The sequence below is a fragment of the Cavia porcellus genome, unplaced genomic scaffold (genome assembly GCF_034190915.1).
Source record: "Cavia porcellus strain 051 isolate PalLab524CR breed Dunkin Hartley unplaced genomic scaffold, mCavPor4.1 scaffold_23, whole genome shotgun sequence".
Lineage (NCBI taxonomy): Eukaryota > Metazoa > Chordata > Mammalia > Rodentia > Caviidae > Cavia > Cavia porcellus.
Genome location: NW_026947506.1, coordinates 25,975,442 through 26,238,491, shown reverse-complemented (window position 1 = coordinate 26,238,491; position 263,050 = coordinate 25,975,442). Strand labels below are relative to the sequence as shown.

The window sequence follows — 263,050 nt, the reverse complement described above, 5'->3', positions numbered from 1 at the left end:
CACCAGCCATTACACTAAGTCTCAAAATAACAACTTCCTAGCTACATTAACAATACATCACTAACATATCCCAAAATGCTAACTGGGGGCAAGAGCTTTCTTTTATACAGACCCATCTACCACTAAAAAGGAAACGGTGACATTGTATTAAATTACCTAACAATATTAATGTATCATAATACTGTGATTCATGCTTTTATGCAAAATAGATTCAAAACTTCTATAACCCGCCCCCCCCAACAAATTCCTAGAACATCACTTACTAGCTAATAAGCCAACTGAGAGGTCAGGGAATGAAATAAAATAGAAATCCTAATGAACTACATTTCTTTCTGAAAGTCGAAAAGTTCCTGAAAATACTGTATACTATTTTCCATGTACAAATAAGTTATAAAAATGCCAGGTATGATGCAAGAGTCAGTATCTTTGTGCTATTGAGAGCACCTTCCTAATTGTTTTGATATCCCAATGATTTTATCAGAAATAATTTTCCAGCTTGAATAAACCCTAGCTGTGTAGCAATGGTCTACTTCAAAATCTCTTAGCAAATACTTTATTTTATCATATGCTCATTCTCCTCCACTTACACTGGGGTTACGTCCCCAGATAAACCCATCATAAATTGAAAAAACACCGTGAGTTGAAAATGCATTCGATCCCCTTAACTTACAGAAAATTGCAGCTTAGCAACACTGAAGTGTCGTCTCCATGGCTTCCTCTTGTGATCTGGCACCAGCGAGGAGCTGTGACTCACTGTCACTGTCCAGTGTCTTGAGAGAGGATCACACATAACTCGCTCAGGAAAAGATCCAAATTCAAATCTCAAGCTACAGTTTCTACTGAATATATGTTGTTTTCATACCATCCTAAAGTCAAAAGCAGTAAGTCGCCAGGCTTGGTGGCACACGCCTGTAACCCCAGCACTCTAGGAACCTGAGGCAGGAGGATAGCAAATTGGAACCCAACTTGGGCAATTAGGGACTTAGCAAGATCCTATCTGTTATCCCTTAGATCTACACGTCCTCCCCTCCTTCAAATCCTCATGTGCTCACAGGTGGGGATTTGGGGTGGTGACTGGATCGTGGGTTTGTGATACTGGATTAGTCTACTGATTGATTTAGCATAGTTCTGGGGGCAGATGATGGATTTACTAGAGAGAAGGCCCACCTTGGGTGTAGGCGGCACCAACAAATAGCCTAGCATCCTGGATGGAATAAAAAGGGAAGGAAGAAGGGAAGTTTGCTGCGTCCTGCCAGACACACAGTGCATCTCCAAACTGCCCTGCCTTGGAGCCAGCTAGCTTTGGACTGAAGCCTCTACAAACTGTGAGCTGAATAAACCTTTCCTTCTTTAGTCTGTGAGTATCGGGTATTTTGTACTAGCAATGAAAAAGTAACTAAGACACTATCTCTACATAAAAAATAACAAAGGGACTGGGTATGGGGCTCAGGATAGAGGTTTAATCCCCATGTACCAGTAATAATAATAATGACAATAAACTGAACCTTCTTAAGGCAGGGACTGTTTGGATTTGCAGGACAACTTGAGAAAACTTCCTTGATTCCATGTATCCATGTTTGCATTTGTGTGCAGATAGGGACCCCCATGCCCCACTTTTGCCTGCATGGCTGCACCCGCCCCTTCAACACTGCCTTCTGTCCCTGCCCTCATCTAACACAAAGACTCTTTCAAAGCTGCTGTTGGAGCTATGGCTGCTGGCACAGCAGAGATTACCTTGACTGTAAGACCCCTGGACACTACGTCTCTCCAGCTGAAAGCCCAGGTAAGGAGGCCAGCTCACTGCCATCCCACAATCAGTATATAGCAGGATTCTGTGTGCAGGATGCCCAGACTCATGACCATGTTCTCCACTGTTCTGTACTCCCTGGCCTACACAACATCTCTTCCCTCTCCAGTGGGAACTCTCCAGTGTCCCAAGGGTTGTCACATCCCAACTCTTCTTACTTCCCTTATTGCTCTTCTCTAAAGCAACTTCCCTGCTCTGTCGAGTCCACAGAGGTCAGAGGAGTTGGATGGGGACCATCGGCATCGATATTATTACTATTCACTCAGTGTTGCAGCTATAGATCGGCATTAAAAGTTCCGGCTGCCTCAGGCTTCATTGGACCCGTCTGGGAAGAATCTTTTATGGGTGGAATCATACACCAACGTCCTAACTCTTAGTACTTAGATATGTGGCTCTGTGACACCACCATTGTCCACTTCCAGAACTATGGGAGAAGAAACTTCCGTTGTGTGAAGCCCCTGGGATGTGGTATTTTATGGCAGCCCTTGAAATCTAACACAGAATCCAACCTGTTTCTCTCAAAATAGTTCATCTCAGAAAATGCACCCTGAAGTTCAAAGGAGTAGTAAATAGATTTTTAAAACAAGTTCTTCATTAACTGGAACACCCCATGTTCATCTTCTGCTTTCCTTTGAAAAAATGTACTTTTGTAAATATATGATTTATCTTTATTCTCCCTGCATTCTCAAAATAAAGGTCATTTATATTTCATACTTCTTATCTTTTCAGCTGCCACCGGTCCCCCACAGTTCTATCACTAGCTACATTAACAATACATCACTGACATATCCCAAAATGCTAACTGGGGGCAAGAGCTTTCTTTTATACAGACCCATCTACCACTAAAGGAAACAGTGACACTGTATTAAATTACCTAACAATATTAATGTATCATAATACTGTGCTTCATGCTTTTGTGCAAAATAGATTCAAAACAACTTCTATAACCCGCCCCCCAACAAATTCCTAGAACATCACTTACTAGCTTAGCCATTACACTAAATCTCAAAATAACAACTTCTTAGCTGAAAGAGTTTTGGCCCAGACAGGACACTGTAGCTGGTTAAGCCTCAGGCGGAACCAAGGAGCTCCATCTCCTTCATCCCTAGGAATTTACCTATGGTGCCAAAAGAATACCAATGGGCTACCTGTGCATCACTAATGCCCTTAGGTTCCACCTTTGGGCATCACTAATGCCCCTTAGGTTTCCACCCTTAGGTTCCAGCTTTGGAGGGAGCCTGGTGTAAGTTGGATTCTCAGGAAGCAGAGACTAAGATGGAATTTGGGGTGCAGGATGATTAGACATCAGTGAGTGTGCCCATGAGAGGGAAGGAAAAGAGGCAGATTAGGGAGAAGAAGCAAAGCTTGGCCTGTAGCTGTCCCCAAGCAGGGACATCTCTGCATCCTGCTCACCAGTCACCAGGTGCATGCTGGCCAGGAGCACATGAGGTGGTCACCAGCTCTCTACTTCAGAGTCTACCCTGAGGGAGCTGGCAGGTGGTGGCAGCTGCTGCAGGTTGCAGAAAGGACACTGGTCAGTGACCAGCAGTCCCCTTCTCTTGGAGGTTCAGAAGCAGCACTCTTAGAGTAGGCAGTGCTCACATTTCTCCTTCCACAGCACCATCTTCTGCCTCTTTTCTGCCCATGTGTTCATGCCTCCAGCATACACTGAAATGTTTTGAAGGTGTCTTAATACTGACCTGGTCATGTTCTCAGATCTAGGCTTTTCCATTTGAACGTGGTCATTGGCCCCTCCTAGTGAAGCTCACTGTAGGGCCCTGTGTCAGCAGCTTTCTTTAGTGTACAGCTGCTATTTTCCATTTGTTATAAATAAGAAACGTATAGGGAGACATTTTGAGTTTACCTGTCTCTTGCCAAACACTCTTACCCCGGTGGAGCATGCATAATGACTCTTGCCCAAATCTATTTTTACTACGACCGCTTCTAAATTTTTTTCTAATTTCTTTAATGCTACTGCACTGATTAGTCATCAGTCTGCTCTATGGAAGAGCTCTCGTCTTCTTCCCATTTACTTACTAATTTTTTTCTATTATTGTCAGTATGGAGCCATGGATTTTTAAAAATCTATGATGGTTCTTATTTACTTTGATGGTCAAATTATTACAGATTTTGCCAGTCAGAGCCTCTTCAATTTTAAATATAAATATACCTTAATTTTGGTATGATTACTTATTTTCTAGTACAATAAGATAGTCCATGCTCAGTCTGTATTTCACCCAACCTTTGAATAAGCCATTTCCCCATGGAATTTTGTTTCCTTTTGGTGCGGAACAGTATTTACAACCCAAGTGCTGGGCTCTGGGTTTCATCAGTAATAATGTCATTGTTTCTAGATCTTCCAATAGACTCAGTGTGTATTTACATACATGCATACGTATATACATACATATATACATATATGTTATACACATAGTGAATTTATACAGAAGCCTCTAACCTGAATCCATCAAAAGTTCTGGCTCAAGTTCCCATTCTATATGCATATCTCCCATCTTCTATATTACTCTGGCTCCCAAAATCTTATTAAATTCACTCATTTGCTCAATTGTATGATAGCCACCAAAAAAAAAAAAAATAACCCATCAGAATATTCAGACCACTCTAACAAGCCCATGGAGAATTCAAGATTTGTTTGCAGTTTTATTTTATTATTTAGACCAAATTAAAGGTACAGTGGTACCTCAGTTCACCAACTTAATTTGTTCTACAATTTTGGAAAAGATGGCCACATTTCTGTTTGTGAGGGAAAGATTGCGGTGGTCATGTCTGTCATCTAATGTAGAGTTTTCAAACAAAAGCAAAATTTTGCCAAGCACTTGTTTGGGAACAGAATTGTTTGTAAACAAAGGCATTTATGAACCAAGGCACCACTGTACTTCATTCAAAATTTACTACTTGGGGGCTGGGGATTTAGCTCAGTGGCATAAGCTCCTGCCTTGCAAGCAGGCAGTCGTGAGTTCGATCTCCGGTACTGATAAAAAGGAAAAAGACAAAAAAAATTTTACTACTTGGAGTACTGGAATAAAGACATATGTAAAACTCAGTGAGAGAGAATAAAGAGCTCAAAAAGAAAGTGTTACATATGTAGTCAGTTGATTTTCAAGAAGAGTACCAAGTCCATTCAATGCAGAAGGACAATCTTCTCACTAAATGGTGCTGGAAAAACTAGATATCCACATGAAAATAAGCGAATTTATATTTTTACCTCATACCACTTGTAAAAATTAAGATAAAATGCATAAAATTCCTAAAACTATAAAACTCTTGATGAAAATATAGTGGGAAAGCTTCTCAGCACTGGATTTGACAACTTCTTGGGTGTGTCAGCCAAAGTGATAGAATAAAGAAAAAATAAAATTAGAACTACATTAAACCTAAAATTTATTGTACATTGAAGGATATCCTCAACACAGTGAAAAGGCAAACTGTTGAATCAGGGAAGAGATTACAATCATAAATAAATACACAACAAATATGGAAACACCAAACTATGTAAGTCAAATTTTAGTAGACATAGAAAATCAAATATGCAATAATACAATTGTAACAGAGACTTTAATACCCCATTGTCACAAAGAGATAGATTAACTAGACAAAAAAATCAGCAAAGAAATAACAGATCTGAATCAAATCTGTGAACAAATGGATTTGCTAGATGTTTACAGAGTGTTCCATCCAACATCAGAATACACAGTCTTCTCAGCCGCACATGGGATGTTCTCTAAGACAGACCACATATTAGTTCATAGAACATGCTTAAGCACTTTCAAATGAACTGAAATTATTACCGTAGTGCAATGAAACTGGAAATCCAGGGCAAAAGAAACTATAAAAACTTCATAAACATATAGGAATTAAATAGCACCTTCCTGAACAACCAGTGGGTCACAGCTGAGATTAAAAAAGCAATTAGTTTTTAGTTGAATCATGATGACAATACAGCATACAGGAACCTATGGGACATGATGAAAGCAGTCCTACAGGGGAAATTTACATCAGTAAATACTCATATCAGGAGAGCAGAGCAAATGCACAAAAACGACTTAATGTTGAATCTCAATCTGCAAGAAAAAGAAGAGCAGGCTAAGCCAAAAGCTCATACAAGGGAGGATATTATAAAGGTCAGAGAAAAAATTAACACACTAGAGATGAGAAAAAACAATACAAAGAGTCAATGAATCAAAGAATTTGTTCTTTGAATGATTAAATAAAATTGACATATACCTATCTAATCTTATCAAAAAAGGAAAGACTCAAATCTATGCATTAAGGAATAAAAAGGGTAAACTCACAACAGACCCTGAAGAAACTGAGAAGATCAGCTATACCTACCTTGAAAACTTGTATTCTAACAAGATAGAAAATGCAGAAGCAATGGACAGATTCCTGAATACATAGGAATTACCAAAGCCAAACCAAGAAGATACAAAAATTCTAAATAAACCAGTATCAATCAATGAAATCAGAGATATAATTAAAAACCTACCAACAAAGAAAAGCTCAGACACTGATGGATTCACTGCTGAAATCTATAAGAAATTTAGAGCAAACCTAATATCAATATTTCTCAAAGTCTTTAATGAAATTGAAAGGGAAGCAATACTCCCAAATTCATTCCTAGAAATAAGCCTTACCCTGACACTGAAACTAGAGAAAGACCCAACTAACAAAGGGAATTACAGGCCATTCTCCCTCATGAATATAGGTGCAAAAATCCTCAATAAGATACTAGCAAACCGAATGAAGCATATCATCAATAATATTATACACCATGATCAAGTTGGATTCATCCTAGGGATTCATCCTAGGGATGCAGGGATGGTCCAACATATGAAAAGCAGTAAATGCAATACCCCATATTAACAGATCCAAGGAAAACAATCATATGATCATCTCATTAGATGCAGAAAAAGCTTTCGACCAAGTCCAGCACCAGTTCATGAAAAAACTTTCAGAAAACTGGAATAGATGGCCTTTACCTCAATCTGACAAAAGCCATCTGTAACAAACCAATGGTCAACATCATACTAGTTGGAAAAAAAACTGAAACATTTCTCTTTAAATTCAGGATCAAGACAAGGATGTTCACTGATTCCACTCTTATTCAACATAGTCCTGGAAACTTTAGCTAGAGAAATTAGACAAGAGAAATAAATAAAAGAAATAAAGATAGGAAAAGGAGAAGTTAAATTATCATTGTTTGTAGATGATATGTTACTCTACACAGAAGACACCAAAAACTCCACCAAAAAAAACTGGTAGATTTAATAAGCAAATTCAGTAGCACAATGGCTTTAAATTAACACTAAAAAATTGGTAGACTTCCTGTACATGAATAACAAGTTCACCAAGAGAAAAATCAGGGAAATAACACCTTTCAAAAAGTATCCAAAAAATGAAATACTTAAGAATCAATCTAATGAAAGATGTAAAGTCTTCTACATTGAAAACTACAGTACTCTGAAAAAGGAAATTGGAAAGGATATTAAAAAATGTAAATACGTGCTCTTGAGTAGGAAAAACCAGTACGGTGAAAATGATCACACTTCCAAAACTGTTATACAGTTTTAACGCAATTGTGATCAAATTCTAATAGCATAGATTACAGAATTAAAGAAAAAAATCCTAAACTTTATCTGGATCCAGAAGAGACCTAGAATAACAAAGGTAATTTTGAGCAACGAAGGCATCACAATCATTGTGGGAGCATCACAAGTCATTGGTTGGAAATTATACTACAAAGCTACTATGATAAAATCAGCATGGTACTTGCAAAAAAACAGACTTAAAAATCAATGGAACAGATTAGAAGATGCAGAAACAACTCCAGACACACCAAGCCACCTTATTTTTGGCAAAGGTGACAAACACCTTCACTGGAAGAAAGATAACCTGTTTAATAAATGGTGCTTGAAAAACGGGTTCTGCACATGCCAAAGATTAAAATTGGACCCATATCTTTCACGTTCACTAAATTAAATTCAGAATGGGTCAAATATCTAAATATTAAAATATAAACATTAGGTCTTCTGAAAGATAGAATAGGTAAAACTCTTACAGACATTGTCTATGCAGAGATGTTATGAATAAAACCCCGATTTCATAGGAACTATCACAAAGAATCAACAACTGGAATCTAATCTTATTTTTAAAAAATCTTCTTCACAGCAAGAGAAGCCACCAACAGCTTGAAGAGACCACCCACAGTGTGGGAAAAGTGTTTGCCAGCTGCTCCTCAGACAAAGGATTACTACGGCAAGCATATAAAGAACTAAAAAAAGTCAGACCTCCCGAATTTAAAGACCCATTCCAAAAATGGGCATCTGAGATGAATACACATTTCCCAAATGGAAATTAAATATATGAAAATATGATTAACATCACTGATCATTCGAGAGATGCACATTAAAACAACACTGAGATTTCACCTCATCCTAGATAGAATGGCTATATCTAGAAATCAACCAGTAACAAATGTTGCAGGGACTTTGGAGACAAAAGGAACTCTTTTCCTCTGTTGGTGGGAGTATAGACTGGTGCAACTACTCTGGAAATCAGTGTGGAGATTCCTCAAAAAACTAGAATTAGAGGTCTCATTTGATCCAGCTATTTCCCTTCTGAGTATTTCCCAGAAGAATTAAAAACATCATATCACAACAACATATGTGCACCCATGTTTATAGCAGCACAATTTGTAGTATCTGGATCTTGGAAACAACCTAAGTATCCATCAATCAAAGAATGAATTAAAAAAGATGTGGTACTTTTATATAATGGAGTACTGCTCAGCCATAAAGAAAGATAAACTTGCAACATTTATAGGTAAATGAATGCAACTGGAGGCCATACTTGTAAGTGAAATAAATAATTAGATTCGCATATATACACACCATATTGTCTCCCCAGTGTGAGAAGCTGAAAGAAATAATATGTGTATATATTAAGATAGTTATACTACTAATTTCTCTTACTTCATTGAAAAGGAAAATTTGTGCTAAAATTAGACAATTAAATGCTGATAGCTAGTACTCTGAGTAGCTAATTTAAAGATGACCATATGCAATGTATTAACCATCGTTACCATCTAATTATCGTGTTTTGAAATTTTTTTCTCCTTCAAATAAAAGATTGAAATGATAAATTATATATTGTATACTTTTACCCAAATAAAAAAATTTAAGAATTTCCTCCCAGGCAAGATACTTTATTCATTTGAAACAGATGTCTTTACCATTTGCACTTGGTTTGGGGTTTGCCATAATCTTTGTTAACTTTTTATGGTTCATTAACACGAATTCAAAAGTCAGATTGTATAGAAAGGCATCCTCAACTGAGGAAGGGTGTCCTACTAATTTGCTAGGTATTTTAAATTCCAATGGTGTTGACATCTCCAAATAAATGGTATCCAAGGATTCAGCCAACTGAAGACCAAAAACACTAAAAAAAAATAGTATCTATACTGAATGTGTACACATTATCTTTCATATTATTATTCCCTGAAAAATACGAAGACTATGTATACAGCACTTACATTGTGTTAGGAATTGGAAGTAATCTAGGGATGACAGCCCAGTGGCATAAGCCTCTAAGTAGCAAGTGCAAGGTCCTGAGTTCAATTTCCAATACCAAACAAAAAAACCTATCTAGAAGGACATGTACAGATTATATGCAAATATTAAAGCATTTTATATAAGGGACTTGATTGGTTTTGGCATCAGTCAGGAATTTTGAAACACATCTTTTATGTACTGAAGGTCAACTGTATACTACAAACTGTGAGATCTCTGTCTCTCTGTCTCTCTGTCTCTGTCTTTCTCTGTCTCTGTCTCTCTCTGTCTCTGTCTCTCTGTCTGTCTCTCTGTCTCTGTCTCTCTGTCTGTGTATCTGTCTGTCTGTCTCTCTCTCTCTCTCTATTTTAGTTCATTACACAACTGAGCAGCTGACCTCTTTGATTTTGTAGAAGCTGAGCTGATCTTATAGGGCAGAAGCTTAAGTTCTGATTTAGTCAATTAATGATCTTATAGGGTAGAAGCTGGAGTTCTGATTTAGTTTTCACCTTCTAGTTTCCATCATTTGGAAGGTGGGAGGTGTGAGGTTGGGCCCCTCCAACCTGCGACACAGGCACAGTGAGACCAAGCCACTGTTTATGAACAGGAGAGAACTCTTGGATCAGAGGAGCTGGCTTTCCACTTGCAGCCTGTCATCGTTTTCTGTGGCTACTATAACAGGTTGTCATAGACTTGGTGACTTTTATCTCTGTGTTTCCAGAGATCTGAAGTCTGGTGCAGACCTCACTTTGCTAAGAGAAAGCTCCCAGGAGGTGCGTTCATTTTTGGAAGCTCTAATACAGAATCATCATTCTTGCCTTTCTAACTTCTAGAGCTACACCCTTTGGCTCTCAGCCTCATTCCCCATGCTCGGAGCCAGCAGTTTCAATCTGAATGTGGCCATCGTCCTCCCCTAATTCCCTCTGCTACTTCTAAGGACCTTTGTGATTACGTTGAACCAACCAGGATGATCTCCTCGTCCTACGACCAGGTTTTGAACTACCTTAATTCCACCTGTCACCTAATCCCCTTTGTCATATTCACAAGTCTTACAGATTTAAACCTTAGGGGCCACTGATCGAGCCACTCTAGGTCTTTCTCGGAGTCTAGGCCATCTTGCCAGTCTGCATTAAACCTCCAGCTGGTTTCTGCTTGTGTGAGAAAGATTTCCACAACAGGTCCATTCCCTTCACGGTGTTTCAGGCTGACTTGTCTGCGATGCAGGCTGTGTCAGAAACAGAGCCTGGTGCCCGGGATGCTCATAGAAAGTGCTCTGGGGGTCACAATGTGGGAAGGAGGTGGCTAGGTGACCCATGGCTGTTCTAACAAAGTACTACCAACTAGGTAGTTCTAAACAATACAAATTTATTCTTTCACAGGTCTGGAAGCCTAAAGTCCAAAATCCAGATGTAGGCAGAGCTGTGCTCCACTCAAAGGCTCTAGAATGCCTTCTACACCTTCTCGTTCAGTTCTAGTTCCATGACATCCCTTGGTCTCTGGCTGCTCATTCCAACCTCTGTTTCCACCTTCACACATCCTTCTCCTCCTTTCCCCATGTGTCTCTTCCTAGGACACATCCCTGGATTTAGGGGCTGCTCAGATCTGGGGTAGCTTCACTTCAAATCTTTAAAATAGTTACATATTTCATGACTGTTAAGTAAGTTAACTTTCATAGGTTCTGGGGCTTAGCTAGTGGATACATGTTCCATTCAGTATAGAAGGACAGAGAGAAGCATGTAATTCCATCCTCTCTGTAATTATTACTTTCTATACCTCTCAAAGGCTGGCTGATGAATGGCCAAGCTAGCACTGTCCCATCCATGGATACCATTAGCATTCATCACTATTAAAGATTCTGCAACTGGTTTGTCACCTTGTGCCACAAACTATCTGTGTGCTCCTGCTCACCAGTGATGAGGTCCTCCTTGCCAGGTGAGCAGAAGATACCCAGACTCCAGAAAGCCCCTTGAATATTTGCTTACTTGGATGCTCCTGGCATTGACTGCACAGGCAGATGGGGCCAGGCAGAGTCTCTGGGGACCGGTCGCATGGAAAGTAGTTATTATGGTTTGAGCACTGGTGGTCAACTTAATGCCAGCTGGATTACATCAGCATGCATTGAGAGAAGATGCTCCACCTGCGGAGGGTTGCCAGGATAAATAGGTGAAGAAGAAGGGAGGTGTTAGAGAGAGGGTTGATGCATTAAGGAGGCATTGTGGGTTCTCCTATGAGTTGCTGTCTGAGTTGGTTCTCCCAGAGAAGCTTTGGTCTTCACATTGAGCATTGCTTCCTGGCTCCAGAGGGGAAGACATGTGCTGCTTGGTCTCCAGGATGAACTCGTCACGCTGCTTCCTGGCACGTACCCGATTGTGCTTGTCGTCGGAGGAGCTCGGGGCCTCCATGTCGCTGAGGACAGCTGTGGTTCCTTTCAGGACAGCCCCGCTCTTTGTTGTGAGTGTGACTTCTCGGCTCCAGTGTAGAACCCTCATCCCACTAGCACAGCTCCTTCATCCTGCTGGCATAGACTTTCTGGCTTCCACCACTGACCTTGGGTCTTCCCGGCATGGATCCGTAAAAGAGACTGGCATGAGTCCTTTTTGTGGGCTCTGGACCTCCAGTTGGACTCGTGGGAGGCATTGTCCTGAGCTCTGAGTTTTTATCTGGACTCATGTGGGACATTGCTCTGGGGTTTAGACCCTTGACTAAATAATCTATGTCTTTGGTGTTGTGGATAAATTTCCTGCATTTTCCGGTGTTAACTCCCGGTGACCATTATAAAAATAGTATGAACTCCATGTCCTAATCCTAGTTGTTCTCTGTGTACAACCCCTGACTGCAACAGTAGTGTACAGGAATCAATGCCTCTGGAAGAGGAGACAGGGGCACATTCAGAGGGAGAGAAATCAACCACAAGGCACACTTCGCAAAAAGTTCTGGAATAAAATGACCAGTCATGATTTTCCCAGATTGGACTAAAATATCTCAAATGTCTTTGAATAAGGACTATCCTTTATACCTGAAGCACATTCTTCAAGAGAATTTGTGTGTGTGTGTGTGTGTGTGTGTGTGTGTGTGTGTGTGTGTGTGACATTTATGCCACCAAACTGAACAACTATTTGCACATGTATAAATGGCTAATGGCTGCTGGTCATTTTGCACCCAGAAAGCTTGCCCTACCCTGCAGTGGGCATTCTTGAGATATCATTTTTCCTTCTTAAGTATCGGTAAATAAAGGGCAAAGTTTTTAGTTTATTGTGTTATTGTTTGGGTAGGAACAAATTCTACTCAGCACTGAAACCCATCCACCATATTGAATTTTTAATATTTTTTGCTAAATCTTTCAATTCTAGAATTCCCTTTGTTTCTTCTTTATAACAAGCACTCTGTGCAGAAATCATCATCTTGTTAACTTACTTACATGACTGAATTAATCACAATTATTTTTAGTGTTTTTATCTGATACCTTTAATATCCAGATGTCCTGTTCAAATATTTTCTTGTCTTTTCTGTCTTCCTCTTCCTTCTTTTTTCCTGCATCCCCTTTTCTTTCCTTTTCAAAAATTTCTTATGTGCCAGCTTACTTTTGATTAAGTAGCAGGCACTGCATATGATACATTGTCAAGATGAATTGATATCAATGACATCTTGCTCTAAATGGAATTTGCTTTTGCTCTGGGTGAGCCGTTAAAGGGGGGAAAGGCCACCATCATTCCAACAAAGACTGAGCTCAAACACCCATGACCTTTTTAGGATGAGCAGTTTATGGTTAACCCTCATTTGGAGACTTATCTTTAAAAACCATTCCCATGTAGATGCTGAAGTCATTCATCAGGTCTCTTCCATGTTTGTGGGTCTGTACATTTATTGTTTTATTCTAGCTTTATCAGATTTCTAGAAGTTCTGCCGAGTTTTTTTTCTCTTCAAGTTTCACTTTTATCTTAAACTTACTAACCTTCTAATTGCCTTTCAATCAGCAAAGCCTGAAGGAAAAATAATTATGCCAAATGTCAGTCTCTACAATCCCTCTTCCCTAATTGAAGGAATCTTGCTTCCTGGCAGCGCATTGCTTTTGTAGTATGCGGATGCCTTCAGTGTGTGTGTGTGTGTGTGTGTGTGTGTGGTGCTACACACACACACACACGTTAAATTTTGCTCATTGTTCCACACATTTTTAGCAAGATGATTAATCTAAAAAAACTACCCCATCATTTCCAAGAGCACAATCCCCAAACTTATTTAGCAAATTTGTGTTGCCAATATCTTCTTTTGAAAGATAGAACTTCTGTCTATTCTTTGAGTTATTTTATATATTTGAGTTAGTTATTTTATTTACATTGTGCTCTGTTAATTTTTGCATGGAAAACTTTCTACTTTGACCTATTTTTCCTGTAGTACATTCACAAGTTACTGTTCTATTTCATTTCATCTTAATTACTCTTTTCTGGTCCTTCTTGGCTCTGACATAATGTGAGGGCTTTTTTTTTTTTACATTCTCATTGCTCTAAAATAATATGATTTCTTGGCTTTTCCCCATGATATCTGGGGAGAAAGTTTTCTTCACTTTGCTTGTTTTTGTTCCTCCAAGTCCAATCTGAATACTGAGTTTATGTTCAATCTGCTTTTCTAAAGCTGGAAGAAGTGTCAAAGGGCGGGAGAGCAAATGCTTTGTGCCTTTGTTTTTCACTCATTCAAAAAATATTATTTTTGTTGTCTGCTGTGTACCAGGCACAAATCTTAGCACTTGAGACCCATCAGTGGACAGAAATCCCTATCTTGTGTGTCTTATACGTTAATGGAGGTAATCTTTACTATTAAAAGGCAGCTGAAGCCTAATATAGCCCATGCCTGTAATCCTAGCACTCTGCGAGGCCGAGGCAGAAAGGTCACAAATTTGAGTGGAGAATTCAGCAAGATTTTGTCTTAAAAACAAGGGGGCCGGAGGTTTACCTCAGACATGTAAGCACCTGCCTGGCAAGTCCAAGGTCATGAGTTTGATCCCTGGTACCAAAAAAACAAACAACAACAAAAAAGTGGGCTAAGGATGTAGCTCAATACAGAGCCTGAGTTCAATCCCCAGTAACACACATGTGCGCACGTGAGCCCACACACACATACACAAAGCTGAGCTGGACTTCAAATCCCGTCCACATGGCTCGGAGCTCACTGTGCTCTGCCCCAGAGTCCAGTGATGCCAGCATCACTTAGAAACCTTAGGGTTTGCTGTGATGATCACCAACGATCTGCTGACCACCTGTTCATGATATTTTTGTTTTTATGTGCCACACACGTACTCATATGTGCAAAATCAATGGCTTTATTTGGGTCATTAGCTTTACTCCTGCACATCTTGCATTCTGAGATTAGCAGCCCCACAACATCCCTCCAAGTCCACTACTGGGGCTCTGGCTGGCTCTTCTATGCCTGCATAGTCCCTGGCCACATGGACTATTACCCTGTTCATCTGTTTTCACCTTGTCTCCAGGGTTTTGGTTGCCTTAATTATACTGAAATCAACATCTGACTATGTACATGTTTTCTTATTGGGTGTTCTGTTATTACATTTCATTAAGACACATTAATATCAAGGAAGTGGGATTTATTTTGGGGAAGTTCATATGTTTATTTAATGTATGTTAATCAGTTTTAATCCCGTGACCAGCCCCCTCCTTCTCCCCTTATACTGATCCCCTTCCCTAGGACCAAAAATCTAACTCTGTTATCTTTCCTTTCTTCTATTTGTTGATGTATTAATTTATGTAATTTTCCAAGTTTCTCATACATAAGAGAAAATGTGTGCTATTTAACTTCCTGAATCTGGCTAATTTCACTTAACATGGTAGTTTCTAGTACTCCAGTTCTTAGAGATTTCTGGGAGTTAGGTTGCCTGTCTGTTTTTTCTAAACAGATTCCACCAGATTGTTCTCATCAAAGGCTGAACAGTTTACTCATCAACCCACAGTGAGTGAGCACCTCCACTTTCCTGACAGTCTCCCCAGGTGGGTGAAATCCCTTTTTAATTTTTGTCAATACCATTGACAAAATTTGTTCTTAGTTTAATTCGGTTTTTCTTTAACTTTGAGGAAGCTTTAAAATCTTTTGTTTTCCCAGACCATTTATATCTGTGCCTCTGTGTATGTCTGTTCATTTTGCTATCAAGTCATTTTTTGGTTGTAATTTGTTATAGAATGTACTTAATACATTCTTTGCTTGTTATATTCATTGCAAAGCTTTTCTCCAAATCCAGTATTTGTATTTGTGTTTTATTTTTAAAATGTCTTAATGCATATAAAACCAAATGACAAAGATATGTAATAGTTTACGTTTTCTGACTCCCCAATATCCAATATAAATATATGGTCTCCTACACTTTCTTCAGATATTGTGGTTTTATTCTTTGTTTTTAATTCATATGAAATACATTTTGAGTAGAAGATGAGAAGCAGAAATCATATTCATTCTTTCTCAGTGCATACCTAAACCTGACAGTTTTATTTATTAAATAAAGCACTGTTTCCTGATAAGTTGAAATATCTTTTCCACCTATTAAATTCCTACAGGCAGTGAGATCTATTATGGGGCACCCAATTCCACATGGTATCATTTATTCTTTTACCTATTCCAATGATAATATTATGCTGCTTTTATTACAGGAAATTTGCCTATTTTAATGTATTAGCAGGTCCTCTTTTGCACAATTTTATTGACTTCATAAATATTTATTCCTCCGTATATAAACTGAAGCTCATTTAATTCAATTTAAACACATGCAGTAGGTTTGTAATTTAGATTGCCTTTCATTTCTGTATTAATGGGGAAATTCGTGTTCTCAGGATGTTAAATGTTCCCATACAGGAATTGGGACATCTTTCTGCTTATTCGCGTTTTATTTTATGCCTTCATATGGAACCAGCCACCATACACCCTCATGTGAAGCCATCAAGTGTGATGTTGCCCGGGCTCTTCCACCCGAGTCCACCTGGCAGTGCCAGGAAATCTTGGAATGCCTTTTGCATCTGGTACGCGAGGTCCCTAATGATGACTTTAATTGAGCTGATCCTACACCCTTTGCTTCTTTGAAGACCTCTATCCATTTTCACCTATCATTCATTCTTTGAGCACAGCTGCCTACCTGACCCTGCCTTCATGCTCACGATGACTGCACACATCTGGTCACAAGGTCACAACCATCTCCTTCTCCACAGCTCCCTCTAGTGTGTGCCTCAGGACCTGCAGCTCCCCATAGCCTTCCCTGGATAAGGGCCTTAGTTCTGCTTCCAAGGTCTCAGAATGCAGCTTGGGGAGTGGAGTGGCTCTGTGTATACATTATTCATGCTGCTGTGCCCCAGTGCGCTCCTGTGAAATTCTTACCCAGATCTCTGGGACACCGTTTACTGAACGGCCGAAGAGCTGTCATTCACTGACACCGAAGATTTGAACATCTATCACTTAGCCTTTGAGACACGGATTCGTCGCTGAACAAATGTCTGTTCCCACCAAGGCTCAGGATATTAGCTATTGGCGAACTGCTTCAATCTGGGGTCTCTCTGTCACTTGGGAAGTGGATCAAGCTGGTGAGGCTCGGCCTTTTCTTCCACAGTGTGCTGCTTCCTGCGACAGCCTGGACAATGGCCCAAATCAGAAGACGTCCTTGGATCCAGGTGAAATGGCAGAGATCCACGTGCACGTCTCCAGAATGCCAGACTCACAGTTTCTCCACGCTCCGGATGAATCCCTGACCTAATATTTGAATTTTAAAATCTCAGTTCCACTGTGACCCAGTAGACTCATTCCTATGTTAATGTGTTGGGAGGAAGCTGCAGAATATTAAGACACGGGTAGATCAACACACTCCCCCGTGATGTAACTTACCTTCAGAGGAGGTGGATGAAAGGAGGAGCCCTAATTCACAACCATCCTGCTAAGGCGCTGTGTTCATTCGGGAGGCGTTAGCAGCTTCGCTCTAGAACAATTGCTTCGTTTTCTAGAACAATTGCTTTTCTCATATCTCAGTTTATGTCATGTTGAAAAGCTCATAATTGTGCTACAACATGAATAATCTTGGGTCAGTTACTTAGCTCCTTTCTGTCCATTTCTTTTTCTTTAAGAATAAAAAATACTTCTTTCAAAAGGCTTTGTAGAGAGTTATGAGTTTATATGTATTAGGCCTTTGAGATAGTGCCTGGGTCATGCATGGTTAGTGCAATACAAATGTTATTCACCACCAGTGTATTTGTTACTGAATTTTGTCTCTCCTTGACCTCCTCATGACAGAATACTCTACTTTGTCAGCCTGCTAATCATTTTCTTTCCCTTCTGTTGTCATGGCCAGGACCACCCTTCTGTGATCTTTCTGCATCTTCTGGGAATGCTTTAAAAAGAAACATTTGAGCTGCACCTCCCAGCACTGTGGGAGGCTGAGGCAGAAAGATCTCAAGTTTGAGCCCAGCCAGGGCAATTTAGAGAACTATCAAGAGTCTGTCCCAAAATTTTAAAACCTTTTTTAAAAGAGCTGGGAATGCAGTTCTGTGAGAAGGCCCTATGTTCAATACCCAGTACCTCCAAAAAACAAGTAAAAGAAAATCAGATTAACCTAATTGTTGAACACTGAAGACATTCTTGTGCTCCACATGAGGCCCTGCATATTCAGAAAAACTGTCACTGCAAGGCTGAAGGTCTGTCTCAGACAAAGACTCTCATCCAAAATGTATACAGACCAAGTCCCTACACACATTATATCTTCTTAAATCACCTCCCTTCCTCCACGTTGCTAAGGTACCCCACTTCCAATATACACTTTCAGCTTCCAGCCAGACAGGCTTTTATGTGGGAGGGACATGCAGAGGTGGCTTTGATTCTCGTCTTCAGAAGCAGTGTCCCTACTTAGTCTTCTTTTGAGGTGTCTTGTCCTCTAGCACCCGATCTAGGTTCTAACAAGTCCTGGGACATTGCTATGTCCCACCTGTCACTGAAATCACCATCTCCACTGACATTAGCCACATGCCAAAACAAAAGCAGCTTTAAAAAAAATATAACAATCCACATCCCAAAACAGAAAAAGCATCTAAAATCCAGTCAGCCCTCTGTATCTACAGCTACCCCGTCTGTGATCGAAAACAGGGAAACACTGCATCTGTACTGAACATGTCAAGCCTTTTTTCTTGTCCTTATTCCCTAAGCAACAGAGCATAACAACTGCTGACAGCGTTTTAGGTATCATCAGTCATCTAGAGATGATTTAAAGTGCATAGGAAGCCATGCATGGGTTTTATGCAAATACTGCACCATGCTGTACAAGAGACTTCAGCATCTGCGAATTGTGATATCCACGTGGGTCCTGGAACAGCTGTGTCACAGCCCTTGCTAATCATGAGTTCCCTTATAACGTCACACATAACTTGCTCACATGTGTCAGGACCATGCAGTCTCTGGCAGCATCCTGGAGTACGCAGAAGTGGGACGTAGCTCAGACGGACAAGAGAGTGGGAACCCCTGAGATCTGCCCGATAACTTCACTGGTTAATAAATGTAAATACTCCAACTCAGCTAAGTGCAGGGACAAGGACCCAGGCTTGCAGGACCTGGCAGATTTCTCTAAAGAAGAGATGTCTGATGCGTAAAGAATGTCTGGGGTTACTTAGGAAAGAAAGGGAAGACCATGCAATCTGGATCAGGAGAGGGATGAGCCCCCTGGTGGAGAGGAGATGGCCTAAATGAGATGAGTTAGGCATTCTGGACACATAGTCCCTGGCAAAGATTGTGGAGGAGCAGCCTGGGTTTGGTCTGGGCACGAACCATCTGAGGTATGCTCAAGACAAATCAAGGGCCAGGACAAAGCAGGTGCTTGGAATATGCGTCTGGGTCTCAGAGGAAATGTCCCACATGCTTCTTCTGAGTCAACATGGCACTGAGCAGTGCCTCCCTTCAGCACTGACTTTTGTGTTCTTGCAAACCTAAAAACTGCACCTTCCGCTTTTCGCACGCGCGCCAACGCTGATCCAATCAGCTGTCAATACGTCATTCTGCTGGCCTCCACCCCGCTGCCAAAACTGCTAAAAGCTGGCAGTTCATCCAGCTCAGAGGGTATTTGTGTCTCTTCAGTAGCTCTTCCTTGCCCCAAATAAAGGCCTCTTTTCTTTCTTTTTTTTTTTTTTCTCCTTTTGTCTCTCCGGTGTTGGACAACCAAACAGATAATAAGTAACTTAAAGATGATAGCAGTTAAAATTATTGTGCTTGAAACAGTTGCTGAGGAAATACTGCATATGTTAGGGAAAAAAGGGGGGAAAGCCCTGGTCTTCAAGTTTAATAATTAAGAAATCAGTCCAGTGTGTATGATGGTGCATGCCTGACATCCTAGCCCTGTAAACCTGCACCAGGAGAACCTCAGGTTAGGGCCTAACCTGAGCAACATAGCAACTTCGTGAGTTCCTGTGTCAAAGAACAAAATTTTAAAAAGGACTGGGATGTAACTCAGTGTTCTGGCCCTGGATTTGATCCCCACTACTGCTAAAAACAAAACAAAACAAAACAAAACAAAACAAAATAAAACAAAACAAAACAAAACAAAAAAACCATATATGTACACATAAACAGGGTGGGTGGGGGATGAGTCCATACTGTAGATTAAGAAGAGGCAGCAGCAGGTTAGGAGGGACTCACAGGTCAAAAAGTACTAAGGAAAATAATTAGAGGCTCCTGCATGGGGCCCGCAGACCAAACCAAGACAGAGTTTAATCACATTCATTGAGTTTTGGTTTGTTGCAATGAGAACCTGAAGCCAGTTAACTAAGCTGTAGCCCACTGACTGGCTGACGGGCCAGGCTGTGGCTGATTAGGTTGTTGTCTTGTCTTTGTTTCCATGTTTCTGTAAGCACTCTCTGAGCGGGTTGCATTGTGGTTAGCAGGACCTGAACTGGGAGGACCCTGTCACCAAACACAGGAACCTCCGAGCTCACTGTCCTGTTTCCGATGGGTAAGTAAATTCCCAGATTCTGAAGTTTCATGGATTTGAGTTTTGAGTTGATTTTAATTGAAAAAGTTTTCAGGGCTGGACTGGTTTTTTTATTTAAATTACTAAATATGATATAATCACATTGTTTGGGGATATTGGGATTGATGATTGATTGATTAATCGTGTTTTGATCATTTTGGATTCCTGGGTTTGGAAGTCACATTAGAACTTGGACTTGGTCCTGTAAAGAAGTCTCAGGACCTCTCTGAGAGTAACTGGGTAACTGTTTACCAGAAGACAGAATCACTGGTTCCTCTGTACTGGGGAGTCGAGAACTCAGCCTTCTGAACCGCGTCCAGAGTTAGTGTAGGCCGTGGGAGAGGGAGTGACCTTGGGTGCCATGAGAGAGTAGATAGACTTTTTGGAATCTTGTGTGGCTGCCTGGGTGAGACAGAACACAGAACCAGGTCCAGCAGTCCGGAGCTTGTCCATTTGGTGCTCCAGCCAATTTCATATACAAGAATTTCCAGAAAGTTATTTATTTTAAAGAAATGGTAATGGAGAATCTTGCCAGAATTAACTTAGAAGTACAATGACTACAGCGAGAAAGTTTTAATTTGGGAAAATATGTTTATTTGTGGGATATATGGGGAAAGGAAAATCAAAAAGCTCCCACGGAAGCAATGGAAAGTGATGGATGCATTTTAAACACAGGCTTTTTGAAGACTAATGGGGAACAGTTATTTATAGAAGTTCAGCCCTTAGATCCGTGAGTTTGCTTCTTTAAGTGTCTTGGTTCAACCTTTAAGCTCATAACAGTAAGGCAAACTCATAAGCTTTCTTAATCTTCCTGCGAGATGCTGTGTCTACCCTATTTGTTGATGGGCCCTGCTTTGAGTTAAGCAGTACTTTAGTTAAAGAACTATATGATGATTTGGGAAACTACTTTTTGTAGAGCCTTATCTTTGATGAATGAAATTTACACCTGCGACAAAGTCTCCATTTACAGGGATATCTCAACAGAGAGAGAGAAAGAGTGCCATTAGAGGATTTTACAGTGGAGAAGGCAAAAAGATTTGGGTCAAGTCTTACTCTTGGCTTTTTTTTGGTACCACTGATCAAACTCATGACCTCACACTTGCTAGGCAGGTGCTGCCGCTGATCTATATCCTTACCCTTGACTAGCTTGTTTTAAGGAAGATTCCTACTTATGTTTTTCCTTGCTGTGGTAGATATTTAGGCCTAAAATCTGCCCCTTGCTAACAATTACACAGGGTCACTTAAGAAAAGGGCAGGTTCCCTGGAATATGCAACTGTCTTGCTGAAATGAATAAAATGGTTGGGGGGGGGTCAAGAAAGTATCCTTAGAGTGAGTGGTTTGTGAAGAGAAATGAGTGGACCCCAAGAAAAACAGATGATGGTGTGTAATAAGTCTGCCTCTCTATGGTGAAACTGCTTCTCTTGAGATAAACTTGTTATCAGGAGACTGATAACAGGTGAGTTGTTTTGGAGCGTGTCATTAGCAGGTAAAGAATTGAGAAAGCTTTGCTCTGTTTACCCTTTGGTAATTACTAGTTGTCAAGGTTTATGTCTGTGTCCCCCAGGCCTCATGAGTTTGAATTGTGCATTTGTTATTCAGTCATTGTCTATTGCTTGGATTGATGGTGTCAGTGCTCCACCCACAAAGGGGTGGAGCCAGGATGTGATGTAATGGCAGGAAGAAGGTGTGTCTTGCTCTTTGCTGGTTCCTGCTTGCTGTTTGCAGCCGCCATGAACTTCGGCCCAGCCATGCCCGCCTGCCTTGGAGCTAACTGAGTGTGGACTGAAACCTCCAAAAACTGTAAGAAATAAACCTTTCCTTTCCCAACTTGGGCTTCAGGTATTTTGTCTCAGTGACGAGTAAAAAGTAACTAAAACATTAGTATTATTATAAAGCAAAATACTGGGGTGGTATTTTTTGAACCTAATGAACAACAAATTTTAACAAGAAGTTCAAGCATATATATGGCATGAGAGTTTGTGACTGAACTTGTCAGAAGTCTTTTTAAGTCATAGAGTTATGTTGTTATAAATTGAGTGGTAAATGTTTATGAACTGGTTGGATCATATCTAAGTAAATTACTAAAATTTTGTTGCAGGTAAATGTAACTATTTCAAGGGAGATTTTCTGACTACCTTTATTGATTGATGTATGCTCTTATAGTGTTCTGAAACAAGATGTTGATTGCTTTATTAAAAAATGTGGAGTGTATTTTGATTAATTGGAAAGCATTTGTAAGTGACAAGGTGGGTGATAGAGGTGATCAATGCATGGTGTTTAATAGATATTTGAACATCTATATGTAACACTTCCTGTTAGGGCCAGGGATAAAGTAGCAAGCAAGATAGAGTTGCTTCCCTGTGGAATATCACAGGAGGAACAGAGGCATACACAGACTATGACTAAGAAAAAATAGAAACTTAGCAAGTATGTCGAGTATTATAAAGGAAAAAGAAAATAGCCCACTCCACAAATACAGAAGTGGTTCCACTGAACTCCTTATGTTAACCATTTTTGTTAATTTTAGTACCAAAAATAGCACTGGTATCATAGGTTAGTACTTGAAAATTAATAAATTATTCTTAGTACTTGAAAATTAATATATTCTTCCAGTAGGTCATCTCTTTTTATGTGGTACACAGAAGGTAAGTGTATTCAGGTCCTTCCATCTGTGTTTCAAGGGCTGTAGTATGAGGGAACATTTTGTGAAAAAATATTTTAAATGATTCTTGTCTACAGAATGCTGATATGAAACAGTTCAAAATTATTTTCTAAGTTTTCACTAGAAATTAAGCTTATTCATGGTTAAATTTTAATAGCTGATCATTAAAACTAGAAAAATTAAATCCATATGCAAATGAAAGTAAGACATGTTTTTGGGCATGAAAGATGTGTTTGTTTAATGGAAAAAGAGAATAATCTTTTTGCCTAAAAGTAGAAAGAATGTTGTGAGAAAGGAGAAATAGACAAAAAGGTAAATGAAAAAGATTATAGGTTTGCAGAAGATAAAAAGAATTTTGCATGATTAAACTGGATAAAATTAGAAAGGAATTATTTATCTTTTTAGAATTTTACATTAATACAAAAGTATACCTATGTAAAATTGCAAATTTATTCCCCATGTTAAATTCTTTTCTTTGAGAATTGATGTTTGTAACAGAAAGCAGAGAATTATTGGTCTTTTGATTACTTAGGAAAACTGAATCCTCTCTAATGAAGAGCTGAGATTGTTCCTAAACTATGAGGCTTTCCAAATTTGCCTTTAAAGCCTTTTCATTGTCATTTAGTTTTAAATGAATGTTATTCACAGTCACCTGTGTGCTTTTGCTCACAGACTTTAATCCTCTGATATTTGGGATAAACTACCCAAAACAAGTTCCGGACTATATCTTTTGGCATTCAGCTGAATTTGGGACATTTCAAATGGGACTTTGGGGTGTCTGAAAGAAAAATACTGAACTAATGAGGCTTCTCAAATAAGTTAAATTGTAAAGAAAGCATTGTCAAATGAAATGTAACAATAAATCTTCTGTGAGTTGTATAAAGTGTTCTTAATACAAGTTCAACAAATTTTATGAAATTCGTAGAAATTTGGTAGTACTGAGATAAAGCCATCAATCATAATTTCAATAATTTAAAATACCTTATGCAACAGAAATATTAAATTCCCTTGTTACTTGCATGATATATTAATGAGCTCCTGAAGTACAGGTTTTTAATGACCCTGAGATCATATCACTGTATGGGGTATGAATTCCTAGAACGCTAATGAAAAGACTGATCGATCGATAGTAATGCTAATACAAGATTAGGAGCAATAGAAATTGATTGAATACCAGAAAAACATTTTAGCAGATTTTCATTCTGGATCAGCCAGTGCTGAGATTCTCTGACTATACAATTTGGATAATCTCTTTAAGATTAATCACCTATAATAAACTAATTGTTATGGTTTGTGTCTGGATGTCCCCCAAACTGTCATGTGGTCATAGGTGGGGTATTTTCAGAGATGACTGGATCTACAGTGTGTGATGCACTGTAGATAGTGCAGTGACAGGATTAAGGGTTCTAGGATTAAGGGTGTGAGTGCTATCAGCTCTCAATGGCCTGGGTAAGATATTAGAAATAGAAAGAGCTATGGTCATTCCTTGTTACTTTGCTACCTATTGCCTACCATAAACTTTCTCCTCTGCAATGCCTGTCTGCAATGCCACCTCTGCCTTTGAGGCATTGTATTATGAATGAAACCTCCACAAACTGTGAGCCAAATAAACTTTGCTCCTTTAACTCTTTGGAAGTTAGGCATTTTGTCTCAGCAATAAGAAAAGTAACTAAGACATCACTTAATAAGTAACACTATACACCTGAGTTGGAAAAACTACTTGGCATTTAAAAGGATGTAAATTCAAAGTTAAGAATAGACTTATGGATGGTCTTAGTGGATATCCTAGTCATTCTGAGCCTTTAAAGTTTTAATTATTAAAATGACTGTACTTATCATGGAATAAATAAAAATTTGTAAATTATGGGAGAATATTGGCCTATGGCTTTTGAAATTATTAAAATGGCTCATGACAAATATTTGGTTTGTCAAATCATAATTGCAGGAAGATAAAACTTTGGGTGGTGTGTTTCTGCTGCCTAATGAACCTTGTGAATAATACAAAGATTTTTGTTCAATTACCACCTTTAATAGGATATAAATATCTTCTTAAAATAGTCTATGTTCTCTGATTGTATAGTCTTGGGGCTGTAGCTCATAGTAGAGTATCTGATTAGTATGTGCAAGACCTGGGTCCAATTTCCCATCCCCAGAAAATAAACAAATACACAAAAGTTTTATTGGAAATATGCATTCCTTATAGGGCATCTTGGAGAAATCTCTAGCAACAGAAACTGCTATTTAGTAGGCAAAATATAAAACAGTTACACAGCATGGTATGTCCATAGTGGTATTGGCCATTGTCCCCATCTTCTGGAAAGATTGAAAAGTTAAATAGTATTTTCAACTGAAATTGGCAAGGTTAATTGAATTGCCTTGGATAAAGTTACCATCATTAGTTTTAATAGAAGAAATGATTATTGAGAGACCCATGTCCTTAATAATACAATTTTCTATGTCTCCTGTTATCCTAAGTTAGAGCCTGACTAAATACTGAAAGAATTTAATGCACTGTGCCAAGGCAGATTTTTATCAAGCAAAGGAAGCTCTTCACAATCCACTGACTGGTGTTAACCAAATGTCTTAGTTGTTGGGATAAAATACCCAACACCCACAAGTTAAATGAGGAAAAGTTTGTTGTAGTTCATAGTATGTAGAGGTTTCAATCCAAGTCATCCAGTTACAAGACAGGGTGGCATGGCAGAGGATAAACAGTTCAAGGTGTGGCAGGCAGGAGACAGAAAGCAGCAAGCCTTCTTTTCCCTTTTATCCCTTTCAGGCTACAAGCTTATTGGATGACACCATGTAAGATTGGCCTTCCCATTATCCACATCCAGAACTATGCTAAATCAATCAGTGAACTAACCCAGTTATCACACACTCAGTCAAGTATCACACACTCATGATCCAACCACTCCCAAAAGTACCGTCTGGGAGCACATGAGATTTTGGGCAACATTTTAGATAAAGCCACAGCACCAAACACTTCACAATCTAGAATCTTAAGGCTAGGTCTTCCCAAAATGAAATCAGAAAAAGACTACTCTTAAATCCTATTGAAAAGGAGCATACCACCTTATCATCATCCATGCTACAGTTAAGCTTCAGGACCTTGAACTTTGTGTCTATGTGTTAAAATTTAAAAGAGCCCCTCCAGACTCCTGAACTGTACATTTGCCTGTGATGTTAGGGTAAAACTAGGAACATGCTTCCGCAGAAGTAGATGACATTTTAGAGATAGACAGTTCCTCTCAAGACATCAGAGCAAGACATTTCATTATAATTAGAATATTACTCCCTCTTATTTTTCTTTGCTTATGCCTACCTCTTTTGTTTGGTGGGATAAAGCTATGATAAGAAATCAGGGACACTTGCAGAGGGACACTGGGATGTAAGATCTTCCATGCTAAGCTTGGATCTTTGTCAGACTTAATGACCTTTGGTGTACTCAGTGGCTAACTTTAGTAATAACATTTGCATAGCAATTTATTCAAATTATCCTAGCGGTCCCTTTTGTAGAAGTGGGTTCCTAAACCCTTCCCAGCATTTATTTTCACTCCTTCCTTTCATTTTCTCTAGTTTATAAAATGTTAGATTACTAGTAGCTGATCAAAGTGTCAATGCAGTTGCTAATACTTTCTCTTTCATACGGATAAGTACATTGGATATCATTAAGATTCAGTTGCAAAAAATTAATAAGCAGGCTATTTGATTAAAATGGATAGATTCCTTATCTGGTTTATTCTCATTGCTCACTTCAGCTGTTCTGCTTCATAAGGACCCTGACTGAGGAAAACACCCCAATTTTATCCTATCAGTCCTAAGGGTAGTTTCTTTGGTATTGCAACTTAAATTTCTATGTGCAGACAACTGCAGAAGGCTAAATAGTCTCTCTTCAGCTGCATTGAGAGAACATCTGATCATAAGAATATTGTAATCTATGAATGATGCATATTAATTAATACAGGAAATTTAGAATGGTCATGACCAGGAGCAGCACTGATACCCTAAATGTTGGTCACACTCTCATGTAGGTAGGTGAAAGTCTGACCAAAAAGGAAAATTGTTAAGTGAAATTGTAGGAGGCCACTTAGACTAGGCATTGGGCCCCCAAAAACCACATCCCTACAGATATTAATCACACACAGTAACTGAGTCCAATAGCCAAGTAACCAAGTTGTAACCAACTGATTGCTTGAGTAAGAGTTGGTTCATTAATTTGTCTTCTTGCCTGTCTTCTGTTTTACTTAATGCTATCTGATCATACTGTTGGCTGGCTGGAGTTCTCAAAATCTTCTCTGGTTCTGGAAATTACCTAATTTGGAAATGTGATTTCTTTTGCTTTTCCTCAGATAAACATTGAAAAATTTATTTGGCTAAAATTCATTTAATAACTAGAATTGCAAGAAACTGAACGTGCATAATAAAGTTTAAGAGCCCTGCTGAAGTAAGACCACATCTGGACATTAACAATGTGTTTGAAGGCAGGGAGATTAGTGTTGACCAGGAAAATGCTTGGGGAGGCTCAGAAACCCTGAAACAGATTGAAAAAATGGAGACAGAATTTACTCTTTTTCAAAATTATCAGGTCATGTGGGGAATCAGCTGGACAGCTGTCCTTGAAAGAAGAGCAGTTATCTCCATTTTGGATAAACTTGACCATTTTTCCATGTATTGATACATGCAGTGATGGCTAGGCCATTTTTTTATCTCTTCAGTTGGCTGAATAGCTGATGTGTAATCTTTTGAGCAAGAGAACAATCTATTTCCCCACCCAGTGACTCCTGAAAAACATGGTTCAGCTGGGCTGGATGAAGAGCCATGTTCCATGCTGTCACTGTGGCTGAGACCAGCCTCAAGATAAGAGGTTATGACTTCCTAGGCCAAAAGAGATTGTGTATCTTTCTCTCTGCATATTGCAGAGGTGATCTCAGGCCTCCCACCCAGCCCAGTTCACTGGCACTCACGGCACTCACGTATTTGCCAACACTGTCACTGTCATTCATCCCTGAGCCACTTCCCTTGTGGAGACAATAGACTCAGGCTGGGCTCTGGGGCATTGTCTTTGTTCTGGTGAACCTTCATCTGGGCTGGACTTAGGACTCCTTTGCGCCCCATAACTATATATATTGTCTTGTGTCTTTATTCTCACCTTGAGTTGCGCTGGAAGTCGAAGATTAGAATTAACTCACTGGAATTCCAGTAACTTTCTTTTAGGACTATGGATTTAAACATCTCAGATTGTGATTAAGACCAGGAAGGACTCTCTATAGAGCTGTAAAGAGTAATAGATAGATACATGATCACAGGAGAAAAAAATTATTTGAGTTTCAGAGAATGTTTTACCTTTCTAATTGTGAAAAATTATAAGTATGAAAGAACATGTAATGCTTGTGCGTATGAGTATGTGCATGTGTACAGGTATACATGTGTGAGTATGTATATAAGGCTTAAAGAACAACAATTAACAAATACTCATAAAACTTCACCTAGCTTTCGGTGAAGAACAACAGTAAAATCTTAGAAGTCCTTGTGCTTCCCCAGCCACATCCAGTTGAGGAGAGATTGGTTTAAAGATAGAAGAGACTTGAGTTTAAGCAGTGATGGGAAGGATCTATCTGGGAAGAACAGGTTGAATGTGGAAGAGAGAAGAAAGGATGTTTGGTAGTGAACCAACACTGTGATAACGGGAACATGGGAACCTCAAGGCACAGAAGGAGTGGACCAGATAGAGACAACCAACTTTTGGTGATGGGAAGATTAGGTAGGTCTGGTATTAGGAAGTTGAAGGAGTTCTCTGATGGCTTCATAATTATCAGGAGAATAAGAAAAGGATTCATGGGGTTGGGGATTTAGTTCAGCAGCATAAGCACCTGCCTTGCAAGCAGGTGGTCGTGAGTTCGATCCCCGGTACCAATGATTAAAAAAAAAAGAGAGAAAAGTATTCAGCCTCTAGGTGAGGGGAAGTCTTTACAGCATGGGGAAGCATGTTTCAAAGTAGGTATGGTTGACAGTAGAAGAGCGAGTTGCTCAGATAAATGTAATTATTTGGCTGGGAATTGTTGAAGGTCTATTTGAGACTTGTACATTGATATTTTTTGAGATAACACTTATACATCTTTATGGGATATATTACCACAATTGGTCAATGTATACAGTATGCAATGCTCAATCTCTTCAAACATTAATCATTTTTATGTGTTGGGAATTTCATACTCTTTTAATCACTTTGAAATACAAATTATTTTAACACTGTACTACTGTGCAAAAAGAAAAATAAATAATTTCTGCATCTTTTTGGTTATTGTATAGAACTTCATTCTGTTCTCTCTCTGCCCTGCCCTTCTGGATCCTACTGATTACTACTATTTCATTGTTTCATGAGATTCTGAATTCCTGCAAATGGATGAGACTGTGGAAGACCACCACACTGCTCTCTCTGGAAAAACAAAGCTTTTGCCACAACCCATAGAGGTGACGCTATTGAAACAAATATTCCTGGCGGCAAAGGTGCCAGCCATGCATTCGTGAAAACTATCTGTGCATTGCCAATTGGAGGACTCTGTGCCTTTGTATGACTACAAAGTTTCTTTCCCTATGCACTCTGCTGCAACCCTACCCACTTCCCTGATTGCCACCAATAAAAGCCATGAGCTTTTGGAGACAGGCCTTGTTCCACAGAGAACCTTAGGACATCCCAGAGGTCCTCAACTCCATAACTTTTTCTCTTTGTCTTTCTTTTGCACTTGTGTACCATATCGCCTGGTGGGTTGGCCTGAGGTCCTCCATGGGGGTTTTGATATGAGACCATGTGACATTTTTCTTTCCATATTGTAAAATTCTTTTAATTCCTTGGTTAAAGTTATTCCTAAATATTCGAGGACTGGATTTACAGCTATTGTGAATGGGACTGCGCTCTTTATTTTTCAAGTATGTTCACCACTATTCATATATTAAAATGGTGTTTTGTTATATGTCATTTTTTTTATATCCTTCAGCTTTACTGGGTTCACTTTCTAATTTCTAATTTCATTGTTTAACAGTTTTTTGATGGAGTATTTAAGCTTCTCTCTATATAAAATTGCATCTTCAGTAAACATGAATAATTTAACTTGCTTTCCAATTTGAATGTCTTATTTCTTCTTTTGCTAAATTGTCTTTGCTAAGACTTCCAGTCCTGTATTATATAAGAAGGATAAAAGTGGCAGGCTTTATCTTGTTCCTGATCTTAGAGGAAATGCTTTCAGTTTTTTCTTCACTCAGCATATTGGTCATGAATTTTTATAAAAAGCTTTTAGTACTTTCAGAGATGTTTGTTCCATATGTAACTTGTTGAGAATTTTCATCAGGAAAGGAGCTTAATCTTATCAGGCTTTTCTACATTTATTGAAATGATAATATGGTTTCTATATTTCATTTTATTGATGAGTTGAGTTGTATCTTGTTTATTGATTTCTTTCTATATGTTGAAAATATCCTTGTATCCCTGAGATGAGCTCCACTTGATTGTGATTTTTTTGATATTCTGTTAAATTTGGTTTGCTGGTATTTTACTGAGAATGTTTGTAACTATGTTTATCGGGGATGTGGAGCTGTAGTTTTCATTTTGTCTTCATTGTTGTAGTTGTCGTTGTCACTGTCATTAGCTGTTTCTTTGTCTGGTTTTGGTATCAGGATAATGCTAATCTCATCAAAAGAGTTTGTTAGATTCTCATTTCCATGGTTTTGAAATTTTAAGAATTGGAAATAGTTCTCTAAATGTTTTATAGACTTCATCAAGATAGCCATCTGTGCTTGTACTTTTTTTTATATGTGAGATTTTTAATTACTGCTTTGAGATCATTACTTATTTTGGTCAGTATAGGTCTTCTATTTCATCTTGATTCAACTTTGTTAAATTGTATATTTGAGTTCAAGAATTTATTCATTCATTCTTTTTAGGTTTTCCTGGTTTTTGGCATGTGTCTAAATGGCATCACATGACTATGATCCTTTGTACACAGCTGTAGTGTCTGTTATGACAGCTCTCTCATGCCTGATTTTACTCATTTGGGTTTTCTCTTTTTTTCCTTATTTAAAAAGTTTTGCCAACATTTTTTAGTTTTTCCAATTTTGTCGGTCCTTTCAAAAGAAAACTTCGCTTTTTAAATTATTTATGCATTTGTTTATTTTAGTTTTTATTTTATTTCTGCTCTGCACTTTTTATTAATTTTGACTGTGCTATTTTATGTCCTTTAAGTGTATTATTAGGTTAATAATTTAAGATCTATTTGTTCAGTGTATAAATTGATTTTTATATAATTCCCTCACAGTACTGATTTAGCTGTATCCACAGATTTTAATATGTTATATCGTAGTCAGTTTTAGACATTATTTAATTTTCTGTTTAATTGCTTCAACTACCCATTGGTCATTTAGGAGCATGTAATTCAATTCCCATGTATTTGTCTACTTTCCCTTGTTCTTGTCAATTTGTAGTTTTATTCCTTTGTAATCTGATTAGGCACAAAATATGATCTCAGTTTTATTAAAGTTGTTGAGACTTGATTTGAGTCTGACATATGATCTATCCTGGAGAATGTTCCATGTGCCAATGAGAATGTTATGATTGATACATTGCAACAACTTGAGAAGTTTAGAAGTTTAACTGAGTGATTCAGCAGGGTGCCAGGGTTTTTACATCATAAATATCCTCATCCTGCTCAAGAGGAGGGAAAGGCGATTTTGTGAATGCTACCTCAGCCTGGGGGAGTAGATGGCCTGTGTAAAATATAAGGGAGGATAAGAAGCTTTCTTTTTTCCTCCTTTTGCTCTGGCTGCCTTTGCTGGCTGCTTTCTTGAAGTGTTGCCCTAGTGCCTGCCTTGGAGCCAGCTGATTATGGACTGAAACTTCCACAAACTGTAAGCCAAATAAACCTTTCCTTCATTTTGGGTGTCAAGTATTTTGGCTCAGCAATGCGAAAAAAGTAATTGAGATGGAGAAGAATGTGTATTTTGCTGCTGTTGGAATAAATGTTGTGTTCATCTGCTGTATAGTGTGGTTCAGGGGATGTTTCTTTGAGTTTTCTATCTGAATGATCTATTAAGGAAAGTGGTGTGTTGAAGTCCTCCACTATTTTTGTATTTTAACCTATCACTCACTACCTGTATATATAATATTTGCTTTATATATTTGAGTGGTCCCATATTGGGTGCATATATAATTGTATATGTTCTTGCTGGATTGAACCTTTTTTCAATATAAAATGGCCTTTGTTTCTTTTTATAATTTTTAGTTTTATGTCTGATTTATCTGAGTATAGCTTGCTTTTGTTTTGCATTTGTATGGTATAGTTTTCTTTTTTTTCAGTTCTTCACAATTGGAAAATAACTATATCATGCAAATGCAAAAACAAAGTCTGTATGTATAATGCAAAACAAGTCCATGTGTATAATTATAAGTGAAGTTTCTTGTAGACAGCATCTATATTTATAGATTCAGCCAGTCTATGTCTTTGGATTGGTAAATTTAAACTACTTATATGCAAGGGATATACTTCTTGTCATCTTATAAAGTATATTCTCCTATTTTTGTATACTTTTTTTTTTCATTTCTACATCTACTATTTTTGTGATTCAGTAGTTTTCTCACTAGGGTTTTGGGGCAAATATCAGAGTTAAAAGTAAAAATTCAGAGTTAAAGCAAAAATGAGGATTCAAAATTAAAATGAAGTGAGAATTCAGAATTAAAATGTTTATTTGTTTGGTACCAGGGATTGAACTCATGACCTCATACTTGCCAGGAAGGCACTTAAGCTGTTGAGGTAAATCCCTGGCCCTAAAATGAAAGTTAGTACAACAGAATTAAAATGAAAATAAATGTGTCAGCCAAACCTGTTGAAATCCCCAGGGGAATCTGGGAACACTTCTCTTAGGAACTATGTGTTTATTAGGAAAAGGCAGGTTAAACCTACAGTGTCAAAATACTTCCTGGAGTTACTGATTTCGACTATTTGAGGGAAATTCACATTCTGATCCAGTTGCATGATGTTTGGGTTTTTGAACAAAGAGATTATATAACGGAATTAATTCTTTTACTTGTTGTCAAGGCTGAAGCCACTAATTGAGAAAGATCCAGGGGAATAAGGCATCTGGTGGTACCACCCATTGAGAGGTATTCCTCACTAGAAAACAACAGGAAATAATGGGTGGTCCTGATTTGTGTCAGTATTTTGTTCATCAGGCTTCAGATCCTGTACTGTTGAGATTAAGGAAAAATATTTTCAGGGATTGATACATGCCACAGGGAATCATGGGCAGTCCCAACCTGTGTCAGTATGTGGTTAATTAGGCTTTGGATCCTGTTGGAAAAAATTTCCTTAATCCTATACAGTGGACTCTCAAGTTATAAGCAGTCTGACATATGAACAACCTGGGTTATGATCAGAATTTTAGTTTTAACTTACAACCAAAGTCTTGAGTTATGACCCAAATGTTGGCTGCTTGTGCTTCTTGATAGTCTCAGATACAGATTTAACACTTTAAAGAGTTCTGAAGGAATATTACAATGTCCTTTCCTATAGGGAGTTAATTGAGAAGTGTGAGCCAGTCTCTCTAAGCACACTGAGATCTGCCTGTATATAGGAGAGAAACATTGGAGGCTGTGTAGAGTAGCCTGAGCCTTCAACTGACAACCAGCCTTCAGAAATGAATTGACTTCATAAGTCAGGCATCTTCCATATAACTGATTATGTGGATGATGTATTGCTTGCTTTCAATTTTGGCAGCAGTTTGCCCTTATTTTTGCAGAAACTGAATCTGCTTTGATGCAGCATAAGTTATGCATAGCCCAAAGAAAATTCAAACTATTTATCCCTGTGGTTATTTGGGTACCCTGATGGTGTGAGGGCAGGAGTTTGCTTGTATTATTGTAGGAAGTAAATGGACAGTGTGGTACTGTCTACAAGTGTGTAACCATGGAGAAGTTCTCCCACTGACGTATCTCTGGAGGAATTTAACTCTGCTTTCTTCACCAGTTAGAGCCTTCTCCTAGATGGAAACTGAAGAAAACTAGCCAGGAGGCAGAAAAACTTGTCCATCATCAGGCTTGCCTTTATCTGTTGAGCACCTTTGGATGGGTCCTCTAGGGGTGTCTCTGACTGCCAGTCACAAATATTCCTTTTTGCCAGAAGTGGAGACAGACATTCTTCACCCTTTACCCCCTCATAGCAGTTAGTGGTACTGCCTTAGAGGAGACAGCTTGGTGGGTATACATAGTCAAACAGGACCGTGTTCTTTTTTTAAATTTTATTTAAGGAGAAAAAGAATAAAAAAAAAACAGAAAAAGGGTAAAAGTTATATACAATTTCAAAACAGTAGGAAACTAGTTGATAGATTACATATTGTCGTCTTAGGAACAGTTGTTCAAGTTGCAAAATTAAAGTATATGAAGTAGACATTCAAACAGTGAGACTGCAAACAGTTCTGTTCAATGATCCAACAAAAACTTAGTAATATGGTTATCTACCTTAAATGCTTAAATATATATGCAGTTATATCCTTTAGAGCACTTTATTTTCCTCTCTTTTTTACAATGACAATTACACATTTTGGGTTTTATTACTCCCACAGCTCTTATTACTTTTTTTTGAAGAGAATAAAACCAAATGTGACATAACAAAACAGAATCAGTTAAATCAAAAGGATGGACATAGTACATAATATAAAAACAGAATACAAGGTGACCAACAGTGGTTACCATAATGCCTCTTGCTATCTTAAAAAAGAATTGCCTATATCATCAGTTATAATAAAATTGAACAAACAGTAAAGAACAAAACCTATAAAATCAAAACATTGGAGACATTACAGGATGTCAAAAGAAGATAATAGTCAAACCAAAATGGGCATCATAGTGAATCTTATTGTCTTCACAGTTGTTGCCTATACTCTCAAACTTGGATAGAATAAAATCAGTCAAAACAAGATGGTAAGAACAATACAGGGTTTCAAATCAAGTTAATAGGAAATCAAAGTGGATTACTATATCTTGCTATTTTTTTATTTTTCCCTTAATTAAAAAGATATAATAAAAAAGGAGACTGAGATAAAAGAGGACATAGGGGCTGGGGATTTAGCTCAGCAGCATAAGCACCTGCCTTGCAAGCAGGCAGTCGTGAGTTCGTTCCCTGGTACCAATAAAAATGAAAAAGACCAAAATAAATAAATAAATAAATAAATAAATAAAAGAGGACATAAAACAGCACAGATCAGAACATAACCATTTAAGCAAAATAGTGTTTCACCACAAGATATCCCAACATAAAATTGTTACCATAGTGTCTCTTTCCTTGAAATCCTTGAGTATAGCTTCATATATTGTAGCATCAAACATATCAAGACAATGTAAAACCATTCAAGAGAATGACAGTATTACAGGGTATTTAGAACCAACTAACAGAAAATGAACAATGGTTTCTGTATTATCTCCTTGTCTATAAAAGTTTTTATTTATATTATCACATATAATAAAATCCAATAAGATACAACATGTTAAGACCCATGGAGACAGAAGAACAAAAGCTTGATGGGACTTCAAAACAAGATTCTATTAAATCAGCACTAGCTATTATGATGTCTTGTTTTCTCCAAAATAGCTGTTCCTACCATCTAACCTTCTCTGCCTTGTTTCTGGTGAGCTCTTTTTCTGTCATTAGTTGTCAGTTCGTCTTCTTCATTTCACTTTCTGCTTCATTCATTGTGGCCTCTCTGTCACTGTTTCTGGAATCTTGGTATTTTTCTTTTTTTAGAATGTCCTGCAGTATTCTCTGTAGAGTTGAATTGGTGGTTGCAAATTCCCCTAGTTCTTCTTTATCCTGGAAGAACCTTGTTTCTCCATCAATTTCTAGGGGCAGTTGTGCAGGATATATCAATCTTGGCTGGAGGTTATTATCTTTCAAAGCTTCAATTATTTTCCCCCCACGCTCTTTGTGATTTGATGGTTTGTGCCGAGAAGTCTGCTGTAATTCTGATGGGTGCTCCCTTGTAAGTGGTCTGTTTCGTCTCTGATGGCTTTTAATATTCTGTTCTTATGTTGGATTTCTGGAATTTTGATTATTATATGCCTGGGTGTTGCTCTGTTTGGGTTGTAGGTGGCTGGGGTCCTGTATGCCTCATACATCTGAGTATCTTTACCTTTTGCTAAATTAGGGAAATGCTCCTGGATTATTTCTATGAATAGCTTTTGTAGTTCATTTGTTTGTGTCCTTACTTCTTTTATATTCTTAATTCTTAAGTTATAAATCCTCTTATCATCTTCAAGCCTTTGTATTATTGCTGTTTGTTTTCTTGTTATTTTTAAGAAGTTTTTCATTTCATGCTCCCACATTACAAATCTGTCCTCCAGTTCAGATAATTTATCCTTAGTTTCTTTCAAGTTGTTATGCCAGCTTTTGATAGAGTTTTTCATTTCCTGATAATCTCTTTGAACCTGCTTCATGTATTCTATGTTTTCTCTATTTTCTCCATCAAACAATTCTCCCCTTTTTTTTCTGTTCTTCCATTCCACTGTCTGTTTTTCCTTGGGCGGTACTTAGCATTTCTCTAACTGTTCTACTTACATCTTGCTTTAGGTTGTTAAATATTTCACTTTTGAACTCATCTATGAGGCTCTGGAGATATTGCTTTACGTCTATTGGTGCTGTGTCTGATATTGCATGTTTTCTGTCCTCATTCTCCTTTGTATTTACCTTTCCTGGATCAGTGTTCTCAGCATTGGGGGCCGAGGACCCTTTCTTCTTGCTCCCTCTTCCCATATTGTTTGTTCCTTCCATACAAGCGTATATAGGAGGCCCAGTTTCTTTCTTTCTTTGTTGGTTACAGTTTGTTTGAATTGTGCCAGCTGTGTTCCTGCTCACTGCAGTGTACTAAGGAGACACAGAGCTGGGCAGCCTGTGCTGGGCCCGCCCCTCCAGGTCAGTCAACCTACTGAAGGCTTCACTGCTAGGGTGCACCACCAGGTGCTGGGACCTGGTTTGTGCTAGCCTAGTGGGTCTTAGTCCGCGGCTTCCCCCAGGTTAGGTGCTCCCCACCAATCCTGCTTGAGAGGGGAATATGTGACTAAAGTCACTGCAGCACCCTGTTCCGGCTAGTCTGTCTGGTCCCAGAATGTCCTCTGTTGGAGCCTCCTTATCTATAGAAGGGTCCCTATTCCTCTCACTCACTGAAGGTCGATGCAGGGCTCCCTGCCAGTCCTGCTCTCAACTCCATTCACCAATTCCGTTCACCAATTCCCACCGTCAGAGATTTTGGCTTTCTATCCTTGCTGTGCTGATTCAGAGGCAGCTGCGGCAGCAGGAAATTCAAATCACAGCTTCCAGAGGCGCGGGTTCCAGCTTCAGCACTGAGATTTTATCTGTTCTGGTAATAGCACCAGGATTGCATTTCCAGTTGGTTTCTCTCAGCTTAGTTCATTCCTGGGTCAGCAGGGTATATCTCCCCTTGCTTAGGACTCCTCACACCACACCATTCCTAGATTCTAAGCTGGCTAACTCAGAGAGCCTCCATAGCTACTGTTATCTATCCGCCATGTTCTCCAGGAAGTCTCAGGACTGTGCTCTTGAAGGAGTCAGTACAGATACATTACAACTGTGAATGGTGGCCTCATTAAAGGTCAGACTTCAAGACAAAAGACAGAATAACTACACCTACATACATCCCCTAAGAATGAAAAACTGTGATTGATATTCAACTGATGCTATTACAAAAACAAAAGGTATGAGATGTGGGAGACCAGATGTGATGGTTTGGTTCAGTGGCACCCAAGCCTCATTCAATGAAAATTGAGACTTCATTTCCTCTTTGTGCACAAAGGAGAAAGGCAGGTTACATATGTGATGGTGGTTTCTAGGGAAAAGTCAACATAACTGAGGTCCAGTTGTTTACTTGGACAGATGCAGATCAAAATATCAGCTCCTATCCAGATAGACTACAAACTAGAATGTGAAGAAGTGCTGTATGGATCATGTGGGCTTATTACCACACTTTCTGTCTGAATTAATCTACGTACACATAGACAGGGCTTGCTCTACCATGTATGTTAGTCAGCTTTACGGCACTGTTACAAAACACCTGAGATAAACATCTTCTAAGGAGGAAAGGTTTATTTTGGCTTATGGTTTCAGAGGTTTCAGTCCATGGTTGCTTGGCCCTGATGTGCAAGATCTGTGACAGCACAGGACTTCATGTACTGTTCATCTCACTGTGGCCTTGGGTCCCCATAGCCCTTTTGGGGGAAAGCACATCCCACAGTGACTTAACTTATGTCTAGTGGGCCCCACCTCCTAAAGGTTCTTTCAAGTAGCACCATGGAATGGAGGCTTACCTGTCAAGACATGGGCCTTTGGAATATAATCAAGATCCAAATTATAGCACCACGGTTCCTGAAAGAGTGGCAGAAAGAGGAGAGGGAGGGTAGAAAGGGAAGTCAATAAGTAATTTTCCTCTTCCAAAGTCTTCATCAAACATAGCACTCAATCTGGTGATCAGTAGAGAGCAAAAGAGAGCATTGGGGTGAAGAAAAGCCTACTATTATTCACTGGAAAAAAGTTGAAATAGATACCCCCAATATACCTTTTTTTTTTTTTTTTTTTTTGGTCTTTTTCCTTTTTTATCGGTACCGGGGATCGAACTCACAACTGCCTGCTTGCAAGGCAGGCGCTTATGCCACTGAACTAAATCCCCAGCCCCACCAAATTATTTTTATATGTTCATCTCATTCTTCTCCCAAGGTTCCTAGAAGCCCAAAGATGCTTGTGTTTATTTTTGTAATTTCTTGCCTGGTATTAAGCTCAATAAATATTTGTTAAAAGAATGCTTAATCCTGATATTTAATGCTTTAAAACTTAAAGATAGACAGTGATAGCTCAAATTTCTGAATTGAAAGGCTGCTAGTAGCTTCTAATTTCCAGCAGTCTCTGACATAATTACACGTTTATTCTTGTGTTTGGACATTGTCTACAAGTGTTATTCACTGTGGAATTTTCTTTCTCAAATAGCTGAGTCTTGCAGCTATTTATAGTTGTTTTCTTAATTTAAATGCAAACAGGACAGAAGCCAGCATCCCCTGTCCTGCCGCTGTATACACATGCTTTAGAATGATTACTAAATATTTGCTGGCTTCTATAAAAAGAAAATGACCTTTTGAGGCATTACATCTCTAGAGGGATTGGAGCCAGATGAGAAGCATATAATCTTTATTAATCTTTATTCTTTCTTCACATAGGTGAGGGGTTGGCAGGTGAAACCTGAAAACTAGGCTGAATGCTAGAGGGAAACTTATCAGGCTCCTTTGGTCTTAACTGTTCTTAGGCTAAACTGTGGCATGATCTGCAATCAGGACAGGTGAGGAGAGGCTGAAACAGATGTTGGGTGGATTAGGGAATGAAGGGAGAGAACAAAGGCTTTGAAACCAGAGATCCTTGGGTTGGAACATGGGCAAGTCCCATGCGTCTTAGAATACAGTTTCTTCATCTAGGGTGGGGAGTTGGTGACGCTGCCTTTCCAGAGTCTTCTATACTTATGAATGAGGCCGCTGTGGCACCTGAGTGGCAGATATCAGCCACTGTCATTGGTGCACCAGGCCTACAGCACCCTATTGTTGCAGAACAGCCACCCTGATTCTGTCAACTCTTGAGGAGACAAGACAGGAGTTTTCTGAGCAATTGTATTTTTTCAGAAACTCCTTCAGAGGCATTGCCCATATGTTCTATGATTGGGTTTTTTTCTTTTGTGAAAATATAAACACACATTTGGGTATTTTTTTTTAACCATCTCACCGTTGCAATACTGTTTACCTTTTTCACGTGAAGGCAAACTGTGAGCTTCAGTGCTCATCTGGTTCACTTGGCAGAGAGGACGATGACATTTATGCCACTGAAGAGTGGCTGACATTTAAGTCTTAGCAGAAACTGTTGGAGTACTTCCATGTTAATCTTGGAAAATTGACTTAAAACCAATTCATTCTCTTTAACCCATTGAAAGACATCAATAATTAATGGTGAAAGAGACCCCAGGAGAGCAGAGGTGTGAAAAGCAGTCTCCAGGGTGTTCCGGGGAGACCCCATCCTGCTGTTCCCACCGTTCTGTAATCTCTGCCTCTCCAGTTTGATTGGACCTTCAGCACAAGTGATGGAATCCATATTAAAGGAACATGGCGTCCATTTGGGATGGGTGTTTCCTCCTGCCTTCCCTCTCATCTGCTCCCTCAGAAGGAAACTGCTTACCATGTTGTCAGTCGCCCTTTACAAAGGCCTATGTGGCAAGACAGAGAGGAAGGGCTATTGGTGACAAGTCTGTGAGAAACTCAGGCTCTTGGCCTGAGGGACTAAACTGACCCAAAGCCATGTGAGTAAGCTGAAAACAGTAACTCTTACAGCCAGTGTTTGGAGGAGACTGAGATCCCGGTCAACAGCCTGCCTGCAGCAGCCTCAACAAGAAATCTGAGTCAGGGTCAACCAACTAAGCAGGACCTAGATTTCCAACCGATAGAAACTGTGACATCGCAAATGCTTTTTTGTTTCTAGCATTTGGGAGGCTAAGGCAGGAGGATTACTGGGAGTTTGAGGTCAGCCTGGGCTACATGGAGAGATCAAAGCCAGATTGAGCTACATAGTGAGATTCTATCTCAAAAAACAAAAAACAAAACAAAAAGAGCTTTGTTATATTAGGTTGATAAATTGGGTTGGTAATTTGTTACACATTGGTAAATAACTAATAGAGATAGAGAAGATTAAAGAGAGTTATCAAAAACAGCTTTTTTTCTTTTTATTTTATGTCTTCCATATCATACGAATTTTATACATGTATTACATTTATTCTTTAAATAACTCTCAACAGGTGTTATTTAGGCTGCTAGATTATGGTAATACTGCAAACTGGCTCATTCAACACAAATTCCAACAGCTTCTATTTCTTATATAAAGGAGCTAGAAAAAAAGAAAAACAGAAAACTTAAATCCTCTATTTCTCGGATTATCTTGCAACTGGAAACTTATATGTGACCTACTTTTTACCAAGCAGGCATACTGACTGGGCAAAACTTAAAAGAGTGAAGTCAGCAATTTGGATGGTGGCACGCTCTGGAAAATCTACAGGTGGAGATATCTGCTGTTCTCCAGTAGCTGTGGTAGAGATTCTGTGGTCTAAGTGTGGATAAGATACCAGTTCTCAGCATCAAAAGTGCCAGATGATGGGGTGAGGTTGCTGTGGAGTTTCCATGGGAACAGCTCTGTAGAGTAACTGTGGAAGTTATTATTCAGGGTCACTGTTCCTGGATGGTTGAGGAACATCCACAATAAGAATTTAACTTAGTTGAGGCTTCTTATCAGTCCTATCTGATAACTTCCAAAAAAGTTAAATTATATTTAACTTTCCTTTTGGTGTTGTTAAGCCTTGAAAGATTATGGAAGGCTTTGTTTTGGGTATTAACTTTGATGTGGCATCTTTTAATGTCCCTCAGGATCACAATTGAGGCAGGACCAAGGAGTCAGAAGTGTTTATGCACCTGGGTTACAGACCCAAGTTCTGCAAGTGGCCTGAACCTTGACTCGCTGAGCTGTTTTCCACCAGGTTGTCAATAAATTTATGAGTAATAAATTAAGACAAATTGCCTGATTGCCTACTTCAGTCCTACTCAATCAATCACCCAAAGAGCCAGACCTAGGAAGGCTACTTCCCAAGGTCCATAAAACTTAGAAGAACTATCTACCAGGGAACCCACAGTAGAGGCCAAGCATGGATAGTTTGATGTTACTACCTAAAGAAGACAGAAAAAATAAAACAAATAATTACTTAAAATATGTTCAGAAAGAAGTTTCTCTAAAAGGAAGACAGGCAGTTATCAAGTCAAAAAGAAATTTTATAATGGGTAGTGTATCAATCATCTTTCCCTCCCTGACATTATACCTGAGATAGAACAGTTTAAAGGAGAAAAGGTTTATTCAGGCTCGCGGTTTCAGAGGTTTTAGTCCCTAATCAGCTTGCTCCATTATTTCTGGGCCTCTGGTCAGGAAGAAACCTCTGGCAGAGAAAGTGTGCCAGAGAAGTATGGCTCCCATTAGGGGAAGAAGAAGAAAGGGAGGAGAACAAAAAGAGACAGAACGTGCTGGTGGGCTTCCCTTCTCCCACATTTGCTCCATCCTATCAGATGGCGCCACCTAGATAAAATGGCTGAAGAATGTATCTCCTCCGAGCAAAGGCCCTGGGTGGGTCTTCTCCCCTGTTTGCTAATCCACAAAGCGGTCCCTGGAAACATCCTCATAGACATATTCAGAAGTATGCTTTACTGATTTCCAATCAAGTTGACAATATTTACTCTCATCAGTAGCTAATGCCACACTAGGGGAGCTGGCCCCCTAGGCTGTCTTGGAAAATCCCCCAAATGCCCTACAAGGATGAAAGTATCCTGTTAAATTTGCAGAATTATAAAGTTAAAGACATATGTATTTGTTCTAAATACATATGTATTTGTTCAGCTTAAAAACTACCACGTATGTTGGTACACACCTATAACCCAAGAACTCTAGGAAGCTGAGGCAGGAGGATTACAAACAAAACACACTGATGGATTAGCATTAAATGTTTGACTTATTTTTGTACCAGTAATCAAACTTAGGACCTTGCGCTCGCTAGCCAGGCACTGTGCCACTGAGCTATGTCCCTGGCAAATATCCAGCTTTCAGTGTAACGCTCCTCAAGTGTGGTCGGTAGACTGCCAGCTTCAGCATCCTGTGGGACCTTGTTAGAATGCCAAACCTTGGAACCCTACCCCCAAGTATTTCAGTTCTCTGAAGGTAGGACCCAGATACTGGTGTTGAATAAGCTTTTGGGGCAGTTGGGAGGCAGGTTAAAATTTTTAGAAACATTGCTTCAAACCTTTGTGAAATACATACTCCTGAATTCTACACAAAACAGAGTTTCTATTTGCGTGTGAAGGTAACAGATAACCATCTCTTATCTGTGCAAACTCAGGAAATAGACTCCTGAGTATTGAAAGGTGAGGTACTGAACAAAGAAATTCAGTTTCACAGATGATGTAAGGGCGAAGATAAACAGGGACAATGGAGTACTCAGGGATTAACTGTAACCAGTCCTTGGGTTGCCAGGACCAGGGAGCAGGTTGCTCAGGGCTGCCTGATTCTGGAACCCCAGCAGACCGGTGCATTGGAGTTACTGCTTGAGTCTTGGGAGCTGAGACTCATGGGAGAAGTGGAAAATCCCGGATTTGCCCTTCTCCCATCCTTCCAGTTTCTCTGTAGATCTGCCTCTTGGCCAAACTGCTAGGTGTGCATTGCTCCCCAACCCCTGTAGAGAAGAGACCCCATGCACAGAAGGAATCTTTCTCTATGTTCAGTATTGTGAAGCTAGAAAGCAAAACAGAATTTGAGAGTCAACAAAATAAGTTTACTTACTGGCTAGAGGTTGGAAAGTTAGCCATGAAAATCAACTTCCCAACCCACTGGGTGAGGGAGCTTATAGATACAGGGCAAAAGTAGGATGGAGGAAGGAGACACTAATAAAGAGGTGGAGTGTTCGTGTCTTTTCCTGGAGTAGGCAGAGATGTCCTGTCACCCTCTCTGTGATGTGATACTTCCTGCCAGCGCTGTGGGTAGGTGTATCACTTAGTATAGAAATATGTTAAAGACATGGAGGGGCAAGAGACCACCTTAGAAAACTCTGTATAAGCAACTATGGCTGTTTATTCACTCCCATGAGAGCGGGCTGAGCTTGGAGAGCAGAATCAGCAGGAAAAGAGGGTAGAACAAAGGATTTAAAGGGCAGAGAAGAGTTTGCTGTCTTGAGGAATTTGTGGGCAGAGACGGTAAGTGCTTTCAAATGGGTGGGTCAGATATGATTGTGGACGTGATGGGTGGTGCAGATGGTCATGACTCTTTTGTTCTTCTATGGTTTTCTGCGAGGCCTGTAGGACTGGAAGTTTGCTGAGGCATTCAGTTGAGCCATCTTGGATTTGACTGCTTTTGGCCAATATATCTGAAGAGGGACCTCTGGCAGGCATCCTGTCTTCAGAGATATACAGGTTTATGTAGAGCATCAGTTAGGGCATGTTACAGTACACTGGGTTAAAAACAAAAATCATTGCTGAAAATCAGTCGACTCAAAACCTGGGGAATATGGCCAGCAGAAGCAGTGCCCTCTGAGCAAAGTCTTCACCCAGCCTGCTGAACAGAATAAATCAAAATAAGTAACAAACTGAGAAGTGGCAGGAAAAGACTGGCAGAGGGACATCTTCACAGACCTGGGATGCAGTTGTATGGGCCTTCTGTGTAAAAGGGCCCCAGATAATATCATTGTCTACCACGGTCATTTGAAAATTCATTATAATCCTTGAACAAATATCCAACGTTTTCACTTTGCAATGAGCCCCATAAATTATGTACACAACCACAACTGGCAGTAGTCATTAAATTACTTAAACAGAATAAGTATGTTCACAAGATAGGATATAGACATTACACTCACTTATGGAAGTTACAGAATGTAAAAATAACAATAAATGACAGTGAGGAGAAGAGGAATAAAATAACATCAAAGAAAACAGGGGATGAGACAGGGCATGGCTTAGGCTGGCTGGGAAAAGAGGCCTGGTGGGCTTTCAGGAGCCAACTCAGACTGCCTCTCCAGACCCCATGTGTAGAATTCTCATGGGTACCCATGAGATGTGGATGACATATAGGCCACAGACACCATGAGGACCCTGCCATTGTGTTTGTCTGTCTCTGTCTCTGTCTCTTTCTCTCTTTTAGTACTAGGCATTGAACTCACAACCTTGCACTTGCCAGGTAGGTGTTTATACAGCTGGGCTAACTCCCTGGGCTCCATTGTGTCTCTTACATGGAGGCCTACCCTGTGTCTTTCAGATCAGGATGAACTACTTTTATTTTTGTTTTTCCCTTTTCCTCTCTTGTTCACTCTACAGAGCCAGTTTTTCCCTCATCCCCTGTCATGGTTTATGTTTGTGTCCCCCAGGCCTCATGAGTTTGCATTGTTCATTTGTGATGGTTCATTGTATAGTGCTTGGATTGATGGTGTCAGTGCTCCACCCACATAGGGGTGGAGCCAGGATGTGATGTAATGGCAGGAAGAAGGTGTGTCTCTCTCTCTCTTTGCTGGTTTGAGTTTGCTGTTTGCTGCTGCCATGAACTGCAGCCCAGCCATGCCTGCCTGTCTTGGAGACAACTGAGTGTGGACTGAAACCTCCAAAAACTGTAAGAAATAAACCTTTCCTTTCCCAACTTTGGGCTTCAGGTATTTTGTCTCAGCGACGAGCATAAAGTGACTAAGACATCCCCATTTCTAAATAAACTTTGGCACCATATTTGGCTTCTCTTGTTCAGTTCTTTGAGTTGAAAAAGACCTGGAACATGTTTAATTACCATTTCTAAAAGGAACTCTCTGGTAACAAGGACATAGTAAAGCAGATCACAAAAAAGCACAGTCACATGAAATGAGTGGAACCGTCAATGGTAACAGCACACAGAAATGGTTTTTACTAATGTGCTTCGTCATAAAATGGAGCTCAGTGAATTCATGGCTGTGATGCTGTGAAATACACATTTGTCCTTCCTGTATATAACTCCTTAAGTCCCTTCAAGCTTCAAAGTATATGCTGATGAGCTGATTGGTGGCTGGGGTTCCCTAGGTAGCTGCAGGATGGGGGACAGGCTCCAGAAAGCAGGATGAGAGGGCTAAGATTTCCAGCTCCCCTCTCAGCATCCCAGTAGGGGAGAGGGGCTGAAGATGGAACTGATTGCCAATGGCCAGTGATGTAACTGTTCATGCCTATGTGAGGAAGCCTCCATAAACACTCAAAAGAACAAAATTTGAAGAGCTTCTGGATGGCAGAACCATGGGGAGGTTCACTGGGGAAAGCAGGGGAGATGATTAATGATATAGTCAATCATGTCCATGGAAGGAAGCCTCTATAGACACTCAAAAAAGGATGGAGTTGGGAGAGCTGATTGGCAGGTGGCACTGTAGTGAGGGTGTGGTGGTGTAAAGCCCGCCCGCATCCCTTGACCTGGGTATTCCTTCTTCATCTGGATTATTTATCTTCTTTGTAAAATGCTTTAGAATTTTTTTTGAGACAGGGTCTCACTATTCAGGCTGCCCTTGAACTCCTGGCAGTCCTCCTGCCTCAGCCTTCAGAGTGCTGGAATTACAGACATGTACCACTGCACCCAGCTATGCTCCATGATAAACCACTAAACATGAGTGTGTCCTGTGATCTGTGAGCCATCCCAGCAAATTAGTAGAACCAGAGGACGGAGTGGGAGAGACCCAATTTAGAGCTGGTGGGTCAAAAACACGGTTAAAACAACCTGGGGCTTGTGATTGGCATCTAAGGTAGGGGGACTGAGTCCTCAACTTTGGGATCTGACACTATCTCCAGGCCGGAAGTATCAGAGTTGACTTGATTTGAGGTGCACCAAGTCATGTTTTCTGCAGAAATAATTGCTTGCTTGCTTACTGGTAGAAAAACAGAACTTCCCATGCTTCTCAAAATCCAGGAAGTCTTCCATGGTGATTATAGTTAGGCAAAAGTATAGACAAAACTCAGCTTATTTCTTCCTTGTATTAACTGTGTCTGTAAGAGATACAACTGAAATTGAAGGCATATAATTATTTACTGTCTATGAGAGTCCAAAAATATATAAAATCAAACTTCTAAATTAAAAAAAAAGGAACATGCCAACAGACAAGGATATGAGTTGCAAGATAGTATCCAATTGAAACCAAGCAAAAAACATTGACCTTACCTGTCAGTGTATATGGACAAAGTTCCTGAGAACTTCCTAATTCCCTTAAAGATGGGTATCAAAATATGTAATTCTTTTTTATTATACTGCATGTTGTTGAAAATGTTTCTAAAAATACACAAAAGCTGAAAAGATCTTTTAAGTTACAAAGGAAGCTCCATCCTAAGAGAGCAAATGTAGGCCGAGCTTCTCATCAGATGCTGCCCCAATCTGTGTCACCCATGGCAACCACCACAAAGCCACAGGGGACCACTCGGTGGCTGGTCAGAGGCAAGACTATGGTGTAAGCGTAAAATAACACCAGCTTACTACGGCTTAGCATTGCACAATAATTTATTTTATTTTTATTTATTTTTTTATTTTAAAGAGAAAACAATTAAAAACAGCAAAAGCAAAATGACAGCAACAACCCCCCAAAACAATGACAATACAGGATTTCAAAACAAGATGATAGCAATTTTTTAAAACAACAATGGTTGCTATATTGCATATTGTCATCCTCAAAGCAACTGATCAGGCTACCAGATACAGGCATGCAAGTTTGATCAAACAATAAAATTTCCCACGACAATTTAAATTGCCATATTTATATTTATTGTATGTTGATACAATTTGGTTAGCTGACAGTGATGGATTATTGCTACGTGTTAGCGTGCACAGGTTGGGGATTGGGGAATCCTTGGTGCATGCAGAAAGCAAAGACAGGAAACATTTTGGGGCTTATAGCACCGGAAGAAGAAAACTGATAATGTGTCCTCGCCATGTTGAACTGCCACCATGAGGATGTGGCAGATTTATGTAGCTGAAAGTCTATCAGTTACTATATCATCTGAATATTATCTGAATATTAATGTCATTCAATCCTGATTCTTTTATAAAAATGACTGAAATGGAAATATGAATGGGTTGGCCCTAGAGATAAGAATTATTCTCGCAATGAAGATGGAATTCATTAGACATACTCAGAGCAGCAAGTCTTCAGCCACAGTCAGACATGATGAAAGTAACGCAAAGTTAAAGAAACCTCAGAACTAAGCCGGGTGTAGCACCAGTACTTTGGGAGGCTGTGGCAGGAGGCTCCCAAGTCTGAACTCTACTTAGTGACTTAGCAAGACCCTGTCTGAAAATAGAAAGTAGAAAGGCCTGGAGATGTGGTCAGCGTAAAGCACATGGCTTCAATCCCCAGGACCACAAATTCAAGATGAATAAAAAATTACATCATAAAATGAAAGTGGTCCACCTTGCATTACTGTTATGGTTTGCATCTTGTGGCTTTTTACATTTCTGTCTTTACCTAGGATCAAGTCCTTTCAAAGGATATGATTTTTTTCTTCCTATAATTTTAGCATTTATAACACACTTTAATATCTGCTAGGGAAAGTTCTCCCTTGTTACTTTGTTTTCAGGCATTTCTTAAGTTTATTTTTATAAATTAATTTTAGAATGGTTTTATCCAGTATACCATCAGTATTGGGGGATTTGGGCTGGAATCGTGTTGGTTAAACAGATGAATATGGAAAGAAGGAAGTGCTATCTTTGTAATTCCACCCAGAGATGCCCTCTCTAGTTACTCAGTTATTTAGGTATATCCATGGGTTATTTTCTTTACAATGAACTTTTGAATTTCTGTTTAATTTTGTTTCGAGTTGTCCCATGCCTTAGGTTTTTCTCATTTCTTCTTTCTTGGAACTTGGTTGCAAAGTTTTGAGTTAATCATACTCTCCATTTTTACAGTCTGATTACTCACATTTTTACTTGATCTGGTCATTAGTTGCTTATCACTGGGGGTATATACTGTCAGCTTACCTATTGCTAGATAAATTGCCTGACAAACACAATTTAAAGGAGGAGAGATTTAATTTGGCTCATGTTTTCAGAAGGTTCAGTCCATGATCAGCTGGCTCTAAGGTAGAAACATCATGGTGAAAACAGGGGAGAGCTGCTGAGTTCATAGCATCCAGGAAGCAGAGCAGGGAAATAGCACCAGAAGCCCAGGTTACATCTCCAGCAGTATTCTTTATTAAGATTCTAGGCATTTCTTAATCTAATGAAGTTGGCATTTCAGGATTAAAGGCCATAGGGCATCCTCATCTGACTTGGCAGTGCCCTCTAGACTACCTATGTGAGTCCTGGTCATCCTGATGGCTCACTCTGCAATGTGACCTTAGCTGTTCTGTATAATTCAGTGATGAATCCCATGGAGACTGAGGATTCCTTTCTGTATGGGTCTCTTTGCTCCAGTAACTCAGCTCCTCAGTCCTTCTCTGCCAGGTGTTCTTGTTGTCCCCAATCTGGTAAGCCTGTGCCAACCTCCAGTCCACTCTAGGACTCTGTTGAGTCTCTATAGCAACATCCTGAGAGCAGAAAGCTGTGGATGGGGTCCAGTTCACCTACGTGGATTTTCTTCCTCTCCCTCCTCCAAACCATGTTGTTTTCTAATGATGAGGCATAGAGTGTCTTCACTTTTCAATTTTTATAGTTGAGTGAATTAGATGTCAGCCGCTCTGTCATGGCAAAGACAAGCTCGCCCAGAGCTTTGCTTTGCTCTTTTCTTTTCAGAAATTTTCATTTCTAAAAGTTAACCATAGGGTATCATTTCAGTGAGTCACAATTATGATCACATTTTATTGGGTAGGAAACGGAAATGAAGGAAACAAACTTCTCTAATGCATGAGCACAAAATATGATTGAGATTGCATGACCAGGCAGATAGTTTTAAGGATATGACTTCTAAGGAATATTTCCTAAATGAAAACTGAGCATATGAAGTGAGTCTTACCCCTCCTTTCTCTTTATAAAATATGTTGATTCCAGAGGTAACAAGCTAGAAAGGGTCAAGATAGTGAAATTCAAGATAAAATAAAGCACACAGTTTTTCACAGAACACACGAGAAATGTACCTTAGGGCCAATTGTGGCAGCTAATATTGGATTACCAGCTGCCTTCCTTTTTATAGAACATTTTGGCTGACCTAGGGACACTGACAGAAGCCTTGTTTGTGTTCCCAGGGTATAGGTAGGGTGGAGATGTTTAAATGAGGTCCTGTGGGGAGGACAGAGAGGGATTAGAAAGGATTTTCCTGCTGAGCGGATGGAGTGGCCATGTGTGACCCCCAGAGGGGTTAGCTCTAGCAAATTTTCTTGATAATTAACATTATAAACTAATTAGAAGACCTGGGGAGAAAAATTAGAGAAGCCATTCCCCATCTTACCAGCATGGTGAGCTCTGTATGGGCTGCAATCTGTCAACAGAATACAAAAAGTAAGACAGATTGCACCTTCCATGTCCAGCGTGGGTTCCTGGCTAGTTTTGCATGCAAATGTGTGAATGTGAATGGGAGCACCCTGGTCCTAAATCCAGTCATCTCCTGGTGCATTGGATTGTCAGGCTATGCCTTTTAAAAACTGTCTTCAGAAAAATGAGGCTTTCCATGTGGGGAACTATCCAAAACCAGAGATTCAGTTACTGGTGAGTGACAGGTTTACCTTAGATGGAGATCCAAGAAAAAAAATCAAACAGATAAAAATAACTAATTTTAAAAGGAAAACAAGCTAGGCATAGTGGAGCACACCTGTAATCCTCATACTTGGGAGCCTGTGGGAGGAGGTTTGCCATGAGTTGCAGGCCAGTCAGGGTTATGTGAGTTTAAGGTCAGTCTGCACTACATGGTGAGACGCTGTATCAGAACAAACCAGAAGTAAATAAATAAATAGGAGGAGCACAAATCAAAGAAAATTTTCTGTAAATCTAGAAACAGAGAGGCAGTAACTTTTTTTTAAGTGCCAGGGATTGAACCCAGGACCTTACACTGAGCTGTATCCTTCAGCTCTTATTTTTTTCATTTTGAAATGGGTCTTGTAAGCTTCTCAGGTCAGGGTTGAACTTGCAATCTTCCTGTCTCAGTTTTCCAGAGTACTGGGATTACAGGAATATGCCACTATATGCCTGACTAAATGGCATTTATATGTTATGTTGCAACCATAAGTATTAAAGAAGGATTATTTACCACCATCCACAGAAAATGGGAAGCTCTTTATTTCTGCCCTCATACAGAATTGTACCCTATACAGAATTGTATTCCCCATTTGCCATGTTTAAGGAACAACTGGCTTAGGAACTTCCAAGCCCTGACCTCAAGGAAGCACATGAGCTATCCAGCCTTCTTCATGTTCTGTAAAAAAAAAAAATCTGCCCATTCAGAATTAAAAATGCCCCATTGGTCTAAATATAGAACTTCCCCTTTGGGTGTAGTAACAGTGAGAGAAACCCAGAGATGAAGGAAGAGAGGAATGGAAAGGGCTGTGACACAGGACCTAGGAGACGCTCAGCCAGTCCAAGTCTGATACTTGTAAGCCAGGTGGAGAAAATCAAATCACTTTTTCAGCACCCATTTTCATCCTTGTAAAGTTAAAGTTGATATGGTACAGGTACCCTTATTATTGAACCATTTGGACTTTCAATGTATTAGTAAGCTTTTTTTTTCCTCCTAAAGAGAGAGGAAAGTTTGTAGTATTTTTCACTTGTCCTACTATAGAATTCCATGTTTTCTGAGCTTGTTGGGTGTTATGATCTGTGCCTAGATGTCCCCTCAAAGCTTCATGCAGTCATAGGAGCAGGCTTCTAGAGTTTGATTTATGGACCAATGCTACAAGCACTGAAAGTGTCATGGGGTGGAACCATACTCTTGCCACAGATTGCTTTGGATGCTCCACATGGAACTACAGCTCTTAATATTTGCCGTGCAGGAATCACTTTGGTCACATTCCTTTGTATTCCCATTTATACCTTTTGGAATGGTAATGTTTCTCTTGTGCCATTTAATATTGGAAGTATTTAACTTTTCATTTGTACAGGGGCTCAAAGGTAAGAATTTGCCTTAGATCTCAGAGGAGATTTGGGACTTGGACTTTTCATCAAGGCTTAAACTGTTAAGACTTTGGTACCTCTTAGATATGAACTAAAGTGCTTTTTGCATAAAGGGATATGCATGAGACTTTTGGGGGCCAGGAATGGAACATGATTGTGTCCAGAATGTCCTCTTAAAGCCTCATGCAGTCATCGGATCAGGCTCTAGAGTTTGTGATTGATTCAAGGTCCAATGATGGGATTATGGGTGTGAGTGCTACAGCCACCCTAGGGTGGGAAGGCTACATATAGTATAAGGGACAGAAAGAGTCTTATTTTGGGATCCTCCCTTTTTGCTTTTGTTGCTTTTGCTGTTTCCTGCCACCTTGAACTATTACCCCTGTGCCATGCCACCCTACCTTGGACACAGCAGATTATGGACTGAAACCTCCACAAACTGTGAGCTAAATAAACCTTTCCTCCTTTAATTTTGGTTATTGGGTATTTTTTTCCAAGCAATGAGAGAAAAGTAACTAACACATTGAGGGATTAATGGTCCAAAGAGCATTATTGAGAAATTCTAGGCCAGAGAAAAATTCAAAATATGTAATTCTAATATACTATATTTACTGAAAATGATTGCTTTTATGTTTAGAAACACATGCTGTGTTAATAAAGACTCATAATGTGCTGCATTAATATTCATGCTGCATTACCTTAAGCGATACAAGCAAGACAGGAAGCAGAGGAAACTTTTTCATTCATTTACTAAACAGGTAATCTGGCCCACTAAGGGCCAGATAGGATGTCATATCTTAGCATTGGCTTATAGAGAAGTAAGAGAAGCACATGGAGATCTTTCAGGGTCGTTGTTTTGCCATCTGAAGTGTCCATGGGACCCTGAGATCATGGATACGTTGCTTTGTTTGGAGAATTTATGCTGGGTTGAATAACAATGAGTGGTAATTTAACACTGGTACAAACAGACAGGTGTATTAGTCACCTTTCCATTCCAGGGACAAAATACCAAACACCTGCTAGTTAAAGGAGGAGTGGCTCATTTGACTCATGGTTTTAGTGGATTTAATCCATGCTTAGCTGCTCCAGGGCAGAAAGAACATGGTGGAAGGGCCTAGCAAAAGAAAGTGGCTCACAATATGACACACAGGAAGCAGAGTGAGAAGGAAGGAGCCAGGTCACATCCCAGAGACCCATCTTCCAATAGTGTAGTAAGCAGTGAACTTATTCCTGGGTGAATACACTGTCTATAGCACCCCCATAATTACCTCCTAAAAGCACCTCCTTGGAATACAAGAGATTTTGAGGGAATATTTTAGATCTAAACCTGAACAACAGGACAACCAGAATCTGTTAGGCAAAACATCACTTACATATTTAGAAAAAATATGAAAACATTTATTCCAAGGAATTAACAGTGTCTATAACTAAATGTAACTGTAGCACTTACATGACTTTTTAAAATTCATTTTTAATGAACCTGTATAACTATTGTGATCAGAGACAAATGAAGAAAAATCAGGAGAAAAACATATATGTTTTATTAACCCCTCTGTGTTCATTAAAAATTTGTGTTTCCTTTTACAATTATGGCTAGGGCATTGGCCTAAATGGCAAATCTATTTCATCCTAATAAGCTTTTCTTTTTTGGGGGGGGTAATGGTGTTAGGAAATAGACAATTGATTTGATGTTTTAGTTTTTAAATAGTAAAGTAACTTCCAATGGAAGGAAGGTTGGTAATCTCACCTGCCAGTTACTTGTTTTCTCTCCACTTAGCAGGCTGCCATGATGAAAATTTAGTGAGGGCTTTCTTCCCAACACTGGATCTATCCCTCTAAAGAGGCATGCCAGTTTACACATATATATGCCACAGTTTACAAGCTAGACCAGTTTTACTACTCCCTCCCCCAAGTCTGGGCTCTTTCTGTACAACTATGTAACAGTCAATGATGAAGACATACCCAGAGGAAGGGTTGTTTCCCATGAACCCACATGCAAGCCATTATACTCATGCATAAATGTGTATTTTGTTTCCTTTCCACCTCTCTTTTATTCACTGGACCAAGCAAGGCTATTTTTGTTCCAAACAAAAAATGTTTGTTCATTTTGGACTGTCTCCTTCAAATGGAGGAGGCACTTTTGTGCCTGTGTCCATGAAAATGACACATTTTCTTCCTATTGACTCATACTTATAGAATCATATCTTGTGACACCTCTGTCACCCAGAGTTTCTGCCTCCACATGCACCTGTCCAAACTGATACTCCACAGGGAGGATGGCAGAGCCTCTCAGCTTTACTCACCACTACCAGCCTCAGAGAGAGCTACACCTGCCCTCACTTTCTTCCTCCTCCAAACTCCTCTGCTCCCCTTGTTCCAAATCATCTTTCTGAAGTTCTTGCATTCCACTTCTCTCTCTCTCTCTGTCTCTCTGTCTCTGTCTCTGTCTGTCTTTCTCTTATTTGTTATTTTTTGAGACAAAATAGCTGACATCCACAAGTTAAAGGCGGAAAGCTTTATTGAAAGTCACAGTTAGTAGAGGTTTTAGTCCATAGTTGGCCTGCTCCAAGGCAGGATGATATTGTAAAGGGGCACCACAGAGGAGAAATGGCTCATGGTGTGGCAGGCAGAAGGCAGAAAGTAGCAAGCAGTAGCAGCAGTAAGCTTGCGTTTCCTCTCTCCCTTTACATTCCATCCATGCTGTAAGTTTATTGATTGATGCCACTCACACCCAGGATGAAGTTTCCATTACCCCATTAATCCCAGTATCACAGCCTTAATCGCAGCATCATACTCTTAATCCACATTCTCACACCCTAATCCAGCCCTCTTCAAAACTCACTACGTATGACTGCCTGAGGCTCTGGGGGACATCTAGATATAAACTGTTACAACTTGGATCTTGATGTTCCTCTAAATCTTCATGCAGTCATAAATGAGGCTTTTTAAGAAATGGCTAAATCTAGAGTTGTGGTACTGGGATTAATGGTGTGTGGTCATTAAATCAGTACACTGATTGGTTTGGCACTGCCCTAACTCCAGTAGTCTGGCTACACTATTAGAAACAGGAAGAGGCTTATGTTCTCTCTTTCTTGAGTGTCTCCTTTTCCTATCCTCTGCTTGCCATGAACTGGCTCTCCTCTGCAATGCCCCTTTGCAATACTGCTCTACCTTGGAACCAGCCAATTACAGACTGAAACCTCTGCAAATTGTGAGCTAAAGAAACCTTTTCCCTCTTTAACTTTGGGTGCCAAGTATAAGAGAAAAATAACTACAACATAAGCCAGAATTTCTCCCACCCACCGCTATGGTGAATGCATTTCTCTGCATCCTAGAGTGAGTCCTTGTGTTGCATTCATTATCTCCTCCTGGTCCACTTTCCCCAGTCAATGTGGGTAGATCAGCTTAGAGAAGACTCCTTGCCCGGAGGAGAGTTCTGCAAACTCTTTACCCCCAGGGTCACTGGCCTCAGATTATCATTGCCCTGTTTGGTGTGAGACCTCAGGCTGTCCTGTGTCTCTTGATACTTGTACTTGATGCCATGTCTCTTACAAGCAACTGCTTACAGATTTCCTGTTCCTTCTTCCTGTGATGTCCAGGTAAATGACTAAAACTATATATTTGCTTCATTTCCTCACTTCGCCCTCTTGAATGACCTCCCTTCAGGTATCTGTAGCCATGGTTTCACTGGTATTTACCTCAGAAAACTAAGCCCAGCATGCCATTTCTTGACATAGCCTTCTCCCCAACCAGCCCCTTCCCTCTCCACCTCCTATTTGGCTTCTTCTCCATCTCCATAGGTTTGGCCTTCCCACTGACCAATGGGCTCCAGTCAAAACCATCTGCTTCCTTCCCCTGGATCCAGCAACCCTGGCTACTCCAGTTTTCCCAATTTCCAACCAGATTAAGCACTGCAGACACAGTCTCACTGTCTCACAGATGAGTAGGTATGGTTTTGTGGTTTTTGGCCTCAAGGGAACTGCACACAGCCTAGGGTACCTGCCCATCTTTCATTTCTGAGCAGCAGTTGGAAATTTTCATATTAAACAGAGCCCCACTCTCCCTTCCCCTCCTCTGTTTTCAACCAACAGCATCCTTGTCCTTTTTTCAAACCAGTGGTCATCAGATAGAACTCACATATGTTCCTGTATCTCACTGTAGCATTGATCTGTATCCCCCATTGTGTCCAGCATGGAAGAGATGCCATAGCTGCCTCCTCCACCCATCCTCTGGACAGCCCTCACTGTTGCATGTTCAAGTCCTTTGTCCCTTTGTGTTTTCCAGCACATTATCAAAAGAAAAGCAGCTAGACTCAGTCAAGGCTGACTTAATTCAGCAAGGTGTTTATGTGACAGGCAGCAGGAGCATAGGCAGAGGCCACTATTTGATTTTAATTTGCTATAACATATCTATAAGTTTGTTACTCTATAACTGCCTTTACTAATCATATACTTGTGTCCTTACACCATCACTATAAAAAGTGTCTGAGATCAGCAGTGTATAAAGATAAAAGTGTTGTTGGTGTTATGGATTAAAAACTGGTAGTCAACAATATCAACTGGATTACATCAGCATGGTGCTGAGCGTAGACGTCCCACCTGAGGAAAGTTGCCAGCTTAAATAGAGATGTGGAGAAGAGAAGCTGTGCATTGAGGCGTTGAGACTTTGAGGTATTTTTACATGTTGCTGTTTGAGCCATTGGTTCTCCTGGAGAAGCTCTGGTCCTTATATTGAGCATTGCTTCCTGGCTCTGGAGGGGAAGACATGTGCTGCTTGGTCTCCAGGATGAACTTGTCACACTGGGTTCTGGGCATGTTCTCGACTGTGCTTATCATCGAAGGACCTTGGGGCCTCCATGTCGCTGAGTATGGCTGTGGTGCTTTTCAGGACAGCCCTGCTCTTTGTTGTAACTTCTCAGATCCAGTGTAGAACCCTCAGCCTACCAGCACAGCTCCTTTACTCCAATGGCATAGACTTTCTTCTAGCTTCCACCGCTGATGTTTGGGCCTTCTCCATATGGATCTGTAAAAGAGACTGGCATGGGTCCTTCTTGTGGGCTCTGGACCTCCAGTTGGGCTTGTGGGAGGCATTGTCATGATCTCTGGGTCTTCATCTGGATTCATGTGGGACATTGCTGTGGGATTCAGGCCCTTGGCTAAATATTCTATTGGTGCTGTGGATGGATTTCTTGAATTTTCTTATGCTAACTTTGGATGACCATCATAAAACAATATTATAAAGTCATGTCCTGATTCTAATTCTCCTCACAATCTCTGACTACAACAGTTGGTCTCAGAGTTTTAGAGATTCCAGTTGAGGACTGTGGAGATCCATTCTTTCTAGGCCTTTTGTAGGGGAGCCAGATAGCAATAGTAGATGTGGTACAGCAGAACCACTCACCTCATGGACAGGGAGCAAAAAAGAGGTCCCACACAGCTTCTGAAGGTGAATCCCCTAAAACCTAATGCCTTTCACAAGGTCCTACTTCTCCAAGGATCCACCTTCCAACAGCACCATGAATGGGGCATGGGTCTTGGAGGACAGTAATCCAAACCACAGAAATGCTAGGTAATATGAATGCAAAGGTGTTTGAAGGACAGCCCCAGCTTTCCAGAGGCTCATTACCCTGTGATAGTTATAGCTGTGCAAAAGGATACTACCGGGGAGACAGGGACATGAAAGAAGTTTCTAGAAGATATCCCACTTTGTGCTTTGGATTCCACATCTGAGTGGGCTGGGGCTTGAAGAGGGGAGACTCCCAAAAGCCTCAGTGTGTTGCCTCAGAGATTTGTAGGGATATAGTGCACACTGGCCATCCTTATGCAGACAAGAGTCAGAGTGAAGCACTGATCTGAGCAGCGTCATGCTGGAGTAGCCAGGTATAGGTGGCTGGCTGCCTCCACCCCAAGTAATGGACAGGGACATAGTAGTACTGCTTCTGTTTCTATGCAGTGTCCTTCAAGACCTGTGGAAGGAAAACCAATGTTAGAACTGTGATTTTGTCCAGGTCTGTCTGGGTATGCCTGGCTCAACAGCTTCAGCACTCTGGCTTCCATTTTCACTTTGGCAGAACAGGAGGATGGACTGGATAGCACCCCAGGGATCATCTTGTGTTCTTCTATGAGACAGCTGCTGTGAAAAGGAAAAGATGAGGCTGTAGATCTACCTGGATTTGACAGCACAGTTGTCCCAGCTGTGTGACTTTGGGAGCCACCCATGTGTGATGGTTAAGGCTGCCTGTTGGGAAATTCAGAGCTCCTTTGCATGCATTGGCCTGGGCTTTCTTAGAGCATGGCCTGAGTCCTGAAGTGGACATTCTGATAGAACAAGCTGGAAACACATGACATGTCTGTGACTGAGCTTTGGTTACCTTGCCACACTTTTTTGGTTGAGGCAAATGACACATGGCAAATGGAAAACGTCGTGGCCATTTATTAGTAATTCTTTTTCTTTATTTTCTTTAAATTACTTTCTCCATGAACTACTTGAAGAAAGCGAGGGAAATAAGGGATTTCCCTATATCAAAAATTCTTCCAAGTACAACGCTATAGACCACTGTGTTAGTCACTCTCCCATTCCTGAGATCCATACCTGACGCTCACAACCTACAAGAAAAGATGTTTATTTTGGCTCACAGTTTTTCGAGGATTCAACCCATTGTTGGCTGGCTTCAACTCAGGAAGGACATGGTGGAAGGGTTTGAGAGAAGGAAAGCTGCTGACGTCATGTTGGCCAGGGAGCAGAGAGAGAAGGCTGCAGGCAACCCTTCCAGGTCACACCCCAATAACCCACCTCCAATCTGGTGCTATTAACGCATGCAGCTCTGGACTCTTCAATGGATTAATCCTCTGGTAGGAATAGCACCACATGATCTAATCACCTTGCTTTGAACACTTAAGGCTCTAGGGGAACATTCTAGGTCTAAAACACTAGACTTAGTGTTTTAGAAGACATCTCCACATCTTTCCACACAAGACTTGTCATGAATATGTTCCCTAAACTACTGCAAACTCTTAACCTGTTACTCAGATCTGTCAGTACTCTGGAAAAGACATTCCCTCCTCCCTCTTCTGTTTTTTGTCAGATTATCAATAGAGATCTGTAGTAGATTTCTTTGGAAAATAAAAACCACTGTTTGCAACATGATCTTGCCTGTCTAATCAAACTTTTTAGATTATTTCCTTTGAAAAATTTTATTGCAATATGATTTTTTACCTTCTATTTTAACTTAAAATGGTTAATTTTAAAATCATTGATCTTAGCTATTTTCCCAACATCCCAACACTCACCACAAGATGCACAGATTGAGAAAATAAAATCACGCCTTTCAAAAGAAATCAAGCCAAGTTTTGCCGCCTTCTTAAAAAAAAAAAAAGTACAGTACCCACGATCCTGATGATCTGGTAAATGCACAGCTTGAGTTGGCTCTGAGAAAATGCCTTAGAAGATCCATTCTAAAGGTGTCTCAGCCTTATTAGGCAGGACTACAGAGTCACATAATAGCTTTGGTGTCATTAAGAAATATACCAACCAATGTCACACAGAGTTCTTTCCAGGTCAGGATGAACTTGGAGTTGAACTACTGCAAGAATCATTAAGATGGCTTCATTTCTTGGTCAAACAAAACATAGCTAGAACAACTATCAAATAGAAGTTCTAAAACTAATAGGAATATTTACTTTCAAAGAGGAGAGAAAGAGACGCGTACTCACAACTGTATTCTCCTCCTGATGTTCCTTGTGACATTTTTATAAGTTATTGTTTAATCATCCAAGTAATATATATTCTTACAAAAACAATATAAACAAAGCACTTCTGCTCAAAGAAAAAGCCCCCTTCCCTAGATCTTCCTCTAGTGCCTCTTTTCTACCCTTTATGCAGTTGATTCTATTACTTCAGTGTGTTGTATACGCATACAAACACCTACTTGCTTGTGTACCTGAAGAACACAAGTGTTTTGTTTTATAGAAGTGGAGAAATTTGCATGTACCATTGTATAACTTGCTTGTTTGCCTTTTCTAATGCCTTGGCCCTTTCTAGTACTTGAGTTGCTTATTAGAACTTCATAGCATGAACCCTGGCTTCTCAGGCCTTTACCTAGTGAATTGACAGGACTGTCACTGTTCATGCCTTTCATGCACAAGCAAGGCAACTCTTCTGTGACAGAGCTACTTATAGAATTCCTGGGGGCGAGGGCATGCATATTCTGAATTTTAATTAATGTTGCCAAGTGATCTTCCAAAACACCTTGACCAATTTATACCTTCAACTGACAATACAGAAATGTGTCTGTCCCCTGTCTTTTTGCCAACAGACCTGGCATGTGCCATTGCATTTCTATATTAGTGAGGTTGAGCTTTTTTTGTCATTTTGCCATTTGTTTTTGATTTTCAATGAACTACTTGTTCCTATTTGCTTTTATTACTTGTATTACTTGAAAGTCTCATGTTGTCTTTCTCTTTCTGTCTCTAAGTTGATCTTAGTTGCTTATCTACTTTAGATATTTGGAGAAATTTCTAAACTTTTGAAGGCAGGATTTGTGTCTGAATCTGTTTGTACTCTTTTGCTGTACTGACTTATTTTTGCATTTACAAAATTAAAGACCGTTTTTGGTTGAACCTCCACTTCTTGTGTAGCTTCACAATGACACAAGCACCAAGTAATCTTAACACTATAACTAGACTAAAAGCTGGTTCCCTGGAAACAATTAGAAATGTGTAGAAATATCTGGTCAGGAACTGAAAAAGATTTGGAGTCGGTTTTTAGTGGGCAAGTGGAACATTAATTTTATATTAGAAATTCAAGCAGGAATAAGAAGGGGTAGACCAAAGCCCTGAAAGAAAACTGTTTGAAGACAGAACAGCAGATTGGTTTGCCATCAGGAATGCTCTGGCTGCAATGGCCTCGGGCCCACTGGAAGGGCTTCCATCCTTGGTTGTCAAGACAACTGTGTTCCAACAGACGGTGTGGATAGAAGTGTCCAACAGTCTTCACCCTCTTGTTGTGCACAGAAGTTCCTCTTTTACTGTGTCTCCATGTTCAGCAGAACAAGTTTCCTGTCTGATTCAGAGGCTTGAATGAGTCTCCTCTCCGTGGACTGTCCAGCCCTCCCCAGACTCACCTTCCTTCTGTCCACAAGGTGTTCCCTGCCTCCCCTTCTGCCCGCTCCTCCTCTGATGTCCTCTTTCCTTCCATTCTTACACTTCTAAATTCCAAAAATCTTGTGTGGTAACCTGTTTTCTATTGTTGTAACAAGATACCAGAAACTGTGTATCTTATAAAGAAATGAGGTTTATGCTGGACCTATTGGTTCAGCCTGTGGTGAGCGTACCCTTCCTCTTTGGGTCACAATATGACAAATGGTATTATGGCAGTGGGGAGAAAAAAGGGGAGAGATTGAACAATATGGGGGAGAGAAGAGAGAGTGAGAGAGACCAGATACAAGGCAGGAGGTTCTAGTGATTCAAGGGTCAGATTCTCTCTTTTTATACACACCCGCTATTATAGGAACTGAGAGTCCCTCCCAACAGTAGCATCCCAGTGAGCTAATTGCATTGCACCAAATTCTACCTCTTATGTCACCCCTCACTATCTCTATATGGGGACGAAGTGCCTAGCACAGGCATCTAAGGAAGTCAAATTATAGTAACTTCCTTGACCTTTCCAACGTATCTTTTCTATTTCATCTCTTTTCATCATTAAAGATTATGTTCATGTTATCAAATTTTGCTGGAAAGAGTACAAACTGGTAGAGCCCCTCTGAAAGATAGGTGCTGTCTGAAGTGTAACTGACAATATGTTTCCAGATTCTCAGAAATGGGCATATCATATGAGCTAGAAATTGTCAGCAGGATTTTATGCAACAAAGATACGCCTAAAAAATAAAGCATAGAAAAGAGAGGATGGGTTAGGATAGAATGATAGGTGTCTCCATAAGATGGCATTTTTATTTCATTCTGCTTAATATTTATCTTGAATTGTATCGGTAAGAAATAAGACTGAAAAACATTTTTAAAAAAAGACCCTCACTGATTATATTGGGATTCGAGTTGATTAAAAAAAACAATTCCATTGTGCATTTTGGCATTTTCCAGATTTTATTCAATGAGCCATAGCATTTTTATGATTAAAAAATCATGTTAAAGACTATGTACAAATAAGTTCCAAGGCAGGAAGGAGAGAACGCTATAAGTTAGAAGAAACACATCAATATGATATATTTGGCTTCTGACTTGCACAAATCAACTGTGAAGAAATTGAAAGGCAGTCAGGTTGATGGGATCAATGGCTAAATACATTAAGTTATGATAATGACATTGTAGTTTTGGTTTAAAAGGTTTTATCTTTTCATGGTATATACTGAAATAATTATGAAAAAGGACTGTGTATAAGATTTGTTTTGAAATTATCTGATGGTATGGGTAGAAATGGGAGGATATAAAAGGCAGAAGACCATTTGAAGTAGAGTAATGAGTACATGAGGGTTTATCACAGTTTTTTGGTGTATGAAGATTTTCATAATAAAATGACTTAAAAGAAAAGTAACAGTATATAATCTACTGTGAAATCTGCACTCTCAGAATTAGTTCTCAAAACACCAGTTTTCTCCCATCTCTTTGGTCCCCTATTGTCGCACTTCATGGTACCTCTCTTGGTTTGCACCTTTGCTACTTAACTTCCTGATTTTTATCCTTTTTTCAGTCACTAGCTTAAAATGATGTATCTTTTTTGGCCAAGAGCTTATTGACCCGATAACTAGAAAAATATACCCACCCCACTCTATCAGGGCCTTGGGATGGTCATTCTCATGTCCTTTCCAACTTCATAGATGATCCTGCCTGAGCATGAGTCCAGCCCACAGCATCTACTCTTTTAGTCAAGAGGGGGGAAATGAACACCTCTCGCCCAGGAGCTGTGCTAGTGATAGTTGTGTTCTTGACTCTCTTGCTGGGTCGGTATTATAGTCAAAGCATGTTTGTGTTACTATGGCAGTTAAGGGAGAAGATGCTTTGGGCTTTGGGATCTGCCCAGAGGATTGCTGTTGCACACTTCTGGGTGTGTCTGGCTGTATCATGAAGGAACGACCTTACCCCTGCCTTTCTAGCAATGTTTCCCTGCTCTACTTCCTGACCACCATGAGGTAAGAACCTTCGTTCCAGCGTACCCTTCTGCCCTGATGTTTCTGTCTTGGAGCCAGATGATTATGGATTGAATCCTCTGAAAATGTGCCAAGTAAACCTCTCCTCCTTTAAATTGTGGGTGTCAGATGTTGTGTCGAGTAACAGGAAAACTGACTCATATAGTTACCATCATTCTTTTAAACTATTAAACTATTCTTCTCTGAAAATAAAGATTGTGTCTCGGGACTCTTATGTTCACCTAAGGTGCATGGAGTCCATGCTGTCCCACCATCTATCCTAGACCACTCTGAAAATTCTCACACTAACTTGAACTGGTAACAGAAATGCGCACATTTTTTCCATTTTATTTCTTTATAAATTCATTACAAATCAGAATAAACTAGCAGAAATGTGGAGCTGTAGAGATGGGAATGAGAAGATATTTATGTCTCTTTTCTTGGGATTTGGTAGTATCATAAATAATATCTGTCTTCAAATATTCATAAAGACCCAAGTTCTTTGCTAAATATACTGAATTATCTATAAATATTCTTAAGCATGACATCTTCAAAATATTTGATGGTTAGACTGAGGGTGTTTACAGTTCCTTTAGTAGAGTCAAACTCATATGTGAGTTGGGCAGTTTCCTATGAGGGATGCTTTGATTGACAGAAAGGTCTAAATCCCCAAGGCCTGTGTCATGCCTGTATGATTACCAGTAACTTCACAGATACAGGACCCTGCTGGTCTGGTCCCTCTAAATACTTTCTCCATGGCAGTCAAGGTGATCTCTCCAGAACAACATAGGTTTGATCATGTCATTCCCTGCCTGACATTCTCCAATGACTTCCCTTCCCACTCTGTATTCTTCTTAGGACCAAAGCTCATATACCTCTGCGTGGTTGTTACATTCCTGCTGATTTGCTCTTTTGAATTCTCCCACTTACATTCTGAACTTCCATAATGTGACTGTACTATTTAATTACGGTGTCAACTTGGAGGGATTAAGAGAGACCTTAGCACAGTGATGTTGAACCTTTTGGAGATCTAGTGCCCAAACTGCAAGCCAAAACCCACTTAGTTATTGTAAAGTGCCAACAATACAATTAAACAAGAATACTGAGGTTTTAGTCTAGAAAAGCAATTCACACAACTTGTGACATTATTGCAGAGAGGGCTTGTGTGTTCACTGTGGCACACATGCAATAGGTTTGCCATCATGAGCCTAGCAGTTTAATGGAGCACAGTTCTGGGTGTGTCTCAATGATTCAATATGTAAGTAGGAAACTGAAGAACAAAGAACTACTTTGGTTTCCTCTCTTCATGTGGGTGGCACCAACTAATAGGCCAATTGCATGGATGGAATATAAAAGGAAAGAAGGAAATGTGCCCTGTCCTATTGGACGGATTGTGTCACCTGATCACTTAGTCTTTTTACTAATAAAATTAAGAAAGAGATGCCTTGATAGGACAGTCATGCATATACCACTGGTGGCTCAAGCCACTTGGCAGTGAAACATATGTATTCTCCATGTTAAAAAGTTTTGATCTTGTCCTGAGAGAAGCTCAGGTATAGGAAGCTCACAAATTTGGAGCAGAGGACAGTTTGTTGCTGAAAATGTTAGAATCAAAAGGAAACTTCACACTTTACAGCAGGAAAGTAGGACAAATGGCTTAAGAACATCCTGCAGGAAACCATAATACCACTTCCTTTTCAGGCTCAAGGGCGCTTTAAGAAGAGAGCTGCAGAACACTCAGAAAAGGTTGCCAAAAAAATTGATTCCCCTGGATTCGGTTTCCAGTGCTCAGCTTTATAGGTACTCAGAGGTCTCTGTAACCACCAGCAAGATACAGAAGGGCTCAGCTACTGTTCCAGCTACTGGTAGATATTGGCATCATCTATGTGGTGTTAGTTTTACATGCATGCAGAATGAAAGGGTTATAGGGTCATGAAAGCTTCCACCCAGAGTTCAGGAGGAGGACTGGGAGGCCAGGCAGCATGCACCTTAGAGAGCAGTGCATGGAGCTGTGAGAGGAAAGCCTAAAGTGCAGTGGAGACCCCAGGATGCTGGTAAAGCCAGGGATGTGGGATGTTTGGGGAAAGCCATAAGAAGTAGCAAAGCTGGCCCGACTACCATAGAGGCAGGCCACCCAAGCCCTTTGAAATTCACATCTCACCACAATTTTCCTTGACACCCTGCTGTAAATACAGGATTTAATGTTTTCCCTCCTGGGTTTTGGTCTTGCTTTGGTCCTACTTCTGTCCATCCCCTATTTATCCTTTTTGGAATGGGAATGTTTATCCCATGTCTCTTTGTTGAAGGATGTCTTTCTTTTGATTTTTACAGGTGATCACAGCAAAGAATGTGCCTTAATATCTCAGAGAAAACTTTGAACTTGGACTTTTAAACAATGCTAAAACTTGGCAACTCTTGGCAAAGGATGAAATGTATTTTGCATAAAAGGATGCACTTGAGTCTTTTAGGGGCTCGGGGTGGAATGTTATGGTTTATATCTAGATGTCCCCTCAAAGCCTCATGCACTCATAATGGGGCTTTATGAAGTGGTCTCGGAGCCAACAGCCTATGGACTGAAACCTTTACAAACTGAACCAAGCAATAAAACTTTCCTCCCTTAATTTGCGGTGCAGGGTATTGTGTTTCAGTGATGAAAGAAAATATCTGACAGTTGCCAGTGTTCGACCATGGCAGCACAGAGGATGAAAAGATTATTCAGAGATGAGACTTGGTCCAAACACTGAGAGACCTAGAGGGACTGTCCCAAAGTGAATAGCCAGCCTGAGGGAGCCTCAAGAGGGTAGTCCTGAACTGGGAACGCTCTGGATTTTATTGAATGAAAAAAAAAAAACTTTAATGAGCGATTGTGTCAATGAACAAGGAGGCCTGCTACATGACATTCTTTAGGTTAATCTAAGCAGTTTATCAGGCAGCAAGGACAATGGCCAAACCTAACATGCTTCCCTAATCTGAACTTCTTCCTTTTTTTAGCACTGTGAGTTCAGGGCCTACATGACTTTTGTCCTATAGCTCCATTCTCAACTTGGACAATTCATTTTTCTGGCCAAGTCCCCTACAGAGAGTGAGAGACATTTTTGTCTCTCAAATAACCTATTCCATACCGTATTTGGTCTCTTCCATACTTTTTGTCTTATAGATAATAGGTGATTGAATACTTGCTAAATAAAAGAATGAGGAAATGTGTAATTTATATTTCTTTTTGAAACTGCCTCAGGCAGTTTTTCACAGTCCCTAGCTGGGTCAGGGTATTTGCTTACACGCTCATCTAACATTTGATGGAGTACCTGTTTTTTAATCATTGCCATAGATTAATTATTGGTATGGCTATTTGACTATTACCTCTCAGCCTCATGTCTACTGTTCTGTAGTTCACTCTGTTGGGTCTGGAATCTACAAATTACACGTTCCAGTTTTCCTTTCTAGTCATGTTCTTATATAAAGCCAAAAAAAAAAAAAACCCACTCCTGGAAGATCAGAAGGTAGGAGGAAGAGAAAATCTTCCAACATTTGGCTGCAAACAGTGTGGCAGTTGCTAGTAGCTCTACATGAGGCTGGCTGCCTGGATGCTGTGATAGCAGGCTGGGGTGCAGACAGCCCCACCAGCTCTCCCAAGCCCTCCCATCCCTGTGACAGCAGCAGAGCTGTGGCACACCCACACGGACTGCAAATGTCTCAGCGCAAGATGGCAGCTGTGTCTGACGCGTGGACTCCAGCCCACAGACTTGGGCCTCATTTTTTCTCCCCGCTTTCCTCTCCTTCCTGATACCTTTTGCTCTTTTAGAACATCTTTTCACAACTTCCCTGTGTCCCTCTGTTTGAAATGCATTATGGGGCTTTCTCTTTTCCTACATCCTGGTAGACAGACACTAATTTGATTCAAGGGAGAATATGTCTGATTCAGCCTTTAAACTTACTGTCCCTGTTATGCACACAACACAGTAACTTATGAATGTGGATATGCAGAAATACCATGGAATAATTCTTGGGAAGTTTTTTTTCTTTTGGTAAAGAGGTCTGTATGGGCTAAGTGCACTAAAAATTACATTCACTGAACCTCTGTATCCTATCCCAGGCTCCTCCCTACACTGTTTCGGTGGTTTGAATGGGACTGACTCCCACCCAGGGTCTTCAAGTATGGGCACATGACCCAACTGGCCAATCACAGTTCATAGAGAATCTTCTGGAACCAATAGGAAAAGGGGTCTTTTTGTTTTGATCTGAGGATGGACTGTAAATACATTTCTGGAGGAAAATAAAACTTATCTCAAGTTTTTGAGGCCAACATGTCTTTTCCATTAAGGAATTCCATTATTTATTGCTAAGAAAATGAAATTTTGATTATTTTCATGGCCACATAGAAAAATTATATTTATAAAATTGTATTTGTGGATACTGCCAGTGACTGGGTTGCTGAGGTTATGAAAGTGATTTTTCTATATTAAATGAATCTAATAAATGGTACCCTGAGATGAGAACTACAGTCTGTTTCCAGTGATCCTGAAGGAGTGAGCACTCTAATGATATTTGGGTGCAACCATGAGTATAGAGTCATCTAAATGTTAAGTAGCAGAATCCGAGATATTTCAGAAAGAACTCAGATTGCTCCTGAGATGTGAGAAAGACACCAAGCTAAAGAGCAAGCAATACTTTAACCCCGTTGTTTGTCTGCTAAACAGTGTCCCCACTTGGGAAGCTGTCAATTCCATGAGCATTTTTTGGTTACCCACTACACTGACTCATTCTTATATTGTTTGGCTCTGATCTTGAATTTGTAAAGTGAGAGGAGTAGAAAGGGCTAGCCCTGAGCAAAACTGTATCAGTTCCTTTTGGGTGTGTTTAACTCAACAAATACATATTGATCAAGCATGGTGGTATACACTTGTAATTCCTGCACTAGACAGGCTGCGGCACGAAGATCACAAGTTTGGGAACAGCCTGGACTGCATAGGGAGAGCCCGTCTCAAAACAAAACAAAAATAGTAAAAGCTGAACAAGATTCCATGTTTCAGTTTTGAACCAAGTTCTTTATACACAAAGTTGACCAGGATAAATTCAATGTTGAGCTCTTCCTGCCTCAGCCTTCCAGACTGCTGAGATTATAGGTTTGTACCATCAGACTTGGCTAGTTTCTATTAAAAAAGATTCAGTTTGAAAAGGTAAGGTCAGGAAGGGTAGGAGGTCACACATAGCTGCTTTTTCTTGGCTCTGCCACCCTCTCAGCTTGGCAAATCACGTTACTTCTCGGGTCATAGTTTCTGTCTTTATGCAATAATGGTACTTATCTCAGAGGATTCCGATGACAAGGACATGCAACAGCATATGCTACCAGAGGATAGGGGGAATGGGAAGGAACATCCTAACTCTGCCTGGAATGAGGGGTTTCTGTAGTCAAGGGTTGCAAGGAGAACAGGACACAAGACACATAATTTATAGTATTATGTTGTGGTCACCCAGAGTTCAACACAAGAAGTGCAGGAGATCTGTCCACACACTAAAGACCTAGAAAATCCAGCTGAGGACCTGGATCCCATGACAGTAACCTGCACAAGTCCATCTGGAGGCCTGGAACCCACAATGACTCATGCAAGTCTGTTTCACAGTTCTGCACTGGGAAGGCCCAAAGGTCAGCAGTGGAAGCTAGAAAGTCTGTGCCAGTGGGATGAGGGATCTGTGCCAGCAGGTTGAGGGTTCTGCCCTGGAGCCAAGAAGCAATGCTCAATGTAAGGACCAGAGCTCCCCCAGACAGTACCACAGCCACCCTCAGCAACAATGAGATCCTGAGCTCCTCTGACAATGAGAACAGCTGAGTTCGTATCAGGGAAGCCAGCATGACAAGCTCCAAAAGAACCAACAGCTCTAAACGAACAAACAGCTCCAAACGACAGTACCACCACTTAGGAGAACCACAATGCTACTCTCTTCTCCACTTCTTTTTATGCTGGCAACAGTCCTCAGGTGGGCCATCCATGCCCAGCACCATGCTGATTCAGTTCAGCTGGTATTACAAGTTGACCACCAGTTACCAGTCCATTGCAGGGGTCATCTGAAGGCACAACTCCACCCTATAGACAGCTTTATGGCACTGTTCTGAAGTGCCCAGTGCAGGTTCTTCCTGAGGCGTCGCAGGTCTATTTTGGTTTGTGGTTCAAGAGGTTCATGTCTAAAATCAGGAGGCCACTCGGGTTTGGTCCTCAGGTGAGGGAGCTGAACGGTAACACGGGGAATGTGTGTTGCAGTGAAGTGCTCATGTCTCAGACTCCAGAATGGAGGAGGGGGAGAGGAAGAGACAGACAGACAGACAGACAGACAGACAGACAGACAGACAGACACACACACACACACACACACACACACACACACACTCAAGGAACAAGAGACTGAGTTCTCACAATCTATTGGTAGCACATTCCCCAGTGACCTAAGGACCCCCCTCAAGCCAAACCCCCCTAAATTTCCCGCCACCAACAGTGCCGCCCTGGGCCCAAGTCTTAGCTACTCATACTCAGGCCACAGCGCCCATCCTCCTTGTGTCGCACTCTGAGCAAGTTCAGCTTACGTTATCACGTGTAAGCATCCTGACACCATCGAGTGACTGTATACTGTTTTGTAGAATATGTATTTCCAATGTCAGTAATAGCAAAAGCAACAATTAAAAGTGACAGGAATCTTAAGGAAAATGTTTATGTCAAAATGAACATTAAATTATGGTAACATCATCTATAAATAGTGCACAAAGTTTCACTACATGTTTTGGGATTAGAAATTTACATCCTTGAGCTCTTCACACTGTTTAGACAATTCCAGCCATGCTCTCAACACACGCCAGTGGGGGAACCCAGGTGTGGTACAGAGAAAACGTCAGTACAACCTGCATCAAAGACACACATGAAGCATTAGCTGAACACGGCCGCCCACTTCTATGATCCATCCCAGCACTCTGGGAGGCCGAGGCAGGAAAACTGTTAAAGTCTGAGCCCAGCTTGATCAAGTCAGTGAGACCCTGACTCAAAAATGGGGTGAGAATGTAGCTCTGGGTGAAGGCTCTGGGTTCAATCTGCATTACCCCCTCCCAATAAATAAGCACACAAACACAGCATTCCATGTGAGTGGGGTCCCTTGGGTTGGCAAATGTTCAGCTGTAATCCTCTGGGCAGGAAGTGCAGCCTGCTCTGAGACAGAGCATTGACAGAATAAGGAATTGTCACATTGTATTACTTTCCAGAGATGCTATGACAGAATACTCCAAACTACATGGCTCGAGCAATATAAATATATATTTTCACAACTCTGGAGCCCAGAAGTTTGAGATCAAGGTGGTTAGTTGGTGCTGGAGACTGAACCAGGGTCTTTACAGTGAGCTCTACTCCCAGCCCTTTTTTGAGACAGGGTCTTCCTAATTTACCCAGGGTATGCTTGAACTTGTGAACCTCTTGCCTCAGCCTTCAGGGTGCTAGGATTACAGGCATGTGGCACTACGCCTGAAAGGCCAAATTTGTCTCCTGAGGTCTTTCTGCTTTGTTTGCTGATGGTTGTTTTCTTGCTGTCTCCCTATGAAAGCTTGCCTCTGTGTACACGTCTATACTTACACTTTCTCTTATATAAGAGCGCCAGTTAGAGTGGGTCAAAGCCAACCCACCTGGCCTCGTTTTACTGTAATTATCTTTCAGACCCTGGCTCTAACTAGAGTCACATTTGTTGGTACCGGAGTTAGAATTTCAACATGCAAGATTCTGGTGGCACACAGTTCAGCCCTGAACAAATGGGGAGTCATGCATATCCTTGTTCTTCTTTAAAATGCAACACATTTTTCTTCAGGAAATATCCAAATAAAACCAATGAATGGCACATCTGTAAAAATTAGCATGATTGCAAGTTGATGAGTATACATTAATGTAACCAAAAAGAATAGGAAGCTGCAGAGTGGTCATATGGGGAAGGCAAGCAGAATATGCCTGGAGAAGGTTGGGAGAAAAACCCACAGTGCAGTGAATTAGTGAGCTGGCCACAGACTGGGAGTCCACACAGCAAATGGACACATGAGCTGGGTATAAAAATAAAGAGTATGAGGGCCACTGATTAAATTTGCTAGTTAGACATGCCTAGAATGGGAAATTAGAGACCAGCTATTCTTTCCAGGCTGCTCAGAGGTCAGTTCACAGCAGCTGAGAGGTCACCCACACTGGCCCCAACTAAAGCCATGCAAAAGCTATCTTCCCCTTCTCGCTCGTCCTTTGTGAAATCCTTCTAAACTTTGCGAATGTAATGTGTGCCTCAGTCTGTATGGCCTTTAAGTAGTGTACCACCCAGTTCCTTGTGTCTTACATGGTGTGACTTCAAATTCTATCCCTCTCCTAGCTACTCTTATCCATTTTGTCAAAATCTGTTTCAAAAATGCCCTAAAAAGCTGAGCAGGATGGAATACATCTGTAATCTCAGCACTCTGGGAGGCTGAGGAAGGAGGATCTTGAGTTTAAGCCCCAAAAAAGGGCTGGGGATGAACTCAGTATGAAAGCCCTAAGCTTAATCCTCAGTGCAGTAAGTCCTCAACTTACAGACGAGTTCTGTTCCATTAAAGCATTCCTAAGTCAGATTTGTTCTTAAAATTGACAAAGTGAGTCACATATATATGATGTAAAGCATCACACACACCCAGACACACACACAAATACTGTAAATACTTTTTACATTTACAGTTGCCTTAAAATGATGATTTATTTACATCTATGAATGTATGTAATGCAAGGTCTGTTCATGTTTGTGAAAGCTGGCAATTGGAATGTCTGAAAGTTGGGGACTTACTGTATTGGGGAGAAAGAGACAGACAGAGAGGAGGAAGAGAGAGAGGCCCCTAAACAAAGAGTGATGTGATATGCAGAATGCTACTTTCATAAATAGGAAAAATCATCTACTAAAATGGTGCATTACATTATTTTTTAGCAGTCACTGTTCTATATTCACGGTCAAGTAACAGCAACTGTGTAACAAATTATCTTACAACTTAGCAACTGGAAACAACAAATGCGTTTCTGAGCATCAGTTTAGTGACTTGGGTTGGGCAGTGCAGTTCACAGTCTTTCATGACTTTATTGGCTGAGGCTGAAGAGCCCAAAGGTTGGACAGGAACCGTGGACCATGTCCAAGCTCACATACACCTGCAGCTGTGTGTGGGCCTTTGGTTTCCCACTAAGTGGCCTCTCCATGCATGGCATGGCCTAATTCTAGGTGTCATGGACTACTAATTCTGCCACATGCGATAGGTCACAGACCAACACCGGCAGGGGGGCAGATGACTGGGAGCATCTCAGCGGGGTCTTCATGAAGAGTCACTGTGAGCCAGCTCCTCTTTCTGTGCTAACAGTTCAGCATGGTCCATCATCACCTCTGTGCTGTCAACGTTCTCTCAAGTAGGTACTATTATCTCCACCCCACTTTCCATTTTAGGTAAGTGATGCTAGAAATGGTAAATAACTTACCAAAATTGCTGCTTAGTAAGTGATGGAGCAGAGAGAACGTATACGGATGATTTCAGAGCAAAATGTCTGTGTCTCCCCCAAGGCTTTACGTCCCATGCACAGCTCACCCAGGACCCCTTAGGCCATGTTTATACAAATAATTTTGAGCATAACTGCAGGGTGCTGCATCTTATCTGTGCTACATTATTAAATGTTACAAGGTGATCTTCACTCTTGATCATTAGTGAGTTTGTCACTCATAATATGTTGTGTATAAATCTTCCTGTTTGTACACCGAAAATGATGTAAATCATTCATGAAGAAATTAGGATGCATAGATGTCTCTAGATCAGGATGTACAGTAAGATTAGAACAAAAATGTAGTGACAAAATGCAGTGTTTGAACTAAAATTACTTTTAAAACTACAGTTAAAATGTGTGCTCCGTAGTCAAATGTCATCAATTTAAGACATGACTGTGCAAGGAAATATAGGTATAATATGTAATGAATGAAGACACAAATGTGACCCAATGCAGATCTGGGGTCACCTGGCCTTTGATGGTCCTACAAAATTGGCTCGAGGCTTTTATCCACTGTTCTTCAGGAAGACCAGTCTCCCAAGGTTTCTGAAAATCACAGGGTTTATATTCTTGCTGTGGCAATGGCTCTGAGCTCCTGTTCCCTTTGAACTCCAGCCTTCTGCTGCTGTTCACTTTTTCCCCTGATCTCGTGGCCCCGGAGTGGAACACAGCTCTTTTTATCGCCCACCCCACCTCACCCCAATACTGGGGATTGAATCTGGGACCTTGGCATTGACCTACGTCCCTAGATCTCTTTAAATTTTTTCATTTTTGAGACAAGATCTTGCTAAGTCACCAAGTTTCTCAGGCTGGGCTCCAACTTGTGGTCTTCCTAACTCAGCCTCCAAGAATGCTAGGATCATAGTCCTGTGTCTCCACATCTGGTGCTATCTGGGTTTTGACGGTGAACAAAGTCACACCATGGAATGCAAATATGGCGAGTCGCCTACCCCTGTAAACAACAGGTGTTCAGAAAGACAAATCAGGCGATTATCCAAGGAATGCAGTCATCCTTTCCTTCTTCCTGCAGGTCCTCCTGCATTCATTCCTGAGCAAATGCTTCCTAATCATTCATCAAAACAGATCACGTACTTACGTAAAACAAAAAATTCAAAACAAATGTGCAGTCATTAAGACTAGTACCCTCAAGGCAAAATGCCTGGGTTTGAATCCTACTGCTTTTCAATTACTTGACTTTAGGTGAGATGTTAACATGGTTTAGATCTAGAATCTGGCCCCCTCACGTGTGTGGAAGGTGGCTGGATTATGGGGGTGCTGTACTCATCAACAGATGCATCCACTGATGAGTTCACAGCTGCGTATGTTGTTGGGAGAAGGGCTGTGGCCGAAAGAGGTCACGGGGATGTGCTGTTCCAGGCCTCTCTCTCCTTGGCTGCATGGGAGGAGCAGCTTCCCTCCAGCACCCTTCTGCCACGCCATTTCTGCCTTGCAGCCTGCAAGCCCTGAACTCAACCCTCGCAAACTGGGATCCAAATAAACGTCTGTAGGTTGTGCGTGTTGGGTTATTTTGTCCCAGTGCTGGGAAAGCCAACACAATGCTGAACCTTTATGTGGCTCAGTTTCCTCCCTGATTATAGCAAGAATCCTTACTTCACAGGGTCACATGGTGATCAAGTAATATATTCAGAGTGCTTAGAACAGTGACTGACATACAGTGTTTACTCAATAATTACCTGACTTTTTAACATTAATTATTCCAAAATAGCAATTAAATTGTGAAAATTTACAGACAACTTCTCAAAAGAAATATCCATTCTGCAGTGGTTTTTCCCTTTTCCATACTGGCTTTTGACCTAATTTTATTTTTGATTTTTTTTTTTTTTTTTTTAGATAGGGTTTCCCTGTGTAGAGCAGACTGCCCTCGAATTCACTTATGTAAAGCAGGTTGACTTCAAACTCATGGTAATCCTCCTGCCTCAGCCTTCTGAGTCTGGGATAACAGGTATGAGACACCATACCCTATTTTACACTGAGCTAGCCACACGTGAAAAATAACTGACTGCATTTTGACTATTCTGACATAAACTATCAGTGGAAGGACTGGATGTTCTTTTAGGACAGCCATCTGATAAGGTTTATTCAAAAGAAAACTGAATCTAAAGAGAGAAAACTGGTGTTCCTAAAAATCAAATGTCTTGTTTGGAAGTTTTCTAACATATTCTGTAATGAGAAATAAACACGTCAGTATTTTCTTCATAAGTTATTTAAAAACGAGAAAAATGTTTAATTACAATCTTGTTTTCCATACCTACAATACTCTTTATATCCAAATAGGACTTGGTATAATTTACCCTGAAACAAAATGACTTAATGAAATTAGTAAATCCTGCTGATGGTCTTATAACTGAACTTTCCTGGAAACGAATCTGCTTAAATAAGAAGGGATTGGTATAAATTTAATAATGGATCTTTACATGAAGCCACTGAAAATAATAAAAAACTGGGAGTTTTGTTTTGGAGAAGAGTGTAAGAATTGGTAAAGTGACAAGCGCCCCATCTTAGAGACAGGTGACACCCAGAGAGGGGTCCATCCGACATCAGCAGAGACCCTGCGGTTCTAACTAGGTTCTTATGACAAACCCGTCTGTCGTCTGTCGTCCATGGGAGTCTGAACTCCATGAAGAAAACATGCCACGCGTTTCCTCTGGGCCCACCTGGTGTCTCTCAAAGGGTGAGGAGGGACGGGCAGCGCTGCTCTGAGGTCGGCAGCATCTTTGCAACCCGGTTTGTCTGCATTTGGTTTCTTCCTGTCAGGAAGGGGTGCAGCAGCGCCTCCCTGCAGCTTTGGGAGAATGAAGGCGCTCAAAGAGTCAGGGAGACACACAGCCAGTTCAGTTTGAATTCTCTCCTCTCTCTGTGCTGTTCTGTGGGCGGCTCCAGAGAAGGCCACGGGGACATCAGACCCCCACCCCAATTCCTCCTGAGACTCCCTATCTACCCTGATAGGGCTGTGCTTTCCTGCCTACCAACAAACCCTCACTGTCACCCCTAGGTAACTGGGTGCTAAGACTCTTCTGTTCCTTAAAGGAACATGAAACTTCTTGATTTCAGTTGTTTAACCCAGTGAACGTGAGTCACATGCAATGAAAAGAGCTAACATTTATTTAGCCACCAAACACTGAACTCCTGACAGGCCCAGATACCCGGAGGGCTGTCAGTATGCACAGAAACATGAATGAGTTAGCATAAAGTTGCCACTGGCAGCATGCCAGCTGCTCTAGACGTCTCCGAGTGAACGAGAAGTTGCACAGTGTTTCATTAAAGGCCTTTTGGGGAGGTCACTGAATGATGACATCAAAAAAGCTGAACCTGGGAAGCAAGCAGAGTGCAGGGCCACAGGGCCAAGTGGTGGCAGGGCCAGCAGTGAGCACGGGGCCACTGCAGCTGGCTCTGTCCTGAGACAGCGGAACAGTCTCAGCAGCTCCCAGTTGCTACAGAAACGTGCCCAACAAGCAGGTGATGAGACAGTGACTGTGAACCCAGGAACTTTCGGCATGGGAGAGCACAACTCTGTCAACAGCAGAGGGACACCGCCACAGATGTGCAGGGGACAGGAACCGTTTGCAGGTACACGGAATTCAAACTGAACTGGCTGAGTGTCTTCCTGACACGTTGGGTGAGTCTCTGAGCAGCCTCGGGGCGGCGAGGAGTGCCCTGCAGTGCCGAGCTACTTCTTCATCTCCAGAATCGCGCTGCCTGGCCCGCGGTTCTTAGCGCTGCAGATGTTGCAGTACTGTGCAGAATTCTGAAAATGTAATTTAAAAAAGAAGATGAACAGATGCACGTAGCTCCTCTTGTTCTGCTACATAAGCACTGTTAGTGGGGCAGGGTGGAGAGGAAAGAGCCAAGGCGGCTCCTTTTCCTGGAGGGTATTTTTGGTGCACAGGGAGATCACAGCACGCTGACTGCACAGCAGCGGGCCAAGTCTGCTGGGGCTGTAACCCTCAAAGAGCAGTGTCACCATACGCGAGTCAGGGAGATCCCGCAGGACATAAAACGGTTCTGTGCTGAGCAGCTCTACAGCGCACAGCCAGGGATTCACTTCACTACTTCTGTAATGTTTAGCCTAGCTCCCTCTATATTTCAGCCCTTGAAAAGTAGACAGCCTGCCTTACATGATGTAGAAGTGCAGTCATCCCACGGTACAGGGTGGGGGTCCGTTCCAGCCCTTTCTGATCCCAACACCCACTGGTGGTCAGGTCCCTTATACAACCAGAATGCAACCTATACAGACGCTCTGTGGGCTTTCAAGCCTCTCTGCATTACTTATCATACCTAACATGATGTAAAGGCTGCACAAATGTTTGCAATACTGCATTGTTTACGAAAGAGAACAAAATAAGCAAATGTGCAGTACTGTGGCAACTTCACAATCCCTAGTATTTTTGATTTGAGGTTGGTTGAACCTAAGAATGTCAAACCCAATGGTACCGAAAGCCAGAGGGGCCCAGAACAGCTTTAATCTCCACCAGGGGAGCCACAAGAACGATGCTTTAGGGTATGGAGCCCTCCCGGCACAGCTTTGGTTCCCCTTTCCCTCCTGCCCCGACTCACCACACCAGGCACAGGAAGGCACTCCTTGTGGAACATGTGGCGGCAGTGAAAGACCACCACGCTGAAGGGCTTGGCCGCATCTGTGGAAGAGGGGAGAGCTCACTGCGGCGAGCAGACCAGGCAGGTGCAGCCTGCACTGGCCGCCTCCGAGGGGGCCTTCCGTCTGAATGCATTCAATGCTGAGGGGTGGACAGCCACATGCAAAGCAGGCACTGCACTCCTGCTGCTGTGAGTCACAGCTTACCTGGTCTCTTATAAATAGGAGCAAAATTTTACAGCAAATGCAACCACACGTATTTTAAAAGCTGCGATCACTGTGTGTATACTGGGCCCCTGTGTGCCCAAACCCTCCCCGTCTTCATAATCTACATACAGTTTGTGGCTTTATGGAAATGCTGATTCTAGTGGACCCAATGTCAGAGGCAGACCTGTCAGAATCCCAGCCTGGAGCCTGTGTGTCACTGCATGCCCACCTCATGGGTCCTATTCTGGTGCCAGTGCTCTGAGCAGGGATCTCACTGTATGTGTGACCTCTGTGGGGCCCCTTCCTGCTGACATGCTGCCTGCACCCCCAGGAAAGCTACATTTTTGCTTAGTGCACAGCAGGTTTTAATCGAAGTGTTTAAAAATCCAAACGTGATTCTCATTCTACTGCCTATGAAATAAACCCTTTCTGCTAAGGGAATGTGAGGCCAGCCAGGTGTTTAGTGCTAAATCTGTACTGCAAAAGTGGGGGGCATTTTTTAGTATCCTGACATTGATGCTTGAATATCTACTTTCAAATTAGGTGACTTCCTCATGTCAGAATGAACCTTAAATAAGAGACTCTTCATTATACATGAAGGCAGACACATTTAGTAAGAAACAGACATAAACTGACGCTTGTGTCTCTCTTTGAAAGGCTCAGGGTTCCAACTGGATGCTGAGTATGAAGTTTCCATGGAGATGGGAGATGACAGATCCAGGAGCCTAGCAGGCCACAACACAGAAAGAGTACAGGAAAGCCACCTATAAAACGTTTTCTTAGGTGCACACGGTCCTGCCACCCTAAGCTAAACATATGGGTGCCAAGTTCTGCCTGGCTTTGCTTTACTCTGGGATGGTGTTCTCAAAGGGTGCCCTGCACCAACAGCTTCAGTTCCCTGTGAGCTTGTTAGGAATGCGTGATCCTGAGTCACCAGGCCACAGTCCCTGGGGCGGGTGGTACCAGGTCCTTAGGCTGTGCCCATGGCGGCCATGAGCCCCAGTGCTGTACACGTCCGCTCTGCATGAGGTGGCACCAGCACCAACAGAGTACGGACAGTGGCAGAAATAATCTCAGCCTGGATTTCTTGGCAAGGACAGAGGTGGACATAATCTTTAACCTGGATTGTTTTGAAAGTTTGTAAGTAGAAACGAACCAATTTCAGAATATTAATTCCACCCCTTGCTGACACATATTTTGGGCGACTTCCTTTTGATCTTCTCACCTGAGGGGAGGATGGGGGACAGGCAGGACTCGCAGATGTTCTCCTCTGTAAGAGAACACACTGGGGTAAGGTGTGGCTCCAACCCCGCAGCAGGGCGCATGGCTCCGAGGGGCGGTGTCGGGTCTACCCACCATCGACCAGGACGCCTTTCATTTGAGTTCGGTGCATCTTCTTCAGTAAGGACAAAGAGTCGGCCACCAGGATCTTCTTGCAGCCTTCCCGCAGCAGAATCTAATGGACACATTTGAAGAGAAAAGCTGTCCTAAGCACACTAATCCTGCAGATGAAAGGCTTCTTACTGGGGCCTTAGAAAGTCCTGGTGCTCCAAATTGTTCTGCTTTCTGGCCCTTATTACCTTCCCGCCTCCCCCAAACCTCACAGGACAGACCTGGGAGGCCACGAGCCTCTCACTATCCTTAGCATGTTCTGTATTTTTAAAATGATGACACAGTGGCTCTGTAGCCCTCTGAAGGTCAAAGACAAACTTCAAGGTCTAGAGACCCCGGCCCTGCCTCCAGCCCTTCCGTGACTTGCTCACTCTGGTCTTTCCATCTCTACCCAGGATGGACAGTCTGTCAGTCCAAAATCACCCCTATATTCACAACCCTATCTGTTCACTGCAAAGACAGGCACTGGGTGGACACATGCTGAACAGAGAGCCAAGTGACTTTTAGTGGTGTGGGTCACAGCAGTACCAGTATGGAGGGCTTTGGCTTTCTCCAAGTGATATCGGTCTCTAACACCAAACCCACAAAGCAAAGCAAAACCCATGTTTTGCTTGTAGAGATTCAGTCATGCTACTGGGGAAAGGGAGTTAAAGGAGCAGCCGGTGTGATCCCCATGCTTATCACCTCCAGCGGCCTTGCCCTGTGTTCCCTCAAAGGTCCCCAAGAACCTCTATGTATAAAACTGTAAGTATATACTCTGTATACGAAGGGCACACTCGGGAAAGCAGAATTGATGTTCAGATTATAGCTGTTCCTGCTGTTTCCAGTACTGACGAGCAAGACATGACCATATGTCAGTATTCTTACATTAACTGACATAATGAATTTCTTTTTATTTTCAGTGGTAAAGACAAGCGAACACAATACCTTCACACTGGGCTACATCCCCAGCCCTTGGTCAATTTTTTTTTTTTGAGGCAGTGTTTTGCTAAATTGCCCGGGCTGGGGTCAGATTTGTGATTCTCCTCCAGCCTCCCAGAGCACTGGTTTTACAGGCTTGTACCACCACACCCAGCTGAAAGTGGAATTTTTTAAAATTTAAAGACATTAAAAATTTAACAGATATCATTAAAGTATAAATTTTGGGGAAATTTATAAGCAAGCATATACATCTGCTCAGCTTCCAACACTCACATAATAAACTTAAAAATAGTGTCAGCTGTAGCATCCCTGGTGCTTATTTCATGAACAGCTAACTCTGACCCTCGGGAGTGCTCGGCATGAATAATACAGGATGAAGGCACGGCCAGCAGTCTAGACAGAAGCCAGTGGGTCTGCAGACTAAAAAGAGACTGCAGACTAAGAAGGAACCATGTCCCAGCAGGAAGACACTTTCTGAACAGGCAGAGTTGCTGCCTGCAGAAGGCAGAAGGAAAAGTTCACAACTATAGCTAACTCTGGCACTTTGTGCTTCATCTGATCTGGATCCAAAGCTCCCGATCAGAAAGACATAAAAAACATTTTGTTTCACTGACATGACGACAGGTAGGATTATCAAAAAAATAAGACATCTGCAGAGAAGTCTTCCACGCCAGAACATCTGCAGTGACTGAGACTCCTGAGGTGGCAGGGGAGAGACAGCTGCATAAGACACCATGAGGCCTTGCACAGGACCCCGCATGTGCCCGGGTGTGATGGTGATGATGAGGTCCCTGAATCCCTGCAGCAACTCTATGAGATGACACCGACCTCACCCTAAACGCTCAGGCTCGGTGCTCTCTGTAAAAGTCCTTCCTACAAAGGCTGCGAGTCACACGGTGCCGTAGCTGGCTTACTCCTTTTCTCACTGCCGAGTTCCACTCACTTCTGTCTCTTCAGGTCACCTTACCCCGCCTTTTCAGCTGTGGACTGTCACCTTCCACTTGTCTTCCAATCTCCACAACATTGGCATTCTTTAGGCAATGAGGGCACATGCACTCTCTCCTATGACCACTGCTACTGCACTCTGATTACTATCTTTGCTATGGTTTATACCTGGATGCTCACCACCCCAAGGCCCATCCCCTCAAAGGTGGGGCTTTAGAAAGGGGACTGGATTTGGTGCTTATTGCTGACTTGCTGCTACAGGCGGGATCTGGTGAGAAGAGGTGGCCATGGGGGGCATAGTCTGGAAGGGTTTATCTCCCTCCAGGCCCCCTCCTTTCACCTTCTGCTTCCTGTCTATGCCCCTGAGCCACGCTGCCCTGCCCTGCAGCTGGCAGAGCATGGACTGAAACTTCTAAACCGTGAGCTAAAATAAGCCTGTCCTCTTTTAAGCTGGGGGTGTCAAATATTGTGTCCCAGTGGTACGGAAAGTAACCAGGAAAATGTTCCATTACTTTGTGTGACTTTTCAATATATGCAACATTAAAAAGAAAGATGCCCAAATTCCTGCCACTTAGATTTAACTGATCTGTTTTTTTTTTTTTTTTTTTTTTTTTTCTGTATGCTTCCAGGTATGCTGCCTTCAGAAAACAAAGTATTGCGGACACTTTCCTGCACTCCAGTTCCTCCTCCTTACACATACAGTTATGACTATGTTTAGTGTGTGTCCAACTAAAATGTGCAAGTAGTAGTGGCTCATCACGTTACTTCTGGTCTGTGAAATCAGTATTGGCCTGGGAAGTGGTCCCTTCAAATAAAAAAAGCAAAGCCTCATTAGGAAAAGGCCTTTGCTTCCACATCTTCCTGTCTGGAACGTGGTTGGGAGGTGTGGAGATGCAGCACTGATTCTGTGGCCAAGAGGTACCTACAGTAAGGCAAAGTTTCCTATTGAGGGACACTTAGGCTGTTTCCAGTGTAAGGCTGCCAGGGAGCTGGTGTTCAGAATGTCACATACGCGTTTCTATGGAACTGCGGTCCATGTCTTACATCAACACTGTACCTCCTGGGTTATGTTTTGAAGGTACATTCCAAATGTCATAAAAAGTAGTTACATTATTTTACATTCTCATAAACTAAGCTTTGCCCCCTTACTCCTCTTAGATGATCACAAAGGTCCTCTTACAACCTTACCTTTTGGCTGCAAGGTTATGCTATTTCCAGGAAATCAATTTCTTCCATCGCAACAAAAATGACTTTCAAGTGAATCAGTCTGAATTTTTAAGGCAATATGTTATGAACATTCTGAAGCTCTATGGAAACTAGTGACATACTTAAAGTTAGGAATTGCTCAAATCCTTTTAGGGGAAAGATTAGGATGCTCTGTAATTAGCTACATGGAGGTAATGGGATCCATTATTCTTATCACAAATTCTGAATTAAGAGAATAATAAAGTCCTATTTTAGTAAAACAAAGGTGAAGTAGAATTTGTTATGTTTCTTTCACACAATGGATTACAGAATGGCACAAACAAAAACTATCAAACAATTTGAAAAGTTATCCTCCTTGAAGACATTTGGGTGGCTTAATGCAGCAGCCCCCCTAATTCTCACACTCTCTCTGATGTCATGCTGTGTACCCTACAATAAAGAGCCACACTTTCTCCACATGCCAATAGTCTGGGAACGTCGTAGCAATCAGAAACTTTCTCAAGGGGTGATGTTTCTAGTTTTGTTTTCTTTCATGTGTGATACTGGGAATGGAACCCAGGGCCTTAACACTGAGCTATATCTCCAGCCCTTTTTTTATTTCAGGCGTGGTCTAAGTTGCCCAGGTGGCTTGAACCTGGGATCCTTCTACCTTAACCTCCTCGAGTACTAGGATTACAGATGTGCACCACCATGGCCAGCTCTGGTTTCTTACATGGTTTTCCAAATATGTGGGCCCAAGGAGGGACTCAGGCAGCTTATTCACCCGCCCTCTTGGTAAGCGCCTGCGGCATGGGCCAGGAGGAGAATACAGCTCCCGAGATCTGGCCATGGAGGGATTCAGGCAGCCAGCAGCTTATTCACTCACCCTGCACCTGCAGCATGACCCTGGAGGAGAACCATTACCTGTGAGCCTATTGCCACTCTGGCTGAAAATCAAGCACCCTTCCCCAGCCTGCCCCTCCCCACCATAGCTACTTGGGATAGATGTCTCAGCATCCCTTGGGAGGATGACCATATGCACTATAGCAAATATGGAGGATTTCCTTCTATCTTCTGTTCGAAGGCATGGGTTGTTTTTACTGTTTTGTTATGTTTCTTTTGCTCTATTCAGTATTCTCAATTGGTTTTATAATGTTCTATTTTTGGTTTGATTTTACTATACCTAATTGACTGGACAACTATTGTGAAGTTAAAGAGATATACCATAGTACATATTACTACTATCCCAGTACCCTACTGTGAAATCCTGTACCAATTTCACTGCATTGTCTCGATTGGCTTTGTTCTGTCTTGTGCTGTTGCATTTTTACTACTTTCAAAAATAAAAATGTATATGGGCCTAAGTAAAATGTATTAAACTAAAAGGCTCTAATAACACAAATCTTAGTTACCCAGAAGTAAGCTGTTTAGGTCAGGCATGCTTTAAGATAAGACACTTACCTGCAAATTATAGTCCTGCAGAATTTTTACCAATGAATCCCTCAGATTGGGGATCTCCATTCCCTCCTTAATTCGGTGAATCAGTAGAATTGGGTCAACATGTGTGCCGATATTGTTTAACAAGCCAGTAATGAATGCTATAAAATAGAGAAGACAATGGATGTATAAGCGATGTTATTTGCACATAATAAATTTTTTTTTACTAAAAATAACTAAAAAATGTTAAAATTTTTGAAGTTTTAAATTTAATTCTCTAAACTCTCAAGAATCAAGTTTCCTTAAGACATAAAGGAAAAATTAAATGAGAACAGTTTAAAAACAGGCAAACAGTTGGGTATGGTGGTGCACACCATTTCAGCACTTAGGAGGCTGATACAGGAGGAATGCCAGCATGAATTACAAAGTGAGTTCAAGGCCAGCCTGAACTGCATAGCAAAATCCGTCTCAAAGAGACAAACAAAACAAAAAACAACACTTTCCTTAAAAATACAGTTTATATTGTCCAAAGGAAACAACTAATATTTATTGGGAACTTCGTGTGTTTCATTTATTATACTGTTTTCTCTGATATTTTGCAAGGTGGGACGTTATGTGTCCCCATTTTACAGATAAGGGAGACGAGGTAGATTTACCAAAGTCACAAAGCTAGCAAGCAATGAGGCCACATTCAAAACCAGGCCATACCTATAAGTCCACTTTGGTTTCTAATTGTGCCAACTTGGTCTGTTAAGAGTCTGCAACCACTACTTTATCGTGCCCAGTTACATTTGTCAGATTTCAAAAGATTAAGTCACTAGAGCCAACTTCAGATGAAGGTATCTGAACATGAAAGGAGACTGTATACCACTATTACTAGCCTATCAATCCTTCCGTGTCTTCAAGAGGCTCTGGGTTACTGCTGGGTAACTGCTTTGGTTTCTAAAACTACAGCTCAATGCAAATGGTAAACCAGATGACCAACAAATACAAACTCCTGAAACAGCCACTAAAAGCTGTATTGCAAACACTCACATACATTTTCATAGAGACTGGTAAGGGCTACAGGATTTCAAAATAATTGCGCTGGTATACAAACGAAAACCAAACCCAAACCAAAACAGGTGACACTTACTCAGTGTGGCTGATGCCTGGGGAGCAGTGGGGGCACGGTTAATAAGCCATGCACCGCTTTCTGCGTCATACTCGGCAGTGCTCAGTGAGGAGACACCTGCCCTTTCTGCCAGGGAGGAGGTCAGGAACCCTCCCAGCATGCCTGGCCTATTTTTATTGTAGACACTTCACTGTATTTTTAATTCAGTCTCAATCTTATTCTACATGTAACTGGCTATATTGGAGAGAAAGCATTACAATCCGGTGGCCCCTCTGCTTACGTGGCTTATCGATGGAGTATAAAATGAGATCTTCCCAAAGTTCCCCATCGTCTTGCTCCTTGGCGAATTCAATTGCTTTATCCACATCATGCAATTCCTCCATGATCATCTTTAGGGCACTTCGGCTGTTGCCCATCCGGCCTAGATGGGGGAGGAAGTAAGGAAGGCACGATTTACTTTAAGAACAAACAGCCTCTCTTACAACCCATTTACACAGTTTAGAAGCTAAATCAAAAGCGCATTTTCTTAGTATCACATTCACTATCCATAGCAGAGTGAGGTAAGTATTTCCCTCTTAGTGGATATTCACTTTGTGCAGAGCTCTCCTGTAAGTAACTTACACAAAGTGCAACGCTCAGGAACCCTGCACTCCTAGGAGGGATGTTCTGCCAGTGCGACCACTTTATACAAGTGTTAACGAAAATGTAGTCACTTGCCTTGTAGCTACTGACATCAGAGCAGGTCCCTCAGCTCAGCTCTGCTGGATTCTGCTTTCCTTCCCACACGTGTTTGCTTTGGATGTTACCATCTTCATGTGTGGTATGCTTAGGACTTTTAGAGGCCGAGGAAATCATTCTGCCTGTCTACAGTGGTTTTGCTTGTTGTTCTTTGGATATAACTACAGACTCTCTAGTTACACAACTGTATCACCGGGCTCCCTCATCTCTTTTTCCAAGTTCAGGGGAAAGCCTTGCAACAACACCCTTCCCAAGACAAATTATTCACCACCTATGCTTCTGTTAGCTAGTTATAGCTTTACACACTTTGCTCACTGATTACTGGCATTTCAATACGTTTAAATGATTTCCACCAGCTTTTGTCATGATTCTTGCTTTAGAAAGCCTGCTGTGGGCTGTTACCTCATCCTGTCTCCTCCCTGCACAGGGACAAGGGAAGGATTTTGAATCTTCCTCATTATGGGCCACCACTGCCAAGTCGAATACTGGGTGAAAAAAAATGACACCCCACTTCATATCCCTTTGGTAGCATTGTGTTTTTTTTTTTTTTTTTTTTTTTACCAGGGTTAGTCTCAGCATGTGTGTCTTTTAAAAATAGTTATTATTTATGTGTATAGGATTTTAAGTATTTATAAAACCAGACACAGCTCTTTATAAGTCTTTTGCTTCTAAGTATGACATGATAAAAATGTATTCCAGCAGATTATTTCTTGGGGGAATACTGTAAGAAGTAAATGGATGAACTACTTGAGGTTGTAAATTAGAACCCTCAAAATGTGGTCATGTAGCCCCAAAAGCGTTTCCCCTAAGGTAAGTAATTTCCCATAAATGCAAAGTTCCAGCCTGTTGCTAAGCACACACATCTTGCATATGCATAAGAGGGAAAAGAAGATTTGGAAATTTTTCAATAGAGGCCAAAGAAGCCAGTGAGAATTGTACAAGAGAAGGTTATGGCGTGGGACAGCACTAAAGGGGAAGTGACCCTGGAGAAACAGCTCATGGAAACTTTCTGCTGTACGTCACTAATACCTGGCTTCCTTACATCGTCAGGAAACCCTGCACTGCTCTGATGCAGTGTGATGGAACATAAAAAGGAGTTCTGGGTCCTGCCATGCCTAGTCCAGAAACAGTGACATACGTCAGGGCAGGAACCAGAAGACCAGAGGCAGCAGATGAGCGCACTGTGTTGAAAAGTTGTTTTGCTTAAGCTGCCCATGGTGGTGCATGCCTCTAATCCCAGTATTTGGCAGGCCAAGGCAGGAGGATTGCCATGAGTTCAAGGCCAGCCTGCACTGCACAGCAAACCCTGTCTCAAAAATCCCCCAAATTAAAAGTTGTCACTCTTCTAAATTCCACATTTAACTGCCTTTCCTCCAGTTATATATAATGTGAATTTTAAAAATGAAGATTATTTTCTATCAATATGATGGTACTATAAACTGATTATAATTTTTAAAAAATTAATCTGTTGTGAAATGAGTGTTGTGTTTAATTAAAATTACTAGTATATTCTTCCAACAGTATTTACTAAATAACCCTTCTGCTTTGTATCCTGAGTTTTTTTTCACATATTAATCTTTTTCATGCATTAAATTCTTTTTTTAACACATGAAATACACAAAAAAATGGGCAGCAAATTATGTTACTTCATTCTGAAATGTATGTCAATTCTTACACGATCTGTATCAGGTTGGTGCACCATTTCTTTCTTTATGGAGACTAAAATTAAATAAAAGTACTTACTTAGAAGATAAACCGTCTCTTCTACAAAGTTTCTCTGCTGACAGATTTCAAGAGCCTTCAAATGAAGCAAGGTAAAAATGTTACTAAAAGCTACCAGACAAGAACAAATATTAATAGAATCACTTCCAAGTGTGAAAATGTTTCCACTGCTTTCCTTTAACAACAAAACCAAGCAATAAAGATAAATGTCCTTGGCTCTTGCTGGTAGCCACTTTCCCTGGCCTCCTAGAGTTACTGCGTACCACACATGTTAACAGATAATGTACGTACAGCGATGTGGAGCATATTATCTCTTCATTTTACTTTGGTTTCTAGAGTGCCCTACTTCCATTAAACACAGTCATTTGTTTAAAATGTTTCCTTCCAGTGCAACACAAGCTCCATGAAAAGTATGCTGTCCAAGGTAACACGTTCCTGCGCTGGGCAGGACCATCTGCTCTGTAAACTTAAGCGGTATGCATGCACAAGTGAGTGAGTAAGTCAATCAACCAACCAATCAATCAGTCCATCAATCTCCTGGGAATATTGCTGTGGCCAGCTCAAAGGGTTTGAGAACTCTGCTCAAGGATCTTTGAAAAGCCAGAGGGAAAAAATGTACCTGATCATCACGAAGATTCTGAAGAGAGAAGGGTTTCTTGTCCATGTAAAAAAGAACATTGTGTGTGTATATAACTTGGTACCTCGAAGCAAACTGATGCTCGTTTACTACGTGCTCTGTGCTAGCGGGTCAGATTACACAAGAGATGCCAACGTGACAGCAATAATAAAAATAGTGATGACAGGTGAGTGGAACACAAGAGGAGGCACTCAGGAGGAGCAGAAGCAGCCTGAGTCCACACTTATGGGGAGGATGACAGGGATGTAGCCACATGTTATTCCAAGATCAGTAGAACATGAGGGAAGGCACAGAGAAGGGAACTGAACTCGGGTCCTTTTGCAGAAAGGTCCAGAGGAGAGATGGCACCTGAACTGGATGCAGTCACAGGGACAGAGGACCTCACAGCTCTCCTACATGACTTTTCAGAGTCAAGCATCTTTACAGTGAGCAGGGTCTACCTTGCTCACTGTAAATTCCCAGAACAGTTACCTCCCAGCTCCTCTCTCCAAGATGTCTTCCTGCCTAAGGTGTTTCCTTACCTCTACCCTGCGGAGGACTTCAGACAGAGATAACAGGGACCAGACAGCAGCTTATCCTAGACCTCCCCTCTGCCTGTTCCTGCACACAGGGCTTCAACACCAGCCTCCATCAGCCAGCAACTCATTTAATTTCCCTCCGCTAGGAAGACGTGCATGCTGAGCCCTGTGCTTTGCATCCTGCCTGGCCCACGGTAGGTGTGCAATAAAAATATATAGATATATTTTTAATGAACAGTCAGTAAAGGTTTCAAGAGCAAGTTTCCTATCACATATTGAGATTAGTCATGTGAAAACAACTAGCCAGGGTTGTTTTAAAAACAAGAATCAAGAAGATAAAAAGAACAGCTCGAATTAATTGGCTCTGCTCAGAGATCTATCTTGGGAAATAACAGCAGGAACTGGTTTTGATATTTTGATTTTTGAGTAAGAATTTTTCTGGAGGCTATATATTTTAAACTAGCTATGAGGCAGGAAAAAGGCTGATCACAGAGATCAATGCAGCAAAAAAAGGAAAAAAGTATAGCAAACATCCCTGGAGTTTAGAACTGTAGAGAAACTAGGAGTCTTTTAAGGTCCATGCACCATTTAGATGAGAAAGAATAACTGAAGGCCGCAAGGAGGAAGAAACAGGTCATTTGATGACTAACAAGATCCCTTTAAACAGAGTGAAGGTAGTACAAACAGAGTGAAGAGACAAAGTACAGAATTAGAGAAAAAATCTGCTGCTAATCCCTAAAGGACTGATATCTAGAATATATAAAGAACTCAAAAATTAGAGTCCCTAAATTTAAAGACCCAATTAAAAAAAATGGGCATCCAAAATGAACAGACACTTCTCAGATGAACAAGTACCAACAGTCAATAAATACATAAAAAAATGTTCAACACTGTTGGCCATTCGAGAAATGCAAATTATCACTCAGTTTCCATCTTACTCAAGAAAGAATGGCTATCTTCAAGAAATCTACCAGTCATAAATGCTGGAGAGGCTGCAAGAGAAACAGGAACCCTTCTTCAGCGTTGGAGGGAATGGAAACTGAAACAATCACCATGGAAAACAGAATGGAGATTCCTCAAAAAACTCAAATTAGAAATTCCATTTGACCCCGCTATTCCCCTTCTGGGTATGTGCCCAAAACAGTTAAAGAGGATGTTACAATGATGTATGCACGCCCATGCACAAGATTTGTAATAACTAAATCTTGGCAGTAGCATGTATGTCCATCAGCAGATGTCAAGACAATGTGGTATTTATATATAACACAGTACTAATCTGCCCTAAAAAGGGATAAACTCAAGTCATTTATAAGAAAATGGATGCATCTTGAGATGACAATGTTAAATGAAATAGATAAGACTCACAAGCTTAAATATCACATAGTTCCTCTTATGTTATAAAAAACCCAATACATAAAATGTAAAATAACATTAGGAAAAGAGAAAAAAGTTATTATAATCCAGCAATGTATCTGAAAGTGTATCTTTTAATATGATACTTTTATGCATTTTTATGTTTTTGGCTTATTAGTCTGGCTCTTAATCTATTTGATGATAATTCAACAAGGACCTATAAAATAAAATGAATGAATCTGATACTGGCAAAAATATATCCAAAAGGGAGGTTGGGTGGGGGGGGGGACAAATCGATTGTTGGGTAACATTCCCCACAGTGTTTGTAATCATTATGTACTGCAAACTTGTAATAACAAAGATTTTAAAAATTTTTTTTAAACTGCAGGTGTGCCACTGTTCACACTTGAAAACCACACATTCATCTCAAAGCCTCCCTGGCAGGAGGGGAGCAAGTGACTCATGTCAAAGAGCTGCAGAACACAGTGGGGCATCTTCTGGCCCCCATCCATAGTCAGGTCACCCAAAAACAGGTCTCGGGCACCACATGCCTTGGGGCTGAGCTCACGCGAGGTAGCGGAGCAAGATAAAGAGTCAACTCTCCGACCCTGATCGGGCCACCTGCCCTCCCACGCGGCAGTGAACTGAACATGCTCTGCTGCACTGTGACCCTCACTGCACCCACTTGTAGCCGAACCCAGTCCCAGCCGACACCGAGACAGTGCTCATTCGTCCAGAGGGGATGCAAGGTGGACCTCACCCTCTGCTCTCTCACCTGCCTGCAAACACTGCACCGTCTTTCTGATGCTACCTTGCTCAGTGCAAACCCAGGAAAGGTAAGTGGAAGCAGTTCCCTGGGAAGCCGAGGCAGAAAGATCACAAGTTTGAGCCCAGTCTGAGCAACTTAGTGATTCAGCAAGACTGTGTTTCAAAATAAAAATTAAAAAAGGTTGGGAATGCAGCTTAGTGAAAAAGCCCTAGAAACAAGGGCTCTGAGTTGAATCCACAGTAGTATACGAAGAAAAATGGAAAAAAGAACAAAAATCCTGACATCAGAGGACCTGGGTTACAGTTTAACATGGGCAACTGTGTCACTCACAGATAACCAGAATGCTAATAAAACTGGACAGGACAAATGCACACACAAATGGTTTATTACTAAAAGGTATTCATGAATCAGTTTTATGCTTGACTCAAGCATTCAAATGTAAAGAACTCCCCTCTCTTCTAGGTCACAGAAGACTGCCTGAGAACATGCTTGCCTCAAACCCAAGGAGTCTGCAGTCTAAAGCCACACCAGACGTGTCCAAGAAAGCAGCCACTTGCTTTTTTAAATGTGACAATTTAAATTTATACTGATTAAAATTAAACTAAATTCAGGTGCTGGCTTTACCAGCCACACTTCACATACTTAGCTGTGATGCGTGGCCAGTGGCGGTCATGTGGGGCAGAGGAGGTTTCTGCAGCGCACAGAGCCGGAGTGTGACCCAACGCAAGGGAGGCCCTGAGCGAGGGGTCTGAAGGCGGGAGGGGGCATCACCCGCTGCAAAGGAAGCAGGAGGCTCCAAAATCTGAATTTCACAGGTTATTCTTTCTTTCTTTTTTTGTTTTGGTACCAGGGATCAAATTCACAACTTCGCATTTGCCAAGCAGGCACTTGTGCCGCTGAGCTAATAAACCCCAGCCCAGTGCTCCTTTTCTTGATTAATGTTAAGGTAAAATAGAAATCTGAGAGCACCTTTTAATTATAAATTAAAGAATGATTTCAGCCTAATCTCAACCCCGTCCTCTTTGATCCAGGCTTTAAATTTCTTTCATTGAAGTCTATGAACTTCATTTCTCAGACTCCATCCCTCCGGCTTCCTGAACACTGCCACCTGGTGAGCGCTGCTGGGCACGAGACACTCAGGCACAAAGCCTCCAGAGCTAAGAGCCTGTGCTATCCCTTCACCACTCTTAGGCACCACCCAATCGGATTTGCAAAATGCAGACTAGTGCCTGATGAACACACCTGAAAATTACAGGGAAAGGACACTTGAGCAGTTTAAAAATACTGTATTTTACATGTGTGGATAATAATGAATGGCTCATTTGTTATTATTTTCATTAACATTTTTAAAGTCTTAAAATGCTGCAGACCACAGTAGAGACTCCTGCCATCACTCGGCTGACTGAGTCCCTAGTTTACCTTTGCTCTGGCTCAGCCTGCTGCAGACTGTGTGAGCTCCTCACTAAAACCTCACCCACCAGGACTCCATGCTCATCGCTGGCCCAGCTGAGCTGCCTGCTTCCCCCACAGGGATTCGAGAACAGAAGAGCATCACAAGTGGGACAAATGGCTCCTCTGCTGCCATGTACCAGTGGGCCGCCCGTGTCTTACCTTCTCCAGTGGGCAGTGCGTGCTGTCTCGGAGAAAGGGCAGCAGGTTGGGCCGATCATACTCTGCGTAGAGACTGATCTGCTTCTCGTGGTAGCACTGCCCCTTGTGATGGTCTCTCTTGAAGAGCTTGTGTAAATACTGTGTGGAATATACGTAAGTGGTGAGCACTGTAATCAGAAAAGCACGGTGCCTGCCCCCACTGCCATGCTCAGCTGTGATGGCTCCCGTAGCGGGCACAAGGTACACTCACACTTTGTGTGGCACTTACCAGGTGAATGACACAGAACAGACACAGAAGGTCAGGCTGGCCCTGACGCGGTGACTGCAACTTGTTATTTGCCGCATAAACTCCATGACAAACCCACTTCTCAGCTACCTGTTCACATCTCCCTGATGCACCTTAGGCAAGGCGGGGAGGGAAGAGTCGCAGGAGGGAGCTGATCTGCTGGTGAGGACCACCAGCTACTGACGATCTACTGGGGCTGGGGTCAGGGTGTAGACTGGGACACGTGGCGCTGTGTCCCACACACAGAGTAGATGGGGAGGCCCTGCCACCTCTGCTGGCTGACTCGAGAGGAATGACTTCACCTGACAGGGAACATGAGGCATTTCAGTGTGGCCTCTGCACCATTTTACACTGCCCCAACTGTGCTGGAACACAGAGAGCTGTTGCCTTAACCCTGCCTTGTGCCAGAAATCACAGCTTTATATCCCAGCATCCTTCAAGGAAGCCCAGACTAGCAGGCCTGCGAGGCACAGCCACAAAGACCATGTGAGAAGTGAGGTCAGCTTCGGCTGGTGCAAGGCTCTGCTCTCCACCACTCTGAGGTCCTGGAGGGTGGCTGTGTGGCACCTCCTTGGCGGGAGAACCTGGTATCTACAGTGTGTCGCTGGCTTAAGCATACTTTACAACACGGTGATGTTTCATGGCAACTGCAGAGGGAAGGAGCTCAAGCCGAGGCACAGTTTGGTAACAAAAAAATGATTAACTTTTTAAAGTCCCAGTTCAACTGCAAGTGGAGTTCAAGTGCCCACTCTGCAACTAACCCCTAGCCTTGGATTCAAACAGCACATGTTACATATTAATACTTCCACAGTACTGTTGTGGTGAAAACATACCTGTGTATTGCCCTCTGTAAAGCCTTCACTCTTAAGAAGACTTCACCAATAATGAAAGGCATGTCACCCACTGTTACTGAAAAGGGCAAAAGAACCCAACACTCACCACATGCTGTAACTCTGGTCTGTCTTCTAATTCTTCCACTACCTTTTTAATCTGGCAGAAAAAGAAAATTTAAACATCAAGTTATGAGGATACAAATGCAGCTGCAAAAATGATCCAGTGAACACCTTTTCCCTTATAACTAGCACGGCTCCAGCTACTTATCCAGAGGCACAAGCTACAGTTGGAATATGTCTCGCTCCCCTCCGAAACTCCCAGTGACACCTGATTCCCAAATGTAACAATACTGAAGTGGGCAGGCAGGAGGGGGCCTAGCAGAGGTGGCTGGGCCACGACTGCCCTATGAGTGGACTAAGGCTGGTCTCTGGGCTGGATTAAGTCCCACGAGAGTGGGCGGTTACAGAGAGCGAGCTCAGCCCCTCCTGCCTATCTCACCTGACTCTCCCACAGGGTGCCCACGTGCCCTTCCTGTCCTGGCACCACGTGATGTGCCACGCTACCCTGCGACTCTGCCAGCTACAGTGCTGGCATGAGATGGGGCCTCTCAGCCTTGTACCAGAGCCGTGGCTCAAAATAAAGCTCTTTCTTTATAACACACGAAGTCTGTGCTATGGAGTCACTAGCAACAGAAAATGGTCATGTACGCAGACACGTGTCAGAAGATACTCACTGAAATTTTATCTTCATTGTCCAAAAGCATGTCAACAGCTTTCTGGAAAAAAAAAAAAAGCCACAGTCATTGAATTCTGCTGTGTAAGAGGAGAGCACTAAAGACAATGTCTTACATATTCAACCACAGGTCAAGGTAGAGGGTTTACTTCCTGCACGGCAGGCATACTCAGCTTTACAGTGGCCCTGATGGAAAATGCTATCGTGCAGGAAAGCATTTTAGTGTGTCTCGATGTGAGGCCTATGTGTTTTGCATTCTACTAGATGGTGCCTTGCTATTGCTTAGCAAACCCCAAACATCCTAACAGCACATGTAACAGCTCTCCCCCACACAAGTCTCAGATACCTTCAAGTTCTCCTGTAACTCTCAGCTGCTATGGAGTGGGGTTCACTAGCAAAACCACAAAAATGTGCTTTTCTCCTAACTACCTTAACCGTGACTGTCTCCCTGTGAGGTTCCACAGGCATGAGGGGCTGGTCTCACACAGAGAAAAGGGGATGAGTCAGAAAAAGAGTAAGGTACTTTAAGTTTCAAAGTGATAGAAAGTGTGTGGATTTTTAGGATTTATTTTAGCAACTCTAACAGTTACGAAACCCTAAGTAGTTTAGGATAAAAGGTAGGGGAAAGACAACCCAGCACACGAATACCTGGGACTGCTCTTGAAATTGCTATGACTCAGCGCTTTGCTCCAAAGTTTATTTTCTTGTTCTCTGAAATATGAGACTATTCCTAAGATGTCTTCTAATGAGGAAATTGATTCTTTAACTTTAGTGCAAACTCTCAAATAATTTCCCCTCATTCATCTTTTTTCTCTTTATGCTGGGGCCAAGGGTTTGTTGAGTGGAAACTGAATCTGGAGAAAATATAATTAATTTTTATATAAATTATCTCATCCTGTTAATCGTCCTCTGCCAGAAAAGCAGACTCTCCAAATGCATGTCCTTCATACTGCATAATGCTTTGGCAGTCTGTCGTCCCTACAGACTTGACTCAGTACACAAAGATGGGCTAAAGCAACTTTGAGAAAAGAGGCAGACCCAGCTTTGACCTAACTAAGGCTCCACCACTGTGGAGACTAATACTGCACACAATACTCCGAAACAGGGTACAATATAATTGAAAAATCACATCAATTTTTTGGAGTTTTCAGAGTTCTATTTCTTGACTTCTTTAAAATTTCAACTTTCTCAATAAGAACAACATGTATATGGAGTCTGTTATTTCTATCACCAGTGCTTGTAATTAGATTCCATTCCACACACACACACCCCACTTGTTTCAGTTTATAAGTATGAGCTAAACAGGCTGGGTTCCCTCATTAGTCAAACAACTTACTATTCAAATTTGATTAACAAAATAATATTCCATGTCCTGAATGGAAACCTCACATGCTGGACCCCTGCATACCAAGAAATGTAACAGAAGTGTCTGGTTCTAATCTGAAGCTCCCTAAGATTTTAATTCTGGGGCATAGATTAAAAGGGTTAAATGAGCCAAAGCATATTTATCACTTCTTTGTTTCTATAAATTATATGAACTGTTTCACTAAAACCAAATTATGCACGCACACACAGAGTCCTTTAAAAATTCCGTATCAAATTTATAATTTCTCTCACAGAACACTGGCTACTGAAGCAGCCTAACATTTAGTGAAGATCAGAATCAACTGAGCAGGGCTGGCATGTGGCAAGGATGTGCTCATGTAGCAACCTGGCATCTGGACAGATATCTAATGACTGAACACTTGAAGATTAATGTAGTTTAACAGTACTAATAAGAAGCACATCACCTCCGAATCAAAGTCCATTAATAAAACTATCTTGTCCTTGATAGAGCTGAAAAGATTATGCTTGTGGATCAACTGGAAAACATCTTTGTGTCTCAGCGTTAGGTAGATCTCTAGAGCGTTGCTGTAGTTTTTGTCATAGGTGTACCTGGTGACACAAAAATGTTTACATGCTATTCATCAAGCTCTAAAACACACACACGAAAAACAGTGCTAATGATTTAGTAATACACGACCGGTAAGTATTTCTTAGAATCTTGCCTTTCATTGCACCAACATTCACACTGTTTATATTTATACTACTCAAATAATAGATTTTTCTTTATTAAGGGCTCAACCTTAAAAGTTTAACAGAAATCTGTGTTTCTGACATTGAAGTTGTGATCCAGAATGAAGGAAATATTCATCTTAGTAATAGAAAAATCAATTAAAATTCTTAAGCTGTAAATACGTTATATTCCCAAAGTTTATCTGAGAGTTGCACAAAATTAAGACATACTTCTCCAATGAAACAACATTTTCCACACCAGTGAAGTCCCTAAGCCAGCTCAGGAAAACCAACTGAGCCACAATTACATTGTCTATTCCTCCCTAATAGTGCTACAGGATGCAAGGGATAGCTAGAACATGGCTTCCAAGAGGGAATGGATCACATTCAACCTGGCATGCACAAACATGACTTCCTTCTCTGTGGAAAACCCAACACAGCCCTGAAGCTCGGGCCACTCTGTGTGCCTTTCCTAGTCTGGGACAAAGACAACAGGAGGGGAAGTCTGCAAAGGTGGGGTGCTAAGGCAGGAATTGTCTTCTTGGATGGACCCACAGGATACTTCAAGTTCTGTTAGACTGAGGCTCCTGGAGGGGTGTCCTACCTCTGTAACACAGACATTAGCACTTAGTGTCTAATAAATATTAAATATATCAGTGAAGTTCCTACTTCCTGAGGCCTGACTTGGGCGTCAGTCTCCATGCCTGGGTCTCTGCTGTGACACCTCACTTAAAGCTCAGAATTATCCATCAGGAATCCTTACCTGTGACCTCATAAATAAGGAGTCTGATGTTTGTGAGATTAACTGGCTTGCAAAGCAATGCCCTAAGCCTGATCACTGGGAGGTCATTCTGGTTGGAGTTGTGACCTTGGTTCGGCAGCTGTACCTTCATTTCTCACTTGACTCCCTGCTCTGCTCCTGGCTGTCAAGAACTAAGCAGCTTTGCTCCACCAGGCTGCCACGACATTCCAACCTCGGAGCCAGCTGACCATGTGTCCCTGGTTCCAACACCTGGCAGCGGGGCCTTTGGTCCCCTAAGCACTGCCTCTCCTGCGCTGTGGGAGACTCATCACATTGGTACAGCTTCACACGTGTCCTCACCTTTTAGTTATTCACCTGAGACTTATGAAAGATTTATTTTTTTAAATTGGCACTGAGTAAAAGGACATTGTAAAAATAGGCTTTCAGTGTTTGCAAAAACTAAAGTGTGGGACATTTTTCAACGCAGATTGATTTGCGAAAAGGAAATAAATATACTCACAATTCTGCCAGGGTTTTAAGTAAAGTCTTGTTTTGACTATCTTTCTTCAGGTGATCTCGAACTGCTTGAACTATTACTGAATTGTTGTACAGATCTCCAGGCCATTCACGGATCAATGTGGCAAAACCCTAGGCAAAGGGAAGAGCAGAAAATGAAGAACACTCTTTAACCAGGTGTGCGACGATGACATATATACATGGGTTTTGTCAGTGATTCTTGTGTTGTAACCCCTCCTCAAGGAAAGCCATATATGACATCTAAGCTTAACTGTCAACTAGACTGGTTTGGGAGTAGCGGGTACTACCGGGTCTGACTAGATAGATCACAGACGCATGGCCTTGGGGTCTGGAGCTGGTCCCGGGCCTTCCTCTTTGGTACTGTTCCCTGCTCTGCTTCGTGATCACTGTGAACTGAACAACTTTGCTTCACCACACCATTCTGCCGTGACCTTCCTGCAGCAGGGCCAATCGACCATGGAATGAATCCTCTGAAATCCTGAACCAAATCTCTCCTCCTTTAGGTTGTGAGTACTGGGGGCTGTGTCCCAGTGATGAGAAAGCTGACTAATGCCTTATTAGTCATTAACCTACTAATACATTATTAGACTAAAACTTAAATCATGGACTGTAAGACTGTCTTCACTCCCAGAGGATCCTGTCCATACCCTAAGAAGAAATGCTGAAGAAAGTCTAAACAGACAGGGCTCACTGGGTTTCCATCCTCCCTTTTTTTTAGCCTATGTGATGAAATCACCACAAAAACCCCAGAGAACTTCCAAATGGTCAGCCAAGAGGAAGACCTGCCTGGAGTAGTGAAGGCACTCCAGAGAAGGCCTGGGAGCTCGGTATCCTTCCCATACACCTCGCCCTGTGTGTTTCTTGATCTGTATCACCGGGCTGGTACTACCCTTTACAGTAAGATGGTGTCTGCCTGAGGGCTGTGAAAACCTTGATGTTTAGCTAGTTGGCCAGAAGTACAGGGACTTGCAACTTGGGGTTTCCCACTGGCAAAGGGGAGGGCAGGGGCTGGGTGAGAGTACGATCTTGGAACCTGAGCTCTTAACCTGTGGGCTCAGATGCTCTGTTCAGGTTCAGGGTCAGAACTGCACTGGGTTACAGGTCAGAATGCCCAGTGCTGCCTGCTTCAGTGCTGATGGCTGCTTGCTGGGGGGCAGACACCCTACATCTGCTGAGGCCACAGAAGTTTCCTATGCCCAGTGTTGGGGGATGAGAATGGAGGAAAACTGGTTTTTCTAATGCAATAACAATCCAAATACTTTAAACACTGTTTAACAGAGCTCACGTAGAAGACTGAGAAAAATAATAAAAACACTGGTCAAAAATAATAAAAACTCTGGTCAATAAACATTGAATCGATTTTCTGACTGTGAATTACCGAGTAGCAAAGGCAGACATGGACAATCTCATTTACTGATCTGGGGAAGTGGCAGTGCCTACTTTCCCCTCTTCTTTTTGTGCAGTAGGTTGAACCGAGGGCATTTCAACTGAACTACATTCCCAAATACCCTTTCCCCATCCTTTTAGATTTTGAGATAGGGTCTTGTTAAATTGCTAAATTCCCCAAGCTGGGCTCAAACTGTGGTCTTCCTGTCCAATTTCCCAGAGTTCTGAGATCACAGGTGTGCACCATTGTATACAAACTACCACCTTATTTCACAAATGATGAAAGTAAGAAAAAGCACACTACCCCTTCCATAAAGTGCGTGGGTTTGTACCATACTCATTCTGGACTAACTACAATAACTGGTGGACAATTTTGACATCTTTTTCAGATATTAGCTAAGATACTTTCCTCTCCACCTTCTAGGCATGTTAACTCTGAACATGCAGCTGTGCAGTGCACAGCCAGCACAACTGTACACAGCAATCCTTGTTGGTGAGGAGCTGCTCCCACAGTGCAATCACCTGCCATCATCATACCTTTTATGCATTACTACCTTTGTCCTTGTCCTCCTGCGGCTCTGGCTTCTAACCCTGGTTCGCTTGGGTTTAGGACTTTGGCAAGTCTCATCACCTACCTCTGAACCTGGCTATCTTCGGATCTTGAATTTTGCAATTCAGGGGAAAAAAAAAAAAATCAAACCTCCAGATCCCCTGATTCGATCCTGCTTCTCACCTGCAGCAATTCTAGGCCAGTAGCCTGTACAGGATCTGCCTTCCTGACTCCGACCTGTAGCTCTCACGTTTTATAACACAAAGTACAGTAGAAGGATTTCCTTACTGATCCTTGAGCACTTGCGTGCGTATTTCTGGGGTGGGACGGGGGGATCTTGGACATACTCAAAGATACTTATGAGCAGTAAAAATGTCCTATTACTGGAACTTCACCAATTCCCCAGCTTGGGGAATATAAGTAACTTCACCAATGCTTTAATAAATTTATTTAAATGCTATTTAGAAGTGAAAAATCTGGTAGGAGCTGTTTCTGTAAAGCACCAGGATTTAGTGGAAAGAAAATCACTGAAAGAATCAGGAACATAGTTCTTCTATAAAAATTTCACACAATTTCAACCCCAGTAACCCCTAGCGGGACAGCAGAAGACATGTGGACAACAGATCATACGTTTTATGTCTGCACTACAACCAGGCTACACATTCCTGGCACTGCAGTTTGACTTCAGAGATTTGGGGAGGGGATTTGACCAGAGCTTCAAAACATTCATGGAACAAAACTGAAACCTGGGGTCAAGTCTCTCTCTTTCTTTTTAAGACACTGTGCATCCTTGGTAATTGTTTTCTGTCACTTCCTATAAATATTTATGACACTTTATGTCCTTTTGTATGTCACTGATGCTGAGCTGGGTAAAAAAAAATAAACTGACAATTTTAAAAAATGGAACAATGAACTAAAAAAAAAAAAGACACTGTGCAATGTGTAAGAATAAACATGCTGTGAAGACTGCCACCCCGATCTGTCAGCAGCCCCGAGACAGGAATAATAGTGTCAAAGGACAGAGAGCTGGTCTCCACTTTCCTTCTCTCCTGTCCAGCCAACAGCCTCACAGTACTGTCAACTTGTAACACAAAGACAAAGCTGTGTGGTCATTCTGTGCGATAAAGGCACAATGACCCCAGTATTAGTGGGCACAAATGTTTATTCTGGTCCACCTTAGGCTTCACGTACCCTGAACAAATGTGCTATGTGAGGAACAGTGAGGAAATCAACCCTGTGGCCATTAGGATTAACTAGAGAGCAGGGCCAGCAAAGCCTGGCTTTGACAGAATCTCAAATGTACAGAACACCTCTGTCCCATCATAGAGGGAAAGCTTCAGAAGAATTCATGGGATAAAATGCCACTGAAGCTGGGCATGGCGGCCAGTGTCTAGAACCCCAGCACTTCAGAGGCTGAGGCAGGAGTTCCAGGCCAGCCGAGGCAGCAGAATGAGTTTAAGACCAGCTTGAACTGTAAAGTGAGACCTTATCTCAAAACACCAAATCAATCCATCAATCAATCAGGCAATCAATCATAGAGACTGTGCCACCTTTATCATGCTTACACATTTGTCATTATCATTAAGAAAGAAAACCTAACTATTTAAAACAGTTCTACTACGTGGTAAATTAATAGGCAAAGCTGTATGAGTATGATGAGAACTTCTATGCAAACAAGTCACAGAACATTTTTAGCTACAGAAAGCATATTGATGATGTCATTTGGGGAAGAAAAGAACAGAGAAGTCAGCAGTCTAAAGAGGTACAGTATTGTGGGTTTTTTTTTCCTTTTTCTTCCCATAATCTGATCATTAGTGTTCTGTCAGTAGCCAAAAAATTTCATCTGTATGTGACTTAGAAGTTATTAAAGAACACTGCTGTTTGATTATGTGACAATTTAATTCAAAATCACATGCTAAGTTGAGAACAGGGAAACATAAAACATGAATTGCCTGTAAGAGCTTATAACAATAAAAAATTACTTACAACTTTCTTAATACTATGGACCAGGCACAAATCCTACAACGTTCAGGAGAAAACACCTATAAGCTGAGGTTTAAGCCATGCTGCTTATTTCTTTGAAACTCAGTCAAAAGTTCTCTAATCAACAAGATAACCCTGATGATGCAAAATGTAAAATAATTTCTTTAAGAGCTGGTGCATTTGAAAAGATTATAACAGGATCATAAAAGATACAAGTTCTAGATTTGACATTTCCCATCAAGAATAAACAAATATGACCATGTTGGGGCACCATACCTCATAATCACTTTCCAAAAATTCGTGTAAGATCATTTCATAGATGAGAGGTTTCAGAACTGGATCCCTTCGTGGCAAATATGGACTAATAGCCTGGAGAAGGAAAAAGAAAAGGAAAATGAACATGGAATCCTTTAGAAACTGGTAAAACGGCAGACAATCCCAGTTACTTGGGAGGCTGAGGCAGGTTCGAGGCCACCCTGGATAACTTAATGAGACCTTGTCCAACAACAACAAAAAGAAGTAGCAAACAAAACTGTGTTCCAGTTATGCAGAAAACATAAAAGTGTACGATTACTTTAAAAATTTAAGGCAGCTAGGCATGGTGGTGCCTGCCTGTAATCCCAGCACTCAGGGCACTGAGGCAGGAGGGTTGTTGTGAGTTTGAGGCCAGCTTGGGCTACTAGTGAGTACAAGGCCAGCCTGATGTACACATTGAGATTCTGTCTCAAACGACAGAAAAAAAAAAATAATGTAACACAGTACTTTATAAAGTTATTCTGAAAACATTCAGATAAACTACTTTCTAGTCACAAATCAGAATTTTCAAAAGTATAAGATATTGCAAAACACAACTTCTTACATGATCAAAAGGTATAGTTCGCATGTATTCATCTTTCCTTAAGTAAGTATTGATCATTAACATACAATCTTTTGAAATTAGGAAAAAACACACATCACATTCTTAGAATGCTGTTCAGTTTTCTTCTAGCACCCTATGTACCACCTCCTAATAGGCTGGGGAAGGAAACTGGGGACAGGCCACCAAGGTGACCATACCCAAGGGGCAGAGCCCCAGAGGAAAGTCATGCAAAGACTTCGATAAAAGGAACCACAGGATGAGAGAAAAACTTCCCAGCAGCAGCCCAACAAATCCAATGAGAGTAACTGTGATTTGAATAAAGTACATTCAAATTTGAGGCCAGCCTGGGCTATTTAGGAATTTGGTGAGATACTCTTTCAACAAAACAAAAGGCTAGAAACTAGGCCTGGTGATGCACACCTGTAATCCCACCATTCTTGGAAGCTGAGGCAGGAGAATTACAAGTTTAAATCCAGCTGGCACAATTTAGTGACTTTGTGAGACTCTTTCAAATAAACACATAAATAAAGAAGGGATGGGGATAGAGCTCAGTGCAAAGGCCTTGAGTTTACTCCCTGCTTCCAAAATAAATTCATGATTCTAAAAGAGTATTCAAAGACTCACAAATACCCGAATGTTGTACGCTAAGTTTAAAATTTTAAAAACTGAAACAAAATCATTAGAATAGTGCAAATTTCACCTCCTAGTAAATTGCTTCAAAATACAATAATTCTTCATAAGTTTGAAAGAAGTCTTATGTTTTACAATCTATTGAATGAAATCACACCTTTTTTCTGAAGTTATTTTCCAAAAAGAACATGAAAACTTCATCTAAATCTAGAGAGAACTGCAGAGGTAAAAACTGAACATATAACAAATGTAACATTATTTTAGATACAAACATAAATTATGAACTAGGTTGTTATGGCTTGTGTCTAGAGGTCCCCCCAAAGCCTCATGTGGTCCTAAGTGAGGCTTTTCACAGGAAGCTGGATCTAGTGTATAACACTGGGATTGATTTACGGTGCAGTGACAGGATTAAGTGTGTGAGTGCCACCCATCCTAAAGGCGAGTAGCCTGGATAAGATACAAGGGGCAGACAGAGTCCTCACTTGTTGCTTGCTTTGCCTGTTTTCTGCCTGCCATGAGCTGTTTCTCCACTGCAATGCCTCTCTGCCATGCTACACTGCCTTGAAGCCAGCCAACTTTGGAAACCTTTATAAGCAAATAATTCTTCCCTCTTTAAATGTGGGTGTTAGGTATTTTGTTCCAGTAATGAGAAAAGTAACTAAGACATAGCTTTATATTTTGAAATTAGTTTCTAAAAGTTTAATTTTTCCTTCCCACTGAGATATTTCCCAATAAAGAACCATCACTGTCTTTATTTCCACCTAAATATACCACATGCAAACATTAAGAGTTATTAAACTCTGCTTACCTTAAGCTGGCCAATTTCTTTAAATTTATAAACTTCATATTCCCAGAGTGCTGTATTTTTCCCAAGAATTTTCTGACATTTGCTGGCAATAAAAATATTCCAAAAGAAAGTATTAAAAAAATAGAACAAATGAATATGTCCTCTAGTGGTTTGGATAAATCTCTCTTCACAGGGTTCTGAAAATTTCTATTTTGTGCTAATGAACAAACACTTGAGCACAAAAATCATAAAAATTATACAGAATACTTGTAATAATGGCTTTTTTCAGAAGTCTACAACTAGGGCTTTTCCCAATAGTTTCCCTGTTCTGAGCTTCCTGTGTATCCAACTGAACACTGCTGGTTTGGCTTGAAAAACCAACCATACCCCAGAGTGCAAGACTTTTCCTGAGTGGCTTTAAAAATAGGCTACAAAACCCAATTTTAGGACACCAGTACCCTAAACCAGCATACAACGTGGAGGACTATTTGTGTCTGAATGAAACACATCTCCTTAAATGCTCTCAGGGGCTGGGACAGGCCTGCAGGTCACATTATAGGATGCCACAAGGGATCATGTGATTGAAGGACTCTATGAGAGATCCTCACATAAAACATGGGACCATTGTGTTTTCTGTACACACAGTCTGCCACAACTTAGGTGTGACCACTGCCACGTCCCTGCAGCTCTCCTGCTGGGAAACAAGTCTTCCTGTACTGTGAAGAATGGCACTTTCTGTCGGACTACTTTCAGAGGAAGCTTACAGGCGAACAGCCCCAGACATCAGAGGACACAATGGGATCTGGTGTGCGGAACACAGGGTAGGTTGCTCGCTGTCCAGTACAAGGAAGGTAACACTGGCTTCTGGGGAGCCCATTAGAAAAGGCACCCTAAGCTCTAGTTCCATTCCTGTAACCCAACCTGATGCAGAGGCAGGGTCCCCTGACCCTGTGGCTGCTGCAGGAACTGGGGCTGGGGTGCATGCTGACATTCTGGTCACCATGTGTGGCATGGCAGTTCTCTGGTCACTACACCTGCTACACAGTGCTTTAGCTCTGACTCCAAAGTCCAAACACTCCTGTGGCTCTATGAAACTGGAGGGCTAACTTGCTAGCTTATAAGCAGGGACAATCTCAGAGCCTTCATGGTTCTTGATACTCATCTCATTAAATAATGAGAAAACCGACTGTCCTTTGGTGGATGTGAGTCAGTAGTTATAGAAATGATATAGTTGAGTCTGGTTAAAATCACCAACAGGCGAAAATTACCCTTGTTAGCTGGGAGGGAAAAGAAGCCAAGAAAACATTTGTAAAGTACAAAAAATGGTTTGCTGTTGTTGTTATCTTTGGCCAATGCTGTTTACATTAATAAATAATCATGAAAATGTCATTATTACCGTGCTGCTATGTCGTAGTCACCCCTCTCCATCAGGTGGTTTATATATGCCAAGCCAATATCCTAGGGAAAATCAGATGGAAGAATCTCATGATCCAGGAACAGCTGGAAGGCTGAGTCACAGCTCCTGAGCAGGCCATGACATTAGGGACCCACTCGTCCCTCTGACTGCAACCTGTTTATGGGTCTTAGTCTGCTGCATGCAACCATGCTTAGGTCTTCCTTTAGCATCTTCATATTAAATGTATTTGCTTTCTCATACATGTTAGAATTCATAGTTCTTGAACAATAAAGTGTTACGTTAAAGGATTCTATTTTGCTGCAAGAGATTTTCAAATCTGCGATAGTAGCAACACCAATTAAGAACTTTATGTAAACATCAGATAGAAAATTCTGTTTCCTGAGCCTTTATCTACAAAATGTGAGCTGTCTCCTCTGTCCCAAGTCTGAAGACATAAGAAAAATGAAATGACAGACCACCAGATTAAGGGGAAATGTGAAAATGAACTAAGAACACCAGGTTAACTCAAAGCCATCCATTTGCAGATGAAGAAAGCAGACTGGAAGCAAGGAACGGACTGGCGTGAGAGGGTTCATGCTTATTCACCCATTCCACCTTGGTACTTAAAGGATTTGGGGTGGCCAGTATCCCCAAAACATAAGAGGACAGCTCAATGTCCCTGGGATTCTCCACATGAAATACTATTTCCACCTGAAAGCATTTTCATGAGAAGCTTAAACTCAGAATATATAATAAAACTTGGGTTTTATCTTTTATTTAATGAACAGAAAGTGTGTGTGGAATGTCTTCCCGGATATGGGAATAGGCAGGAGCCACTTCTTCCCTGGATACCTGATACAGGGTTATACTATATGAGAAGAAAAGAAATCTGCGGGAGGGCAGGCCCATCTCAGTGGAGGGAAACACCCACAGTTTTTAATTTATTTTTTTTTCTGAGTCCTATGTAAGAAATCATATCTAAATCCACCAGAACCTGAGTGAAGCCAGGGTGTCCCTTGTCTCCGAAAACCAGCCATGTGTCAGTGTCTGTGGTGGGTCTTTCAGTCAGGTTTCAGAGCCAACCCTCCCACTCTTTCTCCTCACATCCATCCCTTCTTGTTGTGCAGCTCGCTCTGTGATCCCCGCCTTGGTACACGTTCCCATCGACCTGGTTTCCATCTCTTCCCTTGGCGCAAGCGTGTTTAAGTGTCTCTTACACAAAGCACAGATGGACAAACACTACTTTCATATCAGCACATCTGGGGTACTCTCTGGATTTTAGACCTGCTTACTGCATTAACCTAAGCATCTGCTCTTTACCTGAATCTCTCTCAGCTCTCCTGACACACCCTTCCTCAGGCTGGCCCCAATCTGTTTTATATGCATCATTTCTTGACTGGCAGCATACTGTGGGTTCCTCTGCTCTCTAACACTAAGCACGTGCCTTGCGGGGCACAGAGGTGATCCAAACTCAAGCGTTCCACCTACACTGTAAGTAACACTACTGAATTCATTTAGAATCACATTTCTTTCCTGGGATCCACCTCCTAGGACTTCCCTGTCCTTGCTGACTCCATGCAGTCTCAACGCACCTTGGGCAGAAGTCCCCCGGCTGGCCCACGTCTCAGCCAGCCTCCCTCACAGAATCTCAACAAGGAGACCTCGGAAGTGAACGTGGGAGCGTAAACTTCTACAAGTCCCCAGTGGAACTAGGTTCCTAACTGCCTTAAGGATCTGGGTCTGGCTGCCCATGTCTGAATCCCCCAAATGACCCCTGCTCCAGGCAAGCAGGCCACACCTTCCACTCTGTGCCCTTCAGACACTGCACTAAACTGCCATCTTTTGCTTCCATTTCTGAAGAATTCCTGCTTGTTCCCCACAACGCGTGACAGAACAATCAAGGATGCTCTGACTTTCTCTCCTCTCCATTCCTACATTATTAGTTTTGTGCACTCTGGAAATGGGACTAGTACGTGGAGTTCTGTAGAGGAGTTTGGAGTGGGGAAAGTGCAGGAGGAAGGAAGTTAAGCTGAAACTCAGTCAGAAAGATTAAGGTTCCAGTTCCCTCGTATCACTAAGGGCGCTGTGCTAGATGATCTCCGCGGAGCCCTTTCAGGCAAAGGACGTGGTTCTGTCTGCTTTCCATCTACACATTCACTGTCAAGTTAGCAAAGAGACTGGCTTTCAGTTACTGTATTTTTCCAGAGTCCAAAATGTACTAGAAATGTATCTGATGCCCTCGTTTAGTCTCTGTAACAAAATCAATCAAGTTTGTTTTAATGGAGATACTGACACCATCTCTTTTGATAAATGCTGTGATAACACGATTTAACCTATCATTTAAAGAAACTTCTACACACATAACTGGAAAGCTCTGTATTGAAAATATATTTTGCAAATACAATTTTGAAATTATCTAATACATCTCCTAGCAGGTGTTTGAGTTTTTAGTTTACAGGTAGAAATGTATTTGATGAGATGAAATATTCTGACCTCACAGGTTAGAAAATAAGTTTGAAATACAATCTGAGAGGAACCTGCTCTTTTCAAATTACTTGTGGTCTCATTAGAATTTATTAAAAGTAAGATTACGTGTCCAAAAAAAATGGCAACTTACCAGAATCTTATGTCTTTTAATGTTCCTCTGGCTAATTTCAGCTGCCATCAAAGCTTCCTATGTTTACACAAGCATGATAAAAGGAGTAGAAAAAAGGGAGAGAATGGGAGAGAAAGATACTGTGGTTACAAACACTACATTATGTTTTAACATTCTGGACATATGAATAAAAGTCCCATTTTCCTGCAGCTTCTGCTTGAAGTACTGGAATTTTTAATGCTACGGTTGAATGAACTCATGAATTCAAACTCAAACAAAGGCACTCAACCAAAATGAAGACTTCTTTCATTTCCATTTGAATTCACTCCACATTACAATAGTGGAATCACATTTCATATACAAATCAAAATAAAGCAAAATCTCCTAATGTCAAAGCCACAAAGGCATCTGTTGCTGTACCTCTGTACGGCATACACTTGAGGGACAGACACACTGGGGAGCGGGGGGGGGGGGGGGGGGGGGGGAGAAGGGGCCACTTTTCCTTCATGTTTCGGTGAAAGTAAACTACAGGCATGTGTTTCTATGCATCTACAATTAAGCTTGGAAAATCTCTTGATTTTGTTTTTATTTTGGAAAGTTTACAAGTTTCAGATTAACATAATAATATAAAACATAAAATCACTTAAGCAATGACTGTATCTAAAGCAATATGATCATAACTAGGTTATGAACCAGATAGCAATATCCAGAGTCTATACCAGTGATGGCAAACCTTTCAGAGCTTCCAATAACACGAACAGATCACTGTAGCACAGTGTCATAGGTTTGCCACCACTACTGAACAGTACAAATTAAAAATCTGTTTTCTTCTCCAGTTCTTTCCAGGTAATTTAGACTTCTAAACCAATATAGTATCTTTGCAGCTATTAAACTGAAAAAAAAATTCTTGACTTAAAGTCATTTGGGGCATTATTTGTTCAAATTTTAAGATTTTTTGAAGTAGATGATATCATCCTACCCAAAGTAGTAGTTCAAATGATCTAAGTAAGCTTAAATTTGGTAGATTGGGTAGCTCTACTTTCATATACAAAATAAGGAGAAAAGGAATGATTTCACTAAACTATCCAAATTGCTCTGAAAGACTCGCTCTACTTTAACTTCCTTGAAAAAAAATCAAAATAAAAACTTCAGTAGACTGTGGCTACCTCCCTCCCTCCTCCCTCTACCACTACCTGCCCCCCATAACAGGAAAGCCAGTAACCTGCAACCTCCTTGCAGTGTGTTCCTTTACTGCTGTGAAGGCTACTGAGGAGTTAGCAGCGTCCTAGGTATTGCTGGCTTGGGGTACCCTGCTTCAAGTAAACGTAAGATTTGCTACAAAGATCTTTTATCCTCTCTCTGTTCCTGACAAGGCAATACTTTAAAGAAATTAAAATCGAAACTACTTCATATTTCTTCTTCTCGAGGAGCCAGTCGATGTGATCATCCTGGTCTCGCTCCTTGGCCACCACGACATCTCTGGGACTCACAATGTAGAAGAGTGACTCCCCTTCAGAGAACTCTAGAGGGGAGAGAGGAGAAGTGGGCGACTGCACAGTACACAGCATGCCGGAGGCTCGGGGCCCCACTCAGTCCACCAATTTCAGGGGGAACAGGAACTGGTTTATCTCTGCAGTGAGCGTGTTTGGTTCTGAGGGAATGCCAGGAAAGGAGGCATAATATACTTCAGTGCTTTTCAGTAAATTTAAGTGTAAAATTATGAGGAAGAGGAAGCAAGAAAGGTGGGCAAAAAGGAGGGAGAGTAAAAGAAAATATACACTACAAGACCTAAAAAATAAGATGAGCCTAAAATTCTATATTTAATATACTAACACTCTGACTTCAGATGACAAATAGTACTCAAAATTTTCCATGTCTGTTGCATGATCAGAATTTATCTACAGTACATAAACTTTACCTATGGTCACTTGCAGCACTGTTCTATTTTTTAAAGAACAATTACACCCTGCAGTTGGTGATAAATGTTTCCTTCTCATCAAGGTCAAGGCCATTAAAAGCATAAATGACAGGTGCCCGACCTGGGGGACATAATGTATCATTTCAGCATGTTGTGTCCAATGACAATGGAGAGTGTTTCTTGCAGAATTCAATCATAAAACCTGTTCAGAAGAGTGTCTCAGTGGGTGGCCGACTTTGCTCTGAGCAAAATATCTACAGTGGACGCATTTGGTGGCCAATCACAGGTGCTTCTTGCCAAATCTGAATATACCCTCACATTTCCCACTTATCACAGGGCTTCTTATAACAAAGCTCAAGCACCTATAGACTATTTCTTCATTTCTTTGACCGAAATGAGAACTGAAAATATTCTTACAAAAAGCCAGCTGTTTTTAGTTCAGGAAAGAATGCCTAAGAAGCCCAACTGTTCCATTTTCCTCAATGCATTGTATAGGAAATGACGCTCCAACACGGACGTCCTCGTGTGGCTGGGCAGCAGGCGCCTCCTTTAGTTCCTGAGCAGTGAGTGACAAATGCAGTCACCCCCTCACTCCAGTCTTCACCCAAGGTCCAGGCAGACTGGGGGCTCCTCCTGGGTCCCGGGGCTCAGTCACAGTCAGAAGCACCACCTTGCCGCCATCCCAAAGGTAGAGTTGGGATGATCCAATACCATGGTCACACTGCTTGATATTAACTTAAGTGTCACGTGACTCTTCAGGACAACAGAAACAATACAACGGAAAATGAGGAGCCCACTTCTTATCTCTGTGCTAGTCTTAGCTCTACCTCCCCCTCTGCTACTAAGCATTCAGGTGAGCTCTGCAGTATCTCTGGGACTAGACGCTCTGGTTCCTAACAGAGGAGATCAGCTCAGATAGTCTTTGATACCCTTTCAGCACCTTGATTTAAATTCCTCATGTGGCTGCATAGGCCTGTAATCTCAGCACTCTGGGAGGCTGATGAGGCAAGAGGAATACAGGTTTCAGCCCAGCCAAAGTGGCAGGAATAAAGTAAGATCATGTCTCAAAAACTAAAAAGGGGGCTGAGGATTCAGTTCAGTGTGAAGGCCACGGCATAACAAATAAATGAACAAATAAATACATAAATTTCCCTTTGTGTGAGTTGAATGTTGAACAGAAAATCCCGTACGAAGTGCGAGGAGCCAGATCTCCCGTGATGCTCACCTAAATGATAATCCCTGCACTCATTCTCCTGGAAGCCCCTGACTGTCAGAGCGTCAGAGGAGATCTCCTCGCAGGTCTCGGGGAGCGGCTGGATGATGTCCAGTCTCGGCCTGGCACAGTATTCTCTTTCCTAGGGCAGAAAGACAGGGAGAGGCTCACTTTAATTAATTAAAGTAGTTGTATGCAATAAATCATGCAACTGAATTCACGTTGGGCATACTTGCTTTGGCCTCATCATCCTGGCCCACATAACCCTTTCTGACTGCCCTTCATGGACAGCTGCTCACACTGTCCCATTTTCTGACTTTTTTTGGTGAGATAAACAGGGCACCACAGCCTATTCTACCCCAGAAAAACGGTGGCCAAAAACAGTGACTTAGTTGATTTCATTGCATCTTTTCTACGTGAATGTGAGGAAAAGCAAATAAAAGCACTCCATCAGCCTGGCAAGCTGAGATGCTAAAGATGCAGTCAACTGCCAACCCCATCTTGCTGAGATGATGGAAATGCTCTACGTTTGCACCAACAAGGTAGACACTTGTCAGAGGCAGTTATTAGGACACACGAACTGTTATCAGTGTGACCAAGAAATCTAACCTTTAATGTTATTTGATCTTAGCTAGTTTAAAAGTAAGCAGCCATGCACAGCTGTAACCATAGTTTTGGACAGCAAAGTTCTAGAAGAAGACAGAGAAGAAAAGATGAGATAACATTTGCTGAGGACCTGTGGTGACTCAACAAATCTAGCAGGGGATTATATACAAGCTGCTCATAGGATACTAGAATGAACAATGCAAAGTAAAGTATTATCATTCCTAATTACACAGAGAGGAATTAGGATAAAACAATAACTAAGGTTAAAGCTGAGTAAGTCAGAGGTAAGAGCAAAATACATAGGAAAACTAGGACTTAAAAGTGAAGTGTGCTTTCCTTTAAACGTTAATGATCTATAAGGATTTGGCACAGGAGCATAAAACACGCACTTAAATTCAGGTTGAAACTAACAATTTCTCCAGCACTTTGACATTGACATTGGGAAGACACAGATGAGAAGGACTAAATGGGGAAAAAGAAATTCAGAACTATAAAGGCTCTCTCAATTTCCTAAATGAAGTAATAAACCTGGATTTGCTGACCAATTTTGTTAGGAAAACTGAAAAGCAATTACATGAGCTCCCCATCTCATACACCAAAACATTCCAAAAATAAAGCAGCACCTATAAAAGGTCAGCCAGTGGGACAAAAAATAAAATATTGTATAGTATAATTTAACAGATTTATGAAGAAGTGAGAAAGTCTCTCAATTTTAAAGCAGAAAACAAGTCAAGGCAAAACTGAAAAATTTTAATAGTTAAAAAAACTGAATATAATAAAAAGGATAAAGTCAAAACCAAAGTGGTCAAGTAGAAAACATATCTGAACAACAACGATCAGTACCATCTCACTAGAAAAATATAAAAAATCTCCTTTATACATGGAAGAGAAATATTGGTATGTGATTCATTTTACAACCCTTGTTCCTGGTCAAACAGGCTGCGAGGAAGCAATGGACTTCCCACACCGGGGATCTGCTCTGATGATCACTGAGCCCTGGTGCTGACAGTACGTAACACAACGTGCTTTACCGATGAACAAAAGCAAAGCGAAACACTGGGGAACAGCCTGCTAGATTAAGGGGTACCCACCTAGCGAACGCTGTGAGAGGAGATCGCGTGTGCACATGGAGTGAAGGAGCAACACGCATCAAGGAGAGCAGGGAGAGGAGTCAGGGGCTGGCACCACACCAGCGCAGGCGGGTTCGTAAGAGGCATCACATGGGAAATATTTCAGAGCTAATACTGAATGATGAAAAAGTAAATTTTATTTAATGGAGCCAAATGTCTTTTCAATATGAAAAGAGAAAGGGGGGGGCAATGGCCTGAAGCCAGCCACTTTATTCCTTTTGCTTTAAATTTTTATTAGCTTATTCTGTGTTTAACGATTTAAGGTGCACTTTGGTGATAGATAAAATGAGCCTCTAAATACACTGGGACAAACATTTTAGGTCATCGCCAATGCTTTCACTTCTTCCTCTGAAAAAATTTTATTTTCTAATTTGCTCTATAGGGCTGGCTTTTCTTTAGTTTTTATTTCTTTCCAATACTCTCTTTTATTAACAAACGTTTCCTTTCTTCCTATCCTCATTTTTTGTCAGTTGTTTATTACGCTTTCCCTTTTCCATTTTACTGCTTCATTCCTGAATTCTTTCAATCACATTCTCCGTCTTCTCCACATTCTTTATCAAAAAGCATTCTATTTACCCCCTCAGGAGCCACTGCTGTTCTTTACTTCCAAAAATAAATAATAATAAACTGATGTCCTGCACCAGGGCTAGAAGCCAACCCTATCGATTTTAGGAGGTTGGAGTGTTCACTTAGGTCTACGGCACCGCATTGCCTAGCAACATGGGCACCCAGAGCTCCAGTTACTATAGTGATGGCTCTTAACGCAAGTGCTCGCTCGGGGAAGTGCTCAAGTGCAGCTACAACTCCAAAACAAGGGCTCCCAGGGCCTTTCTCCCCCATTTCACTCTGTGCCATTTGAGGGGGAAATAAAGGAAGATATGAACAATGAGCACTCACTTACCATAAAGGGCTAGAGCATCAGTTGCAATTTCTTTTATATACAGCAACCAAATGAAAATTCTGTGCAATAAAACTCTTGTTTGTGCCTTCAAGCTGCCTACACCATCCTCTTTGTGGCAGCACCCTGGACTCTGACAATACAGTCAGGCTGGTGAGGGGCTTCACAGGGACACCAAGTGCACCGGCCCCTCTGCTGGACCCCAGTGACGCTGGCTTCATCCCAGACCACCTCATGTTTCTACTGGCCACAGGTCTCAATATACTGTCATTCATCCTGACAACTGAGAGTTAGCATCAGCTCATTTCAAAGCAACGATCAAGCTGCTCGGAATCACGAGGCCACTGGGAAGCAAACAAAAAATGTGTCGGGACCACAGGAAATAAGCAAGGGCCTTTCCATAATTCTCTCTGACCACAGGGACCCCTGTTGTTGCAGCCAATCAACTTCACTGCTGTTATTTCTGCTAATGTGCAGTGTCAGCTCAGTTTCTTTGCCTTTCAGCAAAAGGAATCCTTCGTTGCGATCTACTAAAATACCAAGAGACTGATGAAATAAAGAAGAAAAAAAATGCCTCTCCTCTTTGCTCAGCGAAAGGAACAAAGACAGGCGATGAGAGGAGCCTCTGAAGGTAAACACGCTAGGTCTCTGGGGTCACCTCCACTGTCTTCTTTTAGGGGTCAGGAAGTTCTGCCCAGATGACAGACAGGTAAAAAACTAGGGTGTGATTACAAACCAACCCCCAAGTTCCTCTGCAACTGAGGAGAAAATAATTACCGTCTTATCTGAAAGCTCCTTTACGTAGGAAAGCACAACGAGCTGGTCGCAGAGAGGTGCAAGTCCACTGATGTAGAACTCAGTTTCGAACTGAGACACTGCAAAAAAGAATAGAGGAAGAAGACTCATCATGAAAAAGGAGCCAAAAGCAACACCAGCACGCATCAGTTCAGATGCCAGGTAGATCCTTTTAAAAAAGAAATGATCCATATTTAAGGAGATGGAGGTGCCAACTAGTTTGAGTGGGTCAGTGGGCACTGTATCCATGTATCAAACCATCACTGTGCCCCAGAACTACGCACAATTAGGTGTCAGTGTAAACTGGTAACATAAAGGGGCACAGTTAAACCTAGTTTTGCTATGTAGCATGGAAGATGCTTCTCTGTAATCAGGACTGAGAAGGCTATGTGGGAACTGAGACTAGAAAATTTTTATCATCAACAAAAATGAATCCTGGGACAACATGAGTGAGGCTACCCCAATGCAGTTAAAAAAACCAAACAAACCATATAGTTCAATTACATCAAGCACTCTGGCGCCCACAATGGAAACTATCACTAATTACAATACTATATTTTTCAAATGCTCAAGTTTGTTTTCCAAAACTAGGGCATAGAGTAGCACAATAGTCACAAAGAATGCTCTCAATAAATTGTAAAACACAATTTTTTATTTTGGCATTAAATAAAAAAGGGACATACACATTACATTCTGATCAGGCATCATTATTTCTTTAGTAAAATAAAGGTTGGAGAAAAGCTTCCCTTTTAAAGAAATAGTCTGTTTAAAATTCAGAAGAAATCTGACGTCATTCAGGAAGTGAGTTTCATTACACTGTGCTCTAAAGATGTGACAGAAGCTCAGTGGAAGAAGCATAAATATTACTACACCACGATCCTAATGATTAGTTGCTGTAAAACAGAAATAACTGTTATTTTGAGACAATGAGTTTTGGGGTCACTTGTTACACAGCAGAAGTGAGCTGACATAATAATAGTACAAGAAGGAATTCTTCCAGGAGTCATAAGCTGCACTCAGAGATCCAGTTAGGAGTAAGCTCTCTTTTGGATTCATCCATTTCCTAAGAGTTTCTTGATTCAGAAGGTCCCCACAGCTCTGGGATCAACTGCACCTAGTTAACGTTTACAATGAAATTATTCTTTTCCCTGTAGAGGAACTCAGTGAATCACACTGAAAACTACTGAAGGTGGAATCAGGAAATCTCAGTTGTAACTTCTACTAACCTGAACCTGAACAAGCCATTTAACTTCCCTGGGTTTAACTTTTCCCATCTATGATATATAGGAATGAGAGTAGAAACAAAACTCCTAACAGACGGGATGTGGGCTACCCAGCTTTTCTTCCTCCTCGCCCTCTGCCCTGCATAGGACTCAGTCTCCCTTGTCTTTGCCAGTCTTTGTTTTCTCTGTACACAAATTTTTTTGCAATGTAACTTTCTTTTTCTTTTTTCTGTACTAGGAATGGAACCTGAGACCTTGTGCTTGCCAGGCAGGGGCTGATGCAATTTAAAGTCCACACTAAAACAGATGACAAAAATTTCCTAAATCATTAACAGCATAAACTTTAAGAAAGTATTTCTTACACTTTGTCCTTGATTAGATCATGGAGTCTTGGCAAAAATTATAAAATGAGGTCTACACGTAGCTTCTGGCCCCAGTTCCCCAATCAACAAGGCAGAGATGGACATGCCCAGGGCAGCCAGGCTGAAGACATCACTGCACTGTGTGGAGGAAGGGACGGGGGGTGGTGGTGGTGGTGGTGGTGGTGGTGGTGCGCTGGAATGTTCCAGAAGCTGTTGAACAGCATGAAGCCACAGGACCCAGAGATGGAGAAGGTGGAATATCACCCCTTAGAAGACTTACTATACAGGCAAATGAAGAACAAGAGGTTTGGGTTGCCATCACTCTGACTGGCAAAATGGGCATGAGTTCAATTTACCAAATCAAGATCCATCAGTTTCTCTGCCAGCAACCTGGGCGAAGAACGAAGAATCACAACGCTGCAGAAACTCTTCTTTGTCAGGAGGATCCCTAGGAGGCCGGGGGTGCTTGTTTGTCATAAGCACCCACAGAAAATATCACTCTATCACAAAACGTGATGGGGGAGCCAGGTATCCTCTGAGAAACCAATCGGGCTGTCCCGGCTCATCAACAGGCAGTGCCAGTCCCTCCAAAAAGTAACCAAGTGTTTACCGAGGCCTGAGTCTTATGAATGAACTTTAAGACACAGAACAGATAGGCTAGAAAACAGACCTACCCAAATCTTCCCTCCTCAACATTCCCATTCCCTAGCCGGCAACGGCTTGCATGAACAAGACAGAAAACTTCATGGTCTCTAAGAGTATAGGAGAAACTCCAATAATGTGTTCTTGAAGAAAATGACATTGCAGAAGCAAGTTCTCAATTCCAGATACTGCTTAAGTATCAAACTCATCAGACTTTGCTACTGGAGCATTGGTAATAATTTTGATAGACTACAGAGCATAGTAGCAAATTACAACACTAATCATGTTATTTATAAAAGAAGATTTTGAGGACAAAATGACATTATCAAAATTTCCAGAGGCACAGAAACCTGTTACCCACTTCCAGATAAAACTAAAACATTCTTTTTGTTAAAGTAGCTTCTTAATATCAACACACATCATCTTAAAGAAAACCAACCGCAGCTGTATTAACCCAGTGTGAATCACAAATCCAGAGTTCTAAATGGCTGTTTATCTTAGCTGTGAGATCTCTACCATGCAGCAATTCATCTCCATTAACACCCACTAGTAATGAAATCATGCTTTAAAAAGCCTCATTACTAATTATTAATAAACTGCTTGTTTATGGAATAGCAGCAGCAATTCTGCCTTAAAACAAGTCATTACAGAAAGAATAGCAGGGTCTTGTTCTTCCATTATTCTTTACTAACACAGTAAAACACGCGTGCTTTTAGGTCTAAGATGATTCAATTTAGTTTTCATATTAATGCTGAATCCAAAGGCTAGCTGGAGACAGAGGAAACAATAGAAATTGGAAGAAAAAGATACTGAATGATAAGACTCATTCTTCTAAAGAACATGAAGAATATATATAAAAGTCTATGAGCTGACTTTGTTAAACATCTTCAGGTAATCAGTGGCTTTGTATTTCAAAATTTCAGTGAGCCAGTGAAAGTTTATTTATTTTCTCTGCAATTTTATTCTACTGCACAAAATAATAATTTTAATAAAAACCTTTTTTTCTCTCCTTAAAGGAAACACATTTGAATACCGATGATTTGTAAATCTAATGGTCTAATGGCCCACCTTTGAATGGATGATCCAGAAAAGATAAATCATGAAGAAAACAAAAACTAATTCTGTTGTGTTTACTGGACACAAAACAAACAGGAAGTAAAAGCTGGGGGATGGAAGAGAGAAACATGCGGTTTCCAGAAGGAGTCACAGAAGATGGGAGCTGTGCCTTGCAATGAGGTGACATGGGCAGTGCAGGGACAGCTCTGGGGGCCCGGTGCAGCAGCCACAGCCACAGGGTCTCACTGAAGAACTCAGGGTGGAGGGCATCATGGCTACAGCTGCCTTCCTCTTCATCACGCAAGGAAGACGGCCTCTGCCTCTGGTGTATTCCGGAGCACAAAGTACGCCTAGCCTTGGTGAGAAGAAGTAACGGGAAAGGAGACAGAGAGCGCACCCAGGAGGAAGAGAAAGAGAAAGTTTCAGAGGGCTGTTCACATGGCAATTCTGTTCAGCCAAGTCTCCTGGATCCAGAATGAGGATGAGACTAATACAAGTCTGTGTGTTCTGGATCCAGAAGAAAGGCTGGAGTTTCCGATCAATGCTGCCCAGCAGAAATCTAATGAAGGTCAAAAGCACGAATTACATATATAATTCTAATTAATTTTTCTGTTATCATGACAAGGAGCAAAATCTTTGCAAGAGGGGACATTTTAATAATGTACAAGGTGTAATTGAAAAGCACAATGATGTTTAAATTTTTTAAAAATAACAGTAAAAATGACATTGTCATTGACCCTCTCAAAATCCCCTCCCTTGTTTCAAATACACTTGTCCCACTGTTCCTGTCACTTTCTGACACAGCTCCAAGTATTCTTTTGCGAGTGACTTTAGCCGCACTGTCCTGGCTGCCTCTATGTCCTAAACTGACTCAAAGCGGTTCTCTTTCAAGGCCATTTGACTTTGGGGAAGAACCGGAAGCCACACAGTGCTAAGGGGGACGAGGCCACATTGTCCTGTGCCGTGAGCCTGCCCATCCACGGCACTCAGCAGCCGCATTCACTGAACTTTTGGTGAAGAATGAAAAGGCACTTTTGGGATTGCTTCAGGAAGTGGAAGAACAAGGGATAAGGTGTGTTCCAGACAAGAGAGAGGATTCTGAGTGGATTAGTGGCAACGTGTCTTTCACTATAATAATTTTTTTAAAATTTAAATATTCATCATATATTTTGTATTTACTGAAACATATCCACACTTTATCGTTTAATGTGTAATACTTTAGAAATTATTTAATGCGATTCTAGACTTTCTATTTTCATTCTAAGTTTTAAAAACCTAATAAATGCCACATCTCAAGCTGCCACCATGGAAACACCACATTACTAATATTCAGTGGCTTCATGTGATCACTGACTATTGTATTAGTGGAGGGTCACAGTCCCCAGGGTTTCCCTTCCTTCTCTTTAAAGTCCAGTAATTTTCACAAGACTGTGTCTTTTGTTGTTTGTTTTTCTGCACACATGCCGGAAGCTCTCCACCACTGAGCTACACACCGTCACCCCTCAACAGTGGAGCTGAACCCAGCACCCATGCCACAGCCAGCAGTTACCACTGAGCTCTGAAAGGTTCACTATCGCTGCCCTAGGATGTACCCAGATGTCACACATGGAGGGCGCTGGCTTTAGATACACAGTGTCTTCTTTAATTCATGGTTTTATGTTCTGGATTTTGGTCTCCGGAAGTGCTCTGGTTTTCCTATCACTGTGCTGCTCTATTTCCATGTGGTGTGGAGGTACAGTCTGGCAAGGACATCGATCATCTCCTTCCTTAAAAGGTGTGCACTGCTCTTGGCACTCTCCTGGTGCTTGCTGTGGGGAAGGTCACTATTCCTGTGCTTTCTTCCGGCCTCTTACAGCGGGAAGAGCCTGGCCCTCTCTGCTTTCTGAGATTGCCTGGCTCTACTCCTCCCCGCCTCTTCTCAGATCCTCTCTCTCCCTGGCCTGATGTGGCCCCATCCTGCCCTTCTTGTGCTCTGTCTTCTGCGCTGCCCTGGCTGGCAGGAGGCTCTGGATGCTCACTGTCAGGCTCAGAGGCACAGCTGGGCTGCAGCCCACAGCCCAATTCTCTGCAGCCAGGACAGCTGGCCCATGATGCCAGCTGGCGGTGCTGAGTTCTCATCAGATTAGTGGGGGTCCCTGCTCTCCACTGCTTTCCCCACACAGACGTGCAGCCAAGGCAGGTTCAGCCAGGCAGTGCTCTGCATCCACTGTCTACACTGCCCCAGCTTCCGGGCCACCTCACCATTTAATCTCACATCAATCGTGGGTGGTTTGTGACCTGCTTGCTCCATTTTACAAGAGGACACAGGCAGACTGGCAAATTATGCTGCCATTGCCATTACCCGCTTGGGATCCTCTATCTACAAAAGGCTACTGTGTCAGTGTTTTACTCCAGCTTTACATTACCCAGTGCAACGGAGCCACTGATGACACATACGCCCAGTCCCAGAATGACTGCCACAGCACTGAAAAAAGAATCAACAAAAAGAACTGTCTTGTGCCTTAGCCTCGGATCTCTGAAGGTCACTGACAACTTAATTCAATGAAGAACTCATCACGGCCCCTAAGATGCTCCAAGTATGGAGACTGAGACTCAGAGCCTGATCTAGAGAGTCTGTGTTTGTACAAAGACTCCACATGATACCCGCAACAACAGGAACCAACATAAAACAAGGGACAGCAGAGAGCCACAAAATTTAGGCTCCAGAAGTTGTGTATTAGGACACAAACAGTAATGATAATCTTGACTATAAAAAGTGTGTATAATGCAAAAGAATAATCCCTTCACAGTTTTTAAAAACAAAAAATATTAGATTGCAAATGATAAAAGTCAATATTCTATTCAAATTAAAAAATCATCCTCTAAATGTCAACTAGGTGATCTTACTATGTGTATACCCACACTTACAGGGAGATACTGTTTAAACCAAGAGACTTAACTAAACTTGTACTCAGGCTCTATATGTAGAGGGATATTTTACTGAGAAATGCAGTTATGAAATGTAGTAATCTCTTCAAAATAATTAAATAAGTCCTTTTTATATCTTTCCCCAAATTTTCTTCCAGTTAATTTGAAGAAACAATGAGTCTTCTGATTAAAAAAAAAAAATTACGGTATTTTTCTTTGTTACTGAGCAACTAAATATAGCAGCAATATTAATAAACGTTCCCATTTAATAAAGACATGAATCTCAAGATTCAGGGAGGCTGAGACAGGAGGGTAACACCCAGCCTGAGCAACTCAATCAAAATATTGTATATTCATACCTCATTTCACCATGACACCATTATTGTTATTTTATACATGCCCCAAAGCTCAGAGACTAAGTAACCTGACTAGCATCCCCTATTTAAACAGCAGCAGAAGTGATCTGAAGTTTTATTTTTCCCACTCACATTGGAAAATACAAGTTGGAACACAGAGATGTGCAGACTGGCCGTGTACTATGGTTACCAAGAAGAGAATTAAAGGCTGGACGAACCTCTGGAGACTGCCTGCACAGCCAGGGGTCCTTGCCCTTCTCTTGATGTTGTGCAAAAACACTGCAGGACACAGAACTTGTACTGCTTTTCTTGGGCCCTTTCTAGCTCCCTTTCATCCCCAAATGCCCATTAGCTAAATGTGACCTGGGAGGATTCGGCTTCTTTGTTGGAGTTAAGTAATAGGATAGCCTATCTCAGCTCCTTAGCCAGTGCTGCTTTCTTTTTTGTGATACTGGAGGCTGAGCCTAGCCAGGGCCTTTGCAGTGAGCTACATCCCGGTCCTTTCTATTGGAGACAGGGTTTCACCAAGTGTCTGTGAAGGCTCATGTTCAGATGCTACCTCAGAGTCTCATGTGGTCACAGATGGGGAGTTTCAGAGGTGGCTGGATCAGGGGGCGGGAATATGGGTGTGATACTGCGATTAAGGCTGTGGATAATGGAAGTGTGGGTGTGGGGGACCCCAATCGACAGGCTTGTAGCCTGGACGAAGGTAAAGGGACAGAAAGAAGGCAGACTTGCTGCTGCTCCTGTCTCCTGCCCGCTTTCCCATGGACTGTTTCTCTGGAATCACCCTCTGCCATACCACCCTGCCCTGGAGCCAGACGGCTGCGGACTGAAACCTACAAACCATGAGCTGAAATCAACCTTTCCTCCTTTAATTTTGGGTGTCCAGTATTTCGTCTCAGCAACGAGCAAAGTAACTAAGACAGCTGCCCAGGCTGGATGCAAACTTTTTATCTTCCAGGCAATGTCTCTCAGAGTGCTGGGAATATAGGCATGTGCCACCACACTTACCTGCTTCTATGATTATTAAAGAAAGAAATTTTAAAAAGCATGTCAAGCAATTTATAATAAAAACAATGACCTTGCATTGTCACATTCATTTTCAGGCCCCTTATGATACAGCCTTGTTCCCAGACATTCTTACCTCAGTCACCAGACTGGAAATAAAGCCCACAGATTTTTCAATGAATTTGGATGCTTTATAAAAGTGACTGCTGATAAATGAAAGTACATTTGGAAATCACAACCTTTCAACAGCTTCAGGGCTGCACTATGGAGCAGACATACTAGAGTAAAAGTGACTTCATAATGCTTCACACTCCCAAGTTGCAGAAAACACTTGAATCACAGAAGTAAACTGGAGAGAATGGCTGCTGGGAAAAACAACATCTACTGTCAATGAAGTGACAATGCTAAACTGATCCAATTAACTCATCTGCTAAGCGTCAGCACTCCGGAAGCAGCGAGGATGAGGAAGAAGAGCTCCTGAGTGAACTGCTGTCTATTGCTCAGAATAGTGCTTAGCGGAGCTGACAAGGATATTCCACACTGCCTACATAAAACAAGAGGAAATGCTCAACTAGCTCAGAAAGTCCAAATCAAACCTGGGCATGGTGGTGCACACCTGTAATCCCAGCACTCAGGAGGAGGCTGAGGCCAGAGGATAGCCACGAGTCTGAACTACACAGCAAGACACTGTCACTGTTTCTCTCTCTCTCTCTCTCTCTCTCTCTCTCTCTCTCTCTCTCTCTCTCACACACACACACACACACACGCACACACACACACATCTAAACCAGATAGCTGTACTTCATATTGTAAATGTAAACTACTTCAATGTACCACCTAAAGTCATACACTAAAAAAACAGCAAACCAGGGCTTTTCTGGTTTTAAAAGGGACTAAAACAATCACAATAACCTGGGTTCTGTTTTCTCTCTCTTTGGATGCCACCTAAGGCAAATGGGTTCTAGCAAGTCTCTGACAACTGGAACAGAAACAATGAAGGGCTGTCAATCTCAGAATAAAAGAGGTGAAATTATGGTTTCTGCTCTGCCATATGTGGTGCTTTTCTGAACCAAACTCAGAACACGAAATGACTGCACCTTCATCTCTTCTGGTTGTTCAGAGTAGAGGTGAGCAGACATTCCACTGAAAGATATGAGACTTTGTGAACTCTAGAGAATCTCTACCTGGGGATTGTACCTATGTATCTGGAATAGCCTCTTCTCCCCAGCTCCACTGGCACTGGGGCAGGAGACCAGGGTGTGGCAAACTGGCTGGGGAGCGGGGGTGACCTGCCAATCACAGAACCCCAGGAGATGTGCAAAACAGTGCCCAAAGCCCTGCATGCAGAACAATGAGAGTGCTCATCTTCAGTTCTTACAAGAACTCAAACAAGTTTGTGACAGGAGAGCCTACAGCGCCCCCAAGGAGTAGGAGATACAAAAGATGGCTGCCACTGAGCTCTCGGCGGCCTCTGAGCTCTCCTCCCTCTCACAGGGGTCTGCTCTTACCCTCAGGGATACTTCTTTTATTACTTTTAGTTGGCCTAAACTTGCTCTGCATAGCATGTTCCTTTTCCTACTTTAAATAAATCTAAAACCTCATTATCTTTTGCACTTGTCTTGACCTGTTCTTTGTTCAGGACAGAAAGAATCTAGAAACCTCTAGAAGGCAATTCATGAACCCCCAACCCAGTAATACTGAGTATGCCTAGGGCCAGGGCTAGACAGCAGAAATGCTGGGGAAGAAGTGCCTGGCCCCACGGTTAGGAGCAGCGGCTCAGAACCTAGTCAGACCTGAGTTCAAAGGCTGCCTTCTGTTTAGAAGTGTAATAATCTTGAGCAAGTGAACTGGCCTCTCTGAACATCAGCTTCTTCTCTGATACAACAGGGTTAAGAGCCTCTTGCCTTCTGAGGACCATGAAGATTAATGCCATTCTGTTTGTAAAGTATTTAGCACTATGTCTTACAGAGTTTGTTACAAACGAAACAAAATACATTTGACACTTCGGGTGCTTCACTTTTTTTTACTACTACTTATTACAGAGAAAGTCTATTAATTCCACGCCAGCAACACATAAGGTGACAGCACTGTGTGGCAGAGTTTATTCACTCCTTGCAAGAGGAAGAATAGAGATGATTATGTCAAAAAGCAAAGGCAGGAAAATTTTCATTGAGGAACCTAGGAAGTTTTATGGTGTTCACTATAGATTACTTTTCTGTGTTTAAAGATTTTTTATAATGTAATGGGGTAAATTCAATGCAGAACAGAAAAATGAACACAAAGTCAAACTGGACTACAAGAGAAGAGAAAATCACACAAAGCTAGACCTCAAAAAGACACTGTGAGTACAGCAGGAGCTGACATACTCTCTACTGAGATTTGCACGAAGAATGGAAGCCACACTACTCCTGCACAGAGAACTACCCATTGCTGTTAACTTACAGGCAAAGTCATGATGGTAACAGGTAGATTAACAGAGATGCTTTAATCTAAGGAAAAATTATTTCACCGCTCTCTTGTGTCATGCAAACTCATTTCCAATTTCCAAGTCACCGTGCTGCAATCTGAAAACACAATGACCTGGCTAAATGCTAAGATCATAGTGCATGACCAATTAAAGATCCTGACACTACGGACTGAAACTGGACTCTGGGTGTTTCCAGGTAAGGCTGGCAGGCAGGTCTATACACTGAAGGAGGAGGCCCTTCCCGGGTAAGTGCCACCCATCAGTAGCCTCACGGCCTGGCTGACAAGAAAGGAGAAGGAAGAAGTCGGCCAGCATTTGTAGTTTCATTCTGCTTGTACAAGTGTGACTTTCGCTAATGCCATCATTTGCGCCAAGAGACCCTGGTTTCTTCAGCCTTTTGACGTGCACTCACTCTAGGAACTCTCCAGGGAGCTTCCAGGCCTTCAGCCTCAGACGGGGTCTGTGTCCTTGCTTTCCCTTGGACGGCACCTTCCAGCTTCCTGGACTGAGTAGCACTGGATCCTCCAGCTCTGCAGCACACAGATAGCCACCGTGGACTCTCCTGCCCCTGCGAGCCGATCTAATAAATCCTCTTGCATAAACAACAAACTTCCTCTAGAGAACCCTACACAGTACAGTATGTTATATACACATGTATGAAAATGTCACAATGAAACCCACTCATCTGTATGATTAGTGTGGGCTAATTGTTTTAAATCACCTTTTCTCCTTCCTTTCTTTCTGGTTCTCTGTCATCTATAAATTCTATAGTTGTTTACTCAATTATTTTTTAAACAAATTTCCACACGAAATCAGGGAAAGAAGTCAATCACTAACTCCTCGCATGTAAACCATCAGCTGCTGACACGAGACACCCAGAAAATGATACGAACACTGGCTTCATTTATCAACCACATATCAACTTTCCAACTACCATTCCATAGACAGAAGACTGGGGAAAAGGCCCAGAGACTAGAAAGTCTTGTAAAGATACAGGAGATCCAAGTGAGGCCAACATGGATATCATAGGCACGGACCATGGTCTATTTACAGCAACGTAATCTGGAAGAAAAAAAAACACCCCTGAAAGTCCTCCCTGCAGAGAATCTCCTGGTGGGCTGGTAACTGCCAGTGCTCTTAGTCTTCCCCACCACCACTACTGTTCATTTACAGTATCAGCATCCTATTTAGCAGAAATAACTTTGATGCTGATTTTGAGATTCTGGCTTATAAGGAAGAGTGATAAACACCTGGCTTCTGAGGAATGTGCACCCTACGGTCTTTCTTTAATGTCACTTACTAAAACCCAGTGGCGCGTACCTTTCAGAGCTAAAGTGAATTGTAATCCAGACCTCCGTGCATTTCCCCTTTCCTTTATCCTACTCAAGAACTCTTGTACCACTTCGCCTGCTGCTGTGGAAATGGTTTATATTCTTGAGGTTTGCTCTCATGAGGGGCAAGAATGGTACTTAACCACTAACCACAGTAGTAAAATGTCAGTATTGGGATACTGTAAGTAGCCACACACAGCCTATTTCACATAAATTATAGGAAAAGCGAACCATACTGCGGTGATACGACCCCATGGCTCTGAGCTAACACAGCTACCACGGGGACAACTGTGAGCAGCGGGTGGACACGAGAGTGTGCAGGTGGTAATTATCACCATGATTTAGTGAGCAATGACCAGTGCCAGGAGGACTTTAGGCCTGTCACCTTGGCAGGCTGGACTCTCACACCATCCTGGAAGGCAGCACCCTTGTCACGATCAGCCATTATTTCAGGCAATGGCCTGGGCTCTTTAGCACCTTTCTGTGGTTACCTTCTGCCCATTACACCACAGCAGCAGGATCTTGGACAACCTATTTACCTCCCTGGTCCTCAATTTATTCATCAACAGAACGAAAAGCTGGACCTCCCAGAACTGCTGTGAGACTGACGCGAGTTCACACGGTAACACACGCGGCACAAGGCTCATACTGAGTACATGAGCAATCAACACCAACCACAAAGACAAGGTGACAACTGCTGTAACTTTGCGCTTCCCTGACAATTATTTTTACATGTTTATATTAAAAAATTCAAATATCGTTTCTCAGGACATGATGTACTGAGATGATTAGTGATTTTTTTTTCTTTCTCATAGGGAAGAGAGGGCAAGAAATAAAGAAGAGGACACTGCAACAATATTACTCTTCTAATTACCAGTCTTCTCCACTGTCCTATACTCAGCTTTCTCAGTACACTGTACATATGCCTATTTTTTCCACTGTCTGGAACTACACATTTATCCTCTAAAGTTAAAAAAAATAAATTACATCAAACTTTTGACATATGGGTAATGCATACCAGATGAATTCATTTCAGTGTTGCCTTGCTATAATAACCCATCAAATATTTATTTCCTGCTCACCATCCGAACGAGCAATGAACCTTGTAGTTGACCCCCAATATGCTACAACTTTTCCCCCCTGTGAATAGTTTTTGCAAACTGAGTTAGAAAAGTCCAGGTATATCGTCCTTGGCACAGTTCTCCTAAGCAGCTGTTTCCTAGTTACTAGTTCATTCAAGACGATGTTATTTAGTAGCAAGTGTTGGGCCAGCAGAAACAGTAGCAGAAGGTGCTTGCAACCATGTAACAGTCTGGCAAAGTCACAGGGATGCAGCCAGGAATCACACGGTGGCTGCCGCTGCCTTTCCAACGGCGGCACAGAGCTAAACAAGCCCACATGGGACATGATATAGTCGGTGTCCGATGGGTGTTCCCAGGACAGCAGCACTTGAGCTAAGTCTAAGTAAGCATCAGGGAAGTGAAAAGAAGCAAGACAGGAAGGAGGAGTGGGGTTGGGGGTGGCAGACCAAGGAGAATGTGTGTCACAAGGAGCCACAGCCAGCCAGGTACAGGAGGCCGCTGACCCCTGTGCTCTAGGCCAAGAACCGCACCCCCTCTTCATCAGGCGGGAGGAGGATGACAGGATCTGACCTCATTTCCCCTGTGCAGTGGGAGGAGGTAAACCAGTTCTGAAGCTGCCACAGTGTCCAGATCAAAGTCCAGACCAGCCATGGTGCAAAGGAGGACTCGCAGGGCGCGAGGCGGCAGGGACAGGCATCAGCACTGTGTAAGGAGCGTGCGTGAAGGAACCCCAACACCTCTCGCAGCTCACCTGTTCTTTCCCACATGTTACCCAGGAGATTACTGAGGCATGCAGAAAGGCGTCCAAAGCCCAGACCCATGATTATCCAACTCCAAGCCTGTCACATGAAATTTTAAAATTTCACTATAAGACTGCCATGGGAAATTTAAAAATACGATTTTTTAAAAAACGTTTCTAAAGAAAGTTCTAAAACATAAAAGCTCGTGAGTGTACTTAATGTACACATGAAGGGATGAGCCCTGAGGAAGAACATGGCTTAGATTTTCCCTTGATCACAGGAGGTTCTTTTGCAGCTTTACATGCAGACAAGACACGGAGGGATCCGTACCTATTTCAACATAGCGACTCGGCAAATCTCGCATCTCACTGGCGTGCCGCTCCTTCACTGAGCATATCTGGAAAATAAATCCACGGGTCACTCTATTCAGCTCGTAGGAAATTCTTCATAACAGATTATTCAATATGTGATACTTTTGTTAAATTAACCATGCAGCCCTGAAGATGGAGTGCATACAATCTACGAGGTGACTTTAATGACAAAAATTAACTTGAATGATATATAGCAACCATTACTTCTATTCATTCTCCAATAGTATTCTTCAATAAAGTCGTAGTCAAAAACCGGGCATGGTGGCGCACACCTGTAATCCCAGCACCACGGGAGGCCGACGTGGGAGGACTGCAAGTCTGAGTCCAGCTCGGGCAACTCAGCGAAACCCTGCTTCAAAATGAAAACTAAAAATGGGCTAGGATATGGCTCAGTGCAAAAGCCTGGGTTCGATTCCCAGTACCCACATCAAAAAGACAGAGAGACAGACAGACAGACAAGAGATAAGAGAGACAGTCTTATTCAAGGGCAAAGAAAGAAAACTTTAAGATAGCTTTAATGTATTCTAATAACCTGGTCTCTAAAGGTCTATTTGAGGACTGCAGCCGCATACTACAATGAGGATCCTGCAGTCATTTGCAGAACAAGCACTAGGGTGGCTCCCCAGATTCTACTGCTGGGCGATACTGTGAGCGTCACACAGCGATGAAATCGCCATGGGGAGCGTCTCTGAATGTGCCCGTTACCCAGGTGTATTTCTTCACCACCCACATGTACTGTGCTGGGAAGACTTAACCAAAATTCCCACAGCGAGCGTGACCAGTGTTCACAGTGGCTCTGAGATTTTTGACTGAACACGAGCTTTTCTTTCCACTGTTGTGCAGGAGACTTTTCTAGAGGGGCATGTGCTCTTGTTATCATTTGGGAGGGGGCAGCAGGGATGAACTCACAACCGTATGCTTGCCAGGCAGGCGCTGTGCTGCTGAGCTATACCCCAGCCCATGCTCTTCTAATCTTAAGCGTATTGTGACCAATGTATTACAGAATTGGGGCCCGCAGTTCGTTTTGAGTATGATATTCTCCACATTTTTTTCAAGGGAAGAGAGAAAAGTGCTTAGAAGGGATGGGGAAGCAGCAGCGGTGACGACATGATGGGGCCTGAAAGTCCAACAAAGTTTTTACAGAAACAAGGGGCCAACTTTTACTTTAAACCAGAGGTGTGCAGTCTGGAAGGAAGGTCTATACATCTTGGTCTACAGCTCCAGCTAGGTTGATTTTTCAATCCGTCCAGCTCCCTGAACCCCTCACACACACACACCACACATGGGTGCATTGATAAGGTTTGTAGATGACACTGTGGATATTTTCTACCCTCTATGCTATAGTTTCTGAAGGAAAATAGTAACAAACGTGAAGAATTTATGTAAATTCAGCCATCCAGGTAAGACTGACCCTGAAGTCAAATACTAATCTTACACAACTTCCATGAGTACCAGGTTTTCATCTTTTCCTTCTAACTGGTTGATCATTTTTAACTCACCCTACTGTGGCTATCTCCAGAAAATTCTAAAATAAACAAAGATCTGAAGGGGAAAGCAAACATTACGTATTGCTCGGGAACAAAAAAAACAAAACCAACAAACCAAAAAAGTACTAACAAACTTCTCTGTGGAAGCTATCTGCATTTAACTAACAATTTCCTATAAATAATTTACTACAGCATTTAAACATTTTTTATGTATATAACTTACTAGACAGAACTCCTTTTAGCCACTGGTTCTCCTGATCACTTCCCTAAGTTTCTCTATCTTCTTGTCCTTGGTCCACACACCTTCACCAACCTTCAGGGAAGCTAGGATACCACGTGACAGGATGCTGTCACCCACTGGCAAAGAGCACACATAGTTCCACAGGGCTGGCAGCACAGTAAGAAAGCGGATCTTCCTAGGGTATCCGCCAGCATTTCTGAGCGACCACCAAGCATGAGTCCCGAGTGAAGTGACCTTCTTAAGATTTCGACAAAGTGGGGAGACACACAAATCCGGCACTTTCTCAAAGCAGGATGGGGAGGCACAGGCACGTACTGAAGGCTTCTGGGAAAAGTGATACGGGAAGGGACAGGTTCACAGGACAAGGCGACAGCCAGCGGCCTTCCACTGGAAGGCCCACCAGCCAGGACTGAGACTACACGCAGCTCGGCTGACACATCCCAGAACGCGCCTGCTCCTCCTCTCACTAGGCCTCACCGGGGCGGGGCTCACATCAGCACAGTGAGCCTCATCTTCTGGGTCCTCAGGTGGCTGCGGGCTGCCATTTTACATCCCACATCCGGTCACTGACAGAGCAGCAGGGTCCACTCCACATACACCCTGCATCAGGTCTGTCCCATCAGCCCCACTGCTCTGATCCAAGGAAGCACTACTCACAGAGCAACCGCGGGGCCTGCTGCCTGGTCCCAACTCTTTGCTGTCCCTCTGCTGCTTAGGCTCATAATGCAACTGGGGTGATTCCTCCCACACACTGTAAGGCAGGTCACTGCCTAACTCCACAGCTCCAACCCTTGGCTGGTGGCTCAGTGCATTCAAATTAAAAACCGAAGACTTTACAAAGGCCCCGTGAGCCCCTAGAACCGGCAGGATCTGCTCCTCAGCGCCACCCCCCACTCCCAGAGTTCCTCTCAGGCTTCCTCTCCTCCATCTCCTCCACTCCCGCTGGGCTCTGACGGTAACACCTCCTCACTTTCCTCAAAAACATCCCAACCACACTCAGGCCCCAGAGACTCTGCCTTACCGTTCCCTGTGCTATAGAACCCCCTGTCCCCACCCCAGTACCCCACAGAGCTGCTGGGCTGCCCCTTCCGTCTCTGCCCCATGACGCAGTGTGTACAGAGAGACCACCTACTTCACAAGGCCCCTGCCACATCCCTTCCACCAGCCTTGGTGTATTTGCTTGCTTGCTTGCCCCTGTCCATCTCTGTCCCTAGAGCCTGAGCTCCCCAGGGAAGGAACTCATTCATCTCTCCACTCATGTACCTGCCGCACACCAGGTGCTCTGCAGATGCCCGATAGATGAGTGAATGAATGAACGAGTGAAGTGGTTAGCTGTAACTGTAATTCACCACACTATTTCTCATTGCTTCACCACAACAGGATTGCGCTGTTTTTGCTGCCACTGTGGTTTACTTTTAGCTCTGGATGGAACCCTGGCCTCCCATCTGCTAAGCAAGCACTGACTGCTCCCGTTGTGAGGAAAGACCAAGACCTTATGTTATTTTCCCTCAACACAACTTGTATGATCTTGAACTAGAAAGTGCTCAACACATAACTGACTGAGACTAAAGAGAAAGAATTCTCATTAGAAGGAACTATTTGATGCAAATGTTACAGATCTCAATTTGAGCACGCTAGGAATGTTGTTTTCCATGACTGTGGTTAACAGATCACCACACTCTTGGAGTCTGCAGCTGGACGTCTGTGATCAGTTTCACCAGGCTGAAATCACGGGGTCCCTGGCCTGGGCGCACGGCGGCTCTTGGCAGCTGCCTCCCCTACCCTGTGTACCTCTGCAGGAGCCACCCTCTCTCCTTCCCCTTCCTGGGAAACACAGGACCACATTCAGGGAACAGCAAGGTAACTCAGGACAATCGTCCACCGCAGGCCCTTCAGTCTCTGACATCTTTTGCCATATAAACATTTAGGAGTCTCAAGAATCAGGAGCTGCTATCTCCGGGGCCGCTATCCAGCCTAGCACAGAAAGCAGTTCCCACAACAATCAGTGACCATCAAGGGTCCCCAGAGGCTAGCTTTCCTCATCTTTTACCCTAAGAATTGCAGCTGGAAAAAGCTACCTGGTTCATTCGAAGAATGTTTAAGGTGTCAAGAACATCAACTTATTCACATGTGGGAAAGGTGGCACGAAAGTAGAAGAGAGATATTTAATAAGATGAAGGGGATATGGGAGCGCCGGACAGAGGAAGGGGTGGGTACGATCCCAATATATTACGGGATATGCATGCATGCAAAGCCCACAGCGACACCCAGTGGGCTGTAAAATTAACAGGCACCAACGAAAATGTATTTAAAACAGAATATAAGCTTACTGGATCAAGAACCACACACACAATGGACGAGGGAGACAGGAGAGCACTTTCTTTACACTAGACTATCAGGCACATTTGCCTTCTTATAACCCTAAATATGAGGCGGGTATGTTGACAAAACGTATGAACACGATCATTTCATATTCAATTTAAAAAAGGAAGAAAATCTGTATCATACCAGGGCGAGGGCCAGAAGGTCCTTAGCTCAGGAGTCACACTGATGCTTTTGGTAATAACCATCATGGCATTAGTAAAATTTTCCATTTTCCCTTTCCAGAGCAGAGTGAATTCTGAAAAGCTGCGTCTCTTTCATGACATTTCTGGGATTCTCTGCATGCCAACGTTTATTAAGCAGTTACAGGATGTCAGACTCTATGCCAACCGCTTTACAGCTCTCCTTCCCCAAACTCGTGATCTGAGCCGTTGCTGGACTCCCATTTTGCCAGTGAGGACAATAGGGCTGAGAAAGGGTGACACAGGAGGAAGGGAAGGTGCCACAGACCCCAGGCCTGTCCGCCTCTAAAGCTTATGTCTTCCCCGAGATGATCACTGGGACACCTTCTCATTCCATTTTAAACTCGGCTAATCTTTAACTTGTTTCAATTAAATAATGTATTTCTAAAGGCACGCATACAAGTTTGGGCTCTGAAGTATCTACTCTGACAAAAGCTTTGGTATGCGGGAGATAAATGTGATTGTGCTCTGGCCCCTTTTACAGAAGAGCTAAATTTCATTTACACAGGCACACAGGGTCAGATAATTATATGCCAGAAAATATTCCCAGATCTTATTATTGATAATAAGTCTGGGCCTCTACTCTGTCAAAATTATCAACCAGGCAGCATGATTTAGTTCTAACTTTCTCTCTCCACCATCGATAATTCAAATGAAGAAGCTAAGGGTCAAGGCTAAGGGAGAGAGAATAATAAAAAGAAAACCAGGCTAACCAGCAAAACTACCCACACATTCCATAAATAGCCACGACCTTGCAACTGGGCTGCAGGAAATTAAAGATTAAAAAAGGCAACACCATTCTGAGCATGGAAAAGCCCATAATGCATTGCATGGTACAGAACAGAAAGAATGTAGTATCTTAAGACTTAGACACAGAAAATAATTTGAGCATTAAATAGTGATCACATGTGAATAACAGCTGAAAATATCTGGGGTCACAGAAGTCATCTGAGACTTCCTATTCCTTTAGGCCTCTGTGAGTGGATCTCAAACATGCAGTTCCTCTAAAGACAAGCAAACCCACCTTGATGGAAGTCCCCCAGCCGATAATCAGGGTCACACTGTCCTTCCAGCAGAGGCTGCAGGGATACATATCCGGGCGGAGGCTTACATCGTCGCGGGGCACATTGGTGATTCTTTGCTTCAAGGTGATATCAAAAATCTTCACACCCTGGAAAGCAAAACAGATCTAAGCATTCTCCGCTAGGTAGAGGGAAGTTGAGGAAAGTTTACTAAAAGGCCCCGCTGCATACCCTGCAAATGAGCAGTGCAAAGCATGCCAGCACTTATGGGGCATGGCTAGGAGCTGTGCAAAGGAGAATGTTCCTACACCGCACAAATCCTGTGAGACCACAGAAAATCACACACACTCACTCACAAAACTCACAAGCCCACAAGGAAGTCTCTAAACTTCTTTGTGGACCAAGGATGTTCTTCAGTGGACAGCCTGGTGGGTCAGATCCAACACAAATGTAAAAGGTATAGATATCAGTAACTACATTTCCACAATGGCCACAAGCAACATTTCTAACTGTATTGCTGCACCACAAGAATGAGGCTTGAGTTTTAGAAGGGCTTTGATTCTGAGAAACCACCTATAGAAAGAAAAGTACACCTGACATTTTAAGGGCTCAAATGAAACATCCAGCAAGCTGCTCACTAAAAATGGACCATGAAACCACAGGTTAGTTTACCTGTTTTCGTGAAAGAGAAAATGTTTGAGAATATTTCTTTAATTTAAAAATGAATGAAGCTGGGTGTGGTAGTGGAAGCCTGTATTCACAGCACTCTGGGAGGCTGAGGCAGGGAATCATAAATTCTATCCCAGCTTGGGCACCTTAGTGAGACTCTGTCAAACTAAAAACTAAAAAAGTCTGGGACGTAGCTCAGTATAAAGCCACTGGTTTAATTCCAGTATGGAAAAAAGAAAAGCTAAATCATGTCTTGAAATTTTCAGAAGATATGCCAAATAGGATCGACTGCCCCTGACGACAGAGTAAACCTTTAATGAAGTGTGGTACTGAGACGCATGATCTGCTTTCGTAAGGCAGCCTAGACTTCTGCCAGGGTTATGCTGGGGGCAAAGACAAATCAGCACCGTTCTGCGTTTACTCCAGAGCAGCCGTCATCAGGCCCTGGCCTCCAAGACTCAGTCCCAATTCAGCCCTTCCGTTATTAAGAGGGCTGCTCATTCTCCATGCCCCAGGTTTCTTATTCCAAGTCCAGACCGTGTTGGGGTTATATCTCATGGATGCCAAAAGCAATCTGACTTCCTCAACCTCCCAGGCGCAGCACTGAGTGCCACCTGCATTCGGGCTCACGGGTGGTACCGTCTCCTTTCCCACAGCCCTGGAACCGTGTCTACTCTTCTGTGACCACCCCGGTGTCGGGAGACAGAGGGCAGCTCTTACCATGTTATTGGCCCAGGCGATCAGGTGGCTCCTCCACTTCACACTGCGGATGTTCCCCTCGCCTTCGTGCAGGACGGAGGACTTCCACCTGTTCATCCACGACCGCTCGAACAGCAGCAGCTGTGCACAGGCAGCATAAAGACTTTCAGAGAAACAAGCAGGCATGACAGCCCCTGTTCACTATGTTTGCCTGTCAATGTGTCCCGCAACATTTTTAATGTTCATTTGGAGTAGACAATCTGCAGTCTGGAAAGAATTCCTGGCACACACTACTCTTCTCAGGACATGACAGGGTTTAAGCACTGAAGTTATGACACAGCTCAGCCACTAGATGGCACCAAAGCACCAACAGTTATAAGCATTATTCAAAACTGCATTAAAAGTTCTTTTCAAAAGACTGTCCAGGAACTAATTTATTTTGTAAACTGGGAAATCAAAGCCTCCTAAGTTTTCCACCAAAACAAAGATATCAGTTATGGTTAAGCCACAGTAGTTAGAAACTGTCTATGTTTTTTGCTGATTACAAAAAATATGATTTGACAGTAGTGATTCATGTCACTGAGTAAGGAAAATTCTTTTTTAAAACTTCCTAGTGTTTTTATTTAAAAGAATCTACAACTCAAAACCCAGTGCAACAACTTTAATATAAAATATATCCAGTCAAGTACCTCTAGTAGTGCAGAGTATACAGTTCTAGAAATGTATGCAGTGTAATAGGTGCAATAAAATATATATATATATATATATATATATATATATATATATATATATATATATATATATATATATATATTTTTTTTTTTTTTTTGACTTTTTTGAAACAGGGTCTCGCTATGCAGTTCAGGCTGGCCTTAAGCTCAGTCTGTAGCTCAGGCTGGTCTTGAACTCACAACGAGACCCCTGCCTCAGCCTCTGGAATGCTGGGATTACAGGCGTAAGCCACCATGCCCAGCTCAATAAAATATTTTCTGGATATGTCCAATATAAATCACCTAAGAAAAGACATTTATGTAATACATAATTCAAGATAGGTGATCCTGAAATATATTTACCCTTTATACACAAATGCTGATGAGATTCCATAATTATTTTTAAAACTTTAATTTTTTGGGGACAGGATTTCACTGCACTTCAGGCTGGCCTTGAACTCACTTTGTAGCCCATATAGGTCTCAAACTTGTGATCCTCTTGTCTCAGCCTCCCATGTGTGTTTTAAAAATTTCTACCACTGGAAACAATTTTAGTTTTGTATATTTTGTATTTTCTCCTCAATCCAAATTAAGGGAGGGAAATACATAAAAAAGAGAAAATTCACATTTTATTTGTAATTTCTTATGGATGTGTCTCAATATTTAGGTTCCAATGAATCTGAAGAGGCACACACACATGCACCAAAACCTCCACCAAAAAATAATGAAACAACAAAGACAAACACCCAAAAAACTAAACTTACAGGTAAGCCACAGACAGTCACCTTTGGGTGTTCCCATCAGAGCTAGTATTCTGGTCTTTGCACAGAGAACAAAGCCAGGAAGACCACTGTTCCCACCCAAAGCAGAGGGAAGATGAATGTGTTCCATATTTTGTCACAAGACGGGGTTCAAATTTGGGAGAGGAGGATAAAGTGGGAGGACATACTCAGTTTTTGCTGCAGAGCAAATCACACTCCATTAGAAAGCAGCACCTAAGAACAATATTTTAACACAGGAACTGTCACTCATCTATGTCAGGGCCTGGCGAGGAGACTGCGGGCAGGGCACAAAAGCACCCAGCGGCCGCCTGTCAGAAGGACAGAGAGGCAAACATGGAGACACAGGGTGACCACCTCCTCTTCCTCCCCAGCTCGTACTGAGAAATGACCCACACTTCACTGTAAGAGAACTACAGCTGTGTTGAGAAAATTAAACACACCTCCAATTTTAAATTAAACATTCTATAAAATATGCTAAAACTAAAACCCCCGTGAAGGCTGTGATTTAGCTCAAGCCCTGCTCAAAGCAGCTGGAAGCACCAGCCACAGAGGTGTCAGGACACCAAGGCATCTGCCTGGCTCAGTGTGACCAGTGCAGCCGGCCCGCAGAGAGAATGGTTATGGCAGGGAGCCCAGCTGGCGCACCAAGGGCAGGGGACACAGGTGGCAGTGCCAGCACTCCAGCTGCCACCTGGGGAGGACAGCTGGGAGGGAAAGCAGGCACACTAGCAAGAGGGGGCCAAGTGCCCCCTCTTCGAAAAATTCAGTATTTGATGAGAATTATCCAGGGAGTGCGAGAAATTGCCCACTCCTGACTCCACAGAAATAAAACATTCCAAAAACCAGGAAAGAACTTTAAAAGCTAAGATTTAATCTTTCTTAGCATTCTCCAGTGATAATAAGAATAAGGTATTAATAACAAAAGGCAAGCAAACAAGGTTAAAAATGCTCAGCGCTTTGTAAAGGAGGAAATCAGACTACATACAGCCAGAGACTGCTCAGCAGGCCATAGCTCCTTTCTAAATACAACAATACCTTCTTTCAGAAATTTATTAAAATCTTGTTGCAACTCCAACAGAAACCCAGACTCACTGGAAGGATATAGATGTGGCTGGTGGGCTTACAGGTATGGCAGAAAGTTGGATCTGCCAGAAGTCGGGTCCAGCCTCTTTCTCCTCTCCAAGAAAAACCTCCAGCACAGGGCAGGGAGAAAAAGAAAGGAGAAGGATTCTAAATTCAGTGCACCACAAGGTCGATTCCGACAAACCCTGTGGACCCTATTCTGATGTCTGACAAAGAGTTGAAGAAGCCAAGAAACTTCTTCAGTGAGTTTATAAAAAATGTAAGAAAAATAGGGTGGAAATTTAAATTTAAAAACAATTACTACAGTTAAAGATAAATAGCCATGAATCCTCCTCAGTTAATCTGCCCTGCCTCAAACACACTTATCACACCATTCTTGTGACTTTCTGAAACAGTTTTGGAAGTGCTCTTTCCTGACTGTCTTTCTTTAACTGTGCCGTTGCGGCTGCCTCAATGTCCTGAACTGATTTAAAATTTTTACCTTTCATGGTCATTTTGACGCGGGGAAGAGACAGAGGGCGCACAGTACCAGATCTGGAGAAAGAGGTGGATGAGGACACACTGTCTGGTTCCCTTTTACCAGACTGTCTTTCCAATGGGTGGCACTCAGCACCAGCATTCATCTTACATTTTTAAAAACCGCACCTTGTACAGATGAAATCGGACCCCCGGAACTGCGTCAGGAAGCAGTGAGCACCGTGGGGTGAGTGTGTTCAAGGGCGGGGGAGTATTTTTTTTTTTTTTTTAACTTTAAAGGAGAGGATCAGACATGAAAAACAAAAAGCAAAAGAGACAAATAAATAACAACAACAAAAAAAACCCCAAAACAATAACAATATAGGCTTGCAAAACAAGATAGGAATTTAACCATGGTTGTTATATTACATATTGTTATCTTCAAAAGAGTTGCTTAGACTACCGGATACAGACATGGAAAACTGATCTAGCTGTGTGAGCATTAACTGTTCTTTTCCAAGAACTAATATAATTAGTAGTACAATCATCTTAGCTATCTTAAGTGTATTTATCCAAATTTGTAACTTTTTTCTTTCTCCTTCCTTCCTTTCTCTTTTTCCCTATCCCTTTGAGCAGTTTCTTACCCTTTCACAATATTTATTGTAGATTTGGGATCTTGTTTACTCTGTCATTTTTTTACACTAGAGAGACAATATGGTATTTTCACGTGAGCCTGTTTGATTTCATTATGAGTATGGTCTCGAGTCACATCTATTACCTGTAAAAGCCTTGATGTGATACAAGGGGAGTATTCTGAGGGGAATGAATAGCACTATGTCTTTTACTATAATAAATTTAAAGAATTTTTAAAATTCACCATGCATTTTGATCTCCTCTTATATAGTACAGGTAGATAAACTGCATCTTATTCAACTCGTGTGTTAAAGGAATAATACACCAACTTCTAGAAATGAAAATTTTAAATGGACACTATAATTTTAAATGTGACTCATGTGATTATCTGATTTTTTTCCCAATAGTTTCAATTACTGTACCTTTATGTTTTGTGATTAAAAAATAAATTATCTGCTGAATAGCTGGACTGAAATATACAGGGAAGACATAGAACTCTTGTAACTGAAGTAAGAATTTCTTGGTTCTGTTTGTTTCTTATGGTCACAGAGACCATAACAATGGTCATCCCAGAACAATAATTATTGTGTCTATTTATCTTATTCCAGAGATTGGTTACTACCTCGAGGCTTCCCCAGAAGACTGAAATGCTGGAGGACAGGACTGTATCTTACACTTTCGCTAGACACAGAAGGCATAATAAACAATTCGACACAAGTAGGCTTTCCTAGGTGTCTGCCTCTTTCTGTTTTCTGAATCAGTACACTTGGCAAGTTCAGTACAGAAAGAAATAGCAATTACTCCAAACCCCTCAGTTACCAGGCCCATGTTTAGTTACTAATGCCTCTAAACTATTTTGAACACACTGAAATCTACCCTAATTAAAGGAAAAAACCCTGGCGCTGATCCGTACAAGTAACACATTTTTACTGTCCAACTCCTATCGAGCTCACCGATTATACTGTGTTCAAGATCAGAGGACATAATTTGTGTGTAACTTGTCAAGTTATGCACAATTTGTCAACTGATGCATAACTTATCAAAAGTTTGAAAAGCACATTCAAATAGTCTTCCTCAGAGCTCTTTTTCTTTCTTCCTCTCTCTCTTAGTTAAAGGGAAGTGAATCCAGCACTGAGCTACATTCCCAGCCCTCTTTATTTTTGAGACAAAGTCTTGCTAAGTTGCCTACTTTGGGCTCAAACTTGCAATTCTCCTGCCTCAGTCTTCTTGAGTGCTGAGATTATAGGCCTGTGTCACCGCCCCATTCAGATTAAGTCATGGTAGCGCCTTCACTGCAAGGACATAAACTGGCTATGCAGAGGGCCTGCCCCATGACCTGCATGCCCGCAGGAGGCTCCCACCTGCCCAGAGCTCGCTTCTGGCGCTCAGGTGCCTCTTCTGTCTCGACTCTGCATCACCTCACTGGCCCACTGCAGCATTTATTTCTGCCTTTCCTCTACTCTCATTCTTTACTCCTAAATCCATTTCCTCCATCCTTGCATACTGTTAAACTTTAAATGTCATCTCATAATTATGGCAGCATTTCTATGCAGGATCTGATTTATAATATTTAGTCCACAGAGCTTCCCACAGGACTGAGAAAATCCAGGTGATCTCTCTGTTTGCTTCCTAATCCTAATCTATGGGAATTTCTAGCAGAAACACATTTCCTGGCAGGCAGGCCAAGGAAAGTTCTGCTTTGGTGATTTGAGAAAAGATAAACTACTTTTCTTACAAACATTCTACACTAATTTAACTACCACAAGCTATCCGCCTTTATTTCACTGACATTTAATAAAATCCATTTCTTTCTTCTGGATATAAAACTGCCTCGAGACCTTCTAAGCACGAAAATTCTACAAAGCATTTTAGGGGGGCAGGCACTGAGTGAACTACCCTTAAAAGCAGCTGGTTAATCTAGCTGGTCCATCTTCCACATCTTGTAATACTGAATTGTCATTATCACAATACTGAGATCAATTTAAGCTCAATGAGAGTTAAGTACACAGAGAGGAAAAGCTATTTCCGAGAGGTCTGGATTTTTGTTGGAGAAAGTATTTTAGGGCTTTATTTCCCATAAATCCACATTCTGGCAGTCAGCACTCTCGGTACTTGTATTTCAATAGGAGCCCTCGCATCCCAGCAATATACTTTATTCTCCTATGTCCTGTGCTGATAAATCTATCTACTGCTTTCCTACGCTGCAGAGGGGGAGCAGGATGCACACCCCAGTATCTCCCATACGTGTGGCAAGATTCCTATCAGGCTGTAATAAAGCCACCAATTCGGATCGCCAAACACCTGTCATTACCCATCACCTCTCTCCCCATACAGCCAAAGCGCACGATTGGCCCAGTTTTAATCATCGTATGATCGTTCAAGTTTATGAATCACTTGGCTCCTTCAGGCTTCCTCAGTACCAGCTATGCTGTTTGCTCTGAGGCAGACAAGAAAATAGACTGCGCAGGGGCAGCAGGCCATGGAGCCTTACACCCAGGTGCCTTCCTACAGGAAGGATCGAGGGGCTTAACACATCAGATTTCATAAAAGATAACCTTTGCTAGGCCAGAGAAGAGGCTGGCACTCAAGATAATACAGTGGAGAAAGGAAAACAAAGTGAATCCCAGCAAATTAGAGCACATTTCCTAAGACAGACACAGAAAAAAACAAAGGGCATGAGGAGGGAGAGAAGAGGTGTCACTTTGGGGGGGGGGGGGAGCAAGAACTGTTTTTATCATTTTCAAAAATTTATTGAAAACAGAAATTCAAAGTCTTTACTTTTGGACTATCACCAAATCACCTACGGATACACTCAAAACGTCCACCTCCCCCACTAAATGTTATAGCTTCCCCCATTACTGAGCCTCGTCACATTATTAGTACCCAGAAGCTATGTGGAAGCGTATGGAGTGCACGTGTAGGACATTTGCTCCGAAGAGGTCACAAGCTTTGTGCCTCTCATCACAGTGATCCTAGATTCCTGTTGGGTGTGTTGTAAACAGAGAAGCCATTTTTCAGGCCACCTGCTCTGAGCACACACATATGGACTTAGATTATCTAACATCTGCAAAGATCAAGAGTGAAATTTAAAGTCAAGAAGGGAAGTGAGCAAAGAATCATTGAGGGTGGAGAAGGCCTGGGATGGAGGCTGGCAGGCTCAGCAGAGAGCAATCGGGAGCCTCACAGAGACAGGGAACCAGAGCCCAGCGGGGCAGGGGAGCGCCTTTGTCTTGCTTCCTGCTTTGGCTCAGGACCAATGCCTTAAAACACACAGATTTTCTAAATATCATCAATAGTTTTATTACCTCCATCAAAGGAACATAAAATATGTAGGAAGAAAAAGGGAATGTTAAATTCAGTGGTTATTCCATGGACAAACTGTAATCCCTCAATCTTTTTTGCTAAAAGTAAATTAACATATTAAAAAGAAATTAAATACAGACCAAATACTACCACCATTCAAAGTCTGTACATAGGATTCTATTAAATTAAATTAATAGAAATTAAATACAGACCAAATACTACCACCATTCAAAGTCTGTTCATAGGGTCTATTCGATTGGCCATTTACATACAGGCAATTTGGTTAAACAGGATTCCAGTAAAATACAGGCTTGGTTAAGCCTGTGAAATTAACTAACTTTATGAAAACTATGTAGACAGGCAAATGGCTTGAAATTTAAAAACATAAACATCAACATAAAATAACAGTCAACTTAGCAACCAAGAAATCCAACTACCGGTTCAATGTGAACAAAAGAAGCTAAACAGCTGAGATACCATTTAGAAACCATTTCCTTCATATAAAGCCAAACAAACAAACTACAGATGACAGGTATAAATCTACCTGTACATGTGAAGCAATCAACGGTATCCAGAATGTAAAGCAGGTTCCTATTTAAAATTTCAGCATACACAAACCCACTATTAAATATGATTCCAGAATGACTGGAGCACCTAGTAGTAATTTCAGCACTGAAAGATAATCTCCCATGTGGACCCCACAGTCTTAATTAATAGAACTGGCAGTTAATGTCAAATTCTCTGGGCTTTTCAGTTTCCATCCATCTTAGGATAAACTGTTACGGCTGGGCTCAAGGCTAGACTCTTTCAGTTGCAAGGCAGAGAAAACACAAAAGTCAGCCACTGGGTGATTAAACTTAGATTAGCGTCCTGTGTAAAGAACAAATGTGTCTAATTTTAACTCATATTATCCTAATGGTACACAGAAAATTTGAGGGACAGCCTTGTACAGCCAAGTATATGAAAAAGAAACACAAAACTGCTACTCTTGAAAAACAAAAACCATTACCTGAACCTGGGTTTATGTGTTTAACAAGCCCTTCACTCACTCATTTCAAAGCAAAACAAAACGGTGACCATCACTGTCTGCAGAAGAAACTTAATCAAATGAACCTGCCTCAGTTTACATCCACTCCTCATCTTTATGGAACAGTGTGGCTCCCTGGGCACAGGTCACTGATGACTTTCAGAGAAGGGACAGATTCACACCCACAGAGGAATACACTCACCTCTCATTACGCATAACGCTGTCTACTCTGGAGAAGTCTCACACTCCTATAGACTGTCTCTCCAAGAACAAAAATGTTTAGGCACATACACATGGCTAGTGTAAACTGGTCTAAGTTTCCTGAAATGCAATTTAACTTAGCACTTATCAACCGCCTAACAACTATTATAGCCTTTGTGAGGGATTCTAATTGTAGGAATCAAGATTAGGAAAATACACAATAGAACATACATTAGAGATTTCTAGCTTCATCCCAGTAAGATGACAACTGAATACTGGAAACAATCTAAAGGTCCTGTTAGAGAAGAATAGCTTACAAAACTGCAGATTCCAAGATGGAACAACATGCAACTAGAATATTAAATGACACTAACCTAAGAACAGAATTCAATAATATGAGGAATTTTATATGCTATGTTAAGTTAGAACAAGATCTAAAATCCTGTAGTTGAGATTATCTTATATATTTCTCTTAATATTTTATTATAAAAGCAATGTCAGAAAGTATAAATAAATGCTAATGAAGGCTAGAAAGCATTATCTATAATTCTACCAGGCACAAACATTATCAATGATTTGCATGAATATACCCTAGTACATAACTGTATTTCCACAAAAGATGCAATCAGGCCATACAGAGTTTTGGTAAAGGACTTCATCAGAAGAGATCTATCAAATGCTGGGCATTTTATTTGTTCACACTGAGAGAGAAAGCCGATATTCAGAAGCTGTCCTGACCCTCACAGCTGGGCCTTGGTGTTCTGATGAACAGAAACAATTTCAGAAAACCAACATCATAAGACAAGTCTCTGTGACCAGGAAGAATCAGGACAAAAGCAAGACCACGCCAAAATCACTCCTGAACAAGCATTTTCCAAAAATAACCACATACCTGCACCCTGGCTGTAAGGAGACTGTTGTTTCTTTACCAGTTCTTTTAGCCCTGTTCAGTCTTTTCTCTTTCTGGGTAAGATTTATTAAAATACTCAGATACATAATAATAGCATCTAATCTGGAGCAAACTCTCACTTTCTTAAAGCTCCCCCAATTATGTCACATCAGCTCCAGCCCTACAGCATCTCTTTCTAATATCCTCTTCCTGATACCCCAGGGCAGGCCTCCTGATGATGTTAGATACAGGCAGCTCGCTATTGTTAGACATTTAACTTGTTTCCATTTCATTGTTATAACAACAAAGAGGAGCTGTGGTTGAAAATGAATTAGAAAGAAAAAAAACCAAAGCAAAACAAACTAAAGTTGGGGGGAGTCCAAAATACTTGAAGGTCAAGAAAATATTTTTTTTTAAAAATCACCTACAATGAAACCTACATTCATACAAGCAAATTCACATGCATATTATCTTCATCTCTAAAATGGTCAGGAATTCTCTCACTCTCCTACAAATCATCCTTCTAATCAAAGAATGATATTATAAACTGCATTTCTCCAATACTGTCCCACTTATATTCTTTTGAGAACCCAGAGCCCACCATTCCAAAAATCAAGATAATATTTGCATACAGCACCTTATGTGCACCCTGATTTGAGGTTGTGCTCAAGAAGCAGATTCAAACCATATATTCCTGTAAAAATGATTTAGTTTCTACCGGTGATGCCAAACTTGAATATAACACTGGGTTCCACAAACACATCCCCTACTTTTCTACTGTAAGTTTTACTTTAGCATAATAGTAGCTGACTATGCATCTCAGTACCTTTGCCTGAAGGATTCAGGGAACAATTTTTGTGTTTATCCACTTATGACAACAAAGGCAAGGTGTGTGCATGTGTGCACAAGTGTCAAACCAGGATTTTCAACAACAGAATGCACATTTAACAGGTTTGGTGTATATTTACCTGAGCATCACAGAGGGTGTAATATACCCACAATACTCTAGAGTTTGTTTTTAAAATGTTTTCTTTTGATTTTTCTGGTATAAGTAGCCCAATTCAGTACAATGGCACATGAAAAACCAGATTTCCAAGTTTTGGAGGAGGTCAAAAGTGAATCTTCAGATTATTCAGAGATGATTTGTTATGGTAAAATACATGCTTTCATGATAGAAGAGTGCTGTGGGTGTATGACAATGATGATGATGATGATGATTTGAGGTTGGTCCTGTGGGGACAAGTTCCGTGACAGTGAAATGGAGCAAGAATCGACTGATACAGACACAGGGAGTGCAGACCTCCTTGATTCAAGTAACAAATAAAACAGCAATGTGAGTACATAGGCAACTAGTCAAAATGTTGCAAAATGGTCATGCAATCAAATGGAACAATCCAATGTCAGAACTACATCTGAAAATACAGTGAGGTTCTTGGCAGGGGTGAAATGTAAATACCAGCACTGCCATTCAGTGCTGGAAATTCTAACACACAAAATGCTACACAAGACGCTGTAAAATATACAAAGGCTAAAACACAAGTAAAACATTCTGTATGTACCAGCAGCCATATTCAAAAATATATTTGTTATGACACCTCATTAGGTGAGCTGAAAGCATTTACAGGTACGCTGCACTTAGTGGGGATTTCTCATGGTAATTCCAGGAATGTGAAAGTAGAGAAAGGTGATAGGTCAAAATATGACATAAAAATTTATGATCTTGTAGATGCAAGGACTTTCAATTTGGGCATTTATCCTGGAACTCAGCCACCAGGTCCTTATTCATATAGCAATAAACTGCATGATATGAACAGACTTGTTGCTTGGATCTCCCCAGCTAATTGGAATGGGACAACTGACAACTGGTCTACCAGTTTCCAATATTACATTGGCTACCGGAGCACAAGTGGACCAGCACAGGAACTATACACAGAAACAAAGCAGAAAATGCTGCAATTTCAAAACAGAGAATTGTACAATAAAATCTCTAGACTTCAGAAAAATAGAACATTGCCTCGTATATGGCAAGGAGAAACAAACTGATACTGCAGATGTCAACATTTCACTATGATGTAGTTATTGATAGGGAAATCTCAACAGAAGCCAGAGATGGTAACTTTCTACAACAAAAGGCAGAGATGTTATTTATGAGTTATAGAGAACTATGATGTCACTCAAAACACAAAGCACTGGCCAATGGTTGTGTTTTACTCAATCCTAAACATGTGTGGCATAGTTTGACAGTTTACAAAGAAAATAACAAGTACAAAATATAACTGAGAAATTATCTTAGAGGATTGGGACTAGACTCATACATTAGAGGAAGAATAAAATGTTTCTGCCTGGGGAACTATACCAAAAAACTGTGGAGCACGCTGGTGAGCCGACAGAGGAACAGGCAGGTGCAGTATCCCAAAGATGTACTATGACAACAGGAAAACCAAAAAGATGTCAGCTGTGTTCTACAATAAAGGACAGGAAAACAAACATGTGCTATCAGTATAAGCAATATTGTATATGGAATATGCAATTGTCATGTGTGAAGACTGTCTTGGGAGAGACAACTGAAGCGAGGATTCTTTCTGTGGTAGACTTTTATGTTTACACTGTAGTTCACATTAATTTTTATTTTTGACATCTCAGGTTTTATAATCAAGTACACAGCTGATGTAAAAATGCTGATGTTTATTCTAATGTGCAATAAATACACATTAAGAATTTAACACTTTATTTTATTGATGTTTTACGTTGCTGTTAATACTACATTGCATAGTATAGTAAGAATCTTTTGAAAAAACATTAGGACAAGTAAGATGTCAAGTATGTCTTACAAAAAGGCCAGGAAAGCAAAGTACATGTACTATCAGTGTAAGTCATACATGTATATGGAACATGCTGTTGTCGTAAAGACTGCCTTGGATTTGGCAACTGAAGATTATTATTTTTTTTTTGTAGAGTGCTATTGGCATTTTCATTGCAATTCATATAGGAACTTTTTTCTTTTTTAGATTCTGTAAATGAAAAACCAGTTGATGTCGAAAATTTGGATTTTTTATAAACATTCAATACATATTAAAACTGCAATACTTTATTTTTGTGATTATTTCCTCCTGTTAAGTTCTCATTATTTAATATAATACTCATAAAACTAAAATAACTCATCAACAGAAATATTCTAAAAATTAAATGTGGGTTTGATAAGGTTTATTGGTCTCTGACAAAAAAAAAATGTGTCATGCTCTGTGGGATATTAAGAACGGCTACAATCACAGCGCCTTGCTTTACACGGCCTTATTGTTATTGGGAAGAAGAGAGAGGACCTACCAGGGCTAAGACTGTCGAGGGATGCTAAACCCTGCAGGAAAACATCACGTGCATCTTTTTTTTTTAAACTCGGTGATGATTCTACTACTCAAATATGAAAAGGAAGACACTGTCAGCAAGGGGAACAGGTTGGTTTCATTGCTCCAAGCAGAGCAATGGTGGGTTTAGGCGCAGAGTTCAAGGAAAAGCTGTGATCAATACAGAAACATTACTTATAAAAACGTTTCTGAATTCGTTAAAGAAAAATCTTCTATTCTTAACAGGTATTGAGTGGGTATGAATCAAGGGGATTATAAAAGCCAACGAAGTCGCTATGGATGTACCTTTCGCCCCACCCCTGAAGATACTTTGGGAAAACTATACATTCACATTCCCAAAGCAACTGATATTTAAGACAAATGAAAAATTATGAAGGCAATGAGAAAAACTCATTTTTGAGATTACACATGATTTCTGGTTTAAGCAATGGGCTTTATTTTTGGTCTTAAGAGATTTTGAATTCACAGCAAACCCACTAAAATACACCTTAATAACAGAACAATTTTGCCACTTGGTTTGTTATACTAAGAAAGGTTTATAGGCTAGGCATGGTGGTACATGCCTGTAACCCTAGCACTTAAGAGGGCTGAGGCAGGAGGACTGCCACAAGTTTGAGGCGAGCATGGACTACAAAATGAATTCAAGGCCAGTCTGAGCTACACAGCAAGACATTCTCTCAAATAAACAAAAAAGAATGGCTTATAAATGTTACATTTATGTTTTGCTTCCTATTAGTTGGTAGCTTTTAATCAATTTTGTTATGCTTATGGCATAAAATGAATTTCAAGGGAGGAATTGAATCTAACATAAAACTACAATAATTTACAATGTTCAACATGCAACCATTAGGGTACATTAGCGGCTGCCAGTGATTTAGAACTGAACTAACTAGGAAGCCTTAAAGCACCTGTCTTTAACTGATAAAAGTACTCAGTGGACTCATTGGAAGCTACAGTGGTAAGGATTATATGAGAAAGGGTGCCTGTAGAAAGCTATCCATGAGACAACCCACAGAAATATTCAAGAGTCAGATATTGGGCCCTGCACAGAAATAAATAACTAATGCAAAAATTCTAACCCTAAGAACTCCAGCTCCAGCCTGCCAGAAGATAAACATAAGGTAGCACCTCTGCATTTCATGTTTATTGACTATAATGGTTAAGAAAAGGTTCCTTGGTCAATCTCAACTCTAAAAATACTGGTAATTGCATGGAGGGAGGAGGATGCTGGGTGAAAGGGTACAGACTTTCGACATTAAGATGAGTAACTTCTGGGGATCTAAGGTACAGTACAGTGACTGCTGCTGGATTAGTCACCTTTTCAGTAGCTGGGATACCCAAAACTTAGAGGACAGGTTTACTATGGCTCACAGTTTTGGGGATTCAGTTCATAGTTGGCTAGCTCCAAGGCAGAAATGGCATGGTAGAACGGCATAGCAAAGGAAATGTGCTCACCTCACGGCCGACAGGAAGTAAAGAAGGGAGGAGCTTGGAAGGGAGATGCACCCAACACTCCGGATGACACACTTCTGCCAACCGGGCCCCAACTCGTAAGAGCACACTTAGCTATGTACTCATCAATGGACCACTCCACTGATGAGGGTAGCATCTCCTTGATTCGACCAGCTTTCAAAAAGCCCACCTCAGGGGCCAGGGATACAATTCAATGGCAAAGCACCTGTTAACTGTGAAGTTGTGAGTTTGATTCATGATACAAAAAAACAAATGAACAAAAAAGCCCAGGATACTGTAATTCCCGTAACAGTGGTAAATAACACTATACTGGATAAATGAGATTTACTAAGAAAGTGGGTTTTAAGTGTCCTTATGACACACACACAAAGGTAACTATGTAATAGGCATGTCAATGATCTTGACTATGGCAACCATTTCACAACATACTAGATCATATCATATGCATTAAACATTATAATTTTGTCTAATATGCTTCAACCAATAAAGGTGAGAAAAACAAAAAATTTGAAAATGAAAATTACATTTTTCAAAGAAGCTATGCAACTGAATCTCCTTTCAAAAAGGATTTGAAGTGCAACTTGTTCTTTGCAGATGACCAGTAGACACGCACGGGGCTAGCTGATATTACTACTTGTCCTTCAGGAGGAATTTTCCTCACGCGTCAGCCCTGAGCAGGAAAGCGGTTTTCCTCATTTCATTTGTGCAGGGTCTTTCCTTGTTTGCAGACTGACATTTTCCAGCTTGCAAAGCAATTTGTCCCCACAGCCAGGTCCCTTCATTCTACTCCCCCTGCAACACCAAACAGCTGACTAGCTCATTTCTAAAAATGAACTCCACTGTGGACAGCGTCGTGACAATTTAATAATTTGTCAAAGTGGTAGAACCAGTTATTACAGAGTGTATTTCAGAGTTCAAAGGTAAAGGTCACATGAAGCTAAAGTTTACCTTGCTGACCAAGAAAGCTGTACAATAAAAAAAAAAAAAAAAAAAAAAAAAACAGAAACCAAGACAAGATCCACTTGGTAAGTTTATTTCTAAAACAGAAACTTTATTTGTTATGCTTATGTGTTAGATTTCTTACTACACAAGATTACACTTTTTTAAAAAATCCACTGGTTTGCATGTCTGAAAGCTCCCTCCAGTGGTACTTTTAAGAGATGTGCTTTTTCTTTTCTTTCTTTTTTTCAGGATGGAAACGAAATAGAATTTAGAACAAGCTTTTTATGCTCATGTGTCAAGCAGTGGAGTCCAAAAATCCAGCTGTGGAATTCAACTACAAAGAAGTTACCCTGAAAACCAAAAGTAGAAGCTTATGCCAGACAAAACTATACTGCTTCCTAGCCCAGGCCCTGGTGAGTAAGGAAGTGTCCTGGAATACCGACAAAAGCTAGACCCTTAAAAAGAACACTTGAAGAAATGTGCCAAACTATATTTCCAGGTTTTCTCCCTCTATGCAGCTATGTTTTACAACACTATTCTGAAATATATCTTCCAATTACACTTCAATAAAATTTTTACAGAAATCACAAACTTTAACAACATTAAGCTGACTAAAATATTAAATTAGATCCCTCCCTCTCGTCATTCTTATGAATGGCACTGTGGGAATTCATGTTCCCACCTGGATTCTCTAGCCTGTGTGCTACTTGAACCCACCATTTACAGAAGTGTCTAGGTAATTTCAAGGACTATAGAATGGCTCAGCCTGTAGAAGAGTGTTCTTATGGCTCAAGATGCCTTATTCCACATTACATTTTCAGGTGGCTAATCTTTACACAGGGATTTTTTTTCTAAAGATTAAATTATTTCTTAAAGGCAAAAAGTCATAATCTCTCAATTATATTTGTCTTATCACCTCCTAAAAATTTGCGAACATTTTCCAAACGAAAGTAATCATGTCACAATATTCTCCCTTCCTTAATGTCATCTTCTAAAGGTTTTTCTGAGTTTTAAAAATTGAAGATATATTTTTTGATGAAATTAGAAAAACACTTCCTGAAGTGTCTTCAACTAAATCAGTACAAAGAAACAGCACACACTAATGTCAAAAACATGCAGCATAAATGATCCTTGGAAAAACATACTGTCACCATGCAGGAGACACAAATTCTCCCGAGAGTTCTGCAAACCACCCCAAACTGTACACATTTTACAAGTCTCTGACTGTACACAAAGATGTCATCATACTTTATCAAATAAATGATACTTTTTTTACTAGCTACTAAGTACATATTTACATAATAAACTTTAATGGAGACAAAGAAATGAGTCAATAATTTGTACAACAAAAATCCTTAAGTAGAGGACATTACGCGCCTTTAAAGCCTCTCACATGTTTGTAAAATTATAATGGGTTTTAAAAGGAAAAGAACTCAAAATCAAAATGTTTTAAGAATAGACGCTAATTTGTCATTCCCATAAGTAATTATGAAAATTCAGTGACTCTAAAACCTAAAAGGGGCTCTGGCACAAGGACAGAGAGACATGTACATGAACAGATCCACGAGTCCAGGGATAAACTCAGACGATTACACTTAGTGGGCCAACGACAATGAGGAAGGAACAGTCTTCCTTACACAAGGCAGAGACAACTGATATACCCATCCGGAGACCATATATAAACTAAAAGTTTATCACAGACCTAATTTAAGTTAAAACTGCAAAACTCTTAAAAGAAAACAGGCATTAAACTGTAAGACTTGCATTAGGCAATAATCTATTAGATAAACCAATAACATAAACATTTTAAGAAGACAATAAAAGTGACTATCAAAATTAAAAACTGGCTTTGCATTAGGCAATAATCTATTAGATAAACCAATAACATAAACATTTTAAGAAGACAACAAAAGTGACTATCAAAATTAAAAACTTTAGGGCTTCACAGGAGAGCATCAGTAAAATATAGGAAAAACATTTGCAAATCATTTTTCTGATAAGGAACATGTATAAAAACACATGAAGAATGTTTACAACTGCTAATTACCCAATTAAAAATCCATGAAGAATGTGAATGGACATTTTTCCAAAGAAGATACGCAAGTAGCAAATAAAGACAAAAAAAAAAAAAAAAAAAAAAGATGCTCAATATCATTAGTCAGTAGGAAAATGAAAGTCAAAACCACAATGTGACACGATTTATTATGCACCAGGATGGCTATCATCAAAAGGACAAAAATCAGTGTTGGAGAGGGTGCAGAGAAACTAACACCCTCTTATATTTCTTCCAAGAACATAAAATGGTACAGTCATTTTGGAAAGCAATTTGGCAATACTTCCAAATGTTAAACACAGAAGTACTACAGGACCCAAAAATTCTACACTCACAATAAATAAAAAAACAGAGCCACAAAAGGTTGTATACAAATATTCATAGTAGCATTATTTATAAATGCCAAAAAAGTGGAAAGAGCCCAAATCCCCACCAACTGGTAAGACAAATAAAATATGATAAATCCATACAACAGAGTATTTGAACATACAAAGGAAGTAAAGTACCGACACATACTATACTAAACATGAATGTACCTAGAAATTTAATGAAAGAAGTCATACAGAAAAGCCACATATTATGATTCCACTTATATGAACTAACTAAACACAGGCAAAATTATAAAGAAAATACATTACCTATTGGCTAGGAAAGGAAAGAGGGAAGCAAGGAGGGAAATAAGGAGATTAGTGACAGCTAAGTGGTACGAGGAGGTTTCTTTTCAGGGATATGAAAATGTTTCAAAATTAACTGATGGCTGTGTAGCACTATAAATTTACTACAAACCACTAACTGGGTCCGTGTAAATATGGGCACTTTATGGTATACAAATTACATATTCATAAAGCCACTAAAAACCTAAAAAAAATGACAGTGTCATCTATATTCACTTGTGTTACCAAATGATTCTTCCACTCACACATGTATCTTTATCAAGTCTACTTCAGCAACAGGGTCTCAGAGTAGTCATCTGAGAGCTTTACACAATCATAATAATCACAGACTACTGCTTTTTCACTGGCTCAAAACTGAATATGAAACAATTTACAATTCCGCTATGGTGACAATGATAGTGTTTTGTTACAAAAACTTGCAGATTCTTTCATTTGAGAATTTACTAAATAAACAGAAGGATGTTCACGTATAGAAGAACAGTTTCACTCTCAAGTTTTTAGGTATTCACTGAGATAATAAAATGCACCAGGAACCTATCAGTAAAGATTAGCCAAAACTGTCCTAAAATTTTATCAAAGTCTACAAGAGATATTCTCCAGAGGAAACAAGAAAGTCACTAATTCCTTGTTTGTCATTTTTAAATGCTGCCTCGTGTTGCAGGAAAGGAGCAAAATTTCAAATCTCCAACTGGCACTTGGAGCGAGATCTCTTTTTTACCATATACCTACTTGAAAAGAAGGTAGAAAGAAACACAGGTCTCAACTCCCCCAAGAGAAGAGTCTTTTAATTTGATTACATTTTTCTCTCTCAAAATTTCTCCTAAATAAATATGCAGACATTAAAAACACTGAAGACAGGCTGGGTGTGGTAGCACACACCTGTAATCCCAGCACTTGGGAGGCTGAGGCAGAAAGATCGCTGGGAATGTGAGGCCAGCCAGGGCTACAAAGTGAGTTCAAGGTCAGCTGAACTGCATAGTGAAACCATGTCTCAAAAAGACAAAAACCAAAACAAAACCACCCACTGCAGATATATCACAGCACCAATGGAACACCCATCTATACGTCATGGTGGAATACACATTTACCTTCTTTCCCCCGGTCACAAACTGCTTACAGCTGGATCTCACAAAGTGTGGGTGCACAGCAATGATCTACAAGAGAAAAAGTTAACAGAATGAAAACTGTTCACATATTACAGGCAGCATAAAATCTCTCTTGCTAAGTTGGTAGGACGTTCGGTACACAAGGACAACTGAGCCTTGCTCTCCTGGTGGAAAGTGTGCTCCTGATGCCAGCCAGGGCAAAGCTCTGAGGCTCACAGGGATCCCTTCTAGTTCCCGGCTGAGAGCGGACTCCTCGAGTACACAACCCTCTACCAAGGCAGCAGAGGAGGCCGGTTAAGGGAGAAGATGCCACAACTGCTTAACCAAAGACGGATTATGTCCTTGTCCAGTGACAGATAGCGTCAAAGGGAAGAGGTGAGGACATGCAGCTCACAGTGCAGTAACACTGAGACCTCTCAGCAGGACACACAGGCGTCCTGGGACTAAGAGCCTGGGGCTGCCATTCAGGACTCTCCCTTCTCCCCACAACCGGTTCCTGCCCCCACAGTCCTGTCTGCTCCCGCCACCTCTTGTACACTGCTCTGTCCCACGGCTTCTCCACTACCCTTGTGATGCTTGGTGGCTTTGTGACTGTGCCACACCACGGGGTGCGTGGTGGCACTGAGTAGGGACAAAGGCAGCAGGGAGGTTCCAGCATCTCCAGTCAGCACAGCTCTATGCTCAAGCCTCATCTGTCATAGCCATAACCTGCACATTATCTGGTTTTCGATCTTTCTGTCTCCAAACTATCCATAAAGTCAGCAGTAAAATTAATGAATTTTGGGTTTTCCTAACCTTCAATTAAACACATTTTATGTTATTAATAGACTGACATACTTTCCTCCTCCAATGGACAGGCTGACAGAGTTCTCTTACACTGCCATCTTCAGGGCTTAACACAAGACCCTTTATTTTTCTAACTACTTGTACCTCTCAGGGTGGCTAAAACTTCAACTCCTCCTTAATCCACCCTAAACATCGATACAAACTCATTTAGAATGCCTTAAAATATCTCAGAAGGGTCCTTTTAGCCAGGCATGGTGGTGCATGCCCATCATTCCAGCTATTAGGGAAGGCTGAGGCAGGAGGGTGGCACTTCTATACCAGCCTGGGCAACTTAATGAGACCCTGTCTCAAAATAACCAGGTGTGGCGATGCATGCCTGTGATCGTAGCACTGTGGAGGTGAGGCAGGAGAATCGTTCTGAGTCTGAGGCCAGACTGGGCTACATAAGTAAGTTCAAGGTCGGCCTGCACTGTGTATAGAGACTCGGTCTCCAAAAGCAATTTAAAAATTAAATAATAAAGAGCTAGAGATGGACCTCACTGGTAGAGCACTTGCCTAACATACTCGAGGTCCTGAGTGCAATGTTCAGTACCACCAAAACAAAACACAGTCCTTCTAGCTTCTTTATAGAACATAACAGGTAGCTCTGCTTTTTAATAAAAATACCTTCAGACATAAGTATGGAAAACTATCAGGGCTAACTACCACGGAATGCTCCCTTTCCCTACCAACTCTCCAGGGTCTTCAGGAAGAGGGCTGGGGCTCTTTTCCAGGTCACTCTCCTCTCTGGCTGTCACCTCACTGCCTGGTGCTGCTCCAGGAAGTACTCCTTCCTCCCACATTAACATTTCTGTCCACTGATTTTTACCACAACCAAACCATGACCTTCATGATCTCCTGGACATTGCCCCCGCAATCTCCCAGGTGAACCATTTGTTTATTTCCAGAGTTCCTACAAGCAAAGTCTTTTGGTGTTTTGACTCCCTTGGCTCCTATTTACTGTAGAAGCTGTCCTTACTATGTTTGTCCAGGAACTTTACAAAAACTAGAGCAGACCAAACCAAACAAACGCCCTGACCCAGCCTTCCCCCAGTTATTCTCCAGGCTGCCTCGACGCCGTAGCCCTCGTCTCCCCTCTGGAAATCCTCTCCTACGGCATCTGCGGCACTGCTCTTCTGGATTTCCTTCTGACTGCTACTTTTTGGACCACTCCTTTGCTGCTTGTCCTCCACTGTCTGAGTCGTTAGAATGCCCAGCCTGTTCTCATTCTAAGACCTTAAATTTAATAATTCCTTTAAAAATGGCTTCGTCTTACTCTACTTACCTGTCTTGTGATTAATCTCGATCCTGAGGTTCACATTCCTGTCTCTAAAACTCTGTGACCTCTCCTCGTGATGTCCTACAGTTAAATACAAGACCAAAGCAGCAACATGCTGACTCAAACCATCCTTTACTGCAGTTGATGGCTCCTCACATCAGCAGAGCAAGACTCCAGATTCCCCGCAGCTGCTCTACCTCTGACCCCTGTCCTTCAAGCAGGACTGAGGGTTGAACGTGTACCTCCCAAAGCAGGTCTAGACTCAGCTCTCAATTCTGCCCTGAATACTCACGACTGCTCTCTTCTCTGAGCTCCTGCTGTCGTGCCCAGAGTACTGCAGAAGCCTTCTAAATTGTCACTTGTCCCCAACACTCTCTGACTTAAATCACCCTCCATTCTGACAAATCCAGCTTTCTAACACACGTCAGATCTTATCTCTCCTGTACCTACTGGTCAATAGGGTTTAAATAAACAAGTGGGAGAAAATGAACGTCCTTGTCCTCTAACAAGTACAACAGACACCTGCCCACAACTATTATCGAAAATCAGTCTTCCTGCCTCTTGCCCATCAGACCTGCAGTCTGTACCACATACAGTCACTGTCCTAATTTTCCCAATGCGCAGTAGCTCAATTTATGTCACTCCTTTGTTCTTATACACTCAATAATTTCTCCTTATCAGATGGATTCCAAATTGCCAAGCCTAAATACAGAGCCAGTCCCAATCTGCCTGTAAAGCTCTCACCAAAATAGTCCTTGATGCACCACGTAAGCTACACTGTTTGCACTTCCTCAGCAGTTGAACTTTCCAGCTTTTCTGTTTTTGTTACGTTGTTTTGCCACACAGAAAGCCAGTTTCTCTGTGTGTCTGCCCACTGACTCAAGTCCAGGCAAGTATCACTCCGTGCATTAAGCCGTCACTAAAACGAACAGCTCAGGGTAACTCCCTTCAGTTTTGCAGTGTTTTATACTATTTCTACCTGAGTCTTTAATCACTGTGTGTGTGCATGTGCACATGTCTGGGTGTAATTTCATCACTGTTATAAATGTTCCCTGACGAAAGCCTAAGATCACCCACCATCCCTTATACATGCCCTCCTTCACAGCATCCAAATGGTACCAGTACATCCTAACTGCGGAACAGATACTTAAAGACAACATTAACACTGTGGTCTTTATAGCCTTAATTGAAAAAAACCCATAGAAAAATACTTGCTTTAATAGGACAGTCGAAAGTCTCATGAAATTCTTCTCCAGAATAAAGTCCAAACACTTGCACCTAAAAGGTAAACAGACCATCTTAGTTCACTGTGATAGGATATAAAAGTTCACTGAGTCAGTGAGAATAAACTTCAAGAGTAAAACAAAGGAGAGTAGACCAATGAATGATCCAAGGCACTATGGCCACTATTAAATACCCTCTGAAAACAGTGCCGCAGGGTGTGGGCATCTCGCTGCAGTTAAGCTTGAGTGAGCATCCCCTGGACATAGTTCCCTTCACTCACCACACATCTAATTTATTAAGTGGAAGCCAATGCTCAAAAATGAAATAGATATGAAAAGGTTATTAATATTCTTTTATTAAATTCCCATGGGCTGTCCCTAAAGGAACTATTTTTTCAACCCATAAGGAAAAGAACTTTTTCCCTGAAGTCAAATATATATAAATCAGCCACACAGATCAACGTGGTGAGAGATTAGGTGAAATGAACTTCATTTACAAAGTTAGGCTTAATCTATTGGGAGTATATAAGTGCCTACCCATTAGTGGCTACCGTAAGTAGTTTTGGGCCACTTTATTCATATGTGTAATTTTTTAGCCTTTTAATGAACAATGACAATAAAAACTGAGCATTCAACATATATTTAAGATATGCTTTAAAGGATACAAATCATGAATTTGCAGCTTGACAGATTTTGAATGATATAAACTTAAAATTTTCCAATCATCAACAAATAAAACCCAAGGAGCCCTTCTGCGCCCATTCCCAGTCAACAACACCCTTCACCTAATCATGGCCCTAGAATCTGTCACCATATTTTAAGTTATACTGACATCTGCGTGTTACTGGGTGGAATTATATAATCCTCACTTAACAACCTACTTGGTCAATGCCCCGCTTTGACTTACAACTACGGTGCCCTGTTCAGACTAAGAACTTGCTAGTTGGACTTCTGATACAAGAAGTGAGTGGCAAGTTTGGCCTTGTGGTGGCTTCCACAGTACTGTAATTCTTGCTGATTATACTGTAAAGTACTATAGTTTTATGTTCTGTTATACATTACAGCACTGCATGTAAGAATTATGCAAATAAAAGCAAAGTCATCAACCTGAAGTTTCCTTTGACCGTTCCTTTGTTCTGAATATTATAATGGACATGCTATAAGCCATTCCTCATTTAGCAACCAATTCAAAACAAACTAGTTCTAGGACCGTAACTGGATGGCTAAACAAGGAATGCCTCCAGCCTACTTCACTCGCTTCCTCAAGCTCCATTTTCCTTGTGAGATCAGCCATAGCTGGTTTGGTGTCACTGCTGTGTAGGATACAACACCTGCACATTCACGATTCACATGTTCCTTACACAGGTGATCAATCAGGTTGTTTCTGGACAGTGGCGATTAAGAACAGTTCTGCTGCAAACATCCCTTACAGATCTTCACATGTATCATGAAGGGCATATTAATGAGGGACAGAAGTGGTAAGCCACATGTTCACATTTAATAGGTAACTAAATCATGTCACAGCCTGGCTGGGTTAACCTATACTATCAGCAGCAAGGCATGCGAATTCCAGAAGCTCTCATAGGGCCACTAGGAACCAATTCTCAACACACGGGAAAACATTACTACCTCTTCTTTAAATTTTTAAAAATTTTTATCAGTCATGTTTGCAGTACATAGTGACGGAATAACTTGTGACAACTTTATACATGAGTATAATACATCTTTATTCTTTTTTTTTATTCCTTCATCACTCTTTCCCTGGCCCTCCTCCTTCCATCTTTTGGTCTCTTTCCCAATTACAAAAGATCTATTTCCATTTTACAATTACCTACTATTAATGTTCGTATAATAGTATAGATTTCTCATATAAAGTAAGACATGCAGTATTTACATTTGTGTGTTAGATTTATTTCACTTCACATTCTGATCTCAGGGTGCATCCATTTTCTTGCAAAAGTTTATTTTCAAGGCAGAGTAGTACTCCATTATGTGTAAATACCATATTTTCTTTATCTTGGTTGATGGACAGGAAGGCTTCAAGACTTAAGTTACTGTGAATTCTGCTGTATAAACATGGAAATGTATGCATTCTTATAACGTGGTATCTTTTACCATATTGTAGGAAGATACTTAGAAAAGGAATAGCTGGATAAAATGAAATTTCCCACAATGTAGAATGGTTCTTTTTTCTTCACAACCTCACCAGCATTTGTTAATATTTGATCTCTTGATGATGGACCTTCTCTACAGTAAGGTAGAATCTCAATGATGGTTCAATTTGCATTTCTTGAATGTATTTCAAGTACTTATTGGCCATTTGCACTTCTTCTGTGAAGTGGTTATTCAATTACCTCTGTTTCTCACTGGGTCTTTTATTTTGGTGGGTCTAATATTTTGTGTTTTTTATATATTCTATATACTAGTCCTCTGCCTAAGGAATAGCTAGCAAAAATATCTCCTCACTCTGTTGGCTGTCCCTGTTGCTATGTAGTACATGATTCCATTTGTTGATTTTTGGTGCTATCTCTTATGTAACTTGGGGTTGTGCTTAGAAAGTCGTTACCTACACCTTCAAGAAGTTTACCTATTTTATCTTACAGAACATTAAACACTTCTGCTTTAACATTTAGATCTTTGACCCATTTGCATTTTATTTTACACGGTGAGATATATGAATCTAGATTCAGTCTTTCGAATGTTGATAGCCAGTATTCCCAACATCACTTACTAAAGAAGCTGTCTTTCCTCCAGTGTATGTTTTTGATCCCTTTGTCAAAAATCCGACAGCTGAATATGTGTGTGTAGGGAGATTGTTTCTGCATTCTCTACTCTGTTCCATTGACCCACATGTCTTTTTCCCAGTATCATGCTACTTTTAATCACTGTAGCTTTATAACATAAAGTCCAAAATTATGATGCTTCCTACTTTGTTGTCTAGTACTGATTTTGTTATTCTGAGTCTCTTGTGGTTCCATACGAATTTTAGGATTGTTTTCTCTAGTTTGGCGGTATTCTGATTGGGACTACATTTAATCTATATATCAGTTTTGGAAGTATGGCCATTTTGACTATAATGGTTCTGCCTATCCAGTAACAAAGGACATCCTTCTATTTTCTGATGTCCTTTTGATTTCCTTTAGCAGAGTATGGACATTTTCACTGCAGAGGTCTTTTGTTTTTTGGCTGTGTTAATTTTATGTATTTAATTTTTCTTGATGCTACAATGAATGGTAATTTTTCCTCATTTCCTTTTCTGTGAGATCGTAACTTGCATACAGTACAGCTCTACATCAATAGTGGTACATGTGACACTATTGAGTATGATTATTCCAAGAATATTTTGGTTTGAAGTTTTTGGTCTTTACACAGAGGATCATGTCATCTGAAAATAATGATAATTTGACTTCTTCCTTTTCTATATATATCCCTTTTACTTTTTTCTCTTGTCTGCTTGCCTTGGGTAATGTTTTAAGTATGATATTGAACAGGAGTTGTGATAGTGGACATCCTGGTCTTGTTCCTTCTTTAAATTTTGTAAGAATTCATCTAAAGGCTTTGCCATGCTCTGAATATGTCTCCTGCCCCGCCAATTCCTATGCTGAAATCTAACCTATAAGGTGACAGTATCAAGAGGCAAGGCTTTTGGAAGGGCTCTGTTCTCATGAAGAGGATGTTAGCCTTATAAGAGAGATCAGAGAAGTAGCCTTCCACCATGTAAGGACACAACATTTGTCCTCTTACTATGTGAAGACCCAGTGGAAAGGAGCGGGAGCGCATCCCACCAGACACTGAGTGTCAGTGCTTTCAACTGGTCTTTCTAGCCTCCAGAATTATGAGAAATAAACTTGTGTTGTTTAAAAGCTTATTACAGCACAAACAGCTGCAAGTTTTTTTCCAGGAGGTTTTAAATTGCAAAAGGAATTTATTACATAGAGGGCTATTCTCACTTTATTCTTGCTTCAATATTGGTAAGTTCTTTCAAAACCCAAGCAGAAACTGAATTCGTGTTTTGAGCTTTTTAGAGATTCATGAATAAAAGATAAAATCTTTCAAATGCTCCTCTCATTCTGCCACTACCCAAGTGTGTTCCTTGGGTTCCAAGAAAAGAAGACAACACAGGGAATTTGATTTGTCTTGAGGTTGCACCTTCGAATGTATTCTGGATGTGGCTCCACCACTATTTTGAGTCTCACTGTGCAGAGTGTAGAACACTGCAACTCTTATATAAAGCTACAAGTGCAGGACATGCTGCCCTGCCTGTAAGTGGGGCCTGAGAAGCAGGACAGGCAAGCACTGTACCAGGGGCAAAGTTTACCATGATAGATCCCAACAACTCCAAGAAAAGTGGGAGAAAGTAAGGAGGTCCTATATCATTTGAATCTTAATGAAAAGGCTCAACAATGCACTCCGACTGACCCAGCAAAGCAAAACTCCTCTAACATGACTGACTTTTCTCAGTACAATGTGACAGTGCCACAACATGGTCCTGGTCAAATGTTAGACCCTGCTTTACCTCAATGATTTTAAAATCTGGTTCTACAGTTGAAACCCCTGGATGGTTGGGACATCACCCTCGCAAAATTAAACTGAACTTTCTGGTGAGATGAAGTGTTATTTCTAATGGTCCACAACTGACAATACGTAGGCAGGGCTGAAGAACTTGCCCCAGCTCATTTGGACCTCACAGCACACTGCTAAGTACAAGACCAAAAAGCACTAAGTCTGCACCAGAAATAAATGGCTCGCCTGAGGTGATAAAAATCTTAAGCAGCAGAGTTGGAACTCAAATGCTCCAAAATCCATTCTTCTACATAACAGAAGTCACTTCTGCATGGTATCTTTATTTAAGATAGCCTAAAATCTGCAAAATATATTTTCACATAAAGTGTAAGAGTAGAATAAAACAACAAAACACAACAATAAATCCACAATATTCCAAAGCCTTAACTACCTGGCAAACTACTGGGAATGTTCATGTCTAAATTTGTGTGAAGGCAACTGTACAATATAAGTTGAAAACTGAAACAGATGACTCCTTTAAATGGACAAACTTCCTTCTGTGAATAGATAGGGTACAGGTGGTCAGCAGAAAAGAGTGTGGAGAAGAGTATGAGATGTAAACAGAAGGTGCATGAGCACCTGAGGATGACTATCACAACGGTAGTGTGTGAGCAGGAAGTACCACGGTGGAGCTGATGTGAAAACCAAGGTCTGAATGTTCAGGATAAATGCTTCCTTAAAAATCATGAAACTGTACCAAAGGTGCAACAGTACAGTGGGAAAGAGGAGTCCACAGAAAAGGGAACAAGATCGAAGAAGTTCTTAGTAAGCAGGTGTTAACACTCATGGGTATAAGTCTATCCCTAACCATGAAACCATACTGCTTGATACTGTAAGGCACTTAACAAAGTTAAAAAAAAAAATTAAATTGTTTCAGGGTAACCTTAAATAGGGCTGGCAGAAATAGTGTTTTAGTTACTTATTATTTGTTGCTGGGAAAAAGTATCTGACACCCCAAATTAGGGAAGGAAAGGTTTATTTTTTTATAGTTTTTGAAGGTTTTAGTCTATATTTAGTTGGCTCCAAGGCAGTGGCATGGTGGGCCGCAGTTTATGGCAGTGCAAACAGCAAGGCAGAAACCTACAAGACAGAGACGCACACACTTTTTTCTGCCATTACATCATATCCTGGCTCCATCCCTAAGCGAGTGTAGCACTCACACCACCACTGATCTAAGTGTTTGACAATGAACCAATCACAAATGCATAATTGCATGAGGCTTGGGGACAACTGATATAAGCAGATTTTGGGAAATTAAAAATAGGAAATGGAATAAAAAACTACTTCAGCAAGCAGTAAGGAACAAAACTGACATTAGAACAAAAGTAAATCACCAAAGGGATTAAACACATAGAATCTCTCCGTAACTACAGAGAAACAAAAGGATAAACATGAAACAGGAAGATCTCCTGCAAAAGAAAAGGGGTTCAAGAAATGGAAGGGGACAGTAGACGAAAAGAATTACGATGTGTCACGTACACGTACCAGCTCCCCACAAGGAATATGGTCACATGCTGTAAACAGGCAATAATAAAAATAAGTAAGTACAAGATGAGTAAAGCAAGAAAAAACAAATGAGAAAGCAAAGCACATATGGAGAAGATACGCAATTCAGCTAGTTTTCCCAAATGTATGCATTCTCAAGAGAAGGGAAAACACTGTGCGTCCATCCACTTACGCTCCAGGGTGGGCAAGTTTGGACACAATAACTGGAGAAGGGAGGAGGGCAGGCTGCAGTGGCCAGGAGAGAAGTAGCTGGCAACATGAACCACTAACACGTGACTGAGTGCACCCTCACACTCCTACACAGGGCCCCCCCACCAAGTGCCCACTGCCTGGCTAAGGGGAGGAAGCCTGGGGCCGGGCCACGCCCACCTCAGGGTGGAGGGTGGGAACAGGTGCGCCCCAGGAGAGGCAGCACAGAGCTTCGCTCTAGGCTAAGCAGGACTGCCTCCAGCCTTGTTTTATTGAGCTTCTTTGAAGCAATGAAAACAAATGGAACTAAAGTAATAATCAAACTTATAACTGAAGTAAACTTTCCTGAAATGAAAAAGAGTATGTAGTATATGGATCAAAAGGACTTATTGTGTTACAGACAAAATTAATGAAAAGAGACCAGAACTAGACATAATGTACCAAACTGAATCACAAGGACCAGGTATTATTGCTGGTTTTATTATTATTATTATCAGTCCAAGCTCCAAGCCAGGATTAAAAAATAAAAGTTACACTAAGAAAAAAGTAGACTGGTATCAAACATGTCTACAAAGCATTACAGGAAAGAGAACAACATCTCCAAAATTTTGAGAAAGACATTTCAACCTAGAATTTCATACGAGACTCTAGTTTTTATATAAAGGCAAGATATGAGAAAATAAACGTATGTACTTATGATGAAAGCCGTCTGTAAATATATGACCTAAAGTTCAAATAACATCCATATAGACATGCACAACACACAATTTATACATATGTATTTCTTAAAATTTAGATCTCATGCATAAAGAAATGAAAGAGATCAGAAATGAACACTAGCTGAAGAAACAGAATAAATTTTAATCAATTTTTAAAATGAATACAAACATAAAAGGTCATCTCTGAAATAAAGATAAACAATTATTTGCCTAGGAGCCTTAATACACTAATGAAAACAAAAACCACAACAGCCATTTAAAAATGCATTAGATCAGGATTTCTAGAGTTTATCTTTGTAAACATCTTTCTGTCTGTATCATCAGTAGCCACTGGATTCCTTCACTATGCAGCAGCTTCTCAATTTTCACAACACTGGCTAGTCTATGGTTAGGGCTGGCTGGCTTACATGAATATGTGTACTGCAAGATGTATTTTCTGTTCTCTTAATGCAATAAAATATATTATACACCCGTTTTTCAAAATATATCATGGATCTACATGAAACTATGGCGTTTATAAATCTTACTGAAATAGGTAACAGTGATATTTGCCAAAAAGGGTACTATAAGCTATCTCAGGGCCATCTCGATATGCACCAGATTTAGTTAAAATATTCTACTTTGATGCTTTAGTAACAATTCTTCTATATTTAAAGCTCTGGAAATTCCTAAAGCATGTCAGTAAGAACTTTTTCCAATTCAAAAATATTCCCTTTCAACAAATTTAAATTAAGTTGGTAACAGTCAGGAATGAATTCTTCACCTGTAAGAAAAAGGAGATTAACTTTCTTGGCAAACAAACTAACACAAAAATACCTCACAGTGTAGATGATGCTCCTCAATCTCTGTACGAACCAGCTCCTGCCTCTATTCTCTTTGACAATTGTGTTCATCTCAGAATTTCACAAAGTACTGTAAAATTTGATAGTGCTTTCTGAAAAGTGCTTGTGTTCCAATTACTGTTTCAAAAGACTCTTTGGGCAACATCAGGCTTAGCTATATAAAAAGCATTCTTGCATATCAAAAGGACTTCATGTTGCTTTTGTTACCAGATTAATGGGTATAACATTGCCAACTGATGTAAAAGGACGTATCTCCTTTATGTTGAGTATATTGTTTTTAATTTACTCATCTTAATAGTCCACTGAATTTAAACCACATTGCAAAAAAAATAGAAAATTAGATTAGGAAATCTCTATTCAATAAGGAATATGTAAGGTTCTATAATGATTCTTAATGTATTCTCTTAAATTGTTATTGTAGAGAAGTAGTTTAAATACACAGTGCATTAGAATTTTATCATTGCAAACCAACATTAGAAAAGACTCTCATCGACTTAAAAACAAAAAAGACATTCTTATAAGTGGAAAATCAATCACCACCACCACTAAATGTCACTGCTCAACATCAGCAAGAAGCACTGATAATTGTTAGTTATACACTGCACCAATTATGTATGTCCTCGGTCGAGGAAGTAGGTGCCAGGTTTTTAGAAAACTGTACATATATTGATTTTACATTTATTTAATGTGGCCATTGTAAGACACTTTATTCTTCTGATAAACTATGATTGCTTATCAAAAGATTCTATAATTCAAGAGCAACATTCATAATGTTGAAAATGAAAACCACTAGCCCACAGAAATCATGCCCACGAAATCCAATTTTGTGGATTTATGGCAGAAAGGCATTAAACTACTGTCTTGCAGGAACTGCAGACCAGTCACCGAAGTATAAGTGGCAGTGCAGTAATGATTAAGGTGACACGTCACCCTGCCACAGCTGTTAATCAGCTTAATACTACTCACATTATTGGCAGCCTTGTAATTACTTTCCCTAAGGCACATTTGTGCAAAATGTATTTTACTTTAATTATGAGCAATCGGAAGCAAGTCTGATACTCAAGAAGAAGAATCAAGGTTCCCCTAACGCAGGTACATAGTAAGAGGAGTGCACTTCTGAACACCTGGGCTGGGCAGGACCGCAGCACTCAGGGCCAGCACAAGTCCCCCTGCCCCTCCTGCCATACCTTGCCATCCTCTGAACACACGCCCATGTGCTCGCCACTTTCATCCAGGCTGATCTGATTTATCTTCACAGGACTCTATTAAAAACAAACAAGCAAAATGGATATATAAACCCTCAGGAGAATATACATCAACAATCAAAAGTCTTGATGTAAGAGGTGTAAGTTGTTTACTACTTTAGCTGCATGAGTCTAAGACATACTTTGTTTTACAAATGAAAATGATAAAACATAGCTATGTTCCCCAACATGAAATAAACTCCAAAACCAGAGATTTCTCCAAATTTTCCATTTCACATACCTTATTCCACCTCTCAGCTAAAATGTTATTTCTCACATGTTACATACCTTTTAAATCCATTCTGCTATTTATACTTCTAAATTTATCTTCCCCCACCATAATTCAATAAAGGAATAAAACAAACAAAGGCCAAAACAAGTCATTACATTAATAACATTTTTAGATGTTTGATTTCATTCACCAGCCAATCTATTTGTTCTTATAAATTATTAAATCAACTTTTCATTTATACTTCATTCGTAGTACTTTCTGTGGGAAAACTGCAATCTAGTTGACATTAGTTTTGTTATTTTTATTCTTTCAAACAATTTCAAACTTAAAAATCTATGACCAGGGCTGAGGATTTAGCTCAGTGGCACAAGTGCCTGTTTGGCAAGCATGAGGTCATGAGTTCGATCCCTGGCATTTAAAAGAAAAAAAAAAATCTATAAACAGACAAAGCAGGCTTTCTAGTTTTTAGTATATTTTCCAAAGAGTAAATGTACAGCTGTATTTTTCATATTGATATAGCCTTCCAATATTCTATGTACTCAACTGTTTACTTACCAAAATTTTCACATAGACACATTTTCTAATAGAAGTCAAAATGAATGAATGTTGTCAATATTTAAAAACAGCAAGTTCTTTTTTAAAAATTCTTAAGTAATGACAGTTTCCAACTAGTTTCCATAGAACGAACTAGGAACAAACTAATCATGATAAGGAAGCCTATAGCAGTTATAACAACTTGCAAGTTAGGGGTTTCTTTGGTTACCTAAATTTTGACTTGATGAGATAAGCGGAAATACACAAAATCAAATACTGGATCTTCAACTGGAAAACATCTTGGAACCAATCAGTAAAGGTCAGGGGAAAACAGGAGTCTGAAACCTTGGAAAGGCCACCTACTGATTGGTGTTAAGACACATTCCCATGAGCAGGACGAGACAGCTGGCTACAGGATCCTTTCACATCTGGAACACCCGAACACCCCACAAGCAATATTCTTAGGATGCGGCTACCTCTTTAAAACTTCCCAGAATTTTAGAAAAGGCAAAGACCTTGAAGATGTATGGTCCACCTGGCAGGAGATTAAACTGCAGTCCAGAGCAGAAAACCACCATAGCGACAAGAGCAGAGCCAGGACCATACGCAGAGAGGAACGAGGGAAGGGTACGTCCCCCGAGGACAGAGCCCAAGCTAACCTGGCATAGCACCTGGCAGAGCGCTCAGATTTCCAACCCAGAAGTCTGCACATCAGTCTCCACGGTCTTCCCTGGATAAACACTATCCTCAATTAGCACCTCTTCTCTTAATGGTTCCTCTATTCTGATTTCCTGCTTTCCAAATATTTTAATATCATTTTGCTCTTGGGAACAATAAGTCCCACATACTTCAGTTGTACTTAAATTAGTATCTTGTTAGAATCTGAAACTAAATCTAAAACTATAATTTAATAGGTATGGACCCTAGATTTCCTGTCCTACTCAATACAGCACTACCCAGATGTGGCTATTCAAACTATACAATGAATTACTTAAAGGAAAAAGAAATTAAAATTCAGTTTGCCACTTGGAAATAATACACATCAAGAACCCGGGCTGTGGTGACTAGTGGCCACTGTCACCGCAGAGCATCTTCGTCACTGCAGAACTCTGCTGGGCAGTGCTACAGAACCAAGACAGAGGGAATGCCACCAGTAAAAACAGCCTAAACTACAATTTACATCCACAATTACCCTGCTTTCCCATACATGTCATATTTTATGTAACCTGTTCTTGGACTCCATCCGGAAAGTTTCATAGCCTGTCCTTATACCCTCTGAATCATGAGGCACAGATCTCAAGACCTGGCACACACATTCTTTCACCATCCCAGAAGAAAGAAGTCAACAGAGGACGGTTATCTCCACCTTACAATACGGAATATATGGCCACAAGAGTGTTTGAATGATGGGAGCCATGGTGCTGCGAAGCTGGGAAGCCACGCAAGAGCAAAAAAGCCAAATTTCTTATCACAACATGTTTCTCCCCAAATAGAAATGATTACACCATGGCGTCAGCAACACTAAAGAAGAAAAAATCAGGCCTACTAGGTATGAGAATCCTCTTAATCTACTATCTCTGCTAGCAACAGAATCTTTTACAATGTTTTCTCCTGCTAATGATCAGTATGCACTGATTCATTTCCCTGACTAATAAACTGAGCATTATTCTTAAGAATATTGGCCAATTAACCTGCTCTTCTGTAAAATGTTTTGTTCACATCTTTTGCTAATTTCTTCTATTAATGTTTGCTTTTCATTTTATTTCACTCAAACATTGTAAATGTGGTCTCCTCTTTTAGCAAGCTGGTTATTGCTGTATTTATTATACTTCAGCCCTAAATCCTTTCAGGATTCATTTTATCTTCTTCTAAAAGAAAACCCAGTTGGACCATCCCCATGATTAAATAATCCATCCCTCTACTTCTGAAAAGAACTATGCCTGCCATATAATAAATATTTATAAATACTGAGATAACTTTCTGAGTTTCCAAGTGTGGCCTCTCTGTCCATCCTTATATCAATTCAACACAGATTTAATTATTGAGGCTGTCTATAGCATGTCCTGGTTATCTTGTGAGTCATCTACTCCTTGGCTTTTCTCAAGAATTTATTCTTCTGTGTGAATTTTAAGGCAAAATGACCTGCCTGCAAAGGATAATGCTTGTTATTCAATTCTAAATGACTTCACCCAAGCAGAGTGCACAGCACTGCTAACATGTCCTTCTCTTTGCTTCTGGACACTTTTGCATTTGTCCAGCTTCTCTTTTCCAGCTGCTTTTTCTCAGTGTAGAAAACACAGAAAAGCTGGGCATAGTGATGCACACCTCTAACCCCGCACCCTGGGGGTTGGGGAAGGCATATCAGAGCGAGTTCAAGGCCAGCCTGAACTACACAGTGAAACCCTCCTAAAAAACCACCACCAAAGAATATGCAAAAAATATTTCTTACTTCATTTTATCAGTGTACATAACATTACAATAACAAACTCAACAAGAATGTGAAGAAAAGTACAAGCAAGAATCTCTCATGAACATAAACATCCTTGAGAAAAATCCCAAGGACACTATAATGAAACTAACGTGTAGTAAAAAGCCAAGTTTCTTCCACAAACGCAAAGGCAGGTTTAACACAGGGATATTAACAATATAATCTTCTTCTTAGGAAAAGAAAAATCCCAGTATCATCTCAAGGGATGCAGAGAGATTTTAATGAAGCTCAACATCCATTTAGGGTAAAAACTCTTAGCACATTAGGAGAAAAATGTCTTTGGTCTTATAAAGGGTATTTACCAAATACAACGTGCCACACTTAAGGGTAACATGATGGAACCTTTCCCCTTGTTTCCTTTATGATAAACATGAGCTTTTCTCCATTTATTCAGGTCTTTTTCAGGGTCTCTGAGGAAGGTTTTACACTTCTCACTTTCTAAGTCTTACATATTTAACAGTTTCTTTAGAGTACAGTTTTTAAAGAAACTTAAATTTTTAACAACATCAAACAAGGAATGAACTCACAAAAGAAATGGTACAAATTATTAGGTAAACAAGACCCAACTCACTAATAACAAATATGTATTGGAAAACAGTAAGATATTTTACCTATGGACTCACCTAAGACCTTTGTTTTTAGGTACCTGATTGGGCAAGGAAGCTCTAAAATAAGTACTCTTATACTTCTAATGGCCATTTAAATTTGAAAAAAAAAATTCTGAAAAGCATCAAAATTCTTTAAAATATACATTTATCTATTATAACTAATGAAAGATGCTTTTTACGCAGCAGTTTCCTTTTGTAAGACACTGAGAAATGGAAATCATCTAAATTTCTAAAAGCCAGGAATGAAAAGATAAAGTTTTAAAAAATACCAGATAGTAAAAACATCTGGCTTTGTCCCCACAGAGGTCTGGTCTTTGCCCTTGGCGTCTAGGAAACCATCTGTGTCTGCACTGATGGGAATGTCTTGGTCAAAGGCAGGCAGCTGGCCTCACCTGATATGAGGGGGCCAGCTTCAGCCAGAAGGCTTAGCGCAGGCACTGGCCATGCACAAAAAAAACATCCATGTGGTTTAGGGTGGAGGCTTTGGAGTTACCTGGAGGCTGAGGTCAGCCACCTGGCTACCTGTGAAGCTGACATACACAGGTAGCCCAGCCACCGTGAAAACCCCAGCTACAGAGGCCGAGATGAGCATGTGCAGCAGGCTCACTTCCATGCCAGGAGGGCAGCACATCCCCAAGGAGAGTATCTTTTCTGGAACCTTCTCAGGCTGGAGCCTGTGTGCCTTCTGCCTTTGGCTGGCTTATGGTCTGCATTCTTTCCCTTTAATAAACTATGCACATGTGCATAACAGTTTTCCATGAGTTTCGTGTGTCTTCCATCTATTTAGCCAACACAACGTGGGTTTGGGAATCCCTAGAAAAGCAGTGGCAAACCCATGGCATTCATGCTATTGTGTTTTTCTTTTAAGACAAAAGATGTTAATTTATGAATTGTTTTTTCTAAACTAAAACCTCAGTATTCAGATGTAATTGCAGGCTTGGCACTCTGTGATACATAAGTGTGTTCTGGGTTGCAGTTTGGCACATGGTCTCTACAAGGTTCACTGTCCCGCAACTTATAGCCGGTGTCTGAAGTCCTGGGTGGAGCTGGCAGGCAGTCTGGAGAGCTATGCTTTCGAACACTGAAACCTGACTAAGTCTGGGCTAAGTCTGACCCAATACTTACAGCCCAAGTACCGCTCCGGCAGTTTACATTCTGACTATCTGGAGCATCACCTGAGCAGGTGTCATTTCAACTAGTCGATTATTCTACTGAATAAATGTGATAAAATTGTCACTTTTATATTTATCAGTGTTTATCACTTTATAAGAATGAAAAAATGCAATTTTTGGTTATCCTGAATTTAAATAATTGTACTGCTAAGTGGTTAAGTTGCCCCTTTCTGTATTGTGCCAGTTTTCTACAAGTACTTATTGCGATTGTAATCACAGGATAAATACTCTACAATAATAGTTACACAGCAAATTTATTAATCTAAACACACACACCAAAAAACCCAAACGAGTATTCATTTTTAAAGCCATTATTCTACTGAACTTCAACGCCTATTTTCGAGTAACTGAGCACTATCATATATATATATATATATATATATATATATATATATACACACACATACACACACACACATCCCATTTACGTAACTGTTCCATAGTTAATGAAAAACAAACAAGAAACTTTCAGTATCACTACTACCAGTGGTGCCTGAAACTGGTCTGGCATCAGGACCCCTCCTACTAAACAGAGTCAAAGCCTGACGTATCTGCACCATTGCTATAAACTGGGGACAAAGGAACAAACAACAGAAAGGCTGCGGGACGCCCACACACTTGGAGGGACGTGGACAGTATAAGACTGTTTCTTCAATCACTGATTTTTCTACACCTTTTAGTGTACCAGCTGAGGAGCAGAAAGTGTCACACCTAAACATGCGATTTGGAGTGTATGTTTGCAAAGACGGGTTAATGGAAGAGGGAAAGGGACCCAGAAGACAAGACCAGAGAGAAACGGCCTAAGCTATATTTTCCATTAGCTACAATTTTATTCCTAATGGAGACATGTTTGGAATTCTGGACAATATAAGCGAGTTTGTTCAAAAATCAATAATGTCAAGCTGACACTATAGAATGTACAAAAATGTTTCCTTAATGGAATAAAAAAAGAAGTCTGAGTAAGCAGGAGGGGGCAAGGACTAGCTCACACCTTCTAAGTCCACATCCACAATGGGTGGTCTCAAGTTCTTAAATTTAAAGAAAAGGCAAAATTACCAACATGTACACCTCATGTGATAATCAATTACCTAATGTAAGATGCTTGAAATAAATACACTTAGTATGGATTATGCCAGCTCTTCAATTAGGAATAAATTCACGATCATTTCCAAAGCTGCTTTTAATGGTGCTCTTTGTGCCAACTCCCTTTCCCCTGACAGTCCGCATCATCCCACCTTAAGCTATTGGTGCCCCAACCGCGAACCTAGGAAATCAATCTGCTAATGTATAATTTGTAAGGCTCCTCTGACTAACAAATGGATAATTGATTCCTTCACAAATGCTGCATCCCCATGGACCCAGAGTGGACTGAATAAGAAACAGAAGACAGGATTTCATTTTCTGCTTGCAAAGATCCACCGGTTCCGTTCGCACACCCAGCACTCGCATGGCTGATGATGCGGCCTGGTGCTCTTTAGTCACAGCTCATGAGCAAGCCACACTTACGCTGCACGTGTGAAAAGCAAAAGTCTGTTCACTCAGGAAAAGCTCATCCTACTGCTTACTTTCCTCCCCACTGATGACACAGTCTGGAGGAAGGCAAGACCTCCATCTGGACATAAGGAGCCTATGAAAACACACCTGACCATAGCTGTTCTACAAACTCACACAACTAAGTAAAACCAAAAACACTGATTTTTCTCACAGATTTATTTTAAAGCCAGAATGGCCCAACCCTTAAACTCTCAAACCTTCTGAGTTGCTCCAAGATTCCACCTCTAGCATTACATCTTACCTTGATTCAAGATGGGAAATAAATATAACAATAAGCAATATTGCAGCTAGGGAAGTTTTCCTGAAACACCCAAAATATGGGTTTAGAAAAAAAAAGAGAGAGAGAGAAAAAATGTAAGAGCTCCAACTAGTTCCTTAGGAGACACCCACTTCCTGTCACTGGCCTCATGTCCCCAAGTCACCTCTGAGACCCAATTATCCAAGGCACACAAAAGGCACGACAGTCTATGCCCTCACGTCTGTCCACTGGCACAACATGAGTGGTCTTCTGCTAAAGCGAGCTACCAAAATGTTGGGAAAAGGTCATGGACACCTTCCTTATTTTGAAAACCAGCAGGTGTCCTTCAGTCTCCACGCTTCTCTGGCATCTGAAACTCTCCTCAAGTGCTTCCGTAATTCCTTCTCCTCATACACTTCCTGCTGCTTTGCTCACCGGTCTAGGCTGCAGCACTCCAGGCTGCCTCACAATGATCGACACCAACTCTACTCCAGCTCAGGGCTCCCTGCCATCCTGTGGGGTCCTAGTAACAGCTGCTCTACAGCCTAGCGTCAGCTGGCCCCTTCCAGATTCAGAACCTTGGTCGAGATTCTGGATCTTACCCAGCAACTCCATGGTCAACTCAGGTATCTAAATCAGAGTGTTAGAATCATGCCAGCCCAGCTCCTCTCCCTCATGCCCTACGCAGACAATAGAAAGTCACTAGGCCCTACTTTTCAACTTTTTTTCCTTGTGGTAGAGGGGACTGAAGCCAGGGGCTCAAGCATGCCAGGCAAGCACTCTACCACTGAGCTACACCTCCAGCCCTTTTTATTTTTTGAGACAGGGCCTCACTAAATTATACAGCTTGGGCTCAAACTTGTGATTCTACTGCTTCAGCCTCCCTACCACTGGGTTTGCAGGCCTGGGCTGTTCTACCTTTCTTACTGTCTCACAAATCTATCCTCTCCCAGCTGTAGTTGCAGATGATCTCATAATTACTACCACCGTCCCCAACAAGCCTCTCAGGGAGGCCCCTGCCATACTTCATCCTCACCTCCGATGCTCCATTCTATACAGGGCTGACCCTACAGTCAGCCTTCTGAAAATCAGCAAATCAGGCATGTTGCTCCCCTGTCCACAGTACAGACTCCTTAACACAGCTTTCAACCAGATGGACCACACAACTCATTACCTTCAGCAACATCTACACATGATTGCTATCCAGTTAACTTATCTGTCCTCCCCTCTTCTCCTCCTCCTTCCCCTCTCTTCCCCTCCCCTCCCCTCCCCTCCCCTCCCTTCCCTTCCACTCCCCTCCCCTCTCCTCTTCTCTCTCTTCTTTTTGTGTGTTTGTTTTAGTGCTAGGAATTGGACCCAGGGCCTTCTGTATGCTGACCATGTGCTCTACCTCTGAGCTACACTCCCAGCCCCTAAGGATAAGTACTAACAGCTTGCCTTTTCACCTTCAAATTCTGGTTTAAATAAATATACGGCCATCCTATTAATAAAACCCTTCTACAGTATCTGACTCCATCTCTCTCTCTAGGTTTCATTCCTAGCTAGATTGAAAAGATCAGAAGACTCAGTCCTCCTGATTTTCTCAAGTGCTCTCCTTAACTCTCTATCTTTGGCTTAGAGCAGGTCATGCCCAGCTCTGCTCCCCTCCCCTATCTAGAAAAAAACTCAGCTCTTTCTGTAAGATCCAATGCAAGCATCCATTCCTCTGAGAAGGCACCTAACTCCCTCCCTGCTGGATGGGGCAGCTCCCTCTCTGAGGAGCACATTGCAGAACAAGTCATTTTGCTGTCCACCTCTGCCAGTTACCTGTGACTCCACAAGAGCCAACAGCTACCTTCATCTCAACAGCTGTCACAAGAAAAAACTCGAGGAGGCCATGGGCAATGTGAATCAGCCCTCAGAGTCTGAGGTTCACCTCACATAACCACAAAACAGATGAGAACAAAAATAAAGCTCTTTAGGAAGATAACTAATAGGGCCAGGGATTTAGCTCAGCAGCACAAGAAGAAGAAAACTAAAGGATATAACAAGCTAAACGGGAACAAAATGTTGTTCCAAGTTTTAAAAACGGTAATGCCTCAGAATAAGTGCCCAGACAGGAGTTAACTTCTGACATGACCCTGCTCTTTGGGAACCTGAGGTTTTAGATTTTCAGTATCAGGCCTGAACAGCTCATGAGGAGCTGACAGCCCACAACAATCCTATCCCTGCGATACTGATGACATTTCATAGTTAATGCAAGAAATATGTTTTCTTATGAGATTTTAAAGATGCCTCCTTCTCTAAGAATAAATAACAACATTCATTTGAAGCTGCTGAAATAATAACCCAGAAGCTGCTGTAGTTACAGATGGGGGAGAAAGTGCTTTCTTTCATCATCAGAAGCAATTCATTCCGAATAATTCCTATTTCAAAACACAGAAAAGTCACTTATTTTCTACTTTGACAGACAGAAGTGGTAAGTGATAAAATGTAGCATGCTGGCCAAACATTACATTTAAAATTTTGGGCATGGTCGCACATGCCTGTAATCCCATCACTTGGGAAGCTGAGGCAGGAGGATCCCGAGACGGAGGCTAGGATGGCTACACAGTGAACTCAAGCCCACGCCCTGAACTGCATAGTTAGATTGTCTCAAAAAAAAAAAAAAGTGTAACTGAGCTGAAATACCTTTTTATCCCAAATTGCTCTTTGTTACCTGCTATTAACTGACACTTTCAAAAGTTCACCCCTATTTATAGACACAAAGCTGATTTCTAAGTGGAAGGTATTTTAGTAAGCCATATGGTAATTAAAAATTCAGCATACTGCTATTTTAATAACATGAAACAATTACATGTCTGTCATGGGAGGTGATGTCACTGTATTTCTAATCCAGTTCACAAGTCAGTTCCTTACCAGTGACTTCAAAGCTGTGGTGCTTCACACAAAGCAGCTGCATGCTCATCAGAGTTAGCCCAATGCTGCAAAATTCATGTGGAAAAGATGTAACAGGTTCCTTAAGGTACAGAGAATGTATTGTTCTTTGCGCCTCCAGGCAGCCCTAATAAATATTCTCTACTTTGCACAGTAAGACTGCGGTGTGGTAAAAAAGCAAATAATTAGGTACCTTTATTTGTAACTAAAATGTAACTTCTAACTGTAAGGAACTAACACTCAAATTATCCTGATGAGGAAGTAAGTGTCTATGATTTAAACTTGAAGATCCTCAAAATAATCTAAAACAAACAAAATCTAGAAATGAAAACGACAAGAAGTTTTGAAGAAGAGTCATGTTGTTTGGGAAAGAAAATCTTAGTTTTCTCCATTCATTGTAACATCACTGTTTGAACAATCGAGTTTACAATGTCTACGTTTAAGAAAACTCTGAAGATCAGTTCTTGTTAAATATTAAAATACTCCTAGTATTTTTTCTTACTTTTAAAATTCTGCTCTATCCAAGAATTTTACCCATCTCTCCTACAAGCACACCACTGGTTTGACTTAGATCAAGGCGTACGAACACAGGCAAGGGCTATTTGCAACCTACTCTCACCCCTGCAACGCCAGGCAGCTGTCCTCACCTGGTCCCAAGACCAGCAGCCCAGTGTGGGCCTGACTGGTAAAAAGCTCAAACGCTCACCTCGTCACCACACGTGCCAGGACCACACAACCTCAGCAGACACGAGGGCTCGAAATGGCCTTTCGGTCTACGGAAGCCTTATTAGATGGATGTTGGGTTTCTAAATCCTGACAACCTTTAAAAGCACAGGGAGGATTTGGAAGGGATTGCCTCCTAAGAACCTGACACACTGCTGATTCCTCAAGCTGTTTTCCTTCTGTTAAGCTGCATCGTCTGCCTGTGCTGCCACAACCCTGTGGACAATGGCAAGAGACCGGCTTGCGCAGGGCACCGGGCAGTGACCGTGTACTCCAGAGAGTCACAATCTGGATGCTGATTAAAGCATTCCCCCAAGGGGAGGAAGAAGCCAGCGCTTTATGCACAACTCATCTTTTATTGCATGCAGCATGGACTGTGCTAGGTACAGGTACGCAATGAACACAGTAAAGGTGAGCCTTGCCCTATTAAATGTATGTGCTGCTAAAATACTGCTCAAGCGGAGACAGGCATCTTCCAGGCTGCAGCAAACCCTGCAGTTGCCCTCCACACTGAGATGGATGAAAGGCAAAACTGGAGCTGCAGCTCATTCTCCCTAGAGCTGGCAGGCTCACAACCTATTGCTACGGAAAGTCAAATTCCCTTAACAACTCAGACGATCATCGGGCAAGGTGCATTCTGGTCTCCCAACAGTGCCTTGAATAGTTGTTGGCAATGCTAAATGTGGCAGGTAAAGAGGAAAAGACATAAGATGTTCTATATAAATCAAAATCAGTCTGAGCAAGAGATAAGAAGCCAGCAAAGTTTCTCTTCCTGTACTCACATTTTCATTGAAGAATTCTGAGCATGCTTAAACTCAGTTTTTGCTAGCCATTAAAATCCTCCATGCACTGGCCCTGATGTTACTGAGGGACAATCTATTCTAGTAGAACACCAAACAACATTTATATATCAATACAAAGAAAAGAGCCTCACTTCACCAACTGGATGATCCAATGAACACTTCAGTAGCTGCACAGATTTATAAGAAGGCAGGTTAGCAGGGTGTGGTTTTGAAGGAAATATTTTGTCCCCAGGCCCTTGTTCATTCTCTGTCTCTTCCTGCTGACAGCGAACCAAGTCGCTTTCTTCTGCCACACCCTTCTTTTCACCCTTTGGTGAAACATGAAAAGAAAAATGAGTGATTCTCCAAACCTTTCTGTCTTGCAGCCAGCTGACCATGGACTGAAACCTACAATTACAAGCCAAAATAAACCTTTCCTTCTTTAAAAGTTGGTTTCTTAGGTATTTTTTTTATCACAGTGATGAAAAGGTAACTAAAAGACTGAAATATCACAGTAATTTCCTTCAATAAAGATGTAATACATTTTAGCAATTTAAGAGTTTATTTGCTCAAATGCAGTTAATACAAAAGGGCCCAATATTAAAACATTCTGGGAGGAGCTGGGGATTTAGCTCAGCGGTATAAGCACCTGCCTTGCAAGCAGGCGGTCGTGAGTTCGATCCTCGGTACCAATTAAAAAAAAACAAACAAACAAAAAAAAATTCTGGGAGAATAATGCTTCACTCTAAAATGCCAGAAGCATCCTTAACTCTCCAAGTTTTCTTAGCCACTTAGGGTTAGAGAGGCCACCAAATTTATCAAGCTACTTAGAAATACTTAATCCACAAACTTCAAATTTTTAAATGCACAATACTGGAAATATGAATTTTCTTGGCATTATGCATCTGAAGTTAGAATGATTCGCACTTAAGTAATTCTCAACTCATTTGACACATCTCTTACCACTCAAAATACTGTGCCCAAATATAGAAAACATGTTCTTCAAGCATGTGAAAATCTGTGTCTTGTCAATCAGTCTTAGACAAGTATTACAGGCACTGGCACCTTTGGGCCAACAATGTACCACTTAGATCATATCAAAAGATATATTCTCTGCTTCCCAATTAATAATGCCACAGTAGAAAAGCACACTGTGTATAGTATTTGCTTCTGGCCGATAAGCAAGTGACATTAGACCAATAGTAAAGCAGAGTTTATTGCTCAAGAATAGACAGCTTAAGTTTACTAATCTGCTCAAAGATTCTTTCAATGAGCAGTTATTCCAACATTATATTGACCTCTTTACAAATGAACCCCCAAGTAGCTGGGCTTGTTCAGAGGAATTATGCATGTACAGTATCTGTATTATTTCTCAAAGAGGTAGTGGAGTCTATATGTTTCCCACAACATACATCACATAACAATCCTGATGCAGGAAAGGAAGGTATGAAACTTTGATTATCTGCAAATATTACAGATATGTAGAATTTTACAGATTTAGAGCTGCAATCATGTGTCACTTTACAAAGGTGATACATTCTGAGAGATGTGTTGTTAGGCAATTTCATGGCTATACCAACATTACATGTATGTACATAAAATAAACTGGCTAAGGCATCACTGCAGTACATACAGCCTATCACTGATAAGTGATTATGTGGCATACGAGTGTATTAGTTCAGTCATATTACTGTTTAGACCTAAGGTGTTCCCAAGTCTCGTGTATTCAGAAGCTGGGCTTTTGGAAAGTGACTGGATCACGGGGACACTCATCAGTGCACTGATCCCTGATGAGTTCACTGGTGAGGCCTTTTCAGAAAGAGTATGTCACTGGAAGTGTTACCCTGAAGGCTGCATCTCCTTCTCCAGCTTTTCCTTTCCCTGCTTTCTGGCTGCTACGAGGTAGGCATCTTTCCTCCTCCATGCTCTCCTGCCACATCATATCTGCCTTAAAGCCAATGAGACATGGACTGAACCCACTAAAACCATAAGCCAAAATAAATCTCTCTTTGACCTGAGGGTGTCTGGCATTTTCTCCCACTGATGAGAAAGTGTAACAAAATCAACTTTTAACCATCTCTCGCTTTTATTAATTCTATTAAGCTTTTAGAGCTGAGGATACATAGATCAACTATACAAAAAAATTGCACTCAAGAAGCTAGCATTCTGTGAGGAAAATGAAAATGAGCCCAAAAGGTCAACATATGTACCATATGATTCAGAGGATGACTAACCCATGTAAGGGATAAAGGAGATGTTTATGAATTTTAACATGCAATTTAAGAAGCTCAAAGTCATCTTAAATTTTTAGGATTACATTGTCAGAAACAGAAGACAGATAAGCATTTCCTTTGGTGAAACATGAAAAGAAAAATGAGTGATTCTCCAAACAACATTTATATATCAACAGACGAAAGAGCAGCTCATTTTTATTAGAGATAAATTCTAATACGCCAAAGAAAACAACAAAAGGTCAGTAGTGCAGCTGAACAAAGGCTGAGTCCCAAAGTCCAATGAGAGAGATGAAAACATGATCACTCACCGACACGGAACCAGTCACAAAAACATGGGTGCCAGCTGCTGTAGTGAAACACCACAGACCAGGCAGCTTAGACAACACAGACACATCTTCTCCCTGTTCTGGAGGTTCTGGGAGAGCTCTCATCCTGACTCAGACTGCAGCCTTCTGGGGAGCTCTCTGCTGCCTCTTCCTATAAAGGCACTAACTCCATCACCGGAACCTTTCCCTCAAGGCCTTATCTAAACCTAACTGCTTCCCACAAGCTAACTCCAAACACCCTCACAGCATCACACGGAAGGTTAGGGCTTCACCAGATGAATTCAGAGTGGGGGACATAACTCAGTCTTTAGTAGATTATAATGTAAGAATTTCTAATTATAAAAGACAATGAGCTGGATGTGCTGGTGCACAGAGGCTGAGGCAGGAGGATCTTTGCCAGTTCTAGATCAGCCTGGGGAAAATAATAATGAGGAGCCGGGAGTGATGTTGCAACTTCGAGCCCATCCTAGGCAACTTCGTGAGATTCTGTCTCAAAATAAAAACCAAAAAAAGGGCTTGGATGCAGTTCAGTGGAAAGGCCGTGAGTTCAATCCACAGTACCATGAAAAGAGAACAAAAGAAAAGAAAGATAAGAGAAAATGAAGAATGACTAACACACCACAGAGCAGACTCCCAGAAGTCCTCTTAAAAGGTTAAAGAAAGAAAGAAAAGACAAAACAAGAAACTCAGGCATTGTAGCACATGCCTGTAATGCCTATAATCCCAGCACTCAGGATGCTGAGGCAGGAGGATTCCTTTAGAGTTCGAGACCAACCTGGGCTACAAAGTGAGCTCAAGGCCAGCCTGAATTTCATAGTGAGACCCTGCCTTTAAAAAAAAAAAAAAGGAAAGGAAAAGAAAAAAAAAAGCATGCATCTAATGCCTACCACAGCACCTCACACAACAAAATCTCCCCATTTTCTACTTCTAGAAAAGAAAAACACATAAAGGTAAACAGCAAAAATCTGCATCAGTGGAATCCTTGGTATTCCACTAGCATATTTAAAGGAACACATACTTAAATCATATGTCATAATGCTTCAAATATTAAACATAGAGCTGGCACCATAATTTGATCGTTCTTTCAAAATCCTAATTAGTAAGATTTAAATCAACAGTCTTACAAAAAATGAAGAGTATTAAAGAGAAAGTAATTACTGTTATTAATGTCACTATATGAGCATAAAAACCATGAGGGAATTTAACAGGAATCTGAAGTTCTCCGAGAATTTTCAAGTATATGTTACAAACTGTGTACGCAACTCAGATAATCACTATTCAGAAGAATACAGCTTGACCTACATTAATACACATTATTTCTCAGCAACTTGAGCCATTGTATATGACAAACTAAGCTGATCTGAATTTTACTTCAAGAATTAAGTAAAATTAAAGTTCACCAACTAAGTATGAGTTAATATAAAGCTTTATCTAGACATAATCTAAAAAAGTGTGGCAACACATTTTAATTAGCATATATGCTGAATAGTATTTTATATATGATATACTGAAATCTGTATATATGTATATTATCCTTCTGACTGCTGTCATTCTTAAAAGAACAGTCACAGCTGATTGTGTAACATGAAAGCCTCTATCTCAGGCTTTTCACGTAAACGCAGAAGAACACACAGCCACAGGACTGTGGCTGACCCTGAACAGGATGCCAACTGAGGCAACCTGGTGGTATTCACAGGTTAAGTAGCAGAAAGAGATGCTTCTACAGACCAGCATGAGCTGAGCTTTGCTCAAGGGCGACCAGAAACACACAAACATGCACACGGGTTTATACACACACGTGTGGTACTAAGACACAACTTACACAGAAAAACGTATATACATCTCAAATGCACAGTTCCATGCTTTGCATACACACCTGAGAAACCATCAAGACCTTATTTTTATTCCCTCAGAAGATTCCCATTCTCCCTTCCCAGGTTAAATTATTAACTGACTTCTATTTTAATTTTGCCTTTTCCTGACTATCAAATAAAATTATCATACAAGTACACCCTGGTATCTGGCTTTTTTTGCTTCATATTTAGTATGTGATACACATCTATTCTGTTGCATGTGCCAATAGTCTGTTCTTTTTTATTGTTAAGAACACATCCTAATTTATCCATTTCACTGCTGAAGAATATTTGAGCTGTTACTAGTTTGTGGCTGTAATGATCAAGCCCCAATAAGATCTTCTGTATGTTTTCGTGGCTGCACGCATTGTATGTAATTTTCCTGAGTGCGTACTTGTAACTGCTAGGCTATTATATAGCTCTATGCTTGGCTATGGTAGATTCTGCCTAATAGCATTTCTGATGAAATACTCATGGAAAAGAAGTATTTTTCTTCAAGATGCAGAAAGACTGGTTTGTTTAATACAAACAAACATTTAAGTTGTACAGGCTTTGGTGCAATGACTTCTTCCTCACTCAATGAATCACCTAGGAAACATTTTTTTAAAAATAGTGATTCCTGGATGCTCTAAATCTCTGCCAAACAAGACCCTACTGGTCAATGAGGGTTAAGGAATTCTGCTTCGTAATTCTATTACTGGAATTAAAACTATAAATGTAATGGATGAATTTAAAGGATATTTATTAGGAAAATTTCAAAGATGGCAATAACATTATTTTATATAACCTTTATTTAAGTTACTATAACTTCGAAGTAAAAACTAAAGTCAAGGATGTTTATTCATTTTTTAAATCCTTCCTTCTTCTCTCATTGGACTTCTAATGAAAAGTTTTTCACTAAATATAACAACATTACCTCCAAAGACAAATACAACTCCTAACAATGTTTTCAGAATTAAAAGAACCCCTTTTTGAGAGGAATGATTAAAGCCCTACAAAGCAACCTCATTGTCAGAAACAGGAAGAGGGAAAATAAAGTATCTCATCATAGATGGAAAGCCTAGATTATGACTAATTTCAAAAGAGAATTACAATCTAAAACTTGTCACTTACCTAAAATGATAATTATCATGAAAAAAGTCAAAGCCTAAAAGCTTTTTGAGCAAATAAAAAAAAAATAACACCAAACCATCTCCATCCATGGCCAAAAAAAAGATGTCAAGTTAGGCAGAGTTTAATTTTCAGTCATAAAGGTAGGACTGGGGGAAAAAACCTGAATAAAGGTTTGAGGAAATTTATGGATATCATAAATTACCTGAAAGAGGATGATGCAGGGTACACCTGACATGAAACTGACATGAGAGAAGATACAACCGAAGGCCCACAGACTGTGTGGACACAGGGCTGTTTTCAGCAATGGAACCAACAATGTACGTGTTTTAAACCTGGCCAACCACTCAATGCAACTTCTGTGCACTACATAAGAAGACTGACTTAGGAGTAGAAAGTCAGAAAGGGATTACACTGGAGTAGAAAAGGTAAGAGCCCATTCACTCAAACTCTTTTCAATTGTGAGGAAGCTGCAAAACACCACAAAATAGCATTGGGCTGGCACCAGCTAAAAACCAACTGTTTGGGTCATCCAGACTTGTGTCCAGAGTCCAGAAGGTAGACAAGGGAGGTGAAGGCATTCTCCTCTTGAATGAAAGGGCTGCTAAGGTGAAATAAGAACCCATTATTTTCCTGATGTATCACTATGATCACAAACTTCCTTCTCGAGGCCACCCCAAAGATTCTGTCTGCAACTCCATTCCTTTAAGCAAAACCACAGCCTTTTTCCTTCCATACACAATGTGCCAACTTCAGAACTGTGGTTTCCTTTATAAACTGCTTCAGAACCTTATGACAGATCTTTCAACAAGAGCTTACATTTTCTTTAAAAAGTAGTATCTAGCCACTGAAGTCACCCTTTTTAACCAAATAATCGTATTCACACAAAAAAAGAAGTTCTTCATACTTTTAAGATATACCTTAAACACCAAAATCAAGTTTTAAATTCAACATTTCCTTCATCCTTGATTCTCAAATGAAAAAACATAAATGTCTGGTTCTTTGTTTCTGATCAACATAATCCTCTAAAATTCAAACTATCAAAGCATTTACACAAAATATTTTAGCTTTATATGTTTAGGAGAGAGAAACTGACCCAGCAAGGTGATCAATCAATGTTCAATTAAATGTGGCATCTCAACAGGATGACAAGGCACCTACTTACAACTGCCATTAGCCAGCAAATTGGGGGTTCACCCTCTAAGGGTTCCACAAACTCCCAGAGTATGTAAATTAGTGTCAGCATTCACTAAGAAAAGCAGCACTTATTCTTGTAATAACAGTTCACTTGGACATGCTACACTGCTACAATTCAAAAAGAATACACACAGGATTGTTCTAAATGCTCCATTTAAAGTCAAATCAATGACTATAATTAATTAAAGAATTGTAATTGAACAGATTTATACAAACAGATTTTTACATGGAGTTTCGAGCCCAGCCAAAACATGTATAATAGATTATACTCAAACTGTGTAATATATGTTTGCATAGCTACTCATATGTACAAAAATATATACAGGACTCTCTCTACAAGTTCACCTTAAAAACTTTTAGCATATGTAATAAAATTCAAGTTATACTGAGCAATCTGATTTAACTGATAAAAATCCCCTTTATGCTACTAAAAGCAATTGCTAAAACTAGGAATCTGAAGTACAGGTTTTCAGCATGAAGTTTAACACAGACATTATTTTATATCATATACTTACTACATCAAACTTCTGAGTAATGTTTCCCTGGACATCAAGTAAATAAACCTTGCCGTAATGTGTGCCCAGTGCCAAAAACTGTAAGAAGAACAGAGGGGCCGGTTAATCAATGCACTATTGATACAGAATTAGCAATAAAATCATTTTCAAAGTCGAGATGTTCAATGCATAAATAAGTATCTTGGAAGATATGCATTCCTTGGAGAAGGCTCGTTTCCAGCTTCAGGGAAATGACAGAAGAGGGCCTATTTTATCGTGGTAGTGCAAGCTAGCTGTCAGAATGACTCATGAGGCCCTCATCTCCTGACAACTAATGGTGTGCACGCAGTCTGTACACAATGCCTGATGGACTGAGGCAGTAAATTAAAAATGCAGGCGTGAAAGCACAAACAGCCCACAGATGAACTCAAAGTCAGGAGGGAATGATTAAGAAACTCCCCCTAATTTATAGCAAATGTGTAAATCTGTGCTATCATTTAAGTGCAATGCAAAAATACAAACACCAAGACATTCTTTTTTGAATGGATAAGCCATGCCATATTGAGGGATGAAAAACCTCTGATGTCCTTACACTAGCAGTTAGTTTTAGGATGCCTCTATAAACATTCCCATATATACCGAGTATAAATGTTTATATTCTAATGCAAAAAATCCTTTTCTGTCACTACATAACTGCTGAGCTACATATTCACTTTATAAGACTAGTTCATAACTCCCACTGTTTCTTTTACTTCTCTGAGCTAACCCTACGCAAACCAGGAGAAACTTGAGGGCTACCTAAAATATGAGATTTTTTTTCCTGCCTTTTTATTTCCCCAAGCATAACTCAAACAGTCCAAAATTCTCTGTATTTCATTGCATTTGAGCATGCTTCATTGCAAACTATAATGAAATGCCCAAATTTACAGGCACTAGTAAGCGTTTCAGTCAAGCAGCACAATCTTTAAAAAATAACCTTACAGAAAGGCAAGATTTAAAAGGATTTATCAAAATGGAATGGCTTAAAATGAAATTTCAGTCCAGGCACTTAAAATATGAAGCTACATTAAAGAGGAGTCTCCAAGAGGGAAAAGAAGGGGTTCATTAGAAATGCATCCCTGCAATGCCTTTCGCTCCTGCAAGGTTGCCTTTTTTCAAGAAGAAAAAAGTCCCCTGGGTAAAAAATCAATACTGGTTAATAAAACATCAGGTGTGCAGACATAACTAGGTACGACGATGCCGCCGCACAGGCCTGCCCGAGCGCACCAGGTGCCATGACGATTAGTCAACCAGGGCAAACGCCAGCCTGCTGAAGGCAGGGTGCTGGGCACTGGGAGGGAAAGGGGACACGGAATTCTGGGGAGAAATTAGTCTGAATATTTAGACCGAGAGGAATGTTTGCTCCAAAGCATAAGGACGTTCTGATCACAGAGGGCCCAAATGGTTGCAGTTCTATCTCTATAGTGACAATGACAAAATCTGAATAGAAAACCAACACATAAAACATGAAAAACAAACCATACCCCATTCAGCGGCTCTCTGTGGTAAAAGAACAGGTCTTAAAAGCTCACTGCACCCCAAGTGTCTTACAGTATTGATTCACCTCATAAATACTGTATCTACTTTGTTGGGCAGCTAAGGGAGCCTGGATCCTTAAAGTGCTTTAATACTGTGTCATTCTCTGACACCACTATAAAGGCCATTTTTGAACTTGTAGTCACATTTTAGTTTATGAAACTTGGACATTTCTGTGCAAGGTATTTTATTGAGATATTAATTTCTTCTCTTTTTTGAGCAAAATTATGAGTTTCGTTCATTTACTATTTAAGATAAAAAGAGAACAAATAATTACTTTGATTTTACAGTTTCAAACTAAAGGTACAATTACATTAGAACATTACAAAGAAACAGAGTTCAGTGATTTTTATGACAAGCAACTGTTTGTTTAGAAACATTTAACCATCTGAATGAGATAAATTATTGCTACCCCCTTTTGGAAATAAAGAACTATGCATTCTCCAAAATAAAAGTTTAATAAATCAATCATATTTCATAAATACTAAAATCATGAATGAATCATACATTCATTTGCCAGTGTTTCTGCTTAAAAAAAATTAAATAAATAAAAACCTGAAAAGGGTAAATTGACCAGAAATATGAAATGTGGCACCACCTAAATACAAATCCTTCAAGTTTTAGTTTCTTTCTAACCATTAAGTGACGTGAAATTTTATATCTATTGAGCTTTAGATCTTTTGTTTTAACCTGAATACACTTATAACATAGACTAAGCAAAGAATAAATATATTTTATTAGCCCAACCCATGAGAAATTATGGAAACACTTCCCTTTACAAACTACAGTCTTATCTCAGTTGAACGGTTCCAAATTTGAACTTCTCACTTCGAGAAAAATTTGGTGTTCATAACTTAGGCTGGCAGTCAAAGTGAAAATCCAACTTGAAAAACCCTGAAAAGGCCAATTGCCCAGGCAACATAGAGCAGTTGGGTTAGTGCATTAAAACACACGCCATCACGCTTTCTTTTGCATCTTATTTACATAAAGTGTCATAATCATGGCTCCAAAGAAAGTTGGCGTTACCAGCAATAAAGCTAAGAGGAAAACTGAGAATCATGATAAGGTTAAGGAAAGAAATTATTGTGAAATTTGCCAACATCCTGGAAAAATGAATTTACAAGTATAATTTCAGGGCCTCAGAACCAATTCTTTGGTTTTCCATTACTTATTTCTTACATAAAAAATATGTTCAGTTCTTGAACTTTCCAGTGTTCGAGCATGGATTTGGAATCAACTGAGTTCAAGAACCAAGGTATCACTGTACACTTTGGGGACCTTGTCCTGCTGAATCCGCCACGCGTATGACTTTCTCTTTGCAGACCTGGACCGTATGCAGGTGATGGGGAGGAAGAATGGTGACGTCCTGCGAGCATCACCAGGGGAATGAGAAGAGGCCGACTTGGGAGTAGGGAGCAATCAGCTCCCCAAGACCATCCACCTTTGTCTGAGTGGTTTGTGGTATGCAAAACTCAGAGGGCCTCCAATTAAACTTTGGGAAAGACTCTTGAAACAGACAAATTCTCTGTTCCCTGCGAACAGTTAATGAGTGGCAGAGTTAGCAACAGAATTAAAAACTGAAATACAGGGCTGGGGCATTGCTCAATAGTACAGGACTGGCCTAGCACATTCGAGGCCCCAGGTTTGGTCCCCAGCACTATAAAAATAAAAATTAAAATTAAAAACTGAGATATTCTTAACTGAATCAGAATCGCCTCAACAGTAATGTTGACCTCTGATTAAGAGCACATGTTCTCAACATCAGCACTGGTTCCTGTTCCCAAACACTGGGCACTCGGTCAAGCTGGTTTAAAGATGGTGTTGAACAAACTGCCAATCTTTGTTCTTCACTTCATTCTTTCAACTGTTCGTTCAACAAACACACAAAAAAGTAACTATAATGTGCTTAGACAATGAGTCAACATTAAAGTGACTTGAAGGCTACGGTACAGTGAGGGAGATGTCTAAAAAATTGATTCATTGAAATTAAATGTAAAGAGTAAGCGTAAGATGGAAATACCTCTAAGATCTCATGGAACATGTGCAGTGTCATCAGTGCTGAAAGGCGAAGAGGAATTAGAAAACAGAAGCAATGGGGCAGATGTTGGTAAAGACCATTTCAGACAGAGCGGATCCAGCCTGCTCGAGGGCAGAGTTCCAGAAAAAGCAGGACAAAGTCAAGGTACTATAAGTAATTTCACACAGATGAAATATCTGATCCCCATCCATGAGATAGATGAGGAGGATTGAAGGTTGGCTAATACGTAGCATTTAAGTATTTATGGAGATGAAAAGAGAGAAAAGCCAGGGTGAGTTGGTCCAAATCATTTGGCCATCAGGAAGCCAGTGAAGAACTTTAAGAAGGAGGGCAACATGATCAAGGGAGAATTTCTCAGAGATACTTCAGTGCAAGTGTTCAGTATGGGCTGGCACAAAAGCAAATCTAAAGGCAAGCAGCTGAGCTTAGTGCATGCGCCCTGGTTCCCGGGAGAAAGACGGCTGAACTAACAAGGAGAAAGGCTCAGGTGGGAGCAGATCGAAGCAGGTGAGCTTGGGGCAGAGCCCAAGCAGAAAGGGTAAGGTGAGCAAAGTCTGCAACTGCCACCACTGTAGTTCCACAGTAAGCACAAGTGTGAGGCACTAGATTAACTACTCACCAGGAACAAGCTCACAGGGGGTGTTCCAACAATAAGGAGCGCAGGCTTTATTTAGCAGCTGATGACAATCATGTAAGGATTTAAAAGTCTATTTTCAACAGGTAGGAGGTAGGAGAGAGGTGAGTTTAAAAAGGAAAACAAGAGAGGTCTAAGAGATTCCCATTTGCCAAGTGCAGGCAGAAACTGATGGAGGGCCCAGTGTTAGTGGAGGGAAATGCTGTGGGTGAGGAGAATGAGTCACCCTTGGTTCAGGTGAGGAAGATGGGCGAGAGAACTAAAGGTAGATGTAAGTTCAGAAGGAAAGGATGAGCTCATTATGGACACGCTGAGGCTCATGTGAAAGAAAACAAAAAGTAGAAATATTTAGGAGGCTGCTGGATGACTCTGTGTACTATTCCAGTAAGGATCAGTGTGCAGGTGAGCACAGAACTCAAGAAAATTAAAATGAAAAAGCGGTAACCCGTCAGGGATGAGACAAAATATAGTACATCCACACAAGAGAATACTAACCTGCAACAAAAGAAAACAAAGTGCTGATATATGCTATACACTGATGAACCTCAAAAGCATGCTCGATGAAGGAAGCTAGACATGGAGATCAAATAATGTATGACCACATTTATCTTAAGTATCTGATATAGGCAAATCTGCAAAGACAGAAATTAGATTACTGGTTGACCAGGGCCAGAATCAACTGTGTTCCATGACATAGCAAATATCTGAAGGAGGAAAGAAAGGTAATGAGATGAAGTGAAGAACCAAAGCGGAGGAAAAGAGCCTGGAACTACAGGAAAATCACCTAGGGAGGACAAATGTGGATTCACAGGGGCAGGTAAGGGGTCAGGAGCAGGCTGACCCAGCCTCGTGGTCTCAGTTTTCTTAGACAGAAATGACATCGTGCTCCAACAGCGAAGAGACAATGATTGAGAAGGGCTAAAGAAGACAATGAAGGACAAGTAAGTACCAGCAAGTTTTAGTGACTGTCTCTGGGTATATGGGAATGAACCAGAGCGTGTCCGCCGTGGTCACTACAGCTGAGTCAGGGCGGAAAAAGGAGAGCAAGGAGAGGACGGGCGTGTAAGCCAACAGGACGTGCTGGTGCTCTAAGGATCCCTGATTGGTTCAGAGACAGAAAAGAAAGGAGAAAGAGGGGATCAAAGATCAGGATTCTGTACTGTCATAGAACAAAGTCTGTGTTGCATGGACTTGAAAGCTTCAAGGATAAAGGAGTATATTAACAGAGAGTACAATGGAGGTGAAAATCCTCCAGATCCAGGCACTGACCAGAGGCAGAGGCAGAGAGGGAGGGAGGTGAAAGCAGAAAGAGGCAGGGCCACCAGAGTTAAATGAGGCTGAAGATCTGTGCGGCCGGTCCACAGATGTTCAGGGTGGCAGCAATGGTTAAGGGTCCAGTGTAGGTCTACAGCCAAAGAGCGGAAACTCACCAGGGGGATTTCTGGTACAGCAAAGAGAGAGCACAGACTTCTGATCCAAGTGTGTACAGAGATGTGTCTGCAGTGCAAACTAGAAGCAAAGAGGGATTAGGTAAGAGATCAGGGAGGAAGAAGCAGGTTGTTGGTAGCTGCACAAAGCCAGAAGGATCAGAGGTGCAGAATCTGCCTTTCACGGTGGGACTGACACACTCAGCTATGCAGGAGAGAGCAGTGGCTGATCCATGGCCTCCACTTGGCCTCCAACCACGACAGGGACATTTCTGGTTCAAGAATAAGCTAAGAGTGCTTTCAGTACTTAGAGGTGCAACGGAAGCTTTGTACAGCAAGGATTCACATGCAGAATATATTCATTCATTCCTACTAAGAGACCATTTAAAGCAGGTCTGACTGCTCAGACCTCCAATGGAGCCTCTTCTTTCCTTCCAGCAGCACAGGACACCCCTCTATTTCTAACCTTCACATGTTCCTAACTTAATCTTTATGATTTAAGCAATTAAGTGATGAAATTCCCAAAACTCTATGAATCTTTCATATGAATCTTTGTCTTGATTCTACCTGATGCACCCTTGTTAGGCCCTGTATATGTGTGGGTAGTAGTGCATATCTAGATAAAACATCTGGAGTAATTGTTTTGCTTTTTCTTGGTGAGAAAGAGGAGGAACAGCTGAGAGGAAATACAGTCACTGTGAAACACCACCAAAAGCATCAGGACTCTAGGCACAAACATACAACAGAAGCAAGAACCTTCTGATATCTCCTCACCTTGTCATGGACTGTCATGCAGCTGGCTGCATCCTTCTGAAGAATTTCAGTCACCCCATTAGAAAGCCTTTCATATTTCAGCTTGGGTTCCTCTTCACTTTCTTCTTCCTGCAGTGAAAAACACAGACAAGGGGCAGCCATTGCAGATTTGTTTTTGAAAGACTCGAAACACATTTGTTAAGGGGGAACAAGAATTGGTCCCTGACCCACTGTCAATAACTACAGCCACAGGTAGTAGTTAAAACTATCCTGTTTCCTTGAGCCAATGAGGTATATCAATTTCACTGGAAGAATAAACTCAGAAGTTGAAAACAGGAATAGACAGACTTACTGCTGTACTGTCATTTTTTTATGTTTGATCTTACTGTGTGGTACAACATCGTAAAATATTCTTCAGGTTTATAGTGAAGGAATAAAGCTAGCAATCAATAGTCACTATAATGGCCACCATTAATAATGAAGGATAGCTGTTAAAATTACCATGGTAATGACTCAGAAAAAGCTTTTATTATATAATGTGTAAAGAAATACCAAAATCCAAGCTCATAAAGATAATCCACTCATTGATATTTCCTTCAAAAATAATTCTTCAAACTCCAGCTAAAATTAAAGTACCTTGACTACATCAATGCTTCCACCTAAAATAACAGGGAAAGTTTGATGAAACAGACATCATCTACTCCAGGCATCAAATGGCTACTGAGACTAGGTGGAGAAACCAAGGAGAGGCCACCCGACACCCTACAGACACATTCTTCCTGGAAGCATTTGCCATACCTGGCTGGAGGACAGGAGGTTCAAAACCAACTCTGCTTGGAAAACAGCCACTCCTGAAGGCAGGAAAGCAACCCTTTTGGTGCTTGATGGGACAAAGTGACAAATATAGAGACTTGAGGGGGAAAAGCCCGTTGGAAGAGGGGCAGAGAAAGAAGCTTGTTATCCCACCATTATTTTCTGTAAGACCATTAATTTCTAAAGCTGTATAGAGTGTCAGGCCAAAAAGATAGGCCTCAAAAATGCACACTAGTTGCCTTGATACACTGAGAAGATAAGAACTAGAGTTCTAGAGCATCAGTGAGCTCAGTTCTAGTGAACACTACAGGCTCACAGTTGGAAATCCTGGCCCCCAGGAGACACAAAAACTTACCAAATACCAATTAGACTTTGACTCAGTTTAAGTGACTGCTATACCTACATATAATTAGTTACACATTATGTGATCAATGGGAAATGTTTTAAATGTGTTTATTTAGCAGGTGCATTACCAGTCTGTTACTACATAACAAATTATGCCAAAACTTACTGATTTAAAGCAACAATAAATATGTATTATTTTTACAGTTTCTGTGGGCAAACACTTGAGCTAGGTGGTTCTCTCGAGCTCCCTTACAGGACTGCAAGAAAGATGTCAGCTGAGACTGCAACCATTAGAAGCCATGACTAACATCATACTGTCGTTTCCAAGATGGCGCACTCAAATGGCTGGCAAGATGGTCCATGTAGAAGGGTTCAGCTCTTCTGCTTTAAGGGACTCTTCTACGGGGTTGCCTGAGTGTCCTACATTCATACTAGGTGGCCTTCCCCAGAATGAGTGAGTTAAAAAAGAACCAAGTGAAACTTTGTGTTTTATATGACCTAGCCTCAGAAGTTACACACTATCATCTCTACAATATCCTATTGATCATACAAGTCACCCTGATTCAATGTAGTGGCAGGGGACACAAGGACATGAGTAACAAGAGGGAGGGTAAGACCACTGAGGACTACCATGCAGGTGACCTGCAAGAAAGCAGTAAAACTTGGAAGAATAATCACCTTTAGTTTTAAAGAGAGTCATTTATTCCATGTCTACTGATTTGGGCTCTCTAAAATTTAATTCGAGTACACATAGCTGTTGTTTATTTAGGAACAGAGTATTACAATAAAAGATGGCATACGTATTATTAATTTTCCAAGAAATTATATGGAAATGGTTATTTATGGTTTTCTATTATACATGGAAAACCATAAATAAGACTAGCAACACAAGTACAGTAAGCACAGCTACCCAAAATCCTTCACATTTCTAGAGAAAGACTCCTTATGCTAATCAACCAAATTTAAAGAGCTGGTACACCCCAAACTGACTTGTTTTAATATAAAATATGAAACTGTTAATGAACTGAATCTAAAAGAAAATTTAAAAAGTTACAAAATGCAACCAATAAACACTTCTACTTATGTATCTACAAAGAAGAAATAGAAATCCTTCCAAAGTTTGCATTAAATCTGTTACAGACTATGTGTGCATTCTGGAGCAAATGTGTTAAATACAAACTGAATCCTGAATGTTGGTTTTTATAATAAGATGCCACATGTTGCTCAAGTCTGGACATCAAATGTGCATCCAATGTGAAAAGTTAATTGTAGCCTCTTGACTATTTTGCATAAAAGCACTCATCCACGGACCATTAGATAAAGTTACTGTAAATAACATTTGCCTGTCTTATTTATAAGTGGAAAACTAAATAATTTCTCTCACATAAATATACAAAAATAAATACTTTCACAATACAGTTCACTGAAGCATTCGTGCAATATATGGAAAACCATAAATAAATTGAAAACTCCAATATTAGGCACCTGATGTACCATTTCACGCTTTTTTGACAGGTATCTTTTATGTTAAGTTAAATGCTAAATGCAGGCTAAAGCTGAATTTTTAAGGTTTTTTTCCCCCCAATAAACAAAGAAAATAGAAAGTGATTCAAAAATACAATTTACTGAGGTTATCTGCTGCTGCAGGCTCTATATCTCATTTTAAATAAAAAAAATTTTAAAAATCAAGATTTAATATAATTTCATTTCATTTTTTTTTTTAAACTTGGAAAAAACCCCGCCTTCATTCCATTTTAACTTCCATGGAAAACAACCCAGTCTTAATAAAAATCAAATCAATAATCCTTGTTAAATTTTAATAATCTCACAAACCTACAAATAAAACCATCAACAGTGTGAGTTGAGATGACAGTAAACTGCGTTTCTATGACAACCTGGTGGAACAGAACAAGTCCTGACTTGCATCTAAGCCCAGATATGAACAGAGTGACATTTACCCATACAAGAAAAATTCGCAGCTTTCCTTGCCAAAAGAATCAATTCCTCAACTAACATGGATTTTTACTAAGTGTGTAGCACTTTTAATTAAAGACAAATCCCTTAAACTGTCCTATAAAATTTCCAAACACTATCTGAAAATAAACGTCACACTCTGGTCATTCTTACAACTTTTGCACTTAACAGAGGAAAAAAATTATTTTGGGGGATAACAAATAAAGCAATCCAGTATTTCTGAAAACTGTTCAGTACTGTGTTACTGTTGTTAATTTTTTCCCATAGGGTAAGTCCTGTTATCTAATTTGAACTTGCATATCAGCAAGAATACTGCATTTGCTTTCTACCTAACCATTTAAAATGTGTTCAAGAAATCTCTTTTTAAGTGTTAACAGGCAATACCAATGTATTCTGTATTTTTCCTCCAATAACAGGCAATACCAATGTATTCTGTATTTTTCCTCCAATCTTAATTTTATCAATGTCTTTTTCACATATTAATATATAATACACAATACATCCCTGTAATATTCCAAATAAAGACTTGAATTTTACTTGTAAAAGATGTAGTATTTTCTCATTATGATTTATATATAAATATAAATTTTATTTCTGGGTATCACTGCTTTATAAAAATTACTTTGTTTTCATAAAATAATGCTAGATATATTGAAATACATACATAAACTATTATCATATAAAGTCCACACAACGGTACTGGAAGCATCACCAGTTAAGCACTCTACCGAATCCATACTCCCACTCTTTGGAGAAGCCCTTGACTTAGCTTCCTTCCAGGTCTTCAACTGAACCACCAGAAATTTTAATCACATGAATGGTCTACTTGGTGTCATGTCATCAACTACACCTACTAGGGGCAAATCCTTTTAATAAATATTCAATGTTTGCAAAAGCTAGATACTATAAGAAAACACCAACATCCTCAAAAGAAATTCTCATTGTTTAAACAAAAAAAGCATTCATGCAGTTTGAACTTCCACAGTAAAAACAAAACAAGTAATAAAAAAAAAACCCACCAAATGTTAATAAAAAACAAATCAATAATCAACTATGGGTTTGAAGGTATAAAACATAAGCTTTCTTCCTCTAGGATATTCTCTCTAGAACTGTAATTACCTTAAGGAGAAATGAAATACTCAAAAGTAGTAAACCTTGTTTAATATATAAAAATAACTATCAAAATCCAATATCAAAACATTTGAATTTTAGAAAATTTGCATTTTAATATATTTTCTCTTTATAAACACTCATTTTATAAAAGCCCATGATATACTAAAATACTTCTTTTTAATTACTATTAAAGACAGAGGAAGGACAGAAAAGTTTAAAAGTTGGTGTTATATATTATTTAATCTCTGAAATTAACATTATAAGTCAATCAAACACATTGAGTCTCAAAAAATGCAACAACATTTTTAAAACAATTCTAATCACTACCATAGAGTATTATCAACAAAGACACATAAATCAGTAAGAACTACATACTACTGGATATACCCATTTATTTAAAGCTATGTCATCACAAAATATACATGCATAATATAGGGCATTCCAAATATATCACAATGATTCTTAGCTTTTCACAAGGGATAGAAGACATCCATAATGAGGGGAAATAAAGTTTTAAAAAGGCCCTGAAAGTGAGCTCAAAATGAATCAAGGACTAAAGATATTAATTAGTTTTGTACTATGCAAATCACCCCCAGCCCAACACACATAAAAAAGAATGTTACTTCCTTAAAAAGACAGTTGTAACTATTAATTACTGTATGCTACAGTTCTACCACAAAAAAATTCTATTTGTACAAAAAGATGAGTATCTGGGGGGAAAGATGGCTTTATAGATCCTTCTAAAGTGTCAAAACAGATCAAGAAAACCACATAAACAAGCTGAAAGAGTAACTCTGGCTTCCATCAATAACACAAGGCATTATAGCTGCCTCAATGACCAAACTTTTTAAGAAAGTGACATGGAGATAATGGAATTCATCTACAATAAAATAACTCTGGTCAAAGCTCCCAGGATGCTTTTCCATCAGACTGCTGACAGACAGCGATTACACTCTTACATGAATGTAAATAATGTTGTTAAATTCTCAACTTTCAAACAATATTACCATTATGGAAAATATATTTTTAAAGGAGCTCAAATTAGCTTATGTCATCAGGAAGGCATGGGCCTACTTTTTAAAAATAAACAGAAAATTTACCGTGAATCTACTTCAACCTACGTATGGTTTTTAAAAGCATAAAATACACAGAGCTAAGTAAACAGTTCCCAACCAGAGGTCATTTTGTCCTCTAACTCCACCAATTGGCAGTGTCTAGGGTCATGTTATTGTCACAGTTCTGTGGGGAGTCAGGGGAAAGGGTATGGGCATCTGGCATACAGAGGTCAGGGATGATGCTGGACCACTTTCAATGTACAACACAGCACCCAGCATAAAAATTACCCAGCCCAAAATACAAAATTACAAACGGGGTAAATAAATTGCACTTCATAACATATCCCACAGATTAATATTAAAGCCTATTTTTGAGGATTATTTAATGACAAAAGACAATGTTTTCTCGGATGAAAAAGTAGGTCATAAAACTTGCTTTGCATAATCCAAAATTTACTCAAGAAATGTATGTGTACATGTGAATGAAAGTTAGAAGGAGGTATCAAAAAAGTAACATCCCCACCCACAGGTTCTACATCTGTACAATGGGGATAATAATAGGGTCCACATCAAATGTCGCTGTGATGATTAAAGAAGATAGCAAATAAATAACAATTTGAGTTACTGTCTTTAAAACTGCATTATTATACTGATTCTAGAAATGAATGCCATTTTAAAGGTGTTGTTCAACATCCTCTTCAAAATTTTATATCTACTGAACTATGATTCTTACCCTCAGAGCTGTTTTCCTTACCATATCACTTTGACCAGAAAAGTGAGAAAAGTTGAGCCTGTAATAATTGAAGAGCTCTACTTAAGATTCACAATATATGCAGTCTTCATAAACCCTAGCCTCCCCTTTGCCCTGTAGTATCAGAATTTCATGTTCAATTCAAGGAGGAAAAAATAAGGTGAAGGTTCCCATGCCCTAAGCCACATACCATAAACAAGATCAACTCTCATCATTTACTTTATATTGGGAAAGCGATAAGAATATATAGAGGAGGGGGTAGAAACAAGCAAAGCAAATAAGCTTTTCATTTCCTTCCAGCCATATGGAATAACCTCACCAATCTTCAAGATATGCCATTCAGGTGGACAATTTCCGCCACTAAAGCCAACATAACCCTCTTTTCCTTTCTTCTCAATATCCCCTGGTGATCACAAGATCCTTAGAAGCAGGGTTTATGTCTTTTCATTGTTCTGAACTTCACCTAACAAAACTGTGGGTAGCTAATAAAGACCAGTGAAAACACACATACTGTAGTAACAGCCAACCAAGTTTAGAAAGCAGCTTTTCCAAGACATTCTCATTTAGATTTCCACACTCTAAGTCAGAGAATATCAACCAAAGGGACTGCCCAGATCATCTAAAGTAGGTGTTAGTTCAAGGCAAGGGGGGCGAGGGGACCAAACAGAAGGAAAGAGACAGCTATTTTGAAATAGTATAAATTGCAATTACAGATGAATTTACAGAAATGAAGCTCTATCATCTTCCAGCAGCAGTAGCAAATAAAGGCCCAGAAAATTCCATTTTCAGATTTAAATCTCTCTCAAGCATTTCTATATGCAGGTTCCATAAACCAGGTACAAAGAAGCACCTAGTTAGCCAGCCCCACTAAAGCCACTTCCTTGAAGAGAAAGATAAAAACACAACAGTAATAAAAATTAAAGCAATTACCAAATGAAGAGAAAATGATACATTTGTTGAATATGAATTCACAGCACACCTTCATTTGTTAAGAAAACATAAACCACCTGAACAAAAGATAAGCTCATTACTTGGTTCACCTTTTTGCTCTCTCACCAACCCTGTCTGGCCTGTCCAACTCTACCCAGAACACAAAGGCTCTGCCCTTACAGTTCCTTAGAAGGAAGCAACTATACCTGCGGCCTCTGCCTCTTTTTCCACACCCTCCACTTTTTGACCCAGGCTACCATTTTTCTAAGTCTTCCTTCTGGAGCAGACTGTGGCCTAGGACTCCCAGATCAAGCACTCCCACACGAAAAGAACCTTGATGCTAGGTGGGTGGCACTGCAGAGAACCACAGGAAAATCCAAAAATGAATTAATAAACCAGAAAGCAGAATTACTGGTAAGTCCAAACATTAGTATTTACTGTAGTTTGGATATCGACAGTACAGGCCTATATGAAGGCTTGCTCAGCCTGTGACACTGATGTGACAGAGAGAGGTGGAGCCCAGCAGGAACTGAAGTCACTGGGGGTGTGGGCCTGCAGGGGATGCTATGGAGCCTGCTCTTTCCTGTCCCTCTCCATTGCTTTGGCTTCCAGGAGGTGAATGGACCTCCTCCACCACATACTCCCAGCATGATACCCTGTGCTGCCACAGACTCAAAGAAATGAGGTCACAGACTTAAAACCCTGAAACCGTGAGCTGAAATAGCTTTCCTTCTTCAAGTTGATAGTCTCTGGGACATTGTCTAAATAATGGAAAGCTGACTAATAGCACTAAAGAGTAGGATAAACACACACAAAAAAAACTTGAAAATGAAATTTATCCAAGTACTATCTATCTCCTGCAGCAAGGTACCTGATCCACAATGTGGCACTAAAAACTTAAATAGAATAGAAAAGCCCCTGTTATTTAAACTTCCCCATGACAGGGAAATCTAAAAATTCTTCTTAATTCATGTGTGACAGCACAATTCCTAGAGCACACCAAAAGATAAGCCATCACAACTTAAGAGGTAAAATGTGAAAACACTACATAGAAGACCATAAATCAAGCCCAGCCTAGGAAGGTTAAGATCAAATATTGCAGGAATGCAACACTGGACATTAAGAAATCTGACTTCATCAGTTTATAGATTGAAGAAGAAAAACTCTAGGGCTATCTCTTGACAGATACTCAGCAATTATAAAGTTGAACCCTGGTTTCTCATTTTAAAGAGACCTTTTCCTTACCAAAGAAGCTACAATTAGCCAAGTATGAAGATTAAAATAAAAAGCCAGTATGATACTTACCTAACAAAAGTGCTCTCTTCATCACCAGAACATGAATTCACAGGTACCAATGATCATTTCTGCTTCTTTCACAACTAATTTAGAAGTTTTAGCCAAGGTGAAAGACAAGAAAACGGAAGGGTATAGGCTGTTGTTGGTTTGGTCTCATCTGAAGATTATAGAACTAAGGAAAGAATCAAACAGTTCTGTCCAAAACTCACTGAAATCATGCCTAAGGACGGGATTAAAACAACAAGAAGGATTCAAAACACTTAACACTCCACTAATACCCCAAAACTATGAAGGTAACTGAAATCACCAGGCAGGGAGACCAAGGATGCTCCTCCTGGGCAGCCTTGGAGCCAGGCCACAGAAAACTGGCTAGATGCTTTATAGACCTCTTCCTGTCCCTCCCATGTTTCTCTGCTTTGCTCACTGGGCAAATGGGCAGCAGCAGCGAGCCCTCCTGGGGTGAGAAGCAAAGGGCTGTATTTGCTCCACCAGCTCCTACCCTCCTCCTAGCAGGGGAGATGCCCTCCTCCCCGTGCTGGTGGCCTAACAATTCACCCTAAAAGACACCTCACAGGGCCTCAGAACACTCACTGCCCAAATACACACAGTGCAGTATATTTTTCAATGAAGTACTCAAGTAATTAGGAAAACAAATCTAGGAGAGACTGTACAAGACATGTGAATGAGGATGACTCAATATCTTGATAAACTAGACAAGGTGGTGCACATCTGTAATCCCAGCTCTTCAGGGGGCTGAGGCAGAAGGACCACAATTTCAAGACCAACTTGGGCAACTTGGTGAGACCCTACTCGAAATAAAAAATAAAAAGGGTTGCATATGTAACTCAGTAAATGTCATTTTTTTAAGAAAGGTAGGAACGGGATACAGCTCAGCAACACAGTGCCTGCCTGGCAAGCGCGGGGTCATGAGTTTGATTCCTGGTATCCAAAAAAAAAAAAAAAGGGCGGGGGGAGTGAAAGAGGGTAAAAAAAAAAAAAAAAAAAAACAGTGAGTGCAAACAGAGTAATTATGCAAAATCCCACTTGAATCCATAATCAAGTAGCCAGTAAATTAAAATAACACTTTCATATGTGAGTTGTAGTGTTCACGGCCCACATACACTGGACAATCACTTAAAACCCAAGCAAGCTCACTCTCCATCAAAAGGATGGCGGATGTGTGACACAGCCCCAAGTTTAAACCACAGAACTCACATCTTCCCTCCAATTTAACTTCCTATTACATTGCCAAAACATAAAATTGAACAAACAGTAACATTCCCAATCTAATTACTTCTTTGTCTTATACTACAGTACTTACAAAAAATGAAGACATATTATCTTTGATTTATCACATTGCTAAAAAGAATGTTTTCAGCTAAGGGATAGCTCCATAGTACAAACATAGTACAAAGCTTGCTTAGTACGCACCACCCCTGGGAGCCAGTCCCAGCACCAAAAAAAAAAAAAAAAAAAGTTTTCAAATCTGTGTAAGTGTGATTCCTGTTAGCAGGAAAGGCATGGGAAGTAGTACTTGTTATCTACTTGCTAAGTGCAGAGCCTCTCCTGAACTCCTGTAAAGACTGAAAGTAACCCACTGCAGGCCAAAGAGCGTACCTCAAAACTGCCCAATCCTTGGTGCTGGAAATGAAAATAACAGACTCCTTAAGTTTTCTCAAAGGCTCCTCCAGCCCCTCTCTCTCTGATATGATTCTTAAAGATTTATGTAATCCACTGAGGTCTTCAAAGAAAACGGTCATATTCTAAGATAAAGAAATGTGATGATACCAATGCCTGGGTATCTCTGTGTTTAAAATCAGCCACACTAAAAATCAAATTGTTGTGGATGAAAAAAAACCCTCTGGGCTAGTTAGATTCACAATGGTATTTTGGGAGCCTTAAAGTCTCCAAAGGACAGAACTAGACCTTAATTTTCAGACCTTAATTTTCAAGAGAAATTGTAATGTAAACAACATTCATAAACAATCCTCAGAAAGAACACACAGATCTGTGTAACCGCAGCTACAACCAGGATTAGCGGTTTCATTACAGCTGCCTTCCCTGGCTTGGATATAACTATGAGAAATAAAGCCAATGAAAGCACTAAGGGGACAAGGTTATCTGATCAAACTATTTACTGTATTCATTGCCTAACACTGATTACAAACTCGGCAGCTTGAAACAACACAAACCTGTTCCCTTACACCTCTGTAGGGAGGAAATCTGACGCACACTGCCCTGGGCTGGACTTGGGATGTCAGCCACGAGGCATTCTCCGAGGCATCACAAGTACCTTTCCCTTCTCCAGAAGTCACCCGCATTCACTGGCCATGGATCCTTCATCTGCCCTCAAAGCCAGCAAGAACAGGCTGGGCGCCTTCCACAGCACGTGGCTGACCTTGTCTGCTGTCTCCCTCTCCTACCCGCAGAAACTCTTAGAATTTCCCTGATCCTGCCCGGATAAGCCAGGACAACCTCCCTATTTTAAAGCCAGCTGATGAGCAGCAACTTAAGTCCTCCTTGTCCCATAATGTATCTATGGGAAAGAGGATGAAACATCTTTGGGGGACCATTATTCTGCATGAGGATTAGAGGGGATAAAAATGGTGGGCTCAGAGATGGATGCCAAATACAAAGGCAAAAAGACAGTTCTCTTTTAGCAGTACCTAAGTTAAATATGATCCCTCTCAGGACATAGTGTGGACTCAAACAATTCTCAGTGAACCCGGGAGGCCAGGGCCATCCTTGCATTTGTGTAACAAAGGATCCTCTCAAGATTCTAGATTCACTATTGCCAAGATCAGAACACAATGTCATCAGCAGAAAAGCCCTTCCTAACTACTCAGCACCACACAGCAGCTCCTCTGCTAACTCCATATTCCCATGATTCAGTGTTATCTGCATCATTTATCACTATTTGATACACATTTAAGTGTTTTTGTTTCCTGTCTACTTTCCTCATCAAATACTACTGCATCCTAGTATCCTAGTATTCAGTATGTATTTGTTGAATGAATAAAATCATCAGTCAGTCTTGCAATGCCTAAAATAATTTTTCCCCAGCAGTAAAATTATAAATTCCACTCAAAGATATAGTATACCAAGGAGCAAATAGGTTCATCTTTTCAATCTCTTAACATTTGGCAGAAATATAGACTCAAAAATCTTAAGCCCAAAAAGTTTCCAAGTGGGTAATTTTTACACTATATGCTTTTAAGAGGAAGTTTATCCATGCCTGGGTGATACCATAATCAGCAAAACCTGTTAATATTAATAGCTCATTAAATAAAAGAGCAGGTTTTTAATCCAAAGGCTGTGTGGAAGGATGTAACATTATAACCCCAAGCTCCAGTTTTCTCAGCAATCTCTTAACAGGGTACATTACCATTTTAGTTACTAGTCCCTATAAATTTATTAAAATTGATACTTGTAAAGAATCAATTTACGTTTCAATAAATGATTCATAATGCTCTACCTACCAGGTGAGAGAAATAAATTATTTTTGTGTGATGCTCCTCCTGATTAAAAAAGCTATCTCCTGATTTCTCCCAACGACTGGCTTCTATTTTAACAAAACTGAGAAAAAACTCTCCTTATGGTTATTTTAAAATGAATCTATCACTCAACATAAATAACACATGGGTTTATTGTAAATAACTTCAGGAGTCAGTCTATTTAGTTTGATTAAAATTTATATATAAAATGTATTTGTGGCCCTCAAATTGTGGTATTTGAAACAATTAAAAGAGATCTAAACAGGTGTCTGCTTAGGCGGTATGTTTATTAAGAACAAAAGCAAAATTACTGGGGCAATATTGTAGGTAACCCTAACTCACTGCGTATTTTTTTGTTGTTGTTGTTCAGACAAGGTCCTACTGTGTAGTCCAGACTGGCCTTGAACTCACTAAATATCTTATTCTGGCCTCAAACTCACAGTGATCCTCCTGCCTCAGCCTCCCAAGTACTGGGATTATAGGCATGCACCACCATGTTCGGCTCAAATTTTCTAATCTAAGTATGTACTTTAGCATAATGGTAGCTGACTATTCATCTCAGTAGCTGCATCCGAGGGCTACAAGAAGCAATCTCTGTGTTTACCCACTTGGTATAACAAATGGGAAGATACGCATAAGTGTGCAAAACACTCAAATCAAGATTTTTACACACATAATGCTCCCAGGATGTATCCCTGAGCATCATGTGGGTAAAATACACCCTGTTCTTCTGGTCTGCAAACATCTAATTTGCCATAATGGAATCTGAGTATGGTTCACAGTAGCCATACCTGGGGAAAACAGGAACCTATCTGTGTATTCGCCTACTTTGCAGACCAACAGCAAGCTGTATACCGGAGCTCCCAAGCATCAGGAGATGAGTTTTACCCATGAAATGCTCATCGCTGAATTTCTTGCACTTAGGATTTGTTTTTCTAAAAACGTTTTCTTTTGATTTTTCTTGCAGAGGTAGCCCAATTCAGTACAATGGCACATGAAAACCTTGCTTGCTGTAACTTTAGTCAGTATATAGCAAAAAGCCTAGAAAAACCGGTATAAAAATATATGCCCTGCTAGATGTGAAGATGTGACACGTGGGCAGGGTGGGGCTGGTGGAAACTCCCGCTCTCCTTTGCCAAGGCCCCTGCGGGCAGATTTCTGTCAGGGCAGTTCCTGCTCTTAGCGCTGCCTGCCCAGCCCCAACCAGTCCACCTCTCCCCTTGGAGCTACCTCTTATGGGAAAGGTCACAGGCCCCTTCCCTTGCACTGGCCTCCTGTCATAGCTCTGCACTCTGTTGCCACCATGTGGGCTGCCACACGGGAGGACACTCCAGAGCCAGCCTCTGACTCCCAGCATGAAGGGAGAGGCCTAACAATGCCCATCAGGAGGCTTCAGTTCCTGGCCAGTGCTGGCAGGGAGCAGGCAAAAACCCAGTGATGCCAGTGGCCACCAGGCACAACCCCTGGTTTGCTCATCTGTCCCCAGGGACCCAACAACTGCTCCAGTTGCTGCTTAACCGAAGTGCTACACCAGGTGGATCCCAGAACTGCTGTCTTATTTTATTACATTTCCATGACCACCTACCTGCCTGGAAATAAGGACAAAGATGGCCAAGTCTCTGCCCTCAAGGAATTGATTCTCTGTGGGTAGAGATTGTTGTGTGAAGAATAGAAAGCAGTAGAAACAACTCTGGGGATTGGTAAACACACAAAGGACTGCAGGAGTCAGAAGGCTGGGCAGGCGGTAATCCAAACTCAGGAAAAGCCTGAAGGAAAGCCTGGCCTTCCACAAGCCAAGAGCATTGAGGCCAGAATCCGGACTGACGGGCTCTGCTGCAATAAAAAGTGCAGGCTATCTCCTCCCACTTAGATGCTCACAGATACATACATCCCTGGCCCCATCAGAAAGCCTTTGATGGAGTGGTAAGCAGCAGAGAAAGAGCTCTAGGAGAAACAGCAACATGAGGATGAAGGAAGGAGGAAAGTGTGTCCCTGGACCCAGGAAGAATCTGAAGTACATATTGAAGCCCACAGAGTAAAAAAACAAACTTCAACAAAGGAGGAGGTAGCCAGCAGCACCTTCTCCCTAGACAGGGCTCACTGTGCCAGAGGAACACTGCAAACCTGCAGACACTTGGTAACTACTGGCAACCCCAGAGGCCTCCACAGAGGGAGCAGTGGACCTGGAGGATTGCACTAGCTGGTGGTGAGTACTGAGGGCTCAGTCCTCCCACATGAGAAAGCTACTGTCCAGTAGCCATCGTGGAGATGTGCCAGCTGCACTCAGATCTCTTGAGAAGCTGCTGGCTCCATCTAATAGCTCCTTGCTGGGCTCAGGCCCACAGAAGACATGTGGACAGCTGCAGACTGAATGAGTCTGGTCTCGACCAGAAAGTGCAGGCTCACTGGGATTCTCCACTACTGTGCTGAAGAGCTACTGCTGGCTTGCTGGGACACACTGGCACTGGTTAGGACTCTGTCTCTACACACTGTCCACCAGTGCCAGGAGAGACAAACCTGGAAGCAGACTTTTTGTTTCCCTCTCTCTCATTTGTTTTTGTTGTTATGGTTGTGTTTCTCTTTTTGTTTTCATTTTTTTTCCTCCTTCATTGTTTGATCATGTTTTTACATGAACGTGAGCAGTTTCTAGTCTCTTTATGGTTGTGGTTCTATTCTGTTCCTCCTTTGATCTCTTCCTTCTCTCTTTCTTTCCAGTCTTCTGCACCAGTTTCCCAAAGTTAGTGTGATCATCTCTCTTTGTCCTCCGACTTTACTTCACTTTTCTCTTTTCTTCCTAACTTATTTTAACTTTTAACCCCTGAGGGCAAAATTGACATAGGAAGGACTTGTGTTCTGCATATAATTTTCTGGTTTTCGATTTTGTTATATAACTGCAAATCTAGTTCACACAGTTAAAAGTGGCAAATTAATGGTTGGCTCAGGTTGTCATTTTTTAGGCTGTGTTTGATATTATTGGTACCACTACAGCCAACAGTGACATAACTGTTCTAAACAGTTGTTCTTCCTTGTGTTTCATGACTGAGACTGACTAAAGCTCACAGAAAATACTGTGGCACAGTGCTAAGAACTAGGGACTGGGCCAGCCAAACAGCAACTCCTTATCTCCAACAAACTGAAGGGATGAGATCTTCCAACAGACTCAAAACCCAAAGACCAGCTACACCTACAAGATACCTCAGGGAAGTAATCATTACCTAAAGGTCCTAAATACTAGCAATAAAGCAACCTACCATAGGCAATTTACAACATCACCCCAGGAATTAAACTAAAAAAAAAAGAAAACGAGAAGACACTAAACAAAATGCAACCCCAGACATCCAGTTCACCACAGGTAAACCCAGGGGTCGAGGTGGGACCATCTGAAAACCACTCATCTGGCCTCTCTAAAGTGGTAACAATAAAGCAATTGAATGAGGCTCTAGAAAAAAATCAAATCAGAAATGGCCAATGGTTGTGTTTTACTAAATCCTAAACCTGTAGCATGAATAGTTTGATAATTTACAAAGAAAAAAACATGACAAGTGCAAAATATCATGGAGAAGTTTTCTTAAAGGACTGACACTGGAACTCATAAGAGATCATTTATACCAAAGAAAAATATTTCTGCCTGGCAAACTATACAAAAACTTTGTGTAGCACACTGGTAAGCTGACAGGTGAAGAGGAAGGTACAACATCACAAAGACCTACTATAACAACATGAGAACCAAAAAGATGTCAGCTGTGCCATACAAACAAGGATGGGAATACAAAACATCCAGAACACAACAAGAACCCAGAAAAAAGCAGGTGTAACTATGCTATTTGCAGATAAAGTGAATTTCAAGCCAAAACTCATTAAGAGAGATAAAAAAAAAAGGTTACTACATCCTTGTAAAGGGAACAATCCAAATAGATGCACAGACATTTACTTCCAATTTAAAACTTTATTCTGGAACTCAGCCACCCGTGTGATATCTATGTATGGAACATGCAGTTGTCATATGTGAAGACTGCTTTGTGTGTAACTGAGGTGAAGATTATTTTTGTTGTCAAGTTCTATTGGTATTTTCATTTTAGTTCACATAGGAATTTATGCCTGATGTTATCTTTGAGGCTTTGTAAGCAACTACACAGCAGACGTGAAAATGTTGTTTATTCTAAATATAACATAATACATATTAAGCATTTAATACTTTATTTTATTGATATTTTAGGTCCCTGTTAACTATACAATGTATAATATAATAAGAACCTCCTGACAAAACAGCAAGCCCAGCAAGATTTCCTTCAAAAAGGCCAGGAAAGCAAAACACATGCGTTGTCAATGTAAGCAATATTTGTGTAGAGAAGGTGCTACTTCCATGTCTGAAGACTGTATTAGGGGTGGTTAAGTAAAGAAAAGATTATTTTTGGTGTAGAGGTCCACTGGTGTTTTCATTACAGTTTATAAAGGCATTTATTTCTGTTGTCGTATTTTAGACTTTATACACCAAAAAGTTGATGCTGAAAATCTTTCTTATAAACAATATTAAAAATTCAATATTTTTTCCTGTTAAGTACTCATTGTTTAATATAATAAAACTCATAAAACTAAAATTAATAATTCATCAATAGAAATACTCGTGAAGTATAGATACGGGTATTATACCCCTTCAGGATGCTCCTTTAACATAAAATTCCCACGATGTCCCAAATACAGACAGAAGTGGTACTCTATAGCTCCTATTGTTATGTGGCTTGGCCTGGGGCTGGGTGGTGCAATGTGTGCCTGTCAATCTGTGCTTCAAGGCCACCCGCTGTAGACAGAAGCAGCGGCAGGAGGCTTTGTTTAGCTATTCAGCTGCTCTCCTCAGGTACAAAAGGTCATGGGACCCTCATCGGGCACAAAGCACACCTGGCCATGTTTCAGTTTAATGTCAGGATCTTGCCTCTCCTTTCCTCCCCTCTGGAGCCTGCTGCTGTTGTTGTTGTCATCTCTTTGCTGTTCAAATCTGACCTGGAAATGTTAGTTTAATAAACTGACCTTGCTTTACAAAGTCTTTTGGACAATGTAACAAGCCCAGCAAAGCTGGAATATACTTCTAACTGTATTATGTATCAACAACCATTCCACAGTAAGCAACAATTTTTTAAAAAAATATCTCCACAGAGCAGAGGTACTTCTGTGTCAGTCCAGTGACCAATGCATTACACACAGGACTCAGCCTGTGTCCCATAGCAGGAAGGCCCTACAGAAAATGACAGTTCTGTGTTATTATTGGCTACTCCATTTCCTCTTCATATACTACTAACTTTACTCAGAATAAACCTGTACTAGATTGCACCACTTCAACTTTGGAACTGTTACTTCAGCATAACCACCTTCTGCTGCCCAGTATGCTGATAATACCATGGCCCACAGCAGATGCAGTGACCAAGGGAAGCGCCTTGCATGATACGCAGTACAGAGCAAAGCTCCACAAAACTTCATGTTTCAAAGATTCCCCACACACTTAAAGCACAAAAATAAAGAGTTTGGTTAAAAAAAAAAAATCAGAGAATCTGTGAAGTCAGTGACCTTTATAATTACTGTTAGGAGCTAGGAGTGCAGGCCTTGGGTCACAGTGCTGGATTCAAATTTGCTTACCAGCCACAGCCTTGAGCAAGTTAACTGAGCACCGTTTCTTCACCTGTGTCTTTCTTAGTCTGATTTGCGCAGCACAACAGAATCCCAGACTTGGTAATTGTAAGTAATGGCTCTGGTTCTGGAGGCTGAAGTCCAGGTGAAGCAACCACAACTGCTGAAGGGCTTCTTTTTGTGACATATGATGTCACAGAAGAGTAGCTGAACCACATCTTGTAACAAATCTCTCTCAGTAAGGACATTAATCCATTCATGAGGTTAGAGCTCTCCTAAAGGTTCTCCATCCAATATGGCTGCATGAGAGATTAAGTTTCCAACACATGGATTTGGGGTCTGGGGATTGGAACACAGGAATCCATAAAATAAACGTAATCACCACTGCCAAGTCACAGGGCTGATTCAAGACCTAAAAAGATTACCAAGGGGCCAAGCACTGTATTCCACACTAGTATTTGTTTTAATAATCATCATTATCAGAATAGAATCCCAACAAGGTTCTCAGTCCACTACACCATCTCTGCTCCAGAGAGTTCAGAAAGTATCTCTAAAGCAACGACTCATAGGACTTTAGAAGTAAAAGAACACGGGGATTGTGCTTGCAGTCTGAGCTCTAGGACACCTGAGCAGGATGGCAAGCTAGAGCCAAGCCTGGCAACCTGGTGACCTATTAAGACCCTGTCTCGAAATTTAAAAAAAAAAAAAGAAAAATTTAAAGTGTTGGGGATATAGTTCAGTGCAAACTCTTGGCATTTAATCCCCAGTACCACTGATTAGATAAATAAATAGATACAAGGAGTAATCAAAATATGATGAATATTTAAATTCTAAAAAAAAACTTCTTGGGAAGGGAAGAAAGAGGATGAAGAAGAAATTGAGATGTGTTGTGTATATGCATCAATTTTCCAAGAGGGAAAAAGAGAATGTAATCAGTATGTACTGCAAACATTACACACTAATAAAAATTTAAAATTAAATAAACTTCCCACAGTGAAAGACCCACCACCAAGAATAAAGGGATAAGTATACTTGAATCAAGTACAGTAATACAGTATACCGAGTGGTCTGATGGTGATTAGTGGCAATGTGTCTTTTACTGCAATAAATTTCTTACTTAAAACATTCATATGTTGTGATTGCTGTTCAAACATCCCCAGCAATTTCTGTCAAGTAAAAATATTATGGTATGTTCTCATCCACCTTACTCACTGTATCGGGCACCGTGCACTTCTGGCTTTTCCCCAAAGTCAAAATGATTCGAAAGGTACACATTTTGAAATGAGTCAGAATATCAAGGCAGCCATACCAGCACAACTAAAGACACTCAGGAAAGAGGACTTGCAGAAATGTTTCAAAAAGTGCCAAGAACCATGATATAACTGGGTTTAAAGTGAGGGGGAGCAGACTAAGCGGGACTCATGGCAAAAGTGTCTTGTACTATGAAACGTTTTTGATTTAAACATTCACCATATTGCTCACATCCAGTAAAATCCCAGAAGTTAGTTTGCTCACCTGTTTTTGTTTGAAAATATATTTAATATGGAAGCATACTGTTTCATCTTGAATGAAAGAATTTATCAATGAATTAAAAAGTACTACTTTTAAAGAAAAAAATTTGAATACAGAGAAATCAATTGTTATGATTTAGAATTTGGGCTTCAAACGCTTTCTCCTTTAATTGCCTTTGGTGAGACGGAGTCTCCTACCACACAGCTGAGCTACACATTTGGCAATTTCTTGGCTCACTTGCCCAGCTCATCTCTCATGCTGTCCTGCACCTCCTACTCACCAGGCTTGCCCAGCATCTCCTTGAACACTCTTCCTTTACACCGTCTCCACCACTTCATCAGGCCCTGCACTCTCCCATCAGCTGGGAGGTCTTTCATGAGAACCATGCAAATGGTCCTCCTGCCAAAGTCCCTCTTTCCAGTTCATCTGTCACCAGCCTTCATCTCTTCTAACATTGAAGCCTTTAGACAGCTCCCTGACATCCACATTGCCTGTTTGTTTGTTGTTGTTTTTAAGTAGGAAAATTTATTGAGAAATAAGAATGGGGAACATGAATAGCTTCTGAGCGACAGGAGGGGTCCCCAAGGGGTTGCCTCACACCACCTGGTTTAATGTATTGGTTTTCCGACTCTCACCTCCTATGTTCCAGCTATACTGGTGTTTCACAGTGGCTAATTTCTATGCATTGCATGACTCAGTCTCTGCCCCTACACTCCCTCACTACCCAAGCGGGCCTCTCTGCTCACTCACTTTCCAAGGTCCCCAGCATCGTCACTCTAGAAGTCTCCAATGGAAGCCTTCTTGACTACTCACCACTCCTCTGTGCTCCCTCCTCCCCCACGGCAATCATCCCTAAGTACCGAAAAAATCTCAGTGCTTCCAAATGGAATGAATCCTTTTAAAGGTCATGTACTTCTTTTGTTATGCTTTTCAAAAGCAAAATACCATCTAAGAAATTGGCTCATCATATCAAGGTGGACTATAAAGTACACTACATATTAAAAAGAAAATCTGAGACAGGAGGACCACTTTAGTTATTCTACAAAACTTGCCAAAAATGATTAAAAGTATTAATATAAATGCAGGATCTATAACTGTAGTCTCTTCAATGACACACTGAATTATCTTGGTTACAATATAGTTCTCAACTTCTAGTTTAACTGCAAAATACAAGTAGGAATTCTTACAAAGTCTGATATACTGACATGCAAAGTGTGATTAAAAATACAGTAGATTTAAGTTTTTTAAAAACATTATTACAGTTAAAAAAGACCTTTCACCATTAACCCATCTCAAAACACTCCTCTCCGTCCAGCCCTACTGATCCCATCATTCCTGCCACTCTGTGAAGCAGCTCTGGAAGTTCTCTTTCCACGTCTTTAACTGTACTGCCATTACCTCAGTGTCCTGAATTGATGTGAAACGTTTACCTTTTATGATCATTTTGACTCTGGGGGCAGCAGAAGTCATACAGTACCACATCCAGCGGGACAAGGGTGTGTGAAATGAAGGGAAGCATTTTGAGGGTCAAAAAAGGTAAAGTGTCCTTTAGGATAAGTTTTTTAAAATTGAACTCCTCAACTGGACAGCTATCCTGTGGACACCACCTTCAGTTACACGACTCTTTTGGTTGCAATTTTCAAGATTAACGAAAAGCACATCATTTTGGACAGACAATATTCTCTTTCAGACATACATTAAGATCAACCTAAAACAATGAATTTCCTGATATAAAAAATAAAAACCTAGTTTATGTGAAACAAATGTTTTCAGGCCAGACAAACTGTTGTAAAACGTGATTGAGAACACTGCCCATTACTGTTCACAGAAACGGAAATTATCTCACGCTGGAAAAAGGAAGTAGAGGTATATTAAAGACATGCCTATCTCACGAAAGCTTACCAGTTACAGACTCTAATGGGGAAAGGAGACAGGATAAAGGGTCAAGGAGTCTTAGGCAGACTAAGTGGAATCTTAAAATATCATTTTTTCAACTAGAAAGTGATTCAAACTCAATTAAAAAAAAAAAAGACACTAAGAAAAGTCTCTAGCCAGGTTTAGCTATAAAGAGACTTCTCTATGCACGAAGCCTGGATTTGCCCTGTCACCTGCTCTGCTGGTCCACAAACAGTAGAACCAGCCCGCCTCACACCAGAAGGGTGACCACTCTCAGAGGCTGCAGGCCACCTCTCCAACCCCTCAGTTCTGAGCAACAAGTTAGAAAATGAGCAACCACCACCACAAGTAAAACACACACCACAGACCACGGATCACCAACACCATGGAGCATGCCCCAGGTGCCTGGTCTCACACAAGATTTTCCAAACATCTTGGTCATCTAATCCTCACAGCAGCTCTACACAGTAATAATCACTGCGATTTCTTCCCTTTTCCTTTTTTTTTTTTGGCTTTTTTGAAACAGTTTTACTATGCAGTTCAGGCTGGCCTTCAAGTCATTTTGTAGCTCAGGGTGGCCTCAAACTCAGTCATCCTCAGGCCTCTGCCTCCCAAGTGCTGGAATTACAGGCACGCCTGACACCGTGTCTGGTACCACCATGTCTGACAATCCCTGCATTTTTACAAGGAGCTAAAGGTCAGAGCTGAGTGTGAGGCCCAAATCACACAAACTACAAGGGACAGCCAAGACATAAACCTAGGACTAAAGTCAGTCCTTTAGCACTGTCCCAAGATGGCACAAGAATCGGAAGACAAATGGAGCTCAGAGCTGACGACACGAGGAGGCTGGACACTGGATCTGTCTCTTCAACTTTACCTTTTCCCTAAGTTTCTTTCCTGAGTTTGGCCAACTCTCATTCCCTAAATTCCCTTCTTTATGTCCACTTCTATTCTGAGCTTTTGAATTTCAGATTAATGGCATGGCTCATATCTTAATGCCTGTTTACAGAGACTTAGCTCAGTGCAGTGGTACACACCTGTAATCCCAACACTCTAGGAGGCAGGGACACGAAGGTCATAAATTTGAGCCCTGCTTGGGGAAGTCAGTGAGACCCCACCTAAATATAATAATACAAGGGCTAGAAGTGTAGCACAGTTTAAAGACCCAAGTACCACCACCAGCAAAACAACAAAAACAACAAATATACATACATATATACATATATACGTACATATACATATATATTCAACTCTTGATTGTGTGTGTGTGTTTTTTTTTTCTTTTGGTACTGGGAATTGAACTTAACCTTGCGCTTGCCAGGAAGGATCTTGTGCCACTGAGCTAACTCCTCAGCCCCTATGTTCCTATTTTTTGCCACTGTGAGCTTTGTACAGATATTACCTGCAGTTTCAGTTCATTTTTACATGTCTTGGATTTTCCTGGGTAGAAATAACAGATAATCCTGGAGAACTAGTGAGACATCTGGATATTTCACCAGGTTCTTGAGTTATGTAGACAAAATGAAATGCACCTTCTTTTGTAAGTACAGGAGAAGGGAGCGGGGATTGTCCTGATCTGGGGATGGTCTTTGTTTCTGGAACCTTAACCTCCTCTGCTTTGTCCTTTTCCTTCACCACAGGCTTTCAAGCTCAGGCACACATTTATCATTCACCATTCATTCTCCTAACGATGGATCCCAGGGCCTTTCCACTGAGCTAGCTACATCCTCAGCCCTTTTAATTTTTTGTTGTTTAAATTTCAAAACAAGGTCTCAATAAGTAGCTAACTTGCATAGGCTGGACTGGAACTTACAATCTTCCTGCCTCAGCTTTCCAGAGTGCTGGGATTATATGTATCACCACCACACTGCCAGACCCCTTCCTTTCAATTCCCCACGTCTACCAGGTCTCAGACCTCCTTTCTCCAGAGGTGGATTTCATCTGTGTTCTGCCACCAGTTCGGTCGTACGGCCTCCACCAGACTCTGCGTTCCAGCAACCACCTCAGAGCTGGCTCCAGTGGCACTGACCTTCCCACTGGGGTAAAGTCTGCAGCACTCCGTTTAATGATGTCAGAGGCTGGGCTGTATGTGCTGTTATTTGTTTCCCTCATTGACTCATTTAGTACCTCAAGAATGTACAGAAAGATTTAGACTCAGATGCCTGCCAACATCCTCCCCATCTGCAAAATAAAATTTCCAGAGTTCAAATACTGTGTGACTCTGTGAATACAGGTTCTCACTTAGCTAGAGATTTCCAAAAATAGAAGTGGTGATCTGAAATGCTTTTCAATAGTTTATCAGAATTTAACAGGTATCACACCCCATCCACAAAAAAATTCAGAAGTGCCTTACCCACAGCACCACAGAAACAGAGATCCAACACAATGAAAATGTTGACAAACACTGACTCTCCTTTTGCCTCTCTCCCTCTCTCATATATATATATATATATATATATACATACACACACACACACACATATTTTTTGCTTCCTTCTAGAACAATATGCATTAAGTACACCATTTCTCTACAAAAGCAACAAAATTCATCTACTAACGATATGCAACATCAACCCAAGTTTAACAGACTATCCTGGGCACGGTCACACTGTTACGATTTTCCAGCAAGTTACCACAGATATCCTTTCATTCCTTGGAGCTAAATTGAATGGTAAAATGAAAGCATGTGCTTCTTGTAAATCTATAAAGTGGACCAACTAATTAATTTGTAGTATGCTTAAACCTATTTTTCATGCATAGTTAGGAAATGGAAGTTTTTTAAAGCCCTAATGACTTTATTCTTTTTAAGATACAATCATCAACATAACTCACTAACAGCTTCGAGGTAGTTTCTTCTTTATTTTAAAATGATTTCAGTGATTCAGGAATTATACCAATGAGCATATCACATTCCTTAAAAGAATGAATAAAGAATAAAATTGGGGATGCAGAAGTAGCTCATGGTAGAGTGCTTGTCTTTTGTGTCTGCTCCCTGGATTGGGTGCTAGCACCATTTAAAAAAAGAAGAAGAAGAAAAAAAAAAATACTGTAAGACATACAATGGATAAAGTTTACTTTTTTTAAAAAAGGCTGTATTTAAAGCATTGAGATTAATTTTTAAAACTCTGCATCTGTTTTTCCAGTGTCTACACACTTCAAGTTAAAATATCATTGAGGTTGAAAACTTTTTGTTCCTTTTCCTGTTTAGTTTTAAAACTATACCATTTAACACTTTTAGAGAAACCGACATGCTCCTCCCCAGAGCTCTACTTTACAGCTCTGCTTTACCCACCCTGCTGGGCCAAGAGAGTGTTGCATTTGGCAAACCAGAGCGAGCACAAGACAGGATCACTGTGGGTGACAATCTTAAGGCTCCTGAATTGCCACCACCTTACCTCAGACTCATCTGTAGATTCTTCAAGAGACCCAGTTTCCTGCAAAGCACAGACAGAGAAATGGTCAGAAGACAGACAAAAGAATAACAAAATACTTGCAGGAGGTGTGTCCCTGCCATTCCTACCCCTGCCACTCTCTCAGGAGGGCAGCTGCAGCTACACTTTTAGAGGATGCCACACGGCCCCTGCCACCTCTCCACACCTGTCAGAACCAGGATGAGACCGGCTACAGTGGGTCAGGGAGTCAGCAGGTAAACAAATCACACTAAGAACTTTTCTCCTGGGGACCTGGCAGATTCTTTCCCCAGCTTACAGTGCAAATCCATCTGGCAAAGCAGCCTCACTGATCCCACTGATCTCAGAGGGGAAGAGGAAGCTGCCACCTGAAATGATCTACAAACCAACTTTCATACTGAAAAACTCGTGTGCTATTAATTGCTCTGCTGTTAGTCTGCTTGAGTCAAGATGACTGGCTTGCAAAAACAGTTTTTCAGAAAGAATCCTCCTGCTGTGGTACCTGCCAGCCCCTGCTCACACAGGCTGTGTAATTTACATGTTCTCTTTAAGTCAGTAACTCTAAGACAAACCATCTACCCAGCTTCCCTCTTGCTAGACCATGAATCTTCCTGCTAAGGAAGGAATAAAGCAAAAGGGGAAAAATTGACTTGATCCTGCTCATCTCTCACCTGTCCACTGGAAGAGAGAATCTGCTGATGCCATGCACCCTCAAAGAGGTCAGCAAAATGAAGATTTACTTAACGTACTTATAGATATCAATAGCAATAAAAGGTTACAACTAATATGCTGACACTGACTGTAAGCATTTTACAACAATCCATGCGATAAAGAAAGAACAACAACAAAAAAGACAGAGCAAGGACATTTTAGAGCTAACATTTTTTTCAAGAAAAAAAATGACAGCTTAAAGAAAGTCAGATCAGTGAATGTTTAAGTTAAGACACGTTACCATTAACTCCCCCAAAACACTCAAACTCGTTCCCTGAACTCTCAACACGCCCTGTCATTCCTGGCAATGTATCTTTTACTGTAATATGTATTTTTTTTTAAAGGTAAACACTCTCTCGTTTTATTTTCAATCAACCCATGTATGCATTATTCAATTCAAGCTGCACAGGCACAATAAATGCAAATCTAGCTTTTAAAAGTTTTCATACATCAAAAATCAACCAGAATTTGATAGGTGACAGGCACCTTGTAGTATGGTCTTAGGAAAGGCACAGTCCTTGTACTCAAAAGCCATCTGTAAAATGGAACTGTTACTTCCAATTTAAAATTTTATTATAGTAACGGCATTAACCATGACAAATATTAGAATGTCTTCTACATGCCAATGTAGATTAGTTAATCTTAATCTAAATCTTAGTTCTCAATTAATTTGGCGCTACAATCCTCCACAATAACTTTGTGTTCTTAGCACCATCAAAATGATTTAAAAAACAAACAAATACATAATTCTGCCACTTGATAACTTTTCAAATAAAGACAACTATCATTGCTGCCCTGCTAAACTGTCTCTCTTCCTTACTCCATCTGGTTCTTAGTTTTAGTCTTCTTTTCATCTTGAACTTCGTCTTTTGGATATATTTTACTTTTAAAATTAATTGCCCACTACTCTAACAGAATGGAGAGGGCAAAAATAAATCCAAATAACTATGGCCAATTACTTTTCTACAAGGGCACCATGAACACAATGGTGAAGGGTTAGTGTCTTCATTATCAGTGCTGGGAAATTTGCTTGAATTTCTCCAAGCAAAAGAATGAAATGGGATCCTTATTTTATACCATCCACAAAAATCAACTCAAAATAGATAAATGACCCAAAGGCAAAACCTGAGTCCATAAAACTCATAGAATAAAACATATGGAAAAGTTGTTTGACATTGCGCATGGTGATGACTTCTTACATGTCACACCAAAAGCTCAGGCTACAAAAGCAAAACTAAAAAATGTGACTACATCAAATTCAAAATCTTCTGCACAGCAAAGGGAACAATCACAAAATGCAAAGGCAAACTATGAGATGGGGAAGAAACATTTGTGGACCACATATCTAATAAAGGGTTAATACGGTTTATAAAGAACCCATACAACTCAACAGCAAGAAAACACATAACAGAATTTAAAAAAAAAGAGGACCTGAAACAGAGATTTCTCCAAAATTATAAAAAATAGCCAACAGGTATATGAAAATGTGCTCAAAGCACCAATTTTCAGGGAAGTGCACATCAAAACCATCATGAGATACCACCTTGCACCTATATTAGAATGTTTACTATCAGGAAGAAAAACAACAGGACCTGACAATATGGCTTACAGGCACTTGTGGAGCATGCTCAAGGCTCTGGGTTCAACTCTGAAATAAAATTAAGAAAAAACAAGGAAAAAAACCAGTGTTGATGAACATGTTGAGTTAAGGTTGCTTTTATATACTGCTAGTGAAATCTGAGATTGGTGTAGCTATTATGGAGCACAGTAACACACACACACACACACACACACACACACACACGCACATGCACATGAACACGCAAAGGAATAAGTCTTTAAAAAGGAGATTCTGCCATTTGTCACACCATAGATGAACCTTGGTAACATTATGCTAAATGCTTTAAAGATGCTAAACACAGAAAAATACTGCATCCCTGCACTTACATATGGAATATTAAGGAAAACAAGGTCTAATACCCAGAGATAGAGGCTAACACAGTGGATGCTGGGAGACAGGAAGTTTTAAAATGAGGAGATACAGGTCAGGGGATGCAAAGCAGCAGAAATGCAGGATGAAAAAGTCTAACGCCCTAATGTACAATATGACGGCTACAGCTAATAACCTACTGCATTTCTGCTCAATGCATAGATTAAGATGTTCTTCCTTCAAGAGGAAACAAGTAACCATAAGATAGAATGGAGATGTTAATTTGTTCCATAGTAACCATTGTTCTGTATTTACAAGTCTGTAAATATTTATCTCCTAGCATCATAGTATATACCTTAACTACACGAAAAATTTTATTTTTTAAAAAGTTACTATTCTAACTTTTTTGCTGAACATGTATTACATATTGCTTATAGTTGCTTTATTTACATTTATGTCTGTATCATAGCATCTTGAATTTTTTTAAGACCCCCTGAGATCAGAACAATGAGGCTGAATTTAAGGACTTTAGTATCTCCCATTCCTAGGAATTCCTGCATACTAAGTTATTACTACTAGCAAAACAGGACTGACAACTATACCAATAAGCTACATCTAGATTCTTATTTCCCATATCTAGAATTCTAAAAAGATGCTTGACTAAATTCTTTTTAACATTTAACATTAAACCTAAACAGTTTTTATTTGGAGCCCAAATACACATGAGGATAAAAGCGTATTCTTCACTAAACAAAACAAACCAAAACCCCCATAAACCCCCAAACAGCAAGGTCAACCCAAAAATTCAACATCAAATTACACTATTGTTCCACACCAGGAAAAAATATAGTGCCCAAATCTGACACCGCAAGGCTCACAGATGGCAGAAGCTGAGTCTGTGGGATGAACTGGGCTGTGAAAAGAGCTTCCTGTGGCTGCTTCCTGCGGCTGGCACCAATCAAGAACAGTTATTCTGGGACCCCTGGTCAAACCTCAGCACTAGCACAGCCCTCCCGGACAATGATGTTGTCTACATTTTATCCACCACCCTACCAAAGCCATACATGAGGAACTTCAGGAATCGGCCTCGACTTCTGTTACATTTTAGCTTCATGTTTGCACCAAGCCCCTTTACTTGATATTCTAGAGACAGAGATGAAGGCATAAATATCCCCAGCAAGGGATCCAAGAAACAAGTCTGAACCTTGAGGAAGGTTATCATTTAGAAACAATGTATGGCTTTTCAAACATTTTCTAGGTTCAAAGAATCCTAGCTGTGAGTCATGAAATTAAGTTATAAAACTGTACTGTTTTCTAACTGAACTCAGCCAAACACAGAAAGATAAATATTATGCAATTCTAGACATACAAGACAGATGCACAATACAGGCTACCAGTGACAAAGCGGATACTACTAATAATCAGCTAGGATACTGGCATCCAGCTAATCACCCAGATGAAGGAGTGTGGAAAACCTTTGAAAGGAATCCGCAAGTCTAGATAAGTTTATTTGTGGCAGTGCTTTGCTCCACAGAGAAAAACAGAACCCTCTAAAAATCTGATATGTGCTTTTGCAACTTCTTGTTTGGGCCTTGCTTTTCCCTTAATTACTGGTAATGTTGTTTTTAAAAGACATGTCTTAGAAGAAAACAGAATTGTGCATTTACAAATCAACTTCAGGTTTGGATAACTACGTTTTGTCCTATTAATAAGACAACCATTTCAACCTAACCAGTTTCACACACTTCATTTTAGACTCCAAGAGTCCTAGAAAAATTCCCAACTTACAGGCAAAAAAACTGAGGTACCAGTATGTGTTGACTCATTTTATGTACGCAGGGCCATTATGCACGATCATAGACTGTGTCATCTGACAATCTCTAAATGTTCTACAGTGTGGATGGAAATTCCCTGGTTTTGAAAGTACAGGGAGAGAATTCAAAGTAGATTCTCCCATTTGATCAAAGAACAGATAGTCAGACTGTGCAAACAGTTGAATAGACCATGATTCAGTTTGGTTGGGTACAAATGATAAAACATATCCAGAGCTGGTGAGAGTATGGAACAAAGTGAATGTTAGCTGTGCATGATGGCACAGGCCTGCAGCCCCAGCACTCTGACAGCAGAATCACAAGTGCAAGCCTCGTCTAGGCCACTTAGCATGAACAACGAGATCCTGTCTCAAATTTGAAAAAAATGATAATTGATTTTTTAAAAGGACTGAAGATGTAGCTCAGTATGAAGGCCCTGGATTCAATACTAAGTACTATATGGGTGAGGAATGCAAATATAAAGAATGTAATCTATATTTCAATTAATAATATTCCAAAGTTTCAAATAAAAAAATTTCACACAAACTCTACTGAACCTAGTTTACAATTCAACAACTGAGAAAACAATCCTTCCCATAACAGATTCATTCAGACGTTTTATCATTAACACCTAGCACCAGCCCTTCTGAAGATATGGACAGGAGTAAGCACTCATCCTTATTCTTGAGGACTCAGCAATCTGTGGGCAATGTTAAGACAGACACACAAACAACAGGCTTTGAACAGAACGTTCCTCATAAAAGGGGGACGGACAAATACTATTGGGCATCTGTGATGATGAAGGTCAACTATAAATCATTTTGGATTTAAGAACTGCTGGTTAGAAGACTTCTAGGCAGAAAGCAGGGGATTAGTTCTTTCGGTGAAAGATATATTTATAAAATATAAATGTAGTTTTACAACTATCTTTACTATATTCACGAAAGGCAAAGGCTTCCCAATGAGTTACAAATGCCTGTGCATTCATATCCAAAAAGTGATTTTAATGAAAAGCTTTGTAAACAGTTTGTATATTGTGTTAACATAGCGAGGATGTCACTGTTTTAAGTTAAAATTAAAGGGCAGAGTTGATCACTGAAGAACAAAACACTCAGGTCAGACAATACTGAGAGGTTCAACTTTGTTTCTCATCCTGGAGGGCTGTCTGCACTTCCAAGACACAATACCAAGAAAAATTCCTTCCTTTGCCCTCATCCATAACATCTCAGTACTTCATTTAATACATATCTCAATTCCTGAAGCATTCAGAGAAAGAAAAAAAAAATTATGTTATCATCTCCAAACACATGCAAGGGAACAAAAGGAATAATTAGCAAATTTATTCCATTTTTGCATACTTTAGCTTTCAAAAAAAATTATATAAAGGCCTACTCTCAAACTGAATGGCTTCCTACTGTGACATGCAAAATGTATCCACCCAAGCAGACAGAAAAGTCTAAGCATTTTGGAAGCACTGATAATAGTGGCACAATTATTCAAGTTTCCTTTAAACAAACAGAACAGCTCATGAATGCTTGCTTCTGGCAATAGCCTATGGTCTTTCCAGAATCTCAAGTCACTTGGGGGTGGTGAGTCCACTCCTAACGTATACTGGATGCTAAAGCATCAAAGGTAAATGAATGGGTTGAAGGACCTATGGTTTGGTCATTAAAGGCTGGGTCCCCAGAGCAGCAATGTTTCAGAGGTGGAGCTTTTGGTAAATGACTGTACCCTGAGTGTTCTGACCTCATCAGTGGATTAACCCACTTGTGAGTTTCCATAATTTGATGGTTCGTGGGTAGATGACAGAGACTCAGGAGATGGGTTCTTAGGAACTGTATCTTGTCCCTACTGTGTCCTCCCTGGCTCACTCACTCTACTGCCACCCACAATGAGGTAAGCTGCTTTTTCCACATTCTCTGCCATGATGATGGCCTCACAGGTCCAGAGGAAATAGAGTCAAGGGACAATGGGCTGAAACTTCTGAGACTGGGAGCCAAAATAAATCTTCACGTAAGTTGTTTTTCTCAGCAACAGAAAGCTAACAGAAGAAAATCATCAAAGCGAAGGACTAATCTTACTGTATAAAGAAGAAACAAAATGATTTAGACAGCTGCTGAGTATCTTTTGCAAGGCATGGTGTTCTAATGAAAAATTATGCAGTTTGGTGATCAAAGACTAAATAGTTTTTGTAGGCATAAGCCTGAGCAAGTTCCTCAATGAATTTTACTTATCTATAAAATTCAATCACTTCACACATATTGAGTAATAATATTCCAAGTGTTTGACATAAAGTAATGCATAAACCCTTGTCATGATGTTGCTTACGTTCTAAAAGCAAAAACATGCAGAAATACACAGAAAAATAGAAATCTAGGAACATATATCTGTCAAGTGGTTATAAACAATATAGAAGAAAAGAATGCAGGAGGAGAATTTCAAAGAGTGATCACAGATAGCCTCAGTTAAAATGAATACTTTGTCAAAGGAAGTGAGGGAGGAAGCCCTGAAGACAGCAGGAGTCCTAAAAGCCACTGAGGAAGGAATACAAGTGGCTTCTAGAAGGAGGAGTAAGAAAGTCATCCTGGCGGATGCAGTTTCACAAGGGTACAAGGAGTGCAGCGGAAAATGAGAGCCGAAAAGGGTGGTTAGGTGTGTATGGGGCAGGATCCTACGAGCAAGTAGGATACTGGGAAAGCACTGGCTTGGAAAGCCACTGAAAGGCTTGGAACACAGAAAATGTTTCGTTTCACTTCTGTAACACAATACTGACCTTAGAGAATTCTTGTGGAAGGACCAAATATAGTGTGAAAGAATTTTACAAACTGGGAAGTTGTATGAATGTAAAACATTCTTATTATTCCCAATCTTTCTGTGTACTTTTGTTTTTTTGTTCTTTTATGTCAGACAGCTTTGCCAAGCTCTTCTGCACGACAGTGGTAAATACTAAGAGCAAGTCTCTTAGTTCTAAGGTAGATCTGTTATGCTGCGTCTAAGAACTCAAGGAATATAGCTTTCTGTTTTCATGTAAAACCACAAACAATCCTATTTCAACCTAAAATGAACAATATGAAAAACAATCTCACCACTAATGGAGCAAAGAGTCACAAAATGATACGTTCTTTATAAAGTGTTTTTCTGTGTCTACCTAGGATGAAAAAAAGAGGTACAAATCTTAGGTAAGAGATTCTCTTGTTACTACAGTTACTTAGTCAAATTTCTTAATTACCAGGATACATGATACATACAGAGGGCAAATTTGCATTATGGAATGATACTAAACTATGATGAAGCCAGGGATACAGCTCAGCGGCACAGCACCTGCCCAGCAAGTGCAAGGTCCCGAGTTGGATTCCAGTACCAAAATACAAAAATAAATAAAGTATGATGCAAATGTTAAAGTAATGAACTAGATAAGCATCTGATACTAAACGGTTCATCATATCGTTTCTTAGAATAATCACAGCAACTGAGAGCTCTGTTAACTTGAGAGGGAAAAGAACATGCCAAAGTGAACTGATTCTGGAAACAGAAATTAATCCCTCCCATTAATCTGGCCTAGGTTGTCTTCTCTGTCATTTTTATTTTATTCTGTCCTTTCATTTAATGTGTGGCTTCCACTACTGTGATATGAAAGTAAACCATAATTTCACCACTAATTTCTACTCAAAACTCCACAGCCAGGTTAACAGGTGACTGGTCATTGCCATCTGATGTCTTACTGGCCACAAATAATCCCACTTACTGCTCCCGAAACTTGTGTGTTTGTGCATCAACGCATTTCATCTTAATCCACACTAAAGACTGTGTAATTACCTCCATCCGACGTTTGGAACTAAACACTCCAAAGACACATTTGTTAAGAAAGGGAATCTGCTTCAGCGTCTAGGCATTCCAGATCCACAAACACCACAAATAAATTCCCTCTCGCACGGCCAGTACTGTTTTACTTAGCTCCTACCTAAACCCAACAGACAGAAAACAAAACTCATGCTCTACTTCCTTCCTGTCTCTCACATTCTACTTCCAAGGGAAAACAAACAACTTAAATTTCAGTCGCTTGAATTTCACTGTGAACAGGCCACAGAGAAGGCCCAACGAAAGCAAAGCGACCCCAGAAGACAAGGGGCTGTGTCTGGGCGCAATCCCGCACCCTCCTGGGAGACCAGAAGACCTCGGCCCTCCGTTCCCCAGAAGCCTCTGCCATTCTTCCCCGACCTCTTAGACCTCACACACATCCCCTCGGCTACCCCAACCTTCTAGCTCGAGGTTGTCAGTCCCCAGTCTCCTAACTAGCACTGGCCGCCTTTACCTGCTCTTCAGCTTCCTCCATGGTGCTGCAGAGGAGTCATGTGACAGACCCGGAAGCAGGAGGAGCAAGGAGCTGGCCCGAAGCCTGCTGGGAAATGTAGTTTTAGCCTCGTCTGCTCCGGGCAGTCACCTCTGGTTTTGAGAAGGGTCTGATGTATGTTTCTTCTAACCGTCCAAACTCAGCGAAGTCCATAGCTAATGCTATGGTTTATTTTATTATTGTTCCAGTTTCTGTGGTTATTTGGGTACTTTTTAAGCACTTAGAATATAAATCAATTGCTGGGTGTATACCTGATTATGAATTATGTCACTTAACTATCTCAGCAGTCTCTTCTATGATCCCCCTTGTAGGGGAGATGGTTGCTTAAAGGTCACGCCAGGGGAAGAGGTCGAACGTAGGCTAGGATTTGGCTGTTTGCAAACAAGGACTGTGATTATCATCACTTGCTAATTATCCTAACTTTGCTGTCCCGTCCCATTCAAATATATATGGAATGAATATAAAGTCATCTTTGCAGTGGAGAGGCTCTACAAAGGATAGTTGATACTTCAACAAGCATTTAGCATCTATATTTGCTCCTTTAAGTTGACATCTTCTGGTATGTGAACACTGAAATATTTTTTTTGAAAAACTGAAATTTTTAAGTCTCTATTGTTTATATATTTTTTATAATTTTCTTAGGTGCCTTCTATAGATGAATATTCAAGATAGAATTTAAATCGTTCTTGGTAAAATCTGTGCAATCATTGTATTACTTACATCCTTTGGAATAATTGATCCCCTCTCCCTGTTGCTGGACATTGTGAATTTCCTATTCCTCAGGAATCTGCAGTATCTTACCCAAAGATAGGCATTTCCTGTTTTCCATTCAGTGATAAGCTAATAAGTAGCAAAGAGCAGCATAAATGGCCATCTGTGATAGATTTCTCAGGGCCCTATTTGACTATCTGGGTCTCATGAATTAATAGTACAGACTCCACTCTCTGTTCCCTGAGCTTCTAGCTATCCTTCACTCAAACTATGATTTCTCAGTAGGTCAGAGGCCATAACAGTGTCATCTCTTAGGCAGTTATCTTCTCACTAGGCCTAAACATCCCTTAACCCTGCTGGGCTCTGTCTTCCAGGATGCTAATCATTATCCACAAGGGAATGAAGGTAGACCACTCCAAAGGCATTTGGACAGCCATAGGCAAGTGCCCAGACCCCTAAATATCAATCTGTCCACCCAAGAATTTCTCAGATCTGTTGCAAAGCAGACCAAGACCAAACTACTCATGATGGACTCCAAGTTCCAGAAAGACCATTTGTGCAAACCAAAGAGGCTATGAAATTTCCCAATCCAATATCCCCAGGAATTGGAAATAAGCTAAACTCTTCTATTTTTCTGACTCTTTTGCAAACTGTCATTTTTTTTTCTTTTTCTCTGTTGAGCTAGATCCACCAAGAAACTTGTAGAACATAGCTTCTTAAAATTGACACTCTCCTCTGCTTGGTGAAAAATAGATGTGACCAGGACAAGGAACTGAAATAAGGAAAATTATCACCACTATCTTCCACGCGGGATGCTCTTGATTTATTACTCAATTTTATTTTGGTGAGAAGTCAGATAGAACCTCCAGAGATGGAATGATTAAATGCTGGTAAAATTGCCATTGGATTCCAGGCAACTTTTTCTTTCCAAGTTCTGTTTTTCTTTCCAACAGTCAATGTGTGGGCCCTTAAAATTTTCAAGACTTCACAACCTGAGGAGGTTCTGGCTTTTATCTCTCCGAAACTGGTAATCTTTCTCCAAATTTATCTGGTCTTAGACCACCTGAGTGTTATCTTCTCTCAGGTCACTGCTGCCTGGCACTCTGAGGATGATAGAATAGGAGTGGAGATCAGTTGAAAGCCTACATTGAAGGGGTCTTCTTAAAATCTGTTGCTAGTAAGTGCTATAGGCAGCTGAGTTAGTTAGAAATATTACAGGCAGTCAGACAGGGCTGGGCTCTCAAAGGAGCCTGTGCAGAAAACCAGATACCTTGCAACCTTGGAGAAGACAGATACCTCTGCTGCAGGCCAGATCTCAAGCCAAAAAACAAAATAAATGTACCCATGCCCTAAGTATGAACATCAAAGATTGATATTCTAGGTATCAATCACCTTGAGGAAACCAGAAGGTGCCATTAACCCAACCCCTTACCAGCAAAGTTCCTATTCTGTATTCACTTGCTAAATGACTCTCTTCCCTAATGGATCCCGATTTAATTAATTTTACCTGTGCAACTACACTCATAATATTATTGGTTGACTGTAGTGGTGTCCCACCTCATGCCTGCCCACCTTGCGAGTTCGCATTTTTCCCCATCATGTACCTGCCTCACCTCATGGTTTTGTTCTGCAAAAATCCTGAGAAAAGGCGGGATCCTCCTCTCTCAGACAGACGTGTTCTTTCTCTCAATAAATATATTTGGTTCTTAACCTCTGTTGTTCCTAAAATTTAGTCTTTGATTTTAGAGAACCTGAATTCATACCTGACATCTAGTAAGCTAGGAGTTTCATTCCCTTATGTCATAAGGGCCACTACTCTCAGATTTCATTACTGAGTTTGCATCTTTTCTGTTTTGGCACCTGGAGCTTCCTCACCTTACATGTTGGAAGAATCTTCTCCACAAATTCTCCAAGGCATACATCCCTTTCATCTACCCCAGGTTCTGCTCTCAGAGATCTCCTATAGAGAAGGACCCAGTTAGCAGCTCAAGCAAGCAAAGCTGAGGGCCAGCCATCCCCTCTGGACTTTCCTGCTTTTCTATTTTTCTAGAGTGAAGCATATTCAACTTCATTCTTTTTCTCAAATCCAGTATCATATACGTGATTTAAGAAGCAGCCAAACTCTGCTACAAATTCTTCCCTGTTCATGCAAACCTGCAGTATAGATTCTCCAACATGTCTCCAGTTCAGTGTACTATCTTGTTTATAATAAAATATGATGAACATTGGCTGTATTGGTGTTTCCTTTTGAGCCTGCTGGAAAGATGAAATGAGAGGAGTACAGAAAGCTGGAGTCTACAATGAGTTAAAAGGTTCATATTAGGTAAGGTGACAGGAAGCCTCAAGTTTTCTCATACAAAATGTAAGTTTGAGGCTCTCTTATCTAGGAAGTCTTCATATTAGTCAGAGTTCTCATGTTTAAGACACATCCATGATTTAAAGGACGAGAGGTTTAATTTGCTCATGGTTTCAATTCACAGTCAGATGCTCCAAGACAGGAAAATCATGGCAGAAGGGAGTGGCAGAGCAAAGATATTTAGTTCATGACTGCCAGAAAGCAGATAAGAGGAGCAGTGTCAAGGAGGAAGGGACCAGAGACCAGACCCAGAACCCAAGTCATACCTCCATGATCCACCGAGTCACATTAAGAAGCGTGCTCCTCCAATCCCTGGGGAAAGTCCCAAAGCCAATCAAATGGAGACACCACCCTAACCACCACAGTCCTTTAACCTCCTGCTACTCAAGCTGTACTTCACACGCCATTGGGGGCTTACTAGCAATGAATAACTGGGAAAACTTTAGGAGACCTGCTGAACAAGAATGTCCAGGTGACATACGTAAAAATTAAAATTTGAAAAAAGTTTGGCTAACGGTCATTGATTCTATGTCAAATCCTCCACTTCATTTACCACTCTCTCCTGATTCCATGCTGAGGAGATAAAAGTACAATTCAGCTTCCCATTTTCGGTCTATAGGACCTAATATTGTTAATACACTTAACAATGAAGACTTAATATTTTACCATGGTTTACTGGTTTTAAAGATCTCTCTTTAAAGTTGTTGTGTAGATCTGAAACAGTTTATCAATAATTTACATTTATTTTATTTGTAACAATCTTACTTCCTTTTAAACAGCAGAAATATCTTCAATATATTCCATTATGAATTAGCATTTCTAAATTTAGGAAATTTGAAAAATTAACAAAGAGGAGAGATGATGTTAAAAATATTTAGCCTTATATCCTCTTTAATTAGATGATGCTTTATAGATTTTCTCAATCTTTAGTTCCCATTTCTCCCGGGCTTATTGCCTTTCCAGATAGCCAGTGATAAGCAGAATTATACCACATTACACTACTGACTTTAAGCAATAATCTTAGCCTTTCTTTAAGTAACTGTCTCTCCCAAACAGTTAAAACAAAATTGATGTTATCATTAACAACATTGGCAAGCCTTGGCTTCCATTGAAGTTTAGTTTCTTAAAATTTGTATGCACTGAAACTTGTTACCTTCTATACTGTAAATGTCGTGTTAAGACGTATTGGAATAAACTTATAGGAAATTTCACTCAGTATGTTTGTCAATTTTTCTTCACTGTAAAAAAATACTGAAATTATCAACTTATGAAGGAAAGGGTTTATTTATGGCTCACAGTTTTGGTAGTTCCAGTTCATGGTAAATTGGCCTCGTTGTTTGGGAATAGGTAGCTAGGCTGCATTTCATGGCAGAGGAGCAAAGAGAAAGAATTAGAGCCCCGGTGGCCCTCTGGGGCACACATCAGTAACCTAAGCCCTCTAACAAACGCACCCCGAAGGATTCTGCCACCTCCCAAGAGTGCCATGCTACGGATTGGCCCTTTAATATGGGGGCTGGGGGAAGAAGGCCCTCAAGATCCAAACTATGGTACTGATTATTTTTAAACATTTTTTTGAATTATGAAAACAATGGATGTTTATGATACATAATTAGAAAAATATAAAAAGTAAAATTCAAAGGTCTTTGATAATTTCTCCATTATTGGTGGATATGTTTCCTTCTTTTTTCCTCCTTTGTCCCTTCCTCCTCCTTCTTTTTCTTCTCCTTTTTCTTTTTCTTCTTTTTCTCCCTCCTTTCTCCTTCCTTGAACTTATTTCAAGAAAAATTACATCACATTTTGTCATGTTTTTCTGACTAAGTCAAATTTCAAGTTCTAAAACATTATTTTAGTTAGTACAATATATATTATTAGTATAGTAATTAGTATTAATATACTTTATAATTAGTCTATGGAAAATACATTACTTATATATTCATTCTTTTTGGTGTATATACTTCAAGTATATCTAACATTACTGTCAGCCAACTTAAGAAAATGTGTTGAAATGGAATTTCTTGGTCAATGGAGCCTTAGAAGTTGTCTCAAATGTTCACTGCACATTTAAAGAAATGTTGGCTAAATACTATGATAGGTGATATTGAGTAACTGACAAAATCATTCATTCACCCTTTGAGTGTCTGTTACATGTCTCACTGGCACATACTTCAAAGGCCATCAGTTTGAGCATCACTGCTTACCTGCAGCCCATTCACTGAGCATCTTCTACAATATTGACAAAAAAGCACAAAATTAACTTTTTAATTCAACACAGAAATTCAGACTTCTCAGAATACAGCTGACTAGCTGTGTCAAGAAAATGTAGCATTTCATAATCTTTCATTTTTCAACCAAAGTTTTGAAACAAAATATTTAAACACATCCTGCCATTAGTTTCAGATATCTGTGAAACAAAGTCCATTTCTTCAGCAAGAGTCCACTGTCAAGGTGTATTCGCAGAAGAGTCTTCTCTTGCAAACACTTTGACTCCTTCATATATAAAAAGACAAAAAATTGAAAAAGAAGAGAAAACAGAAGAGGAAGAATTTGCCACACCAAACAAAAGCAATAGAGGCTCCAGTATGTCCTAACTTTAACATAACAATTATGTTAATTGACTGAAAATTAATACTCATCTTTTATTTTGGAACCCTGGACCTCACTCTGAGCTACACTGGCAATTCTTTTTATTTTTTATTTTGAGATGTCTTGCTGAATTGCTAAATTTCTGGGCTGGGTTCAAACTTGTGATCCTCCTGCCTCAGGCACCAAGGGATCTGACAGTAGAGGTGTGTACCACTATACCTGGATTAACATTCACTTTTATATAATCAGAAATATAAGTATTTCTTATCCAAGAAGCTATTTAATCCACTATACAGTTGAATCTATACATGATAGGAAAACATATAAAATATTACTTTTGAAATAAAAAGATTTAAATGAAATAAAAATCCTACAATGTTAGTTTATAGCTGTATTTACCTCAAACATTAGTTTACAAAGAGAACAAAATTTGAACACTACAGCATTTTATTTTTTATTTTGTAGTGTTTCTGCTGAATCTCTTTCATTTATAGGATTGGCAAGGCTGGTGTGTGACAAACCAGGGGGTTAGTACACCAGTTATGTGTTCATGTAGGAAGACTCAAGTTTAATTATAAGATCCTGACCCAGAAAGCAAAGTTAAAGCCTTTCTGATGTTGGTTTAAGAACAGATTAAATTTGACCAGTCCCAGGGAGGACTTTTTCCTTCAAAAAGTAAGCAAATCAAAGAGAACACAAGAAAAATTTCACAAAATGAATAGGTAAGATGACATTGCACCCAAAGATGAAGTGTAATCCTGGTTAGACTCATGTGAGACAGCCAATCTCAAGCCAAGAATATTCCAGAATGAAAACAAATTGCACCTGGATGGATATTTCTTGGGGAGGGGTGCTTTCTTTCTTTTTATTTTTTAGTGCACATTTGCAGTACATAATGATAACATTTATCATGGGGAATTTATACATAACATCTCTTAACTCTGTTTTCACCCCCCACCCCTTTCATCATTCCCTGCTCGTTCCACATCTTGATCCTCTTCCCATTTACAAAAGCTCTATTTCCATTTTTTCTTTTAATTCTTTTTTTAAAAGTCTATCAGCTATTTACATAGAATTTAGATTGTATTACATATGAAATATAACCTGAAGATGACTAAGTAGATGAGACGATGATTAAGTATATGAGAAGACAGAGGTTATGTTACAAATACAATGCAATATTATATAAAGAGCATGAGCATCTGAGGATCTGGACACCTATGAGGATCCTGGAACCTGCCCTCTGTGGCCTTGAAGAGCAACTGCATTTCTCTCATTTGACATTTAGTGGAGAAAGATACATATGGAGCAGTAACTGGAACCAAAGACCTCCAATCTCCAGCAGATGCATTGTGAACTTCTCTCCTCAGCCCCTGCCAACATCTCCCCGCCACTTCCCAAGGCTACCTGAAATGCTTTTCCTGCCCGCCCTTTCCCTCACTTGGGTGCCTGTAAATCCTGTGTCAAATTGAGATGTTCTGTCCTTGCTATCCCCAAAGCCAGCCTTTGCTCTTTCTTCCAAACCCCCACCCTACTCCCTCCTCTTTTCACTAAGCTTCAACACATGGCTTTGGTCAGGTGAGTGGAAAGAAGGATGGGCATGAGCCTTTGGATGGGAACGGTCACGGAGAGAGAAAACCCTGTCCTGCCATTGGTGCATACTCGTGGCAAGGCATCTCTCTATCAAATCTGCCCTGGGTTTCCCTATCTTAGCTCTTTTTTTTTTTTTTTTTTTTGCAAGTAGATGACCAATTGATTCAGAAATCCCATTTTAAGTATTATGATATGTTGCAATGGCATTTACTGCATTGTGTATCTAGTATCCCTGTCTACTCTTTTTATCAGACTGGTTTCCCTACCCCCCATTCCCCCAGCCCATCAGCCACATGGTTCCTACAAAGCTCCCCCCACCACCAACTTACTACATACATATTTATTGATCTTTATCCTTTCCTTGAGGTTTTCAGAATTAAGAATAAAAGAGCTCAAACTTTTTCCTGTGGTTTAGATTCTGCTAGATATTGTAAGAACTATTTTTTGTTGTAACAAATTCAAATTAGTTTTGTGGTGCTTACAGTCATGGTGCTCTAACAGATGTGTTTGTGTATACACATGTGTACACACGCACATGCATACACACACACACACACACACATTGGCTTTCTCCTTTAAGAAATCTTTATGTCATATCTTCCCTGCCCTTTTGCTCTAGTAAGTGGGCTTTGGTAACCAGGGAAACCGACTTGGTTCCCAGTCCTAAGGGATTAAGAAAAGGTATCTCAGAACTGATAGAAACAGGTCCGAGTTCTCTGCTCTTTGGATGACATCTAACTGTCACACCCACATTTTCTTCCTATGTTCCCTCATTTTCACATGGTCCTGATAAAGAGCAGATTTTACTACCCTTCTGATGCTGGTTGAATTTCAACCTGAAACTGATCCCCCCACCCATACCTTGTTTGCTAGATTTCAGATGAGCAATCAGTCAGAATCATGGCAAGGGGGCCACTTCAAAAGGCAGTTTCAAGTTCAAGAAAAACTGTAATACAAAGATATAGGTTTAATGATCTGGTTCAGGAACCAGCTAAGGAGACAGTCCCATTCCTGAACACTATAGGGAGTGTTCAGGAAAATCTTCAAGACAATCAAGTGAGCAGCTAATAATTTACCCTTACTGGCACTGAAGTATTCCTAGTGAGTATTCTTTGAGTAAGTTAAAAGTAATATATCTGACTTTAGTGGAATCTGTTTGAGAAGGAAGTCTGCTTTTCAATAGGCATTGAATATCCAAAACTTAGTTTCAACCTGGCAATATCATCCTCCCTAAATAAGATACTCTCTTCTGACAGCACTGACAACCTATTTTCTTTGAAGTCCTGCTGTATAATCATTAGAAATCATTTCTTCTTGTATTTATAACATGAAATAATTTCTAGAGTTTCTTTCTTCTATGCATCTAAAATGTGCCATGTTTGAATTCTGGTACATAATTTGCAAATATTATCAGGTACTCTTATGCTAACCTGCAGGATTGAAGAAAATACTAGATTTTAATAGTGGTAGTCTTTGCAAGCATAGTGTAATTGTAATATAGTTTTATACCTTTAGACAGTTTTCTATTCAGCCTGAAAAAAAGGTTACATGGGGCAGCAGTTTGCCCTGGAGCTTCTGTGAGTTAATTTTTGGATCCTTTGCTGGATTCTTCCATCCATGAAATGAGCCTAAGATTCTAATTATCCTTTGCAAAATATTAATAATATATTATCATTGTGTGATTTACTTAGAAGATTGATCAAAAGGCACATTTCCTACTAATCATTTACACAGATAGCATTCACTCATCTAATAATTAGCATGTGGTCAGGGTAAATACATGAATGAAAGATTAAAGGGAAGTTCTAATGAACATACAGTGTGAGAATAGCTGTATATACAGCAACTAAATGTAATAACATGAGAATATTGAGTATATTCACAGACTCATTGATTGCTTCTACTGCAGCAAAAATTTTTTTACTTTTCCATTTTTGAGGACATTTCTCAAATTGAATGCATAGTTTGTTCTCTAAAATTTCGTCCTTTTGAGTGCTCTTGCTCCATGATAGGCATCACCAGTGTGATTCTAAATTGTTATAACAGAATGCCTGGTGGACGGTGGGTCATGTACAAAGAAAACAAGTTTATTTTGGCTCACAATTGCAGTGACTGGAATGTCCAGTCAGCACACTGCTCATGTCTAGTGAGGACCCTCTGGCTGTGTCACACATGGTAGAAAAGTATAAGGGAGCCAGTTGTGTGCATAAGTGATCAGAATTGTGAATCATCTCACTGTATAGCAGTCCACTCTCCTGAGAACTCAGCCAGTCTCTAAATCATTCCTGTAAGAGCCTAGTACTCTTTCCAAGGTTGGGTCCTCCAAGGTAATCTCCCAGTACCTTTGCCTAATGTGGCCCACAACATCACTCCTGTTCCACTGGAGATCAAGCTTCTAACACATGAACCTCCGTGGGACAAATCACATCTATGTCATAGCCATGCCCAAGTCAGAAAGCTTGGAGTTAAACCTTGACGCATTTCCTTTCCTCTTTCACACTGCCAAACCTCATGGAATCACCACATTCTCTTAATCCGACCAATAACATCCCTTTTTGAGCTCGTTTGTCCATGCCCATCGTGTGTGTCCTAGTTTAATTCACCATTGACTCTCATTTCAGTTATTGCAGGAACCTCCTAACTGGTCTCTCTGCCTCCAATCTCATTCTCCCCACTCTGCCTTCACATGGCATCTACAGTAATATTTTTAAAGGACATACGATCGTAAAAGTCATCTGTCTAACACCTTCTCTGGTTCTCCATTGCTGTTGGGAGAAAATCCAGTTGATATGCATTTACCACCTCTCTACCCCATACAGCACCTCTTCCTCTTCTACTGTCCTCTGCAGACCCATGTAACTCACTTGGTGTGCCTACGTGGTCTCACTATTCCTAATTTCTGAACCTTTACCATATCTAATACAATCACCCTGACCTCCTCCTCCATTCCAATACTTTAACGATAAAGTCTCAGAGATCAAAATTACTAGTCATGATTGCCTTACCTATAGTAATTAAAATTGTCTATTAACTGCTTCCCAAGGAAGTGCACTTCCTATTTCTGATTTACATTTATAGAAAATTTCCTGAAATTTTATGCAGATAAATATTCCAGTTTATCTGCACTTGGTTACTGTAAAACTATAATAACTTTCTGTAAATATGGGATGATCCTTCTAGCTTTGGAAATGTACTAGGGATCTTGGAACACTAGACTTCTTTTAAGTTACTAGTTACTAATTATTCCACAAACATAAGGTTATTTACTTGCTGAATTGAGCAAGATACCATCTTTGTGTAGTATTGCATATAATTTCCCTTTTTGCCTTGCAAACTATTATTTGATAATGAAAACAACAGTATTAATTACTTAGCCCCTCACAACAACTTTGATAGCTGAAACTAGTTTTTTCAAATATTTGTAAATTGTTAGACTGTTTTTTAGATTTCCTTTGTTTTCTTTAATTTTAATTTTTCATTAGTACATGTTTGCAGTACATACTGATTATTTTCCTTGTGGGCGGTTGGTACACGGACATAACACATCTTAATTATTGTTATTTTCCTTCTTCTTCCTTTTTTTCTCCCTCCCTCCACTTTTTGGTTCATTTTCCTTTGGCAAAATATCTATCTGTCTGGCTCTATCTTTCTTAAATTGATTTCATGATTTGGAATTCGGGCCCAATGTGCGATTTAAAATGTATTCATTTATAAGTTTTGATCCTATGCAAATTATCAATCAATAATATAGGCTGACACAACTCCGGTTCCTATCTTTTATTTTCCACTTTACTTATCATTTGGGTTTCTCGTAGAAGAGAAACCATGCGATATTTAAGAATGCATGTCTCATTTATTTCACTTAACATTGTGATCCGAGGTACATTTTCCTACACATGACCCAAGTTTATCCTTCATTTTGGGAGAGTAGTATCCTGTTGTGTATAAATTATACATTTTCGTCTGTTGCTGGACATATATGTTGCCTGGTTTTTAAAAGAACTCTGGTGCTACTTTCTTTCCGTCACTGGTACAGTTTGCACTTGGGTTATTCTACAAACACCTAGTTACACAGAGGGCTCTGAAGCCCTTTTTTGTAAGTCTTCAGTATCAAGTCTAAAACATTTAAGCCAGGAAAAATTGTTGATAGACCCTCGGGGTTTTTTTTTTTTTTCATTTTTTCATGGCTAAAGCTTTTTGAAACATATTGGTCTAAACTCATTAAACATGGAATGAACACTCGGCATCATGGTAGTAGTTAATCTTTTCAAGGACGAAGTAGAATTAATTTCATCTTCCAAAGAATTAACTGTGTGTTTGAAAGTTTTATTGCTAGCTGGATCAACTGTATCTTAAAGGTTTTTGTTTTAGTTTTTTTTTATTGGATCCCACAAAAAGAAACTCATTTCATATTACAATCTAATTCTAGGAAGATAGATAGATAGATAGATATCAAAAGAGAATGCAAAAACACTTACAATTGAAACAAAAGTTCCGTAAAATAAATGCGTGTAAAAGACATCACTGACATTTTCATTCTATTCTATATTACCCTACAATATTCTGGTTGCTACCCATTTAGTTGATTTCATAATTTGAAATTAGAGTTCAATGTGCAACTTTAAAAGTTTACAATTTTTTATTGCAAGCAAAAAGGCAAGTAAAATAAACTAAGGTTTTTTTGTTTTCTTAAACCTTTTTCTACCTTTTTTCCTTCTTCGATCTTTTAGTGTTTCTAATGGGGTTCAATAGCTGTGACTTTCCCACCATTTTTAGTCTTCGAGGTGAGCAGATGAGGAAGTTGAACCAATTTTAATTAACTTTTCCTCTTGGTCAAAGTGATTCTTCCCAGCAAGAACGTTTAATTTGAGGTGCACTGGTCAGGTCTTCTCTGTGGGAACGAAATGGAATACAAGGCTCCTTTCTTCTGGGGTCACCAGCCTTGTGTAGGTGAGTCTGAGCTGTTTGTGGCCATCTACATCTCAAGCGTGTAAGAAAAACCAGTTGCATCACAGAGCTGTGCTCTACTGAGGAACAGCAAGGGTCAGGGAGAGCCCTGGCAGCAGCGTTTCAGCAACTGGATCAAGTTTCCAAATCTAGGTGCAGCATGTAGTTATCCAGTACAGGGAACAATACGACTTGCTTTTTCTTTCAAGGATTTCAATTTGAGTTCTCGCATTTGTCAGATGGAAGAGTCCTAATAATGTGGTAAGGCAGATTAATACAAGATTTGATATTTGTGATGTGAGAAGAAAGATCATGGGCTCATGTACCTATTGGACATTCTGTCATCCATGAGAAAATGTGACTTCTAGAGAAGATAATGTAGTTGAAGATTGTTTAAAAATTATACCTTGGATGCAGACGATATGCCCACCAATGGATGAATGGATGATGAAAATGGGTATATGTTCATATTCCATATTGCTATGGAGTACTACTCTACCATAGAAAAGGATAAATTTGGACCATTTGTAGGAGAATGGATGCACCTTGAGACTGTAATGCTAAGACTCAGAAGGTTAATTATTCCATGATTGCTCTTATATGAAAACCCAAAGTATAAATAATCAGGAGAACAGAGAGTGAAAAGGGTTAAACTGTTTTATATGTATTTCCCATTTAACTATTGATTTTTCCCCATTCATCTTCACACTCCCCCCCCCATGGCTTCTGAAAAAGAACTATATGGCAGAAATATAAAATCTAGGTTTTTAACTTTCAATTGCTCAGAGTTTAGAGGGGAACTCCCTGTTCCCCTCTTTCCTTTTATTCTGCCATTACTAGATCACTCTCCTGTTTTTGAAAGGTCTACCTTGCTATTTCCTGTCATCTATCTTTCCTTTCACTCTTAAGATTATTTATACTTTGGGTTTTCATATAAGAGGAATCATGGAATAATTAACCTTCTGAGTCTTAGCATTATGGTCTGGAGGTGCATCCGCTCTCCTACAAATGGTCCAATTTAATGTGAAGAAAGTGTGCTGAGTAACAAAAATGCTTTCTAATCCTAACACCAGAAAGCAACCCTTACATTGTGGGGTGTGAGGATAAAGGATAAGAAACTTTAGACAAAGCAACCTAGTTCTGCTCCAGTGTCTGGACCCATGAACAGGGTCCAATGCCTGAGGAGGTTCCTGGATCTATTCGGGATGTGGGAAACATGCATTGATTGTTATTCTTGCACTGAGACCCAATGAAAACGTCCTTCCAACAACAGTTATGTCACCTGCTGAGTGTCTCACTCGGTGATACTGGAAATGGTGCTGTTCTATGTCCCAGAACTACCCACCATCCCTGGGGAGATAATACCCACTAGAATTCACAACCCCCCCCCCCGCTCCTTTACACATATGGAGACCTCAAAGCCCATTGGATACAGACTTGGATGTAGAAGACATCACTAGCCTGAAATCTACGTAGTACTAAGAGTCCCAACCCAGTCTCTAACCTGGCCACTCAACACCCCTTCCCCTCCTCCTGCTAACACACCATTACTTCTGCCATTAGCTTCACACTTAATTGTTATATATATATCATGTTGGACAGGAATTCAATCACTCAGCACTAAACTGTTTCAACCATTTTTTGTTTCATAGCTTCTCAACAAATATTATCAATGTTAACTAAGCCAATGCTAAGCACAGATAATACAAAGTTGACAACCCAAGGTTCCCTTCCCTCTGTTGTGCATCCATGGCAAGGGGTGCAAAAATGTGTGAAGCCAATTCCAGTATCCAGGCACAAGGCATGACCTAAACAGTGTGGTGAGTGCTTAATTTTTTAAAAAAAATTTACTATAGTAAAAGACATGTTGCTGTTAATGCCCCTTAAACCCCTCTACCCCTGCTTCATGCACTTATCCAATCATCCTTGCTACTTTCTGAAGCAGTTCTAGAAATCCTCTTCCATGAATGCACTGTGTGGTTTTCTCAATATCCTAAATCGGTTCAAAATGTTTACCACTCATGATAATTTTGGCTTTGGAGAAGAACCAGAAGTGATTACAGTGCCAGATTTGGTGAACAAGGTTGATGAGGATGTGGTGTAAATTCTTTTGCAACTGTTTTTCTGTTGGATAGGATTCAGCAAGAGCATTCACAAGATTTTTTAAAAATCACACTTCCTACATATGCTTACAAAACAGCATTTCCAGAAGTGCTTCAAAAAGTAGTAAGAATAGGTGCTGGGGATTTAGCTCAGCAGCATAAGCACCTGCCTTGCAAGCAGGCGGTTGTGAGTTCGATCCCTGGTACTGATAAAAACGAAAAAGACAAAAAAAAAAAAAAAAAAAAAAAAAAAAAAAAAAAAAAAAAGAAGTAGCTAGAATCATGGGCTAAGTGTGAGCACTTGCCTGGTGGTCTAGTGGTTAGGATTTGATGCTTTGATGCAATAGGATAAGTGTGTTTGAAGTAAGGAAGAATATTATGAGGGGGACTCATAATAATATATCATTCACTGTGATAATTCTTTAGCACACGCTATATTTCTCAATCACCCCTTGTAAATATTGTCACTTTAAAGCACTAGTGGAAGAAAGTTGTCCCAGGTAGCCTTCCAAAGCCTCTTCCATTCCATCATCTGGTATTTTTATTTGGTTAAAATGTTTCTTCATTACAATTTCCATTTCCCATTTAGCCATAAACATTCAACTTGCATTGTGTAACAAGACAGTTTTCCTCTAACATTTCCCGTGGAGCAAAATTTGGTATTAATTACAGTTTAAAAATAATTCGTGCCCTTGAGCTTTGAACAGATCAACCTGCCTCCCACTGTATTGATAAACTCTCAGGCAAGTGTGGGACTCCAGAGCCATTTGCTCAAGTGCCTTCCACAAGGTCTCAAAACTAACTCCTCTGATCACAGCCTTGCCAACCAGATGGAGGCTTCCTTTGTGACAATTTCCACTCCAGTGCTGGTATCAATTCTCTTCTCTTCACAGAAATAGCCTGCCCTGCCTATTGCTTTTCTTTCTCCCTAAACCCTTTCAATAATTGAGGCTAACCCAGCACCCCGAGGCCCTCCTCATCCTTGGGCAGTCCTTGATTTCCAGTTGCAGCGCGCCTACCTTGCAGACATCAAATCCTGATCTCCTCAGGTCAGCTCAGCACCATTAAGTGGTGCTTAAAAGAGACTGCTTGAGTGAGTGGCTTTGTGGTGGGTTGTGGTTTTTTCCCCCCTACTTCTTCTCAATGAGTCTTTCTAAAGAAATACATTTTGAGCTAAGAGGCTCTTCCAGGGTAGAGAGCATATTTGTAGGTTTCAAGAATTAAAAACCAGACCACCACCTGCCAGGGCAGTTAGAATGGAACCAAACATCTCACATCCCCTGAAGAAAGAGTCTGCCCTTATTAGGGAAGCAGCTCGGTTTCCTAATCCATGACAGGAATGAATTTTTCAGAAATAAGAGACATATTATTTTGCAAAGATTATGTAACATTTCAAAGACGAACATTTTTAAGCATTCTAGTTGGATAACTGCATGACAGAAAAAGTTAATAACTCACATAATTGCATCATACTAAGAGGCAAAGCATTCTCCGAGAACAGTACTTTTGTGTTTCTTTCATTCTGTGGATTCAGAGAGGTCTTTTGATGGATTATAAGGTTTTTATGAACCCATGACCCTGAAGGAAAAGAGCTGTAATCACTTTGCTTGGTCTTCCTTGATCAACATGGCATATTCCCTCCTTGCCTCCAGCCCCAAAATGATCCTAAAGAATAAAATTCAGATATCAGGAGCCACATGACTAAGGAATAATAATCAAAGTCTTGCATAACCTTGTCACCTTCTGACAATACATCATCTAATTGATGTCACATTAAGTGGAACATATTCCTATAGATTGTCAAGGACTAGACATTGATCTTAAAATACCATTGTTGACTTCTATTTGTTTTGTAGCAACACCGTGTGGCCACCTTGTCTTTAAGACCTTATCAATCTCATTACATGTCTGGCAGCAACTTCCTTACTGTGATATCTTCCAAGGTTGGCTCTGGAGAGAAAATTTCCAGCTGCCAAGCCTAGTGGCCTCCATTGGTGGAAGGCAGTTCTCCACATTATTGTGGATGCTTTTTGGACTTTTCTTAGAATTCAAGACAAAGAAAGAAGTGATGGGAAATGGGAAAGGTTTACCTATGGTCATTGACTACAGTTTAGTTTTCAATTTCTAACTTCTTGTAGGGAAGTAGTCTTATTTTATTCTGTAAGGACCTCTATTACAGCACAATTATATAGTATCAGATAAGAGGTAGAGGGCCTTTTCCCTATATGATCACCTATGATAAATACAACCATAAAATTTATAGAAATCAATTATGTTTATACATGGTTGCTTCTTACATTTTCTTAAAATCTGGTGAGTTAGTCATGACTATTTTCTATCTTCACTTAAAATATCCTACTAATTCTAGTTTATCTATAAAATCTAACTTCTTTAGTATAACATTCAAGGTCCTTCTGGGAGTAAAATGGAAAATAAAGGAACAAAGTTGAAGAGCACTACATTTTTTCCCCCACTGTGTCTGTCTCCTGTCCAGATGTGTGGACAGGGTGCAAGGGTATGGTCCAGTCCTGTCTCTGCTATTTACCATCTAGATGGATTTGGAAAAATGACTCACTATTTTGACATAAGGAAAATGAGCTTCAGAAATGTTTACTGATTTCTCAAAGGCTATACATATGGAAAATGGCAGAGATGAGACTGGGGTCTTGTGTGTTTGATCATAGGAGTGAGCTCCTGTGCCACTTTAATGGGTTAATTCAATGAGACATAGAAGGAACTCAATTTGAGACACAGAAAAAAAACTCAATTCTGACTCTTTCTCTTTCTCCTTTCCCGTTCTCCTCCTCCTCCTCTTCCTCTCCTCCTCCTCTCTTTTTTCTTCTCCTCCTCGTTAGTCCTGGTTCCACAGAGCAGCCAGGGATAAGGCTCTGGCAGTGTATCAGATACACAATAAACACTGCATGTGTCTCAAGTTGATGACTAAACGAATGATGTTTATTTCTCAGATGATGGAACTCAGAGATATTGAATGACCAGTATAATGACAGGGTTAGAAAATGTTAGAGCCAGAATTAGAGTAACCCAGATCCTTTGACAGTTAATCAAGTGCTCTTGCATGTCACCACTAATCAGATATTTAAAATTTACAATTATGGAAAGGTATAATGGAGAATAAAAGCATGTATATTTAAATTTTCTAACAGAATAGAATTCTTGGAGAAAGCCTCATTTTATTTTTCTATTAGTAGGATTGACAAAATGTCTGTTACTTTTTAGATAACCCACTACTGTAGCTTTTTTTTTTTTTTTTTCTTTTTCTTTTTTATCGGTACCGGGGATCGAACTCACGACTGTCTGCTTGCAAGGCAGGCGCTTATGCTGCTGAGCTAAATCCCCAGCCCCTTATTGTAGTTTTTAAATGTGAATTTTAAATCGGGCTTCCTTGCAGAAAAGCAAAAACAAATTTGAGCAGGTAGGCTACAAGGAGTTGAAGCATAGAACACTTATACACCTACTATATAAACCTGTTTTTATTGACACAATCCTTAAGACATCAGAATAAAAGCATATGCATATGCGTATGTATTATTGTCTTAAGCTTTTTTCTCGCTTCACTTGGACATGTGTAAAGTCTTGAATTTACAGTGCAATTTCTTGGACTTTGAATTGAACAGAAAAGAGAAGCACAGTCTAAAACCTTAAGTGTGGTCTCAGATAAAGCAAATATATTTGTTAGATTTTCCCCCCACTATTCTCTTCAGAAACTTACTCATGGAAGGGAACACAGCTTTGAGCTTACAATAAGGGAAAGAATTTTCTTTCCTTCCCCGGTAATTGTAACACCCTATTAAAAGCTCGAGAATAAAACTTCCTTCCCTATCAATGTTGTTTTTTTCCATTAAGCAAATATTGATTTCCCTTCCCCCTCCTGATACAGGAGGCCAAATTACCCTGCCTCTTCGGGTAGCTCATTTCCTTTGTGCAAAGCCTGCAACGCTGGCTGCGGGAGAGTTGACGGCGACAGCCAACAGGGGGTGCTCTCCGCATATTTTAATAGGGGAGGAAAAAAGATCCGATTCATAATAATCTTCAGTTTTCTGTTCCTGTTACTTTCAGAGGAAAAGTAAAGGCTGTTACTGCAAAGGTTTTGCAAATGCATGGAGAAGGAAAGCGAGGTAACGCACGGGTCTATGACAGAGGCTTGAGGGACTGCCCGGCCACTGTCTATACATGAGCTGAGATATAAGGTTCCAGGGAACTTGGGTCTCTGGATGATTTGAGTCATTAATCATCAATTACACTTAAATTTTCTGGGCTATAATGACTAAATTTATTGGAAAATTCATCAATTGCTCACTCTGTGTATGTGGATCAGAGTGAATGGTCAGAAAACACGTTCTGATTTTGCTTTTCTCAGAGGATTCCCTGCACATCTCTTAGCACCCAACCTCGGTCTTTCCATGTGCAGAATGCAGAATGGGGCTGTGAAAACCTGCTGACAGCTTCTCCTGTGGGCTAAACTTCTTAGTGGTGCCCCCAGTGGAGAACAAATACCATCACAACATTTTGGTAGATACCATTTTAAGAACAGCCATACATTATAAGATTAGAATGAAAAGATGTTTGGGTTTAAAGTCACTCTTACCTATTAAGTCTCTGATTGAGTTTAAACTGAATTTTTAAAAACTCCTAAAAAATAGTGATCATATGTTGTATTTAAATATTGTCTGATCCTAATGTTTCAAAGATCAAAGTTGCAAGGCATTTGAAAGGAATTACTTGAACGTTACACAAAGGCTGGCAGAAATGATTTATTTTGAATCATTTGCCTCTGAAGACAGATCAGCAGTAACAAGCGCTCATTAGAAGAAAATATAGTATGTGGCGGTTTTGTAAAATTCATCAAGATATATCATCAAGAAATGCCAAAAACTCACAGGTGTATATTGAAATATTTAGAAATAGTTAATATTGCTTACAGTTTATCGGACTAATAAATAAGCTTTCCTATAGAACTTTTAAAGTCTTTGTTTTGAAATACACAGCAAAGACCAAAGAAAGAATGATGGCCATGCTCATTATTCAACAAACACCACTAGGAAAAAAAATGTATATCTTGAAATATACTTTGCTTTCCCTTTCTGGAGTCTAAACAACTTCCAGCTAAAAGACATATTTTGATTAAGATAATATTTTTCCCTAATCAATATTTTTTACCTCTGGGTTATTACTTCCTTGAAGGCTTCTCTGCCTTTTTTCCCCCGTTTCTAAATTAGTCCATGTAGTTTATGAGAAATCTTCAGCCCAGCCATACGCTGCCGTTTACATTAAATCTTTCCCTTAATATTTACTGCTGGGTGGCAAGGCTTGTCTCCAGCCTTTATGGTTTGGCATCAAATCTTGAAATGTGTATTTTATACTTAATTGGAGTGGGGATAGGAGCTCTGGAGTGGAATTAACCATTAATAAAATCAGATTCCTGTTGACCAGCATTCACAGTTTCCAACTTGGTTGGTTATGTGCTTGAATGTTCCTTGGTGTGAAATCATTTCCACTGTGGTATAAGGCTTGCTTTGTGCATGTGCATAGAATTATGCAGGTGGTGTCTGTGCCAATTGCTCCGGCTGTATCTAAAGGTCTGCCTCAATTCCTGTGTTTTCCTCGTGGCAGAGGGGTGATAAAGAGTCTGGGGACCAGCACTGGGCCACACTGGGAGCAACACTGGCAAAGTGAGTTGAAAGAGAAGAAGTATGTTCAGACTTAGATTTTGGGAGCCCCTTGTGCATCTCAGCGCCCTGTGTTTCCTTGATCACTCTCTACACACACCCATCTCACCACATACATAGTGCAAAGCCTAAAATGAAGCTTCAGTGTTATGTGCTGCCTTGATATCAAGTGAAGTTGGAAGGGCCGTGAATGATCTGACCAGAAGCTTCTTTCCCTGCTTAGTTCCTCCAGATAAAGACCCCTTCACATACCCACCTTTAAAAGGACCAGGCATAGTTCTCAAGTAGCAAGTTTCAGTTGCCTACTAGTTGATGGAATTATTTGAGTAATCAAATCACACACTACCATGGAAAGTATCTTTTGATAGTACAAGCTTGTCCTCCATACAGCCTGCTTGTTCATTGCTCCCAAATACAAACCTGTGTTGCCCTGTGCAGCATTGCCTCTCAGGTTGTGCCATACCTAACTAGCAAACCGCTACTGACCTCATCCATCCAGCACTGGGTGTGGTGTGTTCAGCTCTCCCCATAACTTAGGGCAGGGGACACAGATAAATATCACCCACACACTCACACACACACACACACACACACACACACACACACACACACACACACAGCTCGAGCTAAGAAGGAAACGGTATAACCTAAGCCCAAATTTTTAGGACAATGTCTTAAATTATAGTCCTGTCCCTGGACTCTTTGTCTAAATAAGAGTGCTTTTACTTTTAAGTGAGGGAAGGAATTAGAGTGGAGAGCATGTGTATCTCCAAGAATAGAATCAGATATAAAATGAAAGGGGCCAGTATCAAAAATGCCCTGGCTTATTGTTACCTTTCTAAAAAAGTGCATAATATCCATGGTATCATTGTGTGGCCCAATATGATATTGGATATATCTATCTATCTATCTATCTAGTACCGGGAATTGAACTCAGGACTTTGTGTTTGACAGGCAGGGGCTATGTCATTGAGCTATATTCCCTGGCCTAATGTTGGATATATTTTTGTGAAATGTTTTATGTGCATTTTTGAAAGTGGGGAGCAGTTCTTTAAATTATCATCAACAAGCTGGGCACGGTGGCACATGGCTGCTATCCCAGCACTCAGAAGGCTCATCCAGAAGATCATCATGGGTTCAAGACAGGTCTGGGCACATAGTGAGTTTAAGGCCAGTCTAAATTACATAGTGAGACTTGTCTCAAAAAAAAAATGAACCTCACTGCCAACAGCTACTTTTCATTCTGCTCCATTTTCTCAGTGACATGTCCATGAAATTCACCAACAAAATACAGATCTACAAGTGCACAGGACCAAGGAAAGGCTGGTGTCCTGGTAGAAGGACAAGCCATGATGCTTTTGGTGAGAGGAATAGAGGTAGATTTCCCCCACCACTTCCTTCTGTTCCACCCTCATTTATCTTCTATCTATCTATCTATCTGTCTGTCTGTCTGTCTGTCTGTCTGCCTGTCTATTTGCCTGTCTGTCTATCCTATCTATCTATCCAAGCTTGATTGTCAGCTTGATTGGTTGAGAGCTGCCTAAAACATAAGTTTGGGTGTCTGCATGGGTCTTAGAAGTGTGACCTCCAGATCCATATGTGACATCTCATCCATTCATCTCTGATGCTGTTCCCTGCTCTGCTGCCCAGACCCATGAACTAAGCATCTTTGCTCTGCCATGTCCTTCTACCATGAGATTTCCTGCATTGGAGCCAGCCATGGACTGAGTCCCCTGAAGCCCTGACCCAAATTAAATTATTTTCTTTTTTTAGTTGTGGATGTCAGCTGTTTGATCCCAGAAATGGGAAAGCTGACTAATACAACATCAAATTAAAAAGTATATTTTAAATCATAAAGTCTATCATCTTTAATCTATCATTTTTAACAATATGATCCAGTAGTATTAATTAAGTGCATTCACAGTGTTGTAGAATCAGTCTCCCAGACTTTATCTTGCACACTGAAACTCTGTACCTATTAAAAAACAACTCCTCATTCCCTCTCTCAGTCACTGACAACCACTGTTCTACCTTATATGTCTATGAATTAGAACATCCAGGATGCTTCTTCCTGTGCAGGGACTCATGAACTATCATCCTATTTGTAGCTGAAAGACAACTTTTGGTAACTAATATTCTCAAGATTTATCCAAGTTGTGGAGTGTGTGGAAGGTTCTTTTGGATAATATTCCATTGTATATATACATACCATGTTTTGTTTAGTCGTGCATCCAATAATGGACGCTTCATCTTTTGGCTATTGTGAATAATGCTTCTACAGACATGTATACTCACATATCTCTTTAGTACTTTCGAGTCTTTTGGGTAAATACACAGAACTGGAATTGATAACTCTATTTTAATTTTTTTTCTTTCAGAAACTGTCACCTTTTCCATTCCATTTTACATTCTGACAACGATGCATAAATGTCCCAATTTCTCCACAATGTGCTATTTTCTGTGTATTTTTATACTTGTATTTGATTTTAACTTACATTTTCCCATTGGTTAGAGTCAGTTGATATCTTTTCATGTGCTTATTGGTCATTTGTGTATTTTCTTTGAAGAAATGGCTACTTAAGCCACTTGTCTATTTTTAACTGGATTGTTTGTGGGGGATTTTTATTTTGTTTTTGTTTTTTGCTACTGAGTATGGAATTTTTTTATATGTTCTAGAAATTATCCCTTATTATGTGTTAGCCATCTGTGTAATGCTATGACAAAATATTTGAGATAATCATCTTAAAAAGGGGAAAGTTTATTTTGCATCACAGCTTTGAAGATTTCAATCCATTGTCAGCTGGCCCAGTTTGGCAGCACGCTATGCCATGAGCTCACGGAGGAGGCAGAACAAAAAAAAGAGGAAGAGACAAGTGGTCTAATGAAGATACATCCCCAGTGGCCTAAGATATCTTACTAGGCTTCATTTCTTAAAGGTTCCACCACCACCCAGTCACATCACAGATTTTTAACATGTGGAACTTTATAGGATGTCCATTCAAACCATAGCATTGGCTATATGATTTGTAAACATTTTCTTCCATTCTATGTGTTGTCTTTTGACTCCATTGATTGTGTCTTTCAATATATGGAGTTTTAAGGGGTTTTTTTTGCATGTGTGTGTCTTTTTTTTCATTTTTATCAGTACCAAGGATCGAACTCACGACCGCCTGCTTGCAAGGCAGGTGCTTATGCCACTGAGCTAAATCCCCAGCCCCAAGTTTTAAGTTTTGATGTACTCTCATTTATTTCTTACCTTTTGTTGCCTATACTTTTGGTGTCATACCCAAAAAACTATTGCTCAATCCATATCAGGAAGCTTTTGTCTTGTATCACATAACTATTTTGTTCCTTCAGTGCTTACTTTAGGTATTTGATCTACTTCGAATTAACTTTTGTATATGCATAAAATAAAGGCCCAACTTCATTATTTTACATGTAGATATTCAGTTTTCACAACAGCATTGGTTAGAACCTGCATCAGAATTTTTAAAAATGTATATTGTACCTGGAGTGCCACTGGTGGGAGTGGCCCAGCCCAGCAGCACCATCAGAGGTAGGAGTGGCACAGTAGTGGTGAGACATTGTTTCCTGAAGGGGCACCACAGGCCCAGCAGGTAAAATCAATCCATGAAGGGGAAACACATTGCACATGACTTCCTGGTATATATTGAGTTTCACTAATAACTGTAGCACTTGCTTCTATGGCTAAAGGTACCAACTTAATGGATACCACAGTTGATCAGTTGTTAGGCTGTGCTGTATATTATTGTTATTGATAATTGTACTATTTTAGCCAAGATGTCATACATGTTGTAATCAGTTTTTCTCGCTCCTATGACAACACTGTGATGGTCTAGGGTAGAAACCATCACCAGAATCCAGTACAAAAGGATGGAGTGCACATAAATAGGTAGCAATCTTCTATTTTTAATAAATTGGAAAGGTAGGTTCTTGGGATAGACATTAAGTCCAAAAAACACATACACCTAAAGTACATCTCTGAGGAACAGACATTTCCTATGGAAACCAGATACCAGTGCTAAAACTATTTACCATAAGGAATCTATAAGCACCAACATAGGAAATAAAACAAAATTAAAAAATAGACAATAGGTGCAAGTCCTTTCTGGGCCTGCTTCTGTCTCTCTCAGAAACTATCTTTCTCTCAATAAAATTTTCTTACTATTAAAAAAAAAACTATAGAAAATGACAAGACATAGTAGAAAAATACAACTTCACCCTTCCAGCCCATCCAGGAATAGTCTAGAGCACAATGAGACAGAAGAAATCAGAAGCCCCACACTAACTTTCTGAAATGATACCAGTAGATGTAAAAAAAACAAATGGATGTGGCTCTCAGGTAAAAAGAAATGATCATCAAAATGACTCTGAGGCCCAAAAAGTCTAGAGTAGACATTGATTTAAAAAAAATAGTTTAGGAAAATGAGGGACACCATGAATACCTAACATAGGGAAGAGATGGAAGCTATAAAACAGATCCAAACAGATATCCAGGACATTAAAATTCCCTTGAAAGTTACACCACAGATAGAACAAAGGTGAAGATCCAGAATCAGATTTAGAAAACAGGATTGCAGTTAGCAGCCATGAAAAGAAAGGTATCTTAAAAATAGAAAGGTGCCATAAAAAGGCAAACCAACACCAGCAAGATAAAGCGAAGAAGAATAATGTACAGTGAATTGGAATCAATGAGAAAACTAGAAATAGTGCAAAAGCTATAAAAAAAAACTTCTTCACAGAAGTAATGGCAGAAAACTTTCCAACCATGGAAAAAGAACTTGAAATACAAATAAGTGAGGCATATAGAACTCCAAGTAGCCATGCTCAGAATAAATCTACACCAAGGCATATAATAATCAAGATTCCAGAAATTCAGCACAAGAGCATAATATTGAAAGTTATTGATTGGTTAATCTTTTCATATTATTTTCCTATCATTGGTATCCTGTCTTTTCCCTCTATTTGTTTCCCTTATCTAACTGCTTTCTTTAAAAAGAAAAAAATAAATTATCTATAAAGGAAAACCCATCAGAATCATAACATACTTCTCAATACAAACCATCGAGTCAAGAAGAGCTTGGAGTGAATCATTTCAAACTCTAAAAGAAAACAACCTCCAACTCAGGTTGAGGTACCTAGCAAAACCATCTTTCAGAATTAATGAAGAAATAAAATACTTCCATGACAAAGAATAATTGAAGTAATTTATGACCACTAAACCAGCTTTCCACAAAGCTTAAAAGAGTATTCTAGAAAGAGAAAAGGAAGTCGAAGTCTACAATTCCAAGAACACCAATAGAAAGAAGCCACTAGGTAAAGGAAACAATTGAATAGAGGGGAAAGTCAGGGGCCAATTATAGGAAAATAATATGACAAAGATAAATCAATATGTATCATTTATAACTATAAATATTAATGGTCTCAATTCACCAATCAAAAGAAACAGACTGGAAGAATGGATCAAGAAGCAAGATACAACAATATTTTGCATACATGAAACACATTTATCTTGTTTTGAAGTCCTGTGTCACTTTTTTTTTTTTTTGTCTTTTTCCTTTTTATCGGTACCAGGGATCGAACTCATGACTGCCTGCTTGCAAGGCAGGTGCTTATGCTGCTGAGCTAAATCCCAGCCCCCCGTGTTACTTTTATTGTTTTGTTTTGATTGGTTTTATTCTGTTCTCTTTTCTTTGACTTTGTTATGTCTGATAGTATAGGCAACTATTTTGATTACAATAAGTCATTATAGTAGCCATTGTTGATTTTGTATTATCTTGTTTTGAAGTTCTGTATCACTCTCATTATTTTATTTTGATTGGCTTTATTCATTTTCCTTTTGTTTGGTTTTATTCTCTTTAAAACAACAACATATGAAATAAAACAAAATTTAAAAATAGACAATAGGAGCAACTCCTTTCTGGGCCTGCTTTCTGGCCCCAATTTATTTTATGGATCATGAACCTGGTTACCAATTAGCCATGTGCCTCTGACTCCAAGTTTCCCATGAAAATGCAGCCAGGGCATCTGCCTCAATTGTGATGTTACCTGAAGGTTTAATAGAGAAGGACCATCTTCCAAACTCACTCATGTGGTGCCATGTGGACTGTTGGTCTGGAAGCTTCAGCTTTTACCTGGCTGTTATTTCAGGCCTGACTTGGTAGGGTCGTTCACAGGATAGTGGCTGTTTGTCCTCAGTAACTGAGTAAGAGCATGTCCAAAACATGAAGTTTTTTTTTTTTTTAACATCATCTTGCAAATAGACTTAAGTCTCGTCTGACAAATTCTATTTTGTGGAATCAAGTCATTGAATTCTTCACCCACTCAAAGGGAGAAGATTAGACAAGAATGTAAATAGTGGGAGGCAAAGATCACTGAGTACCATGTCAGAAGCTGCCTAACGCATGGCCTGAGTGTAAAATGTTGCTTTTCAAGGGTGAGGTAACCAAGGATCACACAGATTTGGGAGAAAGTTTTTATTCCCTGTATTACTCAGCTTCCCATTATTGATGCACGATACAATTTAAAGGATGAAAAGTTTAATTTAATAAATAGTTTAGGTGGATTAAGCCCATGGCTGGCTGGATCCAAGGCAGAAATGTCATGGTGGAAGGGTATGATGGAGCAAAGATATTTAGTTCATGGTGATTGGTAAGCAGAGCAAGAAAAGGGTCTAAGAAAGGAGAAGTGAGGGACTAGACATAGCACCCAAGTGACACCTTCATGACATGTGTAGGCACCCACAGAACTCACTAACTTTTCTGCAAGTTTCATCTGTGTTGATTGTCACACAGGGCATTTTACAATTATGCCTAATCTTCTAAGTGTTTCTTAATCCAATGAAGCTGAAATATCAGGATTAAGTCACATACCCTCATGCCCTAAGCCTCCACTGTCCATAGAACAGAGGGCTCAGAATAACCTTCAGCAAAGGGAAACAGAAGTCAGCCTAGATAACATGAACTGTGTTAGCCAAAGAACTCATAAAAACTGATGTTAGTGGCAATGGTTTCAACTGATGAATAGAAAGAATACCAGAAGGAAGAAAATGTTACTCATAACTGGGAAGACTTCAGTAAGAAAGAGCCAGTTCAGAAGTAATATAGTCTCCAAACTATCCCATCACTTCTTTGGTCAAACCTCATATATAAGATGTATATATCATAAACAGAGTATTGTGTGTTCTGATCGTAACATAGGAATAGTAATACTGCAACCATTATAGTCACGAGGTTTAGCAGAGTCATGGTATTTAGCAGAGTTATATACCACATAGCATGTGTTCAATAAATGTAGCTATATTTTTGTACAATATAGCTATAGGTATAAAGTACTTTAGCGAATCATATGTTCCATATTCTCATTCTTTTAAAGATATTGATTTTACTCAAATGAATTTATGACAATTGAAATAAAAAGGGGAACTATCTGAGAACCTAAAAACTAACTTTGTTCTTTTTGAGAAAGATAATAATAATTACAAAGACAATTTTGCATAGAGAAGTACTTTGGAGTATTTCCAAAAGCTACAATAACTAAAACAGTATGCAGATATACATTAATAGCATAGCACAAAAGCCCTAAAATAAATTATGCTTATTATTTGAGAGAAAACCACCAATTTTTAAAAAATTTTTATTTTATTTTATTTTTGTCTTTTTCACTTTTATCGGTAGGGGATCGAACTCATGACCGCCTGCTTGCAAGGCAGGTGCTTATGCCACTGAGCTAAATACCCAGCCCCCAAAACCACCAAATTTAAATAGAAGGATAACTTATTCAACAAATGGTATTTACAATGTTAAATGTGTAGAAAATAAAAGAATCTTTACCTTTTCTAATACACTGAAATTTATAAGTGGAGTTCAGTAAACTTTTTAACACAAAAACACTGTATAGATAAGTACATTAAATTAATACTACTGTAAAGACTTTCTGATTATGAATGAGGAAAAATAAAGATAAAAAAGAAATTATATTGTTTTAGTTACTTTTGCATTGCTGGGACAAACTATTGGACACATATAAGTTAAAGGGAAAAGTATGCATCCTGGCTTACAGTTTGTAGAGATTTCATTCCACGGTTGGCTGGGTCCAAGACAGAGCAGCATGGCAGAAAGGCATTACAGAGAGGAAACAGTTCATGGCACTGCAGGCAGGAAGGAGCAACACTTCTTTCTTTCTTTCTCTTTTTAATCTCAGATTAAAAGCCTATTGGTTGGTGCTACCCACACCAAAGGATGGGTCTTTCCATTGCCCACACCTGTATCTATGCTAATCCAATTACTGGAGTGATCTAGTTTTGCATACCCTTAATTCAGTATCACTTGTCTAGGATCCAGTCACCTGTCTAAAGGTCCACCTGTATCTGCATGAGGCTTTGGGGGTGGGGAGAGCATCTACATAGAAACCACAAAAAATAGATCTAATTAAAAACTGTGTTTATCAGAAACCTTTTATAAAGAAACAATTTGTCTATCTTGGAAATGTTAATTTTTGAAGATCACATATAAATTAGTAAGAGACAATTCTAATAGAACAGAGAATAGACTTCACAAAAGAGAAGTTGAAATCACCAATAAATATACGAGGGGTATTTTATATTTAAAGACATGTAAATTAAAATAATAATAAAATATTCATATTTTGCCTGCTGGATAGTAAGTGGATTTTTTAAATGTTAGCACCCAGTACCAGAAAGAATTCAAGGAAGTTTGCTTGGGAACAGGCAAGCAGCACATATTGTGCAGGCTTTGCTCACCCAATAAAGAAGCCAGCAGCAGAATCTACTTCAGGTGAAGAAACAGAGGTGGCTAAGAGTTTGTGATCAGCACCGAGATGCAGGGAGGAGCTAAGGACAGTCTCAGGACTGTGTGCCTGGCTAGACATACTTCAATGTCAAGAGCCTCAAAGTAGAAAGCTAGCTCCTTTTTATGGAAGATATTTATTGCATAATTTATTTATTTCCAACATGTGTGAATTAATCAATAAACTCCTGTCTTAGATTATAATTATGTGACTTCCTGTCTGTATGAAAAATGTCTATGGTACTAAAAAAGTGATCTTTTCTTTTTCTCATGGGATAACAGGTATATTTTCTTTTCTGTTACCTTCCTCAGTACTGACAATTCTCTTTGCAAAGTGCCTGCCACAGCATCAGATTTAATTAGGTGGTAAAGCATGCTTTTTTAGTGATGAAAAGAAAATTAATGATTCTACTTACAAGAACACAAGTCTTTTAACTATAAAATGTACTCAAAGCTTTTAGAAAACTGTTGTATGTGACAATTTTGTATTTAATACCAGCTGCTTTAGGCATAAAGTGTGTCTTTTGAAGTCACTTTGAAGATCTGTGGAACAATTTTGTACCATCTCAAATAAAATTCAAAATATCTTTCGTGCAGAGACTGGAAGAGACCCTAAAACCTCAGTAGGAAGCACACACATACACCAGGCTACCACAGATTTTCCTGTTTTCTGTGACACAACTGGCCCAGTGGGTTAGTATTTAAGACTTATCTGACATTATCCTGCCACCTTGTGATTAGAACAAATACGAACTACTCATGATTTTCATAGTGTGAGTTTGTCTATCAGTGCCCATTTACATTATCTTTACAGAAGTGTATCACACAGACTTTGGTGTCTGTGACAGGTATTTTAAGATGATTTATGCAGCAAAATTACCATGTTGGCCTGGGAGACTGGATTTCTTTTGTATGTGGAGCTGATTCCTGTGCAGGGTTGGAATTTTGGAAGATGGAAGGGGTTCTCTAGGGACAAAAAGACTTTGTGAAAAACATATGTGAAATTTTATCTCTTTTTATCTATGTGTTTTTTTGGAAAGAATATCTTTTTAAAAAATTAGTATATATTTGCTATTCATAATAATCACGTTCACCTTGGGGAATGAGAACATATATATCATATCTTGTTCGTTGTTACTCCCCGCCCTGCTCTAGCTCTCTCCTCTACCCCATTCCCAGATCTCCTTCCTGCCTCTACAGAGTGCCTACTGTTTCCTAATGTTATGGGAAGCTGAGTTAGAAGGAAATATTATAGGCAGGCAGGTAGGGCTGGGCCCTCGAAGCAGCCAGTGAGGAGAACAGATACCTTGCAGCTATGGAGAAAACAAACAATTCCTACTGAAAGCCAGATTTCCAAACAAAAGACAAAACAAATGCACTCATACTCTAAGGATAAACCTCAGGGATTGATACTCTAACTAGGTGTCAAGATCACTATGAGGAAGCCAGAAGAACTCATTACAAGGCAAAGCCGCTGTTCCCACTTGCTACAGTGACTGTGACTCATTTCCATGTTGGATCCCAAGTTAATCAATCTTACCTGAGCAATTACACTCATAATCTTACTGGTTGACCATAGTTCTGCCTTACCTCATGTTTACCTTTCAAGTTTCCAATTTTCCCTACCTTAGATCCACCTCTCCTGGTGATTTTGCTCTATAAAAGTCCCTGGAAAAGGCAGGGTCCTTGGCAACCCACTTGGGACCCCTTCTGTCTCTCAATAAATATATTCTGCTCTTAACCTCCATTGTTCCTAAAACTCATTCTTTGGTTTTTAGAGAACATGAATATGTATCGGATATTTAGAAGGTTGGGAGTTTCTTTCCCTTGTATATTGGCACCTCTCTTCTATTTTGTTTTTTATTTATATTTTGGGTCTCTTATGTTAAGTAACCAAACACTATTGATACTTCTGTGTCTGATTTATTGGAGTAACACTCAGCCATAAAGAAGGATAAATTTGAGTCATTTCTAGGAAAATGAATGGACCTGAAGACCATAATGCTAAGTGAAGTGTTATTGCAGTGTAGCACTTGCAAACTCCAATGCTGAAAAGAATCATTCAAAACTGAGCAGTGTAACTTCACTACAGAGGTAACTAGAGAGGGTTTGCCCCACCGGAAATGGCAGCTGTCCATCAGCTTGCATCTTCTGATCTGCACTGGGACACAGGTTCAGTATCGCCAACTGATCAGGACTGTGACTTTCCAAATGAGTGAACAGTGAAGGCTTAAACAAAAAAGACAAGTGGTATGATTTTAGGGCTCCAGGAGGATCAAAACTCTAGCAGAATTTGAGATTCTCTAGGGGCTCAGACAAAAAAAAAATTCTCTGGGTAGCCAGTATTTATTTGGTTTTCAAAAAAAGAGAAGGGTTAGAATGGAAATGGGTAAACTGAGCAGGACATTGGGAGTCCACTCAAGGACTTCTCCAAGTAATAAATTATGTTAATTTAGGAGAACTATTTTATGGTTAGGTTAACTTTTCCTGCAGGAATGAGATGCCTACAGCTGCAGTCTCTGTCTAGTTAAATAGGGTGGGAGCCAGACATCCTCAGCAGTGACCTTGTTTTGTCCTTTGAGGTCACAGCATCACAGGTCATTACAGGCTTCAACTGGGACCAATGATTCAGTTGAAGCCTATAAATCCACCACCCATCTCCAGACAAGGGGCTTAGGCCTTGGACAGACTCACAAATAAACACAGAAACTCAATTGGTTAACTTTAAATCCTGCTCAGAGCCACTTCTTAGTGGTCCCCATCAATTCAGTGTGGTGATATTATTGTGTTTTTATAAGCAATGGCCCACTGCTTACATAGGACCATCACAAATGTTAAAAATGGAAACAAAAACTGGGTTAAAAGACAAGATGTGTAGCTGGTGGTTCTCCAGTGTTTGACCTTGCTTAATGCCACATCAAAGTACCTTGTTCTGGGAAGGACAGAGCAGTCTGCTTAAGTATTTTGGGGAAGCATCAATCCTTTCTTCCTAGAGGTTTGTTGCAGTACTTCCTGCTTTGGAAAAGCTTGTGTACCCTTCAGTCTCCCTGCTAAAATGGGAATATTAAGACCTACTTCCTGAAAGTTTTATGAGCACTCACTTGGTCAAAGATCTGAAGTGTTATTTCCTTTCCTTGGTTTTGGGTGCCCTGTTCCCTTTCCTGCTTTCTCAGTTGCATTACATTTCCTCGTGCTTCTAACCCACTCTATTTGTTCTTACCTTCTGCCTTTCCTCTTGTTCTCCCAATCAAAAATAATCCTCACATCTCTTTCCCCTTCAAAATCACCCACAAGCTCCAACACACCTCTTTCTGCAGGAAGCCTCCTTGCCTCATTCCAGCCATCTCTATAATCTCACTTCATTATTTTCCTTTTATAATTGTAGTTTCAAGCACAAAGAACCATTTATCAATGCTTTCTCCTAGAAAAGTTATTTTTGAGTCCAAAAGGAGATTATTCACCAATTTGGGTATTTCCCAGGAGCTTTTTCTAGTAGTGCCAAGTGTCTGAACCTAATTTCCTCCAATAAATCTCAGGAGTAGGGATACAATTTTGGTGCTTATTTTAAATAGTCCATAAGGTTTAATGTAATGTGTTCATAGTAGTGTGTACTGCAAACTGTGCTAGACAGAGTGCTTAACATGTTCATATCTGAGAAGAGAAGTTCACATAGAACAGACTACCTTCAGAATCCTTTCCAAGATTGGTGGTTCAGATCATGTTTATCAGCAGGATGCACAGAAGAAAGGAGGTTGTATATGAAAGATCTTGGAAGGAGCACTGCCCTTCTTGACAATCAAGGGTGAGATGGACTGGTGTTGCTTTGAAGGCTAGAGGATGTCAAATATGGACTAAATGTTAGTAGGTCTTTTGACTCTATATGAGAAACAATATTTGAAAAATCCCAAACTGACAGAATAGACTTCAGGCTTGCCATACTCGATGGTAATGAAATTTAAGTTATAGATTTTTCTGGAGACAAATGTTATTGCAGCTTGCCAAGGAAGACAAGGAGCTTGGCCATCCAACATGTGCTCCAATGTCAGTGTCGTCCTCAATGCAGAATGATAGATAGGATGACCCAGCACAACCTGTTGGGGAAACATTTATCTGTTATTCTTTTGCTCAACACCCGTATTGATTGAACAACTTCTCTATTTTGAATTGCTGTTCTTTTTATATTTTAAGCCAGGTATTTATTTCTTAGTGAAGATTAAATTGTAGTAAAATACACATAACATTGATCATCTTAAGTGTTTGTTTATTTATTTATTTGGGTATGTTTGCAATACATCATAGATTTCTTTTGGGAACTGGTCCATGGATACATCTCATCTCCTTCTCTCCCTCCTTTCTACTCTCCCTCTTTCCCTCCCCATCTCCAACAAGTCTGCCCTTTATTTCCTATCATCTCTTATTTTACTCTTCTTTATTTATGTTTTAGGCTTCTCATATAAGAGAACCCAGGCAAAATTTAACTTTCTATTTCTAATTTACGAACTTAACATTATGGTCTTCATTTCCCTCCACTTTCCTGCAAATGACAATTTTTTTAAAAAAATTAAACTGATTTCTGTTAGTATGCATTTGTAGCATACAATGATTACATTCATTGTGGGGACTTGTATATGTCTCTAAAATTTCCTAATTATTTTTATTTTCTCTCCTCCCCCCTTTTTCCCCTCACCTCAAAGGCAAGATTTTGCTCTTATTTGTGGCTGAATAGTAAGTCCATCATGCATAGAGACCATATTTTCTTTATTCATTCACTTGTTGATGGGCATCTAGGCTGTTCCCAGAGCTTATATATTGTGAATTGCACTGCTATAAACATGGGTATGAATATGTCACTACAGTACAATAACTTTAATTCTTTTGGGAAGATATCCAGGAAGGTTAGAGATAACTCAAATGGAATTTCTATCTTTATTTTTTTATTTGGGAATTTCCATAGTAGTTGCACCAGCTTTCATTCCTGCCAACAAATTCAAAGTATTCCTCCTCCCATATCCTAAGACTTGTTTTTTGTTAAGGTCTTTTTCTAGAGCTTTCCTTGGTCAAGTTGATGCCAGGATTTTGGTTTATATGATTGTATGTATGTGTATACTCATGACTGCAGGCCTGCATGGAGGCCACAACCATATCTCTTTAAAATATTTTTTTTTGATGGAGAGTCTTGATAAATTGCTCAGGTTGGGCTTAAATTTGTGAACCTCCTGCCTCAGCCTCTAACACTGCTGAAATTACTGTACCACCATGCCTGGCTCATGTGATTTCTCATGAACAAGCAATCAAACAAAAAAGCTGGCAGTTCTAGTGCATACTTTGGCTTTGAAACATCCAGTTTTGTAGAACAGCTTCTTGGGCTTGATCAGCGCTGCATGCTGACAGTCTAATCTGGGCACTCCTTGGTGAAGCCCTGACCAGATCTTGTCAGCCTGGTTGATTTTACGTCTATTGTAGCCATGTCTCAGTTTCTACCTTTCATACCAAAGTGACAAGAAGAACAAGTATGATCCATTTTTCTCTTCATTCTTTTTTTTTTTTTTTTGTCTTTTTGAGACAGGGTCTCGCTGTGCAGTTCAGGTTGGCCTTGATCTCACTTCGTAGCCCAGGCTGGTCTTGAACTTGCAATGATCCTCCTGCCTCAGCGTCCTGAGTGCTGGGATTACAGGCGTGAGCCACCATGCCTGGCTTTTCTCTTCCTTCTTATCTCCCCAGTAGTTTCATTGGATTCATAGTATACCTAAGTTACTAATGCATTCTGCATTTATTAGGGCATGTACGATATGTCGCACTCTGCAACAGGCTATAGGAGCAGATGTTGACCTTGCCACAAGCTTGGGATGCCAGGGAGTTCTAAACCCACCTGAATCACTTTAGTCATGCACAGCTATTAGCTTATTTTGGGTAGATATTTGTATTCACAAAATCAAAACTCCTACAGTTAGCTAATCTGCCATGATCTGTTTTTAAAGAAAGCAAAGATTCAAATTCTGCCACACAAACACGCATTTATTAGATAAACATTTTTAGCAAGTGGACACATAAACCAACATACATCTCCCAGGTTGTGGGTTCTGTGATACGATCTGAAGATCCCTTGAATAGAAGGTTCATCTAGAAGCAAGTACAACAGCAGTCCCAAAGATCAGTAGTTGACCTGCTCATTGGCAACAGATCACCTTGCAATGTGCCTTTCAAATGGAAGGCAGAGTAATGCCCAGGGTACTATATTGAAAGCCTGCAGGTGTGTGGGCATGCAGGGCACAGCTGAAGTAATTTACTTAGTCTGGGTAAGGTATCTCCAATGCCACTGCTTTATCTGATTTAACCAATTCTAACATTCTTTACACTAATTGCCAAGCCAGTACTTTCGCCAACACGCATCCAATTCAATACTCAATATGCAAATTAGCAACCTAACTGCTTGAAGATAAAAATAGCCAAAGCCTCTGGATAGTTCTGGCGTTTCTGACTAAATGTGAGATAATTCTACTTTAAGAGTAAATTCCTGACTAGGATAAGTGACAGCCCCTAGGGCGCAGATTAAAATTAACACACACAGCCATTTACATCGTGCTGTCTGTGCTGAACATTTCAAAGCAAATTATGGAGATCATAACACAGGGCTTTAAGGTTATACAGTTTTAATAACATTTCTGCTTCTTCTCAATACTATTCAAGCCCAAGATGAACTTCAGAAGAAAGGATTTTGAGCTTGTTCTTTAGAATGATACGCACTAAGTATACCTTTTGATGACAACTGGGAAGAAAAATAAGTGATATTCATTTTTTCTTATGTCCTTTACACCTTCCTTTCTCTCTTTACTCTCTCCCTTCTTTCTGACCTCCTTTCTTCTATTCTTTCTCTTTTTCTCTCTTTCCCCTCCCTCCATCCCTTCCTTTTTTTCTTTTTGCCTTCCTTTCTTCCTTCCTTCCTTCCTTCCTTCCTTCCTTTCTCTTTCTTTCTTTTTTAGTGGCAGAAATGCAGAATTCCTTATAGGTTAAAAACTTTCCTCTTAAAGAGCGAAAGAGTCTATTTGACTCTTGTAGGTTCCAGCCTGAAATGATTACCACCCAGGCCAATAAAGAATGAATGAACTTGAATTACAGGACAACTGGAATTTTTCCCCTTGAATAAAGGGAATCATTATCAAGCTTCAAGCTGGAGTTAGGAGTGGGTTACTTACAGTGGGGGATGAAGAAGGTATGTTATGGTTGAGGAAAGGGACCCAGGGAAATAGATGCAAGAAGAGTCTGGAAAGAAGGAAAGTCCACAAAAAAATGATCTGCAGTAGAAATGACCTTTGGATCTCACTACAGTAGTGACTCATATTGAGTTTTATGAGTTTGCCGATTCTAACACGCCCATGTGTAATTCATTTCTGTAGTATAAATCTTCCATAAAACACTACACAGAATGGCTGTGTTTGGTCATCCTTTGAGAAAACGAGAAAGGAGAGTTTGTAGAGTAGATGCAATACACGTATTCAGAGAGTAAAGAGCAACGCAGGCATTGACTGGTGAGTGCAGGACTGAGGATTTAGAAGAAGGATAAATTGAGAATGGGAGATGCCCATGCACTTGGGAAGCTCCCTCTGAGAGTCCTTTATACTCAGGATGAGGGCTTGAATTTCCTATAGTACTGTCATGGTTTGAATCTAAAACATCCCCCACAAAGGTTCATGTGTTCAGAGGTGACCTTCAGAAAGTAACTGGATCATGGGATGCAACACTCATCATTTGTCATTGATGAGTTCATGGCTGAATGTGCTGTGAGCAGGCGGGACCTGGTTGGAAGAGGGAGATCAGAGGAAGCAACCTGCAAGGTTGTAGCTCCCTCTGGGCTCCTACAGTGTCTCTCTGCTTGTCGGCTGCCACCAGCTGAGCAGCTTTCCTGGGCCATTCACTATGCTATTTCTGCTTCACAGCCAGCCGACCATGGACTAAATATGTGCGCCAAAATGCACCTCGCCTCCTTAAAGTTTCATGTGTTAGGTATTGTGTCCTGGCAATGGGAAAGTGACTAAGACAATTATAATCATGCCAGAAGGGCTGGTGCCACTTTATGCCAGTTATTATGGGGAATAGTGGTCCCTGGAACCTGGGGGCCATAGGGACTTCTAACCCTAGCAGTTCATATTAAGTAAAAGACTCAAACCTAGAATACATCTCCTGACGCTTGTTATATCTATTGGTTACCATTTGTTTTAGACAACCAAGCAAGTTGAACTTGGAGCAGACTATTAGGAAAGACTTGATCTAGTATTACTATCCTCAAGTGCAAGAAATTCAGTCAAGTAATTTTTGTTTATTTAACCGGGGAAGTGAATTATTTGCTAACATTGGCAATTTGCTTTTCTTCTAAAATGGGACAACATTCTTCAATGATAAAAAAAAAAAACATGTTCTTGCTCAAAGAGATTTTTATTTTATTTTTAATTAACAAAAATTGCATATAGTTACAGGGTACAATATATTATTTCAATATATGCACACATTGTAGAATCATCAAATATGGCTAATTAACATAAGTATCACATCAAATATTTATCATTTCTTCCTAGTGAGAACATTTAAAATCCTTTCTTCTAGTTATTTTGAAGCAAACAGTATGTCACTATTTTTTAATTAAGTAAAATATATTTTCAATGTTGTTACCATGACAAAATGTCATGGAACAATTTAGGAAGTATGCACTTTTTCTTTAAAAAAAATTGCTAAATATGATACATTGTTATAAGAGTCATCGCATTGTACCACAGAATACCCAAATTTATCCTTTCTCTCTGACATAAATTTGGTGTGCATTGACCAACATCACTCCTTTTTTTTCCCCTACCAAAAAGCTTTTGATCACAGGATAACTTGATGTTTAAAGCAAGGTCATAACATAAATCATAACTGCACTGTCTCTACACCTCCCCCAGAGCCATGGGTCTGACAGTGTACTATCACTGAAGATATAATTGGGGGAGGTGACTGAAAAATACGATGACTATTTTGATTTAACAGATCTATAACATTGAGAAACATATTGCTATTCATCCCCTTATAATGCTTCCACTCACTTTGAGTGTACTTATCCCATTGCTCTTGCCATTTTCTGAAGCCATTCTGGAACTCCCTTTTTCGTGTCTCTATAAAAAATAGCATGAATACTGCTACTGAGTGTATCCAGCAGAAAGGCAGTCTCATAAAACCCTGCTGCATGTCCTTGGTTGCCTTATTCAGCACGTCTGGCTCTTCTCCAAAGTCATAATAACAATAAAAGGTAAATGTTTTGAAATGATTGAGATGAGGCATCTGTGAAATCACAGTTAATGACATAAAAGAGGACTTCCAGAACTGCTTCAGGATGATGGGATAAATGTGACTACATGAAGGGAAGGTTTTTGAGGGAGCGTTCATGGCAGAGACTTACACTGTAACACATCTTAAAATACTTTTAACGTTCACCATAATTTTTGATCATACCCATATGCAGAGAGAAATTGTTGCCATATGCAAGCTCCTACTAGCTAAAAGAGGAACTTAGTTTAATGAGATATTTATACTTTACTCATCCTTCCAAAATGGAATATGGCAATGTCAAAATCATACAATATACATTCCTCTAAAATATGTCCCAGTACATCTCAGAGCTGCATGTACTCTGGGAAGATTCAAAGTTAGATTCTAATTCTGAGGCAGCTGTGAGAAGATCATACTTGCTTTGGGTATGAACAAATCATTCCTGGGCATTCCCTTACTCAAAGATGTTATGATTATTTTTTAAGTGATTGATTACTTTGGGTTTTCACTGATCTTATTTGGGTTTAAACATAGGAAAACCTATGAGTCTGGGTTTTTAGAGGTGTAGCTTAGTGGTAGAACCCATTTTTAGCACACAGGATGCATTGAGTTAAATCTTTGGCATCTAAATAAATGAACATGGGTGAAGGTATTGGATTGTTAGAATCTAATACTTTTTCTCTTATAGGTATACATAAGGCTTGATCCTACACATTTGCCATGCAAACAACATTTAAAAAGAGGAAATAGAAACTCATTTGGGTTCCTGAGATGTGAATAAGATAATTTAATTTTTTTTATTTTTAAGAGGTAAGACAAAGATCAAATGAAAAAAATGTAAGTGATACAGGATTTCAAAGCAAGACAACAGATCAACAGTGTCTACCATAATGTCTCTTGTTTGCTTTGAAACAGTTGTTCATATATCCACACACAATGAATTCAAACAAAACAAAATAGGGCCAGGGATTTGGCTCAGTGGCATAAGAGCCTGCCTGTCAAGTACTACGTCGTGAGTTTGATTCTTAGTACAAAAAAAAAAATATAGAACTGATTAAAACAGAAGAATGAAAGCATTACAAGCCTTCAAATCAGACAATAGGAAAACCAACAATGGCTGCCATAATTATCTTGTTCTCTTCAAAATAGCTGTCCATACCTTCATATATGTTGAAATTAAATAATACAAAACAGACTAAAACCAATCTAAACAAAGAATAAAAGTATTACTGGACTTCACAGCACGATGATTAGGAAATTAGCAATGGCTACCATAATGTCTCTTTTTCTTCAAAGTAGCTGTTCATGTCATCATGCATGATACATCTATTTTCATAAACTATTTAGAAGAAGTTCTAGGTATGTATAAGTCTCTACATGTACATCTATTCTTTCTATATTAGAAGGGGAAAAAACCAAAACATAACAAAATTACTAGAAAACAAGAAACAAAAAGGCAAATAAGTGATAATCAAGAACCCAAAACAATGATAATGTAGGCCTTCAAAACAAGGTGGTAGGATCATAACTAGGGTTGTTATTTTGCCTAGCAATCTTTTTTTTTTTTTTTGTCTTTTTCATTTTTATCAGTACCGGGGATCTAACTCACGACTGTCTGCTTGCAAGGTAGGTACTTATGCCGCTGAGCTAATTGCCTAGCAATCTTTGCAAGAGTTCCTCAGATTACCAGATGTAAACATGCAAAATTGATCCAATTCTATGAATGTTAACTGTTTTGTTCCAAGAACTAATAGAATCAGTAGTACAATCATTTTAGCTATCTTAAGTGTGCATATACAAATTCATATCCTTTTTTCTCCTTTTCCCTGAGTTATTTTTTCACCTTTGAATAAATTCTTACCCTTTCACAGTATTTATTGAGGATTTTGTATCTTATTTGCTCTTTCAATTTCTTATACTAGGGAGACAATACAGTATTTACACATGAGAGTTTGATTTATTTCATTTATGAGTATGGTCTCAAATTGTATCCATTTGTCTATAAAAGCCTCAATGCTATTCTTCTTTATAGCTGAAGTACTCCATTGTATAAAAGTACCACATCTTTTTATCCATTCCTTAGTTGATGGGCATCTAGGTTGTTTCCAAGATTTGGCTGATACAATTGTGCTGTTATAAACATGGGTGCACATGTATCATTATGGTATGATGTTTTGGATTCTTCAGGGAATATGCCCAGAAGAATAGCTGGCTCAGATGGGACTTCCAATCCTAGCTTTGAGAAAC

The 263,050-nt window shown here is 40.3% G+C and overlaps 1 protein-coding gene and 1 non-coding gene across 2 annotated transcripts; both read right to left on the bottom strand.

Annotated features, from left to right (window-relative positions):
• Positions 1 to 75,492: 75,492 nt before the first annotated feature.
• Positions 75,493 to 222,720, bottom strand: Vps41 (VPS41 subunit of HOPS complex). The gene is made up of 29 exons (XM_003469953.5): positions 222,661 to 222,720; positions 213,882 to 213,920; positions 189,710 to 189,817; positions 183,283 to 183,360; positions 164,744 to 164,818; positions 155,730 to 155,792; positions 152,393 to 152,458; positions 133,738 to 133,857; positions 132,351 to 132,497; positions 126,994 to 127,060; positions 113,469 to 113,566; positions 110,070 to 110,199; positions 108,333 to 108,448; positions 106,948 to 107,004; positions 104,331 to 104,392; positions 102,956 to 103,037; positions 100,935 to 101,027; positions 96,723 to 96,850; positions 95,196 to 95,340; positions 93,407 to 93,448; positions 92,779 to 92,829; positions 91,554 to 91,691; positions 86,687 to 86,741; positions 84,486 to 84,626; positions 83,116 to 83,252; positions 78,568 to 78,667; positions 78,437 to 78,481; positions 76,968 to 77,047; positions 75,493 to 76,158 (listed from the first exon to the last, which is right to left on the bottom strand). Exons 1-29 carry the CDS (start codon positions 222,679 to 222,681, stop codon positions 76,081 to 76,083), a joined length of 2,562 nt encoding a protein of 853 aa, XP_003470001.2. The 5' UTR covers positions 222,682 to 222,720; the 3' UTR covers positions 75,493 to 76,080.
• Positions 140,294 to 140,421, bottom strand: LOC111756955 (small nucleolar RNA SNORA11). Its single transcript, XR_002791348.1, has one exon. It is a non-coding gene; the product is annotated as a small nucleolar RNA SNORA11 (small nucleolar RNA).
• Positions 222,721 to 263,050: the final 40,330 nt, after the last annotated feature.

Excerpts from the sequence above, each read along its gene's own strand:
- Vps41 (XM_003469953.5), bottom strand. The coding sequence starts at position 222,681 with ATGGAGGAAGCTGAAGAGCAG. Across the intron at positions 152,459-155,729 it reads CTTTCGACTGTCCTATTAAA|ATCATTGCTGTGCACCCACA; the intron begins GCAAGTATTTTT and ends TTTCTCTTGTAG. Across the intron at positions 107,005-108,332 it reads TCGAGAAGAAGAAATATGAA|GAAGCTTTGATGGCAGCTGA; the intron begins GTAGTTTCGATT and ends GTGTAAACATAG.